The sequence below is a fragment of the Acinonyx jubatus genome, chromosome A2 (genome assembly GCF_027475565.1).
Source record: "Acinonyx jubatus isolate Ajub_Pintada_27869175 chromosome A2, VMU_Ajub_asm_v1.0, whole genome shotgun sequence".
Lineage (NCBI taxonomy): Eukaryota > Metazoa > Chordata > Mammalia > Carnivora > Felidae > Acinonyx > Acinonyx jubatus.
The window spans coordinates 129,138,147-129,426,504 of NC_069383.1; the positions used below are offsets into that span (position 1 = coordinate 129,138,147).

Below are 288,358 nucleotides of genomic sequence, written 5' to 3' on the forward strand. Positions count from 1 at the left end.
TTTACAGTTTTCAAAGAACTTTCAAATTCGTCCTCACAGGCAAATCTCACAACACACTGCAAGGGAGAGAGTTTCGTGTTATCATGCCCAGATTGCAGGTGCAGGAAGTGATTCTCCAAGAAGTTAGGAAACTTTGGCAGAACAAAACAGAACTGTTAAGGGTAGACAGTACGTAGACGTACAGACTTCAGTTGGAAGTTTGGTTCCTGCTTTTCATTAGCTGAATGGACTGGCTCAGGTTGTTTCATCTATGCTTCAGTTTGTTTATCTTTAAAATTGGACCCATGTACAACCGCCGAGCACTGTTCTAAAAGCTACAGATACATTAAATAATTATTCTCCCAACAGCCCAAAAGATAGAACCCCCATTTTCCAGATAAGAAAATTCAGGCAAGTAGAGATTAATTAACTTGCTAAAGATGACACAGCTAGGAAGTGACAGAGGTGGGAATCAGGCTCAGGCAGTTCGTCTTCTGCCCGTCTCCTGCATCCTCTATACCTCTGTTGTTAGCTGAAGAGTAAACGGCATCACGAGACTGTGGTGTTTGGCATAGGGAGAGCTCAACACATGGTAAATCCTTACTGCCTTTAAAAAAGCTTTTCTTAATTATTGGCCATCTTTCCTATGGAACCGAGGCTTTGCAAGAGGCATCGGTTTTGCCCACGATTATAGCCCTAATGTGTGGAATAGGGAGTGACGTAAAATAAGGACTCAAACGTTATTCACGAGCGAATGGAAGAGTGAATGAGTGAATGAATAAAGTTCATATTCAGAAGTCTTTTGGAGAGTTGAGGGAGGTGGGGGCCAGAAAGAACAGAGCAAGAGCTATTCCCTCTGAACATATATCCTTCAAAACCGGTGCATCTCACAACCCTACAGAAATACCACTATATAAAAGTTAAGAGTCTGATAAAAAGGCATCTTTAGAAGGAGAGTGAAATACACAATTGAAACTTCAGAGGTCAGACCACGAGCCAGGGAGAAAGGTGGTAAAGGGCTGTTTTGGGTATGCACGCACTTGCTCACTTACCAATGCTTCCCTCCCACCACGTTCAGCCTTGCATGCACCCTCACCCCACCCCTCTTTCCTTCAGTTTAGAATCTGGCTGCTTCCCTGCGCACACCTGACCAGGTTTGGGGCTGAATGGAACCCAAACCTCCAGACTCCTATCTGTTTTCTATCATCCTTTGTGACCTTAAATGTCCCCAGAAGGATTCCATAAATGGACTAGGATCCAAATGAAACAACTAGATTGAACTGAGGCAGAAAAGTAAGAGTGTCCTTTAAATGCCAATAGGCATTGCCTTTGGCATAACAAAGGAGTTAAAACATAATTAAGATCTGAAGGCTGATTACAGGAATGGGTATGATTATTTTTATTATTTTTCCTCTTTCTATCTTTGTGATAGCATGTGATCAACCTCTGCCATGCTCCGTTGCTTAGTAGCAGACAGTCAGAGTTTTAATTATATACTAAAATAAGCTAAAGAACAGAAAACTGCTTTATGTCTAATACGTATATATCAAGAAAGGCATGTGACAGCATCTAAATTGCTTTAGTGCCTGATAAAGAGTGCCTCCGGTAGGGTTGTCATCAAAAGATCACGAATGGAGTAGGAAAGTATTATTAATAAAGCTGCTACTCTATTTATATGTCCTCCATTGTTTGTGATTCCTTGTTAGAAGCGAGAAATGAATTTTTATCTACCACTAATTTCATCAGGTTTTTTTTTCCAAGTCAGAAGAAAAAAAAAAAAAACTTTTGTCAATTGCACTGCCAACCCTAGTCCTCCAAATAGAATTCTTTTCACTCCTCCAGATCTGCAATTCCCAAAATATTGTATCTCACAATAAAAAATTAAAGAATTAGTTCATTCATTCTTTCCACATTCAACAAAGTTGTGTTCCAGCAGCAAACCCCAGAGGCATTCTCTGCCCTCACAGAGATTAGATGTTAAGGGGAGGGAAAGATCGTTAAGTAAGTAAAACAATGAAGGGATAATCACAGACGCTAACAGGGTTAAAAAGAAGTAGAGTATATTACTGGAAATTAGGTTTAGCTGCAAGTGACAGAAGACTCAAACTCATTTTGCTTAAACCAAGGCTGTGATTCAGCTAGAGTGAGTTTTTTTGACACTGGCATCTATTCTGATGGATCAGTACCTCTTCCCCCTGGTGGGTTCAGGTTAATATGCTGGACAAGTTACTATATATGTTAAACGATGATCACGGTTTCAAAAGTTAATTTCTCCTTTCACATTAGAGGAGTTCCTTCCAAAGGGGTAAGGCAGCTTCATGAATTCATCAGGGACCTAGATTTGTTCACCATCCTAAACACAGGGCTTCTACTGTGTGGTCCAGGAAGGCTGGCCTGAGTCCCAGCCATGGCGACTACATGAAGGACAAAGGCACGAAGAGGACCATACCTCGCCCACTTAAAGATGCTTTTGTCTCCTCATAGTCTCCTCGGAGTCTGCTGTATTCCATGGCTGCAAAAGAACCTGGAATGTATAGCCTTCATTCTAGGTGGTCATTTGCCCACCTGGAAATTATGCAATAATTTATCACTAAGGAAAAAGGGAGAACAGATAGACAGGTACCAGACACGGCCACACGGGGTGACGTGATAGTGAGCGAGACAGAGAGGGCTGTGTTAAATAGGGTAGTCAAAGCCTTCTTAGGAGGTTAACAATTAAGTTGAAGACTGAAGGATACAAGTGAGCCTTACTTCAAACTTTTTTTTAAAAGTGTTTTATTTTATTTATTTGAGAGAGTCAGAGACACTGGGAGTGGGGGAGGGGCAGAAAGCGGGAGAGACAGAATCCCACCCAAGCAGGCTCCACACTCAGCACAGAGGCGGACACAGGGCTCGAACTCATGAAACTGCGAGATCATGACTTGAACCAAAACCAAGAGTCAGATGCTCAACCAACTGACCCACCCAGGTGCCTGAGAATGCCTTATTTCAAAATATATTGACTGAAGTCATCTTCAGAATGACCTTGACCTTACTTTATAAGTAATATTATGCAACTATTACGTTTTCCTGGGCTGGATGATAGTCTCTTTTCTTCCATAATTCTTAGTGCTCCAAACTTCAAAGCATGTTACCTTGTGGGAATTTTTGAATTATTGAAACAGCCAACTATTCTCACACAGTAATTTTGAACCTGGTAGGAAGATAGTTGAGAACACATTCAGTACCAGAATACAGCACTATTCGATATATTTTTTGGGGTGTGTCTATTGTGGGAGGGAAGGTAGCCAAGCCAAATAAAGTAGGCATCTAGTATGTCTTAGCAACCACTGTGAGTGGTGTAAATAATGCTAGATTCAGACAAAACTACCTACAAATTAGAGTATTAAATCACAACTCACATTACAATAACATGATTTGGTTTCGTGTTCACTGGAATAGAACTGATCGTATGGAACTAATGCGATGTTTTGTGTGAATGTCACATTAGTTATGCATTTGTTACATGAGATCGTGGGCGCCAGAATGCAATTCATTGGAATAAACAGAAGAGCCTAGTGGCATTAAAGCCTAAAGCTATAAAGGGGCATTTGCCTTCATTAAGCCTTCTCATACTATAATTAAGGTGACATTACAGCCCACGCATTTTCTTAATAAATATCTCACGCTGACATCAAACAAAAGAAGAAATCAGTAATACTATTTATTTCTGCAGATTTCATGTGAACAAAGATCATTCTAAAGTAAGCGGTTTTTGTCTAAATATATCATGCAATGACAACACGCCCTACCACAGAATAGAAAGATGGTGTGTGTGGATGCATGTGTGCATGTGTGTTTCAAGCCTTTCTATGGACTCTGTTGACCAAACTACCGATGAAGGGAACTGCCGTGGGGACTATCATTATGTGTTTGGAGGAAGAAGTTCAGATCAGATCCCCCACATTTATATGTGGGGACATAAAACCTAGCGATGACATCAAAAAATCATGTCTGTTCTAAAGCTGTTAGAAGGTAAGCTTCATTTTCAAGGGCCTTTCTACCTGTGCTAACTCCACTTAAAACAATGTTTGATATAGAGTAGTTGCTCAGAAAGGTCTAAATGAATGAATGGTAACTCTCATTCACCATTTCTGCTTAATCAACAGCTAAGTCCCTATCAATGTATTTGACAGAAATGCAATATATAATAAAACTCCAACAGAAATGAGAACTGATTATAAAAAAAAAAACCCTCAGTGCCATATAAAATTTTACTGCATACGTCCACCTCTCCCCAGAAACCTCAGTATGAGACAGTGAATATATGTAGTGAGCATGGATTGCAGTACACGTATCTAGGTGGGCAAAAATTTAAGAAAAAAAATAGAACTTGTTTCATTTCTCTAAAACAAGATCTAATTTCTCATTTGAGCCTACCACCTCCTGTTAAGGAGGTAGAAGGCTCATCTTCGTCATGTGCAGGTCATCTGCTTCCTTTTCCCATGGGGTTTTGTCTAAGTTTCATGTGAGTCTGTAGAAAAGAGGCTCTGGGAGCACCCTGTCCTCCATGGCATTTTCTCTGGTCCTTGGCAATGGGCCCATGTGGGTTACTGGTGAGTCTTTTCTTATCCTCCTCTACAAGATCCTTCTATGATTGGTTGTTTCCTTCTTCAATTCCAGGTCTTCCTAGTGGGTGGTGCGCTAAGCGTCTAGGCCCCATCCTACCTCAGTGCTCCGGTCGTCATGTTTTCTTCTAGAGCACTGCTACCTCTCCAGGAACTCAACTGTGAAGAGCTTCATGCCTCCTCTGTTTTCAGATCCATAAAACTACTTGTGATTTTTGCCATCTCCCCAGGCTTCAACCGAAGAAGTAACACCGCACAGGGCCCATCTTTCTGGTACCACTCCTATCTTTGTCCTCATTATTCTCCCTCTGACCTTCTCTTCCCCACTAACCAGGGAGTCTTTGTAACCAAATATTTGTCCTATCCAGTGATAATCTTTTCTATTTTCCTATGAAGAGCCTCCTCTCTTTTCTACTTTCTGAAAATGCATCCCTTTTCTGAGTCCAGAAGCACAGGATAGTTGAGCTTCAGCAAGTTGTGGACAGACCAAGGAGGAAGTGGGAAAGTTGGGCTAGTATTATAAAAAATATTTTTCCACCCAATGAGTCTTCCATAGGCAGATGAGCTGAAGCAAAGAAAGGAGGAAGGAGGTAGGGCTGGGGAGTGGACAGTGACAGGGAATTCTATCCGGGCTGTGGAAGGAGCAAGTGAAGGTTGACAGAAGGATGCTCTAGAGTCCAAATCCTACAGGTTGGGATTAGTCAAGCGTACACAGCAACCAGGGAAGACTAGGGACACTCACAGAACTTGGGTAAAAAGTTCCAAACAGAGCCATATTTATAGGATTTTTTCCCCTTAATTTGAGAGAGAGAGAGAGCAAGTGGGAGAGGAGAGAGAGAGAGAGAGAGAGAGAGAGAGAGAATTTTAAGCAGGTTCCACACTCAGCATGGAGCCCAACGTGGGGCTAGATCCCACCACCCTGGAATCATGACCCGATACAAAGTCAAGAGTTGAATGCTCCACAGACTGAACCACCCAGGCGCCACTATAGGAAGAAAGGCTTTAAAAAAGAGAATAAGACTTCAGCTCCTCAACCCTTCTGCCTTCCAGAGCAGTGTCCATGTCCCCTCCTCTGGAATCAGAGAAAACTTGTGATTGCTGCCATCGGCAGAGCAGAAGCAACATTTGTTGACTTTTGAGGCCAGGTCACACAAAGCCATGCAGTTTTTGTCTGGGTTTTTTGAAATACTTCCTCTTGGGGTGCTCCTTCTCAGAAACGACCCACCATGCTGGGGAAACCGAAGCCACATGGAAATGCCACGTGTGGGCACTTTGGTCAATGGTCCCAGCCGAGCCAAGTCTTTTGAGTCACACGGCCCAGGCGCCAGACTTGTGAGTGAAGAAGCTCCAAATGATTCTAGCCTTGGGCTACTGAGTCACTACCAGTCGCTGGAATCTTCCCAGCTGAGGCCCCAGTCATCACGAAGCAGAGAAAACACAAGCCATCTCAGCTATGTCCTGTCCAAATTCCTGACCTACAGAATCTGTGAGCATAACAAAATGCTTTTTGTTTTGCACCATAATTTTGTGTTTGTTTTTTTTTTTTTAATGAAGCAATAGATAAGTGTTACCGTTGGGAACCAGAAAGAAGCAAAACACCAGAAAAGTAATGAGCTGGAGCTACCTATGGCTAGAACAGAAGGTCCGTCCAAGAAAAAACAAAGAAACTCAGCGTCCGTGGCACAGTAAGAGCTAACAATTACTGAATGTTAGTCTGTAACAGGCACTGACCCTTTGATATGTATTGATTCTGCTAGTCCCACACTGCGATATAAGGAATGTTATTTACTGACATTTTACACGTGAGGAAAAAGAGGTAAACAGATGTTAGAGATCTTGCCCCTCATTACAAGTCTGTCTCCAGCAACCATGTTCTTAAGCACATTATAAAGTCTGCTATGGGACAGAACTTGTGTGCGTTGTATAGAAAAATGTGCAAACCTAGAGAGTGTCCTATTAGCATTTTTTATAAAAGAAAACCAACTAGGGCACTGGATGGCTCAGTCGATTGAGGGTCTTACTTCAGCTCAGGTCATGATCTTACAGTTCATGAGTTTGAACCCCACATCGGGCTCTCTGCTGTCAGCAAAGACCCGCTTCAGATCCTCTGTCCCCCTCTCTGTTTCTCCCTCTCTTGCACTCTGTCTCCAAAAACAACAACAACAAAAAAAAAAACCAACCACCAACTACCAGCCTTTTTCCTCAAGAAGCTCTGTTTAAAAGATAACAAAAACAAAGTTTGACATCTCATACCATTTCAAACACTATGACCAAATGCAGTTGGGGCTTCATATAGCCACTAGGTTATGTTGGCTAATAATGGAGTTTTTGTTTTTGTTTTTGCTTTACGGAGAAAAGACAACTCTTGCTCAAAAGAAAACACTGTCGTATAAGTGCAACCAGAGAGAAAATAACAATAGCCATCAGGTGTGACCGGGTGTGAAAGTATGGGTATTTTCCATTTTCTCTCATTAGCCCTCACCCCAGCCCTCTGAGATGGGCACTTTGACCCTCATCTAGATGAGGAAACTGAGCCTCAGAACACTAAAATTATTTTTCCAAGACATCATCACATTTCCCACAGCCTTAAAAAAAGGAGGAGAAACGTGCCTTTACAGCCTTCTTTTCCTGCAGTAAATCAGAGCACTGACAACAGCATTGGTACTAGTTTCAATGCCTCTTGTATGATTTACAGTTTTGTGCAGTGTGTGTATGTGTGTGTGTGTGTGTGTGTGTGTGTGTGTGTGTAACACAATGTGTTCAGCAGGTTCTCATCTCCAACAGGATAGGATTAACGTTCAGCTGACAACCAAAGAAATATTCAAGGTTATCATCCAGACTTGTATAATAATTCCCGTAAACAGATAAAATGGGCCTGATGGTTTCACCAACTGAGGTAAGATACATTTTGCCAAATTTGTTTTGCTTCTCACTATTATAAAAGAGTAACTTCATCTCAGGAGCTTCGTTTTAGTAACACACCAAATCCTTAGGTAGCTTTTAAATTCTACTCAACGATTCTCATTCAAACTTTTGCAAAGGGAATTTAATTTGGTTTTGCTTAAGCAAGAAAAAAAAACAACTCAATGATTTAAATGACTTGAGTAGGAAGGCCAGCAGGAAAGGGTGAAAGTCCTAAAAATAATGTCATTGAAGCAAAGGATGAAGAAGAAGAGAAGGAAAAAGAGGAGGGAAAGTAAAAAGAGGAGAGAAAACATTTCTTCCTTTTAATTGTAGAGCGCATATAGTATACAGTATTTGCAAATACAACTATACAACAAAATCTCAGAATACATGCTTTAAATAAGTTTGTTTCTTTTTCACACAACAGTCCAGAGATGAAAGGTCCAGGGCTGGTGGGGCAGGTTGGCCATAGTCATCTGGACATCTACTATTTCCTGGCCAGGAATGGAGGGCTGTTCACATCTTATCATCTGGCATTGAACGACCTGGTCCCATGGAGTTGCAAGGGAAGTTGAAAGAAAAGGAACCCAGCAATGCGGCTATGAGCTGAGCTAAAATCTAGAGCATTATATCACTGAAAGGAAAAAGAAAAAATAGGTATTGGGGGACTATTATCAGCTTATGCCACAGGGGTCGAGAAACTATGGTCCAACTCCGGCACCACCCAATTCTTGAATAGCTCAAGAGCTAACATGGCTTTTACAGATGAACACTTACAATCAGTTTGATGCTAGAGAACACTAACAATGAACCCCAATTGAAGCAAAATGTTATTACCTCCCTCCCAAAACTTCATTAGTCTCATGATTACAAGTGTGTTGCAAAACTTGTACTCAATTATTGTTATTATCCCTTGAAACTCATTAATGTAAATAAAACTTGTGGCAATTTATTTTCCCTCTTCTCATTTAAGTACCAACATAATATCCTTGATTTTTTTTTCCTGTAGGTCCACCAAGCCTACGGTATTTACTACCTGGTTCTTCCCAGAAAGATTCACTGACCACTGTCATAGTCTGAGCTGGACTAATTTAGTGAAACTCTTGCCAAGGACAGAAAGAAGAATGGTTTATGAGGGGCAGAGCGAAACAGAACCCCAGGATCCCAAGCACTCTGGCCTGTGTTTCTAACCATAGTAGCACTTATCTAAGCAAGTCACAAAGCCAGTAACTTCTGTTAGCTAAATCCCAGTGGGGGATAGGAGAGGAGGAGAAAAGCTTCTCTTCACAGCCATAATCAAAGCAGGAAAGCCGATGTACAGCACCTAAGAAGAATGCCCAGATCTTCATACATGGCCCAAGACACAATTCTGTTAACTGTAAATAGCTTAACCAGATTACCAGTTCTCCCAAACCAATGGCAGAGCCACAGCAGTAAATTGGAAGGGGTTGGGGAGGAAACAAGACAGGGTAAGCAAATTTAAGCAACTTAAGCACCGCTTTTTTTTTCAGTTTGTTTATTTTGTGGGGGGTGGGGAGAGAAAGAGAAAGAGACAGAGAGAGGAGTGGGGAGGGGTAGAGAGAGGGAGAGAGAGAATTCCAAGCAGGTTCCACACTGTCAGTGCAGAGCCCCATGTGGGGCCTGAACTCACAAACCACAAGATCATGACCTGAGCCAAAATCAAGAGTTGGACACTCAATCACCTGAGCCACCCAGGTGCCCCACTAGCACCTCTTAATACAGGGACCACAACCTCTGTTCCATCTCTGAAGCCCCCAAGGACACGAATGTCTTACAGCTCAATGAAATGATGATCTTCAAGATGACCTTGTGCCATCAAGCTCAGGTAAACTTATATTCTTTATATTCTGTTTCAAAAAGCAGGGTATAGTACACTTGAGAAAGTCTATCATCAACATAGTGAAGAGGACATTTGGGCCAGTTAAAGTTACATTATTTAATTCATATGGAGCTTGGACTCTCCCAAGAACTCTCATGAAGAGGATGTGGTGACCACCCTTGTGACCAGCTATTTTTACAGTTTAGCAAACAGACTCTTTTAACCTAGTACTCTTTTCCAATCTTACTTATGTTTCATGCTACTTTTTAAAAAGACTACATCTTTACTGATAACATGGTGGCAAAAATTGCCAGTACTTTTCTACTGATTGCGAATCTGATGATTTTACATACAAGTGACAGGGAAGCAGCTCATTGGTTTAAGGAAAGGAGGACGAGGTGGAGGAAAAGGTGGAACGGGATGGGGAGGAAGAGAAGAAGAACAAATAGGCTATGAAGAAAATAAACAAGATGGTGTGTTAAGAAAATACAAATGAAGCTTCCTTTCTGAAAGGTGGTCAGTGCCCTCATCTCTGAAGAGGTAAAATTTAACCTGAACCCTAACTGATACAAAGTCAAATGTTGGAAGAGCAAGAAGTAGACACCCACAGACAGAAAGGACACCTGAACAAGGGCCAAAGGAGGAAATGGTGGCCTTCTCAGCTTTCAGCCTGTCTCTTTTCCCTGCAGACGGACAGAGTCCATCTGGCTCGATGGGTGGAAATATGATGAGGCATGACCTAGCAGTCTGTTCCATCTCCTGGCAACAGTGATTGGTCCAGGAATAAGCACACTGGCTAATGTGGGTTAAGGAGACTCTGGGAGGAGAGAGACACCTTTTCCATGCTAGTTGATAAAACTGCAAGGGCAAGTTTGGGGCTATCAGTCATTCTGCCATCTCCCAGAGAGAGCTTGCATGAGAGTACAGCCAATAGAGAGCAGAGCAGGGATGAGTAAGAGACAGCACACCATTCATGACACTGTCATTTGAATACCTGAGGTCACTGTTCTGAGTTTCATCCATGCAGGTTTTTCATCCATGCAGGTGACCAGTAAATCCCTTTTCAGTTTGAGCCAAATGAAAAGTTTGGTGCAAGTGAAAATACCCTGACAGCCGAGTGGGCTTTGGGAATGATGGAAGTAAGAGTTCTTGGGTATTTGGAGGAACTTGTGCTTTGTGAGTGCCCTCAACATCTTATGGAAGCACTGGGGTCCTAGGATGTCCACATGGTAGAGGACTGAGTAGGGACTGGAGATGAGAGCTGGAGAATTATTTCTGAAACTCTAGCCACAAATGGAGAGGAGGGAGATACAACTAAAGGGATTCAACACCTTCTACCCCTCCCTTTCCACCATCCTGCCATTAAAGTAGAGGGGGGAAATGTCCCAAATTGATGCACCCAGGAGAAGCAAGAGACTGGCAAAGGTAGAGCTTGGCCAAAACTTTTGAGAGCTACAAGAATGAATGCTTGTGGTTTTGCCTGCCCAGAGTCTCCTCCCCATTTTAGGAGTAGCATCACCCCCTTGCAGTCTAGGCGAATCAACTCCACTCTCCTTTCCCTCGGTCCCTGGGGTTTAGGTGCCACCAAGGGAATCTAGTGGAGTGGACCATGTGATCCAGACCTAGCCAATTGGCATGTTCCATCTTCCTGGCGGGGTGATCTTACTCTCAACAGGACTGACCAGAACTGATACGGGGACTTGGCCATGGACACTGGGAAAGAGGTACTGGTTTTCGACTTGGGGTCGACTTGGGGTGGGTTTAGACTTGGGGTCTAGATGAGAAGACTCACCTGCAGAGAGGAGTACAGAATCAAGAAAATGAAGGACAGGGCAATCGAATACCTTTGAGCCCTTAAATTCAGGTATATGTGAAGTTACATTTACCATTTCAACTGTGTGGTCCTATGAGCCAACTAATTCCTCTGTCCCACCGAAGCGAAGTTCCTCTGTTCACCATTTCTTTCCAGGCAAAGAGTGGGGCCTGAAAAAAAACATACTTTTAAAAAGGTGTTGAATGAAAGAAGTGTCTGATCTCATTTGTAAGGAACAGAAAGATGTGTTTTCCCTCAGACTTTGTAATCTAGGGTATTTCAATTCTTGAACAATCTTAAAACTATGATTTACCAAACACATGATGATTGGTGTGGCTTGTGTGGGTTGGCCTACAACCCATTCACTGAACTTCTGAGATATAACCTAAATGTTAGGATTTGCCTGCATTGAAAAAGAAATCACTGAGACAACTATGTAATTCTGAATACCATACAGTTCTTCCTAACTCCCTTCCACCAAAAATCAATGAGCAGGACCCAGAGTTATAAACCAATTGAACAGTAGCCAAGATCTCCATCCTACTTTCCAAACATTGGGTATTTGTATTTAAATGGGTGGGAGACACGCAGTTAAAAGGACTACTTTTTACCAGTCATAGAAAAGGTATATCGAACGTGAGCATAAGAGAATTTACATTTCCATTGAAAATGAGAACATAGGTTACTTCTGAAATTCAGGAATGATAATATTTTAATGGCAATAATTTCCCTACCCGGAATTTTATACTTTGAATGGAATTCCAAACCTAAGCTAATTTGCTGATTCAGGAGTAATTTCTTTTAGCGACAATGGTTTCTACTTGTAGAATAAGAAACAAATGTAAGCATACTTACCTTAGGGAATGAAAGAAATTATCTTTTATCAATTCTATATAATTTCCTGAAAAATCTCTGGAACTTCCCAAATTCTGTCCTTTGGAACCACCAGCAAATGTTTTACACAGATACACACACACACACACACACACACACACACACACACACACACTCACAAAATCCTGTGGTCAAATAAGATTGTGAAACATTAAATACTAACTATTCTCAATCCTGAAAACTCTCAGGACGTATTAGCATATTTGAGAATGTGACAAGTCTTTCAGTAGACATACCTGGTCAAATGTGTTGACTGCAGCATTCCCCAGCATTAACTTCCTCAAAATCAAATACAGCATTTTGCTTCTGACCCCAACCTCCAAGCCCTTGTTCCCCAAAGCAACTTTTGGAACAGCTTGTGGAACTAGTTCCATAAAGCAAAGTTTGGGAAACACTAGTTTAGTGGTTTCTATCTACACAGATTTTGCTGTCTGAATAATATGGAAGGCATTTTGAGTGACAATTGCACCCATTTGGATATAACTTCAACTGACTCCATAATTAGAAATTTAAAATGCAAATTTCTCAAAAGCAAACTGCCTTTACCATTTAGAAATGTTGCTGAGACTTACTTGGATTTGCGTATAGTTATATTACTTTCCAGTATATCTGGGATAGGTAATAGGCTCCAAAGACCTATAAATATTGAACACAAATAAGATTAGCCTTGTCTAAATTTTATGTATAAACAAAGGCTTGACAATTTTAATATGGCAAATGTACTTTTTTTTTTTTTTTGGTACATGCCTCTTGGGAAAACTGGGAATGGAATGGAAGCTTCTTCATTTATATTCTGCACAAGATGTATATTAAGGATTCATGTTAGTATGGGTGAAGACACGAAGCCATTGCTATTGAGCCTCAGATGTGGCAGCAAAGAATTAAGAGATCATCACCATCTCTCTCTAAATATAATGAAAATCTAACTTTACAACACTCCTGTTAAACGAGCTTTCCTCATGCTACTTGGCTATGCATTAAATCTTGGCATACACAAAAAATAAAAACAGGGTAGTTCTAAAGGTTCATTTATGTTGGCTGGATTATGAAGATTAACTCCTCAGATGGTATTCCAAAGAAGTCATCAAATGTAAGTATAATTGAAAATAAAAACCTGAAAATCATTTAAATATTGATAGGAAAGTGAACAGATAGGATATAGGCAAGACACCGCTCTTCAGATACATAACATCAGTGTGTATCATAAAGGATTAAAAAGTTTAATCCTCTAGGGAATAGAATAGACATTTCAACTTCAGTAGAGCACATTTTCTGGGAATAATATAGTGTAATTATTCTCATGGCAGAGGTACACGTGCAGATTATACACATTTAATACCAATTAAATTTTAGGTCATTTGTGTTGATGATGTTTTTAAAAGGTGATAAATGGGGTTTATTATTCTCTAAAATATTCTAATCCAGGGTCTTAGATACAGTGAGGTCCTCTTCTCTAATGTACCCTGTGGCTTCTGTCACCTTGCCAGTTCCCACAAATACTAGCTCTGTGCCAACGTGCAGCGTTTTTCAAACAGCGCATGCCGCCGCCGATACCTACGTTGACCTGAGGGAGTCCAGGGAGCGCATCCCATTTTAATAATGAAGGTGATGACGACAACATAAAAGCAGTTACCATTTACTGAGCATTTACTACATGCTGCCAAGCAAAAACTCCACTCTGTTACTTTGAATGGACTTCACAAGACCCCCACGTGGTAGCTATTGTCATTGGCCAACGAACAGAAAGGAAATTGAGGCACTGAGGCGCTGAGTAGCTTGCTCAAAATCACAAGCTGGAAATGGGCAGAGAGACAAGAGTCAAATTCAGGACATTGAGCTGGCCGTCCACGGTCTGTCACTTCACAGATATGCTTCTTTGTTACGAGGGTTCGCTTAATGAAAACATTTAAGAAATGTGTAAGTCTGTGAATACGAAAGAAAGTCATACAGGTTGTAGGCAAATGTCTGATGATCAGGTAACAGTGCTCTAACACACAGTATGCATTCTTTTCTTTTCCTTCAGCAGGGGGAAGCTAGAGAAGAAGGATCCAAGAAGACTGTGAAGTGAATGTGAACCGGCAAAAGACAGGTCAGTGTTAAGGTTCTGCGGTAGACATCCTGAGATACTGAGCTTCAACCTTCAACTTACCTGCTTTCGGTGGTGCCCAGAAAACCTCTTGTTCAGAGAGGAAATCTTCCTACTTTTACACGTTTTTAAGGCATCACACAATCACATTTCTATGGGAAATATAAATAATTCAAATAACTCTGCAAAAGAAAGGGTTTGATTATTGTATATTACAATTTAAGGGAAAAAAATCAAATTTAAGAAAAAGCTGACAATCAGATCAGAAGCATTACAGGAAGTTTCTTGCGCATTTTCTCCAGAGGTTAAACCAGAAAATGTTTTAGAGAGGGCAGAAGTTTAAGGTCTAGCTGGGGAATAAAGACATGTTTTGTCTGACACTTCCCAAGTCAAATCCAACATTTATCAAATGATTCCTAAGTGCTGTATTTAAAAAAAATACAGCCAGGAGCTGGCAACCTGGGTATATTAAGCTTTCATTATTGTAAATTTGTATTTTAAAAACCCAGTATCTTTTTCGTAAATATGCAAGGGCTTCTCCGACAATTTCTCTTTTTGTAAAGCCACCTCTCACTAAAACATGTTAAATAAAACTCCTATATGTAAAATGAATTCTTGGCATCTGGGAGTTTAAAATCTCCCCCAAATTCAGAGGGGGAAAAAAGCTGTATAATTATAGTTCATCTGAGTGCAAGTCATAATCAAAAAATGTTTAAAACCAAAAAGTAATATCTTAGAATGGCATTTAAAACCAAAAAAGTACTTACTGGCATTTTAAAATTTCTCATGCAATTTGTTATTCGTAAAATCAGAAGAAAGCGTGTGCTACCATTCCTGATAAGGCAAGCAATATTCAAGATTGTCAAGTAACTAAAAAAAACTGGCCACCACTATGTGAAAAACCAAATGCTTTAATGAGGCTATCAAGAACAACAGTTCAATTATTTCATCGGATACATTAATATCGATCCATAATATACAGTGCTATGGACCATACAGAAATTATTGCTGCATCCAACAGCAGGTGACTATATTATTAACATTACAGTACCAAGCGTCCGCAAGAGACAGTCATTTGTCATTTTTTCAAGACATAGGGTTTTTTTAATATACTGTTATCAACACCAACTTTTCCCCAGTGCATTTTTAAAAAATATTAATAAGTGCATTCCTTTGTGCTTTATTTTATATCTCTTAACTTCCTATGTATTTTATTTGTTCTTATTGCTTTATTATTTAAAAAACAACCAGAAAGAACTTTGTCATCCTATGTATGACCAGGTTGGTTGTAGGGTTTTTGGCAAAGTCAAAAGGTTTGGTGTTTCCGTTGCCTTACCCAGAGGCAGGTGGGCAAGTTTGGCATTTTGGTCCCTCCACATGGAGGCCCAACCCCGAGGCACCAGTCTGCTCTCGGGGATGGGGGGAGTGGTGTGGATCATTCTCTCGTCACAAACGGCGACCCCAAACCACCGCTTCTTGGCTTAACTAGTCCCTACAACAAATCCACACTCGATTTGGCAAAAAAGAAAGAAATAAAACCACCCCCGAGGCTGCAGCATTCTCCTGGGCTTACTCACCCGCCAATCCCAGAAATTGTCTCTTAAGAAGAGGGGGATGGGGAAGCAGGCAACAGTGAGCTCAGGAGTTGCGAAAGTCAGGACAGTGGTACAAGATGCCATGCTTCCTCTCAACAGAGCTTTCTATGAGGTCACTTGGCCCTGGTCACCTTCCCTGGGCCAGGGGCTACGCAACCTTGCACCATTTTTTAAGAACCCTCAAAATCAGCTAAAGAAAAGAAGCATCATACCATCGCGATCTTTGACTTCTTCACCCGGCTCCCCTCCCCCCATAGAGATATGAAGAGAAAACCAGACAATGCTATGATTGTATCAATGAACACTATGGTACAGTTAGCTGTTCATGCAAATCTGCATCACTATTCTAGGAAAAGAGCTATACAATTAAGGGGACTTAAAGAATGGGAATTAATTTTCCCTACCCCCTTAAGTAATAAAGCTATAAAACTGATAGCATCATCAATGTCTCCAAGGATTCTCGTTGCCCGACGTGCATGGGAACTATGCAGTCGATTATTTTCATGGAAGCCATCCATTCAAACACCTGACAATCACACCTTCGCTTTGAACCATCCAATACCCATCCACCAATTCAGATTTGATATTTAAACTCGTTTTCTTTAAAAAAAAAAAAAAAAAAAACAACCTCCTGAATAAGGTTTCCTGATGAAAGAAGTTGGCACTCTGTCACTAAAATATATTTAATATTAAAAATATCTGAAGGAAAATTGGAAGCTCTTATATTGTCTACATAGGCACCATGCTCCATGATCCTCTTGACTATAGATACCATCTTGAAACTGTCTCCTATATTACAGTTCAGTCAGTGCTAGTCCAAAAAAGACTACTGCTATATTTAAGGCACTTCATTCTGAATGGATATGCTTTATGCCCCTTGCTATTCAATTGTAGGCTGCTACGGAGAAATTCCATTCAACAGCCTGGCTCTTAACACCGTATGTCAGTTGTATAAAACACGTAGGCCAGATAGATTACATGTAACACTATACTATTATTGCATAGGACTACACAAGATAATGCACTGAGACTAACTTACAACGTCGCTGCTTGTTAAAACACTGTTATCAAGTAACAGTAATTTGCCAACACAGTATTTCACTCCTTCAAGAAAATTCAGCAAGTTTGCTGAAATGAACCCCAATTTAAGTGACTACAATGGGCGTATTAACGCTATGGTTATCAGTCTCCAAGAATATTGCTACTTTTATATCACTAAAAATAAATACGCAAGTTTATTCTCTCTAGAAAGCTGGTTTTCACCTATTAATACTATACCTTAAATGTGTGGAAAAAACAGTTCTGAGTGAGACTGTCATATACAAAATATTCGCAAAGCTCTCTTGAAACACAAGACCTTGCATAAAAGTTTTCTTTCATGTGTGTACAAAGAATGCAGAAAACCACGAGTGAGTTGTAAAAATATTGAAACCTTGCCATTTTAAGATGCATACTCTTACAAATTAATACAAACATATGGAAAAGAACGATGATAATAAAGAATCTGTACAAATCAAATGAACAGGAAAACATAATTTAAAAATAAAAATAGGAAAGCTGATTAGAAATGTGCCCAGTTTGGTTTTCTTATCAAAAGTGAAATTGAAGAGGGGGTGGGGGGGAGAAACAAATAGGACAACTTTCAGGGCTCCTCAATATGTTCCTTTGAGAGGACATGCATTTCCTTTTCAAAATAAAATACAGGTTAGGGAAAACAGAATCACACTAGTGAAGGACAGCAAGATGAGACCCCATGTTTCAGATCCTTGGTCTCTAACCCTTCAATTTCACTTGCACCTAAGTATGGCAGAGCAGTTACATTTTCTAACCAGACAATCCTCACAAAATTGGTTGCACTTTTTTTTTCTTTTACAGAATATTGTATTGCCTTAAATAGTTCGCAGCAGAAAGACTAAATGGCGTTAGAACGGTACTGGATCTTTAAGGCAGTACCAATGAATCAATACATTTACAAATTAAAAAAAGGGTTAATGTGGATTTCTTTTCTTCTTCTCTTTCCTCAATCTCTTTCTCTCTGGGTTTCTTTTATTTGGTTGGTTTACATTCTTTCGATTAAACTTGACATTTAATTTCCAAAGATGTCACAGGCATAAAAATCTCAAACCAAGTCTCCCCTGGATAAAAATGGACAGAAATTTCTCTGATGCAAAAATCCTCTTGCTCAGAAAGCTAGAGTCCGGGGTGAATTCAGTTCACAGATACTGCACACTTATCGTACAATACTTTGGAGGCATTTGTAGTTGTAAAATAGAATATACAAGTCCGTTTCACAAAATTCTAAAAATAAAATATATCCTGGGCTATTGATAAAGCATGAAAAAAAATTTTTTCATATTAAAGGAAAATTATCAAGAAAACCCCTTCAGGTAAATTATGAAACCTACGAATCAAGAAAGGAAGCAGTTTTGGACAGCGCAGAGCAGGGAGGGCCTGCTAACAAGCATGCTCGGTTTCTTCCATGCTCATGCTGCTCCTCCGGCTGCTGGCTTTGGAGGCTCCGGGAGACACCGACGAAAGGAGTGGGTCAGTTACGCCAACGGGAGAAAGAGTGTCATCCATCAGGATGTCTTCCAGTTTGGATCCCATTTTCGTGGGGACGCTATAGGCCTGGTTGCTTTCGGTCCCGGCTCCAAGGTTGTTGTTGAAGGTGATGGTGCCATCTGTGAGATCGAGTGTCGTCGTACAAGGGAGGTCTGTGTGGTGCTGAAGGAGGTCTTGGCTGCAGTTCTCAAGAGCGGGTTCTTGCTTGATGATCCGATTCACCAAATCTGGAGAGCAGAGGCCCGTGGATGGGATGAGAGAAAGTCCATGAGCTCGAGCCTGCATTTCAAGTTCCTAAAATAAAAGCAAACAATCAGATGCTTAAAAAGGGGGAGTACAAAGGATTTTAGGCAGTGAAAGCACTGTATAGGATACTATAATGAGGCATACAGGTCATTCTGCATTTGCTCCAACTCAAAGGATGTACAACACCGACAGTGAACATTAGTGTAAAGGGGGACTTTGGGGGGCAGCATTGTGCAGTATATGTCCATCAGTGACAGTGAATGTACCACTCTGACGGGGGATGGTGACAGCTCCAGAGGCTGTACAGGTGGGAGAGCAAGAAGTACATGGGGAATCTCTTTGCCTTCTCAATTTTCCTGTGCACCTAAAACTTCTCTAGGGGCACCTGGGTGGCTCAGTCGGTTGGGTGTCCGACTTCAGCTCAGGTCATGACCGCACAGCTCATGAGTTCAAGCCCCACGTCGGGCTCTGTGCTGACAGCTCAGAGCCTGGAGCCTGCTTCGGATTCTATGTCTTCCTCTCTCTTTCTACCCTCCTCCACTCATGCTCTGTCTCTCTCTGTCTCAAAAATAAATAAACATTAAAAAAAATTTTTTTAAATATAAATAAAACTTCTCTAAAAAGTAAATATTAAAAAAGAATCAGACATTTAGAGGGAAAAAAAAACCCAATACATTATGAAAACAATTATTTTGTTCTTTTAAATTAATAAATGCTGGGGTGCCTGGGTGGCTTAGTCGGTTAAGCATCCGACTTCAGCTCAGGTCATGATCTCATGGTTCGTGGGTTGGAACCCCATGTTGGGCTGTGTGCTGACAGCTCAGAGCTTGGAGCCTGCTTTGGATTCTATGTCTCCCTCTCTCTCTGCCCCTCCCCTGGTCACTCTATGTCTCTCAAAACTGAATAAATGTCAAAAAACATTAAATTAATAAATATTATTTCTTAAGAGTATAGGAACCATGGATCATATAAGGACATGATTTTTAGGTGGTATATGCATTTCATTATCTATTAATGATAGAGAGACTGAGATATCAATATTCATGAAGATAAATTTTTAAAAACATGAAAATAAAAATAAACATGAAAATAAAATTTCAAAATGTGAGATTAAAGGAAAACATTTGGTAAATAATATAGTTCTGGGGTCCCTCCACTGTGCACACACATCCAGGACACTGACACATTTTTAAATACCCAGGGAGGGGCGCCTGTGTGGCTCAGTCAGTTAAGTGTCTGACTTTGGCTAAGGACATGATCTTGTGGTCTGTGAGTTCGAGCCCTGCGTCGGGCTCTGTGCTGACAGCTCAGAGCCTGAAGCCTGCTTCTGATTCTCTGTGTGTGTCTCTCTCTGTCCCTCCCTTACTCTCTATCTCTCTCTTTCTCTATCTCTCTCTCTCTCAAAAATAAATAAACATTAAAAACATTTTTTTTTAATACCCAGGGAAATAGTGCACTACTCTGAGAACTACCAAATTCAAGACAGTTCACAGTTTCAGCATTAGGTGGCGCTACACCCTTTTCCATCACATCATAATCCCTGCAAAGCCAAGTCTTCGACAGTTGCTGCGATAAAACAAAAAAAGAAGAATTGCATGAAAATCAAGGAGTGAGACATGAGGGTGGCACTGTCCAATCGGATTCCAAGACTGAAGAAGCTGTGTGGCGGCCAATAGACACATGTATCCCATTAGTAGGTAATGTGGTTATTTAAAAATAAAATAAAAATGCTAGTGTTTTGCTTTCAGTTTATAGGTTTTATAATTTCCAATGGCTGCTAAGTTGGTAGGACCTAAATATTCAATGAGCTGTTTGGACCTAACAAAGAAATGGTCCATATTTCTTTGGTCTAGGACGCAGTGAAAAATTACCAAGGTACTAAGGGTACCATGAGCTGATAAAGTCTGGGTAGTAGTGACAAAAGTTCTTCACAAGTAACTTAGGTTTGAGAAACATCACTTAATTCATCTTACCAAGGCCAAGGGAAGTTTTCGCTTGTTTTTTGTTTTGTTTTTTTGTTTTTTGTTTTTTGTTTTTTTGCTGATGTTCGTTTGTTTGTTTTTATCCCAAAAGAAAGTTCTTATAGGGAAGGTGAATAATCTCTTTCTACACTTTCTTCACATCCTTCCCATTATGGGGTGAACTGAAAAACTCATAGGTTCAAGTGCTAACCCCAACCCCTCAGAATGTGACTTGGAGATACTGTTTTTGTTTTAATGTTTATTTATTTTTCACAGAGTGAGAGAGAGAGAGAGAGAAGAGCAGGGGAGGGGAAGAGAGAGAGGGAGACAGAGGATCCAAAGTAGGCTCCACACGGTCAGCACAGAGCCCAATGTTGGGCTTGAACCCATGAACTGTGAGATCATGACCTGACCTGAAGTCGGATGCTTAACCGAGTGAGCCACCCAGGTGACCCTGGAGATGCTTTTTTTAAAGAGGTAATTAAATTAAAGGAGGTCCTGTGGGTGGGTTCTAGTCCAACATCCAAAAGGACCAATGTCCTCCTAAGAAGAAGAGACTCGGACACAGAGACATACCCAGGGAAAACACAAGGAAAAGGCAGCCTCTAAGAGAAGTACAGGAAAACCAACTCTGCCCACATTCTGACCTTGGCTTTCTAGCCTCCAGAACCCTGAGAGGCTATGTTTCTTTGTGGTGTTTAAGCCGCCCTGCCTGTGGTATTTGTTATGGCAGCCTGAGCAGACTGACGCACTTCCTAAGTGTCACAGCCTTGCCTCCCCTGGTTCCTTACCTCAAAATGCCTTCCAAGCAAGCTCTTTCCATTCTTAGTGATTTTCCCTGGACCCTCTTAGGATGAACCCAACTGACTCTCGATGAGCATTCTACTTCTACATGCCGAGGCGATCCTTTCTAAGCTTGCCGTGTACCCTAACGTGATACTGACAGAAAATAAATCTGAAGCAAGTCACCTTGCCTCATGAAGGAGGGAAGAGTAGCCTCCAACGTGGCCCGGCCATCCAATCTCTGCCCACGAGCCTCGAAACACATGTTCCTGAAAAGTCACGTTCAGTCTGTAGTCAAGATCATTCAATTTGCAAAATCGTTCTCTGGATGCATGACAAATAAGAGATGGGAGCCTGAGATGTCACCCAAGTATGTGCATGTTCCTGTGCACGATCTCCAGAAACACGAGTCTCTCCAGGCATCATTTTAAAGCCTTGGGCTCTTTAATAAAATTACAGTTCCAATGATACGAAGGCTTCAAGCTCTTTCTTCTGTGAAAATTTCTGCATGCATCACTTAGAGTAAAAATGAAAGGAAGCCCTTAGGCCCAAGCTGAAAACAAGCACTATTGTAAATCAACACCAACACGCTAATAAGAACAGCTCCCCACACATGAAGATCGTCTTTAAAAAAAAAAAAAAAAAAAACAGCTAGATTAAAAGAGGCAAACATCTTACTCTGATCTTTTGTTTAATTAAAAATGTTTATCAGCTGATTAAAGCATTACTTAGATTTCTAAATAATGTGATAAATCTCATCTGGAGACCTCAGGCTCACTGCATGGCGGTGCTTTCCTAATTAATAACGTTTTCCGTGATAGGCAAAAGTTCGAAAGGCTGCCTCACAGGGTCACTGGAAGAAACCCAAGACATCATCACTGTGGAATTTCCAATCCACACATTTCACAATATTCCATTCCACATGAAGAGACATGTTGGGAAGCTTAAAACAAAACCTAGCCTCTCTTTGAAAACAGTTCCTGTGTTTTAACATTTCTAGAAGGAAATAACACATTAGGAGGAGCTGTTTTTATAAATGGGAATGTTAAGTTCAAGAGAAAAAGACGTATGGCTACAAACTGAAGAGATCGAACATGAAGCAAACAAAAACCAAAAAAAAAAAGATCATAAAAAAAGGTATCTTCAAATGACAAGCAATCTCTACTGCACTACGGACATTCTAAAATGCACCCCCTAGAGGAGAATCGTCTTCTGCCACCCCCACCCAGGGCTGAAATGAAAGAAGTGACATCCATGGAAATGTCAACAGTGCTGTGGGGCATTCAAAAGATCAGAGACTATTACTATAAATGAATTACTCTGTTAAAGCGGTTCAGTGTCCAGGATTAACACCACCAGCTGAAACACAACGCTGTCTGAAGGGTCAGGCTGTGCTTTGGTGTTGCACAAACAGTTGCACTGGGCACCTGAAAAAATGGTAAAAGGCGGGTCCATCTACTCAAGAAGAATGTGTTCTGTTAATTGCTTCTTACTGGTGGCCTGCACGCAGAGTCAGCAGGTAAATGAGAATCACTCCTGCAAACTCCTTTGGTCATTGGCAGAGCCCGTTGTTCTTTCTCTTCTTCAAGACAGTTTCAGAGGAAGCTATGTTTACACTCAGCATGAGAGACCAAGGGCCTAAGAGAAGTACCAAGAGCTGATACTACAGAAATACTGTCTCATCTCACACTTCACACTTGTACATACAGTCAATACACAGAATGACAGATGAATTCCACTCTTCATTAAAATTAGTATTTCTCCCTCTAAGAACGAATAGTGTAAGTTACAGACACATATAGTATAACTTCACTATCTGTAACTATTTCTAAAATTTGTATCTTGAGGATAAGATCTTCTGGATGTCCTCAAGTTCCCTACAGACATGGGCTTTGACCATAGACTACATAACTCCACCAAATCCTAAGGCATCTTGGCATTCAACAACTATGCTCAGTTCTCATTATTTGAGGTAACTATTGCAATAGACTGAATGCATCCCTCCCCTCCCGAAAACTCATTTGTTGAAATCTAATCCCTAATGTGATATGTCTGGAGGTAGGGCTTTGGACTATGATTAGGTCATGAGGGTGGAGTCCTCATGAATGGGATTTGTGCCCTTATAAAAGAGACACCGGAGAGTTCCCTCCCTCCACTGCCATGTTAGCACCCAGTGAGACTACAGACTACAGCGGCCTATGAAACAGAAAGTGGGCTGTCATCAGACACCGAATCTACCTGCACCTTGATCTTGGACTCTGAGTCTCCAGAATTTTGAGAAATAACCTTTGTTGTGAAAGTCACCCAGTCTGTAGTATTTTTGTTACAGTAGCCCAAAGAGACTAAGACAGTCACGTTCTATGAAGTCACTCTGAACCCTGATTTAGTAGATACCAAATGATTATTCCCAGAGGAAATATGGGGTTAGGTTTCTGTGAGTGTCCATCCACAACATTTTCATCAACTGATCCATAATGCAACCTTATTTTAGGTTTAAAGAGACCTTATTTAATATATAACATTGATACATTAACATCAAACTCACAGCCAACAGCGCTGCAAGTCACATATGAAGGAAACTTATCTCCGTAAGACACAGCACGGCCTTCTCGTGCTTTGGACACCAGACAGCTTCAGCACTACACTTGGGGGCCGTTTTAAGCAGCAAAATTCACCCATGAAACCCACAAAAATGTGAAAAAAGCATGGGACTAAGGCCCACAAAAAGGATGCTTGTTTATAGTGTGAGCTGAAAGAAGACAGCAGGTCAATGCCTTGTTCAACCTTAACTCAAATCTGCCCCTCTGAGCATATCCATCAATAACCATGAAGGCACCCCAAACGTGGATCTTGGAGTTACAGCAAATTTTTAAAGAGTAGGCAAATTCGCAAATTGGGAATCCACGAATAACGACTACCTACTGTACGAGGATCGTGTACGTCAAGTCCCCCATGGCTTGTTAGACAGCCTCCCCCTCCCAACCTCCAAGTCGGTGGCACTTCGTACATGCCCGTACCTGTATCCTGAGCAACAGGTGCCGGTTGGCATGCTCCAGTTTCTTCTGTCGGGTTTCAAGTTCCTTTGCACGTTGCTGTTCTCGTTGCAACTTTCGAATATAGTCCACAGAGGCTTTCAAAATGGTTCCCTTGTTCCAGCGCATGTCTCTGTAACCAAGACAGAAGAGAGCAGCCTTTCTCAGGACTGGAGGCACACTGAGGATCCATGATGCAGTGCACTCCATCTCTAAAGGCCTGGTAACAACGGCAAGCTGATGACAGCTGTCATTCATCAAGTGCTTGCCATGTGCCAGATGCTGTCCGCCTACTTCTTATACATGATCTTAACCCAAACAAGTGCCTTGAATGGGAGGGACGTTGTGCACGTGTTGAAACAAGACACTCTTCACCTTGCCCTTGGTCACAGAATTACTATAGGGTATAGCCAGGACTTAGATTTAGGTCTGTTGATTACAATAATCAGTATTCTTAAAAACTATATTAAATAGTTAAAGGTTTCTAGGACTACCAATGTTAACTCATTCAGACAGACAGAATAAGCTACAGTTAAAAAAAAAATTCCATGAGATCCTACTACTTGACTGTGTGAAGCATAAAAGATGTATCCTTGGATTTTCTCATGAATATTCATGGGCAAGTTATCTAACCTCTCTCTGTGTCCCAGTTTCTTCATCTATAAAATGGTGACACTACACATGTATGAGCAGCCTCACAGGTATGTTACTAGAATATAAGGAAGCTTGTTACCTGAAGGTGCTATGAAAAGTTTAGAATGCAATTCAAATGATGGAGCAGGCATTGTGGTAAGGGCTCAACATGAGAATTATCATGGCTACCTTTAAATACCTTTTACTATGGGGGTACATTTTAAGGTGTTTTACAGCTCATTTCATCGTAACTACCTCAATGGCTAGGCACTGATATTATTCCCATTTTATGGATTGGGTAAAAAAGGCAAAGAGAGGTAAAGGGCCCAAGGTCACACAGCTAGGTCACACAGTAGAGCCAGAAAGCCTAGAGAATCTGGTTCCAGACTTCCGTGCACTAAACCACAATAGCGTTCTTCTTACGTGGCTGAGGTCTTAGAACAAGCAGACTAGGTAGGAATATTCTGATCCAACCCCCCCCCCAACCCCACCTTTTTTTTTTTTTTTAACAGACGAGGAAAATCAAGTACAAGAATTCAAGCATCTTCCCCAAGATCACATATCTAGTAAGGGACTGTTTTGGAATTCAAACCCGGGCAGCCTGAGCTTGGTGCCTTTCAGGTTTTAATCACTGTAGCTGTAATGCACTCATATATAAGGAAATTAAGAACACCATTAAAATGTAGGTAAAAGTGAGCTGAAAAATTTAGAGCACTCTCAGAAAAATAATTAAGAATGAAATTATAATTACATAAATGGTATTTCTGTAGTACTTTAAATTAATCAGAGCTCTTTCACAGTGTTCATGATGATGATGCCGAGGACAATGAAAAAAAAAAAAACAACTTAATGTATGAAAACTCTCCTACCCCATAATCTATAGCTGCTCAAGGCAGATTGAAGTATCAGCTGGGATGTGTGAATGGAGAGCCATTAAAACAAGCCACCAAGTAATTGATCCTCATATGGATTAGATGAAGAACAAAACAGAAGTTCTCCCACGAGAGGCAGATTTATGGCCCCTAGAGAATTCCCTGAGTTTTATCCCTGGGGTCTGAGCACCAAAGATGGCTACCCAGGGAGATGTGCTGAGATAGAGGGAGCACAGACTTGTTTAATATTCAGGGCTGAGGTCAAAGTAACCAACACTTGAGCAGCCAGAGAGGGATGTAACCGTAATGAAAGACGCTTCAACTAGACCAGTAGGTTGAAAAACCCATGGTGAAACACGTGAGCAGCGACTCAGTTTTTAAGAAGTGACTATTTCAACCAATTATCTCAGGTTTTGCTTCCTTGTGACATCCAATGAATCAGGCTTTTAGGCTTAAAGGAAGGGTTTTCAAACTTTTTTTTTCTTGTGATGAGAGCAACCCTTTTTCCACACAGAACTGTATAAAGATTCCCAATATATAAATCAGCGAAAGCAGATCTGCTATAGGGGAGGAGAGCGTGTGGGGCTAAGACCCTGGTTCACTAGATGGTGTCTCTGTAGCAGCCCCAGAGCCTGTTCCAGAAACCTGGTAGGGAAAAACTCCCATTAGAGATTATAGTCCATTTATCTTAAAACAATGCCTACAATTAAAGATCATTATCAGTTCAGATTATAAACACGTAAGTATTCTAATACAATAGAGAAAGAAGATATGCAAATAGAGGCTTTCACTGCAGCCCCATAATTTCATAATGTTGCTAAAGAGATTCACATGCTACAGTTTAAAAGAATATGCTAAAAAGTGAACGCTGATAAAGAACAGGAAAATGGGAATTCAATTTCAACTATCATGCAAGACTGACTATAGGAAATGAAGGTCGCAGCCCCTTAGTAGGATAAATTTGTGCGGCAGAACTGAGAATTTGAATGTTGTGAGTTTCAAAATGGCTTTTCCTTGAAACCTGGCAAAGCAAAATGTGGATGATGGAAATTGTGCTTGAACATTCATCAAAGCCACCTTACAATGGGCCATGATTTTATTTTATTTTGTCACAAATTCCCTGACAATAACGTGAATAGCAAATTTAATAAGGCTTGCATGAATAATGCTTGATTTCATCTTTACATTTTATTAGGTAGCTAAAAGGTTCTATTCAAAGGCTAATTTCAGACAACGCCACTGGGGGTCATTAAAACGTATACATCCTCCTGCCTCTTACATCAAACGGGTCACTTTCTAGTAGATAAAAATTGTGTACATGTTGTCCTACTTGCTGACACAGTAGGAAAATTATCTTTACAACTGCTCTCCATCTGAAACGGGGAGAGGGGCGGTGTGGGTGGGAAGGTGGGCAGAGACTGGAAGCTGAAATCCAAATCTGCTGACCAGTACTTGAAAAAATTTTAAAAAATTATTTTTTTCTAGATCGGTAAAGCATATAAAGGGCATGCAAGTTAAAAAAAATTTTTTTTTGACCTTACGGCTGTTGAGTGTTAGACGTGGAGTCTCCTATACCAGCCCACAGATACTGTTGAGCTCTCCAGCAAATGGTCAACAGCTCTTGCTTGAACAGCTACTGAAATCTCTATCCTGCAACCATTAAAGAGAATTCTTCCAAAAGCTAGGTGATCATTTGCCAAGGAGTCTCAGATTTCAGAAAGCCACCTCCTCGTATCCAAAGCTGAAGACCTTATGCCCAATAACCCTTTAATACAATTCAGTTCATTTCTCTCAAAATTTTAGTTTGGCCAGACTAACAAGGAAAGGGATAACTATACCAGACGTGGAACCAATGGTTCAGGGGGGTGCTTCCTGACTCTGGTTTTTAGAACTGTGCCCTTTCTGCAACATATGAATAAGCATTAAGGTCCCCAAAAATATACAATGCAGATTAACATGGAATTGTACTCACGGATCATTGGACTTGGGAATCAAAGTACCTAGTTCTTTAATGCGATCATTTATGTTAAATCGTCTTCTTCTTTCAACTTCAAGAAAAGAGGACAGGAAGGGACTGTCAGTAACAGCACCACATACACATGTAGCATATCTCGTTAAAGCCATGTACGCATTAGCCTGGCCAGCCCAAGGCTGTGTTTCCGGATCTGGGTTTCCAGATACTATCATGGTTTTGGGACTGAGGTTCAAGTGCTTCCAAACAAATGAGTTACCTTTGTACAGAACTTCATCATTTACAAAGTGATGAGACTGTAATTTCTCCTTTGATTCTATAACACCCTGACACTGGAGTTAAGTATCCTCAATGATAAATGACAAAACTACTTTGGGGGATATTAGGGACTTGACAAGGGTACCCAGGAGCAAGCGAAAACAGCCTGAACTCAACCCTGACCATTCAGACTAGGGGCAACCAACATTTTCTACAGGGCCAGATAATGAGGACTTTGGGCTTTGAGGGCCAAACTGGCAAAACTGAGGATGTTATGTAGATACTTATGTAATGAAAGAGAAGATAAGTTCCTTTTGTTTATTGACAACGTTCAAAATGTGACAATATTAACTGGATATATATATATATATATATATATATATATATATATATATATATTTTTTTTTTTTTTTTTTTTTTTTTTTTTTTTTGCAATGCCAGTTGACTAACAAGAAGCGCTGGATGCCAGAAGTTGGATTTTATATAATTCTCACATATCACAAAACATTCCTCTTTTGATTTTTTTAACCATTTAGAAACATAAGAAACATTCTTAGGGGCATCTGGGTGGCTCAGTCGGTTAAGCCGCCGACTTCGGCTCAGGTCATGATCTCGCAGTCCGTGAGTTCAAGCCCCGCGTCGGGCTCTGTGCTGACAGCTCAGAGCCTGGAGCCTGTTTCAGATTCTGTGTCTCCCTCTCTCTGACCCTCCCCCATTCATGCTCTGTCTCTCTCTGTCTCAAAAATAAATAAACGTTAAAAAAAAAAAATTTAAAAAAAAGAAAAAAAAAAAAGAAACATTCTTAGCCTACCGGCCGTACAAAACTCCCTGCCCTAGGCCCAGTGTTGCCCAACAGATATATACAATGTGAGTTACTTCCGTAATTTAAAATTTTCTAAGTAGTCACATTGAAGAAGTAAAAAGAAAGAGGAAAAATTAATTTGAATATCTTGTTAAATCCAATATACCCATCCTTTCAACATGTAAGCTATATGAATTGTAACTAAATACTTAACATTCTTTTCTTTGTACTACATTTTTGAAATCCAGAGTTTATTTTATAATTTTTAAAGGTTGTATTCATTTGGAGAGAGAGAGGGCATGAGCAGAGGAAAGGGCAGAGAGAGAGGGGGAGAAAGACAATCCCAAGCAGGCTCTGCACTGCCAGCACAGAGCCCGATGGGAGGCTCGAGCTCACAAACCCTGAGATCATGACCTGAGCCGAAATCAAGAGTCTGACGCTTAACTGACTGAGCCACTCAGGCGCCCCGAAATCCAGTGTGTATTTTATACTTACAGCACATCACAATTTGAACTATAGCGCATTTCAAGTGTTCAATAGGCAGATGCGTTGAGGGGATATGGTGCTGGGTAACACATCCTAGAAGTTAAGCTTGTTTAACTACACCATGCGTCCTAACAGCGTCCCTATTTTATCAATTCAGTTGCATGTGTAGCTAAATTATCATCTTCTTTCGGGAGGGTGAAACAGTAAAGCATATGGGTTAATAAATGTTTCTAATTTACCTACCCGGGCAAACAAATTCCAAATAACTTAAGGTCTAATAAATCAGATTAAAAAGTTAACATTTTACTTTAAACATAATATAACCTAATACACATTTATATTTGACCTACTAGTAGTCCATACGTTTAGGTACATGATATATGCTACTTTCCCAACACACTCTGTATTTTTTCTTAGCAGAGGGATCCCTTCTATGATTAAACCAGGCATTTAAAACACTGCCTTACCATTAAATTTTTATAAAACAGATACACTGATACTCACTGGTTCTAAAGAAGGAATTTTTGGACCTCTGATCTTGTAGCTAACCTCCTCCAAAACTAAAAGCATGACATGCTTTCTTACTTTTCCAAGCATGTAACAACCAGAAAAATTCAAACAGCACTGAAATGCATAACGTGAAGTAAAAGTTTCCTGTGATCCAGATACGACCACTGTTAAGTTTCTTATATATCCTTTGTGATGATTTTTATTCTCTAACCAAGCTGCCTGCCCAGGGCACAGTTCTTGGAACTCGTCTTCATCTATATTCACTTAATCGTGATCTCATCTCGTCTCATGGTTTCCTACGCCACACAAACACTGATGACTCCCACAACTGTATTTCCAACTTAGATAGGTCCCTGAAACTCCAGACTCGCATGTCCAACTACTAGTTGTTTCCACAGGGAGGTCTAATGGGCAGCCCCAAGAATCCAAACACAAGCTCCTGTTCTTCCATGCTCAAACGACTCCACCCACAGCCTTTCCCACCTCATTTACTGTAACTCCATTCCTCTAGTTACTTAGGCCAAAACCTTGGAATCAGTTCTACACCTCTGTTCCTCTCACATCCCACATCGGATCCATCATCAAAGTCTGTTGGTTCTATATTCGAAAGATCTACAGAATCCGCCCACTTTCAACCTCCACTGTTACCTGACAGAAGCGACCATCGTCTCTCGCCTAAGGATTACTGCAATTCTCCTAAGTACCATCTGTCACCCACACCCACTGCTTCCTACCCACTCTGGTCTATTTAGACCACAACAGCCAGAGGGATCCTGTTAAAACCTAAGGCAGAGCATCCAACCCCCTGCTGAAAACCCGCCAATCATTTCCCACCTCACTGAGACAAAAGCCAGGTCCTCAAGGATCTGGTGGGCTCCCATCCTTGTGACCTCATGCTCTGCTCCTCTCCCTCTCTGACCACATCTTCTGTCGTGACTTACCGCTGTCCCACCTCCCGTTAGCCCCACTGGCTTCCTGCAATTCCTCAACCAAACGAGATCCACTTCCCACTTTAGGACTTCATACTGCTGTTCACCCCGAGTGGAACACCCTTCCCCAAATATCTGTAGGATTCTGCCCTCACCAACCTCAGGCAGTGCCTCAGATTTACCTATAAGCCTTCTCTGACCACCCTATTTAAAACTGAACCACCACCTCGCATGCCTATCCTGACATTCTATCCTGTTGCCTGTACTTTGTCGCCTCATAGAACCTTCAACCATCTGCATATTTCATTCGTTTGCTTCTTATGTAATATATAATTTATGATAACATAACATAATATAATAATTTAATATAACAACACTATAATATAAACAAAATGTTTTATATTAAATGTTGTATATTATATGTTATGATATATATAAACAAATGAAATATGCAGATGATAGAAGGTTCTATGAAGAATACACACACACACACACACTTAGTGTATTCTTTTTACATACTGAGATAATAATATGTATATTATCTGCCACTTAACTCTTCTCACTCAGTAATATATTGTGGCTATCCATGTAAATCAGGTAAAAAAGACCAACCCCATTCTTCTTAAGAGCCACTGAGTATCCTTTATAGGGATATACTGTAATTTATTTACAAACACTCCAGTGATGAATATTTAGACTATGTCTAATTTCTCTCTCTGTCAATGGTATATTGAATATTTTGGCCAGTGCTCACATATACATTTTACTCCTATCGTGGTTTTTGTTCTGTACTGAAAACACCACCTTAATGTATTCGTTTGCTCATCTATTGGGTCTGCCCTTGAGTCAAATGGAAGCTCATAAGTGAGAAGCCTATCTGTCTAGTTCACTTCTGTAGAAAAATGCCTCAGACATAATGAGGGCTCAGTAAATAGTTATGAGTAAACAAATGAATGTATTATTTTGCACATTTTGGCAACTACTTTTACAAGGTAAGTTCTTAGAAGAGGAAGAGCTATGTCAATGGACAATCTAACCTTGAGTACTCATTTCTTTTTTTTTTTTTTTTAATGTTTATTTTTGAGAGAGAGGGTGAGAGAGCACGCACACAAGCAGGAGAGGGACAGAGAGAGGGGGGACAGAGGATCTAAAGTGTGCTCTGCACTGAGAGCAGAGCCTGACGCCGGGCTCGAACTCTGGAGCTGTGAGATCTTGACCTGAGCCAAAGTCGGATGCTTAACCAACTGAGCCACCCATGCACCCCTTGAGTATTCATTTCTGATGGTTAGATGAGATTTTAAGATTTTTTTTATAGACCTCAGAGTATGACCTAATCATGTTTATATTTTACTGACAACCCTAAACTTGAGAGTTCAGGTGCCTACATAAAGGTATTGTTTTTGACAAGATCCAACTTCGTTTTCCACAGGTCAGTTAGGTGGAGTTTTGGGTAACACCTGATGATCTTAATTCTAAGTTATATAGAAAGAACAAATGTCTTAGAGTACAATTACTTGGAAGCCAGAGGAGATCTTAGAAATATTACTCCCAATCTTTGGGTTAAAAGGAGCAGAGCTTCTCCCGGCTGAAATGGGAACTAGGAAGGACAGTATCTATTAAAAGAAAGAACCCATCCCCTCTGGGACCCAGCGATTCCTTTTCTCAGTACCTGACCTGGAGAAAGAAACTCCCCTGTACACAGGCAGAGTGGCGCGTGTGCAAATGCTCACTGTGGCATTGCTTAGAACAGGGAAAAACTGGGGGCACCTGGGTGGCTCAGTCAGTTAAGCGTCCGACTTTGGCTCAGGTCATGATTTCACAGTTTGTGAGTTCAAGCTCCATGTTGGGCTCTGTGCTGACAGCTCGGAGCCTGGAGCCTGTTTCTGATTCTGTCTCCCTCTCTCTCTGCCCCTTCTCCTCTCGTGCTCTGTCACTCTCTGTCTCTCAAAAATGAATAAACATTAAAAAAAAAAGTACAGGGAAAAGCTGGAAGTAATTTCAACACTTAGCAGTAGGAGAATCACTCAATTTCACACAGCCATGCTATGGAATACTATACAACAGTTTTTTAAAAGGAGACAGACCTACACTAACAACTGCAAAGGTTCTTCAGGAAAGACTGCTGAATATAAAAAAGCAAACAGCAACAAATATGGATAACATGATACTGCTTGTGTTAAAACAGACACCAAAAAGCCCACTATTTATTCTCGGTGTGCATGTGCACATGTGTGTATTCTTAAACACATGGGCAGAGACTGGCAAGATCAACAACAAACTGGACCAAAAAAAAGAAAAACAAACCAACAATGATGACTTTTACGAATCAGAGGAGAATTCTAGCTTTATTCTATCATTTTAAATTCGGGTCTAATTCTATCATTTTTACCACAACAAAGTGTCTATACATAACTTATTACATTCTTAAAACGCAATTTAGGAAGAAGAGGACAGGAGGCCAAAAGATGAAAAATTCTTTTTAACTGTGCAGCCTCTTTTACTTTTGTTTATGAAACAAAAACCTTAAGTTCTCAAATCTTAAAGATTTGATCAAGAGTAAATTAAACGTGTTTTTACATGTCAGGAGACTTTTTTTTTTAAGTCACAAGTCAGAAATTTGGGAGGGTACCTTACCCACTGACTCCCCTCCAGGTGTTTTATTTTTTTTTTCTTTCAAATCTCACTGGAGAAGGTGATCCCATCATCCCCTTTTGTTAATAAGTTCCAGTGTGAGCAACACTTATAATTGGGTAGTTGGGGATCAAGTCTCCCTCTCACCACACACACACACACACACACACACACACATACACCATTACTATAAATAAGTAAAGTAAATACTTTTCAGAATACTGGAAAAAATTCAACTTGATTGGAGATAAAATATGGGGAAAATAAATGTTACTTTCTCTGAAAAACAATTTTTCTTCCATAAATTATATCTTTATAACAGCTATACGTATCAATTTCCTCCCCTGTAAGATTTCAAACAATTTTGATATAAGGGGGAACATCCACTCCAATCAAATATCATGAACATAAAACCAACTTACTCAAGTTGTGATTGTCCTTTTTTTGCCTCTCTTTGGCCAATGCTCTCGCTTCAGATTCTGTGGGAAAAATACACGCTGTGCACGTGAATGAAGTAATTAGAAACTGGAACGGTTCAAGGCACACAATGATGTCAACTACAAAACACCTCATTTTCTAAATATATAGAAGCTTATCCGACCAGATTCTAACAATCCAAAGAGGGTTTTTCAAATTATCATTCTTAAAAAGCTTGCATTTTTTCCAAAGCAATACTTATGAAATAAATGCAAAGACTTGGCTTCTACAAAATGGTAAAAGACTAGTAACAAAGATGTCTGACACACTACAAACATACAAGAGGAAAAATAAATAACCAGAGAACTAGGGAAATTTGCAGCTGATATTCTATTATCAGGAGTGAAATTTTCTTTTCATGCAACAGAACTTTGAGGTTATTTCTTCGAGGCCTTTGTAACATTGACATAAAAAACTGGGTACAGAAGCTATCACATCGGCTCTCTAACTGACTGGTGGAAATGGACTCATTTTTTCAGAACTGGGAGCCAGGTTCCAACAGAACCTGCTGGAATGAAATTATGATCCTTAGGAGCAACTATTTTCCTAGTCTGGGTTTATGAAAACAAACAGAGGAATAGGGTACTAAAGCATTTGGAAGCAGCTCTATTGGAAAAGATGTATTTGCATAGCAACTCTTGTGAGTTCTCTGTGATGAGGGATTACTTTGCACCTTTCAGGACAGCAAACCAAAACAAGAGAGAAACAGTCCTTTGAATAATCCTGGGATTCTAGAACCTCTGTTATTTCCTTTTCAGAAGAGTTATCTGAAAGATTACACTACCTTAACTCAGAATCTTACCCCAAAATAGAAACCTTTTTAGCATAACTCATAGCCACTAAAGTATGTATGTATGTATGTATGTATGTATGTATGTATTATGCATGTATTATTATGTACAAATAAATAATTCAGAAGCTAAATTATTTCAACTTGGAAGTTCAATCCAAATGATTTTCTATTTGTTTCTCACATGAGCATTACAGACAGCTTTCATTCATACACCCTCCACTTCACTATCTTATTTTTTGTTTTCTCGCTTTATTTCTACCCCCCCCCCCGCCTTTTTTTTCAGTTTGCCAGCCACACACCATGGTTTTCTGCCTTCCAACTTCAACCCACTAACTGTGGACCAGCTTTGGCCAAGGCAATCCGGTGAACTTCTCTAACATCTGGTAGCTTCACCCACATCCTCCCCAAGGGGGTGGACTCTTGGCCTGGGGGGTGGGGGTGGGAGAGGTTCTTTCTCAAGCCTGGATACCCCCTGCAGCCTCAGGATCTTCTTTAACATATCATCCTAAGTAGCTGCTAGCCTGTGTTTGGTTAACAATTCTATATTTTAAACCTCCACTGTTCAAATCACCACGTGGTCTCTGCTTCCTGACCAGAATCTAACACAGGTGGAAAAACCCAACTTAAGAAAGATAATTTTTTGCCTGTAGATCAGAACTGACTCCTAAGCTTTTGGCTACATCATACTCCTGCTCCAACTAGCAGTGTTCAGAACCCTAATTCCTGTCTATTTCTCCTTTTCCTGCCTGGAATGGTCATTTTCTATGATAGAAAGTGATTCTGGAAGTGTATACTTCATTATATCTGCTTACTTTCTTTAAAAAATCAACGTCTACCCCTTACCTATTTCTCTTATTCCCACCTGTTGCCTCTGTTGTTTTCTTTTGTTTTTGAAGAAGCAAACACATAATTCAAAACCCCACTTTGCACTTAAGTTGTAAGAATTCTGATCATGTCACGCTAACCACATTTTATCATTACTTAGTATAGATCTCGGCATTATTTTCTAAGAACTTCATGACACTGTTCCTTCCTGGTAGGGTTCCTACTTTTTTGTTGACTTCCGATGAGTTTTAATATTAATTAGTTTTATCCTTTATTTAAAAAAAAATGTAATGTTTATTTATAGTAGAGAGAGACAGAGTACGAGTAGGTGAGGGGCAGACAGAGAGGGAGACAAAGAATACGAAGCAGGCTTCAGGTTCTGAGTTGTCAGCACATAGCTGATGTGGGGCCTGAAGTCAGGAACCACAAGATCATGACCAGAGCCAAAGTCGGACACTTAACTGACTAAGCCACCCAGGTGCCCCAATTTATTATCTCTTTTAAACCAAATCAATGTTTGTTTTTCCAAATGTCTTTCTCTTGCCACTATCTTCTGAAATATTTTTTTAAAAAGACACCCTTGATCAAATAGGAATTTTTCGCACCAAATATATTTTCCGTATTTTCAGCGTGTTCACGTAATCCTGCAAGATGCAAGGACCAAACATGAAAAAGGGGGAAAAGGTGAGGGCCATAAAATTCAGCATGATAGAATGCCAGTTCTAATGTCGTTTCGTCATGTTTTAATGGCCAAATGCTCTCCCTAAAGCGTTAAACAAAATGGTGAAATAGGTAATTTCACACTTGCCCCAGGAACAAACAATACCCATTGCTCGGTTTTATAATCTATTTTTTTACTCCGTGTAATAAATCTTTTGCATGTGACTTAGCAAAAATAACAGGAGGCATCTGAAGATGTTAAGAAATTCATTCTTACCCTATCCTGACAACTGTGGGCTTGAATGTATGTCCAACAAAATATCGGCCCAGGGTTCTCAAACGCAAATGCTTCTAGGGGCTTAGCACAAACACCAGATGGGTTAGAGACATCTGATCATTAAAAATGTTGCCTAGTGCCCCCAGCCCAAAGGGGACAGCAGCCAAAGACACAATGAGGGGTGTCATGGAGTTCTAACAATGCCATGGAGTGACAGCAGCCCCAATTCCCAGTACCTCAAATACTGGAAATTTCCAAGTATAAATCTTCCATCTTAAAATATTGCTCAATGTTTTCACCACCGCATAGACCTAAAAAAAAGTATGTCTACGAATTGGCAAGAGTCTGGAGGTCACAATTTTGAGAACCGTGTTTGTCAGGAAATCAACAGAAAATCCCCAGTAAGAGGCACTCTTGCCAGGATTTACCTGTGAGCTCCCTTTTTATGTTGGGAAGGTTGGCTGGACAGGAGTTGCTGATGGTGAGGCCTGGGGGTGGCAGTCCTTGGTTGCCATAAAGATCAATCAGATTTCCAGAGACAGGTAACTAGAGAGAGAAAAACAGTGATAGAAACAAACTGTTGAACAGCTCCTCATTCAGCTAGAACCCGTATCGATTCCGGACTTTACTTAAAAGAAACAGTAGGGTGCAAAAAGTCTTTTTTTTAAAACAGGAAAGCAGGACATGTTTACACTTTTTCACTCACTCAGAGACATGGTCACCTTAGCTCATTCCCTTTGAGAGAAGGAAGGACGCGGAATCTCCTACCCATAAGATGGCTATATTACCAGCTTATACGTACATTTTGAGCGTGCAGACAATGGATAATGTGGCAAACTCACTATCTAGCACATCCAGGGGCATACACTAAATGTTCAGTAAAGGTCGGCTATTACCGTAAAACAGGGTTCTGTGTGGCATGACTTTTTCACCAAAGCACGTTTTTCATCAAAGTCATTTTTTCCATCCCTTTCCTTTTTATCTCTCTTCACTATAAAGAGCACTTTTGCAGCGGAAAAGCACTGAGAAGTGTTCTCTATTGGCAAAGAAATGGTTTCCTCATTGCTAAAGAAAAGCTATTTTCCTTGAGAGTGAAATCTTTCGCAAAGCCACAAGAGGGAGCCCACTGACTTTAATAAAAGAACAAAACATACACTTTAAAAAAAAAAAAAAAAAAAGGAAAGTATTTAGCCTTCTCAACCTAGCTTAAGAGTGTTTTTCTCCAGTTCTGAGTTGAATCATTTGAAGTAGTGAACTTATTTCTGCCCCCAGTGCTGCTTTTCCTGTACTGAGTTCACTGGAAGAGTCTGATGTGCCCGTTTTTGGGCACAAGAGGGGCCCCGGACATTTCCTCTTCCCACCGGCTGAAATAAAGTTCTCGACTATCACTCTGGGGACACAGTTAAGTGACCTCACTTCTGCCACTGCAGAAACTCCCCATTCCCAGCTTAATTCAAACACTTCCTGTAAACTATTAACACCGTGTAAGAAATTGATCATTTAACCCTTCCTGTCCTTGACTATACACTCTAAGTTTTACTCCACATCGGAGAAAAGTGAATGTTTACTGACCAAGGGGCTCCAATAAAGATGACATTGAAGATTTCACCTTTCATTTTCTCCAGTGGCTACTAACATACAGATAAAAATATCTCACAAAATAAAGATAGAAATGTGTTTCCCTTCATCGGTAGCCTTCGACCATCTATCCACCATGGCTTCTGAGTATGTGCTCTATGAAATGAACCCCGAACTAAACCCCAAATGAAAGAGATGGGGGAGGCCTGTACTTTCTGGCAGGTAAACAAGGATACCAGCTCTAATATGACTGGGGCCTGAGGGCAGGGAGGACAGACAGATTAGCAGAACACCTCTCTCTCTTTTCCACTCAGTCTTTTGCTTCTTTTTGAAGGCAGGATGTATGTTATATATATAAAATGTACTATATATATCCCATTATACAGATTCATATAAACAATGCGCTGTGATAACTTAAAATGTCCTTGAACCACAATTCAAGCCCCTCTAGCTAAGAACCTGATCAAAAGTGACTGTGATTATTAGCTGTCATTTTACTAAGTGGTTTTATTTGAAGTAGGTCACCTTCTTAGGGTCAGTCTCGCCTTGTGTGTGCTCAGTCGTACTCCTGTCCAACTTGAGACACCAGAAGGAAAGGGGTGCAAATCTCTCAGCACAGCACTGTAAAGAGTTAGAGCATCAAAACTTCTAAACTGCTATGACATCTCATAACCCCTCTGGATTCCTCCTATCTTTCCGGAGTTTCAGATTTTTGAGGAACTACCGAGTATTAATAAACTAAGGATGTGGCTTTAAAAATTCAATGCAACAAGCTAAAAAAATATATTTCCATTCCTCTAGAAATACAAATCATATCTATTATATTTTCAAATGCAAACTGTAAGCAACACGTGCAATTGTGTTATGATGATGATTTGTTAGGGAAAATTAATAGACAAGACATACATAGAGAGCTTTAAAAAAAAAACCTTTAAGTCACCAAAGGACTTACAGTGAATGGATATCTGATTATAAGCTTTTCCAGGACAAGAACGTATTTTCTAAACATATTCTAAAGGAAAATGTGTGTACATATACCAAATAAATGCAGACTCACATGGAAGGGAGGGAGGGAGGGAGACAGAGACAGACAGACATGGAGCAAAAAAAACAAAAATTGGGAATGAGACAGAGACAAAGACTCAGAGTAGGGGTGGAAACAGGAAGAGAGAGACACATGTGCATACGGGGAGAGAGGTGGACAGACAGGTGGAGAGACATGCAGGATGGTGGTGGGGAGAAAGAGAGCAAGACTGGGGACCCCCGGAGAGAAATGGATTGGGGGGGAGCTGAAAACTCCAGAAAAGATTGCTGTGAATGGCAGGGAGTGACAGTGGGGCCCGCCAAGAAGGGAGATGAATTAACATCTCTAGAACAGATGCCTTATCGGGTACTCCACTGAGGTCAGACATCATTACTTCCAGTCCCCAGAACAGCTCATAAGTGTCCACCTACTTCTCTGCAAGACTTCCTGCTCTAGCTGCTTTTCCAACACTTGCCGAACAGGAGCTGGCAGCATGTACCTTGCCGGAATATTTTGCTGGGGACAGTTTTTTGTGTGGGGTCCTACTCTGGACCAGGTACAGAACTAGAAAGGCACTCTGTGGATGTCATCTTAACGGCTTTTATGGCAGAAAAACCATGGGGCTAGCTATGTGCGAACAGAGCTTTGTGGTAGGAGGTTCATATACTATATTAATAACAGTATTGGGGGAGGGGTAGTGTCAACCTGCTGATAAACCAATTAGAAAGTGCAATTTTCAAGTCATCTCCAACTGGATCTAAGCAAATAAAAACCTAGTTGCTCACTAGCCAAGTATGGATGCTCAAATTTACGCATTAGTAGTGCAGCCATTCACAGGCAGGCTTAGGAGCCAGAGAACTAGCTTAAAACCTGCCTGTGTTACTGACCTGCTGTGTGATATTAACCTCTCTGAGGCATGGTGCCACCTCTGAAGAGTGGTGATCACATCACCCATCTCACAGGGTTGTGTAACAATCAGAGGTAACAGGGGGTGAAACACTGTATTTAAGTGATCAGTACACTGCCAGGTTTGGTAACATTATGATTTTCTACAAAGTACTGTATTCCCAACCCGCTCTAAACTTGGATCAATGACACCACATATGCCATGTTAATTACTATGTAGCCTGTCAACCACTGTACCAATTTTGCCAGGCTGCAGTGCAAATCTAAATATAGGAATCAAGGGAACTACAGGGCTGTATTAACGGCTCAGTGTTCAAATCGAGGCTTCTCCATTGGGGACCCCCTCCCCTTCTCCGAGGGGATCTGTCAACTTCTAGAGTCATTTTGGGGTGTGACAACTGGGGGGCAGTGGAGGGTACCACTGGCATCTAATGGGTGGAGACTGGGGATGCTGCTAAAAACATCCTGCAATGAGCAGGACAGCCTCATAACAAAGAATTATCCATCTCGAATGTTAGTGGGGCTGAAGCTGAGAGACTCCGCCCCTAAATGGTGCCTTATGTTGTGTGTGTTAATGGCTGTCATTCGTTGAGACTACTAAGTGGAAGGTTGATTACACATCATTCTGGGGTGCCTGGTTGGTCAGTTAAGCTACAACTTCGGCTCAGGTCATGATCTTCCAGTTTGTGGGTTTGCACCCCACATCAGGCTCTGTGCTGACAGCTGAGAGCCTGGAGCCTGCTTCAGATTCTGGGTGTTCCCCTCTCTCTGCCCCTCCCCCGCTCGTGCTCTGTCTCTCTTTCCCTCAAAAATAAGTGACATTAAAAAAAAATTTTTTAGGGGTGCCTGGGTGACTCAGTCGGTTAAGCATCCGACTTTGGCTCAGGTCATGATCTCACAGTCCGTGAGCTCAAGCCCTGCGTCAGGCTCTGTGCTGACAGCTCAGAGCCTGGAACCTGCTTCGGATTCTGTATCTCCCTCTCTCTCTGCCCCTCCCCTGCTCATGCTCTGTCTCTCTCTGTATCAGAAATAAATAAAACACTAAAAATTTTTTTTTAATTTTTTTTAAATAAATACAAAAATAAACATGGCTTTCTAATTACAAATTGGTCATGCATATTTAAGAAAGGATTCTGTGGTTCCCCTTCTGGGTTAGAAAAACTGCCCCATAAACATAGCCAACATTTATAATTAAGGCAAAATAATATCTTTGAAGCTAAGGAAGAGGAAGAGGCATCTTCTGTTAACATGGATATGTCGTGGGGCGCCTGGGGGGCTCAGTCGGTTACGCATCCGACTTCTGCTCAGGTCATGATCTCATGGCTCGTGAGTTCGAGCCCCGCATCGGGCTCTGTGCTGACAGCTCAGAGCCTGGAACCTGCTTCGGATTCTGTGCCTCCCTCTCTCTCTGCCCCTCCCCCGCTCATGCTCTGTCTTTCTCCCTCTCTCTCAAAAATAAACATTAAAAAAATTAAACAAAAAAACATTTCACTTCCAGCATAGAAGTGTACAATGTCCAGATCAAAGCCACAGTCTGATAGGGACAAATAAAGAGGGGGTGAATGCCTATGGGTCTGTGCTCCAAACTTGGTCTGAATTGTGTTCTTCAATGTTCTGCTCCACCAAAATGAATATTTTTCCAAGTAAATGATCATTGTAAAATATTATTATTTTTTTCTTTCTGGATGTTCCCCTTCTCTGAATCTCAATTGAGCACTGTGAGCACAAGTAAACTGGGACTTTTATTCTTTGTTTGTAATGGTACAAGAGGGCCCTTGTGCTCTTAGAATAGTTATTTCTAGACTCCAATTCCCTTAGGATAGTTTCCTCTCTAAGTGTTCCTTCCACTTTATTTTTTCAAGAAGTTAACTTGAAATAAAGCATATCAAAGAATCAAATAAACGGAAAAGAAACGCCTAACATAAAGAACGTGAAGTTTAAACTCTACTGTCGGGGGAGAAATTAAAATGTGAGTGACGTGTGGTAGCTTTGTTGTTTCTTTTGACAACCCAAGCCCAAGTTTATCAAGAATAAGAACTAGGAACCAACATTTAGTAAGTGCGTATCAGAATCAAGACTCTTCTAAATGCTTTTTGTGGATTAGCTCTTGACATTTTCATATGAATTCTATTGTCTTAGATGCTCTTATTATTATTATTCCCATTTTCCACACAAAGAAAGTGAGTCAGAGAGGTCAAATAACTCACTCAAGAGTATGCACTCAATTCAGCTGTCTGGCTCATGATCTGAGTTCCTAATCTCTATATTATAGGGTCTCCACTAATAGCAAAATGCTGAACCGCTTTGGTCATGGTCTGGTTCTGCTGGGGTTACCTTTAGACTTTTTCAGTGTGCAAATATAGAAAAGTAACGAATGCCTGGATAGTAAACGACATCTGAGGGTGCTACAGGTGACTCCAGCCCTGGCTGGGAATTAATTCAACGCTGCCCAGGGCATCTTTCCCACCCAGGAGCTCCCCTGAGATTGCGCCTCTGCTCCCGAACTACCCTCCTCTATTCAAGGTCTGACGCAGTCCCCTCTTTCCAGGCTGGGAAGCTCTATGAGCAGAGGTAGGAAAGCTCACTCATCTTCATCCACAGCACTTCACTCAGGGCTGGTGACACAATAGGTATTCAGTAAATGCTAATTCAATCATAAAGTTAGCTTAGGAACAATCAGATAATCAAGAAATAAGGTTTCCATTCTAATGTAGAATGACTGAGGAGACATGGGTATTCAGTCTAAAGGAAAGAAGCAGGGGCACCTGGGTGGCGTAGTTGGTTCAGTATCCAACTTCGGCCAGGTCATGATCTCTTGTGAGTTCGAGCCCCACGTTGGGCTCTGTGCTGACAGCTCAGAGCCTGGAGCCTGCTTCAGATTCTGTCTCCCTCTCTCTGCCCCTCCCCTGCTCATGCTGTCTCTCTCTCTCTCTCCCTCTCTAAGAATAAGCATTAAAAATAATAAAGGAGAGAAGCAAATGGGGGTCTTGAAAACTGTCTTCAAAACGTTTGTCATGAGGGGGCACCTGGGTGGCTCAGTTGGTAAAGCTTCCAACTTCGGCTCATGTTTGTGGTTTTGAGCCCCGTGTCGGGCTCTGTGCTGACAGCTCAGAGCCTGAAGCCTGCTTCGGATTTTGTGTCTCCCTCTCTCTCTCCCCCTCCCCTGCTCAAACTCTGTCTCTTTCTCTCTCTCAAAAATAAACAAACATTAAAAAAAAAAAAACAGAATACATTAAAAAAAGAAGAAGAAGAAGGATTGTTCTGAGGACAAGTTCTTCATGAGGCAAACTGGGACCCATGTCTAGAATTCATACAGAAACTCATTGTAACATCTGAATTATAATTATTAAGTATGATGTTATTTTAAAATAGAACTAGACACATTATAGATGCTCAAGGAATATCACCTGAATAAAATACTATCAAAATTACTTGATAGTATAAAAAATTACTTCATAATTTCGATGTTGTTAAGTACAACTTGTTTCCAATGCTGAATGCTACACATACTTTATGAGATGACCATGTGAGGCAGGTACAATTATCAGTCTGATTTTACAGATGGATAAATGCAGGACTTCAGGAAGCTACGTAACACGCAAGATGACAGAGGAAATGGAAGGCTTTGGATAGGAACCCAGATATGAGCACAAATCCCCAACTCTTAACCACTGTGTTTTCCTGTTTGTCTTGTGAGCTAGTGCATATCCTTCTTTAGAGGCTTTCAAGAAGATGCATGACTGATTCTATGTGTGTATGCAGGGGAAACGGAAGATATATAAGGGAAGGCTAATGCACAGAGTACTCGGTTGGCTCAGATGACTTCAAAGGTCCTCATTATTGGAGAAAAAATTTTAAATGATGTATAAAAAAAAATCATATTAAGTTTATAGTCTTCCTGAGTGCGCCCGGATACCACTCGACACCACTGGCAAAATGACCACCTTCATCAAGCAAAGTTCCTTTGGGCTGATTGGGCCATTGCTAATAATTGCAGCGAGGGCATTGAAAACATTGTAAACATACCCATGTTTCCGAGTATATTTATACATTCCACAATGCAAGCTCTCCCAAGTGTTTTGCTCACATTCATCCCAGGATTTCGACTGCTGACAAGGGTAGCCCTCCTCACAAGAGGCACAAAGTTGGAAGCAGAAGGGTTCCGACTGATGCCAACTAAGCGCTCCAAGAGGGTGGGGAGACTGTGGCATGGAAACATCTGTCAAGATGGCAGAACATCCAGATCTTTCAAAAACGGGGGGGGGGGGGGGGTGTGAGTTTAAATGGGGAGGAAGTTGACAAAGACTGAGGATCCTAGAAAGGACTTTGGGGTTTCAAGGGGGGTTGTCACCCTTCAGGACTTCAGGTAAGTGAACTGAAAGAAGTGAAACAAGATGGAAAAGAAAAGAAAATGCTACCTATAAAACTTGAGTGTACTATAGTAAACTATTTTGGTGTAAATAAGCAAGGACTATCATATTCCCTGGCCATGGGGATTTATTTATAGGAACTTATGCTCTAAAAAGATTTTCTATTGTGGTAAAAATTCCTATAACATAAAATTTAGCATCTTACCCATTTTGAAGTGTACAGCCCAGGAACGCTAAGTCTATTCACATCACTGTGAAACAGATCTCGAGGACTTCTTCATCTTACAAATCCCAAACTCTGTACCCATCAAAGAAGAACTCCTCTCACATCCCTCTCTCCTATGGAAATTAGCCTTTCAAATATAGGTTATTCAAGAATATGATAGCCCCGTGGCATTGATCTCAGAGGAAACAAAATAAGATTGGACAAGGCATTCCAAAGCCAATTGAAGAGTCTTGTCTCTGACACACCCAAGCTATGGAAATCTGTGCAAGACCAGAGAACCTTTCCTAATCCTAAAAACGAAGGTAATGATACTACCCCAACTTGACTCACAGAATTACTGCAAGGACTAGAGTCACAGAATTAGTACAAGGACTAAATAAGACCTACAGTAAGGCTTTGGCTAAGTAGTAACATAAGCCACCACTCTAAGGAGTGAAAAAAAAAAAAAAAAACAACAATACAGGCAAGGCTCCAAATTATAGAGAGAAGGAAATTTAATAAACCACTGCTTTATTAACTAAAATTGAATAGATTTAGATGAAGAAAGGCAACTCAAACGTCAGTCTATCATCTGTGAATAGTAAGGTACCACCTTTTACTTTAAAAGGTGCATTCATTTGTCATACCAAGGAGAACGCTACTGTAAATAGTATACTCCATAGTATTGCCCCTGGCAGCGGGCACTATGCTGGTCACTAGATGTCCGGGGGAAGCCTGTTGTCCTAGTGACAGTGGACTTGGACGCCAGGGAACGTGGAGCTTTATCAGGGGGTTACTGATAAACCCACGAGAAATTCTTAATTTCTGATGTCAAAGTCACTGATTTGTGATCCTGAGACAATTCCTTGGTTTAGTATTAAAAAGTTTCTCAATCAGCCACTTGCAGACATAAACTAAAAGCTCAGGAAAAAAGGAGAGAACACTGGCAATAACTCAAGATATTCTTTAAAAAAAAAAGTCATCAATACCGTATTTGCCATCTGCAAAGCAGGATCCATCAAGCCCAGGATTTCTTCATTGTAACTTGATTCTAGGCTAATGATGTCATCAATTACATCATCCATCTGTAGGAATAAAAGGGCAATGGAAGAGACAAATATAAGCAAAAACTGTACAAAGCAACCCAAAGAGAGATCCATGATTCTCTTCTTACCCTCAACACTGAATGCTCTTCACTTAGATTTCTAAGTTACCATCCCTTCCTGCCAAACAGGAACATCACTGAAGGTCACTGACACTAACCAGTGATAAGGATGACATCGGTAACCAGTGCTTAGTGAGGGATTACTAGGTGCCAGGCACCGGGCTCTGGGCTTTGGACAGGTTCAATCATTTCCCCCTCACAGTAGCCCCATCAGGGTAGGGGCTGTGAGTATATCCATTCTCCAGGTGAGATGAAGGAGAAGCACCTTGCCCAATGAAGAAAAGTTCGAGCCACAACTTGAACCCATTCTCTCAAGCACTATGTTCAACTGCCACTCCTAGACAGGAAAGCTGGACTGGGAAACCTCATCTTCAAAGACAGCTACGATTTCTTTTTTTTCTCTAAGGACTATACCCCATAGCCTTTGTAGACCCTCCTTGAAGTAAGAAAACACAGGCGGTCACTCACACCTTTGCTCTCCTACGGACTTGTGTGGGGGGTCACTGTGGCTCTCAGGCTACTGGCGAACGCTGCACCGATCTTTACGGTGACTTATATAAACTAAGCGTCTCCTTGTGCGGCTGCCAATGTGCACGGGGCTCCCCCAGGAGTACACCAGGACGGGGTTATCATTACAGTGGTGGAGCTGACAGTCCCTCTAGATCAATTTTATTCCTCAAGTACCAAAACATCAGTTATGATAATAAACAACAGTGATTACATGTGCCTTGCAGCAGTTGCAAAGACAAGGCTGTGAGAACATTTCGTTGTAAACACCTTATGTATTTGAGCTGGGTATGTGCCTGTGTGTCTGCGAGCATGCACTCAGGCTTGAATCTCAATAATGCTTCGCAAGTACACAGTGAGGTCTCAGAGCTCAGAGGAATGCTCTTCATGTCTTTTTGTCATTTCCAATGAAAGAGGACAGGCCCCAATGTCATAGGGCTTGTTGGAATCCTCATTCTCCCGCTTTCTGTAGTAAGGGCAACGCCCTCAATTTTTAAAGGCCTCAACAGGCCAATCTGGAAAATGGGGTTAATAATACTCCTTGTCTTATTGGATTCTTGTGAGATCTCAGCATAAAGCATAAAAAGTGACTCAGAGTGCCATGGATATAGTAAACACCCCAAAAAATGAGAGTTATTAAGTGACCTCTAACAACGATAATTGCGAGTTGAACAATGTCCAGCACATCGTTTGTTTAGTTTCATTTCTAGACTGACCAGTTAGGTTTGTTTGCTTCTATGGGATGATTTTCTAATTGAGTCGAACAGTCAAATGGGCCAGGGGACTTATGCACAACCTCTCCTTGTAAATTTTTAGGGAAATAAAATTAGTGGGTTTTATTGATAGAATAAATAGAATTTTTATTTTTAAGAAAATAGAATAGAATTTTTTAAATCGTTTCTTTTTGTGATTTAAAAAACACTAAAGCAAGTTAATAATTGGAAATACAGAAAAGTAAAGAATTTTTCATTGCTTATTCTTCTTTCTCTCATATATCTATACACACATTGTAAAATATATAAATATGTTAATAAATGTTTGTGGTGTTATTTATACATCTATTAAACAGGATGTCACAGAAGAATCTCTAATCACTTGCAAAAAGTCCATGAAATATTATTAAACTAATAAATTTCAAATGCAGGTTTCATGAGAGTCCATTTTGTAAAACAATATGTAGACCTTTCTCCCTCTCTCTCTCTCTCTCTCTCTCTCTCTCTCTCACACACACACACACACACACACACACACACACAAACACGCATATCTTGGTTTTACTAATAGCCTATTGAAGTTGATATCCTACAAATTTGTGTAACACATTGATGACGGTACCTAAATGAGTACAGCATTTTACATTTTATGTCTCACAATTTATGGATTTCAAGCACTTTTTAATCACTTAAAGCAACTTAGGGAAAATGTATTTTAAGTTTAATTTCATTTAGTTATTTAATCATGCGCCACAATGAGGAAAATGGCCTTGCTCATAGCTTTCTCCATTTAAAAAAAAAAAAAATCAATGAGGGGAAAAAAACCCTGAAGTCATCAGGAAGGCGTGATGAGCCACAAATATAGATTCTCATTACAAAGTGTCACATCCTTGGGCTGCCGAGTCATTCAGTACCTGCATGCATGACGCTCGTGAATGTGTGTTCATAGTTGGGCATTCGCTTTCCGCCCTGTTTTGCTCTTCAAACTTATAAAATCCCTGTAAAAACACAAGCAAAATCAGCCCATGACTTGGATTTGCAAATGACTTTTCAATGACATGTTCACACGAGGCTGATGGCGCAGCAACAAGATGAACTAATAAGCTTTCAAACAAAGTAAAAGTGACCAAGAAATAAAATAGTGCACAAAGAACTTCCATCAAATCAGCTTGATAGATGACAAATATGGACAGAGAAAAATAAGACAGTTGGTTTGGGCCCAGGGGAAAAAAGACTGAGTCCCTCTAGAAACTAGAATACAGAAACTTCAGAAAAGTCACCTCTGAAATCACATGAACATTTCAGAGTACTGTAAAACTCCATTAAAATGAGGCTTATCATCTCGTAATTTGGAAATAACAGGCATTGAATCACAACTCTCCTCTCAGGTATTTTTATGCTTCAAATTTTGATGCAACAATTAGCTTGAGGTGTGTTTTGAATCTTGTCTCCAATCCAGCCTTTACAAAAGCAGATTTCATGGCAGCGGCAATCTTATTATGAAACGGAATTTATCTAGCAATTAAACCTTTGCTTCTCTGTTAAATTCTCATGTGCTACATTATTCAAATTCATCCACGCACATTCTGTGCTTTTTTTTTTTTCCTCTTCAACTCAGGGAGAAATAAAAATACTATTCCAGGCATTCACAACAAGCGGAACTTCTAAACCGCCTGTCCCACACCTTTTCTATTTTTGTTTTTCCTTCTCCACCTTGCCTTCTCCTCTCTCTGCATTTTCACTGCTTTGTAAATGGAAAGGCATTGAAGAGAAGAGAGCGCTCAGCTAACGGAGCGGAAACAGGGTGGGAGAGAAAGTGTCCTCACCTCCACGTCCCACTCGGGAGCGGCCAGGTGTCCCGTCCTGAGCCATAACCCAATAACCCGGTGATGGTGAGAAAGAAGCCGGAGAGCGGCAGCCACGTAGCAGAAACTGGGACAAAGGCCAGCGTGTGTGGCCCCGCAGACAGACTAGAGAGTCCACAGTCAAGTGTGGGAATAATATCCAACAGACATTCATTTAGTGTAAGAAGACAGGAGAGGGGAGGAGACATGAATTACCTCTTTTTCACAGTTGGAGTTAAGTGTGAGCATAGCCATGGGGCTGTTGGGTGCGCTGCTCCCCGGCACTGGTGGCATGACATGATCGCCAGGCTGGTTTGGACATGGCAAGCTCAGGACTTGGTTGGCATGTTTATTTGCTAAAGTGGTAGAAAGGTACTGCTTTACCTGCTGCCTTTGGGCTTGCTGTATGTGGTACTTGGTGGGGTTTTCGAGGTGGGTCTGCACCTGAACATAGCCACGGAGGGAAGAGAAGACAGCGCCGTTATTCGTGAGTTTCGGTCGGCTCTTTTCTCAGGCACAAACATGAGACTGGCCAGTCCACCAACAGAATAAATTATTAAGCCCCTGTTTATGTACCAGGCACTGTGCTAGTGGATTTTGATATTACTGAAGTTTAAAGTCTAACTCTCAGGATTTGGGGTAATACTTTGCCCTGTTTTATTTCCCTGCTAATTAGCTGCACATCTCTTGGAAACCTTGTGCCCTTCTGCTCATGTCTAAGAATTTAAAATTTGCAACCATCTGTAGGGCAAAACTTTTCCCAACACAACTGGAAGGGCTTACTGAGATCAAAACAATCCAGAAAAAGGAGCATAACAATTTATTTTACTTTCCTTGGCAAAGAGAACAGCTTTCTGTTTAAAAACAACAACAAAAACCTCCTTAAGAACCAGCTGTAAAACGGCTATAGAAAATAAACAGAAACATTCTGATGATTAAATCAACTAGTTGTAGATTAATTCCTCCCACTTTCATTTGGACATGATTATTCAACATTTTAATTAAGATCTTGAACTCAACATTAAGCAGTTTCTTTCAAACACCTCACACTTACATGTATGTGTTTTTAAAGGCATGGCTATTAAGGCACCAGGATATTTTTTCTCCTTTCTTATAAACAATACAGGATTAAAAATGGCTTAAAAAAAAATCAGTGATAGTCAATTTAAAGTTACTTTTTCCTTGATAAATACAATTTGATCTTATGAGCTCCGAACAGGAGCTGATGGAGAGAGCACAGCCAGGCACTAGGGGGAAAAAAAAAACCCTACTAATATTTACTTTGTTCAAAACCACACTGAATTACTTTTTATAGTAACAAGCAGTAAATAGCATTAAACTAGCAGACTTGCACTTATTGGAAAGAGTACAATAAAATGAAAAGGTGAATTACTCAATTTATTGCACTGCATTTCAGACACTGAATATGAATAAGAGTAAAGCTCACCTGATAGTGATTATATTCTAGCATTTCCAGCATAACAACGCTTTAGGTGGCCCCAATCCAACGAGAAACGGTAGACTATTCACTCCCTCTACTTTCTGTAATGCCGATTCGAAGACTGACTGGCATAGAGAAGGCACTATAAACAAGGTATCCCGAGACACCACCGGAAACTTTATCACAGCAGCCCTGCTTATAATAACCTAAGCTAATTAGTTATGCATGTAAAAAAAAAAAAAAAACCCATTCGCACAAGGGGCTTTTTTTCTTTTCTTTTCTTTTCTTTCTTTCTTTTTTTTTTTTTTTTTTGGAAGCTCAACGAGCTTGGTCTTCAATATTTATATCAATTTTTCCCCCTGGCTTGACGTCATGCTTTTTTCATAAATATAAAAGAACCTTTTTAAGTGATGAGCTATCAAAGTCAAACTCACTGTCAGATCAAGGCCGATTCACTATTCATCTTTAGTTCCAGTAGTATTAATAGACAATGGTATTTCTCTTTCAGCAATAGGTTAAGAGCTAGATGCCCCCTTTGGAGAAGACACTGCCTAAAAGCTACTATTACACACGAGACTTTCTAATGGCCACATAACTCTCTAACTGGCAATTGCAGGAAGAGCGTCTCTGGAGGAGTCTCTGTGCTGCACTTTCAAGTTCAATGGCCTCATCCTATATCCTAGTCTCAGTGTGCATCTTATTCTTAGTTGCATGGATATGTCACTCTCCTACTGACTTTAAAATCAGGAAGAAGGGCAACAACCCTAAGCAGAACAGGAAAAACATACACACACATGGGGCTGGATGTATATTTACGTGAAGAGTAAGAAATAAACGTCTCCCCAATTCCACCAAGGTGGGAAGCATGAAAGTGTTTAGCAAAACTCTTATTATAACTCTTAGGGATAGAGAAGAGTAAGAGTTATCACATACATGACCGATGTACTTATATCTTTACTCATTTATTTGCTCCATTATTTACTGTTATTATGTGCTAAACGCCGTGTGAGACACGGAATATACGTTGTGAACAAATTGATCTGACTGCCAGCTTCATGAAGCTTGTAGTCTGGGGTGAGACAAAAGAAGAAAAAGGCAAAGAAATAAATACCTAAAAATTGTGATAAATGGTTAATATTAACTGCTGAAATGGGGAGATATTTAAAGCATAAAAATTTGAAATTCAGTAATGCTGTCCAAATGCCCAGGAAAATGGAAGTTCTTTACGTTGACAATCTCAGAGAGTTTTCAAATGACTGATCTAACATGCACATAGAGGTTCACAGAGACATTTTAAGTTTATGAAAGGGTCCAGACACGATAATGATGAGGACAACAGACATTACTAAAATAAACATAAAATGAGGGCAATGCGTGTAATGTGCTTATTTCACTATTACACTTAGACAAAGAAAGGGCTACACATTTAAAAATAAATGTTAATTCACTGGCAGATCCTTATTCTTTAATGAATTAGAATTTTATGCTTTAGTAAGAAAGGAAGCGACCTGCTCTCTATTCGGCATTGCCACTAAGCTCTTTCCTAATACCCAGGTTGAGGTGATCGGAGTTGAATGTACTCTGTCCCTTCATGGTCAGCGTCATTTTAGTTTCCAAATAAGTTGAGAACAGACTAGCTATACACACTATGCAGGAAGCAGAACATCTCCAGCTGTCTCCAAACACTGGAAACAGGTAACATAAATGAGGAACATGAGCTCTAGGGTTAATAGGGAGTAGTGAGGTCTGTGCCTAACTGGAACACACACGTCTAATCTAAAAGAAATGGCTGACATGAAATGTGGTTGACGGTGGCCACATGGGTATATCAATCCAGTCGAGATCTTCCAATTCTGAGATGTGGCTAGGCAATGTAAACTTCTTTTTGAAGTTAAATCTCCCAGGTTAAAAAAATGACATCCAGTTGTTTGACTTTCACACTGCATAAGACAAGTTAAACACATCTGTGGGCTGGACTCAGTCCAGAAGCCACTAGAATGTGGTCTCTGCCTCACACCACCCTTAAGGATAATCTTCCTATCTACATTCCCTGGGGGTGGCCTAGGCTCTGAGGACAAGTTACTGTCGAAATGCAGGCATTTCCTTGTGCTTCCCTGAGAGACAGCATGCCAAGCAGCACAGTTAAGAATTCGAAACCTGCATTCGAATTGTGGCTTTGCAACTTAACTGTTTAGATGACCCTCTGCAAGTCATGAACATTTCCAGGCTCTCATCTCCCCACGTACTCAATAGGGATGATAACAGAGCCTGCATGATAGAGGTATTTCCGCATTAAATGAACACACATGTCTGACGACCTTAGCAACATAGCTGAAACATTGCAATTCTCAAACATTTTTTGTCTTAAGACTGTTTCAAACCATTCTAATCGGGAGTATTTATGTGAGTCCTAGCTATCGGTGCTTACCATATTAGGAATTAAAGCAAAAAAATCTTAAAATGCAAGATGACACGCTGCCGTACATTCCACTGGTCTTCAGAACAATGACATTTTAACACTCACGAAGCTTTTGTAAAACTCTTCTGTAAAATCGCAAGAGGGGCATGAAAAAAAAAGGAAAATAATCTGGTATTATGAAGACAGTAGTTGTGACCTGGCAAAATCACTACAAGGGTCCTGGAGTCCCCCAGGGCTCTCTGATCAACTTTGAGACCTGCTGATCTAGAACACAGGTTCATGAGTACCTGAACCCTCGAACCTTCTCACAGCAATATTATGAGGCTCTAAAGTCCTGTGACAATTTTAAAAGCCATATAAATAAAACCATCCTAAATCATAGCTCCTCAGACTTCCCTTTAATTAATTTTTCAATAGCCAATCAAGCAAGCATACAAATGAAAACATATATGCAGCAGTAAACATCTGTATGACTGCCTGATAATTTTTGCACGCTGTTGACCTTCAGACTAACCCTCCCCAAGTTAATGAATTTGGAGAGTCAAGTTAGGTATTGCTGAGCACTTGAAGCACAGACCACAGAATAAAGCTAGAATACTTCATACTCTCTCAAAAGATACTCTTTTGTCGATATAAGGGATGTTTCATATAAATAAAGGATGTTAGCTATCACATTAAAGTGCAAAACTCCAAAGGCTTTGAAATTCTTCTTCCTTGTTACTGCTACACTCTTTTTGTGCTTCTTCTGTTCTTCCTTCAGATCCTGAATTCATACCAAGAGGGGTGGAATGGATCACCTTCTAACTGTCACACTTTTGCTGTGCCACTTCCTAGGTGACAATGACAGGTTATTTTCCACCAGTTTCATTTGAAAAAGATCGTGGAGCACATCAGTGTGAGATGGTACCTAGAGAAAACTACCATCTTGACCGACAAAAGAATTCACTGGAGGGAAAGAAAGAATTCCCACTGGTCTTTATTCCCTCTACGATTCGTAAACCAGAATGTAAATAATCAAGTTGAGGGAAGATTCCTGCAATCCTTTTAGTTCATAATCTATTTTTTCTCAACACGTGCAGATTCAACACACACTTTTTCAACACAAAGTGCAGATTTCTTATTTTATGTTTAGGGAGAAAATATGCCCTGCTGCTTAGCGAGTTTAAGGAACAGTAAAGGGATTGTAACTCCATCAACTGCTATCCACTACTGCCTCCAAACCACCATTCTTTTATACTGGTTTTTCAAATGACAATTTATAGAGACGGTCAACTAAGCAGTCACCATCCCTGAAAAACATGGCAGAACTGACAAAGCTAGCTTTCTTAAATGACTTGGGAGAAGACTTGTCCAGGGTCACATTTGAAAGGCACACGGTTCTTTTCAGTCCCACAATTATACGAATTGTGCCGATTATGCCACGAAAGAGGACTCAAGCCCAAAATACACGTTCTCCAACACTCAGTCATCTATTCTGTACAGTCTGTACAAGGGGATTCTTCACAGAAAATAAACATGAGGATACGAATCCTGACCTAAGAGAGAAAAGAATCAAAATGAGATGCAAACAAGAAGCAAAAGCAAAGGCGGCTTCCGTAAAGGAGACAGACAAGGGACTAAGGCTGACGAGCCCAAGCCCCTTTCCCTAGCCCGGGAGTCTGCCCACCAGGCCAGCTGGGTCTGCTCCTTATTCTGGTCTGGCCTGTCAACTAGGAATACATTTTACATTTTTCCATAGTTGGAAAAGAAGCAGAAGAAGAAGATTTCATGATACATGAAAATGATATGAAATCCAAATTTCAGTGTCCATAAATAAAGTTTTCTTGGCACACAGCCATGCCCATTCATTTGCATATTGCCCATGGCTGCTTTCACACCGCAGTGGCAGAGATGAGTAGTCACAACAGAGCCTGCCTGGCCCCCAAACCCTAAAATACCTACTCTCTGGATTTTTACGGAAAATGCCAACCTCTGCTCTGTTAAGAAAGTTTCATCTAACTGGAATTCAGCTTTTCTGATGAAATACAAGTTTTAAGAAGTAAAGAACAAGGGGAGTTTTGAAATATAGTACATGTATATACAATTTTGCGGTGGCTTCTCCAAATATCGTCTAAACTGGATAAGCAGCCGGGTAGGAACACCGGGTGCACTCAATGATTCCCCATTTTAAAGACAGACAGAAACTCTGAAAAGAAGGTTGTAAGACCTGCCAAGGCTGGACATTCAACCAAGGTCTTCCGCATTCTGTCGCCAGTGGCAAACCATACAAACACCCTTGGCTGTTGATGAATTTTAATCTAGGGCTTTAACTGAGCTAACAGGGGAAGATAAAACAATGTAAACCCACACGCACTCACATACTCTGTGTGTACACTCTCAAATATGTACGAATTTATATCCAGTTTCTCTGGCCTCTATACGTTCACACCACTTCCCATCACATCACTTTGCAGGATCTAGGCTTCTGAATTCAGAGAAATGGGTTAGAATTGTCTACAAAAGGTTGGGGCGCCTGGGTGGCTCAGTTGGTTAAGCGTCTAACTTCGGCTCAGGTCGTGATCTCACAGTTTGTGGATTCACAGCCCGCGTCGGGCTCTGTGCTGACAACTCAGAGCCTGGAGCCTGCTTCAGATTCTGTGTCTCCCTCTCTCTCTGCCCTTCCCCGCTCACACTCTGTCTCTCTCTGCTTCAAAAATAAATACACATTAAAAAAAAAAGTTTTTAAAGAAATGTGTACAAAAGGAGAGAACAGCAAATCTATTTTTCTACAATGTTGATGTTTTAATAGAATAAACTAGACCAACTTTACCAAAAATGCCTAACAGGTCTTCCTCCCTTAGCTGATGACCTATATAACAGTATGCTTATTATAAACCACAAGGTAGGCATGCTTTGGGGTTAGGACAAACAATATTTAGTAGCCCCAGGGGAAAAAATAGAGTATTTATAAGTAAACTCCTACTATATACATTGTTTTTTCTTCCCTCCCAGACTAAACCATGCCAAAGGTCTGAGTATAAAAAGAACATCAAGTTTTTATCTCAGCCAAATAGAAATATGAGATTTAAGACTGGTAGCCGACTGTCTGCAGAGTATTTACAATCCCAAAATAAAAACGCAACTTTTAGAATCAAAGTCCTATGAGAGAAGCAGCAAAGCCCAATAAACTTAATCCATTACTCACCTTCATACAAAACTATGCATTTACAGGTCCTGTACTATAAAGATTGTATCAGCCATTATGCATGGATATGTCATACTAAATACCAAATTTTAAAACGCATGTTGAACAGAATTAACATTCATTCACTCAAAAATCTCTACCCTGTAACCAGACACTGTGCATTTTATATTCACTCCAAGCTGAGGCCATTTAAAAATAAAACTAAGAAGTCACTTGGATAACCACATTAAATATTCTTGAAAGCCTCTTCATGCAGTCTTTATAAAAAAAAATCAGGGCGCCTGGGTGGCTCAGTCGGTTGAGCGTCCAACTTCAGCTCAGGGTCACGATCTCACAGCTCGTGAGTTCAAGCCCCACGTTGGGCTCTGGGCTGACAGCTTGGAGCCCGGAGCCTGCTTCCGATTCTGTCTCCTTCTCTCTCTGACCCTAACCCCCTTGCATTCTGTCTCTGTCTCTCTCAAAAATAAACATTAAAAAAAATTTTTTTAAAGATTTAAAAAATAATAAGAAAAAAATAAATAAAAATCATATAATGGCAACTGATTGAATACAGAAACAACTACAGAAGAAACCTTATGTTGATAGTTTTAACCTTTCATTTTGGGTCATTGCTGTCTGAGACTATACCCAGTTGCCTTTGTGCTGTATACAGAAAGAACTAAATATAGGTTTGAGTGCAAACCTTAATGTGTACATAAATCACCCGGGATCTTGTTAAATGCAGTGTGACTCTGTAGGTCTGGGGTGGGACCCAAGATCCTGCATTTATAATAAGCTCCCAGGGGATGCCCACCCTACTGGTCCACGGACTATGCTACGTACACCTGGAGTGCAAGGCTGTGATACGTGCTCACCTGGACTTCTGCTCCCAGGAAAGTTACATGTTCATGATTCATTCAATACATATTGCTTGAGTACCAACCAGATGCCCTACTCTTACACAGGCTGTTCAGGGGAGGTTCTAGAGAGAAGGCGACAGTTAAGCACAGGCCTGAAGTTGGGGAGGAGATGAACCAGGCAGATTGGTGGGAAGAACATCCCAGCAAAGTGCAAAAGTCCTCAGGTATGAACAAGCCGGGCCTGCTCAAGGAACAGCAAGAGGCTCTTAATATACCTACTTCACTTGGCTTCTAATCTACCACACGCATCTGGTTTTCCTCTTACCTCTTTTCTTTTAAATGTTTATTTTTGAAAGAGAGAGAGAGAGCAAGCACGCACAAGTGGGGGAGGAGCAGAGACAGAGGGAGACAGAGGATCCCAAGTTGGCTGTGTGCTGACAGCAGAGAGTCTGACGCAGGGCTCAACTCACAAACCCTGAGCCCAAGTCAGATGTTTAAATGAGCCACCCAGGCACCCCTCCTCTTACCTCTTGTAATATTTCTTTTTAGTCTCCTTGGCCAGCTCTGTCTTCTCCTAAGTATCAGAGTGTCTCAATGCTCAGAGCTTGATTTTCTCTATGGAAAGGCACAGCCCTGGTGATCTACATCAGTCTCCAGGTGTCCCTGAACTCCAGATTCACCTCCACCTGCCTACCCCACAGCCCCATCCGGAAGACTGCAGACATCTCAAACCTCCATGGTCATCATTCCCTCCAAACCAGCTCCTCCACAGTCTTCTCCACCTTAGTAGATGGCAACTCTATACTTCTAGAGTTGAAAACTCTATCCTTTAGGTTGAAACATAGGAAATTACCTTTTTTCCCCCTGTAGATCAAAAAAGTGGCCTTCATACGGTTCAATCTAGTTGTTCATTCAAAAACCTTGGTCATCTTTGACCCTGTTCTTCACACCCTCTATCCAATCTATAAAGAAGTACTGGCTCCCAGGGCACCTGGGTGGCTCAGTCAGTTAAGCATGTGACTCTTGGTGTGGGCTCAGGTCCTGATCCCACAGTTCATGGGTTCAAGCCCCGCATCAGGCTCTGCGCTGGTAGTGCAGAGCCTGCTTGGGATTCTCTCTGTGCCCCTACCCCGCTCTATCATACACTCTCTTTCTCTCAAAAGAAATAAATAAATAAACTTAAAAAAAAAAAAAGAAGCATTGGCTCCTTTCTCAGAATATATCCAGAATTTAATTGATTTTCACCGTGTGTATTGTTACCATCTGATCCATGCTATCATCATTTCTCACTTGGAGTAGTGAGAGTCTCTTCTGGCTTCTGTCTATGCCCTCTTTTAGTCTATGTTGAAGACACTGATTAGAGTGATCCTTGTAAAATATGTCAGATCATGTCACTACCCTGGGGGCGGGGGGAAACAACTCTGGAATGGCTCCCTATTTATCTCTTGAGGGGAAAACAAAATGTTCTTAGAATGGCCTACAAGTCCCTAACCAGTGCCATTCATTGTACTTGTTAGAAATTCAGTCTTGGGTCCTACCCCACACCTAATGAGTGTGACTCTTTCAGTGGGGACCAGAAATCCATGTTTTAACAAGTTAACTAGGCAGATTCTTATGCACGCCAAAGTCTGAAGATCCTGCCCACTCCACCCTGGAATCATGACCTGTCTGCTCTTGTCTCCCACAACCATCCTAAGGGTTTATTTAAATTCTCAGCCCATACCCTGCCAGTGCTCCTGACCCCTGTACCCAGCTCTACTTTGTGCAGAACATGGCCTGGCACACAGTAGGGACTCAACAAGTATCTGGTCAATCGGTGAATGAATAGAGCCCATGGACATTGGGGGGAAGAGGTGCTAAGGGCAATGAGTCAGATTGTGTAGGGCACCGTAGTGTCTGGAGGCTAGGATTCTGACAGCCTCCAGAAATGTCCTGAGGAAATGGAGAAGTGACAACTGCTGGCTCTTCCTAATTCAGAAAGCTCTGGAGGAACTATGTCTCCAGGCCAGCATGTGATTCAGAGTCTGCCTCCCTACTCTGAGAGATAAAGCTAACGCTCCCTTTTCTGTTCAGCATCTTCCCCGAGACTGCCAACTCTTATAGCTCTCATCTATGAGGCCTGGGGTCCTGAGAGTCTAGGACAAATGGCCATGAGCCTGGATACCTGCCTCCATGTCTAAACTATAGACCCCACAATGAGTCACCATGAAAACAGAGGTCCCCAAACAGGTGGCCCATGGGCACAGTCCACAGGTATGGCAAACCATTCTGTGCAGTCGGTTAATTAAAAGTTAAGAATTTTCAACCAAGTTTTGGATTTCTAGTTTCTCTGGATCAATCAGGAGATCTGGCGATGCTAAAGCACATGGGCCAGCACTGGACAGAGTTGAGTGGCAGCTTCCCTCTTGGGATGAGCTACGGGCTCTTCATCTGGCCACCATTCCACCACTCCTTGTACCCACACTGACGTGTGGCCTGTTCCACTCACTCATCTACCTGACTTCTGAGGGCACGTGAACTATGAGCCCTTTAAACACTTCACATTCCCGGGCATTGTTCCAAATCAGATGGAATGGGTGGCATACGTGTGCTTACAGAGCCACATTAAATGAACAATCTTAAGTGATGTGGGAGAGAATAAAAAGTCAATTGGCATAACCTTAATACATAAAATAAAATGATGTAAACTTTTAAAAGGTACATGCACATCCACCCAGCAATTAAACAATCAAGCACTTTTCTACGCAAATCAACAGATATAAGCAAGATTTAAGATTAGGTACAATGGATGTAACGTCCATCAGAGCATTAACCATCATGGGAATGGTCTAATTACTACCTTAAAGCCCAACAGTCTGTGACTGCTTTCGAGTTACAACAGTACTATGGCACAATTGAGCAACAGATCTTATATCCCCCAAAACCTAGAATATTTCATCTGTGGTCCTTTATAGGAAGTTTGCCAACCTTACATCTAGTAAAACAAACAAACAAGTAAAAGAAAACAAAAATCTAATAGCAGCCAATGGATTAAATTAATTACAAGGCGGCCACCTACGTTCAGGGTTCCCCCGACCTTGGCCCTGTTGACCCGAGGGCCAGACACTTCTCTGTTACAGGGCTGTCCTGTGCACTGTAGGACAATCAGCAGCATCCTTGGCCTCTACCCAATAGATGCCAGCAGCGCCTTCCCCGCAACACCCGTGGTGACAAGCAAATATGTCACCAGACTTTCCAGACATCCTCTGGGGGGCAAAACTGCCCCCAGTCGAGAACCACTGCACGCAGATGGATACAATGCAGTCATTAAAATCCCTGTTTTACAAAACTATTTAATTAGAGGGGACGCTCAGAATGGCAAAGCAACTTAGAAACGCTACATACACCGTGATCCTACACCGGCTTCAAAATATTACTTATACATCTGCAGAGGCAAAAAAAAGACCAATTACCGATCATTCAGCAAACTTAACAATAACTGTTCTGAGGTGATGAAATTGGAGGGAACTTTTACTTTATTGGTTCCCCCCCACCCCCCATATTTTCTATATCATCTACATGACACTAATTTTTTAATTAAAAAAAAAAACCTACAGATTCCACAGAAACTAAATTCTGTGGGTCTGGACAAATAAAGATATATTCAGGCAGAATCCCTCTCCTGAAAACTTTGCAAACAATAAATAAACCCACAAAGCTGTTTATAAGGAATGAAATCTGCCTCACTCCAATTTTTCCTTTAAATACTTGATCAGATTAAGAGGACCCCCTTATTTATGACAGTTTTAGTCCAACATCCAAGCCCAGACCGTTTGAGTTTGTATGATATTTGACATATTTTTATGGTTTTGTAAAGGGCTGTGATTACGTGGTTCAATGGTCCCCTAATAATAGCCCATTGTAAGGACCGTCCACTTCTCCCCCTCCCAATGGGAGTTGTGAAAGCAGCATTCCACGTGCTAGAACTTTTCCATCTGCCCCAGTTTAGCACTGCCTCAGAACTGCAGACGCCTTTTTGTTTTAGTATTTCCCCCCCAAAATGCCCCCATTGTTTGCAGTTTATCGGGTATTAGAGATCATTATGGCACAGGCAGCAAAACTCCTTTTCATAAGGGCCGGCGCTCCTAAGAAACTGGCAGTGGTCAAGTTTGTCAGAGATGAAAACATTGCCCTGGGCTTAAGCAAAAGGTCAGTCAGAAATGAGAGCTGAAGGCTGCCGGTTTGAAGGTCAAGTCCACACGGGCTGAAAACTGGCAAAAAGTTGCCGCCTCGTAATAACACAGACTTCAGGGTCCGTATCATGAGACTCGACGGATCTCCCGGTTTTTGAGGAGCTGCATTGTCTCGGGTAATTCCTGAGACTTGTCGCCTAGATTATGGGATGATGAAAACCCGGGTTGGAACGAACAACCCCCCTGCAGGAGCTCTCTCGAGCATGCTGGGCCCTGTGCTGAGTGCTTTGCAGGCCCCTCCTTAACCAACTTCACTTAACCAGCAGGTACACAGGCACTGAGCGTATGGAGGGCAGCAACTACAGCTGGGCTCCTGGACCCACGAAAGAGCCTGTTTAAGTTGGGGGAGCACAGACAAACGGGAAGGAAACAAATCAACAAAGAAAGGATTTCATACAGTGACTCAGTGCAATGCAAACAATAAAACAAAGTTATTTTGGAGTTATTTGGAGCAAATAATAAAACAAAGTTTCCGTGGTGCCGACATTCCAGCTGAAGAAGACTGAGGGATATGAAGAAGCCAGGGATGTGGAGAACCCAGCAAGCTGGGACCCCGAGGTGGGAAGCAGCTTGGCAGATGGGAGAAACAAGAATGCCGGTAACAATAATCAGGGCGGTGCTGTAACCAGGCAGGCCGCTCAGCGTGTGAACTGTGACAGCCAGCCGTGGCCAGGTGTATGAGGCCTTGTAGGCTCTGTAAGGAATGTGAGTTTTCTTCTCTGCTACTTAGAAGAATCCTTTCTTTGGAAGGTTCTAAGCAGAGAAGTGACATGATCTGACGAACGTTCGTAACACATCACTCTGGGGCTGATGTAGAGAGAAGCTAGGAACGGACACAGGGGAAACAGTTCAGAGGCTCCTGTGGCCACGTTTATGAGAAATGATGATGCCTTGGCCTCAAATATTAAGATGCAGTTGCATGGGAGATACGTGTTACTGGATCTTTTCTTTAGTTTCTCCTGGGCTTACATCAAATTTAAGAACAGCACGTCTATTAACGAACTAACAAAAGCAGAAAATATCTTGCACAATGCTCTGAAAAGTCTCACGCCAGCATCAAGAAGTTATTATCAACGATGCATACATCATAAAGCATCCCATATAGACTTGGGGCCCATAAGCTAAGTGTATGGCCAGCTGTCAGAGTACAGTGGAGAGAACTGATCTAGTACTGTTAATATTGAGCTGGGGAAAAAAAAATATTCAGCTGGAATTTCAGATAGACCTGAGTTAAAATCCTAGCCAAGTGGCTTAGATGCTCTGAATCTTAGTTTTCTATTTGCAAAGGTGGGATCATGGATACCCACCGGGTAGTTGCTAAGATTGATTAGTTTAAGTGACAAAATGCCCAAAAAATGCCTAGCACATAAGAAATCCTCAATAAATAAATAAATAAATAAATAAATACTGTTCTCTATTATCGTTAGCCCTGGAATTTTTGCTTTCACGTTCAAGTTGACCAGTGTTAGGTCATTTAGATGATACAGCTCAAAAAAAAAAAAAAAAAAAAAAAAGTAAAGGACACCTTGAAGGAATAGAGAGGGCAGAGGACAGCGGGGCTGGAGAGGATGTTAGGCCTCCTCCAGGCATCCTTTTCTCTTCTCTTTAGCTGACTCAGGTATCACAGATACTATGGATAAAAGTGGGTAAAAAACAATCTTAGTGCCTGGGGGCACTTGCTGGCAGGGGGTGTCTTCTGGAAGGCTTTTGTGAAATTCTCTCTCCCACTTCCAAAGGAGCTAACCCAGGCACTGATTCTTAAATGGGGCTTCAGGGAACCTGGACACTCCTGAAAAGTGCATGCAAACCTTCTGAGGATGCATTTTTCCTAGGTCTCACAAAAGAAAACAGTTGAAGAAGAAATTCTGTCTAGGATTTACAAGTGAGAGGGAGGTATGCACATGAAACAAGTTGAGCCCTGAGTTGTCACTGTTCAAGCTTGGTGATGAGGACTTGGGGGCTCATTATATTATTCTCCCTGCTTTTATATGAGTTTGAAACAATCTATACACACTCACATACAGCATACATATTAATGTATTAGATATTTTCTTTATATTCATTTTTATCTTTCCTATAAGAAGGCAAGTCTGATGGCAACACATTTACTAAGCAAGAAGGTGGTTAATCCATCAACCTACCATAAGCATAAATGTCTGCTTTTTTGCTTGTTATACTGGACTTACGCCTGAACTTGCTTCTCAAAGAACTGATTTTATGTTTTGTGAACCGATTATGGATTCGATATGGTCCACGTCATTCCTCTGTGGTGGTGTCAGCCTGACCAACTCACAGAGACAAATTTTATGCACAAAGTAATTTGGGTCCTATGGAGTGTTCTCACCAATCGAAGCAGGAATGTATATTTTAGCCATGAATGAAACATTTTTTATTTGTGCAGAGGGTATAAAAGTGAATTCATATTGACCTTTTCAGATCAAAAGCAGAACTACCTCTTTCAAACAAAATGGCCAATGATCTACATTTATGTCATATAAAAAAAAAAAAAAAAACACAAACAACTGAAGCTTAAGTTTATAAAGACTTTTTTTTTAAGTGCGCCGTCAGCACAGAGCCTGATGTGGGGCTCTCTCACACGGACTGTGAGATCGTGACCTGAGCCAAAATCTAAGAGTCGGACGCTTAACCAACTGAGCCACCCAGGCACCCCATAAATATATTTAGGAGGAGTTTTGTTTTTATCCACTAAAAACACTTGCAAAAAAAAAATGACTCATCACACTGTTCAAAGCAGACTCTCAGAGGGATTTTAAATATGCTATAAATACATACAAATTTATAAGGGTAAGACATGCTATTGCAAAACCAAAAAATGGGATAGTCCCATTTGGATTTTTGTGTGTGACAAAACCAATGGATAAAAGGAGTAAAGATGAAAAAGACAAAATACTTCTTTGGGGAAGAAAGGTGAAAATTCTAAGAGATGTAAGAAAATGGGAATATACTGGGATTTCTTATAATAAGGATAAAGAATTAAAAAGTGGAAATGAAGTAATTACTAGCACTTACTATGTGCCAGGTAGTTCTAAAAGTTTTCAATGGACGTGGTCATGTCATCTTCACTACAACCCTAAGAGGTAGGAGCTGTCATTACTCCCATTTAAGGGATGAGAAAACTGAGGCTTGCTCCCAGCCACTATATTAAACACTGCCATGTTATAAGTGATCTCTAGAATTTACATTTCAACATAGGATTTCTGGTTTTGATTCTGTACAGAGAGCCTCTATAATAATTCTTTTGTGTATTTGTTTTCTTTCACACTTTTGTTATGAACAAGCCTCTCATTAATATTTGATCTTCACCTGGGTGGACACGGATCATTTAAACCAAAGCTCTACTCAATCCCTAAGTGAACAGAAACAGGCACTCAGGCCAGCAGTGGGTCAAAGAAGACAGGACTTTACAACAGAGAAACTTACAGTGAACATTTGTTATGGGAAAAATGCCTCAGGACATTGGGTAATTTAAGAGTTGATGGCTTTTTCTTACTTTTTCTTTTCTCTTTTTTTTGGTGGGGGACGGGTTGGGGGGGGGGGTTGGTGGGCAAACAGAGTCTTCCAGATTCAAAAGGAATTTTGTTAACCAAAAGCATCTAAGTATCATGGGGTTTTTAAAGGAAAGATTAAACTATTGTATGATATAGTCATTCTTTTATGAGAAAGAAAATAGGCCACTGTGTTATGGAAATGCCAGTTGCCATATACCTAATTATAAACCATTATCAAAATAGAGAAGAAGAGAAATGTGCAGATCACTCTTCTGTAAAAAGACCCAGTGCACTATATAGTTAGGATAAAAACAAAAACAAAAAGCGATGGTTCAATCAGTCCCCAAAACTCTGTATATTACATGCAGCAGACAGAAAGAAAGCCCTCGATAGGAATGAAAATCCCTCATTCCTGTCCTCAAGGAGCTTACAGGTATAGGGTTAGGGTGAGTGTGTGAAGAAAGAAACCCACACATAAAACAGCAGTTTTCACCCAGGGGCGATTTTGCCCTGCACGGAACATTTTCTGGTTGTCACAGCTGGGGGGGGGGGGGGCAATGGGGGAGAGGGGGGGTTCTTGGGGGCAGGAGCTGCTGCTGACACCTAGTGGGTACAGAGGAGGGATGATGTTGCACATGGTACACAGCTCCGCACAAGAGAGAATTACCTGGCTCCCACATCCACAGTGAGAACATGTGGTGTCAACTGCCCACACCAAGCCTTCAGGGAGTACTTTTAGAAAAAGGCAATGAAACCACTCAAGGCACAGGAAGGGCACAGATACCCCACGAACCATTGATGGGCTTCCTCCTGGTATCTGGGCTTCACAGTTAGGCAAGGGGCACTTCACATCCTGTCTTGACACGCAAAGGACACCTTCTTAGTTAACTGGGAGGAGGAGGAAATGTCATCACAGTCAATAGCTTAATTCAAAACCCTTCATATCGACTTGACTTCTGGAAAGTAACGTGGGAAGGAAAAGTTATGCTGGTAAATGGAGAATGATCAATTCAACACAACAAGAAACTGTGCCCTAGCGTTACGCAGAACAAATGTGAATGATTCCAATTATTCAAAAGCACATTGGGAACCTGCTTTGGTGTTTCTGAACATGAACTCTGAGTGCACTGTCGATATCAGGGAGTGAGTGTCACTTACAAGTCCCCTCCATCCAATAAAATACAGAACAAGTACTCGCAAATAAAGCCATTCACTAACGCTTAGTTTTGGAGTGCTTCACATCAATTCTCCTTCCCGTCCCAAAGTGTCAATAGCAAAACAAGCATAGTTCTTCATCTCTTCATTTTCTACCTTTTTTTTTAAGAACGAGAGAGCATGCACACACGTACACGAGCAGGGAAGAGGGGCAGAGGGAGCAAGAGGGATTCTTAAGCAGGCTCCATGCTCAGCACGGAGCCCGACACAGGGCTTGAACCCGCAACTGTGAGATCATGACCTGATCTGAAATCAAGAGTCAGACACTCAACTGACTAAGCCACCCATGTGCCCCTCATTTTCCACATCTGAAGAGAGGAAATATCTTTTTCTTTCTCTTTTTTTCCTATTTTGTGAGGAGCGGGTGGAGTTTTTTAAGTATTTTTATTTGAGTGTAGTTGACACACAATGTTACATCAGTTTCAGGTGTACAACACAGTGATCGTACAAGTCTATATGTTCTACTACCCTCGCTGCAAGTATAGCTACCCTCTGTCATCATACAGCCCCTATGGTAATATCATTGATTATATTCCCGAGGCTGAGCCTTTTATACCTCTGACTCATTCACTGAAATACTTCAATCCTGTATCTCTCTCTACCTCTCACCCATTTTGCCCCTGTCCCCACTCCCTCCCTTCTCGCAACCACCAATTTGTTCTCTATTTAGACATCTGATTCTTTGGTTTGTTTATTCATCTGTTGTGTTTTTTAGTTTCTACATATGGGCAAAACTGTACGATACCTGTCTTCCTCTCTCTGACTTATTTCACTTGGCATAATACCTTCTAGGTCCATCCGTGTTGTCACAATTGGCAAGATCTCATCCTTTTCCATGGCTGCATATTATATTATACATCTTTTTCAATATATTTTAAGAACTTTCAAAAGCCATTAATTTATCATTTTGCATATGATACAGACTTTATTTTCTTACTGCTTTTCAAAGTATAAAGGGAAGCATAGCAATCCTGATAACTGTTAAAGCTGAAGAATGGAGGAGAAGGAGTCACACTGGACGATTCTTCCCAATATCATATATATTAGAAATTTTCCATAATAGTTATAAAAAAAAGAAAAGAGTATAAGTAGTTCTTAGACAACCACACATACACACACACAAATGTGGCCTTGTGTGTTTTCATAAAAATAATCCTGATGACTTCAGTGACAAATTCTCCGTGGTCTTAAAGATTCTAGATCAACTTTTATTTTGCTATCTGCCTTCCCATCATTTATATTAAAAAAAGAAATCTACAAACTATGCAGAAAAACAAAAAAAAAAACCCTAAAACTGTAGAAAAAGCACTAATTAAACAATACTCTTCCCACAAAGTTTCAGTCTCAAGCGATGTCTACAACAGACAAATTGGGCAGACCTAAATGACCTTAAAAGGACTCTTTCTTACAGCAAAATGACAAGTTTCAACTGCCAAACTGAAGCTTCTTTGTATTACATGTTTTATCTAATTAGCACTCTAGGAAATGCATTGCGGTGACCAAATGGGAGCGTTCCCTTCTCTTTCTGTTGGCCTTAAAATATGGAGTGATGATGCAGTTAGTTACACCTTTAATATAAAATAGTATGTGTGTGCGAGAGAGAGTGTGCGTTCTCCAAATAATAGAAATGATTAAAGAAAAGAGTGTAATAAAAGGACTGATGATACAATATTTTTGGCTTCTTTTCCTTTAGACAGAGCATGATTCTTGACTTAACAATAAGCAATATTATTTTCCATGTTCAACATGGTCATTGGAGGGTATGAGAACGAGTTATAATACAATGTTCATTCTCTGTTTAGAGAAAAGTAATTAGGGAAGGAAATTAACTTCTAATGAGCATTTCTTCTATAGCAGGCATAATACTCAGGCCTTTAAATACATTAATCTCATTTGATGTGCACAAGAGAGGTTAAGTGCTCTCACTCGTCTGGTCTCCAGATGAGGGAAACAAAAGCAGAGAGGTTAACTAACCAGTCCTATGTCACCTGCTTGCTCTCATATAGTGAATATCTAAACTTTAGTTTGTTGGGCTCCAAACCAACCAAAATATCCAGGGTGCATCAGAGCTTCACTACTCAGGAGTGATCAATGTCCTGCAACAAGTAATATGGCAAATACGCTTATTTAAAGACCACCAAAACTGTCACCATGAAAAGGAATGCACCAGAGAAAATTCACTGAGGGAATTTTATTAAATTTATTATCATTCTCAAGCCTAGGGACAGAACAAAAATGTTATGACTTTTCTTATTAAAAATGCAATGTATGTGGTTGAAGAAAATCTGAAGAATAAAGATGAGCAAAGGAAAGAAAAAGAAATCACAAATAATCTCATAGTGGGAGACAAATCCTGACAGCATTATGGTATTTATCTTTCTACCAGTCAAAGGAGAATTGTAATGTGGCCTCCAGGCAATGTTAGCAGAACTAGAGTGAAAGTTACCATGTTCAAAAAGTGGGATTTATACATATCTCTAAAACAGAAGACATACTTGCTAACCTACCCACTAAGATCCTGCAAGATTACACTTAATTCAACCTGTGAAAGTCGAGCTCAGATTTGGATTATTGATTTAAATTACATTTTACTCCGGACTCTAATTACATGTTGTAGGATCCCCATTCAAGAACACTTGGAGCTACAATTAGCCCTTTGCTAGGTACCAAGGGAGTAGAAACGGAATCATCAACGTGAGGAATACAAGGAATGTGCTATAAAGAGACACTTAATGCTGAAAAGTCCTGTGCTTCCCCCCAATCTTTCTACTTTTGCTAATCCAATGTCTTTTCTATATCATACCATAAAAACAACCACCCTCCCCCAAGAGAGCATTACAACCTAGACTGGGTTCAAGGGTTAACAATGGTAAGAAAAGAAAAGAAAAGAAAAGAAAGGGAAGGGAAGGGAAAGGGAAAGGGAAAGGGAAAGGGAAAGGGAAAGGGAAAGGGAAAGGGAAAGGAAAAGAAACAAAAAGAAACAAAAAAATGTATCAAATCAAATATCCTATTTCAAAGGCAAGAATAGTGAATAATATCTGAGAATTTTTCAGACATGAGTTCTCAAACTATATACCCTAATCTACTTGAAGAAAGCCCCTTGAGAGCAGAATAGACTTCCTTCTTGTTCTTGTACTCTAGTACTTAGCACAGTGTCTGACATGCATGAGACATGTAATAAACATATCCCAAATGAACAAACAGGGATAAAAGAAACTCACAAGAAAGAGCAAGTCTTCTAAAGATTGAAGATGGCAGATTTGAAAGATTTACCAAGGAGGCTGGCTAATCAACTATGGTATCATTTTATGATAATACCGTTTAATTTGGCATTAAGGAGGGCACTGGTTGGGATAAGCACTGGGTGTTATATGTAAGTGATGGATCACTGGGTTCTACTCCTGAAACCAATACTACATTTTATGTTAACTGACTAGAATTTAAATAAATAAATTTAAAAAATAAAGCAAAATAATCCACTTGTACATACTGTAATTGACTCAGAACATTCACGAAATAAGGAGAGCATCATTCCAACATATGTGATCCTGATGAAACTGAAAGGTTTTACTTTAAAAAATATTGAGAGGCAAGTGTTTATAGTCGCAAGACACAATAAGCCACAGCTTATTACCATGCACATCAAATTACTTAGTCTAGATACAGGATATTTATTATTAGGTCATGTATTTGTAATCCTAATATTAAATTTAAAAGCAGTGCTATTTAGTAAATGTTTGCTTAACAAACATAGCTTGTCTATGTCTGGCTGGCTCACTCAGAAGGACATGAGACTCCTGATCTTGGGGTTGTGAGTTCAAGCCCCACACTAGGTGTAGAGATTACTAAAACAAATACATAAACTTAAAAAAAAAGTTTTAAAAGTTCAAACAGCCTCAAATTTAACTCAATCAATTGTGAACCTATAAAATTTCACATCGAAATACCTTATAAAATTTCTCTCTGGGTTCTTAACCCCCAACATCCAGATGACAGAACTTCAGCTATGAACACCTTTGCCAGTAGTTTTCATAATAAAAAAAAATGTATTGGCAACTTCCAACATTAGAAAAAATGGCAAAGTAGGTACATTCATTTGAATTACTATGTAATTATTAACAATGATATATATGGAGAATATGCAGCAATATAAAAACATGATATTAAAAATAAAATGCAGTAAAAGTATATAAGCTATGATCACAATGGCATAAAAACAAATTGGAAGGACAGGAAAAGATTAAGAAAATTGTATTTTAATCTTTTTTGCTTTTATTTATTTACTTATTTATTTATTATTTTAAGTTTTAATTTTAATTCCAGTTAATTAACATACAGTGTTATATTAGTTTCAAGAAAATTTTATTTTATTTAATTTTATTTATTTTTGAGACAGAGAGAGACAGAGCATGAACAGGGGAGGCGCAGAGAGAGGGGGAGCCACAGGATCCGAAACAGGCTCCAGGCTCTGAGCTGTAAGCACAGAGCCCGACGCAGGGCTCGAACTCACGGAGTGTGAGATCATGACCTGAGCTGAAGTCGGACGCTTAACCGACTGAGCCACCCAGGCGCCCCAAGAAAATTTTATTTTAAAAGAGCTTTATGTCAGAACAATGGAATATGATGACATTTTTATCTCTTCTCATTTCCAAAGTTTGTGATATGACCATTACAATAACAATTTGCCCATTTTATTTTATTTTAGTTTAGCCTGCAGTCCTGGTCTCTAACTAATGAAGTGGGTAGGGTTAGGTCCTTCTTTTCTAACCTCCCTTGTGCCACAGCATGAACTTAGGATCCACCAGTCAAATGTGCCTGCACTGGACTGAGGTGCTGGGAGAGAGGTAGCAGGCACAGCTGGGGATGGTCATGCTGTGAGAAGATGGGGCTCTTCGTGGAAGAGGAGGAATGCAGCAGCCTCCAGCAGTCGCCCCCCAGACCAATTCTGTGGTAGGGTTTGAGGTTCTGGTCCTGTCCACACAGCTCCAAGCCTGGTTCTCCCACCTACCTCTGCAGGCATCCCGATATCCTGTCTATACATTTCTTTTCTTTTACAATTAACCAAAGTTGCTTACTACTGCTATTAAAAACTCTGATATAAGATTTGATTTCTTTTATAAGTATATATATATATCAGTGTGTTATAAATATGTATTTATTATAAAATATTACACACTTAAATATATATGGATATATGCATTTGTATGTACAAATGTATTTCCATAGCTATAAAGGGGGAATTATTCATTAATCTTCATGTATTAGGAACTTTTTATCCAAACAAGAACTATATGGTTGATTTTAGTTATGCCTGATTATGACTAATTTGTGTTTAAAGGAATACAAACTCTAGTTTAGAAAAGGAACCTGTGATATAAAAGAACTGCAAATGAATGGATTCTCTTAGATGTCTTCCCAATCGCAAGGAATGGAAAATAGCTGTTAACATTTCTCTCTGGGCTCTATGTTACAATTAAATGTTAGTATGTGGAAGCAGATGGCATCTTTATTTAACTTTAGAGGAAAGGGTGACTGATTATGTTTAACATCCCCATTTGTATCTACGTATTGCACAGCAACCTACAGTGACCCACAGGATATAGGCGTTGTTTGTTACATAAAGAAGCACACCTGTTTAGGGTGTTTACATTTCATTAGAACCTACTAAACTAGGATTCATAGCTCCTCCTTTGCTTAATACGATACATTACTTATACAAGATGTTTAATAAATATCTGTTCAAATACCGAATTGATGTGAACTATCCTGAAGTGCTCATTATCTTTGAAGGTTAAGTACCCCCAGGAGGAGTCAAGCTCAGGGTCCCTCATCTCGGTCTCCTATGTAACAACCAGCCAACCGTTACAACCCACTCCCGTGCAGAGCAACCAGCCCCTAGCAATCACTTTCTTATCCCACCCTGTGCAATGATAACAATGACACAAAGCTCTGTGGGGCAGGTGTCACTACTGCCACCTCACAGGTGGACGAAGCATCCCTCAAGAGGAAGGAACAAAATGCACAAAGACAGACAATGACTACATGCTGGGAGTGTCAAGTTCACCTGCTAGAGAAGGTTCGATGCATGGCCAAAGTTAAATATCCTCTTCTGAAATGCAAAAGTGTCCTTTAAAAACAAAATTGTTGGGGCGCCTGGGTGGCTCAGTCGGTTAAGCCTCCGACTTTGGCTCAGGTCATGATCTCATGGTTCGTGAGTTCAAGCCCCATATCGGGCTCTGTGCTGACAGCTCAGAGCCTGGAGCCTGCTTCGGATTCTGTGCCTCCTTCTGTCTTTGTGCCTCCCCTGCTTGTACTCTTGTCTCTCTCTCTCTCAAAAATAAAGATTAAAAACAATTTTTAAACAAAATTGTTCAATTCTAGTAGCAAGTATTGATGAGAATGAAGGGTGTGTGTGTGTGTGTGTGTGTGTGTGTGTGTGTGTGTGTGTGTGTATCTGTCTGTCTAATAAAGGGACAGGAGACGAGGGCAACCACAACAAAAACAAATGAATAAGGCCATGAAAAGAACTTCTCCCGAGAGTAAGCGTTTTATTAATTCACATTTCAAAAAGAGAGAATTCCTGTTCTCATTTAAAGTGCCATAATCCACAGTGTCACAGTTAATAAAAAGCGCAATATCAAACCTATACTCCATTTGTGAAAGCCAGTTACAGCTTTATGTCGTCCTGAATGTGGGAAGGTTGAGTAGGCACCACCACCAAAACAATCCAAGGGCCTTCGTTTTATCATGCTATTAACACGTTTGTTAGAACGATATAAAATCACTGGCTTAGTTTACACGCTGATGACACCCGTGGAACTGCCCGGCTGTGCCCTCCTGTCCAATGAGCTGTGCTATTATTTATATCTAAAAAGAATGGACTGTATTATCGTAAACGAAATGCAGTCCATCACCACGCATGGTGATCAAGTCTCTCAAGGGCTGAAATCTGAGTCACCTTCATGCAAACTCAGCGATGCGCTATTGTCACTGCTCCATTACCTCAGCTTTTTCTTTGGAACTGTAGAAAAACCTTACAGTGCAGATGCAGAGCAAATGAGAGCTCTCAAGGAAGAACTGACCTCCTAAAGAAAAATAATGGCATACAGCATGACATGCAACACACGACATGCTTCCTTCACATATTTAGACAGGAATGTCATCCAGACTTTGGCAATATGACCAGGTTGTTAATTACACAATGATAAAACAAGCTCATTTTAAAAATCTTAAAACAGTAAAGACAAAAATCTAGAACAAAAACCCACCCTATCTCATTCTTCTCTTTTATTTCTACTCTCTAGAAGTAATCAATTTTAAAATTACACACATTTTCTATAGTTCCAGGCTAATTCAAATAGAATTACATAAAAATACAGTCACATATATATATAATATATGCATTTAAAACAAACACCTGGTTGTGTGATGCATATGTTTCTGCAGTTTGCCTTTCTAAAATAATATATTAGACAGTTTTCCACATCAACACACCTAGATCTGTCTCTCTTTCTTTTAAAGCAGCTACCTAGTATTCAACGCTATTAATATTTTTTTTTACCATTCCCAGATTTAAGGACATTCAGGTGGTTCCCAATTTTCACTATTATAAGCAAGGCAAAAGTGTATATTCTTGCATACATGAATATTTTACGCCATTAGATGCACTTCGGAAGGGGTGGAATCTTTAAGGTAGAAGTCAGCTAGACAAGGAGAATGCCTACTTTACACTTTGATAGATGCTACCCAATTCCCTGCAAAACGCCTATTTCACTGATACTCCCACCAACAGAGGATCCGCGTGCCCATTTACCCAATCCTTCCCCAGCAGGGACTCCAAAAGGTTTGAGAAGCTTTCTAACAATTTTTGTGTGCACCTTAATGAATGAATGTCACATTTTCCTTAGGAAAAAGTTACGAAGTTTGACTTCGAAGAAATCACAGGGAAAGCTCCTGCCCCAAAGATAATTTCAGTATAAGGGAAAAGTAGCAAAAAAAAAGACAACTTAAAAATATCCAAGACAGCACTCAGGGGAGCTCGCCAAGCACAACAGCATGATACACTTCTGTGATAAATACTTCCGCAGTCTCTTGGTTGAGATGTTCCTCAATGCATTACTTTTTCTCCTTAAAGTGTTTAAAATTTTAAACAATTTTGGGGCGCCAGGGAGCCTCAGTCTAAGGTTCAGCATCTGACTCTTGATTTCGGCTCAGGTCACCATCTCACGGTTTGTGGGTTCGAGCCCCACACTGGGTTCTGTGCTGACAGGGCAGAGGCTGCTTGGGATTCTGTCTCCCTCTCTCTCTGCCCATTACAAAAGTAAATAAATCAATACATTCTAAAGTAAATAAATAAATACATAATTTTTAAATGGCTTAAAAACTTATAAATTTTTGTCGAGACATAATTGACATATTATATTAGTTTCAGGTGTACAGCATGATTCAATAAATATATATATTGTGAAATGATCACTGCAATGGGTCTAGGTAACATCTATTACCACAGACAGTTATAACTTTTTTTTTTACTTTTTAAATTTGTGCTGAATGATACGATAGCAATCCTCCTGGCCCCCCAGAACAAAAATAAATAAATTAATTAAATACTGCCTGTTGGCTTTAGATTAAATATTAGAAACAACAATAGGCCCCTCAGTTTCCCCTGCCCAGTCCCATTGCCTTCCCTCCCTCCCCAGGTGCAAAATCCCTTACCCAGGATTTGTTGTGTATCCATTCAGTTCAGGTCTTTATGCACTTACAAGACAGTACCTATAAAATATCCGTTAATTTATGTGATTTTTCTTTAAAAAAATACATGTTGACCATACATGTATGACTGAACCAATCTGCTTTTATCACTAAGTGCTACACTTCTGAGATCTATCCATGATCATACATATGCACCTAATTCATTTATTTTCTCCACTTTATAATGTTCTGTGTAATCCAATCTCTTAATGATAGACATTTAGGTTAACTGCAATTTGTTACAATCACACACACACACACACACACACACACACACACACACACACACACAAATACTGCAGGGAACATCCCTGTGCATGTCTCCTTTACAGTTTCTTTACAGGAATTGCTACAGAGTAGGTTCCATGCATTAAAAACTTCATTAAAGTTGCCAAATTGTTCCCAAGGTATTTGTACAAACTGTGCCCCCGCTAGCAACATATGAGGGTTGTGATTTCTCTGTTCTGTCCAAACATGATATTATCAGACTTTCTAATTTTGGCCAATCTGATTGTATTTGAAAGACTATATGGTTATTGATTAATTTGCAGTTCTCAGATCATAAATCATGTTGAGCTCTTGTGAATTGTCTCTATATATTCTTTGTCCTTCCTTCTACCCCACTCTTACTGATATTCAGGAGTTCTTTATATATTCTAGGTACTAATCCTGCACTTGTTATTTATGTTATCAACACTGTTTTCCTAATTATTGCTTACCCCAGCCTTATTAGGAAGAGATCTTCCATTGTCATTTGCTCCATTTGTACTGACTGCACTGTCATCAATCTCCCAAAGCGAAATTTAAAGAGTGTGAAAAAACAAACACTGCATTTAAATTATTTCCCCAAAATTATTTTTAATAATCCTATTAAGGAACTAATCTCAAAATATTATAATAAAGGTGTCACTCTATAAAATCTGGCTTAACATTGGAAAATCAGCTTTTTAAAAAAAACGCAAGCTTCTACGTGCAAATAGATTCACTATTTAAACACAATCACTCACTACATTATTCAAATTTAAAAGATTAAAACCTTATATGATAACAAAGAATCACCTCTGTTGCAACTCAATTTGCCTTTCAAGTTAGAACTCACACAATCATAGCATCAATGTCCCAACTTTTATAATACCATCTCCTGACAGTGTTTTTAAAAACACAGTTTAGTACGGGCGCCTGGGTGGCTCAGACAGTTGAGCATCCGACTTGGGCTCAGGTCAGGATCTCACGGTTTGTGGGTTCGAGCTCCACGTTGGGCTCTATGCTGTCAGTTCAGAGCCTGAAGCCTGCTTCAGATTGTGTGTCTCCCTCGCTCTCTGCCCCTCCCCCGCTCACGCTCTGTCTCTCTCCGTCTCTCAAAAAATGAATAAACGTTAAAAAAAAATTAAAAACACAATTTAGCAACTGGTAAATAAACTGCCATATCCTATAACAATAAGCATTAAAGATATATTTTCTAGGGATTTATTTCATGTTAAACATATTTTATTTACTTATTTTAATGTTTATTTATTTTTGAGAGACAGAGAGTGAACAGAGGAGGGGCAGACCAAGCGGAAGACACAGAATCAGAAGCAGGCTCCAGGCTACGAGCTGTCAGCACAGAGCCTGACGTGGGGCTCAAACCCACAACCTGTGAGATCAAGACCTGAGCCAAAGTCAGACGTTTAACCGACTGAGCCACTCAGGCACCCCTTTTAATTTTTTTTTAATATTAAACATTTAAAACACAAATAATCTCAACTTAAAAGCAGAACTGATACTACAAGGGAACTAATTCTGATACAATCTTCAGAAATTGTGTTTGCTCAAGTACAAACAGATACTCTCAGAGTGCTCTTTATTCCTTTCTTCAAAAGAGAAAAATAAATCCTAAGTGGAATTACCAGACAAAAGGATATCAACAAAACACTGAAGCTCTTGGTGCATTTTGCCAAATTTCCACCCCTCAAATTATACCAATTTACATTATTACAGGCAGTGTATGGAGTGTCCATTTCCCCACATCTTCATAAAACATTGAACTGCAGTGTCATAAACCCACCACAGATATACAAATAATTTTGTATACAAAAAAAGCTACTATTTCATTTTTATGTAATGCTATTTTACCTTTATGTAACATAATATATAACATTATTGTTATTGTATAAACTTTTTAAGAATAATCATTGTGTTACATTTATTAAAGCACAACTATTTTTTTTCATCTTTCATCGTTGAATTTTTAAAAAAATTCTACCACCCAGTCATTTTTTTTTTAAATGGGAAGGAAGTGATAAAGGGAAATGAGTCCATCAGGTAACTCATCCCAAATAAAGGAGTGACAAAGGATTAAAAACAAAAGAGTTTTATTTTGTTTTGTTTTTAAAATTTCATCAGGTAAAGCAGAAAAATGGAAATCCTTCTTTACTATTCAACTGCATTGGAGACAGGGAGAAGACATAACTATGCCCAAGGAGAGTAATACTCCTAGAACGTTTTCTTGCTATTTAAAATGCTACAAAATTGAGTCATACCTCCAGAGTTAACGGGGTGGTCTAACCTACTGCTTTGACCACTTCTTAGTTATTTTTCCACCTCATGCATCCATCCTGGACACCAGAGCAAAATCAAAAGGCAAAGGGTGGGACAAGTGGAGTAAGACCTTATGCAAAAGAGTCTTAGAAGAAAAAGACCTGGATATTTTGGGTTATTTCCCTCACTCTTGAAATAAAACCATTAAGATGATACATAGATCATTTCCTTCTTCCTTTTAAAAGTTGTTTTTAATATTTGTTTTTTAATGTTTGTTTTCAAGCTTCTCCTGAGTCAACTTTGAGAAATTCTCTTTGAGCCCAACAGAAACGTTCTCTCTTGTGTTTATGCAAATGCTATTTATTCTAGAACAACAATTATTATATGTTTTGGGGGGGCTGCACTCATACATTTGAAGGGCACAGGGAGACATGAGTGGTCTTGCAGAAAACTCAATGCTAGAAAGTACAGCCAATGATCTCAGCTAAAATAAAGCAAATGGTCTACGAAACTACACAGAGCATTCAAAACTGCCAGGGACAGACAGGTTGGGTCTCCTGTCTGAAATCAAGGGTAATTTCAATACAAGTTTTGTCACCATACAGACCATTAGCCCGGGATCAGAGAAGGACACTGCATCCAGCTCGTAGAATAATTCACCTGTATTATCTCAAAGTTGTTCATCATATGTCCCTTCCCAACAGAAAATAACCTTCATCAAAGGAGGACCTTTGTGTCTGTTTCTTTGTTTGTTTCACTGCTGTATACTCAGTATCTCTACGTGCCTGCTATACAGATACCAGATTTGTGGTGAGTTACTCAATAAATAAATGATGTATTTATTTATTCAAGCAGTTTGACCCACAGGGCCCTATCTCTAAATACCATGAGACTTTTTCATCCAGTAGTTCAAAAGAAAACATTTTGGACATAGAAAGCAAGAATTCCAGAGATCAATGGTCTATTTAAGTTGTATTTCAAGTTTTGAATCCCTTTCATTCTTTCAGTGCAAAGGGTATTACAGCACAGTAGTTCGGAACAAAAGATTATTTGGGGAAGCGAGGAAAGGATCAAATACAGGATCCATCATTTCTAATTGTGTGGCCTCTGATAAGTTTCTTAACCTCTCTCCAAGTCAAAGAGGCACTGACAGAAGCTACCTACACAGACAATCTAAGTACCAAATACAACAATTTGTGTGAAATACTTAGCACAGTGACCAGAATATATTAAGCAGCCAATGAATAAAAGCTGCTGCTTTTATTATGTACATGTGGTCAAAGAAGTAGAAAAGGAAGTGTGTTGATAGCCCTGATTATAAATCACCCCCAAAAGTCTATGGGTCGCCAGGCTCCATTTTAGACTCTCTCCACTGGGGCACCTCATAGAACAAGCAAACAAAAACCCAACCACAAGCCTCCTGGATGGATTCTGCAATCCACTTTAGAATCTACCAGAGTTGGACGAGTCTTGCGACAAGCACTGTGAAGTTACTTTCTAAATGCTAAATAATTATATCATTAAATATTTTGCAAAATAACAGCAAAAACTAAAGAATACACGAATGGACTTGTACATAACTTATCTCTCAGCTATTTGGGGATATTCTGAAATGTCTCAGAAAAATAAAAAACAACAAATTATCTTAAGAGAAAGACATCTAGTAGAATGCCAGATCATGATAATTTATTAACCAGAGTGATAAAGCAAAGTTTCAGTTTTACTTCTCTAAAGGCTGATGTCATACACACACTATTAACCATTATATTCTACTTAAAAAGTAACAACTGAAGAACAAACTGGAGGGCAGACACTACCTGACTTCAAAGCTTACTAGAACATTATAGTAACCAAGACAGTTTGTATCAGTGTCAAGGCAGACCAGTAGAAAAGACAAAATACAGAAATAGACCTATAGAGGGGTGACTAGGTGGCTCAGTCAGTTAAGCATCTGATTCTTGATTCTGGCTAAGGTCATGATCTCATAGTCTGTGAGTTTGAGCCCCAAATCAGGCTCTGCACTGACAGCGTGGACCTGCTTGGGATTCTCTCTCTCACTCTCTCCCTCTCTTTCTCTGCCCTGCTGTCTCTCCCTCTCTCAAAATAAATAAATAAACATTAAAAAAATAGACCGACACATATATATGATCAACTGCTTTTTTGAAAAAAGTACAAAGGCAACACCATACAGAAAAAAATAGTCTTTTCAACAAATGTTGAAACAACTGGATGTATGTGTTACTCACCTTAACCCATATCTTACAACATATACACTGATTAACTCAAACTTAATCATAAAACTTCAAACTGTAAAACTTCTAGAAGAAAATCTCTATGATCCTGCCTTAGGCAGAGAGTTCTTAGAAATAACACCAAAAACATGATTAATAAAGGAATGGATTGATAAGTTGGGCTATGTCAAATTAAAAACTTCTGTTCTTCAATAGACACTATTAACAATGAAAAGATAAACTAGAAACTGTGAGAAAATACTTGCCAAGCAGACATCTAAAATAGGACATATCAGTCTGGAGCAAATAAAGAACCTTCACGATACAATTAAGACAAAGAACCCAAATAAGAAGTGAGCAAATGATCTGTGTAGCCATTTCACCAAAAGAAGATACACAGAGATATATATTCTATACCAGAATATACCAGGTAACAAACAGATACATGAGAAGATGCTCTACATCATCGGTCATTAAGGAGCTATGAATAAAAACCACAATGAGATAGCATTATACACCTACCAGTATACACACCTCTCAGATAATTAAAAAGATTGACCATACCAAGTGTTGGGGAAGACGTAAGGAAATGGAGCTCCCATGAACTGCTGGTTAGAATATAAAGTGGTACGACCATTTTGAAAAAAAAAAAAGTTTGGCAGCTTCTTAAAAAATTAAATACGTGTCTACTGTATGGTCCAGCTGGTCCCATACTGCTGGTCCCCCAAGTGTTGACCCAAGAGAAAAAAAAAGAATGCATTCATACAGACACCTACACACAACTGTTTATAGCAGCTTTATTTATAATATTCCAAGACTGAAAAACATCCCAAATGTCAAGAAAATAGGTAAATTTTTTAGGCCCTCATTTACATCTTGCCTCTTTTCTCCACCACAGTATTCCCAATGCCTAGTACTCTGCCGGCATATAATCAATACTAAATCAGAATTTGTGAGGTGAATAAAAACTCCAGAGAGGACAAAGAAGACAATAATTAAGAAACAATTATGAGTAGCACTGCTTTAAAACAATGACAAGTTATCTCTAGAGTCTTAATTCAAAATTTGTAGTTAGTAATAGGGTTATAATACCAGCCATTAACATTTACTGAACACTTACTTTTTTGCATGTATAGGCAGTATTTTGTGTCTCCAACAACCTTACATCATTATTATTGACTTCTTGCCAATGGGAAAATAGAGGGTCTCAGAAGTTAAGTAATTTGGCTGCCAAGATCACACCCCTAGTATATGAAAGAAGCAGAATTAAAACCTCGGTGATCTGATTCCAGCACTTTTGATCAGACATTCCCAAAACATATCCCACACCAAGGCAGAGTTAAAAGCTACACTTCCAGAAGGAAGTTGAGTTTCTGAATTCCAGTTTCAGTGGATACTGCAAAGGACCACTAAATATCAACTCGTGGCAGCTCAACAACACCCCTCTGCTGACTACAGATTTTTAGAAAATTAAGAAAGAAGCCCCCAGTGATAAGGGTGCTGCTTGGCATAGTTAACAAAATGAGCTGCCTTTAGAGAAGATGACCACAGCCACCCCATCATCCAAGAGTTGGTCAGGGTCAGAAGCAGGTCTCAGGTCACAGAACAGAGCACAATCAATAGGCCAGCAGACAAATCACACCGATGACCTTGAACTCATTGATCCAATGTTCTAAAAAAGACTTTGCTTATCATCAGAAACCACTGGGGAATTTTTCCAAAAAAATTTTTTTTGAAAGATCACTTCCACATCCTAGACCTGAGCCCAGCTACCTTTATTTTTATTTTGTACTCTCCAGTAGCCCAATGATTTGGTAGTTTGGAAATTATTCTCAACCACAAACTATACCCACATCCTAGGTAAAAACAAAAAACAAAAAACAAAAAACAAAATAAAACAAAACAACAACAAAAAAACCCAACTATTCTTATGATACACATTGAATTTTTTTCTCTATGGTTTCATAATAATTTAAATGCATAAAGTGTTGCCAAATTAAAAGGGAAATCTAGTTCCTAAACTCTTTGAATATTCAGAGACCATAGCTTATAAACTCCATAAACAAAAGTGGAAATAATGAAACATTTTAGAAAATATCATTGTTGCATTATTATCATTATTATATCTTTTTGCAAAACAAAAGCAAAACAAAGTAACTTATTTTAAAATACAAAACAAATGCATTTGGATTTTCTTTGTTTTTAGCTTTAAATAAAAAATACATATTAAAGTGTTCCATCCAGAGGCAATTCTAATTAAATGTCATGGACTGCCAATAACCAAGTCAAAAAGCAAAATCTCTAAAGACAAAGAATTGAATGTGTTACCATCTCACTGTTCCAGAGGTTATGAGAGTAATTAAAGACTGCACAGCAATTAAAAGTAGTATTTTTGTCAGAAGATCAAACTAGCGTCATATATTTAAAAAAAAAAAAAAGCCTCAGGCTGGTTTTCAAAGGGGTCTATTCTATACCAGAATAACCTATGAGCTATCTGTTTAACTCTTCATTTGGAGGAAAACATAAATCATCCATACAAGTCCACTGGACAGCTAGGTCGCTCAAATATAAACATCAAGAGATGAAAAGTGAATCGTGAATTCAAGCGTCATTCCACATACTGAGAGTATGTCTCAGTACTCTCTAGGTGCTGAGGCCTCAGCAATAAGGGAAGTAGACAAGACCCATGTTATCATGAAGCTAAAACCAAGCTTTAAGTGTAAATATATTAAGTATGGAATGGTTATGAATGTATATAATAAATAGAAAAAAAGATGAAGCACAAGGACCCATCACTGGAGAAGCAAAAGAAAAAAATAAAGAAAGTAACAGCCACACAACATAAATACATTTATTTCTAGTAGATCTTATGATTCCAATGTCAAAGGTCTCAATTCCATTGAAGGTCCCCTTGCCATCTTTATTTTCACCAAACAGGAGGCAAACAATACAGAAGGAATGTCCCCTTCTCTATTGCCAGTTGGAATGGGACCACCTCTCAATTTCTAGGGCAAAGCAAATCGAACTACTACCGTTTGCTCCCACCTTGACACACTGGACCAGGATTCCATCTGCCCTTATTATCCCTATGTGCTCATAGAGTGGATAGCTACCAGTTTGCACCCGCAAGGTTGACATATTCTGGGTATAGATGGGTCAATTAACTGTCTACACCACGTGAGCAATTAATGACATAGAGATGGGAAGCTGCACTCAGCATACAGCACATCTTGGAGGCTCCAAGTAATGCTGGATAGGTGAGGACATGTTCAAGGCCTATATTCAGAATTTACTATGATACTAATCAGTTTCTTCATCTGGTAACAATCTATGGGGAAATGCGGAGGTATGCACAAGACAGGGCCAGTGGTCCTTCTCTCAAACTGACCGGGGGCCATGAGGAGAAAAAACAATTAAAAGTGATCACTCATGTCCATGGGCTCACACACTCTTCATTCTGAGTGTAGTCTGACAAAATCATCTTCAAGAAATACGAACTATGGTGGGTAGGAGAGGGACGGAGGGTGAGCAGAAGAGTAGCCAGTGGCATAATGGCTCAAAACTTGGGTTCCTAAATTGAAAACAAACGTGCTCAGACCCATAAAACTTATCTGAACCTTGGCAAAACAGCAATGGCAAAAACTGTTATTAAAAAATAATTTTAGGAGCGCCTGGGTGGCACAGTCGGTTAAGCGTCCGACTTCAGCCAGGTCACGATCTCACGGTCTGGGAGTTCGAGCCCCGCATCAGGCTCTGGGCTGATGGCTCAGAGCCTGGAGCCTGTTTCCGATTCTGTGTCTCCCTCTCTCTCTGCCCCTCCCTCGTTCATGCTCTGTCTCTCTCTGTCCCAAAAATAAATAAACATTGAAAAAAAATTAAAAAAATAATAATAATTTTAGGGGCTCCTGGGTGGCTCAGTCGGTTAAACGTCCGACTTCAGCTCGGGTCATGATCTCACGGTTCATAGGTTCGAGCCCTGCATCGGGCTCTGTGCTGACAGCTCAGAGCCTGGAGCCTGCTTCGGATTCTGTGTCTTCCTCTCTCTCTGCCCCTCACCCGCTCACGCTCTGTCTCTGTCTCTCAAAAATAAATAAATGTTAAAAAATTTTTAAATAAAAAGTAAAAAAATAATTTTAAAAAAAGAGCTGTAACACTTGCATTATTAATAACAAATTATTCACATTTAGGCTCTCAGTGAAGCAAAGTACTAATTCTAACACACACAGAGGCAAAGACTTAGTTAATATATATGAAATTTTGAAACATCACAGCAGTTCGTATGACTGTTAATTTAATTAAAAAGCAATTCCTTTTATCTAGCTGGCCTAGGAGCATGCTGCTTGAAATTACAACCCAAACCCAAGTCACAGATAAATAAAAGTTACACTGCAGCAACTTTCATCCAAAGAGCTCAATATACTTCACACATATCTCATTCCATCCTCACACGTTTTTTTTTTCCTTTTTAATTGAAATAACTTTTCTGGGGAGGTTTTAAAAGGTGGGGGGACTTCTGGTGTTTACCATACTTTAAGCCCCCTTTTCCTGTGTATGATTTTTCCAGGCAAATTCTTCTAATTTTAATAGGTAATAAATCAGTACTTTCACAAAGTATTACCTTTTAAATAGACATTGTATATTCATTTTTTTTACTCTATCCATTGATCATATTTTCCTTTAGTGAGTGCTCCCCTACATCCTCTGTTTGCCTTCATTATGCTACTTTTGTCCCTGAACAAATGATCTAGTCAAATATTCAAAATACAATTTCCTCTTAATATATTCATCCAAGCTGCTTCCTCCTTACTAAAGAAAGGGCTGGTGGTAGCGTCTGGGTGGCTCATACGGTTAAAAGTCCGACTCTCGATTTGGGCTCAGGTCATGATCTCACAGTTCATGGGTTCGAGCCCTGAGTCAGGCTCTGTGCTGACAGCTCGGAGCCTGGAGCCTGCTTGGGATTCTGTGTCTCCCTCTCTCTCTCTGCCCCTTCCTGCTCACCCTCTGTCTCTGTCTCTCAAAAATAAGTAAACGTTAAAAAAAAAAAAAGAAAGAAAGAAAGAAAAGAAAGGGCTGGCTGCAGGCTTCTAGCTCCCCTTTCCCCTCTTTTATCAGCTTTTGTCAACTTCAGCTGGAAAAGAAGGTCACTGGTTTGCCAAGTGTCAGCCTCCTGAGTCAATCAGGATGAGCATAGAGAATGAAGATGTGGGACGGGTTTGGTCAAATGGTGCCAGGAAGGATGAGAAGAAATTCAGGTAATTCTACCACACATATTTTTGCAAAACTAATTAAGAAGACACTGTGGGAAAAAGAGGGAGAAAGGGTTTAGAAACAGAACACAGGCACAAACAAGGCAGGGAAGTATCACGATGTTTTAATTCCATGGAGAAAGGCTATCAATCATGCAAAAATTAACCAGTTATAAGAAGGCTGGTTGAGGTGAGCCTTGACTGGGTGCAGAGAAAAGGCCACCCACCCACCTACTGTGATCAGAAGTGTGGCAGAGAGAGTCCTACTGAAGCTATCGTTTCTCCCTGGCCTGGCCATCCGGACCAACAGTACCCAACTTCTCTTAACATACTAAGATTTCTTGGGGCAAATCACGTCAGTGAGTTACTGTTCGCAGCTTTCTTGATTCATTAAATCTAAGAACAGGAGTGCGGAAGTAAGGAGGTGCACGAACAGCTTTTTAAGAGAGAGGTCTCTAAAAACACTTGTCTGCTTTGCAGTCATGTCCCCACAGAAATCCGCCCAAGGTAACTTGAGCCAGTGACCCAGAAAATGATTCTTTTTAGAAGTCACCTGCACTTTTTTTTTTTCCATAAAATTGGTTGATCCAGAAATTCTAATGACCTGGTAAAACAGTGTATACAGTCAAGATGGATATCATTTTCCTCAAGAGTATCTTCTCCAAGTGATTTCAGGAGAAACTTTCATGCTGTTTGCAGGTTGGATGTGAGCTAGTGTTTCCCCTGAACAGCTCTGGAACACCCAGTCTCAGAGAAGGGAGTGACTTTCCCTGGAGAGGAGGATCCTTCTCGGGTTTGTCTGCTCACGTTGCTTCAGAAAGCCATAACAGCTTCACATTCTTGCGATAAATAGAAAGCTACACTTCCTAAAACTTAAAGTCGGTTAAGTCTGGTTATCCTGGTCAATCCCTTTCTATGGCTTCACACCACTCTTGGGATAACGCGAATCCTTAAGATGGTCTGTGTCCAAAGCCTTGGATACTCTGGCCCTTGCCCACCTTTTAGCCTTGTGCTTCCTATACCATTCTCGCCCTCGCTCTCTGCACACAACCACCCTGATTTCACTTCTTCCTGTCTGCTGGAGCCGTCAAGCCCTCTGGCACAAAAGGCCTGGCCACAAGCTTTTCTCTGCCCCCTGAAATGTTCCCTCACCACAAATGTCAGAGTTATCATCTATGCTTCCAGGATCACTAAGAGAATTCTTCCCTGCCCAGACTACTCTTTTTTCCTTTGCTAAATACTCTCACAGAATCTTCTTTCTTCCCTTCATAGCACTTCCTTCACTTTTTGGGTGGTGCTGGGAAGATCATTCGATGAAGTGTCCATTCCCCTTCATACCCTCCCCCCAACGGTAAGCCCCAGGAGAACAAAGACCCTGTCTGGTTTTGCTTAACACTGGATCCCTAACACACAGATGCTCAATAACTACTTGCTGAGTAAGCGAACAAATATATACTTGGTTCCATTTCCTCTCTGCTTATTCATTTGACAGGTTGACATGCTCTACCCTTCCCCCTCCACTGCCCAAAATGTACTCTTCCAAAGGTCACCGTGATCTCCCAATGGAACAACCCAATGCATACTTTTCAATCCTTGATTTCTTGGACGTATACGCCCCATCAACAACTGACCAGTTATACTAGATTCTCCAGGTTTTGTTCCTCTCCAGTTTTTTGGATCTCTTCTTTTCTCCATATGCTGTCCTTCCCTCTAATGTTGAGCTCCAGAGCTCTCAAGACCCACATCTTCTCTTACAACACTCTCTCTGGTAAACCCATACTCTCTCTGGGTTAAAATACTTTCTATACTACTGAGTCTCAAACTTGTAGCTCAAGTTCAGACTCGACTCTAGAAACAGACGGATTCCCTGATCCTGATCACAAGGGCCCTGCCTCTCTCTCCAGTCTCACCCCCCAGCATGGCTAGCCTTCTCTTTGTTGTTTGCCTGTTCTCACCTGCACAGGGCCTTTGCACATGGATCCACTTGATATACTCTTCCCATGTCCCTATGCCAAATTACAGTCAACTCACTCTTTAGACTGCAGGATGGGGGTATCCGAGAAAGTCTTCTCTGACTTTTTATACTGATCTTCCACCACAAACTCGTATAGCACTGTGCCCCCCTCTTTTCTGGTTGACCCTGCAACCATGCACTCACTTCCATGATCATCTGACGAACACTTGTCTCTTCTATTGGCGGTGAGCATCACAAGGACACGTTAAAACCCTCAAACCAAGAATACTGCCCTGCATGTTGGTGCCACTTGATACCCATTTTATATAATAACTCCTGCTCAACAGCTTTATAAAAATTAGTCGACAATAAATGTAAATGGGCAGGCTGTAAATCAGGTAGTTTAACTTTGCTACTTTGCTCATTCATTCAATCATTCACACTCATTATTCATTAATCCACTTAGAGTTTATTTATAAGGCCTTACTGCATATTGGACACAGTGTAAAACGCTCTTGGTCAGAGGTTTCTCTAGTCTCAAAGACGTGAAGCCCAGGTCCAACACTGACTAGCCATGTGCTGAGACCAGAGGTCAGCAAACTTTCTCTATAAAGATCCCAAAATTAATTATTTTCTGCTGTGTGAGCCATGAGTCCTCTGTTGCACTACTCATCCCTCCTCTGTAGTGTGAAAGTAGCCAGAGACCAGATGAAAATGACTGAGCATGGCTGCATTCTAATAAAACCGTACAGAAATAGGCAGAAGGCAGAAAATCCTGCAGACATTGTTTCCCAACCCCTGGTATAGACCAATGTCTTCATCTCTACTATGCTCAGTTCTCTCCTCTGTAAAATATATGGAGTATTATGCTGCCTTCCTCTTCCTTTCTATCTAACAAGGTTCCATTTACTTTAACCCATAAGGGTTTGTGTTTTTTTTAAATATTCATTTATTTTTGAGAAAGACACAGAGACAGAGAGAGTGTGAACAGGGGAGGGGCAGAGAGAGAGACGGAGACGTCGAATCCCAAGAAGGCTCTAGGCTCCAAGCTGTCAGCACAGAACCTGACACGGGGCTTGAACCCACAAACTGTGAGATCATGACCTGAGCCGAAGTCAGATGCTCAACTGAATGAGCCATCCAGGTGCCCCAGGTTTTTGTGGTTTTCTTTTAACTACTGTTTTTTTTCCTCCTCCTCCCCCTCCTCCTCTTCTTCTTCCTCTTCCTCCTCTTCCCCCTCATCTTCCCCCTCCTCCTCCTCCTTTTCTTCTTCTTCTTCTTCTTCTTCTTCTTCTTCTTCTTCTTCTTCTTCTTCTTTCTTAATTACTGCTTTCTAAGACTTCTGGGTTCAATGTTTTCATAATTTGTTCGCCAAATTATTTTGATAGGCTCCCCACCTCCCATCACATTCCTCTGAAACCAACCCCCACCTCCCTCAGCCCCCAAAGGCATCTTTCTGAACATCTCTCTTTTCAAACTTGAAAAATCAATGAACAAACCCACAGAAACAAACACAAACACATGCCGCCAGTGGCTACCCAATGACTACGACATCAGATCCAAGCCGCGCAGGGTCACATACAGGCCCTTTGTTACCCGGCCCCTGCTCACCTGTACCGCTTCACCTCCGTTAGGTGACTTCACACTCAGTCCCTCCTTCTCCTGTCTTCCCTTTGACTGCTTCACACCAGGACCCAGAGCATGTGCTACTGCCTTGCTCCTCTCCTCATGCCATGCTCCCCTTATCCCAGTCCTGCTGGTGTGGCCTGCCTTGTTCTCCAAGGTTCCACTCAACAGTAACCACCTCACCTTCGGGGGCTGAACCGCAGTCCTCCGTGGGCTCATAGTACTTCGCCACCAGGCAGACTGACTGCCCGTGTTGCTGGAGAAGTGAAGGGTTCAGGGTTAGAAGGCTCTACTAGTCCTGGCTAATATTTATTGAGCGCTTTCCTAACTTGTTCTTCAGGACTCCACTCAAAGGCAACCACCTCACGACCGGTGCTACGTACTTTACATACATGAATTCATTAAATGACCACACCTCTGGAGTTGATTCAGGTGTTTCTGCTCGAGCTCCATCTGTACCGTCCTGAAAAAAAATGCCACATTCCGCGAAATCGCACACTATAAACAACAGGGCAGATAGGAAAAGAGAAGGTTAGGGGCCGACCTCTCCAAACCGCTGGACCTTTGTAACCAGAGCGTGAATAACAACAATCAGTAAACCCTAATTCAACACGAGCTGGTTAAATTTCTACTGGCAGTTGCAGCCAGCTTCACAGACAGTTTTACGCTCTGGGATTCCCGCTTCCTCCCCTCACAAGGGGGAGTACAGACGGTGAGGTGGTTCTGATGGAGATCATTTCTTTAAAAACTACAACCTGATCCCAGATAGAGCCTTCTTTGTGACTGACTGCATTGCCGTAAAGAGAAATGTCTTAGTACCTGCTTCTTCTGCACACACCCCTCCAGACGGCGGAGCGTGGTGGAAAAGGCAAGGGGTTGTGGAAGCCCAAATTCCACTAACCCTGCGGGAGGGGCAGATGCTCCGTACATATTTGGCCTATTTTAAAGTCTTCCTCAATGGCGAAGGCTTTCTCTTTAAATATGATAAAGCCTGTCCTTGATGGCTTCAAACGTTTACATGTGTGGAAAACGAGTTCAAGAGGAATTCCATGCTACGCGAGCACTAGGGCCTCATTCACCGGTAACACTGGAGGTGCTCACATTAAAGAAACGCACTGCAACAGGATGGAGAGGGGGGTGGGAACTGATACTGTGCCCATTTTCCGGATAAGGAAACTAAGGTTCAGACTAGAGATTAGATCACCTGCCCAAGATTACTAATTATAGAGCTAGGGATCCTAGACAAGCCGTGTAATTCCAGATTTGTGCGTTTAAGGAAGAAGGAAGGAGGAGTTACGATTTCACTGAAAAAGGAAAGCCTTTGAGAAAATTTGCAAATACGCTCGCTCTCTCTCTCTCTCTCTCTCTCTCTCTCTCTCTCAAAAGAATTAAAGTCAGTATTTACAAGCCAAAGTGAAATGAATAAATCTAGAGAAAGGAATCATACGCTCCTGGTCTCACACTCACTGATAGATCGTAAACAAACATCCTTAGCCTCCACTCATTTTCTGCTTAGCGAAGGGAAGAGAATAATAGCTATAGAACGTTCTGTGACCACAAATCACATGAGAAATGAGTTTTCATGTTAGACACTCAGTAATCCTGAGAATTCAGTACTTAAGATGGATTTTAAACAGTTTGTATACATGAACTCGTGGTAGCTTTGGGCCCACCCTCGCCATCTCATCCTATTATGCCCGTGCTCAGTCTCCACTTACAAGGCTTCAGGAACATCTCAGAGATGCGGTTCACGACAGTCAGTAGGGACACTGTTGCTGTTATTATAGTAAGCATGACACATGTAGGCAAAACAACAGAATGTCTAAATAATAATACAAGAGGTTTTCCAACTCACTTTTTGCCACCCTCGAGGAGAAACTGGTCATTTACACTACAGTGGAACTGTGAGCCATATTGTACATTGAGAGATTCTCTGTCGTGACAACTGTTCTGTGTATCTCATCTTTAAACAGACCCAATGTTTCCTTCAAGGGCTTTCAAAGTCCTTTGTCGTCTTCATCTTACCACGATTTAAATTCCAGGGATGTGTAGGTGGGCCCTTCTCATGGAAGAAAGAAGAGACAGTTCATTGAATGTCAGTTTTAGGAGGCAAATCTGAAACCAGCTAGTCAGATGGGGAGGCTGAGGCCCAGGAAGGCAACTTCCCTAAGGTCATCCGGCCTGTGGATGGATACCATGTATGTATGTTTGATTTCAGCGCTGTGGTATTGATAATAAACTAGCAAACACTGTAATATCAGTTGAAGACAATGGTGTTTGGTCTTATCTTAAGATAATAGATACCAAAGAAATAAGATAAATGGCTTAATGGCAAAAATAAAGGTCAGCTAGTAAGCTAGTGTCATGTATAGAACACTGCAGGTAACACATGTTTCTGAAAGACAAAAAAACAAAAAGGCAAGACTAAAATTTTATATAAATTACAGGAGACGGTGCTGGAACAGCAGGATGTTAGATAAGAAAAAAAAAAAGATATATCATGTAAGGAACAAGTCAGGTAACCCCAGAGCATGTGAATCAAAATACTTGGATATGAGAAAAAATAATTATGCAATATGATTAGCGATGAAAATTTCTGAACATAGACAGTGGTTTCCATCAGCTGACCGGCTCTATAAATTGGGCCCTGGAACTCGTGGATGAGATGCTGTGATTAAATGTATTTTGAATCTCTACTTACCTAAAAACAATAATGCCTCCAAAAGTAAAAAGTTCATAAAATTATATATGGTCACTTATATTTAACCAGAGTTCAAGAAGCAAAATTGTTAACTTCTCAGATTGTAAGTGAAAGGTTAATTTCACAATCAGGGAGCATTTTGATGGCCTGACACCTATTAATGTTTTTCTTTTTTTTAATTTAGCCCCAATTCATACCACTTTCCCCACAATTTTTTATAAATAAAGATTTTATCTTTATGGTCAATCATCAAAACAACTTCTAAAAATTTTAAGTAATGCGTGTAAAGCAATTTGGAGTGGTGGGGGGGGGGGGGGCGGGGAGTTAAAACCTGTGCCAAGCATCCCACTATCTTTCCTCTCTTAAAAAAAAAAAAAAAAGTCACTCTTAAGGGAAACTTCAAAGTCAGATGATTTTTAGAAATAAAAATTCCTGGGGCACCTGGGTGGCTCAGTTAAGTGTCAGACTTCGGTTCAGGTCATGATCTCATGGTTCATGGGTTCGAGCCCTGCATCAGGCTCTCTGCTGACAGCTCAGAGCCAGGAGCCTGCTTTGGATTCTGTGTGTCCCTCTCTCCCTCCCCCTCCCTCACTTGTGCTCTCTCTCTCACTCTCTCAAAAGTAAATAAATATCAAAAAAAATTTTTTTCAAGAATAAAAATTCCTTGCTGCTGAAATATAACTGAATAGTTCAGTTAAAGAATATAGACCTCTGGAGAAATTAATTCCAGATCATATATAGAATCAACGTTCCCCACCTTTTGCCAAAGCACTACCCTTTTAATCATTTCTCAAGCACCCATTATGTGGCTGAGTCACTGTGGACTTGGTGTGTGTCCCTAGTTGAAACGCTGACGACAGTGATCCGCATTAATAATAAGTACTATGCCAGGTACAGAGCTAAGTGCTTTGCAAGCATCATGTCACAATGGCTTCTCACAGCAACGCTAGGAACTAGGGACTTCTATTATCCTTGTCATGCAGACAAGGGAACTGTGGTTCAGAAAAGATCTGGACATTGCCAGTCTAACTCCAGGTCCCATGCCCTTCAGTGTATAGGGTGCGACCACAGAGCAGGCTCAGCACAAAATCAAACACCCACCTTTGGGCAAGAGTTCTTTGAATGACCACTAATAGAAAAATGGTAACTCCACCACAAAGACAAAATTTCAGTGCAGAAATTAGCCAGGGGCATCTTAGGGCTATTTCTGATTTCCACCTCTCAGTAGGAGAAGATAAGAATATAATCTCTATCTTCCAGTAGAAGAAAAGTACACCTGATGGCTCCTACGTGAGCCATGGCTCTTTGAAGGCTGGACTGAGGTCCACATGCTGGCTGTGCAAGTTAAGGACTCCAGCTTCAGAAAGAGCTGGTCTTTCCTGTGGAGCTTCCAAAAATGAACCTTTGTTTTACTCCAACCAGGGGGCAAGCTGGCCACATGCACTGGATATAGTGCCTTCAGGCAGAACACGAATACTGAAAAAGAAAAAAGAAGGAAAAACACTTTCTGTTGATGTCAATGCCCCAGTGTAAAAGGCAAAGCCAAGACTACGGTCACGTCAGTAAAGACCTTTGATGTCACAGACTGACCATCAAGGGCCTGCTGCTTGTGAAATTATAGATGTTAGGGTCCCTCGGACTCTGAAAGGCCATTTTGTGTTACCATTTAACTAAATCCAATGTGGCAAAAGGAATGTAGTTTCGGAAAGCAGAATTTAAATAACACTTGATAGTTTAAAAAAAAAAAGTTTCTTAAAAAGAAGTAGCTCTTAACCTTTCTTTCAGGTCAAATACCTTAAGGCCCTATTTGATTAGGAGTTGTATTTTACATTTTCATTAAGAAAATGTATAAAAAAGGGGATCCTGGGTAGCTCAGTTGGGTGAGCGTCAGACTTCGGCTCAGGTCATGATCTCATGGCTCATGGGTTCGAGCCCGCGTTGGGCTCTGTACTGACAGCCTGGAGCCTGCTTTGGATTCTGTGTCTCCCTCTCTCTGCCCCTCCCCCCTCATATTCTCTCTCTCTCTCCCTCTCTCTCTCTTTCTCTCTCTCTCTCTCAAAAATAAATAAATATTAAAAAAGAAAATGTATAAAAATAAGGGAAAGCAATGAAATCCATGGCTTTTGTATCAGTTTGCATTTTTTTCATGACAGCAGCATCAACATTTATTTGAGAGACAGATGTATGGCATATATGTAAGTGAGGTATAAATTACGTTGATAATATTTGTGGACAATGGATTCACGGACTCCTGAGAGCTCCTTCAAAGGTACGGTGGTTTCTATAGTTTAAAGCAGGAACCAATATGTGATTTTAGAGTTTCTTATTTCTCATCTGCCCAGGATTTTACAGGATTAATCTATTTTCATCAACTTTGCACAAGTATACGCATATAATGGGATGTACCCACGTCAAGGAGACTCTTAAGAGCCGCTGGATATTCTGCAACCTCTAATGATCAGCTTTACCTGAAAGCAACATCTACTTTGCTTGGCTTCCTCCTCCACTTTCTCCTCAAGCAAGTGCTTACCTACCGGCCCACGGCTGGAGATGTGCCACAGCTCTTCACATGTTTACCATAGGTCTAAGGAGCCCTACGGGAAAGAAACTTGCTTGGCTCCATTAGTACTGGCATTTCCCAATTTTCCTTATGTTTCTTACAAATTAACTTCCAGAATTCCTCAGCAGTGATTTTCAAACATGAGCATGCATTAGAATCTTCCAGAGGGCTGGCTAAAATAGAGATCAATGGCCCTCCCCCCAGAGCTTCTGGCTCAACAGGTTTGGGAATGACTCAAGGAATTTGTGTTTCTAAAAGAGCTCCCAGATAATGTAAGTGCTATAGGCCCCCCAACTGCACTTTGAGAGCTGCTGAGTTACAGAATATTCTCCCAGAAACAGCATGTAGGGTTAAGCCCTACACACATTAGCTTCATGTCAAACTGAATAAAAAAGTTTACATTAAGATTAAATATCCTTCTAGAATGTTCTTGCTTTCCCCCCTGTCTATGAGATATTGGTGGTCCAAGTATCAATAAAAATGGGCAAAATTACCTAAACCTGAATTATAAATTCTATCAAGGTTATGCCAATTAACGAGTCAAAAAATTCTTGAGGTATATGATTTTAATATAAACCTGGAAACCTATTAGGAAAATTGAAATCAACTTTATAATGGCCTCTATGTTCATTAACTTACATTAAGATGATAATAAAATAAGTAATAAACATTGAGAAAATATAAAACTCCAAGCTAAGGAAATCATAAAATCTAACAACATAATGATTTTTCTTTCTGGAAATCATAGCATAGTTAATATTTTTGCTTTCTTGACTTTATTGCTGATTGTAATTAAACAAGAATGTTACTTTTAAAGTATTACATAAAGAACAAATTAAATCTCTCAAACACAGTTTAATTCCAATACAATCAACTCATTGCTTGCATTAGGAATAACAAGGTACCTAATAAAATATAAACTATCATTTTAGGTGAATTATTTCTGGCTTAATAGATGGTCAAAACTGGTAGCAAAACAGAAAACTTGAGTGCCCAATGAACAAGAAAAGGAAGAAAAATGGTTTCACTGAATTATCAGCTGTGCTGAAAATGCCTAAAAATATACTGCAAATTATTGGAGGAAAAAATTGCCCTAGCAACATGAGCACAGACATAAATAAATAAATAAATAAATAAATAAATAAATAAATAAGCAAATAAATAAATAAATAAATGCACATATTTAAAAAAACCACCAAAAAAAAGTTTCCAATAACCTACACGTTAATGTAGCTACTAATAAATAAACAGTGCATTAGTTAATCCTGGGATTAACCAATCTCCTTTTCCTTCAATGTCTTTTTTTTTTCTTTTTTTTTTTTTTTTTTTTTTTGCATCAAGAACAACGACAAAATGCTGATATATTCCCAGGGTTTGAGACATCTCGAACACACTGGACAGGCACGAGGTAAGTGTGACATGTAGAGGTCTGAAAATAAATTGGATCGAGAGTATGAATGAGACGTGTGACTAACAAGTCAAGAGCTGTTACCACAGTCAGGCCTGAATGGAAGGCTGTTGACAGAGACAGGTCCCTGCCACCTTAGGCAGGGGTATCCTTCACTGTGCTCTCCTGTGAGAGGCTGCTTTTGACAGGAAATATCAACCATACATGAGCCCAGCTAACCTGGGCTCCAAAGGGTTGTGAAAAGGAAAATAATGACTAATTTTTTTTTTTTATGTTATCTTTGGTGAGGAGGGAGGCAGCAGGGAACCCAGTGTACCAGGCAGGTGTAATGAAGGCATAGAAAGATGTCAACGTGGAGATGACATTAATTAGTATATTTAGGTTATAAGTCCAGTAACTAGGAATCATTCTATCATTCATTATCAACAACAATAAAGCAGAATCGCTGACTGAGCACTTTCAATCTACCCAGCAGTGTGCTAAATGCTTTGGGTCTGGGCTAACACAGAGGTCACAGGCCACGTGTGGCTACCATTAGTGTTGGAAATGCGGGCAACGTGACTGAGGCAATGAATTTTGTATTTTTACTTCATTTAAATCGAAAGTTCAAGACATATACTCAATTTAGTTACTAGAAATCTTTTAAATCTGTGTGAGACAACTGGAGTTATGAGTCACTTTTTCAACTCTAAACCTCAAAAAAGCTAACACAGATCGAGTAGTTCTGGCGAAAATTTAATGTCGAACTGAGATACACTTGCAGATGTAAAATACACACTCGGTTTTGAAGATTTGGTACGAAAAATGAAAAGAATGAAAATATCTTGCTAATAATCTTTACATTGATGACATGTCGAAATGATAATACTGGGGATATACTGGAGGAAATAAAGTATATTATTCATCTCATTTTCCCCTGTTTCTTTTCACTGCTTTTAATGTGACTACCGGAAAACTTAGCTTCCCACATGTGGCTCCCTCTCTACCAGGCAGCATTGCTTTGGGTGAACGATCCCATTTGGTCCTCACAAAAACTCCGGAGCAGGCACTGTGACCTCCATTTCACAGATGAGAACACTGAGGCCCAGAGAAACCGGTGAACTTGCCCAAAGTCACCCAGTATATGTCCCGGAGTCAAGCTAATCCTGGCTTTTCAACGAGGAAGCAGATTGTGCTTGCATCCCAAAGCATAAAGAAGCACACCAGTGCATGAATGGAAATTTAGAATACGAATAATAATATACCTGGCTGTGCGGAAACCAAGACTATGAGGCCGAAGTCATCAGGTTCTGTACTTCTCATAAATTCAATCTTTTAAGACGAACCTGCCTGTCATAAATATCACCAAACACATAAGAGTGCAGGAGGAGCAAAGGCCATTACTACAGCCTGTCTGACCAGACGAAGGATTCAAATTAAATTCCATCAAACCACACTGAGCCGATACACTTTGACAAGCACCTCACATCCAAAACCTCCAAGAGCCTGGAATTTTTTTTCTAATTTGCTCCCCCTTTCTCTTCGGCAAGAGACAAAAGAAAACCCAGTAAAATGCTGAATGAGGTAAAAATAATAATAATAATGATAATAATAATAATAATAATAATAACAACACAACAAAGTTAAGAGGGGCCTGTAAATGGCCCTTCAGAATTTGTAAAGACGCAAAAACAAGAGGGCGCGTTTCCATCACTGCACAATATCGCTTTTGTTGAAAAGCCAAGTCTCAGGCTTGAAACGTGTTGGAAATAAATCAGCAGGCATTATTTTAAATCAACTGGTTTTATGAAATAAGCCAAGAGTTGAAAGAGGCAGGACTAATTACCAACATTCCTTGATGAATTACTTAGCGGCGTGTGCTAAGTCAATGTGCGCCTACGTCTTGATCCCCAATTTTATCCCATACTTATTTCCCAGGAGGTAAAAAGACCATGTGGCTAATTAAGGCACCGATCTCCACAGCCAGAAATACTCAAGGTAAGATTTCTTTCGAAAAAAAGAAAAGGTTCTTTGCCTGGTGCTTATTAATCTAATTTTTACTACCTCACTAGAAAAACAGAGCTAATCTTGTCACCTTTAGGCGGTCAGAACTACCATGCAGTGCTCAGAAAAAAATGTTACATATTTGTAATTTAGCCAATAAGAATTTCTTAAGCCCTTCCTAACCAGCAGGAATGTCTCTGGTTTGTCGCTTCTAATTAAGTCTCAACAAAATTTCTAGCTCCTAAATTTTAATTATACAAAACTCAGGGCCAACAGGGGAGATTACGACAAAGCCATGCCTGGTGGTAAGGGGGCAAAAACCTGAATTTTGCTTTTCATGTTGGGCCTCTTAACTACTTTCGAAAATTGTTCACAACAGGGTGATTCAAACCCTTTTCTTCATTTTTAAGTTTCAGGACCCGTCCACCTTGCTATCTTTCTGGCAGGCAAGGCCATGAGGGTTACATCATGTATGTAAGTCTAGTCAACTCACCTAGCAGAAGAACTGTGCCACTCAGAAAGTTGTGAGTGAAGACGACTCTGTCAAGACTCCTAAATAAAATGCACTGGAGACGCTCACTTTAATTACATTAAGAACGAATGCACACACTCTCCTATGAAAAACGATAAAATAAGGCCTTTGACACCTCCACCTCCAATACTCCAATTGTGGTTCATCCCACTTGTGCGAAGTTATAAACGGACACGCAAAAACATCTTACTTTATAAACAAGGTCGGAAAGACCCGTGTATTGTCAGGAGTTAAGTTTTCCTTAAAGTGCAGGCTGATACTCAAAGAAGTCAACAAGAAGAGACATATTCAGGACAAGAGCTAATATTCTAGCGCTGATTGCAGCCATAACCTTGTGCACAGCCACCGTGCTGATTTACATCTTTTCAAACACAGATCCCACCCACTGATGTCAGTAGGGCAATGGTAAAATTAGATTGTGCTTACACATGTCCACAATCTCTGTTGTTCAAGGACGTATTTATAGAAGGTGGTCTTTCGAATCCAAGTCCTTCCTTTCATTGTTGGGAATAAGTAGGTAACATTTGTGAAGAAGACCTCTGACCTTTCTGTGCAGTAATAATATAAGATTTATTACAGCCGACATTATTCACTTAAAAGCAAAGGGAAAAAGAATCAGAACTGAAGCTTCAGTTTGAAGGGATCAAATACAGCAAAAGCTAGAATACTGCAGGGGGTGGGGAGGGGAAGAAGAACTCTAAATGCAACCATAATTTCAGGAGAAAATTCCTAATTAAAGGATGTAAAGATGTGTGTGAGTCCATCAAAATGAGTACTTCAAAAACAATTTACTGCCATTACTGCATTACTAAAAGATACATGACTATAAAGGATATAAGTCGTGATAGCCTGAGCCAACAGGGTCTTTAGAACACGAGTGATCCTGAGGTACAATTTTTGGATGTTGTCACAGCAACTTTCACTGCAGTGCTTTTTTGTTCAGTAATGACACTGTAACTAAACCATAAATTGCCCTTGTGGTCAGTGTGGCCAGGCAGTCTTTTTAATACAGTAAGAACACATCTAGATCTTTCATCTGGCATATCATGGAGACTGAGGGACCCACTCTAATTATTCAATATGGAGGGGCCCTTAAATCATTCCAAATGGTTAAGATCATGTATCCTTCTGATAAAACTCCTCTTTAGCTTCTCTCTGACTTCCCACTTGCCTCTAACATATTCTGTTATTAGTGATTCTTTAGAAATGTATGTCCTTGGGTTTTGTGGAAAACACAGAGGCAGCAGGGAATGTGGTTCCAAGGCGACACAGGGTAGGATGTGGAGCCTAACTGCCTGACCACAGTGACAAAATCTCTCTCCGCCTCAGTTTCCTCGCCTGGAAGATGGTGCTTATCCTACCTATCCCAGAGGATCGCTAGAGGAATACATCAGATAAAGAAGATCAAGCATTTAGCCTATAATCCAATACAGCCAATGATCCATATCTGTAGAGTCACTGCCATTCCTCCTCCAAGTTGCTTTAGGCCATACCACATTTACACCAGTAATTCCTATTTATTTATGTATTTATTTAATTAATTATCTATGTATTTATTTACATTTATTTTCTTATTAGGTTAGTTCTACAATGTGAGGCTCAAACTCATGAAACCAAGATCAAGAGCTACATGCTCTGCTGACTGAGCCAACCAGGCACCCCTAACACCAGGAATTCTTATTAAAATTTTAAGCTACGGCCAGAAGCTCTCTCATAAACATCTGCAGGCCCTAGGCTACCATGGCACTTGAGAGAGGAACCCTGCCACTTCTTCCTCCAGAAGTTTCTTGGACCATTTACTCTCCCGCGAATGAAATCTGAGCCACGGAGTCCACCTGAGGGGGTTCGAATCCTGACTGTACCACTTGCCCCCTCGACTTTAGATGAACTGCTTATCCTTTGCCTCAGTTCCCATATCTCTGACATGGGGATGCTAATACTAACTGCCCAGTGCTGGACACACCAACCATGTCTACTGATATTCTAGCACCTCTCCTAGGGAGACACAGCCTGGCTGGAATGTCAGAATTGAGAAGTGTTCTCTAAACAAAAAGAGGAGTTGAGCAAAGTGCTAAGTACTCTACAGGAATGTTTCTCAAGGTTTTTTTTCATCATCACTCCCCTTGAGGAGTCTTTTTAGACATTTTCTCCCCAAACTGCCTCTTCTTAATCCCACGCCCATGAAATTTTAACAGGCACATAAACTGTTTATATACTAAGGCCCTTCAGAGGCCGAAACCACTCTGACGTCTACAACTTTGCACCCTCCAAGGACCAATCTCTGCCCCCCCCGGGGGAGGGGGGGAATATCACCCTGGTTGAGGACGCATGCTCTACAGATCCCATCCCATTAAAAAGAAATTACCCTTCAGAGCCAAACAAAAAAAGATCCACTCTAGTTTTCGGTCCTTACTCCCAGGCCCTAGACCTTAATATTCTCTGTAAGATGTTACCCTGACCGCCACCAGAACTGAGTTATGAGAACCGTGTCGATGAACAGTGACATGTCTATCTGCGTGGCTTCTTTTCGCAGCAGAAAGCAAAGGAGGTGAGCAGCCACTCTCTCACATAAACCCCCAAGATGACTTTGGTGGTTGCAAAGTAGCCCAGTGACAAGGTGATAAAGATCCTTGTGCCTAAAGAGACAGTGTCCCTCCCAAACCTGCATGGTTCACGTGTCTACTGAGCACCCCTGGTCTATCTACTACCTAAGGAAATCAAATCACCCAGATTCTAGTGTACTCCTCGGCCACATAAAAATGGCCTCGTGGTCTCACAGGGAGAAATTATTTACATTTAGGGCTAACATTACCAGGTGAACAGGTGATCAGAGCTGATGTTTCAGTGTTTTCAGAAAAGCGGAATTAATTCATAGGCTCAGTTGTGTCAAGATTGAGTATTTTGTTTGAGATAGTTGCTCCCCATGGGCCTGCCCACTTAAGTGGACCAGGCCTAAAAATCTAAGCAAAAGTGACTCTCTTCAGTCAGCATTTCATTCACGAGTCACTGAAAGCAGTGCAGACAGAAAACAATATCTAAAATTAATCAGTGTACATTTACAGAGATTCTTACACTACTTTAGCCTGTGTTAAGTTTGATTTCACCAACGTGAGACAAGTCTATGGAGCACCTTCCTATGCCAGCCCTGAGATTACTAAATCCTTACCCACAGAGGTTTGTAAGGCAGCATGGTGGGGAGGGGGGGTGGGGCAAATGGTCTGTCAATCAGTGCCCGTGGAAGCTAGTACACACACTTGCAACCCCAAAATGATCCAACTGCTTTCAAAACACAGAGTAAGAAGTCCCCACTCTGCTTAAGGGAGAACAGTTTGAAGCAATATTCTCAAAAGTAGAGAGAATCCGGAAGTAGAAACTTTATTTCTTTTGTTCTATATGTAAATGTGAACACAGAGAAAGATAGGGTGTATGTCTACCTGATCAAAACTGCCTAATGTATTTCTTCAGACCTTGCTCCCACCGAAGGCAACTGTAGGGCTGGAAAGCAGCGAGGTTAAGAAGCCTGCACCCTAAACTGCTAATAGCACCTCCTTCCAGGGACCTTGAGGGAGGGAGGAAGGGAGGAGGAGGCAGGAGGGAGTTTCCTGTTGGATTTTTCTTCCCCGCTATTAAACTAGATTCCATGTTAACAGACATTGTCTGTAATTTTTAAAAATCAATAAAATGAGTTTTAAAGAGAAAAAAAAATCACCTAATGTGTGACACTGAACACATCAAAGTGATACAACCAGGAGACTCAAAGACCCTATAGGGAAATGAGGTCTCCGGGAGGATGAAAAGCTCTTTGAATCTGGAATCTGTTTGTCCACCCCCCACCCCCACCCCGCCCAAAGAAGGATGTGGCCTTCCAGACACAGAGTTTGATCCAAAAATGAAAGGACACCAATGTTTATAAATAGTTCTGAAACTAAGGCTCACGGAATGTGTAGGTCACACTGTCTAGTAGCAAAAATATGTGATGGACCACAGATGAACAAGAATAAATATGTGGTGGCCCACAGACTATGGTATTAGAAGAATTCTCAGACATCCTTTCTTCTGGGGTCAGCACCTCTAGTAAGAGACCCCCTAACTAAGGGGAACAAGGCAAGAATGCTGAACCTGTTCCTGCTTCCTGTGGCCACCATGATGCTAATAAGGTTCTGTATTCCCAGCTAATAAATGAGGAACAAAATCTAAATGCACAGTGGATAGGCCCCCGGCGGGGGGGCTCAGTTGGTTAAGCAGGCAACTTAGGCTCAGGTCATGATCTCGAAGTTCACGAATTCAAGCCCTGCGTCAGGCTCTCTGCTGACAGCTGGGGGCCTAGAACCTGCTTCAGATTCTTGTCTCCCTCTCTCTGCCCCTCCCTCGCTCGCTCGCTCTCTGTCTTTCTCTAAAAATAAACATTAAAAAGATAAAAAAAAAAAAAAAAATAAGACGTCTTAAATGCATAGTGGAGTGTGGAAATAGTCCCTTCTGCTGATTTATAACCCACCGGCCCACAGAACTCCACACACCCCTTCTCATGTTTCTGTATTCAAACCTTAAGAAGCAACACCTTGAAAACTCTACACCAGGTAGTTTTCAAAAGTTATGGACAAAGGCCAGCAATTCAGTCATCTACCCTTTCCCTCACTAGTGAAATCTCAGGGAATACTGGGTGTAGAGATAGGTGACAAGGAAGCAGGACTTCCATCCTGACCTGCTAGAGTATCTAAATGGGGTACCACGTTATTATACAACCCAATAAATGCCAAAGTAAATTCAGTTTGCCACGTAGCAGGCTCCAGCAAAATGTTTGTGCATTTCATGAACACAAGTGCCATTTCAAATTTTGTAGCAATCTGCCCAACTTCTTAGATTATCTGAGATCAGAAAAAGGAAAAAATAAAAATGTATAGTCTTGCAAACTACTTAATATATCCCAAAATTACAAAAAGACATTGTTTCTCTTTTAAATTCATACAGCCTTTCTCCCAAGTAGAACAGAACATTTCAATGTACCATCCAGTCCAGACAGAACACTTAACTATTAAATTGTTAAATTCCAAGGTGAAAGAAAGGAAGGGATGGAGGAAGGAAGGGAAAGAGCTGGCAATTCTCTACAAAATTCTGAACAGAGAAATGTCCTCAAACTACAAACATGTTTTCAAGCTATGAGCTGTCAGAGCCCATGCTATGGAAGGGAACGAAGGAAGAAATTCTGATGAACTTGCCAGTCTAAGATCAGAGCAACCAGTCACTCCTATAATCAGTCAGCATTATGATTACACTTGCCTGGTAAATGTGCAGAAGGTAACACACTACTTGGTGTTGTGATGTTTCTTCAGCTATGAGACCTGAAATGTGTCCACAGGGTCTATCCCTGGTTCCTCTGCTTTTGTTTGAAAGAAGCTAGATCAAACGGCAAACCTAAGGTTTGCATGACCTCCCAAGTCTACAAGACCCACCTGTAGAAGAAATGCTTCCATTAACGGTTCTTAGCGACTTTTTTCTTAATTCATAATTTGAAATATGAGATGTGTTCAGTACTATAAATAAAGCATTACGTACTCGAAGTAGGGGTTAACTTACGACAAAGAGGCATCCCTAAATTGCCAATGAGTTAGGTTGTTCTTAAGAAATCCAGATGATACATCTAATACTTTAATATAAAGCCATAAGACTAATCAGTCCATATCACCCAACATGAAAATCAATAAGAAGAATAAAGCCATAAAGTAATGAAATAAAGAAACCAGAAGCTAATCCTGCAAAACTTTGTGGATTTACGGACTGAATGGTGAAAATGTGAGGAATAAGTCGTAATGCAAACTTCCAACCTCTAATCCGGATTCCAAAGACTGGACCTAAGTTTACAGGAAGCTGTCAACAATTTTTAAACATGCTTTATAAAAGCTCCATTCTCTAAGCCTCTGCCAAACAAAGGAATTAACCTGAAAACACGAAGTTAGCTTTTCAAAAGCATTCAACCCACTGATAGTAAAATGTCGGTAACGAGTTTGCATGTGTGATCTTCTATCAAGTTCTTGAAAACCAGTGGGAGATGAGGAAATTTAACCAGCATTCTCTAGCACATGCTAGTACCTCTGACTGTACACATCTACCTAAATGAGAGGTAGGTATGTTCTGCTTTAGCAATTTAAATCTTTAAAAATTAAATGAAGAAGTGACTCAGGCTACTGTATGAAAAAATATTTGTTCGACATCATCTGTATCATAATGCACTCAATTACTATACTAGTACTCATTCCTTGAAAATGTATATTCATAGAAAAATGATCCAAGATTAAGCAAATTAAGTTTTTACTAGTGACCATTTAAATTTACCAAATTATGCTTCCGATTTAAAAACCGTACAAGGGAAAAGAAAAAAAGATCACAGTCTCTTGCTTACCTTTCTATAGTAAATACTTTATAACAGTATTTTCATACATAAAAGTTCTGAAAATCTGTAAACTCTTTTTAAGGACCAAGTTCTTAAAGATCTTAAGCCATCCCTTACATGCTACTCTCCTCCAAAATATTATTTTAATGTCTCAGGATGTCATTTTATAGGAAATTACGTGTTTTTATTTGGTGTTTTATCGAAGGGTACTACCATTTGTCTAAATAGCTATCAAACCAGTCTGCGTTGCTATGCCAACTATACTTTTTTTTTATTTACATGACACACTTCGCTACTGTATATACTGACGAAATCAAGAGTAAACTATATTCAGCATGAAAGATAAATTTACCAATTGCTCCTTTGTAGATTAGTACTCCCGGTTCTAATAACGTCTGTGTGCTTTACTTTTGGACATTTTTCTGTAATAAGTAAATTAAAGGTTGTAGCTCAACTCACTGTTATCAGGACACAGCAACGTGTGAGGAAAAATGGGCATATTATTCAAACCATTCAGTCCAGATTTTCATGTTAAGCAATTCCAAAATAGCATTTTAAGGAATACAAACATTTAGGAATGATGTCCATTTTTAAGATGATGTGGAAATGGTATTTTAATGCATCTGCATGTGGGTGATTTCCACACCATCACATATAACTGCCTTAATAGAAGTAGTGATTGCAATTCATATACTTTAATACAATATGAAACATTACCTTTGAATTGGACATAAATCACCTACTAGCACAAATCCACGTCACCTCTTCTAAAATTTATCCTTCAGATTGAAAAGTAGACTATTACAGTGAATAAAATAGACATATTTCTCCACATTTTATTATCACTTAATTCACAGAACTTTAAAAGGCACAGACAAAACAAATGTGATTCCTGTGAACACCAGACAACGTAGATCTTAAATTTATAAAAACTTAGCGATTACCAATTTTCACCCAAGCGGAACAGAGAGATGTAATATATAATCTATTTCTAAAAGAAAACCTGCCTTTATCGGGAGGTGGGGAGGATACAAAATATCCATTATTTGTGGCAATATCCAGAACTTCAATCACATCAGAGTAATGGTTTATGCTAAACTGTTTGGATCTCTTTTGCCCTTGCAAAATTCCTGTTTTTTCATGAAAGAGCTTCATTATCTCATCACTACGTTTTAAAGGGGTCTTTGCAAATAAAAAACAATGACTTTCAATTTGTTTTTAAAGAATCTTTTCGCACTTCCTGGTAAGAATCATATACTGCTTCCAGTTATAACACATCATCTCTCTATTTACTTTAATTGTAAACTTTAAATAGCGGGAGATGTTTTTCTCCTGAGCACATGAATGAATGCAAAGACCAACAATGAATCACCAGTGTGTAAAGTTCACATTGCTTAATGAACAGTAACACTTGGGATTCTTTACAATGAATCAATTAGGTGAATGGGTTAAAAAAATTTTTCTTTTAAGTGAGGAAGTTCCCTCACTTTGCTTTTAGCTTTCCCTGCATCAGTCATATTTAAGAGTTGGAATGCTCATCTTTCAACAGGGAGGATGTCCCAGTGTGATGTGAAGGAACACATGTGTGAGATGGAATTCTATTCTCAGACTTGTTACAGTTTTCCCCAGTAATTAGGAAGCTATATGTCCCTGATAGAATGATGCTAACAAGCTCCTGCAGGTTCTACTCTAGCAAGAAATCAAAGGGGCCCCAAACAGACCACTTCAGTTAAAGGATTATGCATTTTGGTTTTTAAAGTGAAGAAAGCTCTCCTACAGGTTTATCTCAGAAGGGACTTTCCCAAACGGTCAGATTCTATAGCCAGGATTACTTACTAAATAAAGAAGAAAATTAAAGAATGGCCGTGGAATGTTTGGAGGGAGGAAAAAAAAATACATAAGTTATTAGAAGAGATCCATTTCTGAAACTTTCCTAAAGAAAAATGGAAAGATAGCGTTGCAACAGGCACCTGTCCCCACTGGCTGTTTCTCATAGAACATCAACACTCTTCCCCCACATAGTGAGGGCTACTACTAAATCCCCGGTTACTTTCTGTCCTTCCTTTAAAATGCGAAGCCAGGTAGCATGAGTAGAGTTGGCCTTGACAGACAGCATGCAGAGGGGTCAAGAGGACCAAAAACACAGTCAGAGAAAGAAAACACCTAGGAAATGGAAAATGCTGCTCTCGAAGAGGGCTTGGCCCAACCAACAAGAGCGACACTCACGTACCTTGAGGACTTCCATCGGCACCTGGGTGGCAGAGGGAAGGGTGGTGGTGGGCACGCTGACGTTTATGGCCGGGGTCTGACTCACTGGCACTCTCTGTTGCATGAACTGGGCCGCCTGCAGCTTCTGCTGCTGCTCCCTGCGCTCCTGCTCCTGCATTTGCTCACGCATGAGTTGCTGGCGTAGCAAGATGCGTGATGTCATACTGGAGGAGCTTATCGGAGGCTTGGAGGCCCCAGGATGCTCCTCGGAACTGCTGTGGGAGAACCAAAAAGGGAAAGAAAAAAAAAAGGCACAACATTTAGTTTCTTAACGAGACCTTTCGTTTGCATTTTGGGGGGTATCCTAAATTGCGCCCAACTACGAAAATGATCCTGCGCGAAGATAAAATCAAGTTGCAGAAGGGTACTCCGCATAATTGAAAATCAAGAGGTGACAGGATTGAAGTCATTAGGAGTTGAATTAAAATAAGTCAGCTTGATTGCATCTAGGCATTTTTCTCATGCGGCTTAATTTTTTTTTTGAACATTTTATACCACATACTACTCATCACCACCAAATATAGCGCCGCCATATGAAGTGCCAAGAGGCACTGTGTCTTAATGGCACCCAGATTTCCACATGTAAAAATAAATTGCTTGATTTGCTTTTTCATAACTGAATCTCACCAAATACCTACTCCTACGCGCTATCTAAATTCCTTGAAGATGTCTAAGGTGTTTACTAACGGGGAATAATTTCAAGAATGGGTGAACTCTGTCATGGGGAAATTCTGCGAGGATATGGGAAGTAAAAACCATTGATGAAAGAAGCATTTGCACCAGAACGCTAACACCAGACTCGACTACAGGCTGCGGCGGGGGGGGGGGGGGGGGGGGGGGGGGGGGGGCAGAGGACGAGCCGGTTTGACAACCCTATTCTCCATCTGGTTTTCTTTGTGCCGTCTTTTCTCCTGATTCATCTTGGCAAGCTCTCTCCTACATGTGTCTGCGAGTTCCCCATGCGGCCTACTTCTAATGGTTTTGGTGCTTGCTCTATCCAAAATTACAGAAAAAGCTTAAACACCAGTCCTATGTTAGGAAGAAAAGACTTCCTAATTTTCCTAAATATGGGTTGTGACTGCTTATCTTGCCAGCTCTATAGCATCAACAAGTTATTAAACCTCCCTCTGCCTTAGTTACCGTATCCGGAAAGGAGGGATAATAATAGTTTTTTACACACTTACTCATTTATCAAAGAGGGAGGTGTTTTTAAAACTTCTCTTACATCACTTACATTTTACAAGCCAACCTCTCAGGGATTTTGTGAGGATTAAATAATATAATACATAAAACAATACACATAAATTGTCTAGTATAATGAGTGCCATGTAGTGCTGCCTCAATAAAGCTTTGTCATGGCTATTATTATCAGCTAGAATTTTCGGTTGTTTATTTCCAGCAATACAGCATTCTTAAAAAAAAAAAGTCTCTGCTTAGGGATAACAGTACAAAACCTTAGTACCTGGAAACAGGAAAAAAAGTGACATTTGAGAAAACAGTCACTCCCAAGGAAGTCCCTCTTCAAATGAAGCATGAGTAGTTTTAGCTTCCTTCCTTGAGTATAAATCCCAGTATTTTCTTTACCTTCCAACAAAAGGCAAAATAAAGCCTTCAAGCCATTGGCAGATCTTATGAACTCCTTAAAAGATAGGAACCTTTGGGGCGCCTGGGTGGCGCAGTCGGTTAAGCGTCCGACTTCAGCCAGGTCACGATCTCGCGGTCCGTGAGTTCGAGCCCCGCATCAGGCTCTGGGCTGATGGCTCAGAGCCTGGAGGCTGTTTCTGATTCTGTGTCTCCCTCTCTCTCTGCCCCTCCCCTGTTCATGCTCTGTCTCTCTCTGTCCCAAAAATAAATAAACATTGAAAAAAAAAAATAGGAACCTTCAAACTCTGCACATGCTAACAGATGAAAAGATGTTTGTGCTTCTCCCTTGCACGGTTCCAGAAAGCTATGTAATAAAAACTACACTCACCACAGGAAATTAGTACAGGAAATCATAACAGGTTCATATAATGTAATACTATGCAGCCATTAAAAATGGTGAAGAAATAGATTTGTGACTGGAATAAAAACTACACAATATAACAAACTTACAGAAGGCAGCTACAAAAAAAGTATTCACAGTATGACCCAACTAAAAAAATATTCACTACCAGAGAAAGTGTACTGATCATTTTAGTCTGAGCCACTGCGGATATGTATTATTACAATCCTTTAAGAAAACCATATTGAGAAAAGCATGAGTAAAACAGTATTATCAAAAAGCTGTAATACTGTTCATAGGATATGACTCAAAAATTACATCCATGTACAATTTTCCTAAGAACACAATTCAAAACGTGGAAAACCTGACATCACAAAGCTATTGACAAATTGCAAAATATTTCGAACCACCTAAAATTTTGCCTGAGGATGAGAGTGATTACTTTATCATTAAATTGTAAGGAGAGATACTGGTCAAAAGGCACCAACTTTGAGGAATAAGATCAAGTTCTAGGGATTCAATGTTCATCATGGCGGCTAGAATTAATAATACCATATTGTACACTTGGAATGTGGTGGAGGAGTAGATCTTAAGTATTCTCACGGCAAAAAAGGAAAATAAATAGCAACGATGTGATGGATATGTTAATTAGCTTGACTGTAATCATTTCACAACGTGTACATATACCAAGTCATCATGTTATGCCCCTCAAATGTATGCAATTTTTGTCAATTATGCTTCAGTAAAGTTGGGGGGAAAATAAAGCCATTTAAAATACTTAAGAGTAAAATAGGTTAAAAAACAATTATAATAGGTAAATATATATATATATATCACATACTACTATTTTTTAAGAAACTGTACAACTACAGAGCAAAGTGAAAAATGTATATAACAAAAACAAAAGTAGGAAATAAAAGTGTATTTATGTTTTAGTCTAAAATAAGTAAAGTGTGTTTATGTACACAAATACACATGCTTAGCGGGGACTGTATAAATGTCATCTTAGCTGCCAGATGGAAAGTGGAATTATAGATAAACTTCTTTCGTTCTTTTTTTTTAGTCCCCCCCCCAAATTATAATAAAGCCGTAACAGTCTTTTCAATGGCAGAATACGTGTCACTAATTTAAGAACAAGATGAACATGAACTAATCTGCAAACATGAAGGAATGACTTGAATAATCAAAGTCCCCCTTTGCCTGGAACAAAAGAGATGGGGTACGTCGCAGACTGTATTTTGACAGTAGGAAGGGAAAGTGATGATGGTACCCAGGGCATCGGTTCTCTTGCATGTCTTGAGCATTCCAGAAGACTTAAACCCTTTTTCCTTCACAGTTTCCCACAGACGCACACAGATTGAACAACGTTAATATCCTCCTTATTATTTTAATATGATGCACTCAAGCACACAGAAAAAATACCTAGACGTTACCCAAAATAATATAATTAGCAGGTAAGGCTCTGGAAAAATGCATAAAAAGCGAATGTATTTTCCCGCTTTTGAGTATGTGTTCAAAGCTCAAATGTAGTTTTTTGAACCAAGAAAAGAAGGGGAGAGTAGCTATTAAAAAATAAATAAATAAACGGTCTTACTATTCAAAGCCTGTCAGGTTAAAACATTCCCAGAGAGACTGATCCTTTTGATAAAAACAGGAGCAAACCTTTGTGCTGTAGCAAATGCAGCTGTGGAATAATCGCACTAATTAGCTGCTCAAGACAAGCCATTGGCTGTGATACTGGGGGAAAAATCCTTTCAATTAACAGTAAAGCATTCTTGAGACATCTTAAATTAAAATTACTAGTTATCAACCACGCTAAGACTCCAGACATTAAGCCCACAACAATATCATTTAAGGCATTTATAGAAATATCCTATCAGGGGAAAAAAATGTATATTTATACAGTATACCCATATAAATAAACTGAAACTCCAATAAAGAAAATGTAGCAGAGCTTGGCTAATTGAAATTATTTTAATAAATCTTCTCAAAAAAAATGCAAAAGGAAGACTGTAGTCACTTCACTGCACACACTCCCTGAGGGGTATTTCTACATTGTTAAAGATGACTCCCAGATCCTCAGCCTCTTAGAAGTAATTGAATCTGCAATCATCACCTTATAGACAAACAAAAATGAAGATATCTACCCCTCAAAAGGCTAGCAGGACAAATGAGCATCATGTTTTAAACTCAAAGTCGAAGTTTATGTGAGAACAATACGTGTGGCTACAAAACCTTTTTTTTTTTTCAAAAGCTTATTTTTAAACCTAGGATCTGATGCTTAAGTCATTAGTGATAAACATGGAGAGTCATCCAAATGAATTTAATTTTAAAAGCTAACTGAGCTCATCCAAGGCCCATGAAGCTCAATCTGCACTAGATAATCCTAATTCCGTGAGTCTGATTCCTTTTAATCAGATTATGAAAGGTCATTTATTCAACAACTAGTCACTGAGTGCTTCCTCTGTGCCAGGTGCCGGGAATATCTGGTTCTAATCTCACAGCATCTAAAGCCACGGTCACAAAATTCTTCTGAGATGCTCCAAAATTAAGTCAGCTATCCAGATTATCTGACTCTTAAAGAGTTCCACATGGGAAGGTGTTCTCTCTGTAAGAAATTACCCTTTTACAGCCAAATGAAGGAAAGGCAAACGCCTTTACGAGCATTTCCCCAAAGCACTGAAGCTAGACGCACAACTTCCCCGAGAGCTGTGAATTTCTCAATAGTGATTCAAGCAGGAAGGCCATCAACCGGACACAAGTTCTAGTCATTGCTGAGCAGTCTGATCTTTAATGAGCCATTCAACCTCTCTGATCCTCTCCAAACCCCACCTCCTTAATGCCCGGCAGTGACTGAGTGAGCTAAGTAAGGTAAATTCGGAAACACAGCAGCTGTAAGACGCCAGGCAGCCACACCTGTCACCAGAGTCCCCCGCCCGCCCTCCATGGGTGAATTTGTATTTTAACTTCAAAGCCTCCTCCTTCTCTGAGATGGTACAGGTATGTGGGCATGTGCTCCGAGTATCCTGTCTATTCCTAAATCCAAACAGTGAATTCCACTGCTCCCATCAACCACTTAAATATATCAGAAATTCCATGAAATCCAGTCCCCTGCCATCCACACGACATCTGCCCAACCACCCCTCATCTTTGACAGTGATGCCAATATCCCTTTACTAGACCTTTTGAGTCAGTTTGGTCGCCCTCTCATGGTCACCCAAGGCAGGAAAGTGGTTGTCAGTTGAAACTTAGTCTCTGGGCTGAAGGAGCTAATACACTTTTTTCTTCATTTCTTCTCTTCAGTTCCTCAGGCCGAGGAACTGTTCCACCGAGAGGACTCGGTTCCACCGAGGACTCTCCACCGAGAGTCTAGTTCCATCACTTACTAACTTGTGACCGTGGCCAAGTTACTCAATCTCTTTGAGCTTCAGTTTTCCTTATTTATAAGGACTGCGTAATGCATCTGCCTATCAACATTGTCATGAGGATCAAAATCTGTAACAGATGTAAAAAAAAACAAAAACAAAAACCCACAATGGCACAGAGTCCAGTAAACTGGAACAGAGTTCAAAAATTAGTAGTAAAAGAAATGCTAAACCATAAACATGCTTCTTCTTTTTTGATGCCAAGAAGCAATTTTGTACACGTCCACACGCAAGTTTGGACCACAGCGGATCTGTCGCTTAAGATTTAGGGAATCCCCAGTTAATGCAGAGAATGTGACAAAGTTTTGCAGGAGTGGAGGGAGATTCTTAATCCTGCAATTCTCTCATGAAATATAAAGTAAAAAATCCTAGCATTTTTCTCCAGGGAAAATTAATCTTCATGATAATCATTAAGTCGATAGAGCTCAAAGTCTAGCATCAGCCTGCACTGGAGTATAATATAATTATGTCCAGAAAAGCACAAGGACTGAGGGTCAAATACACAATGGAGACATGGGAAGGCACAACACAGGTGAGAAAGCCATGTCATAGACAGGTTAAGTCACAGGAGTTTCCAAATCCAAGAGTGACTGCCACAAACTTAGCTGAGGACTGTGTCCCAGTCTCCCACCCTGGACATTCTGAGTTCAGGTAAGGTGAAATAAGCTTGTCTGTAAAAATGTTGCAGCTGAATCCAATGCCTAGCCATGCTCAAGGAGTTTAGTAGGGACTGGAACTCACATCTCTGATTCTTCGACAAGAACACTGTCTTCCACATCTGAGGAAACTCACATCCCGTCCACATCTCCATCAAGCCTTCCAAGAGCTCCAAAGAGTCTTTATTACACTGATTTCAACATGTGGAATGGAATGAAATGGGGACTAGAGGCTCTAAAACCAAACAAATGAAAAACATCTCTCCAGTAATGCCAATGGATCTTCATGGTTACAACACAACTACTTTATCATAAGAAAAAGGAACCAGCAGGCTGAATTTACAGAAACTTCCCCTCAAACCAGTTTGTTCTGTCAGCAAAAGGAAATTCTGAAGAATCTTCTACCAGTGCCTCCAAGTGCACAAATCACTGAAATGAGAGTTGGCAAATGGATCTATCTCTTCAAATGACAGTCTGTGTATCCAATATTTCCGGATGATCAGCCCTTCCATTATCTTCACCTTCCCATTCCTTCTTAAGTAATCACTTTGTAAATGTAAGGAGCACCAGTAAGAAAAGGCGTTGTTACTTGTACTGAAAACATCTAAGACTATGTTTATATGGATTATAATCCACATAAATGTGAAAGTACCAGATTTCACAGCTCGGCTTCAAGAATTGAGATCTTCTGAACTTCCGTCATGATCAACTCTGGGTTTTAGTGGTCAAGAAAAAAAATGAAAGCCTGCCAAAATTTTTCTGGTAACGTTACCGGCTCAAACAGTACACACTACAGGTTTCTGGCACAGAGTAAAGAAAAAGGATTGCAAAGTACAGCTTGTCTTTCTCCTCTCCTTTTCTTCCCCAAATATTTGGACGTTTTTCAAGGGACAGGTTCTGCCAGGAGTGAGGAAGATCACGGTGCCCTAAGTGGATGGTACTCCTGTCCTTTGAAGTTCTGTACCTTTCATTGTACCAAAGGAAGAAAACATTCTAAAAAGTAAGAACCACACCAAACATAAAAGTTAAAATCTGAAATCTCTACTTCTCAACAACACCTAGAGTCCAATTCATTGGTAAAAACTGAAGACTCTCTGCATCTATTCCGGATTAATATTCTTTTTTTTTTTTTTTATTTTTTAGTTTATTTATTTATTTTGAGAGAGAAAGAGTGGAGGGGCAGAGAGGGAGGCAGAGAGAGAATCCCAAGCTTCACGTTCAGCACAGAGCCCAACGCGACGCTCAGTCCCATGAACCATGAGATCATGGCGTGAGCCGAAATAAGGGGTCAGACACCTAACCAATTGAGCCACCCAGGAGCCCCGGGATTAATAATTTTAAACTGGTATCAGCAAGAATAATCTCAGCAACTGATTAGATCAAAATTAAAGAGAACCCTAATAAGACCCCCAGTCTGTCAATATTCTTCAAAAGAGGATACAAAATATGATATCTTGGGGCTCAGGAAGAAAAGATGAGTACATTTCTTTATAGGGGTGCCTGGATGGCTCAGTCAGTTAAGTTCGACTTTGGCTCAGGTCATGATCTCACAGTTCAGGGGTTCAAGTCCCGCATCATGCTCTGTGCTGACAGCTCAGAGCCTGCTTCAGAGTCTGTGTCTCCCTCTCTCTCTGCTCCTCCCCTACTCACAATCTCTCTCCAAAAATAATAAACGTTAAAAAAAATTTTTTAAAGAACGTTTCTTTACATAAAAATTTTATCCTTCACTTTTATTTTCTCTTTTTGTACATGTTGTACAATGTAATACATATACCATTACAATATGGCACATGTAAATAATGTAATATAGTTATAATGTAAATAATGTGTTTAACATATAAACATTATTGACATGTTTATAATTTATAAATTAAATAAAAATATGTTGCAAGCCCTTGCCTGAAAAAAAAATTCTTTAAATAGGAAGGATTACCAAAAATGTTTAAGAGACTTCAGTAATATATGACCAGTGTTCTTCCAGGCAATTTCATCATCAGATTTTTTTTTAAGTTGGTTATTTTCACCACTCGCAGAGTTTCTCACTTCAGTACACTCTGTAACTAAGGAGAATGTCAACTCTTACTAAACGATATTTTCAACCAGGGATACGAGGATGCCATTTCCTCATTTTATGACCACAACTGTTCTCCATCTTCCACAGATGCCACTACGGGCTGGCATACTCTTAGCCCTCAATTCCCTACAGGAAAGTGCCTCTGAGAGCCAGGCCATCAAAAGGTTATAAAACCTATAAAGTTAAGATGCTGCACACTGAAGCTCTCTGTCTTTCATATCAAGCTCCCTTCCACTAGGCCACACTCTACAATTCTTGCTTACTCTGTCCAACTGTGGAATCCCATTCACGCCTAGCTGCCATGTTTTAAAATGCTCTGAACAACTCATCCCCTGTAAGGTGCAAATAATTGAGATGGCATGACATGACACTCCACCTGCAGTATTTTAAAAGGAAGAACTTTCTTTATGCATGCCTAGGACATACCTTCCCAACATGGGAAGTCTGCAATACTGTGTGGAAATCCAGACCAAAGGACAAGTGATGGCCTCATGAGCAGCCCAGCATCTTGCCCCACTTCTTTGGTGATGCACCCTGATTTCATCTTGAAGGACCAGCCTCCTCACTTTCAGTTCATGAGGTTATAACGCTGCTGCTGACTCCAGGTATAGAAACACAACCCAGGATTGGCCAATCAGCATATCCATCACATGGGCCTGTGCTCCAAAGTGGTCCAGCAAGAGTCAGTCCTATGCTTTGGACTATAACTACTGGGGTAAAAGAACTCTCTTTATGCAAAGATTTGGAAAGATGGTGGGATGTAAGTCTGGAAGTTCCTGCACCAACTGAAAAGGAAGTCAAACTAGTTGAAACAGTAATGTGGCCTGAAGGAAGAAAGGACAGAGAAGAAGGAAATGCAAAGAAGGAGCCAGCATTGGATGACGCTGAGCAAATGAATCGAATGACCTGTGAAGCCCTGAAAACCCTGAACATCGGATACTCATTTGCAAAGACCAACCTCCATTTTTGATTAAGCCCAGTTTGATGTGCCCTGCAGTACCACAGCTGGTGTTTGTGACATTTAGGAAATATCAGTCATTCTGGAAAAAATAAAGTTTTGGCCTAAAATCTATAACTCAAACAATCCAATATCCATTTTCCTATTTTCTCCTCGTTTTAGCTGGTACAGTGCCACTCACAACATTACCCAGCTTTCCAGGAACTTGGTTAGTTTAGCTTCACGTCTAAGTTCTGCCATCATGTCTCCTAGACTTTGGCTGTAATGGTTGGAGGTCCAGCAGTCACTCTGAACTGCAAAGATGAGGCCCAGACTTAAGAATGGAGCTGAGGGGCGCCTGGGTGACTCAGTCGGTTAAGCGGCCGACTTCCGGCTCAGGTCATGATCTCGCGGTCCATGAGTTCAAGCCCCGCGTCGGGCTCTGTGCTGACTGCTCAGAGCCTGGAGCCTGTTTCAGATTCTGTGTCTCCCTCTCTCTGACCCTCCCCCATTCATGCTCTGTCTCTCTCTGTCTCAAAAATAAATAAACGTTAAAAAAAAAGATTAAAAAAAAAAAAGAATGGAGCTGAAATGTGCATAGTCCTTCATGACCCGGTCTCCATGAGGACAGGATTTTTGTTTTATGTTTTATTCACATATAGATTCCCTAGCACCCAGAAGAATACTTGGCACACAGTAGGATCAAATAAATGCCTGTTTCGTGAATAAATGTGGTGGCTCCATCCTAACAAATACTCCACCTCTTAAAATCAGATAATATTAGAATCTTAGTGTCAGAAGACCTTTTAGTCAAACCATTTGCTTGAATCATCCAGTGACAGAGAATATATTTTTCCCAAGAGCTCTGGACTCCTACTGCATTTCCTTAATTCTAAGCCAAACTTTCCTTCTACATTTTCAGATTTCTCAAGTCAGAACAGATCCTATAATTGATGTATATATTTTGTAGATCTCTTGCCCCAAATAGCTGCCTTATAATTATTATCAATAGTGAACTGGATACAAGGAAATACATTTGAAAGACAAATACTGTGGCACTAGACTAGGTATGTCCCCCCTCAAAAGCTCAAATGAGGAATGGCTGGAGTAATTCAGAAATCTGTGCGTTGCGGAAAACCACTCCGTAAAAAGGCAGAGGAGGAAATATCAATTCATTCAGTATCTTAAATGAAAATCCATAAAACATAACAGAAAAGAGCAGAAGTCCTGGAGCCAGCATACCTAAGGGTGAAAATGTGGCTCTATCATGTCTCAGTTACAGGACATGGGCAGGATTTTTCTCCTGTCCAAACCTCAATTTTCTCATCTGCAAAATGGAAGGAGAAAACAGTACCTTAGGTAGAAAGCAATTATGAGAATCAAATGTGTTAATATGGGTTAGAATGGTGGCCAGCACACCACGTGGGCCATAAGTACAAGTTACACTATTCTATGTTTTAATTCTTGATTTGGTATCCTCAGCATCTTCTTAAAATCTCAAAACTAGTAAAAACTGACAAGTTATTTTCTAGGAAGCCAAAACTCTTAGAATGTTGCCTTCTGCTATGGTGTTCTTTTGCTTTCCTAGAGGAAAATACAAAAGAAACAATTAATTCACAGCATGTGCCCTCCCTAAAAGAACAGGCACAAAGAAGTTAATAGGCAACAGCTCAGTGAACAGTTTTGTCAAAGATGTGTGCTAAGAATTTCATTCTGAGAGTTTAGAAGGGAAGCATGCTCCTATGGTGAGTATTTTCTTTAACCAGAAAAAGAAATTCAAAATCAATTAAGCAAAAGCAGTTGTATGAATTAATTTTGGTGTAAATTCAAGGGTGACATCATCACTGTCCTTAGGCTGCATCAGAATGGCATGTTTTATCCTTTCATGTCATCTGTTAATTTGCATTAAATTAATATTAAAAAAATTAGTAAGTTACAGAGTACATTCTTGTGGGGTATGAATCACAAAGAGCAGACATCATCTCCCTAACTATTATCTGCTTTGCAAGGAAGAAATTTATAACATTTCTAGCATACTGGCATTTTAAATACATAATTAATATACATAAACTTTGTCCATAAAATGCTCATTTTTTTCAAAGAAATAAGTCATTAAACTGTTTTTATGACCTACAGAATGAAAAATACAACTGAAAGCAAACTCAATACAGCAAAAATCACGCAAAAAAAAATAGAAATCATTTTAAAAGCTACTATAAGAAATTCTAAAGATGTACCTACTAAACACAATGAACTGTAACTGCACTTCAATTTTTGGGGATTCGTTTTTTAAGAATCAAATTCTAAAAATAGTTCTGCTACATTTAGTATTTTTCCACTATTCTTGTCGTCTTTAAACACACCTTCACAAGCTGCTGAACATAATGCTTTTCTGACTTAATCACAACCTCTCTCATGACCCAGGAACGTTCAGTAAATAATTATTAAGCTCCAAAGGTGGCTTTTGCATAAGTTGATTTGCTTGAATGCCTATTCACTTAGGGACACAGCTTTTAGTATTGTTTTCAAATCTTATCATCTAACATTGAAAGTAAATGTTAAAGGGGGGGGGGTGCTATTATCTACTTAGTCTTTCTCTTTTTTAGTATTTGTTTGAAACTGCCCATTTCAAATTTGTTCTACACTTACACGCCAGGCAGATGACTCTGATGTTTGGATGTTTTGTTTTCCTCTCAAAGAGAAAAAGAAATCAATATACAGAAATGCAAACGAGATGTTTATAAATGCAACTGCTACTGTTCCACAGTAAGGTTTAAAAAAAAAAAAAAGGAGAAAGCAAAAAATCCAAAGGGTTTGCAATAAGGCAATTTTGACAAATGCTACTGCTAGGGACACTCATTTTCCTGAAGAAAATCCTTTTTTATTCATGACGAAGCTGAGCTGCAACCTACCCCATAATCATAAATCATGCTCTGTTCTCGGATTGTTCAAGCGGTCATTTTTTTTTTTGGCATTATTAATTGAAGACCGACATTCAATTTTAAACAAGACAAAGCTAATGGGCCAGCATTTCAACCCCCCCACCAACAAATTAGTTGTTATCCTGGTCCTGGCCGCATATTAGAGGCTACAGCTGAAGCTGATTAAAGCCACAGTAACAAAGTAACAGTTCCAGTATTTTTAACTCCCAATAAAACCTTCCCGTTCTCTAGCCTCCCCCTTAAAAAAAAAAAAAAATCGCTCCTGTTAAGTAGTCCCGGGATTATTTCCAGAATAAAACTTCACTTACAGATATAAGCTTTCAAAGGAGCAAGGCATGAACATCTGAACTCTAAGCGCCTCCATCTTTTTTCCTTTAAGGTGCTCTTCAAGCCCTTGGCGAAGAGTGAAAGTCAAAGTTAGTTCTGGCACTGGCTGTGTCACTAGGGGTGGCTCCTGATAAGGCCCTGGAAACTCCAATCCAAACACAGCTCGTGCTAGAACGGTGCCTGGTGTCTGTCTTCAACAGCAGACCTGTTTAATCCAGTACCTACTGTACCTGCAGGACAAAAATGCTGCCTCACACTGCTGAAGGGGCGATGCAAGGACCCAGGCAGGCCAACACTTCACCCAGCAGCCAGGCGAGCACCTCAGGATGCTCTCTCTTAGCCTTCCAGATTGCAGGTACCGGCTGAGGTTTGCAGCGGCTGCGCGTTAGTTAGTGGAGAACTTGAAAGGGAGGTAATTTCACATCCCGGGGAATTTTTAACACTTAACGGAGTCTCAGAATTTAGGAGGGCTGTAGGATTGCTTGCGTCCCTTCTCAGTTTGAGAGATCTCGGGCATTTTGGGAACTGGATCTGATAATCGCACATGCTCTCCTACTGGCAGGCTAGAGATCCAGACAGACTTCCTCACCCTCAGACCCCAAGCGGATGAGGGTTGTCCCTACCAAGTCCTGGTAGGAGCCAAACACAAGCTGCTTCTAATTGTGGACACCATCTTTTAGGACATACACATCTTCAGGCCATATATCTGTGTATTCTTAGACTGTCACCCAATTAATTCTGGAAGCATCGGTGTACAAGAAGAAATAAAAATAACAACACGCGTTCTCAAAAGACGTTCTTAAAATTCCAACATGACAACATCAATATTACCAAATATTAATGGAAATCCTACAGACTCAGCACACCAGAGGGCTGGAGAGTTATGAAAATATGTATGTTTCTCTCCACACACCATTCAAAGGTCAGAACGAAGACATGTGACACCAGTTAGCTGTGTGCCCTGGGCAAGTTACTTCACCTCTCTGTGCCTAAGAGTTTATCTCCAAAGTAAATGATGGGAAAACAATGCATTCTCTACAAGCCATAATCAAGCGTGAATTCCATGATGTAATGAAATTATCTTTGTTTTCACCTCCCTTTAATAATAGGAAAGCTCTAGTCGGGAGTCTCAGGCAGGCTACTGCTAGTTCTTTTTATTCTTTGCTCATTTGTTCATTCATTCACTCTTTTATTTAATAAATATTTAGGGGACACCTACTACGTCCCAGGCACTGTGTAAACTCTTGGAGTTTATGGGCTAGTGGGACACACATATTAAATAATCACACTGCCAGATAATGCTACATGTAATAACTTCTACAGGGAGCTGGAAAGGCTTAAAATGTAAGGGTCAGAAAAGACTTCTCTTGGGCAGGGACCTCTGTGCTGAGATCTCAGTAGGGGTAGCCTCTCGGGGGGAAGGAGAGCGTGGAAGAAGAGTCTTCTGAGCAGTGGTAATAATATATACGTGCAAGAATCCTGAGGTGGGAATTACAAGAATGATCCACTATAGTTGGGAGGACAGAGAGGGAGGGAAAAGCATGGTGTCCATGAAACCAAAGCAATGACCTGGGCCAGACCACATGGGATCTGATAGGACAGGGAGAAGGAGTTGATTTTGATCCAAGATGAACAGGAAACCATGGAGAGACTATATGCAGAGGAGCAAAGGGCTCAGATTTGAGTTTTAGAAAGTTTCCTCTAGCTGCTATGTTGAGACTCAGCTAAAAGAGAGCCAAGATTGGCTACTGAAATGGTCCTAGTAGGACATGATGATAGTTCATGGGGGATGAGAGAGCACCGAGGGTAGAAAGGGTGAAGAGAAGTTCAGAATAGTGAACAGAGTACTGACAAAACTAAAGACCAATAAAAAGACTTGGGGTAGGGTAGGGTAGGGAATCCAGGTCCCTAATGTAATATAATTGCATTCACTAACTATAGTTATTGAGTACTTCCTACACACCAGGTGTTGTGCTGGGTGCTGGGGTAAACAGAGGAGTAAGATTCTACACTATCCAAACCCCCCCCCCAACACACACACACACACACACACACACACTAACCTACCCAACCTCTCTTCTCCTACCTCTGTCACAAAATGTCATAAAAATAAAGTACAAAGGTTCTGGTGTCAACTTATCCAGGCTGAAATTCCACCACTTATTAAGTCTGTGAACTTGTCCAAATTTACCAAACTTGCCATGCCCCAGATTCTTCCCCTGAGAAAGGCAAATGATAAGTGCCTATCCCACAGGATGCTGTTAGAACTGAAGAATATAATACAGTGATGTGTTAGTCTCTGACATATAGTAAGCTCTCAATTAAAAAACAGCTGTTATGGTTATGATGACGGTTAGGGCTGTTATCCTTGATTCACATTGACTGACCTAGAGAACCAAAGTAAAACGAACACAGCGAAAAAAAAAAAAAAACCATAGAGAAAGTAGAAGATGAAGGAAAATAGAAAGGGTAGGAAATCACTGTATCTGGAACTTTAAGGGATAGCTAGATTATCTTTAAAAAGACTGAGCTGGACTCCCTCTTACTTCGGGCACTATTTGAAAGTGCATTAAGTTACAAGGTACCGGGTAAGTTTTAGAACTGAAACCCTGATTTATTACATGCTTACACACAGGGAAAATTTGTACCCTCCATGAGATCTCAAATGTTGACCATGAAACCAATGGTATCAATTCCAGCCATTCCATCAGGGACACAAAGTGGTGCCAAATGCTCCCCTGGCACGTTCAGCCAATGACATCGCCTGACCTTTCATCCCAGATAATCCACCACCCCCAAGAAGGCTGTCCATTGACTGTTTACATAAGTATTTAAATAAAATTACTTTTAAGGGGCATGTGTTCAACTATTCATAGTACTTTAGAAAGATCTATATTACACCAGTGTTCTTGGCCACAGCATTGAAATACCCACCAGCAAATGGAGTAAAGTTTGACTTAAATGTGTACATATGCTGCCATGTACAAAATTTATGAAATATTACATACATTTCCCCAATACTAAAATACCTATCTGCTTCACACACACACACACACACACACACACACACACCCCTGAATAAAAAAAGGGTCAGAGGTCTCGAATAAACGTTTTTCCAAAGAAGCCATGCAGATGGCCAACAGACATGAGAAGAGGCTCAACATCACTCCTCATCAGGAAAATGCAAATCAGAACCACAAAGAGATACCACCTCACACATGTCAGAACGGCTAGTATAAAGAAGACAAGAAATGACAAGTATTGGCAAGGATGTGAAAAAAACAGGAACCCTCAGGCACTGTTGGTGGGAATGTAAATTGGTACAGCCACTATGGAAAAGAGTATAAAGGTTCCTCAAAATATTAACAAGAGAACTGCTATATGATCCAGTAATTCCTCTTCTGGGTATCTACCAGAAGAAAACAAAACACCAATTCAAGATAGATGTCCCCCTACGTTTATTGCAGCATTATTTACAATAGCCAAGATATGAAACCCTAAGTGTCTAATGACAGATGAATGGATAAAGAAGAGGTGTATATACACACACAATGGAGTATTACTCAGCCATAAAAAAAAATGAAATCTTGCCACTTGTGACAATATGGATGGACCTGAAGGGTATTATGCTAAGTGAAATAAGCAGGAGAAAGACAAATGCCATATAATTTCACTTACATATGGAATCTGGAAGACAAACGAACAAACAAACACAAAGAAACAGACTCATAAATACAAGAAAAAAAACTGGTGGTTGCCAGAGGGGAGACGGGCGGGAGGATAGGCAAAAGAGTTGAAGAGATTAAACCTCCAGTTATAAAATAAATAAGGCATGGGTACAGAAAGTGCAGCAGAGGGAATACGGTCTAACACTGTAATAACTTTGTCCAGTGACAGTAAGTACGCTTATCATGGTGAGTGTTCTGCAATGTATTTGTCATTTCACTATGTTGTACACCTGAAACTAATATAATACTGTATGTCACCTACACTTCAATTACAAATTTAAAAATAAAATAAAATACCAGTCCTCAAGGTGTCACCCCATTGTTCAACAAAGAGGAGCAGGAACCTTGTCTTTTTGGTTCACCATTGTATCCCTAGAACCTAGTGGAATATACTCGTCTGTGGTTGATGTTCAATAAATATCTTTAAAATGGGGGTCCGTGGCTGGCTCAGTCGGTTGAGCATCCCTCTTGATTTCAGCTTAGGTCGTGATCCCAGGGCAATGGGATCAAACCCTGCGTTGGGCTCCGTGCTGAGATTCAGTTCTGTGGCACCTACTTGAGATTCTCCCTCTCTCCCTCTACCCTTCTCTCCCCCTCGCACTCTCTCTAAAACTAAATTTTTTTTTAAAAAGTTACTTTAAAAAAAATCTTTAAAATGCATTAATCTATAACATGAAAATAACTCTCTTGTGCACATCTGTATTATCCAGATGAGTATCCCAACTGCATATACATATGTTTATGCATATATATACATATATATATTATATACACATACACATACACACACACACACACACACACACACACACACACACACACACACATAAACCCTAAATTTAAACACAAAGAAATGCAAGTGGAGAAAAGGGAAAAAGAATATTTAAAAAACACAAAACACCAAATGCAGAGTAAAAATATTACCTGTATTCCAGTGCATTTCAAATCTTAATTACTACTCCCTGCCCCAAATTTCAGCAAAAAAAAACTAGAGTCATCAGAATTCTTACTGACCTTTACAAAGATGACCTTAACTAAAATGGGACTTAAAAGTATCAACCATCCAAGTGACAGTCAAATTTTCCTTTAGATGCTAAATTTGGGCCTTGGAATCTTTTTGGAAGGAAAAATCCAATCACCACTTTGAATGGGTGAGAGAAGAGATAAGAGGTTTTACTTGTTACCCTGTCCAAAACTCAGCGGAGGAAAAGTAGAACCCTTATCGCTGTCAGAATTCTTACTTTACTTGGATATCAAATGTTTTATTGCTCCCACAGCACACCACTTTCTTCTGTCTTTTCTTTTGATAGTCATTGCTGTTTTTAGGAAACTCACACTTCTAATACTCACTGGCCTCAGACAGTTAAGAGCTGAGGGATCATTGTGTGCCCAGCATTATACTGATGCATGAACTACCCCCCACAGCCAATTTAGGAAGCATGTACCTTCTCTTCAAATGTTTCAGTATGATCCCAGCCAATAGTTCCTGAGCCTGTACTCCTATCACAAGCGCCTGGGGACTCTTCTCCCCCGCTATTCCCTCAACATCAACACAGGAGCATTTAATGTCAGGGATCTTTCCCGAAACAAATGACTGGATGAGACTCTAGCAGGTGAGTTTGGAATTCTGTGTGTTTAAAAAAAAACTCTCATAAAAGTCCAATGTGAAGTCAGGCCCAGGAACCACTAATATATAATATATTATAACATATATACGTATAATATATTCTACGTAAACTATCGAAGAGTGGCAAGAAAATACCCCAGAAGGTGAGCACCCTTTGTTTGTTGAATAGAGAAGTTTCTACTTGTAGAGCTTACTCCTTTAAAACATCCACTTGGAATTATGGACATACTTTGAACGAACGTTCAGTGAAAGCCTTATTATGAGGTAATTAAAGAGTACCGTGAGTGTGATGATGAAACTCAAAAATCTCTCAAGAGTAAAGAACACACGCCCCCTTCTCCCCACACATCATTATGCCCCATTCTGGGAAAAATCCGAGGCACTGAAAGGCCCCTGCAGTGCAAACATTGACTGGCCCAGCATGTGCGAGGTGTCTTCTCAGGGCCGTGTGCAAGACAGCAGTGAGGAAGCCAGGGACTCTGTTCTTCAGGGGTTCACACCACAGAAACCCAAACTCCCATACCCGTGCTGTCGTAATACTGGGTTGAGGGGACGCATGCCAGGTGTTCTCCTCGGCCTCCTCCAGAGACTTCCCCCCCACCCCCAGCTGGCTCCTCCTCACCTTCCAGAGGAGGGCTTTACAGGCGTGACATTTTTCCCTCAGAGAAGTCCCCCCCGCCACCCCCACCACCCCCCTCTCCAGATATGATCATTTTATTTGTCTAATTGTCTTCTGTCCTTGAAGGCAGGGTCCTTTGTATTTATTTTATTCTCAGTGCCTGGCACAGATTAAGTGTTCGATAAATATTTGCTAGCTGGATGGCTGGATGGGTGGAAAGAAGAATGGACAGACGAACAACAGCATTAAAAAAGATCAGTAACAAAGGCCCCTCCACAGAACAATCTCACAGCATTTAATTAATTAGAAAGGGTGCGTCAACAGGCATGAATGGGAAGCACAATTATATACTATGTTTGGAAACTTTAAGTTGCTGAACACAATTGACCTTCACGAGTAAGTACTGAGATACAAAGTGACAAGAAAGGGGTCCAGCAGTTCTAATTTGAAGCCCTCACAGCCTGAGTGAAGGCAATTTTTAATGACCACCTATCTGCAGAAATAACTGTTCAGTGCCATTCAATCACGATGATCTCTTTCATCCTGTTTCTATTTTCTTCTACTACCAAGAACAGATCTCACTGTAAAAATGATGGTCCAGCATCTTCTGAAAGACGGCTCATTGTACCTGGCACACAAAGAAGCCTTTTAAGGTTGCAACAAGGAAAAGCAGACGGGACCAAGATGACCCCAGGTAAACTTGATTTAGGCTCACTCGGACATTATTAAAGAACCGTTTAAATGCTTATGCAAACATCTGGAATGAAAAATTAATTTTTTAAAGACCATTTAGAAAAACCTGTCCTGAGAATAAAAATATAATTGGCAAAGAGGCATCTCAAATGTTGTGTGAAGTCAGTTTTTAAGCAATTAACAAAGGGAGGGATACATGAAGTAAGTTTGGCCTTTCATTGAATATAATAATCAATATAACAGATTAATTTTATATTGAGCTTTCTGAGATTCTCTTAGGGTTCACTTCAAAAGAAACACTGGTTCTTGCACTAACTGAGATTCAGAGGCTGTTTCTTTGTTATTTGGGGTATTTTGCAATAAGCAGATCACAATCTACAATACAGGCCAAGTTCATGAGACAACAAGGAGCTGGAGAGACAAACACTGATGAGATTATGCCACTTTGATTGGCATTTCTTCAAACGAGAAATTTAGTAAAACTGCAATTTACTTTCCTTTATCTGGGGAAATAAACAGGAAAAGATAAGGCTGTCGTCATTGTGGGGGCCCAAAGTTATTTACGATGTGACTTCATGATAAATAACATTTTCCACTTCAGGAGTTTAAAACCATGGTATTTTTCTCTCACTGTAGTGTTTAACGCCTAACTCATTTAAAAAGAAAAATGTGGACTTCTCTTTTATTGTAGTCACTTTTTGGAAATAATTAAAGACTGGAGAGCAAATGAGCCCATAGATGTCTTTGCCATCCTCTTAAGGGTGTTGAGGACTGAAGCAGGAATGCGTTACCACGACCACATCATCTTCATCATCTAAGACTTCAGATCATCCTCATCATCTAAGACTTCAGATTCTTTCTTCTTCGCAGCAAGAGTCAAGACATTAAAATATTTTAAAGCAACAGAATCTATTAGAAATGGCCTCCACAGACCACTGTAGCTGCTGAAGTGAAGGAATCTATCCTTCCCAACCTACCATCTCTGAAAGAGGTATCAGGGCACGAACAACTCGAAGAACGACCTAAATCCCTTACGGTCCAAAGAGGAGCTGGAAAAGGGCACGAAGGTAAGAAAGGGATGGATATTTCGTCAGCTAAACTTTCTCATCTACACATGTAATTTTAGTACTTGGATTCCAAAACCTGAGTTGAAGGTAGAGATAGACTGTTTCTTGTACACAATCACGCTATGGTGGAAGGTGGTATGGAAGTCAAGAGTGAGGTACAAAAACTCCCGATCTGTACAAGATGTGGTAAGGACCCAGAAAAGTGGTTTCAATCAGTAGGCAGCAAACCTCTGAGAGGCCACTATTTTATGAATGAACGAGTAGCTGAGATGTCTCCCCTAGAGGTACAAACAGAACCACTTTTCAATCAGAGACAAAATAGTGTAGTTTGCATGTAAAGTGCACACACACACACACACACACACACACACACACTGTGTTCATCTCATTATTTTACCTTGGGCAAGTCATTCAATTTCTGAGTCTCAAAATCTGCATCCGTAAAATGGGGCATGAATATTACCTATTTGATGGATTAATGTGATAATTAAATGAAGTAATAAGGCAAATACTTAGCACAGTGCCTCAAAAAAAAAAAAAAAAAAAAAAAAAACGCACTCGGGTCACCTGGGTGGCTCAGTCAGTTTTGAGTGTCTGACTCTGGATTTTGGCTCAGGTCATGATTTCATTGTTTGTGAGATCAAGTCCCATGTCAGGCTCTGTACTGACAGCACGAAGCCTGCTTGGGATTCTCTCTCTCCCTCTCTCTCTGCCCCTCCCCCAAGTGCTCACTCGCTCTCTCTCTTTCTCTTTCACTCTCTCTCTATATATATATAGGTACTTGATTTCAAAATACTATAGGGAATAAAAAGTTAGCCTTGAGAGCCTCAACACTATGGCAAATAAAAGTTACCATTTGGAGGCAATAGTGAAGATACTTTTGAAAACTGGTATTTGAAGAGATTACACAGATCCTCAATATATATCAGGTCAGGAAAGGTCCAGAGGGATATTTGTGAATTATACATTCATAATAAAAAACCAAAAACTAAAAGTTGATAATCTGTAACTTGTGATAGTGGACAACTAACTATGACTTTTCAATGGCTGTCTTAGCTACAGGCAAAAAATTCTAGCCCAGGGAACCCTCTGCTCTGATGCAGTATGTCATTTATGTTTTTAACTTGTATTTTTACTATATAAATATACCCAGAGGTCAAGCAGGAAATCATATATTTAAATAAGCAAGACTATACCAAACAACCTCTTTGTGTTCAATAGATCACCTTACATTAAATTTGTGTTACTAGTCAAATTTCCCAAACTTCTAAAGCATCTCAGTACTGACTCTTATTCTAATGACATCCTGTTTCAGTTATGCTGAGCAAACAGGATTTAAAATGAGAAAAATAATATTTGCACATAAATCCTTCCTGTCTGTTGATTAAATCCAATCAATCATAATAAACTCGATACATATTAGCGTTCTGTACCTAATTTACACCCTAGGGAGTCTTGCCTATAATCAAAGTGTATATTTATGTGGATAATAGAATGCTAAAATAACCAATATTTTAAATTAATGGCCTGTGTAATTTCAAGTAACACTGCCATAAACTAACAAAAAGGAAAAATTAAATCTTTGCTTTAAAATATTCAGCCATGTGTCCTTTAAAAAAGAGATAGTGCCAACAAAGCTACCTAACTTTAATATTTACTAAGTATTAATTACCTGCCAGGTATTACAGGCATAATGGCAAAGCAGATGCGGATAACAATAACCATTCTTATTCAGGCTTATCTGGCTTCTAATATCAAATAACTTTTTTTTTTCATTTTTAAGAAATGCAAACTAAGTCATGAATAAAAAAAATAAGAAAAATCAAAATATTCTCATTCAAACTCACTCCTTCTAACAGTTAGGAACAAGCCCCAAGTAAAAAACAAGCACCTGGGACACTTTCTGTGGGCTGTTACTGTTAAACTAGGTCTCTCACAGAGCAGAACTAGGATGTGGCCAAGGATGCAGCCCCATATGCATGCCAGACTTAAAGCAGAGGACACAGGCTCCAAAAATCTCCAATGAGCTGCCTGACTTACCTGCCAATATGGACCAATCAGGATGAGGCCATTCCAACCAATCAGGAGGAGGCACCACTTTTTTCCCTTTACCTCCTCAACCTATTGGACCAGAGCGGCAACCTGAGAGGTGCATTCTCTGTATAAGGGGGCCTCTCCTCTCTGTTCAGGGAGGCCAACCTGACTACTCTTTTGGGTGCTGTAATTCCCTTCAGCTCCAGCTGTAGCTCCAATAAAGCCTTGACTTTTGGATCTGTTCTGATTTCTATCTATGGGAGGCCCAGGAACTGGATTCTGGTAAAAATTCACCAAATATTTTTTTGAGCACCTTCTTTGTCCCAGGCACTGTTGGATATCCTTGACATAAAACACTGATATCAGGGACTGTAGAGCCTGAAGAGAGAAATGTTTTGGAGTGCCTCTGAATGCTCAAATCACTTATTAATTTAAACACAGTTTGAAAATTGTGTGGCTTTGCCATCTTTAAGCACTATCCACAATGATAATCCCATTAACAAGGATGCTTGCTTTCTAATGCTGGATGGAAGATCAATATATTTTCATTTACAAGTGTGCCAGACAGGAAATTTGAATTATTTGAAAAAAATGACATCGTGTTTCTATCTCATTTTTAAAAAGGGCAGGGAGGAGAGAGGATAGAATTTATCATATTGTCACAATGATAACTATACCTTGTATTTGCATATCACACCTTATGTGTATTTCATCGCTTTTAATTTAAATAAAGACACTAAAGGACAGGGAGAGAGGTGAGCAGCCTGCCCAAAGTAAGGGTGTTAATAAGGTATAGATGTGGGGTTTGAAACTCCAGGGCCCACATGCCTTCCTTTATGCTTCTCTGTTCCAAGTTTATGTGAGCTACCCAACAATCACAAAAGCAGACTAATTCTATAATTAGAAGCCTGCACTGCACTGGCCTTTTTAGTTGTCTCTGCCCCACCCCCCACACCAGATTCCGAATTCCATGAAGGCATAAAGCAGGTCTGTTAAGTTCACCTCCTCATTCTTAACCCGGCACCATTCCAGATCCAGAGATTGTGCCCCAAAACTAGTTGTCAATGAGCTAAATGATTAATTAATTGACCATGGTGATCTTTTGGACCACTTCTGACCATGATTTACCTTAAAAAAAAAAAAAAAGAAAAAAAAAGAATGAAGCCTGCTTCCCTGCATATTTATGCCAAGCATGAATTAAATGAATGGTATTCGCTAGAAGGAAGCATAAACACACAATTTTTGTCCTCAAGTAACTTAATCTAGTTGGAAAAGAGAGTGAGAAAATGTGAGATATCAGCACAATTTATACTTGTTAATGGAAGAAGAAGGAAGGAAGTGCTCAGAAAAGAATTAGTCAAAAAAAATTATTCCCCTTTTTAGGGGAAACAAGTCCTTTGGGAAACGAGGAGGAAAATTATGAAGTTCCTTTGGCAAAGATGGTAAACTTGAGCAGTTTGCCCAAGTGTGGGACACAAGATGATCTCAAATGGAGACACACAGACTCCACAATAAAGAACCACAGAATTACACAGTGAGAAAAGCCCTTTCAAATTTCTTTCATCCCAGGAAAAGTCTCTGTTTGATGCAAATATGTCTTCAAGCTCTCAACACTTGCCCTTTGTAAACCAAAAATGCTCAGACCTCAGGCTCAGACACTTTTAGACAATACACCTTTAAGAATCTAACAATTTTCTTTCAATTTTATTGCATTTATTTTATATGTACTTCCACTTGTGGTTGCCATTATATCATTTCCTTTGAAATACATTTTTAATTTTTTTAAGCCCCAGTAGTAAATGGGGGCAAAAGTCATGAAGCTAGCATGAGAATGGCTAAAATTTGGGGAACGCTGACTGAAAGAAATGAAGAATGTGCGAGAATCTTTCAGAGGTAACAAGATCAAACACAACCTGGAAATAGGGACCTACTCTCTGCAGTGAAAAGCTCAGACAGCTACAAAGAATTTTAGTGGGATAAAGAAAATCATGTAGGGTTCCGAAAGCACTGGAAGTGGGCCTAGCCCCAACTGCTCACCGAACAGTCGAAAATGAGCATGACTCTCAGATATGGTTCCATACAGGAAGAGTGGGGACCTGGCCAAGTAGGACTGAGAATATCACAATGGAAGTGACACATCACGTGCCTGTAAACAAGACCTCCAGAAAGAAAAATAAAGGGGGGGGGGGGACGTGGTGGGTATGGGGGGGGGGTAGTGGGCGGGGCAAGGCTGGGTTGGAACACAATGTCAGGCATGCTTGATGCTTCAATATATAATGACTTCTCTCTCACTGTGAAGGTCACTTCTGCCTGTGTTACCTCCTAGGGCACAAATACAGCTTACAGTTCACTTTCGTTTTAATTTGGTTTTTTTCTAATTTCATAATGAGGTGCCAAGAGATTTCCAGTACAGATTTTCCCCCTAGCTGTATAATACTTTCACACACTAGATGGAGCCAACTTTATAATGCTTTGGGATTCATGGACAGGTTTGTGTTGTACTTAAAAAAAAAAAAAAATTTCAGGCACAGATTTATGGGAATGCTGTGTACCACCAAAATATATTTTCACTTAAATTTCTCTGATTTTAATTTTAAAGATCAAAGGCCCCATCATTTTACCAATCTGCATATTTTCCATAATGCCTAAGCCCGAATCAGTATCAAACTATCGATAATGCTATAAAATGTGTGTTTAAAATAGGGGCATCTTTCAGTTTATTGACACTTTTAACTTTGACTTATTAATATATATTTATTATATTTTTTTTCACGACAATCTCCAAATTACATGCTTTTTTGTTGGGAAGAAATGCAATAAGCATCTTATCAGGCCCATAAAGACTCCCTCAAGGAGCAGAGGGATTCGGGCAAAGAGAGATGCAGGTAGATATAAAGTAGACTTCTGGTTCATGGGAATATGGAAAATAGTCACCAGCACTTGGCAGAGGAAATGGCTGACCTCCAGGACCAGGGAAGGTCCGGCACCAAAAGACAAGAACGTACCACTGTCCACAGTCACTAGCCTGGGGCTGGGAGGGGGCAAGATGGAAGTAAGGGAAGTTACATGATGGCTCTTTCCTGTCAGTCCTGGGAACTCAATGCCATTTCACTGAATCCTAACACTGGAGAGCAGTGGTTCTCAACTGGGGATGATTTTGTCCCCAGGGGGCACTTGACAAGGTCTGGAGATACTTTCAGCTGTTACAAATAGGCAAGTGCGTGCTACTGGCATTAAGTAAGCAGGGCACAGGGATGCTGCTAAACATCAGATAAGAGACAGTAAAACTATAATGAAAATCAAGAGAGAGATACCTGGGTGGCTCTGCTGGTTAAGGGTCTAACTTCAGCTCAGGTCATGATCCCACAGTTCACAAGATCTAGCCCCGTATCGGGCTCTCTGCTGTCAGCACAGAGCCCATTCGTATCCTCTGTCCACCACCACCCCCCCACCATCTTTCTGCCCCTCCCCTACTTGAGCATACTGGCTCGCTCTCTCGCTCTCTCTCTCTCTCTCTCTCAGAAATAAACAAACAAAAGAAAGAAAGAAAGAAAATCAAGAGACGGATTGGCCTAAAATTCAAGGTACCAGTTAGCTTGGTGGGGGGTAAAGGGAAGGCTGTAATTCAAAGATGAGACTTCTAGAATGCTCTGTGCCTTTAGATATAATGGATACATGTTTATTCATTTTATTGCTCTTTACTAAACCAATAGGTTTTAGACATATTGATGATTAGATGGAGTCAACATTTTGAAATAAAACATTACAAATTATGAAGTGTATGGGAAGTGAAGAAATAGAGACAGCAAATAGAGGTCCCTCACTAAGAAGGCTAATAGTGAATTTTGTCATAACTGGCTAACATACCACCAGGTCAGAGGTATCTTTTAGTCTTTACCCCCTTAACCCTCCACTGTCCAGCCACTTGCCACTTCTAACCCATCAGCCACCAAACTGCATCTCCTCTGCCCTCATGGTTATTCTGCCATGATTCAGTTCTGGCCTGAACTGGTAAGTTATTCTCTCCACCCCCCTCCAAGTACCCTACACCAACCTACTAGATAACGCTTCCTAAAGCGTGGCTTGCTATTTTTATGCAACTATTTTAATAAAGTTAAAGTGTCATCAACACCGAATAAATGAAATTCAATTTTCTAATGCAGGCAGGCAATCAAGGCCAACTTTACCTTTCTAGTCTCAACTACTGTAAGTATTCCAAGCAATATAAAATTTCCAAGCAAATAAAACATACTCATTCTCTAACCCTAGCTACATACTCTTGCTTGGGTTGTTCCTCTTGCCTAGACTACCCTTCATGCACCCATCATCCCTTTCTATGGAAAATCATATACATTCCTCAATAAAATGAAATAGAGATGCATTGCCAAATGTCGGTCCGGAAGGAAGCAAATGGAACATTCAGAAGAAGTGATGTATACATGCACACACATACACACACACACACACACGCACACTAGAATATTACATAGCCATAAAAAGGATGAGATCATACCAAGTGCAGCAACATGGAAGCACCTAGAGGGTATTTTGCTAAGTGAAATAAATCAAGTGAGAAAAAAAATTACATATTTCACGCATATGTGGAATCTAAAAATGACAAATGAATAAACAAAAAGCAGAATCAAAAGTATAAGTATAGCAAAATGATGGTCTCTGGTGGGGCTGGGCATGGGGAGAGTATGCCAATGAGTGAAGAGGAGTGAGAGATACAGGATTTCAGGTATGGAATAGCTAAGTCACAGGAATAAAAGACAGCATACGGAATATAGTAACTGATACTCTGCTCGCGCTGTATGGTGACAGATGGTAGCTACACTTGTGGCAAGCACAGCATAACATAGACAAGCTGAAGCACTATGTCGTACAGCTGAAACTAACACAACATTGTGCGTCAAATGCAATCAAAACTTTTAAAGAGACAACTGAACATATGCCTACCTTATAACCTGATAATTCCACCTCTTACTGCATACCAACCAGAAACGTCTATGTGTGTTCACCAAAACCATATAGCAATAATGTGCACGGCAGCACCTCTCATAAGAACGCAGAACTGTAGGCAACCCAGATGACCATCCACAGAAGAGATAAACAGTGACGTAATTAGATAGGGGAATACTGCATGGGAATGAAGGGCTGCCACATACAAGAGAGAGAAATCTCACACACACAACGTTGAGGAAAAGAACACAGACGTGAGAGTACATACTGCATGATTCCATTTGTATAAAGTTAAATAACACATAGACATTACTAATCAATGGTGTCAGAAGTCGGGATAGCGATTATGTTCCAGGGAAAGGTTGCCTACCAGAAGGCACAAGAGGGCTACGATGGTCTCGTAACAGTGGGTGGAAAGTGATCAGGTGGTACACATAAGACGTGTAGACTTTTCAGTAGAAATGTTAGACTTCAACTAAAGGTTTATGGACAAACATTTTCAAAATCTGCCCATTCAGTATTACTCCATCCATGATCCCAACTAGATGTATCTTCCTCCTCCATCTACATTTAATTCCCAAAAGGTCATTACGACCCTAAAATTACCTTTTAGGTAATTTTTGTGCGTGTCTATCAAAGTCCAATTGTTATGGCACTGAGCACCTGGGCAAGTATTCCTTTTATGATTTCCCATAAAGTACTGCATGATAGTAGCTCATCAGTGAATATTTATGAGATTAAATGACACATATTACCCCTTTCAAAGCAAGTCTACGTTCCTGAGGGTTGGGTAAATGCCGGTGTTCCCTTTTCGAAATTATTCTATTTTTATACACTAACATTCCCCATTTGGGCGTCCAGTTCTGCCAGTTCTGAAATATACAGACTGCTGTAACCACCACCACAACCAAGATACAGAGCCGTTCTACCGCCTCAACCACAGCCCCGGGCTGCCCCTCTGGGAGTCAAAACATTGCCCACTCCCACCTCCTAGAAACCCGCTTCCGTTGTTCGTACAGTTTTGTCCTACATGTAACTAGAATCAAATACCTGGCCTTTGAGTCTAGTTCCTGCCCCATAGCAAGAACACTTGAGATCTCTGGTGTTGTCAGAGGCGTCAGCAGCTCCTTCCTGTTCACTGCTACTTAGACTCCATCCTATGGAGGAACCGTGGCTGGCTTATCCTCCCTCCAGGGAGACGACAATCGGGCTGGGTCCAGTTTGTGGTGATCGTGAAGAAAGCTGTGGTCCACTTTAAAGATATTTTTTTTTAATGGATACTTAGGAGTCACTCACTCAAGGTCATGCAGTTACCAGTGACAAAAAGAAACATTATATGCTTTTTTTTTTTTTTTAATGACTGGGAAAAGTAGGAGTCGACAATATTTTCCCCTGATGTCAATGAACCCACCTCAGAATACATTTTCTGTGAGATTTTTGAGCTCCCTTTTCTATATTTAGTGCACGTTAACGGGCCAGAGTTTGTAAGGATCCAACTAAAGCACTTTTCTAAAGGCGGCTTTTTGCCAATGTGACCCTATGGCTGTGCTATTAGAAATAATGTGTATGTCTTGATCTATGTACAGCTATTCATCAGTGCTATGTAAATAAGTGATGATGCCCTGCTGGCCTCTGTCTTTCATCTGACCTACTGGACTCACTTGCGATGCATAGAGGGGAGGCTAGTGACAGGCCTGGCACTCAAGGGCTCCAGGAACATGCGAGCAAATGGGCTACTGCAACGATTATGCACAGGGGTGGCTACAGTTGCACTTTTTTTCTGTTGATTTAAACACAAAAAGCATATGTCCAAATCCTCCGGGGCAGAGTGTCCACATCACAAAATTTCCATTAGCTGGCATTTCGAGGTGTCTGTCTGTGGAGCCTGAGCCACTGCATGACCAAGGTTGAGGCCAAAGGGAAAGGAAATGTCCAAGAACGACTTTCTGGTTGGTACCTGAACTGCACCTGACACCGTAGCCAGAGGAAGCATGTTAGTTCTGAGCCTTTAAAACTCAAGACTGACATGATTCACTCTTTTTGTGGTATCTCCATGACGGTCACTAGAAGAATCGTGAAAACCTCATCCTTTCCCCTTTGCGAAAGCTCTTAAGTAATAATAATAATAATAATAATAATAATAATAGCAACGAATTATGGAAAGTGTGCTATGCACTCTTGTACTAAGTACATTGGTACCTGTACATTTCCAGGAAGCGCCTTGTTTTAATCCTCAATAAAAACCCTCTAACTTAAATTCTACTATGCTGGCCCTTTTACCAACAAGGAGAACGAGGCTCAGAGAGATTTTATGACTTGCTGAAGGGTTTGCAGACAAGGAATTTTGGTCAAGGCAGTCTGAATCTGATCGCATGTTCTGAACCCAGATGCTACACCACCCCATAGCCCAATCAGAAAATACATTCATTTATCCTGATACTCAAAACATATACTATTACACCCATCCAAGGAGATAAAAACAAATAAAATATGCTCCTCCCCTCTAGGTGGTCCTTACTTGGGGGGAGGGTGGAGAATCCTATAAACAATAATATCTTAACCTTTTTGATCAAATCCTTTCCTGAGAGTCATATGATAACTACTGGCTCTCCAGAAAAAGTCCACACTGGCAGACCCACAAAACTCGCTAAATGCTTGGGCCATATCCTAGGAATCCCCAGAACACTTAAATAAGCTAACTATTAGCTGCAAGAGGTTTTGGGTGGTTAAGAAAGGAAGTGTTGGGTGAACTCAAAGGAGAAAGCCAAGGCACTGGAGTCCTGAAGACTGAGAGGAATCTACCAGACCAAGAAGGAAGGAAGGGGAACTTCTATGGAGAGGTACTTGCTTCAGAAAGCTGGCACCAGGAGAAAGATCTAACGACGAAAGAGGGGGGAAGCAGGGAAGTGAGGAGCAGGATGCATAAACAGTCCGGGCAAGTTTCCTCTTTCTAGAAAGAATGTGGTAAGGATAAGCTATGAGCCTGGGTTCTGAGGTCAGAAAAAACTAGGGTCAGAAGAAACTGGGTTCAAATCCAAGGTCATTCCTGTCTCATCAGTTGTGCACCCAGGGGAAAATTACTGCAACCCTCCAAGCTTCAGATTCCTTTTCTGTAAAACAGGGAGAAGAGCCCCAACATCACGGGCTGTTGTGAGATAGCCCGTGGAAAAAAGCATGGCAGGCACTTGGCACAAAACCTGAGAGGGTATGGGCACTCAGCACAGTGCAGCCACTATAGTTACAACCTCATCACCACCACCACCATCAGCACCATGGCCTGACGCTAACACAGCCCCGCAGAAGGAAAACTCTTTGATATGTGTTTGGGTCAGCCCGCTACATTCTTAGCTGCATGAGGGGCTGCAGGAGGATCTTTGCCCAAATAAAATCAGTGCCAAAAGCCAGCCCTCAAAATACTCTCCTTGTACACTTACACCTTATTATTCTTATTAATCACATAAAGACATGAGAGGTATGTTCCAGAAAAGGGAGTTAAAAACCAGATATTATGAGAAATTATGGAATCTCCGTGGTGGGCTTGTTTTGCATTTTTAACATCATCAGTGCCTGCTCTTTTCTTAAATGAGAATAGAGGTCATTATCAAGAGCTAAAGAGATGTTCCGTGCCGCTGTCGTTACTATCATGTCCATAACGAGAGTCAGAGAACATACATTCTTGCAAAGCCCTTCTGTACCCAATTCTTCTGTGTCACTATCCCTGCCATGGCATTACTATCCAAAAAGAAGAAAATGGTGCAAATATTCTACCCAGTTCTTCTTAGTCGGTATGTGTCCAGTAATACTTTATTTTAAATTCTTCATGTGGTCTAGGAACTAACATAAAAGTAATACGCTGGAACCCGTCCACAAATGCTCGAGGAAATGTAGAGAATATTTTGTTGTGATTCCTCAGCCATGGTAATAGACAGAACATTCATGAAACCCTTGCTCTTAAAAATGTTCCATGGCCAGTCAATATTTGCCGGAGTGATAGTGCCATATAGTCAGCACTGGAAAAATAAAGTCATGAGAAACACAACCATTCTCATCTTCCCCAAAAGGCTGGCCAGGATATCTGCTTCCCTCGGCTGTCTACGCTGACACCATCCACAAAAATCAAAATGTTCCCCTCACTTTAAAGCACACAAATGAAAGAAAAATGTAGAGATTCCAGGGATCTTTCCTGAGCCCAAGAGACTCTTACAAATTGACCGAGCTTCCTTTCAGCTTTAAGTTTGTTCTGCAAAAGCACAGTAGTAAATGAATTCATCCTATCAAAAACAGAAATAAGCAATAGAAAACCCAATTGTCCTAGAGCAAGCAGAAGAATGTTGTATTCACGAGTTGGGGGCAGAAGGGAAGAATTGAGGCCAACAAAAAGATAGTATTTCTAGCACATCATTAAACGTGAATGTGATGGAAAGAGCTGATAGGCTGTGAAGCTTGTGGAATGTGATTATGACAGTTAGAAAATTCTTACCAGAACCAAAAGAAGATTCATGTTAGGAAAGGGCTCCCAAATGCCTTTTAGAAAATCTGATAAATTCTCAAGAAACAGAATTTGGAGCATAGACAAGAAAACAAGAGAAGTAGGATTGACAAAGTAGATCTTTCTTTCTCTCCATCTAAAACCTATCATATGTGAAAGAAAATTCTATCACAGTAAGCATCATTAGTTACTAATGCCACAAGCACAGTCCATCTAGCCTAAGTGCATTTTTCCATACTCCTGTTTCTTTTTTTTTAATTTTTTAATGTTTATTTTATTTTTGACAGAAAAAGAGAGAGCGCAAGTTGGGGAGGGGCAGAGAGAGAGGGAGACACAGAATCTGAAGTAGGCTCCAGACTCCAAGCTGTCAGCACAGAGCCCGTCGTGGGGCTGGAACTCACAAACCATGAGATCATGACCTGAGCCAAAGTAGGACACATAAGTGACTGAACCACACAGACATCCCTGCATATTTGTATTTCTATAGTTGTTAGTGATACTTTCCTGTAAGCAACACCCTCTGGGGGTTAGGGACACAACCCCGGACTCAAACTACCTGACTTTGCCCTTTACTGGCTCTATGCCTTCATTTCCCCATCTGCAAATGCGCTTAGTAAGTAAATGAGTTAAAGCAAACAAGACATTAACACATGACACCCTTGTAGTCTTTTTGATCTTCTCTAGTTCCAGTGTATCTTTCTTGGGAAGGAAATAGAGAGAGTGCACAGTACCTTTCCATTGTGACTCCCACACTGCTTATAAAAGAGTTGAAAATGTATGCTGGTTTTGATTTATTCACTCTTTAACAGATATTTATATTAAGCTTCTACTATGAGCCCACAGCTACTATGCTATAAGTTGGGAGATACCAAAGAGCAACAGATACAACAACAAGGACATAGTCCCTGCCCTCAGTCTACCTTCCTGTGCAGGGGTACCAATGTTAAGTTGAATCTGGGGAACTGGCCCTCTACTGCGTAGGCTTATGCCTTCAAAAGGAAACCTTCAAGGACTCCCAGGTTCCTTTCCTGGGTCCTAAGAGTTCCCACTGGTACTTTGTAGACATGTCTTGCTAAGCATAGAGAATACAGACTCACCATTAAAGAAAAATTCCTTGTACACGTGTCTCCCGGCTGGTCATGTCATTATTCTAGGGGACTGTGATATATACCTAGCTAAGACCCTGCTTTTGAAATGCTTTATATGCTTTTAAAACCATTAATGTATCCATCTGTTAATTGAACATCTATTTACTGAACATGTGCCAAGAGCTGAAGACCAGATGTGACCTTGGGTAGCGACTGGAGAGAGAAACATGGTCTTTCTCCAGTGGAGAATCTTAGCATCTTAGAGGTGAATTCACAGACGTGGTCCGGACATAGACGTGGTCCAGACGGCAAAAGCAACTGACCCTAACTCACACCGCCAGGGGAGGCAACACTGAAACAGAGGCTGTATCTAATGTCAAATCCAAGCATGTTCCCTTCTCAAGAATTCTGCTCTTGTTACTACTACCTGCTCAGCCTACAGTGCTCTTCTCCACACAGCTGCATGGCTCGCTTGTCACTTAGTTAATTCACATCTCTGTTCAAGAGGAACCTCCGAGGCGAGGTCCAATCTATCAGCTTCATATGAAAGCGGCTTTATTCTCCTTCAGCTTTATTCCCAGCTTTATTCCCAGCTTTATTCTCCTTCACAGCACTTACCTCTGCTTACCAGAAAGTAAACTCCAGTAGGGCCCATATTTTTTGCCTGCTTTATTCACTGCTCTATCCCTAGCATAGGAACAGTACTGAGCACAGAGTCAGTGCTCCGTAAATACTGTTGCATGAATGAGTCCAGTGTCCTTTTTTCTACATCTCTATCTTTATGATACGCCTGCTGTGGCAGCTTACAACCCCGAGACTGGGGAGAAGAGAATCCAGTAAGAATCCAACTCATTAAACGTGAACGTTATGAAAAGAGCTGACAGACTGTGAAGCACATGGAACGCAACTATGGCAGGTAGAAAATATGCTGAAGTATGAGATACCCTTAGCCAGCAAAATGAATTGGGGTGGTACACCAACAGGGCATTAATAATAACAGGTTACACATGGAGGAAATGCAGAGATCCAGAGTGATGGCATTCAGCCTTAGTGTCATGGAGAGAACAGAGATGGGAGGATGTGGTGAACGAGACACAAACCCATCCCGGGGCGAATGCTGGCTCATTCTTAGCGGGTCTTCAGATTTGTCAAAGTAAAATGGACACCTGAATTGTATGAAAAATAATGCTTCTACATTAATTCAGAGCTGTTATCAACACCACTTGGGCTACCCTCACATCTAACAGCAAGATTCAGACACCTATGGTCTTCTCTGGCCATTTCCCCAGGTGCCACAGCAGGGCCAACTGTAGGGCACTGAATGATGACTTCTCATGGTCTTTGCAGTTGGCAAGTAACCTCCAAGGAGGTTCATGGTACCCTAATCCTCCCTCTTTATAACTGAATGAACAGCTATTCTGACATCCTTGGCTTTTCAGTTCTTAACGCAAGATCATGGAAAGTCAACCAATCTTTGCTACAAAACAATGTCTCTCAGAGTTTCTGTGAAGTATTACAAACAGACAGCAAATACTTATAGAGATCCTAACGGTAGAATCATGTAGACACTAAAATAAGTCAGAGAAAGAACTGAAATAATTTTAATTTTTTTAAAGTGTTTATTTGTTTTTGAGAGAGACAGAGCGCAAGCAGGAGAGGGCCAAAGAGAAAGGGAGACACGGGCTCTGAAGCGGGCTCCAGGCTCTGAGCTGTCTGCACAGAGCCCGATGTGGGGCTCGAACTCGTGAACCGCAAGATCATGCCCTAAGCCGAAGTCGGATGCTCAACCGACTGAGCCACCCAGGTGTCCCAGCACTGAAATCATTTTAAACTCCTGTTGGACAAAAAGTTAAAAACAGGAGAGTAACTTCTTCCTTCTCTGATTATTTCACTTTTCATTTGTTTCTTCCCTAAAGGACTTAAAGGAACTCATGTAAGAGCACACAGCATGAAGATGAAACAACAGAAAGTTAATGTGTGTGGATGAAGGTAGTAAGATGAAGGAAAGAGAATTCAAGAAAAAAATAAAATGAACCTAATAAGGGGCGCCTGGGTGGCTCAGTCGGTTAAGCGTCCAACTTCAGCTCAGGTTATGATCTCGCAGTTTGTAGGTTCAAGACCCGCATCAGGCTCTGGGCTGATAGCTCAGAGCCTAGAGCTTATTTCAGATTCTGTGTCTCTCTCTCTGCCCCTCCCCCACTCACATGCTGCCTCTTTCTCAGAAATAAATAAACATTAAAAAAAATAAAATGAACTTAATAAAATTAGTATATAAAATCCAAATAGGGTCTGCATGTTTTTTACAGGTGGGTCACAAACTGCTTTCTAAGATGGGGACAGAGAGTCCAATGTCTATAGGGGCCAAGCAGTTAGAGTAAAGGTAGAAAAGCAACTGAAGAGTACCTGTTTTATTTTAAGGAAAATGCCATAATATTACTGACTCCCATGGTTGCCATGGAGACATGTGAGCCGCATGTTACCAGATCTGATTTTTCAAGAAATGCCAGAAATTCAAACATGCTTGTGTGTAATCTTCCCATTTTCCAATGTTGGCAAACTAGTTTTTCTTTTGGTTAAAAAAACATGTGTGAGTTAAAGAAAACATGCGTGTGACCATAAAGAGGAAGAAGACATGATCAGTTACATGACTAACTATATCCATAAACTAACCCAAAGCTGCAAAGAAGTACAGTCATCTGTGGTATTGAAACCAGAGAGACACTTCTCCCAAGAGTCCAGAGGCCTCTAGAACATCCACAAGATAAGCACCCCATACATTCAAGATTTATAGGCCTCTATCTTATAATGACCTTCAAAAGAGGCTAAGGGCATCATACTAAGTATAATTTAGTAGAACTAAGGCAGGGTAGACAGGTAGCAAATTCTGAGATACAGAGATTTCTGCTGGTCTGGTTTATTTCAAGTATTGATTTTACAGATTTCCCTTAACTAATTTTTAACCAATTACCCTTTTTGATCAATATAAAATTCTCATGCTTTTCTTTAATGTTATTTCACAAACCAAAGCTAAAGCCACCTTGGAAAATAATTTTTCAAACAACATTCTCTCCTTCCCCCACCGTTTTAGAGTATCCAAAGGGATGGATGAACCTCCATCCTTCAAACTATAATCCCTAAATCTTGGTTTTTCACACCAGCATTAAAAAAATTTTTTTTCATGTTTATTCCTTTTTGAGAAACAGAGAGACACAAAGTGTGAGGGTGGAGACAGACAGAAAGGGAGACACAGAATCCAAAACAGGCTCCACGTTTTGGGCTGTTACCACAGAGCCCAACTTGAGGCTCGAACTCACAGACCACGAGATCAAGACCTGAGCTGAAGTCAGACACTTAACCAACTCAGCCACCCAGGCACACTTCACAGCAGGATTTGATTAAGTACTGAGTAGCACCATGTTCAAGATAGATTCCCTGACTAGGTCCCGGATGGAGGTATTCTATGGGGCCGATAAGTTCAAGGCCATTCACTTTAATGGACGGTCCATCTGGCAGTGGGGCTGAACTCTGTGAATGCTGAAGAATCTGGGACACTTCCAGTCACTGGCCAAGGAAGGATACACACACAGGACCAAACGTCTCAAAAGAGCATTGTTCTGTATCTGTTCCAGGTGACGAACAACAGGACAATCATGTTCTACACCGCACAGCAATGCTTAATGGAATCCCTGGGGGGGTTGCTGATAGTGAGGGTGGATTCCAACCTGGGCTCTTGACATACGTAGGACTAGTGCAGCTTTATTTCATCTATCTCATGTCCATTCAGTTCTGCTATAACGCTTGTTTCTAAAATGCAAGTTTGTTCACAACTGATACATGGATTGCCACGTGAGAGACCAATTTGCACCTAAGTCAAATGAATTTTGGTTTGCTATGCATTATGTTGTTTGCAAGGGCAGTGGGTAAACACAGAAAATGCACCCCGCTGAATCGAGCCATGTAGGAACACACAAAATGCACACACCTCAAACATCTGCCACCTATCACAGTTCACCATGCACATTATGTACACCAATCCACTTCTAGAGCTATAACTTTCCATCAATTTCAGATAAGCTTCCTTCCACCCTCTCACTGTAATTTACAAGCTACTGTCCTAACACTCACTTCCACAAGCAAACACCAGGTCTTTTCAAGGCAAACTACCATGTTTATTGCTGTATTTATATATTGCTTAACCATTTAACAAGCATAACACTGTCTACTCTTTTAACTAGGTTCCTATCTTTTCTTCTCTTAATACGTCAGTGATAAAGTTTTTGAGTATAGTACCTCTAACCCAATTTTTTCTAATAGACTCCATGGTGTCTACTGCATGATTTTGCCTAGCCTGGTGATTTTTTTTAGAAATGCATATGTTGTGTTATAGCAGAAGTGACTCTCCTAGGACTCGACATAAAATAATTGGAAAGATGAATTTTGCTACAATGTAAGTTCTATTCAAAGCTACCATGCTCTGTACTCCAGACATCATTCACATCCTATTTGATGTGTATCCTTTTTATTATAAATTAATTAACCTGGTATTTAACAAATAATTATGTGAAGCCTAATATGTTTTATGAAAGCACTAAGTCCCAAAGAACATAGCTGCTCAGGTTAGAAAATTAAAAGAAAGCCAAAAAAGGCATAAAAATAAATACCATCCACAATCTTAAAATCCACACATTTTTATGTTTCATTTTCAGTCTTTTGTCTTTGCATATGTAATACGACCATCCCTGCTATGCGTGTTACTTCATCTGACCTACTTATCTTAACTTGGCTTAAAAGTTGACCCGCCATTTCTAAGTCAAATATGCTTATTTTCCAGGGGGGGAGGGGGCAGGGGGGAAGTGTTGACAAACTGACTCAATCATTTAACATTAATGAGCACACACTATCTGCTTAGCACTATGCTCTGTGACATACAAATTAGAATACTCAATAGACTGTACTTAACCACCAAGAAAATTTCTTTAACTTTCCAAATTTGGCATAATTACAACATTTCTTGCCCTTAAGATTAATCACTATTTTCATTCTAGTTCTAAGATTCGTTAAAAATATAAATTATATAAATAGCACATGTGGAAAAGAAAATGGACTTGTACTATTACTTTCCTGCAAATTACAGCTTCAAGGACCACATTCTGCCCTTTTATCTGTCACCTTTTCAAATATTGTACCACCAAAATTACCTATAGGAAACAAAGCTGCATTTGAATATTTCTAAGTAGTAAACACACACATTAAAGTATCAAGAAGACTGCCTACTAATTTTCCCTCTTTATTTTTTCCAGCAGAGTTATTTTAAGATTTGATTTTTTTATGAATACAGATTTAGGATTTTAGTAAATTACATACAAGATACAGATTAAGATATACAGATATACACATGTATATGAGTGTGGGATCAAATATATGTATATATTACACGGAAGATATAGACAGATATAAATATATGAATGTATTACATGGAAGATGGAGATACATTAAGTGCAAGATATAGTCACATACAGATATATACATAGATGCATATGTATCAATCAAAGATTGGGCTCAAATATAAATATTCTTTTTTTATTTTTTTAATGTTTTATTTTTGAGAGAGAGAGAGACAGAGAGTGAGTGGGGGAGGGGCAGAGAGAGACAAACACACACAGAATCCGAAGCAGGCTCCAGGCTCCACCCTGTCAGCAAAAATCCAGATACGGGGCTTGAACCCATGAACCGAGAGATCATGAACTGAGCTGAAGTCAGATGCTTAACCAACTGGGCCACCCAGGTGCAATGAGCCACCCAGGTGACTCTCAAATATATATATTCTTAAATTTTCCTTCCTACTAAATGTGAAATATGTTTGCCATTCTATCTGTTTAAGCTGAATTCCCTAACTAGCAACAACAACTAGGAATAAAAAGCTATTTGGTATTTCATCCACTCTTGCCATTTGATGAGATGCTAAAAAAAAAAAAGCAAGAAATAAGGGCAACAGGACAAAATCAAAAGAGGCTTGACAACCCATAATACATATAATAATCTTTTTGGAAATCATTGATAATTGATTTTACTCTACCCTTTACAGGGAAAGAAAAAAGAAAAAAAAAAAAAAAAGAAAAAAAAAAAAAAAAGGTGCTTGGCTTAGTCATTGTGCAAGTTCCAAACCAGAAGAGAGGAAAAAATACTGGAAAAGGTCACAAGGTATCTTCAGGTACCAATCTCCACATTTCACTCTTCTCTCCCTCTCATTGAAAAAGACAATTGTTTCATTATTTTAAGAACTTCCAGAGGCTGGGGGGCAGTGGTGGTTAAGCCTTCAGTCCAAATCCCTCTCTGTGTGTGCAACATGATGGATTAAGTGTCCAGCTCCCCATGGGCTCTAACTTTCCTCAAACCTCACAACTTCACCTTGTTTTACAAACTCCTGGGAAGGCTGGGTTTGAGAAGGGGTGAAAGCGAACCCCCTAACTTTCCCACCACCACAAATCTCGCAGCACAGCACTCACATCCTTGCCCGGAGGGCTGAAAGCAAGGCCTGGGGGCAGTGTCTGAATCCACCATCAGTAAAGGAGACATCTCTTTGCAGCCTCAGATTTTATCTCAATTCTACTCCATGATATACTCTTGCTTTTATCAGCAGAAAAAAGTTCCTAAATAACCGACTAGTTGGATTACTGCAACCTTTGCTCCCCTTCTCCAAATATATACAAGAACTACCAATGCTCAAGAAAGAGGTGCCCCCCCATCAACCACCTCCAAATGCCAAGGGAGCCCTTGGCAGAGAGGCTTCAGACTGTCTGGGCTCCAGATATTTCTAGGTGACACACACAGCACTAAGGACATGGGTGCTTCAAATTTTAAAGCCTATTTTATAGGCTCCTCATGTGAATGTTTTCACTTTTTTAAAAAAAATCAACGGATATTCCCTTACCCAGTCTTTCCTGAGGTGGGACTCATCGACTGATTTAGAGCAATATCAATGTTCTCTTTCAGGAGTACTAAACAGTAATGAACAGAAATCTTGAGGTAAGGTCCCTTCTGAGCCCACAGAGATGTAAGCGCCATTCAGAGAAGGTATCAGCCACCGACATGGCCTGGCCTTCACATCACAGTGACCTCCATCAGCCTGAGAGCTGGTGGGGAAGGGGGGGGAAGGGCAGTATCCCCAACCCATGGCTGGCGGAGGATGCAACTGGGCTCTTCCACACCCTCCAGCCCAGGATCCTCCGCATGCTCTTCTGTTTAGAGAGAGCTAGTCAGACCCCATTATTCATCAGAGTGTCCTAAGAAGATACAAGAAGATAAAGTCCTCGACTGTGCTAGATACCGGAAGGAAAAGAGCAGCCACAAAATGAAAACTGCCTTTTTTAGCTACGGTTAAACATTTTTTAAAAAATCACATGCTTTTGCTCCCCATACTATAGCTAATGAAAGGGGCATTTAACATCCAGTGGGAAAAGCAGGGGTTTTATAATTTCATCAGCAATTACTACAAAGCTCATTTGTAAGAGCTTGGCGAATCCTCATTTATTCCGACCTCGAGAACCAACATTCTTTGGGGTTAGAATCCAGGGACTTATTCTAATCTTGAATGTTCTCCCCAGTCCCTTTAAGAGGAAAAAAAAAAAAATGAGCTTCACATCGACTGACGCATGACATTGTTCCAATCCAAAAAAAAAAAAAAGTGTGCAGGTTGAAATCATTATAACATGTCATAAAGCATCAGTAATGGCCACTCAGCAATAGCTAAACCATTTTTAAGGTCATAAACAAGCACATAAAGTGTGCTACACTAATTTATTGGAAACATCCTCTTTAAAAGAAAGGGTCACAAAGGGCTCAGGCTCAATCACATTGCTCTCCTCACGCCAGCCGCAGAACTTACATATGACCTTTGCAATTCCCCTTGCAAATTCTTTCAGCACTTGGGCATTCCACTTTCAAGCTTAGGGGGAGGTGAGGCAAAGCTATAAAAATCAGCAGCAGGAACACTGGAAAATGCTGGAATAAGATGAATGCCTTTCTCACAGAAGAAATGCAGGCACTATTAATTTACAGAATCCAGTGCAAAAAAAGGCAACTAGTCAGACCTCCTTCACCACTTATAGTTTAAACCCAGAAAAGCAAAATCAGACTTACCCTGGGAAGCCATCCTATAGGCTGACTCAGAAAAGTAGCCTGTTGACAAGCCAAAAACAGCTACAAACCAATGCTCCAAAAACTCGCTGGGTTTAATCCTCTCATCCACCTACTAACCCCTGCTACTACGTATGCATCTGGCTTTTGTTAAAGAACTTCTGCAAACGTACAGTGGATGAGTAATCATTCAGACTTCGTAAAACATGCCAAACCCATCACTAATAACACTAGTTTCATTTACTCATCACATTTTTGAGTCCTTTATTTTATTTTTCTAAGCAAAATTAGTGTTTTTTTGCTGATGCAAATTTCCTGCCACTATAGCATGCACTTACTGTCCAAAAGGCAGCAGACTGCCTGGTGTGTACCTAATTTTCTGGGGGTCCTTGTCAGCAGTGGGTAATGTTGAAGTAATAAGTAAAGGCACAGACTGCTTGACAAAATATCTTTTAAAATTAATAGTACCAAAAAAATAATAATATCACCACTGTTTTCCCAAATAAATAAAACCTCCAGCCAATTCTTTCTTTTTTCATTGAAAAAGGCAATTGTTTTGCTATAAAAATTATTAGAAATACTGAAGAATAGGAAGGATAAATTGATCCCTCACTGTCTTCCCATCTAATCCCTGTTCTTAGAGGTAATCACTGGCCCAAAGCTTTTTATATGTCATTCCACAAATTTCTACTTACATACTATGCCTGTGTATTCACACACACACTTCAAAGAAACTCTTGGGGACTGGTAAGTCTTGGACACCAGAGTTTTCCAGATTTTATAAAGAGAACAGTACACACACAGTATAATATCCCCAGTGGGATAGGGCAATAGCTCATAATCAAGTGCATTAATATTTCTGCTGGAAACATATGAATATTAAACTGAGACAATAAAGATGATAAATAGCCTCATGTCATTTCAGGTCAGCTAATTCTGCCAAATGAAGTAAAATTTAAAAAAGAAAAAAAATGCTTCAATATTCAGAGATTTCTGGATTTCAGAATTGCGGACAAGGAAGTTCACGGGATTTCTCCCAGTTACCAAATTTTGAAGACTTTCCTTTTTATTCCAAATGTTTGTGATAGGAAATTTAGAAAAATATACATAAATTTAAAGTCACCTGTAAAATCCCACCACAAGAAGAACTGAGTTTTATTTACTAATGTATCAACTGCCTCCAGGGAGCACAGACTTGGTCCTTCATTGGGCAGATTAAAAAATTCAGCCAAATGTAATTCCTGTTTTCATACCAGGTAGAAAGTAATGCCTGTTTTAAAAACTTAGAAGGCACTATGCTAACAAAGGTTGAAGCAGGTATTAGTTAGGTGGACGTGTATTATCTTTTAGGCTACTCAGCACCTTTTAAGACACTTCCTGGGTTTGGGGGAATTCCTCTTCTTATGAGTTCAGAGGGAGACAGAGACAACTTCCATGGTGAAAGCCAAGGGCTCACTTTCCCAGACTCCCTTGCAGCTAGGGTAAGACATGTGCCTTCCGTTCCACCAATCAGACATACCTGGGCCACACTGTGCAGACCTGTGCTCTGACAAGGAAAGAAACAGCTACATCTGGAAGGCATAGGGGTATAGGATTTGGCTGTATGGTTTAATGGTCTGCCTCAGTCAGGTCAATGTTGCAAGCTACAATGTGTGCACCCAGAGGCAGCTACATCAGTGTCCTTGTTCTATATAGTGTGCTGGGGCGTAGTTCCTCACTACTCAGCCTCAGGCTGCTTCACTGGCCTCCCAAGGGTCCCAGGCTCCCGAATATTCTGTGTAATAAACTCTTTCTACTTAAACTGAACCAAGCTTAGCTGTCTGTTGATACAGTGAAGAAATGTGCTACAAGGAGGAAATCTCTTAACAAGGCAAGGCAACACGATGTAGTGGAAAGAAAACAGAGCTAACTAAAAGCCAAAGATAGCAGCTTTCAAAACTGGACTCATATCCCCATCCTATACCAACTATCTCTCAGAGCATGGGCAAGCTTACTATTTTCTTTGAACGTCAATTTCCCTATCTGTAAAATAATAATACCCACCTTGCAAAACTGTTCAGGAGAAAGAAATGAACTTTTTCATTTATTCACTCATTCATTCATTCAAACACTTCACTGACCTTCGACTATGTGCTATATACACTATGCTCAAATATCAGGTACTAGAGTGCTCAGATGTAGCAAATAAAACTACCAGACATCAAATTGAACTTGAGTTTCAAATAAACCACAAATAGTATCTAGTATAAGCAAGTCCCACATCTGGGATATACTTATACTTTAAAATGTTCTATACTGGGGACATACTTACATTAAAATATTATGTTCTGCTCTGAAATTCAAATTTTTCTGGTGCCCTCTATTTCACCTCTCCTATCGTCCACCTCAGTAAAGAGTTGCGCACCCAAGAGACAGAGTCCTTGTAGTCATGGACCCTCAGTCTGCTACCAGGGAGTGGGGGGGAGGAAACCAGACAAGTAACAAACAAGCCAACAACTACACAGTATAAATAGAGAAAAGAGTTACAGAGGTAATAATTTGAGCAGTAAGATGGACATAAAAAGGGAAGCATATTTAATTAGCAGGGTTGTTAAGGAAAGCCTTGTCTAGGAAGGTAACTCTGAAGGAAGGATCGTGCTGAAGACAATTAAACACTTGCTATTGTAGTAGAACACCCTGCACAAGGCCTAGGACACGGCAGGTGCTCAATAAATGTTTATTTTGATCCCTGGGAGAACCAGGATTCTACCTCTCTCACTTACCCGACACTGGCCCTGTACCTTCGGGGCTCAGGAAGATGACAAGAAGGGGTAAAAACTGACCACCAAAGTCCGCCCCCTTCAGAAGGTACGGAAGCCACCATTTCTCTACAACGTCATGAGAGACCCCAAGCCACAGCTTCCCAGTCCAGTCCAGTCCTCCTGAATGCCTGGCTCACAGAGACCACAACAGATAAGAAAATGATAGTTGTGTTTTCCAATCACTGTATTTTCACAGCATTTGCTAGGCAGCAATAGTAACCAAGTGTTGGCAAGAACGGGGAGCTTCCAGACCTCACAGACACTGCTGGTAAACTGTCGTGGGAGACTGTCCAGCAGTGCTTAAGAAATCTGAAAATAGATGTTCCCCATGTACCACCCAGGCTTCCATGGCCACTGGCACTGTTGCAGTTCTGACTGTTACCAATTCCTATGATATATCCTTCTCTCCCTTCTCTACTGGATTTACAACACCCCCCTCTACCAACTATGCACACAGTCCCCAGGTGAATCTTTCTAAAACCTGCCTTTCACCATGCCATTCTGCTGCTCAAAAAAAAAAAAAAAAAAAAGGTTTAATATATATACTTAATAAACCTTTGCTGATTGATCGATTGTAAGATTCAAATCTGGGGAGTTTTACTAACCTGTCACTGAGGGGAAAAAAGAAAAAAGAAAAAAACAAACAACTCATGCATTCAGAGGCTTACAGGGCAGCTCCTTGAAATGCCCTCCAAAAAAATAAAACCTTTGCCAGAAATCATGACGGTTGTTGCATACATGGGTGGAAATATGTCTCAGGGGAACATGCAAGTTTCCTACTGCTATCTGCTCAAAGAGAATGTGGCACAAAAGGCTGAGTGCTGTATCATGGTGACAACCACCGTGACACTGCACAGCAGAGGGAGTTTCAGCCCTGAAAGGTCTTCCAAGGCTTGGCAAGGGAGCAAGCACGGAAGAAGAAGAGGCAGAGGAAGAGGTGGAGGTCGAGGTCGAAGAAGGGACAGGAAGAGAAAGGAAGACAACGCTTACTCTCCTCTACGGTCTTCTGCTAACGCCCCAATCTTTGATGACTCTCTGGAACGGTATCATCAGTGGTGGTAATAAAGGGTTGGGAAAAAGCATAACAACTCCGACAAGTGCCATTTACTCTGTGCCTGCACATGCCACGCATGATGCTGAGCCATGACATGCTTGTATCTTTATCAGCATTACTGCAACCAATATTTATGTCAGGTCCTGTCTAATCTACTTAACAAGCCTCATCTCATTTCACTCTCACAGCAACCTTGCAAGGTCATATATGTTATCACCCCCATTTTACAGATCAGGAAGCCAGGGGATAGAAAGGCCAGCTAACTTGCCTAAGGTACTGTCTATAAATGCTTAGAGAGTCTAGGGTCCAGTAAGATGACATAGACAGCAAAACTGAGCAAGACAAAGATGGAATATTGGAAACTTGGAGAGAAAAGTAAAGAGATGCACTGAAAGCCAATTTACGGCAACATAAGAACTAAGATCCACGAAACCATAACCTATGGGAGGGAGTACACACAGAGCAACATGAGGAATCTCAGCTGAACAGGCCAAATTTAAGCTCCATGTGGTACACTCTGAAGGGGAGAGTCAGATCCCATATTCATTCATTTATTCATCAAATATTTAATGAACACCTACTATGTTTATTTCAGTCCTTGGGGGAGTCAGGACATCCACCTCTCTTGCTTACCCTACCCTACACTGGCCCTGTCCCTTTAGGGCGCAGAAAGATGACTGAGGGGTATAAACACACCACCAAAGCCTTCCTCCTTCAGAAGGTATGGAAGCCACCATCTTTCTACTATGTGCCAGACACTGTTCAAGGTGCTAAGGATATAGCAGTGAGCAAAGAGGCAAAAATCCCTGTAGAGTGCCCACGGACAACAAATTCAAGAAATAATTAAGCCACAAAATATGTTAAAGGAATACAAGTAAGGCAGAGCAAGAAGCATCAAAAGGACCAAGTCAGGGCCAGGAAAGAGATACAACTCTACATCCACCAGTCAGGGGAAGCCCAGAGGATGACATCTGCGCAAAGGCTTAAAGGAGGTGAGGAGATGAATTCTGTGCGTGGTTGGAGATGATACATTCCAGATGGGACTGTGCCTGGCACACGGGAGCAGCAGTGAGGAGACCAGTTGAGCCATTGCAGAAAAGCTCAAGGGAGGAAACAAGAGGAGATGAAACCAGATTAAATAATAGGGGCCGAACTATAAATTGCATGGGAGGCCCCTGTTCGCCAATGATTCGTTAGCTTTGGGGGTCATAAATCACTTACAGAAGCTGATGAAAGTTGGGTGACTTACTCCAGAAAAGTACACATCTACAAAATGCTGTCCTAATTTCAGAGGGTCAGTGCCTCCCCAGTGCTACACTCTAGACTATCGGGATTGGAACACAGTCCTGCAGAAGACCATAGTCCTTCCTGCTGAACCAAAGAAATGTACCCAATTGAACTCTACATTTAATGGCATCCCAAAAGGAGACAGCGATTCAGGACAGTGAACACCAAGTTCCTCCAGTCTCTGAGGCTTTATTTGTTCCACTGTCCTCACCAATATGGGGAAGCCACGCTCAAACATCAGTGGCCCTAGGGGAAGCCACCTATATCTGTCACCTGGGGACTCTTACTTTGTCAACAATAGCATTCAGACACAAAACCACATCAACAGTGATCGTAATATCCAAGGAGAGGAAAGTATGCATCAGACAGGCATAAGTGGAATTGGATGACACTTGGGATCAATCAACCACCTCATAGTTCATGTGTGTATGCATATTTGTGCCTGTATATACATGCATATTTATATGTTTTAATTCTTTTCATATAAGCTATGAGAGCAGGATTGTATACCTGTTTTGTTACTGCTGAACTCCCAATCTTAGAACAGTACCCGCCACACTGTTCTAAGAGATGCTCAGTAAATAATGGTTGAATGAATAAATAAATCCAAAGAATACTTCTTTGCAAATCACTCCAGGAAACAAGAAGAGCAAAATGACACCATTAAATGGAAAGAACAGTTATGCTGGAAAGGTTAGGGAATATGACTATACTAGGGATTAGTAAAGTGACAACATAAGCCACACTATTCCACATCATATGGAATGTCACATGAAATATTAAAAATTATACCACCTTTCTGCCACAGTAACGCAGGTTTCTCACCAATGCTTCCCAAATCAATCGTGTTACCAGTTTCGTTCTCTTCCCAAATCCATCATAGACCAATACTTTTGTAAAAAGTAAAATAAAAATGAATTCTTAGCCAAATGGAAAGAAAAAAACAAAACACACACAAATATGCAAGCCCAAGTTTGTATCAGATTCAACAGACCTAAAATTACTCTGTTCAGTTGCTATAAACATCTCTAAACACTCTAAATTTCTGTTCTTATCTCACTGCAGACCAGCAACACAGCTCATGAACTAGTCCAACTCATGCGTCACACTTAGAATAGCATGAGTCTTAGATCACACATGCACGTGCACACACACACACACACACACACACACACACACACACACACACTGGAAAGTCCAGTATTCAATGCAGATGCAAATATTTTTGCTCCATCTGATAATAAAAAAATTAAATTCTTCTACCTATTAAAATTCTGTCAAATACTTATTTTGACTTTAAAGTCTATCCATGATGCTCACAATATCAGACTCCAAAAATATGTTAATATATTTATTGATTATGACTTCCTCCCAATCATCCCAAGATTTAAAAAGAGATATCAGGATCACAATGTTCATTTTATAATAGGTCCTACATTTAGGAAAATAATTATTGTAGGATTGGTTTTAGGAACCTAAGTACCATGGTGACTTTCATCCATTTCCAAAATGTAATCTTTATATATTTATCTTCTTTATTTATATATCTGTACCTTTATAGAAACACATTTATTGTATAAACTAGTATGATGAGGTTTTAAAAATGCTAATAAAATGATGTTCACTTGAACCACAGTGTTTTCTAGGTTAGCTAACATTCTGTACTTGAAAATTATCCTATACAACCTAAATAAAATTTGATTAAATATAATTTATAAATTAAATATATGACTTCCTAAGAAGAAAACAGTTGCCCTTTTTTCCCCCATTAAAATAGCTCCAGGTTAATGAGGATGCTAGCTAATCTTCTTAAATTATCTTTCATCTAAAAAACAAAACAATCTTTTTTTTTTTTTAACGTTTATTTATTTTTGAGACAGAGAGAGACAGAGCACGAACGGGGGAGGGTCAGAGAGAGAGGGAGACACAGACTCCGAAACAGGCTCCAGGCTCCGAGCCATCAGCACAGAGCCTGACGTGGGGCTTGAACTCACGAACCGTGAGATCATGACCTGAGCCGAAGTTGGACGCTGAACCGACTGAGCCACCCAGGCGCCCCCATAATCTTTGAAACTATATAAACACAATCCTGAAAGCTCTAGTCATTCACAAAGCTTTCTTAAGTTGGAATGAGTTCATGATTTTCCTCAAAGGCCAACTAAACATCCATTCTGGAGAAAAGCATTCTGGAGAAAAGCAAGCAGTCCATATGGGCTGACTGACTAGTTAGCTAGTACTCATGCAAGTAATCCTAGTTTTAGGTCAACTATAAATAAAAACGAGACTATTTTTTAACGTTTTTATTTATTTTTGAGAGAGAGACAGAGCGCAAGCTGGAAAGGGGCAGAGAGAATGAGACACAGAATCCAAAGCGGGCTCCAGGCTCTGAGCTGTTGGCACAGAGCCTGACATGGGGCTTGCACTTGTGAACCACGAGATCATGGGAGGTTGGATGTTCAACCGACTAAGCCACCCAGGCACCCCAAAATGAGGGTATTCTTGATTATATTTATAACATGAATTTCCTAGAAGGAGAACTCAAGACCATGGCCTTCAAGCTTCATAGAGCTTCTATCACATCATCTGGCAGAAATAGTAAATATGTACTGAATCCAAGGATAAAACTGAGATTCCTCATTTTTTATAGGCTGCTGAGGTCACTGATGCTCAGGCCAACTTTTGTAAGAAAGCTGAAAGTCACTGGGGAACCTGGGCCACTGACTTGCAGCCTACGTCTTCTGTACATCTTGGGCATTGCCTGTTTGCTGGCATGGAAGTACATCAACTGATGTGCAGGCCCCCCCACCCCCGCAAAAACAAAGAATAAAGCTGTTTAATAAAGCTGACAATGGAAAAAAAAAAATTGGGAGCTATATATCCCAGAAACCCTATCTACTAAAGCGATGAAATGTTGAAAACCTGACTCCGCTGCCCCTTCTTGCCACGTCCCTTCCTACTGACTGCTCCTTCCAGGAGGAAGGTATTTCCCTCCCACTGGTACCAGGCTTGGCCACTGACGTGTTATGGCCAACGAGACGCGCGTACAACTGCCATGTGCCACTTCCCAGGGGGAGGTTCTTCTACGAGCCAGCGTGTGATTCCACCATTTCCCTTTTCCTTCCGTTCGAGACAAATACGTTCCAAGTAGGTGCCGCTCTTTACGTCTTAGTTTGAGAACGAAAGGGACACCGAGCACAGCCACTGCCAGGCTGAGATTATTTTCTAAATCCCTAACATTTTGCAGTCGTTTGTCAATGCGGCAAAACTTGGCCGACACAAGGACTGACTGACACAAGGACCTTCTCCTGGTGTGTATCCAGGTCTGTAGTGTCTGTTGAAGGCTTCATGGTAAAGCTGAGTTTTCTCAAGTTCTTACTACAGGAACCAAGTGACAGTGGCAGGGCTGGAGAAGGACCACGCCATCAACCGCAGGCGGCCTATAGGTTAATTCGAAAGAGAGGCTGAGGAGGAGCCATACTGGCATTAAGAGGCTGGCGTGAGGTGAGGAGGAGGTGAGCCAAGACCGTGGCAACAAGGAAGGACACCGGCAAAATTATACGACATAGGGCTATTTGCTCAATTGTCTACCTCTATCCACAGTCCATGAATTCCAATAAGGGAGGACCCTGCTTAATGGAATGTTTTCAAAAGTGTAACACGCAGTGATGGCACATGAAATGTTTTTGATGGTGAAGAACCACTCTCGAAATACTGCCACAAACTCAAGGATCTTGCATCTTTGGACGAGGGAAAGTAAAAGAAAGTGAGCTGATTAAATGCGAAATCAGAAAAAAACGTTAAGTAAACAGCAGAATAATGGTGAACCTATATGGCAAAAACTGAGAAGATTTAGGGATGAGTGAAGTCTGGTAAAAAGTCTGTTCTTCAATCTCTGCCCCTATACCTGGATTATAACAGGCAGATAAAGAGTGGAATAGAGGAAGGGAGAGGGAAGAGAAAGAAGATTCAAACAAAGCCTGTGCACGCTCTGAAGAAAAAACAAGAGAGAGAGAAAAGAAAAAAGAAACACTATGTAAAAGCAATAGAATACAAAAAAGAAATTGCATGGGTGCTTTGCTATAATTTACAAAAGTTTAATTTAAAAAAATAATAGTGGGGCGCCTGGGTGGCACAGTCGGTTGAGCGTCCAACTTTGGCTCAGGTCATGATCTCGCAGTTTCTGAGTTCGAGCCCCGTGTCGGGCTCTGTGCTGACAGCTCGAACCCTGGAGCCTGCTACAGATTCTGTGTCTCCTTCTCTCTCTGCCCATCCCCACCTTGTGCTCTGTCTCTCAAAAATAAATAAATAAATAAATAAATAAATAAATAAATAAATAAATAAATAAGTAAGTAAGTAAGTAAGTAAGTAAGTAATAGCAACTTCCATTCTGTGAGTACTCATTTTATGTCAAGCGCTATGCAGATCATCCAGCATTTTATCCATTTCTTTCCAAAATCATGCAAGACTGGAGTTCATATGCCCATTACAAATGAGGAGACACACTCAAGAAGGTAAAAAAACTTGGCCAAGATCACACACGATTAATAGTTTGTCCAATTCCAAGCTTGTGCCCTTAAGCTCATACCTGGCAGTCTTTTCATACCCAAACAATTAAAAAATAGTAACAACAATGACAAATGTTCATAGCTGCAGTATTTGTAAATGCCCCAAACTAGAAAATGCCCATCGACAGTAGAATAAATAAATCCCAAAAGATTCATACAATTAAATACTATAGCACTGAAAACAATTGAACTACAACCAACCACAGCAACACGGATGAATTTCACAAACATAACCATGATTAATAAAGGCCAGGCACAGGTGAGTAGTTACTGTCTGACTATAGGATATTCCATTTCCAAAAAGTACAAAGCAGGCAAAATTAACCAATGCTGTTAAGAGCCAAGATGGTAGCTACCCTTGGGAGAGTTAGCGACCAAATGGCACAAGAAGGGAGTATCAGGGGTACAAGGTAACGTTCTATGAATTAGACTGCATGCTGTAAACAGAAGGCCAACTTATACAAAATTCATCATGCTATACACTTATAGTAAGCGCACTTTTCTCTACATATGTTACACTTCAATAAAGTGTTTTTTTTATTTTTTAGGTAATGTTTTGTTTTGTTTTGAGAGAGAGAGAGAGAGAGAGAGAGAAAGCATGAGTGGGGGAGGGGTAGAAAGAGAGGGAGACACAGAATCTGAAGCAGGCTCCAGGCTCTGAGCTGTCAGCACAGAGCCAGCCCCGAGGCTGGAACCCATGAAACGTGAGAACATGACCCCAAGCTGAAGTCGAACACTCAACCAAATGAGCCACCCAGGAGCCCCAATAAAATATTTTTTTTAATTAAAAAAAAATGATTCACATACTCAAGGCACTTTCTGGTTTGTCCTTTTCATGTATTTAGATTCAAATATTCTTTAGTAGAGTGCGTACTATATTTTCTCAAGCTTTATAAATCTTAAATAGGAAGAAAAAATACATTAGAAATTTAAAAGGTGGGAGTCAGGGAAAAACAACTGACTAGGGATCAAAAACTCTGTCTTAGGGTACTCTTTCATTCCCTACTAGGTGCATACTCCAGAGCAAGGCATTCAGCCTCACCTGTGGTCAGTTTCCCCATTACAAGACTGAAGGGATCAGACCAGAAGATCTTCATGGCACCTCATTCTGGTCTTTTCTTTTTCTCTGAGTCCTACACTTGCCATTATCACATTGCTGCAGCATTCACACAGAAAAGGGGAACAAAAGAGCAACCGCTTGCAAGCTTATCACATGATTCTAGGGTAGAAGGAAACAAGCTTGACATGTACCTCTATCTCATCAACACTGGATTATCGATGTAGATACTAAGCGCTGCAGACAATCCCCAGAAACAGAATTACCACTCACCAAATGGGTCCTATCAGCACCCTTGTTCATATATTCTTTTTTTTTTATCTTAAAGTAACGACTTTTTTTTTTTAACATTTATTTATTTTGAGAAAGAGGGAGAGAAACAAAGAGAGAGGCTGAGAGGGAGAGAGAGAAGGTCAAACAGGCTGCACACTGGAGCCCAATGCAGGGCTTCAACTCATGAACTGTAAGATCATGAACTGAGTCAAAACCAACAGTTGGGCACTTAACCAATTAAGCCACCCAGGTGCCCCTTTATGTATTTATTTTTTAAGTTTATTTATTTTGAGAGAGAGAGCTTCTTCACACAGTCTAAAGCTCCCACGAAAAACAGAATGGCCAATTTATCAGACAAAATCTTTCGTGGGTGTTTTATTCTAGAACCAAGAGAACTACTAACCTCCTCCTGTACTACAGATAATTACAAATTTCCAGAATTTTGTAAGATGTGTTCATTTGATCAAAAGAATGCAGAGAAATACACAGTAGCCTATGCACTCTTATTTCATGCTCCTTTGTATAAATCCAATAGGCTCTCTTACCAACTTGTTTCTTGCATTGCAAGCACAGAACCTAAACTATGAGATGAGACCCTGTATTAGACAGAGTCCAAACAGGAGAGAGAAACGGCACAGTAATTTCAACAGAGAAAGTTTCATAGAGGGAATTATGAGTTATAACGAGAAATTAATAGGAACAGAACCTTTAAGAATATAAGATACAAGGAGCAGCCACACCTCTAGGGCTGAGCCTCAGTGCCGAAGGGACAGCCTTCCTCCCCAGGGCTGAGATCCAGGTTCCACTGTGCTCCCGGCAGAGAGGGAAATTCACTGTGGTGTTGCATGTGTGGAACTCACTGGAATCCATCCTCCAGCTTGCCAGGGAAAGCCGTTCCCCACAGAGGTGGCTCGCCAGAGGCACACTGCTCCAAAACTGCCCAAGTAGGGAGGTCAGAGGAAGCTGCAGGCTACTAGAGGCAGCCCTGGTCACCAGGCACTACAGGAGCCTGGCACTGGAGAAGCACCCTGCCACAGGGGCTGGGCGAGAGTAGAGGCACATGCAGTGCAGGAAACAATCACTAGAGATGTCTCTCATGCCACAGGAGCCAGGGGCTGGAAAAGCCAGCAAGGAAAACTCCTTCCTCCTACAATGTCTCTCCAGGACGCTCTCCGAACAGTGCTCCACATCATGCCAGCTGGCAAAGGAAGAACATTCACAGTCCATATCCATTGTACAGAACAGACAATGGAGGATGACTCTGAACCTGAGAGACAATAAACTGACAACCAGCACAGACCCTACAGCAAGCAGTTACAGTAAGTTCTAATACCCCGATACCCCACAGGCCTGCCACAGATGTTCACTTAATCCTGTGAGAACTACCCCAGCTACAGATGACACCACTGATAGACGGGGAGGAAAATTCTCGTGTCAATAGGCAAACAAACAAGTCTGACAGCACAGAGAATAGCACTACTTCTGGGTCAGGTGTGGGGTTTTGGTTTCCTGGGATACATCTCAATTGTCCCCTCCCCTGATTTGTACTAAGTCACTGTATAGACAGCCCTCAGCCTGGCACCGACGTTGATAATACCAGTATTCTAACAAAAGAGGACAGACTTTGAACAACAAATCGCTCACTGGGCCATAAATAATGTTGCTCATATTTTGACCTTCGCTTAGCCATTTACATGAATGTGGTCACTGTTTGTAACAAGATAATTTCAGGCCTGTGTATGTGTCAGCCATGGCCTTTCGTCCAAGCTCTGGTCATTCTGCAACCAAAAATGCAGGCTGGAGGGCATATTTTAAACCAGAGAAGAAATCACTCAACTACACATATGTTCAGGATCGTGGGGTTAACGATCAGGTAGAGTCACAAAGGATTCCAATAACAGGAAAGACCCAAGATGATGAGAATAAACATTTGCCAAAACTCACTTTGGCAAAGCTCAAAGATGCAGGGCCGGGGCGGGGGGAGCTTAGGATTTCTAAAGTTCAAAACCCAACTGTATGCTGCATACAAGCAGCGAACCTGAAGTAGAAGGACACAAAAGAGCTGACTGAAAAACAGAAGGATGGAAATAAAGAGAACTTGTGAGCACCCATCTAAAGGGTTCAAGAAGCCCAGGCTGAATAATTTCAGTTCGGGCCAAAGAGCGACTTTGGCAAAGAACTGAAACAGAAAATGAGGAAATCACAGGGAAAAGCAAATAAGTGTTTCTTCTGTTTGTGTGTGGGCGTGTGGGGGGTGAATTCAAAATCCGGGAAATAACTTAGTCACCACTTCACAGCACAGTCCACGGAAGGAATAACAGAGGACGAGACACACAGAACTGCCTTTGGGATTTTTTCTTTATCTCACACTTGGCTGCTTTGTCTCCCCCGAATTCGTTTTCTTATTTCCATTGGATCTGGTCAGGTTTGGCCTTTTTTTTTTTTTTTTCCTTGACAGGAAGGTAAAGCTCTTTTCTTTAACTTTATTTCCCCAGTTATTTAGAACAATGCTAGGAACAGAACAAATACTCATGAAATTTTTGTTGGGTGAATTTTTTAAAAATCCAAGAAAGGAACTTTTTATTCAATTATATGCCTAATATCAAGTGTCACAACAGCAAGCACATTCTAAACCAAGGGTCAGCAACTACTTAGGTAAAGGGCCGGGTAATATTAGCTTTTGGCTTGGTGGGCCACATATGGGCTCTAGTGCATGTTTCTTGTCTTGTTTTGTTTCAATGGTTGAAAGCAACTATTAATTATAAAACCATTTTTAGTTCTATGGCTATATATGGAACAGGTGGCAAGCGGGATGCCAATGATGGCTTACTAATTCCTACCGTACAGTATCATATACAAACTCAGAATGCACACACACATACACACACAATCAAGAAAAGCTGGCTTGTACTTTTGTCTTCATGGATAGATTTTTTTTTCCTATTCTAAGTGGGGAATTCAGGACCTAGAATTAGCTTCGATGATGACCTCCTTATATTTTGTTTTAACTTTTTCCATCTATATCTAACTGGATGCTATTGAAGGAAAAAACTAAATGAAGGGTCCTGAAACAGGAAAATGCACAGTGAGCAGGTTACAGCACTGCTCCGGCGAAGGTGCCCCGAATCCAGGCTTCCACACAGTCTATGCCATCTCGCATTGTTTCCCCGTACATCTTCCCAATTAGATTTTAAGTTTCAGTAGCCTCATTAGTTTTTCAGGCTTTATGACTCAAGCTTAGGGGTGGGGGAGAGGGCAGCGACTCACAAAACAAAGACTTCAATGTCTCCAGCAGCTGAGAAAATTCCAGCATTGTCAGGGTAGATACTATTTATAACCCGTGTAATGTGTACGCTCCTGAATGCATTTTCTACGGAGAATATCCGACTTACGCCTCTGAATTTCTGGCTTTAGCGATGGTGAAGAAGTCAAGCAACTAAGAGTCTGACGAATGAAGGGGGGGGGGGGGGGAAGAACTCCTTGCAATTGTTATTTTCTGACATCCGGCATCATGTGATAGAATTAAAAGGTTCCTGTTTTTGACTCACCTTTGACAAGACTCACTGCTATGAGTTTTGAGCCTAAGTTACTGGAAAAATATGGGGTCGGAAAATATCCTACAACTAGGCTGATAGAAAAAAAAGTTGTGGAAAACTCCATTTGACTTTTTTCCAGAAAAACACATACACACACACACACACACACACACACAAGAATCAATGCCAAGCAATGTTATTGAAGGTATATATACGTGGCCTATAATTATACACATATTCTGTGGTTATGTTTACTCTTTTCTTTTTTACACAAGAGTGGGGTTCTCTAGGAAGGTACCTTGACATGATGCTGCCCACAGTGCAGGGGGCTGGGCAGCCCAGCACCGCAGCAAAACTCTGCAAGGACTGATTACAATGGACTCTGCAAGCTTTGCTCATTACCTCCATTCCACTCATGGATCCCAACCAAATTAATTTTCTCCTGTGCCAATTCTATCACATCCCCTGGGTTTACAAAGAAGTTTTACCAGGCCATCAGAACCCAAAAGGGACTGAACATTTTTGTTCTGGAAGAAACTTGAAATAGAGCTTAAAAATAAAACAATGAGAATGAATTTTTAGCTTTGCAACGCTCTTTGTTTCTTGAAATTTCTTTTAAAACTAAAAAAAAAAAATCCTACTCTTGCTTTTATTGCTACATTTAACCTGCAAGTTACTTAGAAACTCCAAGGGTTTTATTCCAAATTTGACCTGACGTATTTCAGAATACACAATCACATCGAAGTGTAAGTTGGACAAAGTTTATCAGGACACCCCTGGTAAAGATACTCCCTCAAACAACAATGTCCAATAGGAATATAAAGTGAGCCACATATATAAGTTTAAATTTTCTCATAACTGTTTCTAAGAAAAACAAAACAGGTGAAGTTAATCCTATCTAATTTAACCTAAGGCGCCCAACATACTGTCTCAACATTAACCACTAGTAAAAACCAGTATTTTACATTCTTTTTTTTTATATATTAAACTTATGACATCTGATGTACATGTTACACTCACAGTGCATCGCAATTTGGACCAGTCACATTTAAGTGCTCAATAGCCACGTGTGGCTGGTGCTACCATATTGGACGGCAAAGCTCTAAAGGCTTCTTTTAAGCTTCTTTGAGTTTGCTCTTTCAACTCAGTTGCAATGACATGGCTATCATCAGAAGATATTCTGAGAAGTGTTTCAACTTCTTGGACAAGTTCACACTTGGGCTTCACTCTCTGGCATGTCCACACTTGGGGCCATCTGTTATAATGGAACAATGCCCACCCGAAAGAAGTTACCAGCTTCCAAAACCAGACATGCAACGACAGCAAGAAGATTCTCCTAGCTTAAGCAGTTTCAAATTCTGAACTTCTGAACTTCATTTTTCCCAGGTGCTGCATCTGGACGTTTTAGCAGGGCTTAAATTAGTACCATTTTTGAGATACTGTCTTTGAAAGAGAAGGAAAAAAAAAAAAAACCCCAAGGCTGAACCTTTTTTAGGATAGGCCTTTGAGGAAGAAGGTTACAGGAAACACAAGCTAACACTGGAGGAGACAGTGCACCCTTTATATGGCATTTTTAAAAAAACAAATCGTGACTTAAAAAGTCTCTTCAGTATGAACCTTTATTCCTATCCTACCTGCAACTAAACAACTATACCTGCTTTTCTTAAGCCACTACAATATTCTAATATATAAATGTTTATTTTTTTCTTCTTGAAGGTGAATCTTCTTATTGAATTTTCAACCTATTAATCAGATAGAATTAAGGAAAAGTGGAGCTGAGAAATGCTGCTTTTTATTTGAAATATTCATTCCCCTTTGATTTTTTTTGCATACCGTGTGCTACTTGTAAGAAATGTTTTGATTAATTTATTTGAAGAAAATTACCTATTAATGGATTCTAACAGTGCTTCCTTTATGAGTAAATACTTTACTTCTCTGACTTTAAAATACCTCTGACCCCAAATCCTTCTATGTTTTATGAAAGTATTCATAAAAATATTCATAAATGTTTCATTTAAATCTAGCACTTTCTATTAAAAATGATGAAATAGCTAATGAGAATATGTTCAGTCAAAAGCCCAAACTGTACTTCATTCATGTATTCACTTGATACATATTTATTTACTGCCTAAGTTATACTAGACACTAGACAGGTGCTATAGAGGTACTTGGGAAACGGAGACAAATATAGTCTCTCCTTGGTGAAGCACCAAATCTAAACTGAAAATATGGCCAAGCAAATAATATCAGTAAGGCTATGACGTTAACATGGGGGAACTGTACCATGTAAGTGGATGAATGGATGGATAGACAGACAGACAGACAGGGATAGTGAAGCTAAGACTTAATGGATGTACAGCCCAGAAAATTGAGGGAAGTGGGAGGGAAAAATCAATTGCATATGCCAGAACACAAGCGAGGGAATGAACAAGAAACCCACAGGAAACGAAAGAAGAAAAAGAAAGTAAGTCAAAGATGGGTGACTGACAAAAAGAAAGAAGAGAGGGTGGGGGGAGGCAACAAGGGAGAAAGGGGGTGGGCTTCACAGGTGCCCGGCTTCTACTGTCGTTCTGCCTCACTCTCCTCTTACTACCATGTAGTGTCCCTGCTACAGGCAGGGGGTGGCCCTTCACCCCGGCCCCCTCCCCCTTTCTGTCCTCTCCTGCTGACTGCTCGTGCTCCAGGCCCCAAACTCATCCCCATCTCCCTGGGTTGGGTCTGACTTCTTTCCCCAGGGCCAAGCCTCAGAGGGTAGGAGGGAAGGACTTTCTCTGAGAAGGGACCCCCTGCTCAGTGTGTCAGGTCCTGTCCTGTGAGGGCTGCTGGAGTGGGGCCCTTCTGTCCCCTGCAGCCTGTGCCCTCCCATCTGCACCATGCAACTGTGGGGCCTGTGGTCTGATGAGTGTGCATGCCCCCGCCCCCCGTGGTCAGCAGGCACTCCCGGCACCCACACGAAGGTGGGGTTGGTCCCCAGCTTCTCTGCTTCTGAGCTGCCATTTCGTCCAGTGCCCTGAGTAGATGGAATGGAACACTGAAAAGAAAACGTCTTTCAAAAAGAAAAAATGGGGGGTGGGGGGGTAGAGTGGGTGGCTCAGTTGATTAAGCGTCCAAGTTGGGCTCAGGTCATGATCTCACCTTTCGTGAGTTCTAGCCCCACCTCGGGCTCTGTGCTGACAGCTCAGAGCCTGGAGCCTGCTTTGGATTCTGTTGTCTCCCTCTCTCTCTGCCCCTCCCCCACTCATGCGCGTACACGCACGAGCTCTCTCTCTCTCCTCTCTCAAAAATGAATAAACATTAAAAAAAGGGGGGGTGTGAGGACTTTGTCCCCTCAATGAGGAGCCATCCCATAATTTTAAGATTTGAAAGGCTCAGAGGAGGTCAAGATGAGGCATAGAACACAATCGGGCCCAGGAAAAAGTTCCTGCAGTCTGGATTCCTAAAACTCAAACTTAGGGTAGATCGTGCACCAAGTTTCACAGCTACTGCAGATACATACACAGGAAGAAAGGTGTTCTTGACCTCTGGTTTAACTTTGTACTATGAAGTTGTCCCAGGGTAAAACAGAAAGCAGAATCTTTTCATCACATGCAAACGTCCCAAAAAGCCTTGATAAAACATGAACCAAGGTACTAACGCAAAAAGTTTTAGTTCCAACTTGAAGACTAACGTTATTATATTTCTTTTACTATATTTCTTCTTAATGTTACATACTTCTATTTATATGTATATGTACCTCACATACAACGAATCAACAAACACTCACATAAGTACCATCCAGGTCTGAAGATGCTATTCTGAATATCTGATTCTATTGTTTTTTTCAGAAATAAAACATCGTGGATTCAATTTAAGACTTTCTTGCATTCTTGCTTGCTCTTTCTCCCATCCATTTCTCTCCTCACAAAGAAATTGCTTTCCTGAAGCTGATGTTTCTTTCCAAACCACGTTTTTCACGCACACATACACACACACTTTCATTAAGGCTACATGGTAATGTTCTATATAAATTTTAAGTGCAACCTATCCTACCCATCATACTGCCACTTGTTTCTCTCAATATCTTTTTAAACATATTCATCAGGGGACACCTGAGTGGCTCAGTTGGTTAAGCAAGCCTCTCACTTTGGCTTAGGTCATGATTCCACAATTAGTGAGTTAGAGCCCCGCATCTGGCTCTGTGCTGACAGCACAGAGCCTAGAACCCATTTCGAATTCTGTGTCTCCCTCTCTCTCTCTGTCCCACCCCTGCTTGCACTCTGTCTCTATCTCTCAAAAATTAATAAACATTAAAAATAAATTTTAAAAATACATCAGGACTATGTGAGAGCCTAAGATAGGTGTTTTTTTTTTTTTTTTATTATTAGTTTTCTTTATTTTTGAGAGGCAGAGAGAGACAGAGTGTGTGGCGGGGAGGGACAGAAAGAGAGAGGGAAACACAGAATCCGAAGCAGGCTCCAGGCTCTGAGCTGTCAGCACAGAGCCCTATGCGGGGCCCGAACTCACGAACCGTGAGATCATGACCTGAGCTGAAGTTGGACGCTCAACCGACTGAGCCACCAGGCGCCCCAGGTGTTTTTTTTAACTATGGAACATTTCAGGTGTACCCCCCCAAAAAGGAAACAAATATAATAAGCACACTCACGACAGAGCTTAAGAAATAAAATATTAAAGACATAATCAAGTTGATTTTTAAAGGCATTCTTTATTAAGGCTTTTGGGGACGTTTGTATGTGATAAAAACATTCTGCTTTCTGTTTTACCCTGGGACAACTTCATAGTACAAAGTTAAACTGTTCAGGAGTTCTGTACCCTTAAAGGCTATATGAGTAGTTTCAAAACAAAGATCAACTCTGCTGGCAATCATGCCTAGAAGTCATCAGTGAATTTTTGTGTACTTCTCTGACAGTTCTGTAGGCAGAGAAAAGGAAAAACTGTCTATGGTCTCCTTTATCCTATCCCACTTTGGTGACAATTAACAACCATAGATTTGCAGCACCTTGACTTTCAAACATTAAGAATAGCATTTTGGTGGCAGGGTGGCGGGGGCTAGGTGGGTCTGTCGGTTAAGCATCCGACTTCGGCTCAGGTCATCTTGCAGTCTGTGGGTTCAAGTCCCACATCAGGCTCTGTGCTGACAGCTCAGAGCCTCAAACCTGCTTCACATTCTGTGTTTCCCTCTCTTTCTGCCCCTCCCCCACTCCATTCTGTGTCTCTCTCTCTCTCTCTGTCTCTCTCAAAAATAATAAATAAAAAACACTTAAAAATAAAACAAAAGAATAGCATTTTTTCCATGTAATATCCTCACTTAAGGTACAAATACAGACAAATACTATCAAAGTAAATATCAGTAGCATCATCATCAGTGTCACCATCATCATCATCAAAAATGAGCTCTAATATGTGACAGGAGCTATCCTAAGTGATTTACTTGGACTTTCACAAATAATGCTCATAAAACTCCATGAGGGGTTTTTACAGATGAAATAAGTAAGTCAGAGAGATGTTAACAAAATGCCAAAGATCAAGAGATGATAATGCTGGAATCTCATGGAACCACATATGTCTGATTCTCAAGCCCTGCTCTTAGACATTACATGAAAACTATGCTGGGGGCGGGGGGGGGGGAAATTCCACCTCCAGCGATACAGAGTAACTGATACCAGATGATCTCTCCTACTGTAATTAACTAGAAAAAAATTAATTAGACAAAATATATGAAACCACAGTTTTCAGTCATTAAAACAACAGGCATGTCATGACCGTGGTCTCTGAAGGCACAGAAACAAATGAAATAAGCATTATGACCAACCAAGCTTTCTGCCTAGAAGTACCTTCCAGAGTGTGAAGCAGAGAGGGGGTCACCTGAGCACAGCACGGCAATCTCAGTGAGTTGCGAGGAAAAGGGCTGGAAAACAGGGAGAACGAGGAGGTTGGGATACAGAGGCCAGAGCGAGAGAAAAGAAGGGACGACGCCAAAAAAAAAAAAAAAAGAGAGAGAGAGAGAGAGAGACAGAGATCTAAAAATCTTCACAGGAGCCTCCTTGATTCCTATATCAAGATGTATATGCAGAGGGTGAGGCTCTACAAGGCTGAAGAAAGAACAGGTGTCAGAGAAAGAATGGCCACCAACAAAAAGCACCTATTGGGAAGCTATTACATCGAACAACTTTCAGAGCCCACAAAGGTCTGGGAGACATTCACAGTCCAACTCCTCACAGTGCGGAGACTTCATTAAACACCTGCAGCATTCAACAGAGGCTCCAGAAAGTCCGTGACTTGGGAGTAAGGATAAACTAGCCATACAATAAAGCTACTCTGGTTTTAATCTCACAAAGATTAAAAACAACCTTTAAAAAAAAAAAAAATCAGGGGCACCTGGATGGCTCAGTCAGGTGGGCGTCCGACTTCAGCGAGGTCATGATCCCACAGTTTGTGAGTTCGAGCCCTACGTCAGGCTCTGTGCTGACAGTGTGGAGCCTGGAGCCTGTTTCGGAGTCTGTGTCTCTCTCACTTTCTGCCCTCCCCTGCTCATGCTCTGTCTCTATCTCTCTCAAGATTAAATAAACGTTATTTTTTTTTTTTTAAATCAAGTTGACTTGCAGTAAATTAACTGCCTGCCAGAACAAAACTCAACACACAACAAAATCCAGAGACACAACAGCATGACATTCACAACTACTGGCAATAAAATACTGCTAGACATGTGGGCAGTTGGGACTTAACTCAGCAGGCCTGGGTTGCTCAAACCCTGCACATTCCAAAGAAAAGTCTATCTTCAGGACTGGCCTTCATTGGCTCTGAGGAGATAACCTCTGAGCTCTTGGAATATTCTGCTTGATCAGAGTGTTTTGTATGCCTGAGGCCATGGGCCATGCTGTACTAGTGTACCAGAAAAGTTTATCCTAGAAAAATTTTCCTAACAATGTGATTCAGGGTGAACATCTGTTTTTGCAGAATGTTACCTATTAATCCTGCAGTATTTTTGCATTTTGTTCACAACACCCGTCATAAACAATGACAATAACAACAACCAAAAAACCCAAAGAACAAAGGCACCCTCTGAAAACTAGTGGTTGTCCCCTGAACTTAATTCTACAAACTTCAATCAGCTTGTCAGTAAGTTTTTTAAAAAGAACAGTACTGCATACTCCATTCATACTTGACTGGAAATAATAAACTTCACACCTTTTAAAGAAATCTTAAATATCAGCTAGGTAACTCCATAAAAGCTGCCGACAAAGAGACTTGTGTTTCAATGTCAGATCCATGAGCAGCATTTGATGAACTTCCTTTTCCACTAAAGTAATAGATAACAATTTGAAATGCAGGGAAAATGGCCTCGATCTTTCCAGCGGTAAAATCTGTCGAAATTCCTATACTTTTGCTTCTTACATCAATTGAATGTGTTAAGTGGCTCTGAGCAAGGGAATGATAAGGATGCCCAAGTGTACTGGGAAATGTAACAGCACTTCCAAAAAAGAAAATGATTCCACTTGTTGTAAATAAATGCATAAATGACTGGAAAGATTTTGTACATGTTCTACCTGCTGACTGAGCCAATCTTCCTTTTTATTTTACCTTAACTGTCTTAGTTACCCAACAATGTCAATGAAAAGTTATCTTCCAGAATAATAGAGAAGGATGAGAAAATCTTGTCTGAGTCAGGCTTCGTGGTGTCCAAATGCTAAGCATGTTCACCGAGGGCCAATATCCCTCAGTCCTGAACTCTTGACACCCTTACTACTCCAATTATAAGCCTTTCCCATTGTCTGCCCAACCCACTGAGTGGGAGACAACAAAATGATTTTACGATGTGCCAAGTGAGGACAAGAAGGAAATCAACCAACTATATCATTTGCATTCATGACCCAATTCCTACTCTTCACTGAACCCAAAGAAAGAAAAATAATAACTTTAGCATGAACTCACAACACAAAAGAACCCTGTTATCCATATCTGCAGCAGAACCTCGTGGAAAAAAATGAACTATACCTAAAAATATATATTTCAAAGAATCCAAGAAACAATTAGGCAACAAATAATTAGAAGCTCTGAGAAGGAAATAATAACCGCTGGGAGGAAAATCATGCTATGGAAATTAAAAACGGACAGAAGTAGAGAAGTGTTCCGCTTAGGGTTAAATTCACACTTAAAAACTTGCTCCTTTAAGTCTATTTTATAACTCAGCTTCTGTTCTCTACTATCTCCGTCTCTGAGAGCAAACATCTCAAAACGCATTCTCCAAATACCTGTTGACAAGGCAGTCCCCTCGCTGAGGTGCCCCTTTACCTTTTCAAAGCATTTTGAAATGCTAACGGTATCTAATTGTTCACTACACCATCCCTAGGAGACTGTACCGTTCCCATTTCAGACAAACCTGGGAGTGTCAAGCACCTTGGATAAGGTCACTGAGCTATTCTGGGACAGAGCTAAGACTATAACTTACTATCCTCATTCTTTCCACACCATTGCACGATTTTGCTTATTCTCCTTACCCCGTTTCTATTTTTATTATTGCCCCATTTGTTTCTCAAAAGTGTCTACCACCCTCATATCCTGCTCAAAGTACACAGGGTTGCAAAGGACAGAAACCCATTGAAGGGAGTACAAGGAAGGAAAAATATGAAGGAAATAGCAGATGACATGACAGCTGCCCAAGGACAAGAATTACATATGGCTGGGGCCCTGGGGATGAAGTCAAAGGCAAAGCTCTCCTTGGTATCACTCTCAGGGATCATCTAGAGGCCCTCTTGTGAAATCTATGCCTCTCCTCATACATCTACTCTATGGAGTCTCCCTTTGTGCACTTGGCGTCAGTTCACCTATGGTCCAAAGTGAACATCAAGGTCCCCCATCCTTTCCTCATGCTTCTATGCTTCACAGACTAAAACAACATTGCAGCTTTACTCAAACCCTCTCCAGAGTGAATTAGCTGTCTGTTGGCCCCACGAGGGCTGGCAGGCTCTGGTTAGGTGCCTACCATTGGTTTGGTTAGCTACGGGGAAGGGAGAGAACAAGGCAGGAGGCCAGGAAACCATTCCGGTAACAGGTAAACTATACAGTGGGGCATTAAACCATTAAACCAATACATTATAGCACAGCAAAATCCTAGCACTGCAAGGCGCCCTCACTGCATTTAACCAAATCCCTCATTTTGAACAGGAGAATACTAAGGTCTGAATGCTAAAATGACTTACCTAAAGTAACAGGTGCACTGTGGCAGTCAAAGTCGACAGTCCACATATCCTGGTTTTCTGAGGCCACGGATTTTATTCTGGAACCCATCACTGAAATTTTTCAATCCATAGCTAGTGGTATAGTTCCTCTCTCATATCAAGCTATCATCTTGATATATAAATAGCAAATCCATGATTACCCACAATGTGTAAATACTCATACAATTTCCTACCTGTAAAACAGTAACTCTCTACCACAGTCACCCATTAGAATCACCTTAGGAACGGTTTAAAAAATACCACTACTTGTGCCCCACCCTAGACTAATTATGTCAGAATCGCTGAGGACAGCCTTCTGACACTGGTATTTTAGTTTAAACGCCCCCCATTTCATTCTAATGGGCAGTCAGAGTTAAAAATCGCTATTTCAAACCCTTAAAATTAATGTGCAAATCCACAGAAATTCTTCGGTGACCCTACTTTAATTCAAATTCAAAATAAAGTTCTCAAATAATTTAACACGTTTTGAACCGAAACTTTCAGAAAAATCTTCTATACTGACAGTTAGAGCTACCATTTATTGATCACCTATAATGTGTTTTACAAACATAAAGCAGAATATAAGCTCCATGAGGGCAAGACTTTGGTTTGTTTTTCTGTCATATTCCCAATGTCTATCTACCACGGTGCCTTGAACATGGTAGATGCTTAAGAAATATTTGTTGAATGAACAAATGAATGGTCTTACTTATCTCTCACAGTGGCCCCTGTCACTAATGCAGATTTTTGCAGCTGAGAAAGACTCTCATAAACTTGAAGTAACATATACACTCCACTTACTATACACATAATGTTGAAACGACATGTCTTTTCAGGGACTTAACCAAAACTGATCTCTTGATCAAAGATCAAAAGTGTCTTGTTAAAAAAGTTATTCTGAATACTAGCTCAATTTTTTTAATTTCAAAAGCTGAGAATATTGCCATCAAAAAAATCTTTGGACTGTTCAAGTTCATAGTGAACGATAATCCAGGAACAGAGTTTAAACTCAAGTCATACATCTAACTCAGTGTATAAGGTTTTAAGAAATGAATGGAAAAATTAACTACATTTAATCTACAATATGACTCCATGCTTACTAAAGTAATGACTTGGCAAGCAGGAGTCAAAGCCACCTGAATTACCCCTGAACACTGGCCTTGGTCCTTCTCAGTGTTAAATGCTGCAGCAAGGTATCAAAATCTGTTCTAAGCTTTTGAAAAATAATATCCAATTCTTCTGGCCAGCCAATGCCAGGCTCAGGATGAAGGACTAAAGATAGATGAGCCTGCTTAAAATATTCGGCTTAGAAAAAATAAAATGAACCTGAAAAAAGGGAAGAGACGAAAAATTAAAAGAAAATTAGAATTTTTAACAACATCCTCCCTCACCTCCAGTCACGCAAAAATTACTTCTGATGGAAATTGTATCTCTGTGTCCCAACAGGGGTAGACATTTCGTAACTTTCCAAGCTAAAAGAGCTCAGCAAAAGAAGTGAAGAGGAACCTCTTCCTCTTACTTAACTGAAACAGTCTTTTGGGCAGAACATTTAAGATACCATATTAAGAATCTGAGAATGCCATAAAACTGACATTTAATATCCAAGGAGTAAACAGAATTTTTCTTATGTTCACATAAATCTTGATGTTCTTAGCACAGCCTCTGAACTGAGTGCAGGAAGGCCCCAGAGACAGACCTGGTTTAACTGTCATTAAAAAAGTATGCACGCCATACCAGCGATAAAGGCAGAATGAATGAAAGAGGAATGCAGAGTCTAGGAGAAAGGCAGCCTACGATATTTCATCATTCGGCAAATATTTAAATACTAAGGTTAGTCTGATGCTATGCCATTTGCAAAAGCAAAAGTCTTGTACCCACGGCATTATGTCCTACAAAGAAAGATATACTTAGTTCACTGGTGTTAATACACACTCACGTGACCCTGTGGGTTTTTATTTTTAATTCATAAGCTCTATTACATCACACTTCAAGATGAGCAACGGCCTTATAAAAGAACCATGTGATAAACCAGTTGGCCCAAAGTCTAAGATGCACCCTGATCGCAGATGATGCATCTGGGAATCCTTCCCTTAACCCCTTCAATGCACCAGGGGATTATTTAGAAAATTACTGTCCTGGCCTCCTAAAGGATACCTTAGTCACACTGCCCTACAGGCTAGTTGAGAAGAGATCAGGGTGAGAAATCAATGACACAGCAATGCTGGTTGGGATCATACTATAAGTTCAGTTCTTGCATAAGAATGTAAAAAACGATACACTCCCCCCACGCCCCACTCAACTCATTCTTTGTGCTCTTCTTCTGCCACACACTACATGGCAGGCACCCTGGTGATACTGAAGAGTTAAAATATCTCTGAGTTTCCAGGGGTGGGTGCAGAGTCCCACTTTTAAATACAAAGGGGCTTTGAAGACATTCTTTTCATGTAGTGTCCCTGGCAGGCATTCACCAGACCCTGTGCTTTAACCTTATGCTAATACTTGCTTTAGCAATCACCTCTGTTATCCAAACGTAGCCCTCAGTATTTCAGGAGCAGATTTTTGTCTGTCGCATGGAAAAGTGTTTATGGCACACTGTAATACAAACTTAAAAAGTCGGATGAACGATTACAGAAAAAGAAAGATATGTCTGCATTTCAAACTTCTATCTCCAATCACTCAGGGACTATCTGAGAAGCCAGTGAAGCCAGCTCTACCTATCCTGTGGTTTCTGCTCAGTGCTTCCATTTTTAATTTACAAATCAGGCTGACCAGACACATACAAAACAATTTTAAACACACTTCATTCCCCCATAACACTCTGTTACCAAGTCCTTTCGAGTCGTATTTGTTCCTAAATACCTCTGAAATCCATCCACTTGTTCCAATTCCACTGTTAGTTACCACCCTGGTTGAAGTCACCGCAGCTTGGACAACGACCCTCCCCAGATTTACCCCTGCCCCTAGTCCTGCTTCCCTCCAGCCATCCCCACTCAGTCTCTTCTTCATTCTGCAGCCCAAATGATCCTCTCAAAAACCAAATCGGACCGTGTGACCTGCCCACCTACCTATATAACCCCCCACCCACTTTTTAAATTCAATAATGGCTTCCCATTTCAGTTAGGGTAAAAATCTCAATCCTGCCAGGGCAGTCAAGGTCCTGCATGGTATAGGCTCAACCAGGCTTACCAGCCTCATCCCACCCCGTGCTCTGCTTGAGGTCTGTGCTTGAGTCACTCCAGTCTTCTCGTAGCGTCCTACACACCCATACTCCCTTCCGACCCCAAAGACTTTTGCGTATTGTTTTTCCTTCTTAAAGACTCTACCCCTACCTTCTTCCACATCCCAACACATAATTTACCTCCCTAAAGAGGTCTTCCTTAACCCCAAGACCAGGTCAAATTCCCTTAGTATATGGTATTTTTTAATGTTTTTTTACAGCCGTAAATTGGTATTTATTATCTGATTGTTGAATCAATCTCCATCTCTTTCACCAACTGCAGCTCCATGGGCCCACAGATCTTTGCCTCCTAAAGGTATTCAATTGCACTAAAACTTATATTGTTATCCTGGTTTTAGGTCACCACTGAATCCCCAGTAACTACTACTACAGGAACTCTCGAGTCAGTAGATAGTGACTGAATTATTAACGAGGATCAGGTCTAATTTTATATACATATATATTCATAGTTTTTTTAAAAACATCTACCAAGTAGCTTTCCAACATAGGAAACTGCTAAACAGAGAGAACCATCCAATACATACCCAACTCTTAAGTCTCTGGCATTCAGAATCGCTAAGTTGAGTTACTAAATATGCAATACTTTAGATCCGCTCGAGAGAAGCACCTTTGTGTCCATATTACGCCAAAATAGGTCACTGGAAGATTAGCTGCTTCGATGAGGTCAGTACCTCAAAGACCGTGTAAAGAACACTCTGACGCAAACAAAGGTATCAAAGTGGTTTATCTACCACAGAAGTTCAATAAAAAGTGTTCCTCCTTAATTACTGCACCTAGTAAAACAAAACAAAGGTGTTGCCTGTATATACGTTACTGAGACTCACCAAATTCAACCATATGTGTGAAAGAAATTAGATTACCTTTCCATTTATTAATTGGCTTTAATCAATATAAAAGGCCTTTGTTGAACAACTGCCTTAGAGCAGGGCAATGTAAAAACTAGGCACAGTTCACATATTTGCTTTGGGCACTAGCCAGTCTCTGATCACTAATTCCATGAAAGCAATAATGGTTCGGGTGAACCATCTCCTAATTCGGTTCTGAATTTCCCATTAACCAGAATGAAGAAGTTAGAGACCCATAAACTGCCCAAGGCAATAAAATAACATCCAAGCGTTCCTCAGGTCTGAGGTATACTGTGGCATCCCTAACACAGCTCCATAAGAGTTATCATGTACCGCAGGAATTTTAGATAAAAGGGAAGTCAGGCAATAAGAGCACCAACCAACATGCTGGGGGAAAATCATGTATAAGAGAATCTGGCCCAGCCAGGATTACTTTCTTGGGGGGGGGGGGGTTCCGGCAAGAAAAGGCAGACCACTTTGTTTTCCTCCATGTTGAAAATTCTGAACAATCTATGTAGCCAAGATAAGAATCTTCAACAGAGAACTAGACAGGGATGAGTGTGTAAAACCCTCTTCAAAAGGAAGCTGTGCATCAGAATTTCCTTGCATTACTCATTTTACTGGCTTGTGTTTTTTTCCTGTCTTAATTACACATGGAACCAATCTAACAATAATTGTGGTTTTGATTACAAGTCTATAGGCTCACAGAGTTTTAAGTAAAAGAGCTCCATCTTTAACCTATCAGAGTTTTGTTCCTTATACAAAGCTTCAGAGACAAGAGCCTAAGTTCTCAACATATGGGCTCAAGGATCCCATATAAAGGTCCATAAAGCTTACTGTTACATGTACAAATTTATAATAGGCTAACTATATTTTTCTAGGGAAAGAATTCTTGGCTTCAAATTATAAACTGGCTCTTGAGTTAAGCTTCTTTATTATTACATGAATTCCCCATTAAAAAAAAAATCTCTCAGAATAGTAACATGAATCCCTCAGCTTCAAAAAAAAGTATTGGGGCACCTGGGTGGCTCAGTCGGTTAAGCGGCCGACTTCGGCTCAGGTCATGATCTCGCAGTCCGTGAGTTCGAGCCCCTCGTTGGGCTCTGTGCTGACCGCTCAGAGCCTGGAGCCTGTTTCAGATTCTGTGTCTCCCTCTCTCTGACCCTCCCCCGTTCATGCTCTGTCTCTCTCTGTCTCAAAAATAAATAAATGTTAAAAAAAAATTTTTTCTAATTTTAAAAAAGTACTGCAAACAGATAGCCAGCACCCAAAACTTGGTTCGCAAGATAGATTTTCACATAACTCTTACACACTAAATGGACTAAATTATAATAACTCCATATGTCTTTCCTCTGAAAACGCATTTCTTCACTCACCAAATATTATCTATTATAAATCGTGAATATTTTAGGTACTGAGTATAGTAAACAAAATTAACATTCTTCCTGCCCTTATAGCATGGAAGAGATGGCAATAAACAAACAAATAAGTAAATCATTAAAATACAGAATCACTAATATTCAGAATCACTATGAAAGAAACCAATAAGCAACCGTGATTAAGTATAACGTCAAGTGGTCAAGGAAGGCCTCACTCTCTTTCCCTTAACCCGAAGAAAAAAAAAATCTTTAAATAATTGGAGCTAGAGAGACCACAAAGACCTTCTTGTTTTTAGCTGAGAGCACCTTTAAAATATCAAGTAACCAAAAAAATTTTATTAAATTACAAATAAATAAGCAAATAAAATATCGAGTAACCATTAAAATTTTAAAAAGTGAGCCATTGTTAAAATATCCATTACTTTAAAATTCTACCATCTAGCTACATAAGAACAAATGGGCAAGAAATGGAGAGGAGGTTAAGAAACATGTGGCAACAGATGAATTATTTTTCTAGTTTGAACTGACTAGCTAAGAAGGCAAAATTGGAAATTATAAGGTCATAAAAAGCTGCAAGACAAAATGACCTCATCTTCTAGACTCAGTTTCTTGTTAGTTTAAATAGAACCTGCAGGAAAAGTCAGAGAACGATTCCTGTAACACCCGGCTCCACCATATATCCAGAAGATGACAAGCTTTATTTGAAAACAAGATGTAGAGTCATGAACGCTACATGTGTCCTAGAGATGTGTGAGCTCCGTGCACACCCTCATGTGGCTCCATTGTTCCAATGAGCAGAACCAAGTTGTTTCAGAGCTTTTCAAAATCAAGGGACAAAATCCCACATGGCGAAGTCTCGGGACTGCATCAGGCTGGCCTTCCACACGAGAGCCAACACTGTACGTCTTTCCTGCACTCACAGCTCCCTGGCTGAAGACAGTCTCTGCCTCTTCAGGGCCCCTCTGAGGGCCTTCAGAGGCTCTTGAAAAGCAAAACAAAAAGCGGCTGAAGGTACACACATTAGGGCCAAATAAAAACTCGTGTCCTCGTTGGTCACAAAAGCAAGTGACATTTTCAAACTATCAACTCTAGTTGCACTTATGTACACGAGCTGTCCCAACTTCTAGCAACAAAAATAAACACAAGAATAATAACAAGTGCCAGTGTATATATTTTTTAAGAGATCTGACCATAAAAATTAGTAAGCGGTGGGCATGGAAGAATCATAGGGAAAAAAAGAAACAGGCAGTAAAGAACAGGAAAAGGGGAGGAAAAGCAGAATAGAAAGGAGCCCTTGACCCCAGACGTTGTGCAGAGGGTTCAAAGGAAATTAACTGTCGACAGGAGGAAAGGGGAGACAAACCAAACAGGCAAAAATTGATCAAGCAACAAAATATTATACCGTTCATCGTGACAAATGGTCATACATTTGTAGAACTTCAGAAAGATTGTACAGTTGGCTGCTCCACAGTGAAAAAATTCAATTGCTCAGACAGTGCATGTTCATTTAAACTGTTTAAATGGTGCAGACTATGCAGGAATGACCAGAGAAACCGAGCTCTGTGGCACTGACTCAGTTCCTCCTTGCATATACCACAGGGTATGTCTGCCTCTCAGATTCTTTCTTCTCTTTAGTCAAGAACAGAAACACACATGCAGACACACACACGAAATATACGGATATTAGCCTAGCTCATCCATGATGGACATGCTTCTAAAAAAGGGACTTCCCAACACCAAGGAAACTATTCAACTCTTCCTCACTACGAGAAAATTTGTGGTTAATAAAAAAAATTTATTTTTTAAAACACAGTTCTTGTGTCACTGGAGTTCATATTAATAACAACAACGGTAGCAATTCTTGCTTCTTCACAGGAAAGAAGTCCACACTGCTGAGAATCAAGGCCTTTGATTTACCTTTTTGAGGTATGGGTGCACATACTTGCCTTCCATTAGTAAGGAAATTTCTATTCTAATAGACACACTGTAAAAAATAAAATTGCTTTATTCCAATCCCATTCTCTGTTTTTTGTAAGTCAAGCATTTACTTTTGTGAGGGAAATTAGGTATTTTATGATTTTGCCCACAAAACCCAGCAAAGTAGTTCATACTAAAATACTTATTAAAAGTAAACCACAGGGCTCAGTAAATATCCAAGGAAGAATCTTCCTTCCCCGAGTCTTAACCTCAATTCCAGAAGTCATCTGAAATCCAGACCAAACATCTCTTATTTCTGAAAAGATTTTTACTGGTAATGAGAATGATAAAACTGCAAATTCTTTTTGAGGACTATCTGAGGGTATCTGGAAAGATAAATGGAGGACAGATTTCCTTGAGTATACAGGGTCAGGACCTAACACAGTTCCTAGCAAGAAGATGCCAGGGCATCAATGTATTTGAGGTGTCAATGAAGAAACAAAGAGTGATGGGAGGGTTCCAACCAGACGACTTCATAAACTGGATTTTTGCACGCTGAATAATTTTTTTCCTCTTATGTTACAATTCAGAAATATTCTCTCCCATTTTGGGGTGGGTGGATGTCTGGCTAGCAGAAGAGAAGTGGCACGAGAACAGAGACCATCAACTAGCACGGAGCTGATGCTAAGTGTTCAGAGAATTAATGATCAACACGTGAATCCACCCATGAACATCCAACCAATACAGGAATGAATGGTGAGGGAATAAATGAATGGCATTTCCTTCCAGTATCACCTTGGTTTCTCTGGACTTGGCTTGTCATCCTCCCCCGGAAGACATATCTGAGTCTCAAGCCATGAGATTATCTTAAAGGGACTTGCCGAAAACTTAATTTACTTGACTCCTTAGACTCTCATGAAGAAATGGAATGGTTTCAGGGGGAAAGTATAAACAGATGATTCAGAAAAGTTGGTTCAAATCCTATTCCTCTACCTAGAAGGCCCATGATTCTTGGCTAGGGTGTCTCAACCTTGGCATTACTGACATTTTAGGCCGGATTATTCTTTGTTAGTGGAGGCTGTACTGCGGGTGCAGAATGTTCAGCAGCATCCCTGGCCTCAACTCACTAGGTGATGTTATCACAGTGTACCCTCGGCCCTGTTGGCTCAGAACCCCACGCGGGGCTAGAACCAAAAGTGTTGCTGCAGACATTACCAGATGCTTCCTGGGGCTCAAAATCATCCCCAGACGAGAGCCACTTCTGTAGGCAAATTTCTTGATTATTTAATCTCCATTTTCTCACATGAAAAATGAGTGTAAAACAGTCCTCAAGTAACGCTGGAAATAATTCAATTATAAAATGACAGTAATTACAAACAATTCTGATGACAACAAGGCTAACATTAATTGGGTGATCATTATGTGTCAGGCTGCAAACAGAGGAGTTACCTACAGTGATCCCTCCAGGCCTCACAATGACCATATAGGCTGTGAACACTCAAGAGCTGTCACAGCCAAGATTCAGTTAGAAGCCATGTGACTCCAAGCCCCGTAGCTCTTACCCTCCATACTCCTCCAGCATCGCTTGTCAGTCATAGGCCCTCAACAAATATTTGTCTCCTTCCAACATTTTTCTTAAGTTTCTCTTCCCCCAAACAAAAAGCTACATACAGAATTTTAGGAGGGGTTAAAACAGCTGAACTTCAATGGAAGCTGAGGAAAAAAAAAAAATTTTTTTTTTTTTAACACTAAACTACATCTAATGAATGTGAGGAAAAGGAATCTGTAATTGTTTCCGCTTCCTAATGCTGGGCCCCTGGCCATGATGTTTTATCCATGTAAAACAACAGAATAAAAAATGTGTAGAAAATCCTTTTCCACAGGTTTAAAGGATCTTATAAGATTCACCTTCAAATGAATAATCATCATGGTAACAGCATATGAAGAATAAGCATTTAAAGTTAAAAAAAAAAAAAGTTAAACAAGGGGGGGAGCAAACCATAGACAGACATAAATTTTTATTACGCAAACTTCTTTTTTGACTTTTTTTTCCCTATAATGATAGGTTTCTATAATTTATACATGAGAATATTTGCTTGAGGCTTATTTTGGTGAAATAAATCCTAATTTGTAGGCCATAACTGCCATTTTCCGGTTCAGTGACTTTCTCCGGGCATGTCCTTCCCAATCATAAAGCACTGTTTCAAGCACTGTTCAAGATTCCCTCAGTCCTAGAAAAGGCCCATTTCTTAACCCAGGTCTAAAAAAATAGCAAGAACAAAATTGTTTGTTTTAAAGTTTATTTATTTATTTTAAAAGACAGTGAGAGTGTGAGAGAGCGAGCGAGGGCATGCGGGGGGGGGGGGGGGGGGCGGTGGTGCAGAAGAGAGGAACAAAGAGAATCCCAAGCAGGCAGGTTCTGCGCTGTCAGCTCAGAACCCAACACAGGGCTAGAACCCAAGAACCGTGAGATGATGACCTGAGCCAAAACCAAGAATCGGATGCTTAACCCACTGAACCACCTAGGCACCCCTAAGTGAAAAGGAGTCAGGGAGAGGGACCAATCATGGCCCACCAGAAACCTTCATTGAAAGAGTCAGACACAACGACCACTCCACACACATCATTACAACATTAATCAAAAAAGTGAAAGGAACAAGCGTTGCAAGAATATTGGGAAAACTGGAACTGGAACCAGTACACAGCTGGTGGAGATGTAAAATGGCACTACTGTCGTCAAAATCAATCTCCAAGTTCCTCAAAAGGTGAACACAGAGTTTCCACAGGACCCAGCAACTCCACTCCAAGGTACACGCTCAAGAAGACCGAAAACATGTTCACACAAAAGCCTGTCCCAGAATATTCACAGCAGCGTTATTCATAATAGCCAAAGAGCAGAAGCAACTCAAAGGTCCGTCAACTAAGGCCTGGATAAGCAAATTTAGCATATCCCTACAATGGAACATTCCTTGGCCATATCAAGGAATGAAGCAATGACCCATGCTACAGCAAGACGGAAACTGGAAAATACTACACTCAAAGAAGCCAGACATAAAAGGCCACGTGTTGCATGATGCCATTTATAAGAAATATCCAGTAAGCCAGGCGCCTAGGTGGCTCAGTCGGTTAAGCATCCGACTTCGGCTCAGGTCATGATCTCGCAGTCCGTTCTGTGAGTTGGAGCCCCGTGTCGGGCTCTGTGCTGACAGCTCGGAGCCTGGAGCCTGCTTTGGATTCTGTGTCCCCACCTCTCTCTGTCCCTCCCCCACCCGTGCTCTGTCTCACTCTGTCTCTCAAAAATAAATAAATGTTTAAAACAAAAAAGAAAAAGAAACATGCAGTAAGCGAATTCATCAAGACAGAAAGTAGATCAGGGGTTGCCAGGGGATAGGGGGAGAAGGAAGTTGGGACTAACTGCTAATTATTTCAGGCCTTCTTTTCTGAGGGATGGCGACACTCTAGAATTAGATAATGGTGATGGCTGCACAGGAAACCACTGACATGAATACTTTAAAATGTTGAATTTTGTGTTATGGGAATTATATCTTCATGTAACATAACGGCCAAAGGAAAGGTCAGAGATGATAAAAGAAAAGCACTAAACTTAACAGATGTAGAGTTGTTTCCTCACACTCTGCAATCACTCAGCACCTGACAGTGGTCTCTTCCCTGAAAAGTCTCCCTGTCCACTTAAGTGACAGAGACACTGGAGATGAGAAGTAAATGGTAAGACTCTGAACAACGAGAAATGGTAAGGAGAGTGTGGTAAGGGTATTTAAGTCCATTTCGTTGTAGGGAACATAAATAAATTTATGATTAGTGTTCTGTATTTTTGAAAGAATAAGTAATAAGACAGTGAAAGAAACTAATACACGCCGGGGGGGGGGGGGTCCTAGGAAAACAGAACACGATTAAAGGTTCCACTGCTATTGTTTCTTTGCTCATTTTTGGTAGATAAGCCTGTCTGTGTAAATGAGTAGACAGGGCATCCTAGGGCATGAAAGTAAGTATTGTAAAACAGACTTAAAAAAAATAATAAAGGTGACAAATGTGTAAACCAGAAAAATAAGAGCTACAGCAGAGGAAATAAATGCACGATTTTCTATCAAGTCACTTCTCAGTTATTTCCCCTTTCCAATACTCCGCCACTCTTTCCTGCTAAGCTAGTTCCTTCCTCCCCACATTCCTTCATTTCCAGGTTTTCCCTCCTGCATAAACACATCGCTCTTCCTCCACAGTGGGCCAGACCTTTAGCTAATCTGCTTCTTGGGATGCATTCTCCCAGGGATGAACCTCACACCCCACAACCTCCTTGCTTCCCTCAAACGCTGCCCACATATTTTCTATCACCGGGTCAGTCATTCATCCACTTATTCACCCCCTGCCCCAGCAAACGAGTGTGGTAAGGAACTATAGGAAGATACAATGGTAATCCAAAACTGACATTATCTCTGCTCCATCAGAACCTACAGTCTAGGGTGGGACAGAGAGTTCATTAAATGAGCACACAAAAAGTGTAAAATGACACTTGATTTAAACAACTAAGTACAAGGCAAAGGTTAAGGACAAGGACCTGCCAGGATACTTAATAAAGGAGCGGGCAAGGGATGTGAAGAGCTGGAGGGGGAAAGAGGTCAGGCCTATTCCAAGGAGAAAAAGCAGGACGTGCAAAGGCCCCCATGCAGAGAATTAGCAAAAAGCATTTGAAGAAATAAATGAAGTCCACAACTGTAGGGAAGCAATGTTGGGAGAAGGACTGGGGAGAGTCGGGGTGGGGTGGCGGGGGAGGTGGTAGACAAAGGCCTAATTATGCAGGCTCTTTTTACCAACAGAGGGACAAGGGTTAGAAAACTAATGCAACAATACAGGGAGAGAGGATAGTAGCTGGGCTATGGAAATGACAACAAACCTTTTACCATCTGCATATACAGTTAAGCAATAATAAAAATGATGACAGCAATCATAATAACAGGCCACAGGTGTCATTTGCTGAATGTTTATTTCATGCCCAGATCCATGCTGTGTATTTTAAATATATTATCATTTTTCCTCACAACTCTCAACGGTAAATATTGTGATTCCCAGTTTGCAATCAAGGAAACTGAGACCCAGAAGAAGGTAAGTGACTTAAATCACCTGGCCCGGACCCCAGGCTATTGGTATGTGATAGGCAAGGAACTGAATGAAGTCTATCTGCCCAGCTTCCACTGACACAACATAGTTTCCTTATCATAAAAGGAATAAAAATATCAACCACTGTAGGGCCAGGAACTATGCTGTGAGGCTTAAACTCAGTTAGGTTTTCAATCCTCCCAACAATGGTGCCCCATGGACAGCAGCATCCCCACTGTACAGACAGGGAAACTGAGGCAGGGCCAAGTCACTTGAGGGTAACATAAACGTTGTCACAGAGCCATAGAACAGGGAATTACACGCTTTCACGACAATAAAGTTCTGGAGGATTTTTCCTTCTCCATTAGGATGGCGATTAATTAAAAACTAAAACTCCAAGGCAGCACTTGACTGGGTTAAAGCCGTCTGTAAAACCTAAAATGAGGCTGCTTCTGAAATCAACATTCCTGTTTTCATTGTAATCTCTGGCCCACAGCCCTGGGAGTCCCAGATTTGTATCACTACATGTGTCACCTCACCACTGACAGCGCCTACAGACAAAGATAATCGCGGTTATAGATGAAAAACATGGGAGTCTTTCCACCAAACCGGGCAGAAGAAGAAATGACTCTGACAATCAAGTCATCTCTAGGGAATCACCTGATTTTCACCAAATGTGTAGTGAAAGTATCAACATTTCAAAATCAACACCGAAAACAAACATCGCTTACCACCAAAGAAGAATTTAGACTATGAGAAGTCAGAAAAACAGAAAAGAGTGAAAGAGACTCCCTGAATTCCTAATTACTCCATCATAATCTGCCCTCTCCCAAAACTCTAACGCTGCAGTAGGATATTTATTTATTTCTTTACTCACTTACTTATCTCACACCGAGTCCAACAAAACAGAAAATCCCTTCTGTTTGGTCAAAGAGAATCTTTTCTTTTTCCTATCATCTGTTCACTCCCAAAAATATTTAATGAATGATCTCTAGTATTATAATAGATACTGTAATAAATGTTCATTTATATGACTTGCAGATATTGCCAGCCAGCCAACCAACACCTCTGTGAATACATACAAAGTGAGAACGATGGTTAAAAAAAAAAAAAAAAGCTACTTAGATTGGTATTTCATGTTTCCCTGAATCACCTTAACCTTCAGCTACTGTGACAGGTGTAATCCAGTTTTCTATTCACATGTGGCATTACACTGGTTTGGTGAAAGCCAAATAATTAGAGGTATACCTTTTGGACTAAAGTACAGTGCAAATTACAACACGGTGCTATAAAAATATAATTTGTAAACTTAGAGCAGAAAGCTCTCCCTTTGCTAATGCATTTAGCTTATATTAGAGTCAGAAAACCCACAGTAAAAATCCCCTATTAAATGGGTATGGTTTCGGCAACCTTTATCATTTAAATGAGATCTTGGTGCATCTGCTTAAACAATGTAACCCCTAGGCATCATTTGTTTGTGGCATTTGCCCAAGTATTTTGAAATGTTTACTTTATTGCCAAGGCAACAGATGAGGAATAAGTAACAAGTCAGTCCCGCCCAGTTTTGTTTCACAACTATCCTAAAAAGATGCTGCTTGTCAGCCTCTCAAACCACATCGAATCCAAAAGGCATTAAAGGTTTTACTACCTGGAAAACTATTTCAAAAGATTCCTCATAAGCACTGAAAGAAAAGTTCCCGCCAGACTAGATCCTCTTTTTCCACCAAGAAGGATGATTGCCATATTTCTCAAAGGAATAACAAGGAAACACAAATCCTCAAAAATTGACAAGAGAAAATTAAAATTTTATTTCCTAACAAAAGATTTTACAATGAAAAACTGATTTCTAAACGATGAAAGAAAATTATCTTTTTAAACCAAAGGTGATCTTTTTCTCATACGAACAGTGATTACATAACTTTCTGTATTTTTTTTTTTTTTAGTGGAAGTGTTTTTTACCAGACGTTCTTAAAAAGAAAGCAAAGAACAAACACTGGTTGATTACATTTACATGAAGTTCAAAAACAGGTAAAACTAAGAGTGATAAGTCAGACAAGTGGGGGTTCTTTTGGAGGGTGGTTACTGGCAGAGAAGGGTACCTGAGAACCTTCTACAGTGCTGGAAACTAATTTTTTTTATGTGAATTTATTAATTTTGAGAGAATGAGACAGTATGCAGGGGAGGGGCAGAGAGAAAGGGAGACAGAATCCCAAGCAGGCTTCACTGTCAGCACAGAGCCTGATGTGGGGCTCAAACTCAAGAACTGTGAGATCATGACCCGGGCCGAAACCAAGAATTGGATGCTTAATGGCCTGAGCCACCCAGGCACCCCGAAAACTGTTGAATTCTTGATCTCGGTAGCAGCTACATGGGTATTGGGGGTGTGGGGGGTAATAAATAAATAAGTCACAAACACAAAGCAGCTTAGATAACATTCCATTTCTTAAAGGCATGTAAATTGTAATGTTTGCCTATTACCTTAACAATAAAGCTATCAGGGCTAAAAAGGGAACCAAACAGGACAACTGAGTCCCAACCATCTAAGCTCTCAGTTAAAGCCAAAGAAGGGATATGCAGATGACTTATTCCCCAGCCCACAGACACATGAGTAATCTTTATAGTCACCTATCTTAATAAGGCATTAAGTCAAACCCACACAAGGCCGTCCAACTTTCTGTAATAAACAAACAAACAAACAAACAACGCTTTGATCAGGGGTCACATTTCTGATTAAGGGCTTGATGCCCAGTTTTGTTCAGATATGATAACACATACCCTATTAATTAAGCATACCATGCAAAAATTGTCATTTGCAAAATGTACAGCTACTTAAATCATTACACAATGCATCTCTTTCCAGAAAAAAGTCATCCCAGAAAGTAGAGAGCCCCACAATGATACTCCCAAGTGGGGCTATTTCGCCCACGGCCAGAAGCTGGGGAGATCCAAGCTGTGGAGATCCCGTAGAAAAGAGATAAGGAGTGGTAGCAGGTGACTGGCTCCTGAGTGCCACTGCTTCCTACACACTGGAAATGTCTGGAGGGCCATGGGCAGGTCTACACGGACCACATGAAGGGCCTGAACGCCAGTCAGATAAAACCATGTACAACTCAATTCGCAATCCCAACTCCTTCCTACGGTTCTCTAATTTGAACAGGCATTGCCCAAACACAGACAAATAATAAACTGTTTGATGAATACAGCATTGCTTATAAGCGAGGACCCTGTTGTATACATTATACATTATACATTACAGCAATGGTTCTCAACCAGGGGGATTTTGCCAGGAACACTGGCAGTGTCTAGAAAAACTTTGGGTCATTACAACTTTGATGTGGGGACTGGCATATTACCAGAATCTAGTGGGTAAACACCCACTGCTAAATATCCTACAGCCCCCAGGACAGCCCCCACAACACGAACCATCTGGCCCCAAATGATAATAGTGCCTAGGCTGAAAAGCCCTATAGAAACCAGTATGCAAAGACTACAAGAGGCAAATTAGCAAATTTAAAGACTTAAGCTCATAAAGCCAGATCAAAACATAAATAAATAAAAGCAAAGTGAAAAAATAAGCCCACTAACTTTCCTCTTCAATTAATGGCTTTTTCAAAAACATGAAAAATAAGCAGCACTATTTGCTTTGGGGGGGAGGGGGAAAGGGAATCTGTAAACAATCTGAATCAATGAATAGGGAGGGGATTACGTGAATAAATTATGATAACATCATACCATGACATCTTCTGTAGCCATTAAAAATAATGGTTTTTAGCTAAATGTACTGATTTGGCGAGACACCCATGAAACAGTGTGAGGAAAATAAATAAAGTTACAGAACACTGTAGACAGCATGACTCTCCTTTTGTAAAAAGTTGAATAAATTTGTATATTTAGATGTATACAATATAAAATATATACATATTATATAAATTATATTTATAAATTTATAAATATAAAATAATAAATATAATATGCATATATAACTAAATAAAATATAAAATATATAAACATAAGATATATAGATATAGATATATAGATATAGATATATATATCTTGCATGAGCAAGAGAAGGATTGTTAATACAAACCAAACTGTTAATAATGATGTCTTTAGAAGGGCAGGATTAAAGATGGGGAGAAGGAAAATTAACAAGTTTTTCTTCAGATGTTATTATTCTTTTGGAATTACAAAAGCCATATCAAGGCCACTGGGCTCAGGGAAGCAGAGATGGAGCACGTAAAGGAAAGAGAAGAGCGGGGAAAGGGAAAGTGAGCATCACTAGGGCAGCCGATAGGGAAACCTGAATCTGCTGTTCCTGTTTTTACCAGTGAGTGTTGCTGTTGACCGATGTAATGGCTACAAGCAGTGAAATAAAAATGGGGAAAGCAACTCCAAACATCTGTCCCTTTGTTCACTATCAGGCCCCTGCAACCAGCAATGCAGTTTCGTTCCACTGGCTTGTTTGGTCTGGTTTCTCGGAGCCACTGCCCATCTTCAAAAATTCTGTACCGCCTAGTGATGGAATCAACCATGGTCATATCTCTTCTCAAAAAGAGACACCGACGCTGCTAGATGGCAGCCTCACTTCTGGCAAGCATAGATAAGGATTCAGCACATCAGTCTCCTTTGAGGTGCAACTCAGGGCACAGGCACTTAATTACCCAAGTCTCATTACCAGAGAGTTCTTTGAATACCTCTATTCTACCAGTACTCAAAACTAAGGGCTCCTTTACTGCTGGTCACTATTATTCAAAGCATCAAAGATATCGGTCAAGTTCTACTGCACAAATGAAACAGACCCAGCATGAGCCACAGAGGCATTTCTAATAACGCCTCACTCACACATACCTACGTGCACGTATGAATGCCAAGCAATGTGTAACCTTGAAAAATGTACAACTGACACTTTTCCAGTGTTCTGTTCCCACTTGCAATGGACATCACTAGCCCCATCTTGAAAGCCAATATAGTAAGATTTAAAAATACAAGATGGGGAGCCCTGGGTGGCTCAGGTTAACATCCGACTCCTGATTTTGGCTCAGGTAGTGATCTTACAGTTTGTGGGTTTAAACCCTGCATCAGGACAGTGCAGAGCCTACTTGGGATTCTCTCTCTCTTCTCCTTCTGCCCCTCCCTCCACCTATCTATTAAATAAATAAACATTAAAAAAATAAAAATAAAAGATACACGATGAAAAGTTGGACCAGTGTGAACTTCTTATATTTTGCACAAGTAACCATTCTTAAGTTCCCATGACAAGTAGGCCCTGGGTCTCTGTATTTCTTTCTACTCACGGATAGCACATAAAGAATCAGAAAACGTGATTTGTTTTTGCTTGCAGAAACGATTTATTACTATACTATTAATCCGGTACTAGTAAAATGAACCAAGGAACAAGTATTTATCTTCTCCAAGTTATGACATTCAAAGAACCACCACACTGCTAAGAAGAAAAACAACTTGGAAAACTCTTGAGCGGTCGCTGAGCTTTCTTTCAACCCCAGAGTTGAATCACAGTTGCGGCAGGATTTCACAATCCCCCCAGGGTCTGTGAAGACACTGGCGCCAATCACAGCATTTCCCCTGATTAGCAAACTGGCTTCAGACCCATCAAAAACTTTCACATTTGAAATTTAACACATCTATATTTAGAACATGAGTTGTAGGGCAACATTTGCTGCAAGCAAAACAGCAAAGGAAACACACGCGCGCGCGCACACACACACACACACACACACACACACACACACACTGCGGCTGTATTTGTTCCTATGGAAAGACAGATCCTAACTCCCCCGACCTAAATACAGAATATGCTACTTTAGAGCTGAGGCCCCCTAAGTATAGTTAGTGTAGCACTAGGAGAGCATCCACAGTGTATTATTATGACAGGCACCTAGCATTAAGGAGTTTAGTGTGTTAGGGGCGCCTAGGTGGCTCAGTCAGTTGAGCGACCGACTTCAGCTCAGGTCATGATCTCACGGTTTGTGAGTTCGAGCCCCGCGTTGGGCTCTGTGCTGACAGCTCGGGCCCTGGAGCCTGCTTCGGATTCTGTGTCTCCCTCTCTCTCTGACCCTCCCCTGCTCATGCTCTGTCTCAGAAATAAATAAACATTAAAAAAAAAAAGGAGTTTAGTATGTTAAACCTACAAATACCATGGCCAGGAAGTTAGTATACATCTGAGGACTTGAGTCTGCTATAAGAAATTACAGAACAAGTGAAAGGTAGTCTGAATTTCCAGCCTAGTCTTAAAAGAGGTTGGACTACTCCTCAGCTCCAGCCACTTGGTGATTAGACAGACATGTGGTTCCAGACTTTCCAGATTTTCCAGTCTTCCAAGAGAAGTTATTTTTATGTGAAATTTCTTAATTTTTTAAAATGTTGACCACTAATTCATATTTTGTCAAGGACAGATTTACTGCTCCATCCGAATGTGTCTGCGGGCCACACTCAGCCTGTAGGCCTGGGGTTTGCAACTTTGAGTAAAATGTTCACATAACTCAATTAAGCAGTTAAATTAGCAGCAGGAGACAAATGCAATTTTTTTTTTAAATTCTCGTTAAAACAAAACAAAACACACACACACACACACACACACACAAAATTTACCACCTTTTAAGTGTACAGCCCAGTCTCCAAAACATTATCATCTTGCAAAACAGAAACAACACCCATTTCAAAAATCCCCTTTTCCCCTTCCCCAAACCCCTAGCAACAACCCTTCTACTTTCTGTTTCGATAAATTTTACGACTCTAGGTACGTCGCATTAAGTGAAATGATACCGTATTTGTCTTTTTGTGACTGGCTTATTTCACATACTCTAATGTCCTCCAGGTTCATCTTTGTTGGAGCATTTAACAGATTCCCTTCCTTTTTAAGGCTCAATAATAGTCCAGAGACATTTGGGACGCTTTCACCTCTTGGCTATTGTAAATACCGCTGTTAAGAACAAACATATAAAAATATCTCTTTGATACCCTGCTTTCAATTCGTTTGGATATATGCCCAGCAGGAATTGCTGGGTCACATGGTAGTTCTTTTTTTAATTTTTTGAGGAACCACCACAAGTTTTCCACGGCGTGGGCACTATCTTACAATCCCTCTAACAGCACACACGCTTCCAGCTTCTCCACCTCTGTGTCAACACTTGACGCTTTCTGTTATTTTAATAAAAGCCATCCTAATAAGTGTGAGGTTTTTCCTCATTTGCGGTCTTCACTTGCATTTCCCTTATGATTTGTGATGTTGAGCATCTGCTCATATGCCTGTTTGTCATTTGTCTGCTTCAGAGAAAGGTCCTTTGCCCATTTTTAAATTGGGTTATTTGACTTTCTGTTGTTACGTTACAGGACTTCTTTAGATATTCTCATATTGACCCCTTAACAGGTATATGATCTCCAAGTATTTTCTACCCTTCCATAGGTCACACCTCTTCGTTCTGCTGATTACGTCCCTTGAGGCACAAAAGTTTTCTGAAGTTTGATGTAGTCTCACATTTAGATCATTCCCTTTTGTTGCCTGTGTTTCGGTTTTCCCATTGAAGAAATCATCACTAAGTCCAAAGTCATGAAACTTTTCCCTGATGTGTTCCCTTAGGAATTTTACGTTTGGGCTCTTATGTTTAGATCACGAATCCATTTTGAGTTATTTTTTTTTACAGTGTAATATAAGGGTACAATTTCATTTTTTTGCAGGTGAATATCCCATTCTCCCAACACCACTGGTTAAAGAGACTGTCCTTTCCCCATTCTGTGGTCTTGGCACCCCTATTAAAGAGCATTTGGCCATACACAGGTGCATTTATTTCTGAGCTCTACTCTATTCCATTGGCCTCTTTGTGTGTCTTTATGTCAATACCACACTGTTTTGATTACTGTGGCTTTGCAATATGCTTTCAAATCAGGAAATGTAAGCCCTCCAACCTTGTTCTTCTTTTTCAATATTCTTTTGGCTACTGGGGCAGATGCAAATTTTTCATGAAAGATTCCTGGCTCCAGTTTTTCCAAGGCTCACACCAGTAAAAGCTCTCTTCCAATCCTCTATCACTACTAACATATAGACGTGTCTAACTTCAGAAGGACTGAAAGACATAACTTCCTAGGAATTCCAAACTTAACAAAAGATGCAGCATACTGGAAGTACCCTGCCTTTGCTGGTGGAAGAAACAGTGGTTAAGAGCACAAGCCCCAGAGTCAAAGAGATCTGTGTTTTGGCTCCACCATTTCCTGTCCCGGTGGCCTTGGCCATATTATTTAATCTCAGTTTCCCCATGTGTAAAATGGAAGTAAGGACAGCACCTCTTTCCCAGGGCTGCTGCGATAAAACAAATAGAACGGGTCAAATAAGGTACTTAGTATAGTACTTTCCTGGCACACAGTGAGCACTCCATCCACTTCTGGCTACGAGCAGCCTTCCTGGAATTTAGGACTCTCGGTATTTAATGTTCTATTTTTATCAGTGGCATAATTTTTATAGAATAAAACATAAAGTCAGGCACCTACAAGACCCAGGTGGAAACATATCTTTTACTTATTAAAAGCAAAAAGTTCAATGTCAGAAGCAAGGAGATCAATAGAAAGAAACAAACAAACAAAGTTAGGGTAATCTATACTACCTTAAAGAACCCTCAGATTCATTTGTCCAAAAGGTATTTGGCACAGAGAACCATTGGGCAGATACAGACTCAAATGTAATGCTTTACAAATCAATACTAAACAAGACCTTTCAACAATCTCAGTTTAGTCTGGTGTAGCCTGTACTACTAAGAATGTGAAACTAAAAGTTAAATCTCAAGGCGCCTAGGTGGCTCAGTCGGTTAAGCATCTGACTTCGGCTCAGGTCATGATCTTATAGTTTGTGAGTTCCAGCCTCGCATCGGGCTCTGTACTGACAAGCTCAGACCCTGGAGCCTGCTTCGGATTCTGTGTCTCCCCCTCTCTTTCTGCTCCTCTCCAGCTCATGCTCTCTGTCTCTCAAAAACAAACGTTTAAAAAAAAAAATGTTTTAAATAAATAAATAAATAAAAGTTAAATCTCAATCTAGGTGCCTCTCAAAGGCACCATTCATTAACAGGGCAGTTTCACAAGTAACTGTTAAAATGAGTGTCTAAGAGAAAACTATCAGGTAAATTGTGTCCTGTGTCCCAAATGTTTATATCTACACCCATTCCTTACTTTGGAAATACCCTGATTTTCCTACAGGATCCATAGCTCCTTCAGCAAAGTTCACTTCACTGTGACTGACGAATGGGAACACGACTTAATTATGGCCAATAAGAAAGGTTTGATCTTCTTCCTTACTATTCTGAAAGAGCGTCCAGAAGTATGTCTCTCTTTCTGTCTCTCATTTGTGTTTTCTTTCTCTCTCTCTCTCTCTCTTTCTCTCTCTCTCTCTCCTTCTCTGGATATGGAGAATAAGCAGGCCCAGGAGTACATGGTAGTCTCCTGACATGAAGTAGAACCAACAATTCACTAAAGGTGACATCACACCATAAAGGCAGCATGGACTGGATCAGAAACCAGACCCATGATAGTAATGCTAGGCCTCTTGGTCAAACCAACCCTGAAGTTCAACTCTGAAAGGACCTGGACTCTTCACCTAAATGAACCAATAAATTATTTTTTTTAAACATTTATTCATTTTTGAGAGACAGAGAGTGACAGAGAGTGAGTGGGGGAGGGACAGAGAGAGAAAGAGGGAGACACAGAATTCGAAGCAGTCTCCAGGTTCCAAGCTGTGAGCACAGAGCCAGACACAGGGCTTGAACCCATGGGCCGCGAGATCATGACCTGAGCCAAAGTAGGACGCCCAACCAACTGAGCCACCCAGGAGCCCCTAATAAATCTTTTTTATTTGAGTTGCATTTAATGCCATTTACAAACTACATGAATTTTTACCTATACAAACTGTGATCAAACTCTAATGCTAAAACACACTTTGAAAAATATATGCCCAGTCATGTATTTGGGTCTCTGGCCTCAAATATTTGGACTTCAAAAGGATAAGACCATACAAACCCATAAGACTGGCTCTCACAGTCTTATGGGAAACTGAGTATTAATGTTACTCAATTGACTGTCCCCCATCATCTCAATGCCACCCTTAAGAACTTGAAGATTTAACTCATGAGAGCTGTAAACATTTTCCAGGTGTATTTCCTTTCCCCTCCTCTGAGTAATCTAAGGCTAATTACTCTGTCATACTAGAATATACATTCATTTTTCCATGTTAACCAAAATGAAAGAACTGTGGAGATCTGAGATGACATTATGAAGACCTTGGACATCAACAACTTCTTTCTTCCAAGGAGCCCAAAGAGCTTTATGCTCATTTACTGTCAACATTCCTATAAAAGAGATAGAAAAAGGTATTCATGCGCCTGGGGGCAGAAAGATAAAGCTCTGATGAAGGTCACCAAGCACCAGGTAGTTACAGAACGAAGCCAGGCTCTCAGAGAGTCCCTACTCTATCTTGAAAATAAATCACGCCCCAAACATGTGTTTGGGGGGTCAGAATACAGTGATTCTCTTTTTTGGGATTTCCTAAAGTACACACGGGCAGATACTCTCCTTTCAATTCTCTTCCCTCTCCAAAAACCAGGCAGGAGAATTGTGTCATCAAGTAAATCTGAGAAACACCAGGCACAGATACACCAGTTTGCTGATTACCACACATTTCAGAACCTTTAATATGCTGATACACATTAAGATACTGGAGAAGGTGAAGTGAGTAAATGCAAATACATGTAAGAACACAGAAAAGACCTGACGCATACATATGTGCTCAGCAGGTGTCACCAAAAGAGGCAATAGTAGACAGAAGTCCAGTATCTAGAACCGAACAGCCCTCATTAGGATCCCAGCTCTACCATACAAAAACAGAATGACCTTTCTTCATCCGTGACATGGGGATTAAAATACAGTTGACCCTGGACAACTTGGGTTTGGACTAGTCTGGTTCACTTCCACGTGGATTTTTTTACAGTACAGTATTGTAAATGTACTTTCTCTTCTTTATGATTTTCTGAATAATGCTTTCTTTCCTCCAGCTTACTTTATTGTCAGAATTCAGCACGTAATGCAGATAACACACAAAATATGTGTTAGTCCATTGTTTACATTATTGGTAAGGCTTCCATTAAATGGGAGGCTATTAGTAGTTAGGTTCTGGGGGAGTCAAAAGTTACACGTGGATTTTCATGTGTGCAAGGGGTGGGCGCCCCTTACCCCTGTGACATTCAAGGGTCAACGGCAACACCTACTTTACAGGACTGGTGCATATAAAGTGTTTAAAGGGCACACAGAGAGCAGTAAGTGTTAGCTGCTGTGGGTACAAAATGTTGTTGTTCTTGTTCCCCAAATGGATGTTAGAGTGTATAGTTCCTCAAATTTACTTAATCACAGAATCTTTTGCTTTTGTTTTGTTTTTCATAAAACTTCCTTTGTCATTAATAATTATCTAGCTGATCTTTTTTTTTTAAGTAGTTGCTTTTCAATGTGTTTTGTTTTTTGTTTTTTGAGAGAGGGAGAGAAAGAGACAGAGAGAGAGGGAAAGAAAGACAGACAGACAGAGAGCAACCAGGGCAGGGGCAGAGAGACAGAGAATCCCAAGCCGGCTCTGCACTGTCAGTGCCTAGCCCGATGGGGGACTTGAACTCACGAACCATGAGATCATGACCTGAGCTGAAATCAAGAGTTGGATGCTTAACTGACTAAGCCACCCAGGCGCCCCTTTGGCTAACTTTTCAAGTCTAGTTTTCTTTTTAATTTTTTCAATGTTTACTTACTCTTTGAGAGAGAAAGAGAGAGAGAGAGAGAGAGAGAGAGAGAGAGAGAGAGAGATAAAGAGCGCACACAAGCAGGGGAGGGGCAGAGAGAAGGAGACACAGAATCTCAAGCAGGCTCCAGGCCCTGAGCAGTCAGCACAGAGCTGATGCAGCACACAAACTCATGAACACAAGATCATGACCTGAGCCAAAGTCGGACACTTAACCGACTGAGCCACCACCCAAGCGCCCCTCAAGTCTAGTTCTTAAATTCTATTTACTATCCCCCCTTCTTCTCTCTGAAAGGAGAAATCACCCCAGATGTGTCCACCTGCGTATCTCCTCTCTTACCGAACGCTCCCCAACCTTTCACCCCATAAGATTCCTTTTTTCCTTGACTATTCGGTAAATGGACATGGTTCCAGGAAGAAGGTCATGCTCAATTTCCCAAGGCTAAATTTTCTCAAGTCATATTGCCTCTCACTTAAAACCTGAACTCACTGAAAAACAAGAAGAGAGTATCTCCAGGTCCTTGGATTACTAAATCAAAATTACCAAGTCAACACTGATGATGATGTGATTTAAGAGGAGGTAGAGGGAAGCCAATAACGACGTGCAGTTCAGTAAAAGAGAGTATAGTGCTGTTGTGAAAGGCATGAGTTTGGGCATCCAAAAGATCAGGGTTCAAGTCCCACTTCTACTCCTTGCTAGGCATGTGACTTTGAGATGCTTATCTGTAACGTGGAGTTGAGAGGCGGAACTCACTACTAATGGGATTGTTGCTGATGTAAATGAGATAATGCATGTGAGGCACTTAGCAGAGTGCCTGGCACATTGGAAGCATCAATAAATGCTAGACTGGCTACTGCTATTAAAATGCCACCACTGCTGTTGTTATTTCAGGACACAACTGCCCCAGCACGCCATGACTCACTGCTCCACTCAGCTTGCCCTGCCTCAGCCATCATGAGGAATGTTTGAGCCCCTCGCAGGATAACCCGAATTATAATCAGCACCATGACCGTCAGCCCAGCTCTGCAGCCAAGAGTTCTCTGCCAGTACAAAGCTTTCATGGAAGAGACACAGCAGGAACATAATAGATTTGTACCATTAAAAAAAAAAAAAATCCAACCGCAGCACTTTGACAAAGATCACAGGCTCTCACTTGTATTAACCAGTCTGAACAAACAAGAGCCAAAGAGCTGCCAGAGCCCACAATCCAGGCCAATCTTTCCAGATTGGGATACAGAACCCTTGAGATTTATCTGGGGGTCTCCGATGGAAAAACGTACTTCGGATCTGCCACTTGAGAAAAAAGTCACCACAACAGTTTGTTAACTTTACAACACTTAAGTTACGATTGTCCTACATTATGAAGTCTTTAGGAAAGACCTGCCTCTGAAATCATCATCTAGATTAATACACCTTTAGTATCCATTCAAATCACCTGAAAAATTCCTAACTTCTAGTAATCCAACTAGTTATATACTATGGATTAAAGGAGAGACTGATTTGCTAATTCAGCTTCTCAACAAAGGAACTTCTCTAATATGAGGGAAGGAGGGGAGGAAATTCACTTGTCTGGAATACTTTTACTTAAAAACTTCATACTTTAAAAAATCCACTAAAACAACTATTTCCAATACTTAACAATCTTAAAATCCTTAACACTAAACAGTAGGAATCATTATGATCTATTCCAAGATCCAAAAAAATCCTTCAAAATGACTTCTCAAAGAATTCTGATGCCCTTCTCTCACCCCCAAAAAGTAACTTTATAATCTTTAGAAATGTCTATAATAAACTCTGGGATTTATAAAAAGGAGGAATCATAAATTACTGAAAAGCATTGATTCTAACACCCACTAGGAAAGAAAGCCATGGTTCATCCTGAGAAAAGAACAAACAGCATGTTGTTCCTTCCTGGAGATCTGCTATAGAGAATAGTGGGTATTTAAAAAAAAAAAAAAGAAAAAGAAAAAAACCTCTTCCCCAATGGATCCTTTTATACAGATCACAAAGGAAAAGATGGAATTTTGATATTGCTAAGATTAACAAAAGCCTTTCATGAACAGTAAAAAAACATAAACAGCATAACTCTTAAAATAGTTTTCTTTAATGTATTTAAAGGAAGGGGAAGAGGAGAAGAGATAGGCAAGAGGAAAGTAAACCAAAAAAAGATAAAATTAACTTGAACCTATATTCTCATGCTGATACATTTAAGACCTTTGGTTCTCAAACGTGGTGTGGCAAGGAATCAGAGAGGGGCTAAGCAAAATACAGTGCTCCCAAAACCCTCAAATCAGTAGGACTAGAGTCCCAGGAATTCGTATTTTTGATTCATTCTCAGATGATTTTGACACATGTGACCTTCAAACTATGTTTAGTGAAACACTGCTTTTAGAAACAGAAAAATATATATATATTCTAGGTAATTTAAAACATTTTTCATCAAAATGATGCAGGTAAGTATAATCAAGGGTCCCATAGCTCCTGGTAAATATTTTAGTTAGAATAAGAAAGTCCTCAGTCAATATCTGTAGTGCCGAAAGCAACATATCCCGACCTGGCATTTTAACAAAGGTGATATACATATACACAGATACATGTATGACATGCATGCATCTGTGTGTCTATGTATGCAACTGCGTGTATATGTATATACTGGGCTAAGTCTACTGTAGTCAAGTAAAGCACCTGGTCTTTCTTTTCTACTTGCTCAACATAGACTGGTAGTCAAAAATAATCTGAACTTTAGGAAAGATGACTCTATCATATTGTTTGCAAGTTTAATACTGTACAGATGGGAAAGTGAGACAAGCATCCAAGCAAACCAAATTTCCGGTATCTGAACTTCCCCATAATTCGTCAGAGATTACCCAGGTCTCTGCTTCCAAACCAGCATTGTTCTCGCACCTGGAAAAGAGCCTGTCTTTTCATATGCATAAGTTTAATTGACAGTCACTCTGATAGAGAAAGAGAATTCTGGTGCTGGCGCGAGGGAAGGCGGGGTGGGGGGGGGGGAACAGAGCATAAAGATATTTATCAAGGGAATGGTCTTCTCCTCTCACCACAGAGCACATTATACCAAAAGCAGTATAAATTAGATGAGACTAATTTTCCTTATCACTAGTAGGAAATTCTCTGGTGATGCGTAAGGCTCTATTCTCATCTCTGTCAAGGAAACGAGTTAATTTTAATGTTCTCTTAAGGATCTGTAAAACACACAGCTCGAATATAATCCCACTCACCATTTGCCATTTGTAATTTCAATTAACTCAGATTGCACATTCCTAGATTGACTTAAGTAGATACCAATAAAACCAACAGAAGGCCCGGTGGTTACTTTGAAAAGAGTTAAGAATCCTGAGAGACATAAACGTGGATGGAGAATATTTAATCAAGGAATGATCTAGAAAGAAAGAAAACAGACCCCTAAGACCCCTGTCAGACCCCTGACAGACCAGGATTTGAATGGTGAAGTGTCATATGTAAGCATTCCTCTAAAAGTATAGTGCACACCCCACGCAATGGTGCTTGGGTTTGGAAATCAGACAGAAGTGGGATCAAATCACAGCTTGTCACGTAATTACCTACGTGACTAGGGGCAAGTCACACAACCACCCTTAATCTCAGTGTCCTTGTCTATTAAATACAAGAATAACAGTAACTATCTAATAGAGTTGTTGTGAAGATAAAATTAGATAATGCAGGCAGAGTTCTTAGCACATAATAAGCATTCAATAAATGTTAGCTTATTATTACTCTATTATGAGGGTCAGGTGTGTGGGTGTGAGGGTAATTTGACCTTGGCATCCACTGATTGACAGGGAAGATAAAAAAACAAAAAACAAAAAACAAAACAAAACAAAAAAAACCTCAAGAGATTATGATGCTACAAATCAGGAGCCCAAACAAGTAAATCAAAGTGGCTCATGTATTATAAAAATTCAGCTGCACAAACACCTCTTTAAATGGTCATATTAGGGGGCACCGGGGCGGCTCAGTAGGTTAAGCATCCAACTTGGGCTCAGGTCATGACCTCGCAGTTCGTGGGTTCAAGCCCCACACAGGACTCTGTGCTGACGGATGCAGAGCCTGCTTGGGATTCTCTTTCCCTCTCCCTCTTTCTCTGCCCCTTCCCACACACTATCTCTCTCTCCCTCAAAAATAATTAATTAATTAATTAAAACTATTTAAAAACTGGTTATAGGAGACTGAGATTCTTACAGGGCATGGCCACTTTGGTTGTGCATGGCCCAATGCGAGGGGCTGCCATTCCCAGACCATTGTCAGAACACGCTCCTGCTACGGGTTGAGTTATGTGCCCTCAAGATTCATATGATCAAGTCCCAACCACCAATACCTCAGAATGTGACCTTATTTGGAAACCAGGTTATTGCAGATCTAATTTGTTAAGATGAAGTCGTACTGGAATAGCGTGAGCCCTAAATGAGTATGACTGATGTCCTTATAAAATGGGAATATCTGGACACAGACACCCACTCAAAGAGAAGCCATGTGAGGACTTGGAGTTACGTTACCACATGCTAAGCACCATCCAAACACAGGAAACAGGCCTAGAACGCATCTCTCCCTACCACTCACAGAGGGAGCATGTCCCTGCTGACCCCTTGATCCTGGACTCGCACCTCCAGAACCAGGAGACGATAAATGCAATGCGGCAGCCCTGTCTACAATCTACCAGCTATCTTCCAGAGATGTTGACCCCCATATCCCTAACACAATGAACTGTGCTAGTGTCTGTCCCAAACGAACATACGTGCCCACTGGTGAGACAGGCGATCTATTCGGCATCCTTCAGAAACAGAGCTCGGTGCACAGAGAGAAAGTACATGCAGGTGACAACCTGTCAAACACTAAACAACATGTGCTGTCCCTACTGCACTGGCACCACTGGAATTCTGGAAGACTGAACCGCAGGAAGCTCTAATACCTGCCTAATACCTGCCAAGACCAGTTGCTATGGCCAGAAGGTATACTGTCTTGCTTGGAAGAGAGGATTGTTTAAACACAAAGCTTCTACCTTTTCTGATTTGTCTAAGCAGTGTTTCAGAAACGTTTGGGGGTGTCAAAATCAACTGAGAATTTCATCAGAGCCAAAAACCCTCTATTTGAAAAATATACTTTACCCCAACATTTGCCCACAGGTTCAAGAGTCTAAGCAGGGCCAGCCAGAGGGGCAGTCACTTATGTAATTGCACAGGGCTTGGGTTTGGTTAAATACCCTGCTGCTACTGTGTTGAAATTATTAATTTTTAAATACGGGGTCCCACATTTCCATTTTGTACTGGGCCCCACAAATTATGTAGCTGGTTCTAGGTTTTAGGAATATAAAAGCACCAGGATAGTGGACCTTTGAGCTGTACCTATTCGGAGCGAGGAAAGATTTACAATTCTTCAACAGAGTTTATTTGAGAGCCCCTTTTCTGAAGGGCTACATTAGGGATGATTAGGGATGAAACATTAACAAGCTGGTCACATATGTGAAAAACACACCCTCATCAAAACCAGAATAGATCTGTCTAGTCACTTAATCGTATCATTTTTTAAAGGCTGGAATCCAAATTACTACAAATGATTTATGCATTCAAAGAAAGTCATTATATCAAAAACCAAATGTCTCTGTAATCACAATCACCATAAAAAAAAAAAAACCTAAAAATTACGTTTGCTCCAAAAACTTCAGGGTGACATGAGCTAGCAAACAGAAGAATTTACCCTGTCTTCCCAACTTATCCTAATACACAACGTCACCACCATCTGGCCATCTTGACTTTAGCTGCAGGAAGTTTCCAATGATGGCTGTCAGTCAATTGAACCAGGCTGCCCAGTGTTCATATCCTTTTGTAGTTCCCTCCCACAGTGAATGCAGGCTGGCCCCTGACTTGTGTAACCAAGAGAATGTGGCAAGGGTGATGCTTTGGCAATTCTGGACCTAGCCATAAGGAGACTGGTAGCTTCCACTTACTTTCTCTTGGAACGTTCACTGTGGAGAGAAGCGTGAGGCACCAGGCAAGGAATTCAGTGACCCTACTAGAGAGATTGCATACAGAGGCCACAAGAGACCCTGAAATTATATGAGGAAAAGAAAGTTTCATTTGTCTCAGGGCCCAAGGCAGATCTCCAGATTTCTCCAGCCCTGGTCACCACCTAACTACGACTATAGGAAAGATCCCAAGCAAGACCAGCAGAAAAACTGCCCAGTTGAGCCCAGTTAACCTTCAAAACTGTAAAAGATAATAAAATCATTATTGTTTTGAGCCGCTTAGTTTGGGTCATTTGTTACACAAGAGTAGGTAATTGAAATAAGCTCTAAACATTCCACTGAGAAAACAGAGGGTAGGAACAGGGCATCCACGAGGTAAATTCAGCCCACAAATGAGTGCTAGTTAGCACTGGTTTGTTTGTGTTTTTGTTTTGTTTTTTTTTTTTTAATATTAGGTAACACTTAAAATTGGAAGACATCAGATAAAAATCTAGATTTCTGGTTTCTGAGAAATCAGAATAGCAGCACACTGGACCTCCAGACCATCATGGTAATAACCAGCAGCAGCAGGAGAGAATAGTTGTTGCCCCTCTACTAAGGGTTCATGGTCTTGTTGGGTCTGAGTTTCTGCCTGGCTTAGTCTCTGTTAGATCATCTCTTCACCCCTACTGTCCTTAGCAGAGTGACTGGCACACTAGTTGGTCCACACCTGATTGAGCGATTGCACTAAGTATCAACTGGTCTTATTGTCGATCCCACGTGATTGCCAAATCCTATTGTTCCTACCTCAGTTATCCCCTCCTTTCCAATCCTATCACCACTGCCTTCATGCCTTCTCTGAGATCACTGCAAGAACCTCCTAAGGTTCTCTCCTAAGGGTCTCCTAGCCCCCATGCTGTACCTCCAATCCATTCCAATCCATCCCCATAGGACCACTCACTTCAAACACAGATCAGGTATATCATGGACTCCCCCCAAAAGCCTTCAGTAGGTTTCCTGGTTGTGATACTGTACTAGATGTTACCAGTGGGGAAAAATGGGCAGGCACACGGGCTCTCTCAAGATAATTTCTTAAAATCATGTGTTTTGGGAATCTACAATTATCTCAAAATAAAAAGTTTAATTTTTAAATCTATGAATATGTTCAATGTACATATATTCTTGGACCCATATATTTTACTTCTTTCAAAATTAAATGTGTATGACATTTTTAAACGTCTTTGGTTGCTCCCCATCACCTACAGATCAAAGTCCAAACTCGTTCAAACAGACTTTCAAGGCTTTCCTCATTTTGTCCTTTATTGAAAACAATAAATCTCTGGAATCCTCAAATGCATTCTGCATGCTGTGTGCATTTGTCCAGCCTAGGGCCATCCTCCATTATCTTGTAAACCCTCTGCATTCTCCAACATGGAGTTTAAATTCCCTCTGCCACAAAGTCTTTTTAAAGTCTCCCAGAAGAAATTAATCTCTCCCTATCCTAGCCCCCTGTGTTTTGCTTGCACCCACAGTGTGCCCAGCCATCCTTGTGTCTGAGCCATTTCTGCATACATATATGGTAGGGACTGTAACACTATCTCCTGCTGTCATTGCAATCCATAGAATAAACCAATTCGGAGAGGTAAAATGATATTCCCAAGATCACACAGCAAAGCAGCACACTTGAGAAGCCTCTTTCCAAAACTCTCTGCTTTTCTGCTGTACCTCAAAAACTGGAAAATAATTTCTCCTCTGTTAGCTAAAACAGTCACTAACAGAATTCTGCATGTATTGGGTGGGAAGACTTGCTTGAATTAAAAGAGTAGAAGACAAATATTTGCATCTTATGACCCCTGAATAATGTTACCTTCAAAAAAAGTGAACAGACATTTCCCCTCTCTGCTTATAAACGTGGCATAATTGTATCCTTCACAGACACAAAAGTCATAGTGAAGCATATGACATTTACCATCATGCAATCCCTGCTTTCACTTGCACATCAGTAAGTGAATGTCAGACGGAATTGTTCTCATTTGCTTTAAACCCAAAGAGGTCCCCTGAGAGATTAGGGATAAGGAAACTTTGGAATAAATTTGAGAAAAACGTCTTTTTGGAGGCTGAGAATTTTATAATCAAACAAGACACAAGGTATGTTTAATATATTTTAAAGACAATTCTGAGTTCTATGTGCTTGAAGGTAACTAACAACTACATAGAACTTGGTAGTTTACATGCTAATGAGAAATTACAGCTTGGGGCCAAGTGCAGAGTTGAGAGAAAAGTACCTGTGGATGGTCCTCCACTCCTTACCAGAAACCTGGGTGAGGCAAACTCGGCAGCTATTTGCAGATCTAAGTTCCACTTCCTTTGTTTCCTACTAATAGAACCAGAACTTGCTCAGGGAGCTAATGTGCCATGTAACACAGTTCCAGCCTTTGAGATGCAAGGAGGCATCTGCAGGGCGGGTGGAGCGGTTCTGGGAAAGCCTGTGTTTTTCCCTCGGTAGAGCTGCTATTCCTCCTCACGTTCCCCTTTTCTTAAAGCAGATGTGGCTCCTGCAGGGGTAGCAGCCATTTTGCAAACACAGAGTGAAATACACTAGGAAAACGCCAAGACAAATCACTGTGGATGGTTCTGACACCAGGGAGCCACTAAAAGAACGGCAGTGGTCACAGACATCTGGCTTCTTAAATGGGAGATAAATGAATCCCTAGTTGGTTCAACAAATGTTAATTGGCTATTGAGTTTCAGGCATGAACATGTAAACCTGATTGAAAGCCATTCTTCCTTCCTCACTCTCTTCCTATTTAAGTCACCCAGGCCTCTGCTTCTTCATCCCCCAGCATCTACTATTCCTACCCCCTTCTCTCCAATTCTCCAACCACCAGGCAAGTCCCGGCTAGCACCATCCCCTGACTGAACTGCTTGCTCTTCATTGGTCTTCTTTGTCACCACCCTTTGTAATCCATTCTCTGTGGCACTGCCACAATGATCTCTCAAAAACATAAACAGAATCCCATAGTTCTTACTTAAAATTTTTCCATGCCTCCCTATTAACCTGTGAATAAAGCCCATCCTCCTAATTATGGATTAAAAAGTCATTCTATGGCCCCCATGACACTGAACTTGAATTAATTTCTTCTCCAGGTTTCAGCCTTCAAACCATTCCCATACTCTTGGCATTGTTTGCACATGTCCCAAGGACACTCTACCATGCACTTTTGGCTGAACCACTTTACCCATCCTTCCTGAACATATCATCTAGGAATTTTATCAACACTTCCACATTTTGACTTAAAAGTATCTAACTACCTAGGCTTAGTACAACCATTTGCACTTCTTTGTACATCCAACTGCCCAGTGCAAGCTTCTACCTTCCATTAAAACACAGGGGACTTTGGGGCCAAATGCTAGTCAAAGGCCTGCTTTTCTCAAAAGCCACTTATAGCTCCGTATTACAATCACTGTTTTTCCTTCCCTACCTTATATAAAAAAAAAAAAAAAAAAAGGAAGTTGAACTTAAAGATATATTGCAAAACAGCACAAAAGTTCAAATACAGATACTGTAGAAAGAGTGACCTAAATGACTACAGTGGAAAATGTTACCAACACTGGAATCAGAGTTTATCCATTTCTGGTGATGCGTGGTTATTATGATGATGCATGGTTATCAGTCATGAGTGAGCTTCAACATCAGAAAATGTCAAAACTTTATGAACACAATCCCAGTGAAGATAGGAAATACATACAAACTTGATTTGAACATGGTTTATGTACTAGCTTTTTATTTCTTTATTTTGGCAATTTTAGTTCCTAGTATTTCCTATGAGTCATTTTCCATGAATATAAAACTGCCCACCTAACACTGACCCTGACTAACTTCGATCTTCTGTGACCTATAAAAGCATAAATGCATAACTGTAAGAATTCTACTATTTTCAATTTCCTGAAATAACTCCATTTATATAAATACACCAACAGTAACAACAACCTCAACGTTATTTCCTACATATGAAACATGTTGATCTCCATGGAATACAATACATCTTAGAATACAAGTTCTACATAAGCCAGAGATATGCTAGCAATAGAATTAAAAATAATAGAAACAGGGGAGCCTGGGTGGCTTAAGCGGCCAACTTTGGGTCAGGTCATGATCTTGCGTTTCGTGGGTTCGAGCCCCAGCATCGGGCTCTGTGCTGACAGCTCAGAGCCTGGAGCCTGCTTCAGATTCTGTGTCTCCCTCTCTCTCTGCCCCTCTCCCACTCATGCTCTGTCTCTCTCACTCTCAAAAATAATAAACTATTAAAAAAAATTTTAAATAATAGTGGAAACATACAATAGTAGAAACATACAATAGTAGAAATATAATAGTAGTAACAATTATAAGAAAAGTTTTCGCTGTAGTTATTTATTGAGTATTTTCCATGTTCCAATCCCTATGCTAAGCACTTTACCTATGCATTATTTCATTGATTTCTTGGCACTACAACTAGCATCATCCTCAAATGACAAAAAGAGGAAACCAAGTTGTCAAAGACATTGACAACTCCGTGCTGGTACATCTGGTACATAATGGGACCTGACTTATGACCCTACATCATCTACCCGTAGGACAAGCCTTCTTAATCACAACCGCAAACATGTACATAGCACTTAGCATGTACCAGGGGTTGACAAATAGCTTTCATAACAACCCTATGTAGCAGGTATTATTACTATACTCATTTTACATATGAGGAAATTCAAACATGCAAAGGTCAAGTTACTAGGTCAAGATGACCCAGCCAATAAGCTGCAGATCCAAGATTCAAACACAGGCCAGGATCTCCAGAGTCTGTGCCCTTAACTACCACCCTATTCACTGCACTATCCTCCAAGGAATAATTGAATCCAGGGCATTTATAATGTGCTGAGCATTGTGACACTTTCCATATATTATCTCATGAAATTCTCTGACAACTCTGAGGTAGGTGATATTTTTATTTCCACTCTACACATGGAGGTTCTGGGGCTCAGAGAAGTTAATTTGGTTTTCCAGGGTCACATAACCAACAAGTGGCACAATGGGAAATATAAAGTAAGCAATGTTTGGGTTTCACTCCCCACCTCCCCAAGTTTTTTCCTGAGGCATGTATGTCTGGGAAACAGTATGCATCAGATTTTCCACCTCTTTAAAACTGTTCAGTTCATGTAATTTAGGGTGTGACTATTCATAGATACCTTTGAGCTAATCTTATGGGAGCCAGTGTAACCACAATGCACACTGCAGAACAATGCATGCTTTCTCTATAAATTAAACATGCCAACCAGGCTTGGGAAAAGCCCATCTTTGTGATATGAACACTTAAGACAGTTTAGTTTTAGAAATAAAGAAAGCCCACTGCTGCTGTTGTGTTTCTTTTCCACACACAGTAGGAAAGTTTGCTCTTCCTTCTAGAGAAAGTACTACTCAGTTTTCTACTCCTACCGTCTTAAAAGTTCCATTATGTGAGCCAACATAATTCCCTCCAGAAAAGCATTATGAATCCTATTAAGAAAAAGCAAAAGTTTCTCTATTCATTTTCAACAAATAGGATGGAGGAGGATGTAAACAGAACTAAAGCTCATTTCTGGAAACAGAATTAAGGGATAAAAATGCAACTACAGCAAAATAAACTGATAAATCACAGCCCAACATGTCAAGCCTACACCAGTTACAGAGTGTTGATTTGTGAGTGTCGCTGAGTTTTGGTTTTTGCAGAGACAACTTTAATAAAATTCTGCAAGGCCACAGAGTTATGCTGGAGACAAAAATCACATCTTCAGCATCTTCAATAAAATGCAAAGTCAATAACAGTTGTTACCCTTCGCCAGGATAGACATAGACACTTAATATGACTAGACAAGACAAAATGCAAAATTTGCCTTTTAATCATTTTATTCCTTCACTTATGGACTCACTTGACAAATATTTATACAGTGCCTATCTGCGCAAGCCCTGGGCTAACCTCTGGGAATACAATAGTGAGTCGAATCACTGTGCTCCCTGGCCTCATGAAGTTGGGAGGTAGATACTGAACACACAGATAAAAACAGGATAATTACGGAAGTAATTACGTATGTAAGTAAGTGGTATGAAGGAAAAGATCAGGAAACCATAAAGGAACAGCACCGCTAATGCAGGTGAGGGGGCAAGGAAGTGGGTCAAGAGGCAACCTTTAAGTTGAGACTGAAAGATGGGGAAGAGAGGAGAGCGATAGAAAAGTATTCCAGATGGCAGGAGGAAAGTGTGAAAAGGCCCGAGGTAGAAAAAAAAATAAAGGAAGCAGTGTGACATCAGAGTCAAGAGTTCTTGGCTCTGTTTCCAGCTTAGGTGCCAAAGGGCTGGCCTCGTCCATCTGAGAGTCTGGGTGCTCACAACCATGGTAGCTTGTCCTCAGCATCAAGGCCTCCACTGCCCCAGCAGATGCCAGGAGACAGCTGAAGGGCCAGTGTGGGCGAGCAGCAGCCCTCTTATCTCCTGGGGAGTTCTTCCCAAAATCATCAACCTGGAAACTTGCAACATTTCATAGCTGCCCAAGATGAAGCCAGTTAATAGAACATGAGGCATAGATTGTCAGTGGGAGACATGACCGGGGATCCGTCTGAGTCCTGGCAGAATGCACACTGAAGATCTGAAGGCAAGGCAAGGCTAGGGTAGTATTTTTCCACGGGGGAGATAAGTGAACTGACTAGCCGTTGCCTACCAGAAGCACCAGTCTATAAAGGCATTAAACTCTCACAGGAAGTGGAAGAAATATTCTGTTAGAAGGCAGAGACTTGAGATGCCCAAATTCTTGAGGAACAAAAGATGGTCCCTAAACTGCCTTAGAGACAGCTAATTGCACAACCTTGATGTGCTCAACGGCGAGATGCAAGTTTGGGGCAGAGCTAAACTGCTCAAAGCTGCAGAACAGAAGCTACTGGGTCCCTAGCACCTCCCATGCTACATGGCACTAGGTCTAACTGGATGATGTAATACCAATGTGAAGGTGCATCTGAATATTAGTCTATGTGGGACTCCCACAGGCCTTCAGCTGGCCATGTTTCCTGCCCGATTTTTGCCATTAAGACTGCTTTGTGGAGCACTCCCTTAACCAGGATGGTCTCCTCTTGCTCAACTTCCTGAGGGGCAGAAGCTGTGTTTTGTTTATCACTCTATCTCAATTGAAAGCTCACTGTAACACTCAATAAATTAGCTCTATCTTCTGTAACAATAATAATAATAATAATAATAATAGTATTGGGCCTATATGATAAAACTTTTAATCTGGGTTTACCCCTACCACTTAACTGGCAAGCAATCTTTAACATCAATATATATAATTACTTCATGGTTTACAAGGTTTTCAATGTGAAATGTTTATGGAAAATTTCAAGATATAAAGTAAAGGGCAGTAAGATATGTCACACATTTGAGGTCCAGCTGTGCATACTCAAAGAGAAATGTAATAAGCCACAAACACAAAATGCTCACACACACGGAGATGAAGGCGGGGATCAATAAATGCAGAGACAGTATCACAATCTGCAAGGTCAATAAAAACTATCTAGTCCACCAGCTCTGCTCTTTAAGGAGGAAAAACAATGGAAGCTCAGAATGCTGAGTAAATCTGTCCCTGTGTGATGACAAAACCACGACTTAAAAGGATCTCCAAATTCTCAGACAACTGTGTTCCTCACCATACTGAGGGGCCACCTGAACTAATCAGGTCATGTTACTCCTGCAGCTGGAAATCTACAATGGCTCCCCATTCTCGGCGAGTAAAAGGGCAGTCTTTACAAACCCCTGTAGTGCCTGCCTCCATTTGGATCCCTTTCCTACCACTCTTCCCTTTGCTCAGCCTGTCCCAGCAAATGTGGCCCTCATGCTGGTCCGGAATTGGGCACACCCTATCCAGGGCCTACGTACTTATGCTTCCCTCTGTCTGCTAGGCTTCTCCTCCAAATGCTGGCATGACCCACTCTCTAACCCCCTCAAGACCTTTCTTCAAATGTCATTTTCTCAGGAGGGCTTTCCTTGACCACTCAGTTTTAAACTGCCCATCACCCTAAGCCCATCCAAGTTTTATCTCCTGTATAGGACTTATCACCCTTTACCATATTATACATTATACTCTTTATGTATGTATTTATTTCTATAGCCCTCCCTTCCCCCACATATAAGCTCCATGAGTAAGAGGATTTTCAAAAGTTGGGTTCATTGCTCTACTCCTCAAATTGAGATGGGTGCCTGGCACATGGCATAACCTCAGTAAATATTAGCTGAATAACTGGTTATGTGGATTTATGGATGGAGTTCAAAAGTGGCCCAAATCCAGAGAATTCAAGAGCTGTGAAATGTCTGATAGTGCCTGGCAGCCCCTGGGAAGCAGCCTGTGGCCTGGGCGTCATCTACCATCACTATGCGCCCACTCTAGAACTGGCATTCACTGATACCTTGTGTGAAAGTTGGTAAACTAAGAAACGCAGCGATATAAAGACTTGTCAAAGCAGTCCCTTTGAGGCTGCATGACTCTGGGTGGAAGAGTGAACTAGCCAACCAATTTTTTTTTTTTAATCAGAAACGAGATGCTCTTACATGTAGAGATATGGAAATCTCTTCTGAATTGCTTCCCCATGGCCTTCAGCTTAAGAGGAGAAAGGGGTGATTTGCTTATATTGGACATCCCAAAGAGACCAGATTTCAAAAACTTTCTGGCATGAGCCAACATTTGCTATTAAGCCTGAATGGCTGGCACAGCTAAACCTCCATGCATCATTCTAAATATAAAACACCAAGCTTCAATTATAACTTAATGACAGATATATCAAGGAAGATATTAAGAGAGGCCAAAAATAAGGTGGTAGGAACCAAGGGTAGATACTAAAACTACAAAATATTTGGCCCAGCCATCAAGGAAAAAAAACAAATAAATAACAACATTCAGACAGACTCAAACTGACATAAGCAGTTCATGCTTTTCCATGGTTAAGAACCCCGTAAAGGTTTACATCCAGGCTTTATCTCACTCCACCAGTACCTAAAATAGCATAATATCCACAAAGCACTACCTGTCAGAACTTGAAAGACACTGGCTAATCCTAATTTACAAAAATAAAATACCAGGGATCACTAAATGCCTTGCTAATTTCCAGCCTAATTCAGAGCCTTACAGCCCAACACACATAGTGACTGAAGACTGGAGTCTTCCATTCCAACGCCTGAGCAGTCTGTCTCAGGCACTGAGCACACTGCCAACCCACTGCTCTTCAGGAGCCTTATGCCTTATTATCCCTTGACAACATGGACACCCTATCATAGTTTAATTCATTCACTGGAGAAGCTGGGTGATCTGAACAAATTCCGAATGCTGGGACCATTTTCAAATGGGATTCGTTTCACATGTAATCATTTCAAACAAACAAACAAACAAAACCAAAAGTACTAGGAAAGAACTGTTAGAAAATAATTTAATATTTACTACAATGGTAATTCTTACTTTCTAGGATTCCAAATGTCCATAGGTAAATCTATTGGCAACAGCTCTTCCCTTTAATCTACTATGGCTGAAGCAGGTATGTGTGTTGCCCACCATTTACAGAAACCTCCCATTTGGTAATGGCACACTGCTGGAGAATCACTGGGGACCATTCGAAACCATTAAGGCTATTAACTCTGACTTGGGCCAAGTCTAATAAACAAGTGTCATCCCAACAGGAAATGAGTTCAGCTGGCCTTCAGAGTCATTTAAGCAAATGCCCAAAGTCAGACTGCCTCGTAAGACATCCTTGCTTTGTTTTTGCCCAATTTAAATGAAAGATCCCTGGAAATGGGCATTTCAGGGGAAAAAAATGTTCATTCCACTTAAAAATACTTAAAGAGAGTGACTTTCAGTTGGTTTTAAGTGACCAACTGAAACAATGTCTAAACTTGCTCAAGTCTCTCTGGCCACTACATACATAGCAACAACAGGTCCATGATAAATATTTAAGAAACCAACATGGAACAAATCCAGCTCCACCTACAGAAAGTCAAGTTTCTGATCTGGAAATTCTAGACCAGAAACAGTGACACAGGAGAGAAGAGGTCACAGCCAGTTGTCGTGCTGGATATATTTTTGCTGAGTCTAAATAATATACATTTCAAAATGTGTCTTTGTTAATGCTAAGCCTACAGCTCAAACAATTTATTTCCCGAAAGAAATCATTCCCATCTTTGAAAAGTTCTCTCAAATATGACCCTCTAGGAAAGTCATTCCTAATATATTATGTTCCTATTCTACTTATTCTTCAGAATTAATCACTTCCTACCCTCAACCATCTGCGACTTGGCTTTACTTGCCTTGGATCCTGACCTTATGTATTCTGTCTTTTATCATAATTGTTTCTGGCCTTGCTGCTCCATTTAACAGTACGGTTTTTGAAGGTTTGAAGGCTGAAGCTAACCTTAAATTCCTCTCTACCCCTATGCAGTTGCTTTCTGCCCACTATACGCTCTGTCAATACTGGTTGAAATGAAACGATCTCAGTCTCGGATTTAATTCTCTCAAAGTCTCCAAACAGTCTAATAGCTTAAGGACCAAACCTACCAAAAAATTAACTTTGACTGTAAGTAAAATAAAATTATTCTAAGTTATTAACCTAACCACTTGGTATGTTTATTTTCTTACCTAGAAAACCAGGCCAGCCATAGGAAATGACCCTCCCTACATCGGCGACTCAAAGAGTAATGAGGTAATTTCCTTCAAAGATGATTACGTTTTCAGGATTCTCTGGAATGCATACCTACCCATTAATGTGTCATTATTAGTAATTCCCTCTGGGTAGAACCAACACTAGAACATTTCAGAATTTTCAAGCAACTTCGTACTATATACACTCAGGTGTCAACATAATCTCAGTTTGATAGTCCCATTGCTTACATGAATCAGGAGACAGATTTACTAGAGATACTAGGGAATATGACATCAAATCTGTGTCACTATTTCCATGCTCATGTTCCAAAGGGGTCATTCACTGTGCTTGTATAAGCATCCATATACGTCTATCTGCATAAAAAAATAGATGAGAACATGAAGGGGTAAGTTTTGCCCCCAAACTAGGGTTGCCAGATCTAGCAAATAAAAACATAGGATGCCCTGTAGCATTTGAAGTTAGATAAACAAAGACCAGTTTTCAGAACGAGTATCCCATGAAATATCTGGGGCATATTTATACTAAAAATGTTTGTTTATGTGAAATTCAAATTTACCTGCACATCCAGAATTTAATCTGCCAACCCTACTCCAAACCTTAACATTGTATTGTGTCTTCAATTTTAAAACAGAAAAAAGGAAAGCACATGTGCAGCTTGTGAAGCCTTAATTTTCAAAAAGAATATAAGTCATCAAAAAGCCTTACAGAATATTTTAGGAAGCTCAATGTAAGAAAAATAACTGAGGGCTAACCATGTACCAAGTACTATATACCATTCCCTTTGCGTGCATTATCTCATTTAATTCTAACCACATCCTTGTGAGGTGGGAATTATCATCATCATCATCATCATCATCATCATCATCATCATCACATTACTACTACTACTTCACCTGTAAAGAAAGCAAAATACTTGGAGCACCAGGGTGGCTCAGTCAATTGAGCATCGACCCTTGATTTCAGCGGAGGTCATGATCCCAGGGTCATGGGGTCAAATTCCACACTGGAATTTGAGATTCTCATTCTCTCTCTCTCTCTCTCTCTCTCTATCCCCCCCCATCTCTCAGTGCTCTTGTCTCCCCTTCCTCTCTAAAATAAAAATTTTTTTTAACTAAAGCAAAAGACAAAGAGAATTGCCCAATGTCATGGAACAGGAGAGCAGAGATTCAAACAGGGGCAGGTTTAACAATAGGGCTTACAAGCTTAACCATGACCTCAATATACAGGTGAAGAAAAAGAGAGTCTTAGTGATTTACCCAATTCAGACAGCTGCTCATCAGTGCAGCTAGAATTCAAGCCTAGGACAGTCTGACTCCAGAGTTTTAGCACCTACAGTTTACCACCTGTACAAGCCAGGAAAAAAGCAAAAGGAGCATTTCCCACATAAACCAGCTGCAGTTACCATTGTAATGCTCTGTCTTCAAAGAACACTGTTTGAACCTCAAACGGCTTCCTAGGAATTTTTATCAGATCCACTCAGCTAAACTTTGACTCCTCAGAATCAAGAGGTTATCCAGGGTTGCATGGGGAATGTAGAGATTTCTATTTGGGGGAAGAACTTCTTGTTGCTGCCATTTCTGTACCAAAGCATCTCTTTAAAATAAGTCACTTATCTAATGTCAAACAGTCTTGCTTGCTGCCCTAAAGCAAATTCTTGCTCCTGCACATGAATCCCAAACATTGGAAGCAACCTGGAACACAGACATGAAACCCAATTCAAAGCAGCCATTAAAACCAGCAAGGACCACAACAGCCAAGATGCTTCTTCTTGGATCTGGAACTCAACAGCCAGGATTATTCCACATAAAACAGGAGAGTTAGAAAATGTCAGAAGATATCCGGAACCTGGCACTTTACCTGGAGCAGACTTACCTTTAGGAAGTCTCGTATGTCTTATTCTAGGTGCTTGTTTACCTCTGGAGTAGAGACAGATGTCTTTAACCAGGGGTGTGTGTGTGTGTGTGTGTGTGTGTGTGTGTGTGTGTGTGTGTGTGTAAGCATGTGCCATACAAGGCATATAAAATATAATGCTTATCTAACTTTATCCTCAAAACCCACTATAGGGATGAGAGAGCATGTCAGAGTACGAAGGAAAAGAGGGGTGGGTCTGTTCACAGGATGGACACTTAGAATTCTTCTCATGTAACTTATAAAGAATATACAGTAATCTGTCATTGTCTATTTACTTGACCACATCTCCCGTTAGAATATAGGCTCCCTGAGGGGAGGGACCATTATGTTTTCCAGGTATGTGGTACTGAATAAGAATCCAACTATGTTTTATCAATAAATGAATGAGCGCTCACTTTTGTCACTAATAAGCAGTGTGCACACAGTATTACTTTTGCCTTCATGCCCTTAAAATCTGTGCCCACAGTTTGCATCCTCTCACAATCACAATCGCTCTAAGGGCTGAACAGTGTGTATGTGCATCATCATTTTCACAGAGACTGTTAGGCTGGAACTATCCTAACTGGCCTCCATGACACCAGATCTGGCCATCCTCCAAACCTTTCTTCATTTGGCAGCCAGAGTGCTACTCCTCTGCTTCCATCCAACCATGCTCTCTGACGCTCTAATCATGCTCAAAAGCTTACACTGCCCCAAAGGCACCATACTGGACTATACGTCTGCATCTCCCATCTACCTGGAAAGCCCTCTTCTCATCTGGTTGGCAGTCAAATTTTGATAATGAAGTCAAACTTCATTTCTCCTGTAAGACTTTACTCTTCCCTCCTCCCCTCTCAGGAAGTGATCCCTGTATCCCCAAAGATACAATTACGAACCCAGGATAATACTCATGTTGCTGTAAGTTGTAAAACAGAGCCCATGCCTTATGGGCTGGCCATCTTACCACTAGCATAAAGTCTAGCATGTAGTAGGTGTTCAACAATCATTTCCTAGATGGCTAAGTGAGGTTTAGAGAGTAAAAGTGAAAACCTTTGTTAATTTGATCAATTCTAGATATCTTACTCCACTGGAGACATAGGGTCTCTACCCATTCATTAAGTCTATCTTTATCTGCTAAATCTCCCAAAAAAAATTACTGAAAGGAGAGACAATGTTGTATGCTATTGTTATTGCATTGTTTGAGCGAACACATGCTAACCAAGAAACTTCATAGAATATTCCCTATCTGTAAGTGGGCTTGAGGTATCAAAAAGAAAATGGCCCCAAATCAAGGGACCTCAGAGACAAGGTACTTCCAAGATAACAAGTACGTTTCCCCTCTAGTATCCATGATGAGTTGTGAAAGCCTCGCGCACTGAATTCAGAAGGGCCTAAGGCTCCTCCCAGGTTCATCGGACAGAGCAAGGCGATCATCTACCATGGTGTAGCTGGGGGAAGGGGCCGCAGAGGAACACACAGCCACCCTGATCTAGTCCTTATCCGTCACTATACATAAGAGGAGACAGAGTTCCCATAAGTGGTTAGCGCAGGGTCACAGGATTAGTTAGTGGCACAACTGACCCTGAATCCAGGCCTCCCACAACATTCATTCATTAAGCATGTATTCACTAACTATTAGGTACTGCATGGTGCCATTTGTTGGGATAAAATGAACAAAAACATTCACGGTCATCAACCTAGTAAACTGTACCATGTATTTGGCGCCTCATCCATAGATCCTCTTACTACCTCATGATATGTTTCCAATTCCCACCTCCCCTCGACTATTAAACACCCATTTTCTTAGATGTAGTCATCTAAATAGATATAAAAACTCTTTTTAAACAAATAATTCATTCCCAACAATTAAATCAATTCATAACTATTCTATCCTTCCTGACCTTTATTCTCTTTATCCAAGCTTTCTGAAACTCATATTTAACCAAAAGCTCTGTGGTGATATTTGAAATATTTTGCAGATAGCTATAGCATTCTCATCTCAATTCAAAGAATTTAACATCACAATGTTGGAAGCAAGTGTTGGCTAAGAACATACAGATCTTACAGTGCACATTTCCCAGAGGCTGAACAGTCATAACTTATACTCAGGAACTCAAACCTGTGCTTAATAGTTCTTATAGTAAGGAAATTCTATATTTATTCCTAATCCAAACCTCACCACTAAAAGTTCAACTAGATTCACTCAATCCTCAAAGGCGACAGAAAAGTACACGTCATCATTTTCCATCCTCCATCAAATAGTATGGAACGTGTGATTTGTGTCCTATAATTCTTCTATTTAATCTCATTTTCTTTTTTAAAAAATAGAAAAAATTAATTAGTAGGAAAAATTCACCAGAAAGAGACTCCTCTGAAACCTTAAATAATTTAATCAAAAATTTTTTTTTCAAAGAAAGTGACCCAAAATGGAAATATTTAAGTACCTAGAATTTTCACTACAGAGTTTCCATTTTGACTCTGAAGTAAACATAATTTTTCAAATTCACGTTGTTTTGCAAAATCCCAAGTTACCAACTAGCACTTATTTCCATGAAGTAAAAAGACACATTCTGGTCTTATTCTAAACAGGACACCAGAAAACAAAACTAATACTGTGAACAAACAAATCTTAGCTAAAACTCATTGAAATAATCCAAATGGTTTCCATTCCAGGGAAAATAGTAAGTCAGCAGTTTGCATACGGCTGCCTTTTCCAAATACACAAAATAAGCAAAAACACCACCAGAGGAAAGTGCAAATGCTGAACCCTTTCTATTTCTGTTTCCACGGGACTGCAATTCGATCAATACCACAGCCATGCAGTGCTCAGCCACCATTTATACACACTTCCAGGTGGCCTCTGATATTCTGCCCTGAAGTCCAGAGAATTCCCAGGACAAGGTTTAGGGAGCCATCACTCACACCACAAACCGGGAACCAGAAAGCCTGGGTTCCGGGCTCCAACTCCTAGAACAAGGGCTAGAAGGTCAGAAAAATAAATGTTTGAGAGTGTGGAGCAAACAGAACTCTCGCAAAGAACATAGAAGATTCGAAACAAGAAAACAATGGGGAAAGAAGTCGGCGTTCCTTGAGAAACAAAAGGCTGTGGAAAAACATAACAAATGAATCACAACTCTCCACCTAATACCAGTAACTGTCTGGAGCTGGCAAAAGACTGTTGAGTAAAAATATTCTATATAAGGAAACTTACTTAAGGGAAGTATTCAAAACCCTTCACCCGGGATAGAAGACAACCGAGCATGCAAGGTCATGAGTGGGGAGAGTCTGTCGGGGTTATTAAAGGGCATATGCAAGTAGCATCCGTAACTCGAGATGATTTTTGAAAAACAAGATTTAACAGAAAAAAAGGAAAATGAAAATTGCTGTTCTGACTTGAGGACAGAGAACTTACTTCCAAATCCCCATCCTCCGACAGGACTTGAAAGGACAATAATTAGTCAAGAAGGGAGCAAAATGAGGAAGTGGTATTCTTTTACAATTTCTGTTAATCCCCACCAGCTGTAATTTAAGAAATTCGGTGACATCAGCATTTATATATAATCCAACAAGAACGACAGAACTACAACTGCAGAATCATATGAGAGGGGAAAAGAAACTTGGGGGCGACTGGAAAACACATTTGAAAATGTGGAAAATTAATTCACTTTGCAGTGAATCACTTCAACAGCTTCAAACACCAACACTGCCAAAAATAACAAAAAAAAAAAAAAAAAAAAGTGGAAAAGGAAGCTTAGGCACTCCAAACCTAATCCAATGATCCAGTGGAACGTCTGAAAAAAAGGTTCACTCAAACAAGCGAACTGAACATTTCTAAAAACAAACAGCAAGCGATCTAGCCATTGATGAACGATAAGAAGCCAAGACTCGATATTCTATCAAGCGCGCCACTGTCTTTTTTAAAAATCTGCTCTAAAACAACCTGTGAACTGAGTTACCTTCGTTAGCACTTGCATTACCTTCTTGAAGGCAGGCAGGGGGTCAATTCCACGCTCTCCTTTTCCCAGGTAGAGAAAATAGCTCTTGGGGAAACCACCATAGTATTTTCAAGGTGTCCCATCTGAGTTCACAGGCAGACCAGGAGTAGGTCTGAATTCCCAACATAAATGCCAAGCATTAGCTTTTACTGAGGTCAGAGTCAAAGGGAGAAGAAAACCACCCCGAACTTGACCTACGAAACAACCTACAGAAGAGAGGTGAAAACACTCACCAGGGCCTCCGCGGCCCTTTGGCTGAACATTGAGTCCGCTGAACCGTCTCAGAAAGGAGATTACTACAAAGAAGATGTGATTGCAACTGCTCTGCCACACGCTTACATGCACCTTCTCTCAACACTAGTAAGGCTAAATTAGAGATAGAGTGATAATTAATAGGATCCTTGGCAGCAGGAGCCAGCTTCTTTAGTAAACCAGTAATTGCTGCCTACTTAAAATGACAGGGGATTGAGCCAGGAAGGAGGGAGGTGCTAAATGATGGGAATCATAAAAGGTAAAACAGACTTTACATCAACAGGTTCCTTGGCTCCCCTTCAACACTACCTTCTTAACTATAGATTCAGTTAATAAGCATAGCAATTACATTCAAAATCCTACACGGGAGGACCAGAGATCAATAGTCCTTCCAAAAATATCGCCACAAATGCAAGGAAACCTCGTGAAAATAGATCTCCCCTCCACGCACTCCACACACTCCCCAACCACAAAAATGGCCTCACTGCCTAACATGATCACAAAAATAATTATCCATTGGTAAAAGATATCATACTAGGAAAAAATTGTTTCCTGCGTTTTTGGGGGTTTTTTTGTTGTTTTTTTTTTTAATTTGGACATCGTTTGATAACATCCAGTCTTGTTGAGAAGTTTTTATTACCAGCCATAGACGGAGTTTAGGCCTTCTACTCCGATATTAATTTCCTTGTTTATAGCCTCTCTAGGAAAGAAAAGGTATTTAGCTCAGAAGTTATCTACTGGAATGACTGAAGACTGCCGGCAAGGTAAAGGAGAGTTAGTGCACAGTGTCACTGGTTTAAACCTCCCCAAGGAACAAGAGAGCACATCAACCTGTTAAATGGATTGTCACTCATCTAGGCAATATTCCATCAGAGAAGACTGGTACCTACTACACACATCCCAGCAAGAAGCAAACCAGGGCACCTCTAACATCTTTAGATGCCCAGAGACCTGGAGAGATGAGGACTCAATCTTCTGCCTCAGGGAGATGTCTACAGAGATAAACCAGGACAGCAGGTACATAGTTTCACAATGACTAATGCTGACCAAAACTCTCCATAAAATCAACTCCACGGGTAAAGAAACACCTTGTTTGCTCAGGAAGGCCCTGGCTCTCAGATGGTGCTGCAAAGGATGCCCTGATGGCTTTCTAAAAAAAAGAAGACATCATAACAAAGCTAAGGGCTTTCCAGCAAGAGGCCTCCCAGGAGTACCTATGATAACTATCTCATGGTCATCTCCAACATTTCTTGGGGTAGTTAGTTAAAGATGCATGTGAGGAAGTAAATCGAGAGCAAAAGCATTGGAAAATCTGATGGCCTGCCTTTTTCTCAGTATGTAAGAGAATCAAGTGCTTTTTTCCTCTTGTTGATCTTTCTCCTCTCCCACTAATATGGAGTAAGAATGTTTTTATGTTCATTCTGTGAATCTCTAGCCCATCACTGATGGAACCCACTAAATATATAGCTCACCAGTAAAGTCACCAACTAGTATTTTTATAACTCCTTCCTCTCTATTAGATCATTATATCTTTTTATTGAAAATATTTAACTCAATACTTTGCAATGACTAATGCTCTTAACACCCACATGTCAAGGCAGAAGTTATGTTCATTACACAACATTATGATGTTTCAAGACCTTTGGCATTCAAAGATAAACAGTCCAGAATGGAATAAACTAGCTACAACTTTATGAAGACACACAGGAAAAGCAATTAACCAGTCAAGTTGAGGAGGGAGGGAGAGATAAGGAGAGAAAGATAAGTGAAAAACATCAAGATGTTAGGAGCTCTATGTTCAGTGGCAGGCCTTAAGGATGGGTATGTAGACAAGACTTCTTGATGTCATCAGCAAGGAAAATCTGAAGATCTGGAATGAGGAATGAGGAACACCTACAACTTACATACCATATCCTTGTGAATAATTAAGCGTCCACCATCCCACCTTTTGCTACCTTTCTTGGAGTCCTCACAGCCTCACACCTTTCTTTCTTTAGAAACAGCTTTGAAAACAAAGGACTATCTTTAATAGATAGACCTATTTATCTTGGATACAGATGTCCAACCACACCCAGAGTCTGTCTTTGCTTCATCAGAAACCTAGTCCTCTTGCTATTCCAAAATCAACACGACTTGTCACCCCAGATCACTTCCTACCCTGCCTCCCTCTCTGCACCCCAATATATGCAGTAACTACTGCAGTATGGCAGTTAGAGAGGGTGAGCTTTGAAGTCAGACAGTCCTCAGTTTAAGTTTTGCTTCCACCCTTATTTGAATGGCTTCAGGCAAGTGACTGAAATGAAGACGGCCAAGCTTAGTTTGTTCATCTATAAAATGGGATCCTACCTACCTCATATTAGAATTAAATTATAGGAGGCATTTCAAATGTTTCGCACAGTGCCTGGTAGATAGGAGGTGTCTTAATATGTTTTTAATTCAACTAGATCTGAATTATTCATTCCTTCTCTTTCAGCATCTTGACTTTTCTAACACAGGAAAAATCTGGGGAAAAAAATGTACACAGGTACCTTCCTGATCCCAGGACTTAGTTAGACACACACATGCACACATGTGCACACGCATACAAACTAAGCAAGCTATTATTTTTATACTACACATAAGTACAGTAGGAAGATGCACAAGGTGGGTGACATATGAAAGGTAAAACTTTAATCCCAGCGAGTTTGTTTCCTCAAAGCATAAGAGATTAAAGAACCACTACAAGACACACACTGAAGTAAGGGCTTCAAAAATGGTAGGTGCTGGTGTTACTATCATTGGTGTTTGGGTTTCTTTACTGTTGTTAAATTTGGTGATCTGTCTCCTAGGCAACCTGAAACTACTGGACCCACTGAAAACAATTCTTTTCTTCTCTTCTTTCTTAAAAGAATTTCAAGCACTCCCAACAAGTGCTCAGGTAATGTTTTAACAATAACCATGCTGATCCTTATAATATGCTAATTTGCAATACGAGAAGTCAAAATCATCACCATCGTCTTCTAGGCCATGAGTAAGATGAGCCCAGTTTCTTCAGAAACTGCCTACACCAGAATTTCTATGTCATCAACAGTGGCCCCTGTAATATCTCTGGGTTCTTTTTCCAGGTCCTCACTCTCACACTCCACTTCCTAAAGAATGGTAGAAATATATCAAAATGAAAAGTAACATATCTGAACAATCCCACTCAACTTTAAAAATTTGGAAGTAATGGGCCATTTTTATTGGCAAAAAAAAACATAAAAATTGAAGATGTGGTGCTTAGAAAAGCTTCATTAATGAGGTTTCATGTAGAACCTGCAACGAGGTTGGAGGAAAACAGTGTTTGAAAATGTTTTCCCAAATGGGCATGTTTTAAGTTCTTCAGAGAAAGAACTGCTAGAGAAAGATTCAAGAAAACAATTTTTAATACCGTCAACCCTCATTGTGCATGGATTCGCTATTTGTAAATTCACCTACTTGCTTAAAGACCAGCACTGAAGTGTTATCTAGTGTTACTCTACATAAGAAGGCTGTGATGTGGCTTGCCCAGAAAATACATGTGTTGGATAAGGTTCAATAAAGTGTGAATTACAGCGGTATTAGCCTTGAGTTCAATATTAGTGAATCAATAATATATGTTAAATAAAGTGTCTTTAAACAGAAACACACATAAAACAACATTATGGATCAATCAGGTGACAAAAATGTAACCAGAGGCTCCTAGGAACCCAACTGTGCCCTTCCTCTAGGAGCAATGGCTCAGTGCTCCCTAAATGAATGGCTTTGTAAAACCTAACTGTCACAGATAACAAGAACAGACTGTATATTTATTTCATCTCTGAGCACCCATAGTAGCAACAACACTCATGGCCACTACTAGCCTAATCAGGTGTTTACATACACCGGGTGTGTTACACATTACCTTCTATAATCTTCACAGCTCTGCTAAGAAGGAATACGACCACTCCCATATTTTAAGGGAGAAAAATAAGCCTCAGAAAAACTTAAGGGCCCACAGCTAATAAGAAAAAAAGTCAAAATAACTTCTTGCACATTTTCCTTAAAGAGCTTAACCGACTTTCCAAGAGCTACTGACCCCTTCTTGCACACCAGAAACACCTCATCATTTTGGTCACTTTTATTCAGCAATTATTTATTGAGCTCTTGCTATCCTGGATTCTGGAGATGTTCAGTGAATAAATTCCCCATTGTCACTGGGCCTCTTTCAAGTGAGAATTGACAGACAATAAAGTACCTACTTGCAAGCAGAAGATGCTTGATTTCTTAAAATACTCATTATCTGGGGCGCCTGGGTGGCTCAGTCGGTTAAGCGTCCGGCTTCAGCTCAGGTCATAATCTCACGGTTCGTGGGTTAGAGCCCTGTGTCAGGCCCTGTGCTGACAGCTCAGAGCCTGGATCCTTCTTCTGATTCTGTGTGTGTCTCTCTCCCTCTGCCCCTCCCCTGCTCGCGCTCTGTCTCTCTCTCTCAAAAATAAATAAAAACATTTTTAAAAAATAAAATAAAATACTCATTATCTTTTAAATAAGAGCTTCAAGTGAAGTGACAGCTGAAGGCTCTCTTCAGCGAATATCCGTTTAAAATACATTTCTTTCAGAGGGTAACTGATGTGACCACCAAGTGGGCTCTTTTCCCGCTCCCAGAAAGAGTACACCCCTAGCCCTTGATGGCTTGATCTGGGTTGCATACCATCCCTCAGTGGCCACTCATTTGCCAAAGACGACAAAGGTATATGCTCAACATTATCCCCTGACTCCACAGTGGGCTCAACAAATACTTACTGAATATCATTTTACCTCAGAGGGCAGGGAACATTGGCCCAAAGATCCTGCCAATCATTCCCAAACCATGACTCTGAGAAAGTAAGAGTAAAGTGTCAGATCTCTTAACATCCACCTATTTAGATGCCCAAGAATTAAATCGACTCTGAAAACTTCCAAAACTGCCTTGTCCATGTCCAATGGTTGGCTCTTCCCCTAGTTATGGGTGTGCTAACTCTCAAGTCTACCCTACACACCTGATTCATCCTGCCCTCTCACAAAAACGCAGAGCTCAGAAGCCCTCAGACTGTGCACATCTGACAATCCTCAGACTTCATTCTCCCCTGTGTTTGTTACTTCTCACAGCACACTGGCTCTACCCAAAAGCATCTCCCTCTACGGACTTTTGCTTCCGTGTGTGCATGTGGCTCTGTGTGTGTGTGTGTGTGTGTGTGTGTGTGTGTGTGCATTTCAATCACAGGGAAAGAGGAAAACTGTCATTTTTGCTGTTTCTTTATAAGACTCAGGACGGGAATTGTTTAGCCAAGAGTGAAGTTTTGATTAGTCATGGTAATACCAGAGAAAAGATGCAAACACTCTGAAAAACACTGCCTTGAGAATCCAGTATGTACCGGTATGAATGTGTGCATGGATTCTTCCAAAACATGTCTCCCATTAATTGGTAATCAAATTAGTTCCATTCCTCTGCACACAACAGCTGATAGCTGGGGGAAGTGGTCTGGCAGATTCCTGGGAGAAACATGAGTGCTAGTACAGGTCTGAAGACTTGCTGCATATATCCCCAATATCTGTAAATTGACTATATGGCTGGGGGTTTTAAGCTATGGAGAATCCAATCATTTATTTACTTAACAGTGACAACACAATGGTAGAGTCAAAGCCCCTGCACAGATTAACCACTTCTTTGATTCGTATGTAAACCCCTAAATTCTAATGGCAATGACCAGCAATAATAGCACACGGGAGCTTGGCAAGCCGAGACAGACATAATGGTGGCACGGCAGGAATGGTAGGGCAATCGGGCACCGACAGAGAGCCGGCATCTACTGCCCCTTTCCTATAGAGAGTCCTCGTTACCTCACTGAAACTTCACAGAGATCTGATGAGGCAGGTGACCTCATTATCCATGTAACACATCAAAGCCGTAACAATGAAGGCAACCACTTATGTTTGCAGTATCAGGTGAATGTTTTTCCTGAGACAGATGGTCACTATTGGGGCTAACCCCCCTTTCTGCTTTCTAGTGACCAGTTTGGCCCTAGGTTTGAGAGGGAAACTTTCTGAGGCTCAAGAAAAGCAAGCTATCTTGTGGTGATCGTTCCACAACGTATACACACAGCAAAAAATCAAGCTGCACACCTTAAATATATATAATTCTTATTTGTCAACTATACCTTAATAAAGGGGAAGAAAACTAAAAAGACAGTTAAGCTATCATACTGATGTGGGTACAACACTTAAGTTTTATCACAGGATCCGTTTAACCAGTAGATGGAAACCCACTTGGTTCAATGAAGTGGCTCATACAAATGAGAGGGACTTTAGCAATCAAGTTTTCCAAAAGTTCAGAATGAAGGATAAAAAGCAAGCATAAATTAAACAGTGTCTCTAAAAATAAATAAATAAATAAATAAATAAATAAATAAATAAATAAATAAATCTTAGGGTCTAGTCTCAAAAATAGCTATACATGGCAACAAGGAGGGAAAAATCTTAAAACAATAAAAGATAACAAAGATTTTGAGGTTCAAGAACACAGGGCATTGTGACTTATATTGGATAAAGACAACTATATACAGAGGCTGCCAAGTTAAATGTGAAAAGATGAAGCAGGCACTCACTAGAGGCAAAGATGAAACATGACAGTTAGGAATGACAGATACCCGTGTCTCAAGCGCAATACAGACCAGCTGCTATACTGTTCAATGTTGTGACACCTCAATTAGTGCATCTTATTATTTATTCTTCCACCTAGCGACAGTCTGTAATTATGATGAAAGGAAACATGTTGATAAAGGCAAAGATCGTTCTGGCCACAAAAGTAATGCCTTACCTATAAACAGCAGGCACCATCTTTGAAAAACGCCCTGCTAGGCTCCCCACGCTTCACCACTACTTGATCTGCATCAACTCTCAAAGATCCTGATGCTGATTGTCCAGTTTACGAATCATTTAGGGCTCCCCCTTCGCTTCTTTGGACCCTCTTCTTTTCCTGCCTACTAAAATGTCATTTCAAGTCAAAACCTTTATTGACGCATGGATGCAAAGGGAACCAAAATGTGGGAACCAGGTATTAAGCAGCAAGAGCCAGGCTTTGGGCCCAGTACTGTACCCACCTATTTCTTTTTAATTCACACAATTACCCTATAGCCTAGATCATATTATCATCCATGAGCCCCATTTAGCCCTCTATTGAAACAGAAGCTACAAGCAAAACTTGCCCAACTATAAAAAAGCTAATAGATCATCATATTGGAATTTAAGTTAAAAATCTGTCTTATTCTGGAAGTTAAACCCAGAACTTCAGACTTTTTAGATGGGTTTGGGCTTTTAACCAGTTCACAAAAAGACGTGAGGGTCTTTTCTCTGGAGAAGATCAGCATGTAGGAAAGAAAGAAAGAAAGAAAAGAGAAGAGAAGAGAAGAGAAGAGAAGAGAAGAGAAGAGAAGAGAAGAGAAGAGAAGAGAAAAAGGAAGGAAGGAAGGAAGGAAGGAAGGAAGGAAGGAAGGAAGGAAGGAAGGAAGGAAGGGAGGAAGGAAGGAAGGAAGGAAGCAAAAGAAAAATGCTTGGGTCTAAATACATAAGGGTAGGTTGAGTTTCCTGCTAAAGTAAGGAGTCTGGAAATTTTCTATAGGCTCTATTTGTCTGACAACCTTGGCCTTGCCCTTCCCTGTTACAGTCTATACCTCTCCATCAGAGAAGTGAACAGCCAGGTGAGATTCAGGACAAGGGGAACAACTCTACGAAGTCACAACACCCCCACTGTGACAAGACAGAGGCTGGCGGGTCCCAGCCATTCTGTCCCTCTGTTTTGGAAGCTTCTACGCTCTGCAAACTGTCTGGAATTCATTAAGATGGGAAAACAGGCTGAAAGCCGTATTTCAAATTTTATTCAGCAGAAGTTTTGTGAAAAACAATTTGGTCATGTGGGCATGCTCAAAATCATCATCACCCTGTTTCTCAACCATATCTTTTCAGTCAAGTGACTGCAGCACGATTCAAGCTTCACGCTCTGAGTCTAGATTACAACCCTCTTTTGAGATGTGGGCCAGGGCTCCTGATGGCAGTAAAGCTGGGTTAACTTCAAGCCACCCAAAGATCACATTTAGAAAACCAAGAATCCTACCTGTTTTCACTAATGTAGACCTGAAAGCTGACTTCCTAGAAGGCAAAGTTTTTGGTTTTTGGTTTTTAATCAGTGAGGAATTACTGTCAAGGATCACCTCTAGCCTGATCATAACAAGCAGCACCCCATTTTTTTACTCAATGTATTCTAACCCAGGAAGTATTTCATTCCAAAACAGAAAGAGGGGAATAACTCAATATGGAGACAAAGGATTTATGGTGAAAGCACTGGGGTAGTGTTTCTCAAACATGAGGAAGTATCACCAACTGTGGGGGACTTGCTCAGACAAGTGGGACCCACCACTGGTTTCTGATTCAACAGGTCTGCAGTGGAATCTGAGAATTTGCATTCCTAACAAGCCTGAGGGTCACATTTTGAAAACTGCTGCACTCAGGTGGTAGTGGTGGTGGATGTCTTGCTTTGTGGGGAGGTGGGGTGGTGATTTTGCTCAATAAATGTGGAATAGGAAGCAGTGCAGAAAGGTGGGATTCAGACAGTGCATAAGCTGGAACAGTCTCCATGGAGGTGGCAGAAGATCCAAACTAAATATATTTACTTAGAAAAGGAATTTATTGGTTAAATATCCAATTAATTGGAGAAGACTCGAAGGAGAGGCCTAACTTGGTCCAGAGGTGAAAACACTCCTACCAGGATCATGGCAATGATAGCTAGCCATCCACCAAAATCGTATGCTCCTTTCTAGCACAGAGGTGTCGCTGTCCAGCTGGGGTCTGTTTTTCCCAGCTCCCACCCCTGTAACCAGAAAAAGACGTGAGTCTGGTCCTTGCCAATAGAATTTGAGCAAAAGCGATGCTTGTCATTTGTGGACCTTAGTTATGCCTTCTCTTCTTTTCCTTTCTACCACCAGACATAAAAGACTCCAGGGCCCTAGGCTGGAAGGAGACTGAGTGGTTGATTTGCCATGTGGAGGAAAGCTGCCTGTCCAGCTGCCCATTTGAGTGGGAGAGGGGGCAGAAGGAAAGACAGAATCTTTTTTTTTCAATGTTTTATTTATTTTTGAGAGAGAGAGCAGGTGCATAAGCAGGGAAAGGGGGGAGAGAGAGAGAGAGAGAGGGAGACACAGAATCCAAAGCAGACTCCAGGCTCCAGCATCGGCACAGAACCTGATGCGGGGCCTGAACCCATGAACTGTGAGATCATGACCTGAGCCAAAGTCTGACATTTAACGGACTGAGCCACCCAGGTGCCCCGAGACAGAGAGACTCTTAAGCGAGCTCTACACCCAGTGCAGAGCCCAATGTGGGGCTTGATCCCATGACCCTCGGATCATGACCTGAGCCAAAATCAAGAGCCAGATGCTCCACCAACTGATCCACCCAGGTGTCACAAAGTTAACCTAATTTAAAAACTTGTTTTTTCTCTGTCTACAAGGTATGGTTTCATTCTAAACCTCGACATCTTCCCAAATTCAAGATCAATGAAAATAAAGGGAGAATCTCTTTCTGTTAGCACCCTAGCAAAACCCTGGGATTCATTTTCACTAGTCAACATGTACCTCCCCGAAACCAGTCTCCCTGAAAAAGAAACGTGGCCGGGCCTGTGGCAAATCCTCCACTCTCGGAGCCAGAAAACTGAAGTATGGGCTGAGCATGTGGGAAGGGATTGTTGCAAGAATTTGGAAAGGAGACTAAGGGCAGGCAGAAGAAGTGTCCCCTAGGGGAAACACGTAAAGAAAGGGAAGTTGGCTGCCAGTGAGAAGTGATTAGAAAGATGTCATGTATATGAACCCAAGTGTGAGAAAGAGGGGTCCACTGGACCAGCAGAAATGACTGACTCCAGTCAGTACCACTGACTCCAAAAACAAACCCCAATTAATTGTCCTTGCCATTCAGCCTCCTGCTGTTAAATCGTGCCTGTCGGTGATTATGATGCTATGACCAAGCAAGAGCCATCAAACCTTCTTGTTCGTTTCTGAATCAACAAAGATTTAAAGCTTCCATACATAATCAGTGTCATTAAAGCTGCGTTCCATTATCCCATCATTTAGCACGTACACACACAGCATTTACTTAGATAAAACATTATTAGTATTTATCTACCCAAAGATGAGTGGACAAATGACTTTGCTAAATGATGCAAGGTATGGTTCCAAAAAGTCTGCACACACCAATCGTCCAATACACAAGCCAGTGCCAATCTCTCAAGTGACTCTCCAGGCATGCTTCCTTGCAGCAAATGGACAAACTATTATTTGGAATGTCACCAGGAATCGCACTAGTTGCTTATATTTTTAGAGGCTGTTTTACTAAGCTACCGCAAGCTCTTCCTTCAAAAATAAATAAAGGGAATTTTCAAGAACGCCTGGCTGGTGTCATCCTCTTCTCTTGAAAGTAAATGACCCTACCTGGCCAATACTATTTTCATGTTTATTCATAGCTATTCTCTGCCAAAAACATTATAAATTAGTTGCAAAGGGTTCTACTGGCCAAGGTGCCAATGTTCTAAATTTAGATGGTGCTGTTATGCAGGCTCAGTAATACAATAAAGCAAAGCTAACCCTGAAATAGTACCTTTTCATCTTTTATTGAAAAACTTCAAATGCTGAAAAATAAAGCAAAACTGTACCCAGTTCTTTTGATGGAGAAGGGATTGTTACAATATCTGTGTGTCTGTTCACAGACTCAATTTTAGAGTACTACCTCCAGCTGCTTGGGACAGATGCATGCAAGACAAACAGCATAGCCATATCTCATTGAGGTCCTCTGGTAGGCTCTGTGAGGACTGTGCTAGGTTCCAAGTTAATCAGGAAAATCATCTTTCCTTTTCTTTCCACCAACGTTCAAATCTCCAGTTAGAAAAATAAAAGATATGTTCTGAAAAACATACTTCTTGAAACCAGTTAGTACCTAGGAACATTTTATAATAAGGGTACTGAACTCAACATAGCAGTCCTATCTGTCAGCCCATAATTTCATATATAATGTCAGCCATCAGGATAAATGAATCCTCCCTGCTTCAAACCTTCTTCTCACTGACGCAAGTTAAGCCTCCTAGAGAGAAAACGTGTTCTACAAAAACAAGTTACGCATGCCCAACAGCGGCGACCACCACTTTTCCCATTCTGCCCTTGATCACATAGGAAAACAGACAAATGCATGTGAATGATTCAGCAAGTTATCCCACTTTGGGGAAGGGGTGGGGGTGGAGAGAGTGAAGGCTACACATGCCTTCCTGAAGTTGCTCAACAACCCACAATTTTCTTATAGAAGAACAGGATTCTACCAGTTACTCCACAGACTTGTAAGTCATTGCATTTGGATTTAAAATATTTGTTCTCACATGACCCAGGAGTTTTCCTTTTAAAAGTCACCACTCCATGGGTACTTGAATCAAAGAACGCAGCTACTGGAATTCAAAAGCTTTGAAGATTTTCGTTTTAAGTTGCTGAATTAAAAACACACGCTATTGCCTGTAGATGTCAACACTGACCAAAGCTGCGAGGTGCTGTGTGGGAGGAGAGGCTTCTTTCACCTCAGTGTGGACAGGAAGCATGATCTAGGGGTCGAAACATAGGACTGCGAGTCAGGAGTTCCAGAAGAGTTGGTTGTGGTACGCGTGTGTATTTTCTTAAATGAATCTTAAGCTCTGCGTTTTTCTCCAAGAGCTCTTGGACTTGTCCTATATACCAAATATTACTTCAAAACCCAGCCAGAAACTATTCCTACGTGAAAGCATGGTCAAACGTGAATAATCTCAATGTGACAACAATGAGAAGAGCAAGGGGACGACGCAAGTAAGACGATCCTGGAGGGAAAAAAAAAGGATAATAAAAAGAACAAGACCCATCTCCACTTTCAGTCCGAGGGTAGGTTTATAAAGACAACCATAAATCTCTGACTCACTCAACATTAGGAAAACACTTAAAACCAAGTTATAAACAGTTGCAGGGAAGATTAACGTCTGTATTTTTCTCCACTATTCAATTTATGACCTTAAACCCGTCCAATGCATCTCCCTGAGCACCTATAAGGTAAAGCCTAATGTTAGATGCTTTACAAGCGATACTTTTTATCTTCACAGCAGCCTTATAAGGTAGTTATTGCCCCATTTTACAAAAGAAGGAACTGAGATTCAAAGAAGTTGGGCAACTGGCCCAAAGTCATACAGCTAGGGAGGGGAAGCACCAAGATTGGCACACTTATTTCAGGCATTCAAGCCTTGCCTCAAAATCACCTCCTCCATGAGGTGATTCCTGATATCAGACCCATTCTAAAAAGCCCCTGTGTTTCCTAATCACCCTATATCAATTACTCCCTCTTCAGCAACAAAAAGTATATTGTGCATTTATTTGGCACATCATTAACTGTGTTCGCATCTCCAACATGGATGCACCATGGTAGTGGGAACCTTGCCTATCTGATTCTACCTTTGATCCCCTCTGGCCAGCACAGAGCCTGACATACCAGAGGCGCTTAATAAATAACTGCTGTGAGAAGAGAGAGAAAGGAGGGAGGGAAGGGAAAAAGGAAAAAAAAACACAAATAAATCCAGGTCCTTCTGACCCAAAGCTCTACTGCCCCTGCTAAAAGTGACCGAGGGATGTTTTCGATGCACCTTGGGGAGGATACCAGGGCCCTCATGATTCTGAGGTACCATTTACTTACTTCCCTAAGGGTTTTTCTCTCACCTTTACTCCACTCCTCCCCCTGGGTCAACTTCCAACTCAGGTGGAAAACAGCCAATGGGTTACCATCTGCAACACACTCTGGGCAGTGCCCAGGGCTTGAGAACCCTGGGAATTTAGGCACTTGAAGACAAAAACCTCACGGTTCTGAATCTCAAGACAGATGTCTCGTGTGGACACCACAAAGGCATACTCTATTCTCTGTGGCATGCATAGAGGGCCACAGGAGGCAATGATGTAGCAAAGAATTAAGGGAGCCGCATTTAAGAAGCAACCTAGAGAAATGAGGAGCCCCGGCCTCTCCCCAAATCCTGAGGAAAAGAGAACGCAGGCAGGGGGGAAGGAACTGGAAAAGAGACCCAGACCTGCTTACACGGCTCCCTGCCCTCAGCCTCCATCTGCCTCCATCAAGATTCAGACTGCATGACTCCCTCTTGCCCTACCTCGAGTACACAATGTTCACTTGCCTCACAAAAACCTCCGTATAAACTGCAAACTTGACTTTACAATATCAAAAGCCTATAGTAACAGCATTTAATATCTTTGACCCACCTTCTTGATTATTTTCTCCAAATTATGTGTATTTGGAGGGCAGTCAAACATATTTTTACAATTTACTTTGATGAGATGGACATAACAGCAAAGTACATTTTATACTTAAAACACGCAAACACACATACACATACACACACACACACACACACAACAAGTGAAATTCTTGCTTATTGTCCTTGAAAAATGACAAAAAAAAATAGCCGAGTGGGTTTTTTTTTCCTATTATTTATCCTAATACTGCCAGTTCTGAAACAAAGCAGTTGGAGGGAGAAATTTAGTAACTTTGATTTGTCCCAAGATACATTTTTTTACACTGAGGTCCTATTCCTGACAGTAAGCACATGTGACCTGTTCTAAAAAAAGGATATTTTCCACTTCTTGCACAACTGGAGCAGATATAAACATCAGCCTGTGCAAACTGCACCGCAGAACTCAAAGGGAATTAAACACACACACACACACACACACACACACACACACACACACACACGCTTAAATAAATTCTATAAATAGGACTCAGGAAAGGGAAATCTCCAATAACACACAGAACCAACACTTAGAATCCACTTTAATCAAATTTTCCATCTAATCATACCACAAAACTAATTTGCATAAGAAGAGTTGAACATCTGTCAGCATGAGGCACCTCGATCTTGCCTCTTTTGCTTCGGAGATTGCCTCTTGTTATTGTTATGAGGAAGGAAAAAATTACCGTGGTAAAGTAGAAAAGAAGGAGTTTTATTACTGATGTGTGCTAGGCACTCTGTAAAGCACTTTTACAGATTCTATTTCCAGTTCAAAACTTCTACCAATAGGGGTGCCTCAGTCAGTTAAGCATCAGACTTTGGCTCAGGTCCTGATCTCATGGTTCGTGAGTTCAAGACCGCTTCGGGCTCTGCACTGACAGCTCAGGGCCTGGAGACTGCTTCGGATTCTGTGTCTCCCTCTCTCTCTGCCCCTCCTCTGCTCACACCTCTCAAGAATAAATAAACATTAAATTTTTTAAAACAAAATTAAAACTTCTACCAATAGTATGTTGGCCCCATTTTACAGGTAAGGAAATTGAGGCTCCTCGAAGCTAAGTGTCTCAAGCACACACATCACAGTTAAGTGACAGAGCCGTGGGCACAGCACTTCAGGACGGCCCCCTCTGAACCTGTTCACGCGCATCCGGTCTCTGCCACCACCAGGAGCTCCCAGACCGTGAGGAAGGTCTGAGAGTCTGCTTAAACATTTAAAAGGCAACCAAAACCCCCAGAAGTCTATTTTAGGATACGTCCTCCAGGGTGTCTAACATCTTATTTAATGTTATAGAGAAATATGCTTGAGTATTGCTTGAACTTCCAGGCCAAACTCATAGAGCCCTGCTCGTTCACAAAACTGGCCTCCTATTTCCTGTCCTCTAGGAAATGGCCACTGTTGATGCTCACCTTCCCATGAGGTCACACTCTGTCTTGCATGGTTAGCTGGATCCATGTGTTCTTTCCTTCACCCACTGAGACTTTTTATTTAAGTTAAGTTTGTTTATTTATTTGGAGAGAGAGAACAAGCCAGGGAAGGGCAGAGAGAGAGGGAGACAGAGGATCCAACGCAGGCCTGGTGCTGACAGCAGTGAGCCGGATGCAGGGCTCAAACTCATGAACTGTGAGATCATCACCTGAGCCGAAGCCAGACACGTAACGGATGGAGCCCCCCAGGTGCTCCACCCACTGAGAGTTCTGGAAAAGATGCAGAATGATGTTCCTCTCCATTTCTGCTTTTGTGCACAGTGCCTTTTACATGGAGGTACAGGCTAGTGGACGACAGCCTGGGGCTAGAACCAGATGGCCTCAGGTTAAACCTGGGCCCATCTACTTGTTATGCCTCGGTTTCTTCCTCTGGAAAATAAGAATAACAAAAGCACAGACACCCAGGGTGGATGTGAAAACTAACTGAATTAACACAAGTAAAATATTCAGACTCAGTCCTGGCAGGTAGTAAGCACCACATTAAGAATTACCAGTTTTAAAAATATAATTAAGATCATTAATGTTGTTATTTATCATTATCATCTCTCGCAGGTGTGCAAATATTAAGTCCACACACATAAAAACATGTAGAATAGGCACTGACACGTGATGCATATTCAATAGATGTTAGCTACGTTTACTGGTATTAATTTACACAAGCAATTTGCACAGGGCTCAACAGACACATGTTGAATATGAAGTTTTCTGTAGGTACTGATGTCACAAGCGCTTTTTTTTTTTTAACCAGCATAAATTTTTATGGGTTGGATCAAAAATATAAAATGTAAAAAAAAAAAAAAAAAAAAATCGAAACATTAGGTGGCAGTAGTATTCATTAGGAGATAGGTTGTTGTTCACGAACAACCCTGGCCTTAAGGTAGAAAGCCAAGGACAACCACATGCAAATGCTTCATGGAATGTCAGGACTCACTGTTAAGTAATAAAGAAATAACACCAAGAACACCACTTGCTAACATTTTACTGAACCCTTACTATGGGCCGGGCACCAGGCTAATACTCTTCCACAGTCAACGTGACAGTGAATGTTCCTAAGACCCTTAGGACGCAGGCCGCCATTTGTCAGATGAGGAAACTAAAGTTAGTTAGACCCAGCCTGCCTAAGGTCTCAGCTAGCTGGGGACAGTGATGCCAGAATAATGCTGGCAATTCCCTGCAGACTGGACTGGCAGAAAAATCAAGAAAACTCTCAGAAACCAGTAAAAGATTGACAGCTGTGTTTTGCCAAAAATGGATTATCATTTCATAAAAGAAAGGGTAGTTTTTCTACGAAGACAGGAGAGAAACTCTCAGAATAAATCCAAGAAATGGCAGTGGCCTTATCCCGAAACACGTGTATGTGCACATGTGACACAACAGTTGTTGTCTTTCTCATTCACCACAAACCTGTGAAAACTTCACACATGTCTCCAGGAATCAGCTTTCGGAAACCACCACTGTATCCTGTCCTGCCATAATAAACCCAAGACTTGCCCTCATTCCCATTTCTAATTTGCAGGAAGTTAAACAGTTATCTGAAACATAACTAAAATTCTGACAGAAGAAACTGGAACTAGATTAGGCCAAGTTTGAAGTCCGTCCAGGAAAAGGGCATTAGCAAGTACAAAGCCACAGAATTGTGCACCCAGTCAATCGAATAAGAGGACCATAAACCTGACAGAGGCTAACATGTTTTAAAATGCTGTTTTCAGGGGCGCCTGGGTGGCTCAGGCAGTTAAGCGTCCGACTTCAGCTCAGGTCACAATCTCGTGGTCCGTGAGTTCGAGCCCCGTGTCGGGCTCTGGGCTGATGGCTCAGAGCCTGGAGCCTGCTTCCGATTCTGTGTCTCCCTCTCTCTCTGCCCCTCCCCCGTTCATGCTCTGTCTCTCTCTGTCTCAAAAATAAATAAACTTAAAAAAAAATTTTTTTTTAATAAAATAAAATGCTGTCTTCAGGTCCCAAAGACCTAGAGAGAGTGCCTACACTGATAGGAGCTCATTTAACAGCTCCACATTTGTTTCCCTGATGTGACTGCATCAGCGTGTGAATTCTGGGTTCACCCTTGAAATTCGGCACATTTCCCCTGCCGCCCACCATTCAGAGCTCATTCCCAGGAGAACACACAGAGGCTTCAAAAATCTTGCTGGGGGAACCACACTGCAAACAATTCTTCATTAGAACCTTTCCTCATCGTGTGTCTTCCTCCACTGCAGATTTGCCAGCGACTATGACCAAAAGGAGGGTCACGCGATCTAATTCCAGCAGCCTCACACTCCTAAAGGCCAGGAGGTCTCGGTTAGGAATGAAAACGTGTCTTTCCTCATGAAACACCTGCACATCCGAGCTCAGCCCAAATGAAGAATATATAATCTCCACTTTGGAGAGACCCTGATGGATACCTACATTAAAAGGCCGCCAGGTTGAAGGCAAAATCAGAACCAAGCACCCCGTCCTGGGTGGACTCCTAAGGGAGAAAGCAACACCTGTTCAAACAACAAATCATTCCCATGCCAGGCAATGTTCAAGGCTAATTGTTCTAAGCAGGCGTGACTGTACCCTTCAGGGACATTTGGCAGTGTCTAGAGACGTTTCTGGATGTCACAATTGGGAGTAGGGCGCTAGTGGCCTCTAGTAGACGGAGGCCAGGGGTGCTGGTCAACATCCTGCAATGGCCGGGACGGTGCCCACAACAAAGGGTAATCCAGCATGAAATGTCAATTGCACTGAGGTTGAGAAACTCTGCTCTAGACTCTAGGGACACAACAGTAAACAAGGAACAGACAGAAATCTCTGCTCCCTTGAAGCTGGCAGTCTAGCGTGGAGGAACCTATTATAAACATAGTAGAAATGAGAGTTGGTTATAATAGAAGTATAATGGAAAAAATAGTACAGGGCAAGGAAGATGAGAGTCTGGAGGGATAGTGATTGTACCTAGTGAGGTCAAGGTAGGCCTGCTAGGAATATTAAAAGACCTGAAGTTGGTGAGGTGGTGAGCCCTGTGGCTCTCTGGGCAAAGGATGGTCCAGGCAGAGGCGCCAGCCAAATACAACATACAAAGGCCTTACGGTGGAGGAGCCCGGAGTGTTCCGGGACAGCAAGGAAGCTGACAGGGAACTTGACCATACAGGCTGCCTTTTGCCGTTTAAAGGATCTCGAGTGTTACTGAAACTAGGAGCCACTGGAGAGTTTTAAGCAGAGAACGACATGATGTGGCACGTTTTAAGCCACAGTTTCTCAGCCTCAGCGGTGACAGTTTAGGGCCAGATAATTCTCTGTTGCTACCTTGTCCATTACAGAAAGTTTAGCAGCATCTCAGGGCTCTATGTACTAAAGACCAGTACCAACACCCTTCCATTCTGACAACCAAAAATCTCTCCAGACATTGTCAAATGACCCCTGGGGAGGGCAGCGATATCTATCCTGCCTGAGAACCAATTTTAACAGGAACATTGTGGCTGTCACATAGAAAATCCACCGGAAGGGGTAACAGTAGAAAGCAAGAGGCTACCACAATAACCCTGGCACGGGCTGGTGAGGACTTGGACCAAAGTGGTAGCAGGGGACCTGCCGAGAGGTGGGCAGATTCTGAACATATTTTCAACTCCAAGAGACGATCTAGGGAATATAACTGAGAGACGAAATGGCTACAGCCGTCTTGACCTTTCAAATTCTACTTTTTCCAACCAAGACTTCCAAGAAGGGAGATACCCTGGCAAAGACTTCAGACAAAAAGCCATGAGGAGGCCCCCAACAACATGTAGCCCTTTTAAAGTCACACAACAGATGCCGATGACAATAAGTTAGACAACTGTGGAAAACAGTATAGGGAAATTTTGCCAACCCCATATATTTATTCACAGATTTTATTTAACTGGTTTATTTCAAAGAGCATGTGTCTGCTCCACAGACAAGTTTTACAACAACTTTTTTAATTTAGCATTCCTCTCCATACCGGTTCTGTCCCGCACCTGTTTCTAGCTTCAACGTGTGAAGCCATTGCTTCCCACGTAGCCACATTTTTCCTTACACATGCTAGCTAGCTACCGAGGACGCTCACCCTTGCAAGTAATTTTTTGCCGACTCTGAAAAAGAACAGGCCCAAATCCTTCAACATGAGTTTCATGGCACTCATTTGGGTTTTTCCAGATGGTATTTTCCTCACTCTCTCAAACTCATTTAATGTTATGTATCAGCTCCCATCAAAAATGTTCCAAACAGTCCGGTTAATTCATTTCTTTCAGGACTACAGACACACACTCACTCACTCACTCCCTCATTCTGGCCATGTAAGCATTTGCTTATAGAAGCAAAAGCAGAGACTGCTCAGTAAAACACTGGTCCCTTCAGCCGAATGCACATAAAGCCCCAATGAGCATAACCAACAATACCCTTCACACAATATTACTCAAAACCCCCACCCCCAACACACACAATCTCCTCTCACACACAAAACAGCCATTATGAAGAGAACCCATCAACTAAAGGCTGCTTGTAGGCATCTAACGCCATTTCCTTCCAATCACTGTGAAGCGACTGCAAAGAGGCTGCTTCAGCAACCCCGGGAAGTGGATACGCAGTTCCCAGGTTTTCTTCCCCAACTTGGACTCGGAGTCCTGACGCAGCCCCGAAGGAAACAAACCTGGCTCTGCCTGCGGCTAGAGCAAACAGGAGCCCCGTGCACCCCAGAAGCAAAGACTGGACTATGTACTACTTCACCCCCCGGCCAGTTGTCCTTCTCTTCATTCACCCTGATTACTGAACCTTCCTCCCCCTCTGCCAGCCAGGTCCGTTCACCCTGACTTTACCCACGTGAGGGGCAGGCAGGAAGGTTTGAGGTGGGTGTGCAGAAGCACTGCTTAACCCTCCAGCTATAGCTTCACCTTATTTCAGAACTGAGAGGGGTGGACATAAACCCTTCTCTACTACCACAACCTCCAATGACCATGTCCCTCTTCGTAAACACGGGAAATGTCTGGAGCGGCCCCCGGACAGAGAAAGAAAGATACCCAACCCGTTCCGACAGAACGGAGTGGGAACGGAGGTAGCATAAGAAATGGGCACTAGAGGTGGTGGGGCGCCAGACCAGCGGGTGTCTTCACTTCTCTCCAAAAAGTTTTTGAACTCCCCTGCAAATTAAACACGTGTCGCTGCCAAGCAGGGGCCCTGCCAAGCAGGTCTGTCCCAATACCCTCCAGTTACGAGGCTTTTTTTTTTCCCTCCAGGGAAGGCCTGGATTTGAATGGGACTCTATTGCCCAGGGAGTTGTTTAATCTGAACGAGGTGACACGCCCACCCTCTGCCCCCGACCCGCCCGCGCCGCCGTGCCCAGGTGGGCAAGGTGAGAGGCGGGGCTCCGGGAAACATCACCTGGAGGCGGCCAGGGGCGGACTTTCCCAGAGGAGCCCGACTCCGAGGAGGCGACACAAACGAATTAATTGCTTCCATCAACGTCGCGTTTCAATCCACCCCAAGCACTCCCTCTCCGAGTACTCAGCCCGCCGGGATCTTCAGAAAAGAGGTTCACTAGAAACTCTTTTTTTCTCCTTCCCACCGGGACAGCGTCCGGTTCCCGCGCTCCTCCTCCCCCACCTGCTCGCCCGGTCGCTCCCCTGCCCCCACCCGGTCTCAGCGGCCAGTGTGCCGTGCCCAGGGACCCCTCACCTGGGCCGGCGGTCGTAGGCTGCCTGCGACGCCCCCGCAGCGCACTTGAACGGAGCCCCTGGAGGCTCACCGCCTGGGCGGACGCGGCCCCCCAAATGCGGGGGCAGTTCGCCCTCTGCCCCCGGGCAAGGACACGGGGTCCTTGTCCCAGAGCCCGGACGACCGGCTTTCCTCGCCCCACGGTGTGGGGCACGGGGCCCCCAGCCGCACTCCGCGCCTCCCTCCAGCTGTCACCACTCACCTGCTCTTCAGAGGTTGACTTTTGAGTTCGTAATAGGTTTTGGGCTCTTCGTGAAACTCCTCCCCGACTTCGAAATCCGGCACGATCCCCGATTCCGACTGCATGGCTCCCGCTTCCCGTCCTTCCACTGCTCAAAAGTGAGAACAGAGCCTGGGGCGGAGGGAAGGTGGCGGGGCCTGGGTCCCCCGAGCGGTGTGCCCCCGCGCAGTGCCCAGCTCAGCCCGCTTGCCCGCGCGCGGCCACCCGCCCCGGCGCGGCGAGTTTACACTCGCACCCGGGAGGGAGGGGCGGGCGGCCGCGCGCAGCCTGGGATCTGTAGTTCGGTCCGGACGGGCGTTCCCGGCTTTCCAGGGGAGCCGCTCCCGTGAAAACTACAACTCCCAGAAGGCCAGGCGGGGGCAGAGGCAACGTGGTGGACACCGCTATTGCAACTCCTGTTTGGATTCATTGTCAATGTCAGCAGCTCCTCTCCCTCCTCTCTCCTCTCTTGCTTCAAGGATACGGACGTGGCTATTTAATATTAATAAGAATGGCCTCAGCCTTGCTCTCCTACCGTCAGCCCTACTCCCTGTGCCGATATTTGCGAGGGTACGCCAAATCCTTTAAAAAAAAATTTTTTTTTTTTAATCGTGAAGGGTTTTGGCACTAGAAAGTTTTGCCTTCAAGCCTGCCTTAAAATAAAAGGACCTAACTATCTATCAGCCTGTATGCTTTTCAGCGCCGCGGTGACATATTACCTTGTCCTCGGATTGGAATAGAGTGGAGGAATTTGCCTTCACTTTATAATTAAAACATTATCGTAAAAATTATTCTTGTGCGTTCCTTTTCTGTAACTCAGTCTGAGCTTTTACAATACCTTCCATCCAGCTGAGTGGCTCTGCTCCCTTTATCCAATTAGCCACTTTTAATCTAAAGCAGCACTTGAAAGGTCCGGTTAATTTAAAAGGCACCAAGTTAACAAAACAGTCGTCACTGTCTGCTTTTAATTTCTCACTTGTCTGGGAGTTCAAACAAGATTGTCCTAACAATTCAGGAGTGAACTTGGGGGTGCGTAAACTGTATGAGTGTCATCCTCCCGCCTGAGCTTCCCATCACTCATTTAGGTAACAGAATAAAAAGCTCAGTTATGGCTCATGTTTACTTCCAGACGTTCCCTCTGATTACTTCCAGTAGAATGTGTTCTTTCTTCTAAAAAATGTCTTAAGGCATCAGGGAGGCAGTAGAGAGTTAGAGGGTGGTATTTAAAGTTATGAGACTCAGAGGTGAAATCCTGAAATCCTGTCTAAAGCACTGTGTAATCTTGGGCATGTCATTGATTCCTAGAAGCCTCAATTTCTTCATCTGTAAGAGAGGAGATGAGCAAACCTGTTTTAGAAGATGTTGCAAGGTCAAATGCAAGGGAAGGTGATTTGTAGTCTTTAAAAATGATGCTTCCTGGTCATTCTTTTATTTTTCTTTAAGGTAAATATCTTAAAAATAAATAATATCTTAAACATATTCCGTTCAGACTAACATTTCATCTGTGAGTTTTCCTTCCAGAAGTATTAAACTAAATGATCATACTAGGATAAAATTCTAAGAAGTTTGGATTAATGATTGGGGATCTCCCAGAATTCCATTGACCCCTTAAAGGCTATCAAGAAGTTCATGTTAGAACTGCACTGTGTAACGTCTTTAGAACTGAAATGGAACAGCCCATTATGGCACTCATATCAAATAGTGACCTACCAGACCAAAGGGACCAAACGTGAAGGGGAAAAAACTATCAAGAAAACTAAGAGCCCTGAACTTACCACCAGACAAGTGCACCTTCCAGAAGGATCTGTAGGCTACATACAGAGCTCTGAGCGGAGGTTGCCCTGAGGCACATACAGCTGCTATTTTTCCCCTGCACCTTTTCTTCTGGTCTCATCCTACTCTGAGTTGGGGAAAACTCCTCTTCCCTCACATGTGACACATTTGTCATTTAGAGCGCCATCTACCACCCAGTGAGAGTGGGTATGTGATTTAATCCTGACCAATGAATGACCCCTTTTCCTTAGCCACAGTGATTCCTTTAGGGATGGACACAGGACAGTAACATGATTAAAAGTTCTCCTTTGAACCTTTCTACAGGGCAACAGGGAAAGACTGTCTGCTTTGCGGAAGCTTGGTGTTCAAAGATAGACAACCTGGGGCGCCTGGGTGGCGCAGTCGGTTAAGCGTCCGACTTCAGCCAGGTCACGATCTCGCGGTCCGTGAGTTCGAGCCCCGCGTCAGGCTCTGGGCTGATGGCTCAGAGCCTGGAGCCTGTTTCCGATTCTGTGTCTCCCTCTCTCTCTGCCCCTCCCCTGTTCATGCTCTGTCTCTCTCTGTCCCAAAAATAAATAAACGTTGAAAAAAAAATTAAAAAAAAAAAAACCAAAGATAAACAACCTAAAGCTAATTACTTATGGCCACATTGGAAAGCTGACCAAAAATGACACAGTGAGATAAGATCAACAATCAGAGAAGCAGATATCCTTAGAATTTCCAGAGATATGAATCCAAAACTCTTTTCTTTTTGCTGAAACTATTATGCTTTAGGTTTTTGTCAGTTGCAACCAAAAGACCTTTGAGTAATCACCCTAAACGCTTTTCACTCCTTTAAATAGATGGCCCATCTCGAGGGATGACCATACCATTAATCCACATGATAAAAAGTTGGCCCCCTGGTAGATGGCCCTGTAATCCCTCTTTATGAATGAATTAAACCCTAGGAGTAGATACCTTTTCTTTAAAAAGGTGATGAAAGTCAATATCTTCATACATTTCAACCAGAGATTGGGTCTCTTCAGAGCACAAGAGCAAAAGAAGTACAGAAGATTATTATTGTCACACTTACCTACATTTATGTAATATTTTACTCTTGCTCATGCTTGTCACACGCACCTCTCATTTAAGCTTATAAAAATCCAACAGCAAGATAAATGTGAAAGGGTCCTCACTCGAAGACACATTGTACATGCGCTGGTCATAAACAGAGCATAGTGTTAAGTAACCAGACTACAAGAATGTATTTGGCTTCCTCTCTGCCCTCAAGAGACTCATAGTCCAGGAGTTGAGTCAAGGCTTGTAACCCAGTGAGAAACCACACAGAAGGCAGCAAGTACTAAGCAGTTGATAGTTGATATATGATTTGGACTTTCATATCCATTTATCTCAACAACTATTTATGGAGCACCTACTCTGTGTCAGCCACATTATGTGCTAGATATGGAGAAAAATAGCAGTTCTGAGCCATACATGATCTCTGCACTCAGGACCTAGTCCTTGCCTTTTTAAGAATAGAAGTGAAAATGCTTTGATAGATAAATAAATAGATAGGTAAGTGCTACATGTGTCTGAGAAAGGAGCCACCACCGAGGGCAGAGGGGGAGATAAAGTGAAGAATTCTTGGAGGAGATGTGACTAAGCTAGATATTAAAAATAAATAAAGTGAAGAAAAATAAAGAAGAGAAAAATATAGGACATAAAACATGAAAACTGAATCTAATCAAGCCCCTAGATCTAACCACCAATTTAGGGGGGGGAAGGAGACAGAGGAACATGTGAGGTTGCACTCAGACAAACCAAGAAATTGAGAAATTCTACAAGACATTGGGAAATACTTCAAAAAATAAATAGCATGAAATAAAGAGGAAGGAGGAACTGCTATAGATTTTTAAAGAAGTAAGAGACATACATAAGATCTATGTGAATTATATTTAATTTTGAAAACAAATTGGGAAAACAGACATATCATATCACCCACATACATTGTGTACATATTATGTGGAGTCTGATTGAACAAACCAATTGTCAAAATTCATTTTGGAGAACACTAGAAGTGTAGGAACATGGACTGGAATTGGATGATATTAAAAAATTATTGTTGGGGTGCCTGGGTGGCTCAGTCGGTTGGGTGTCCGACTTCAGCTCAGGTCATGATCTCACAGGTCGTGAGTTTGAGCCCCGCGTCAGGCTCTATGCTGACAGCTCAGAGCCTGAAGCCTCCTTCGGATTCTGTGTCTCCCTCTTTCTCTGCCCCTCGCTGGCTGGTGCTCTGTCTCTCTGTCTTTCCTTTCTCTCTCTCTCTCGCTCTCTCTCTCTCTCCTTCTCTCAAAAAACAAATAAACATAAAAAAGATTTTCTTAATTATTGTTAACTTTATTAGGTGTGATAGTGACATTGTGCTTATCTTATTTTCGAAGTTCCTATCTGATAGTCAGACATACATATAAGGTATTTATGGGTGAGATGATATGATGTCTGGGAATTGCCATAAAATACTCCATACAATACTATCCCCCCATAAAGTGGGAAAAGGAGAGCGGAAATGTGAATAAGAAGGTAAAACTGGGTAATGTGCTTTGGAAGTTTACTATACCACTCTCTGTACCTTTGCGTACATTTTAACATCTCCATGTTAAAAAATAAACAGAAAAACGGGGCGCCTGGGTGGCTTGGTCGGTTAAGCGTCCGACTTCGGCTCAGGTCATGATCTCACGGTCCGTGGGTTCGAGCCCCGCGTTGGGCTCTGTGCTGACAGCTCAGAGCCTGGAGCCTGTTTCAGATTCTGTGTCTCCCTCTCTCTCTTCCCCTCCCCTGTTCATGCTCTGTCTCTCTCTGTCTCAAAAATAAATAAACGTTAAAAAATTTAAAAAAAAATAAAAATAAAAATAAACAGAAAAAAAGGGAACTGTCAGAATGATTTTTTAAATGGTATACCATTGCTGATAAAGTTAGATTTAAAAAACATGTTGTTGAAAAGGAGAAACGGGACATGAGGAAGATGTGGAAGCAAAGCTGCTCAAGGTATGTTTGGAGGAAACATCCAAGAGCAACAGGAGATGGTTGATTTCAGCAGAAAGCAATTCACTGAAAGTAGGCTGAGTAGCCCCAGACCTTCTGGAAGGGCTGCAAGACCTGGCACAGAAGTTGTGCAACCAGGAACAACTCCAAAATCTATGCCATAGAACTGGGCTAGTGAAGCCACCACCACCGATAACACTGTGTCATGAAACATCACAGCTTGTGCCTTTGACACTGAACATGGCACACTGTAGAGATGCTGCCTCTGGGAACTGGATATAGCCACAACTGCCCATCACCAGAAAGGATTAGGCTGAGTCCCAGCTGCTTCACCTAGGTGTTGTCCTGTCCAAGGTCAAGGCTTGATGCAATTGGCAGACCTAGGTTTTGTGCCCAAATTCTGACCTCTGACTGCAAGGATGCTAGCTACCCAAAGCCATTCCCAACCTTGTTTCTCTCTCACTACTTTAGAGACTTAAGGTAAAAACAACAACAACAATAACAACAACAACAAACAAAGAAAACCCACCATTTTGCAGTCTCCCTAGGAGCAAAAAATTCAGTTATGTAGACAGAAACACATAAAGCTACCCCCCTTTTCAACTTGTGTTTCTCTTATTTGAAGCATATTTTAATAAGCACAGGATTGAACACTAATGAGGCTGTCAATTTACATAATTTTTGTTTATTTTTTAGAGAGACAGAGAGAGAGAGAGAGAGAGCACGGGAGAGAGGCAGAGAGACCGAGAGAGAGAATCTTAAGCAGACTCCAGGCTCAGTGTGGAGCTGATGCTCCAACCCACGAGGTTGGGATGATGACCTGAGCCAAAATCAAGAGTCAGACGCTCAATCAACTGAACCACTCAGGCTCAGTTACTTCAAAAGAAGAACCCAGTTCAATTACTTCAAAAAGAAGGCAAAAAAGGCCCAGAACAATATAAACGACAGAAAAATGCTAAGGAAAAGGATAATAGAGGAGAAGGGAATGAGGCATTCAACAGGAAAGTCTTCACCACTACCCTTCCAGTATATGTCCTTCCTACATCTGCCAAGGCAGTAGACTATGTGCCCAGACATGGGCGTGCTCCGAGAAAAATAATGTAAGCTATACAAAGCTCAGATGTGAAACACATCAAGAGGGAAGATAATTAATTTTCAAGGCATAAAACTGCTTCATGGCTTTGCAGGGTTAATGTTTGGATAGTGGATTTCTTTGAGAATCTGAAAGCTGTACTCTTTCTTACCAGAAAAGAGAGCATGCTCAAATACCATTGCAACTTCAGAGGTGCCACAGACCACCTTGTGGTCATTTATTGCTCCTCAGGAGTCTCTGGATCCTGGTCTTCTAAATATATTGTTTTTATGAGTACTGTCTACCATGGTTTTCCAGAGCCACTGGACAGGGGCCCAGGGAGAAGGAAGGGTGATATGCTGTGTAGTCCAGGAGACGAAAGTGGTGTGCTCTTCTCAAAGGGTTGTCTATGATCCATGTCCATCAGAATCGCTTGAGGTGCCATTACAATGCAGATATCCAAGCCCAGCAGCAGAACGACTAAATCAGGATATTGAAGGGGTAGAGATTGAGAACCTACATTTTTACCAAGTTTCTCTGCACTGTAAGCGTGGAGCCCAGGGTGGGGGACAGGGATAGGTGGAGTGTGCTCCAGGCGGGGCTCAAACTCATAACCATTAGATCACGATCTGAGCTGAAATCAAGAGCCAGTCACATAACCAACTGAGCAACCCACATGCCCCAGGAAAAGTTGGAATTTCTAGTCAAGAAGCAGAACATAGGTGGGGTAGACATAGAAGGTGGTGGGTGGGTATTAAAGGAGTAACATAATTCTTTTATACATACATATATATATATATATATATATATATGTAATTTATTGTCTAATTGGTTTCCGTACAACACCCAGTGCTCATCCCAAGAGGTGCCCTCCTCAATGCCCATCACCCACTTTCCCCTCTCCCCCACCCCCCATCAACCCTCAGTTTGTTCTCCGTATTTAAGAGTCTCTTATGGTTAGGCATAGCATAATTCTTTGCTAAACTGACCTAACAGGATTCTTCCTGAGGCAGGCAAGGGGAGGGATGGGAGATAAGGAAGGTGATCAGATATGGAGGATGGGGATGATGGCCAAACCATCTTGTCAGGATTGTTGCTAAAATTGGTCAGTGTAAATGCAAGCCCAAAAGTCAAGGCCTATTTGAGAAGAAGATTCAGATGAGGGTGGCTAAAATTTGATCGAGGAGAGACTCAAACCAAAAAAGTGCCTTTTGTAGCTAATAGACCCTAAAGACAAGCCAATGGCACCAAGTAGCTCTCACCTCACAAATACAACAGCAATGATGGAAGAGTGATTTGACCCTGGTATGAACTTGGTGACTCCAAACCCAATACAGAACAATCAATAAAGGTCATGCTGTACATTCTCGTTCCAAGGTATCTGAAGTCACAGGAATTAGAGTAAGCAGTACAATACAAAATGTTCCAAAAGATGGAATACATACTCCAGAAAGGGCATTCCTGCTTTTTTTGTCTTCCTCTAAACAGCTACCAAAGTAGCCAAATGTTACTGGCTTCTATGTAAAATATTTTAAAGTTATCTTCTAATTTTTTTTAATGTTTATTTATTTTTGAGACAGAGAGAGAGAGAGCATGAGCAGGGAAGGGTCAGAGAGAGAGGGAGACACAGAATCTGAAACAGGTTCTAGGGTCTGAGCTGTCAGCACAGAGCCCAACGCGGGGCTCGAACTCACGGACCACGAGATCATGACCTGAGCTGAAGTCGGACGGTTAACCAACTGACCCACCCATGTGCCCCTAAAGTTATCTTCTTATTGGATAAATAAAAAGATTTATTATTTAAAACTTACAAAATGCAGATAAATAAAAGAAAAACATTTTTGAATACCCATAATACCACTCTCCAGCGATACCCATACCTAAGTATATGTCACTCAATATTCAATATATTCATTATATACATATATATGTATGTACAGTCTCAGTAAATATTCGAAAGGTAATACTGAATATACCACTTCTTGGTCACACCTTTCCTTTTCATGTATCATGAATAGCTTTCCTTGTCTACAACCTCATTTTAATGTTTCTAAAATACATTTGCCATTTTCTAAATTTATTACATTTATTTTTCTAATGTCTGCAGTGTTGAACCTTTTGACTATTTTCAATTGTTTACTATTAGAGATAAAGAGCATTTCACTTCTTTCTCAGTAGCTAAATCTTTACTCCCATTCACACCAATTGCCTGGAGATTGAATTGCTACACCAAAAAGCACAGGTTTTTGAACTTTTGCCAAGAGAGATCTTTCTAGAACACAAACCTCATCTTGTCTTTTACCTATTTTAAGCCATTTTAGGATCCCCACTGCTACAGATATGTAGACCAGGCTCTTTAATATTAGATACCCAGCTCTCCAGGCCCTGGATTCTCCCACGCCCTTTCTCTCCTCTCAAATCACTCTCTAACTTCCATATTAAGTAGCTTCACCAACCCCAAACTGTTTGGAGCTCCTGGAATAGGTCAGACTGTTTCTCTGTCCAGAGTGCCTTTCTCTTCCTCTTTTGCCCCAAACACATCTTTAACCTTAAGATACAGTTCAGATGTTACTTTCATCAGGAAGTCTTGCTATACCCTACCAACCCTCACCAGGCCCCCATATTGATTTAGAAGCCCCATCCCTAAGTTCCCCAAATACACTATCTGCAATATACCACATTATATTTATTTGTTTAACTTTTTATACAAATCCCCCCCTCCAACCCTACTACCCCACTATCATCACCAACAGGTACACAGACCCAACACACCCCTGCCCTTGCCCAAACTGTGAGCCCCCTGAGGGCTGGGACCATGCCCACAATAGATACTCAATAACTGTTGCATAAACAAATGGATTAGCCATCAAGCAAAAGAAAATATGTTTTCTAGCAAATTTACACTGTTCCTTTTTATAATGATAGCAAAGATAATACAAATTAAAATGGAATTTTTAACTTGAGTTTTCCACAGTGTCCATTTGTACATCAGGAAATATTGATTGAACGAAATAACTTTCCATCACTGGGACTCTCTCCCAGTCTAAATTGATTTATCACAGTAGAATTTAGCCTGTGTCCCAGAGGCATTGCTGATAAGGAGGCTGAGATTTCTTCATTAGAACAACAAGCAGACACGTTCAGACTTGCTAACGGGTGATTTGGAGAAATATCATGCCAGAAAATAACTGAATGAATCCTATTTAGCACTTGTTAAAGAAACTAAAAAGAGAAACTGAAATAAACCACGATGTATGCACATTTCCCGTCATGAAGTTTACAAGGTAAACCTCAAGGGTTTTGATGTTCCCATCCACATTAACCCAAAAAGTTGTCAAAAAGTTTGACAAAACAAGGACTCGTTTGTTAGGTTACAGAAGGAAATACATTCATTCCCCCCCCCCCCCCAAATCCAGTAGGGGTAAGAGTTCAGCAGTACTGCTGTGGAATTGATTTGCAAAAGTAAGATGCTAAAATATCAAGCCCCAGGGGGCAAAAGTCAAGTACTTGGAAAAACAGAAAACTTCCAGCTTGCCTCAAGGCAAGTGAAGAAGGGAATATCCCCAGCGACTTACCTTTTAGAGATGAATTAGAGTGGACATCAGGGGACAGTTACAAAACAGTAAAAGAATTAATACTTGTAAGACACACGGACCATTAGCCAGGGCTTGCCACATAATGTGCTCCATACAAGAGTTTTGCAAAATAAATAAATAAATAAATAGAATAAATTAATCTTTAATTCTTTATTCACTTAGGAAACATCTGTTTCTTTTCATTTTTTTCTCTCATTTAAAAAAATTTTTTTTTGAAAGATAGAGTGCAAGCAGGAGAGGGACAGAGAGAAGGGGAGACCGAATTCTAAGCAGACTCCACACTGTCAACTCAAAGCCCAACACGGGGCTTGAACCCACAAACCTTGAGATCATGACTTAAGCCAAAATCAAGAGTCAGACACATAATCGACTGAGCCACCCAGGAACCCCACTCTCTCATTTTTTTTAATTGAAGTATAGTTTATAGTACTTACTCCGTGCCAGTCGCATACTGGGACCGACTACTTGACTGATCCAGCTAAAGGTTTCCAAAGTTTGTTCAATCTAGGCAAAAAATAGAATTAAAATGTATACCAATAGTCTGAACTTCTTTTCTGCATCAGAAAGGCACAGTGGCTGGATTCAAACCCTACATCTACCACTTATTGCCTGGTCGGTAGGATGCCTAAATCACCCTAATTCTCAGTTTCCTAATTTACAAAAAAAGGGGATAATCAAAAATAAGCTAGTTATTGTGGGGATTAAGCAAGGAAATCTGTATAAAGCATTTGCTTTTTATTTTCTGGAACACATAAGAACTGTTGGCTAATTTTAAGTGTTAATTGTTGCTATTGTTTTTTCCTTTTTTTGGCCAGACTTTCAATTAGCCTTCAGGAATCCTATGTTTGAGACCTAAAAGACAAAAGAACACTTTCTGTTTCTCATGTCAATTCTCTTTTGGTTTAACTTTCCTAAAGAGTATTTTCTTGCAATCATGAAACTTATTACTCTTTGGAAAAGTACATAAAACATAAATGTATTCTTTCACAATTGATCCTTACCCTCTCACAAATATTTCCCTTCAAAAGATAACCACTTTTATGGTGATCATTGCCCTTTTTCTTCTATAATTTTAACACATAAGCATGCCCCCCTAAGCAATATAGGGTTTTTCTGCCTATTTTTGAACTTCAGATAAATGAAATTATGGTCACCAGCTTCCAAGATGGCCCCCAATGATCCAGGTCTCTTAATGGTCTCTTCCTATATTGAATCAGGGCTGGTCTAGTGTGACTAACTTCTAAGACTGACACAAAAGTTAACTGTGATTTCCTCCCAGTTTTCTCAGATTGTTCACTCTGAGGTGAGCATGAGGAGATTCAAGTAGTCCTTTGAAGAGGCCCTTGTGGACAGGAACTGAGGCCTCCCACCAGTGGCTACCGCCAACTTGCCAGCCTTGTGATTGAACCACCTTAGAAGTGGATCCTCAGCCCAAGTCCAGCCTTCTGATGCCTGCACCCCAAAAAAAGCATTCGACTGCAATCTCAACCTCAAGAGCAACCCAGAGGCAGAATTGCTCCAAGCCACTCCCAAATATCTGACACACAGAAAGCATATGCAATAATAAGTGATTTCTGTTGTACTAAACCCAGAAGATTTGGAGTAATTTGTTACACAACGGGAGATAATCAGAGATGACGCTGTACAAATTCTTTTGTATCTTGATTCTTTGACTCAACATTTTTCAAAGATTCATCCATGACACTGTGTGGGGTTTGCTTGTTTTCATTATCATATAGAATTCTTCTTTCCACTGTCACAAAAGTCATCTGACAATCCTGAATGACAAACTTACTATCCCTCATCGTCCCCCAAGCAGCCCCTGGACTTCTCTGCTTCTCAAATAAAAATGAGAAAAGAGGATGAGGTAGATACAGACCCTCTCACCCGGGATGTATTTTCCTCTGACTGGCAATTAAACAAAAGCAAACATTTTGGCCGCTGCAGACTCAGGAGGTCATGTTTCCTTAACATTGAAGCTGTGTGGCCAAGCAGGAGTCCTGAGCACCTCCAATTAACAGGAAGCAGGACAGTTCGTTTGTTTGACCTCTGCCACTGTTTCAGTAGGACCCACAGATTAACTAAGAAATGTGGGCGGCAAGGCAGGCACCTAATGAAAAATTAAGAGTAAGATTCCATTTCTAGAAATCTATGGGGCAAAACTACTCTCACAAAGGTTACACAGATGTATATACAAGAGTTTTCACTGCAATGTTTTTCATGACCTTGAAAAACTAGATCCATGGCACAGAGGCTATAGATAAATTAGGGTGTATCCTTACAGTTAAATTATATGTAAGTGTTAAAAATACTACAGAAGTGTGTTAAAAAAATAATGAGACTGAACTCTGTGAACAGACATAGAAAGATGCACAAAACAGATCTTACATGAGGAAAAAGAAGCATGCTGCAAATGATGTATGTCAATTCTATTTTCATTTAAGAAACAAATTGTGTGTGTGTGTGTGTGTGTGTGTGTGTGTGTGTGTGTGTGTGTAGGTGTATATATAATGTTGTACCTGGATTAAATCATTAACAGCTCTTACAGGAACTAAGGAATTATAAAGAAATTTGGCTTTCAAAATCACGCATGCTTGTAATATTTTATTTCGTTACAATGTATACATATTTCTTTTGAAAGCAGGGAGAGAAGCAGTAAATTTTTAATGTGCCGTTTGCGTCAATAATAAGAATGTCAATGATTGTGATGAGAAAGAGTGATAAATTACAGATTTAACCCTTCTGATTCTCTTGAGTACCTAATCTAGGATCTTCTCTTACCCATTTTTCCCAATGATTTCTACATCAAAGAGCTATGAGAACCACACAGCATAAAAAGTGAGCCATAAGTGATGAAAGCATGTATTTCCTTTATCACACTTTGCTGTCTTTAAAATTTCATAAATAATTGTGTGCATTTGAGAAGAATTGGAAAATACTACAGCAAACAAAAAGAAAAAAATTACCTGTCATTGACCCACTAGAGAGAAATGCTTTTAAGTATTTTCCTGACAACTGTCCAAACTTATTTCTAGTGTTATACACACACACACACACACACACACACGCATGCATATGTACATGCACACATGCACACAAACTACTCTCTTCCTTTCAAAGTAATGGGTAATATTCTATGCATTGTTTTCAGTGCATAATTGTTTACATAATATATTTTGAACAACTTCTCATATTAAAAACATGCTCATATTGGGGCACCTGGGTGGCTCAGTTGGTTAAGTGTCCAACCTCGGCTCAGGTCATGATCTCATGGTTTGTGAGTTCAAGCCCCACATCAGGCTCTGTGCTGATAGCTCAGAGCCTGGAGCCTGCTTCCAATTCTGTGTCACCCTCTCTCTGCCCCTCCCTCACTTGTGCTCTGTCTCTCTGTCTCTCTCTCTCTCTCTGTGTGTCTCTCAAAAATGAATAAACATTAAAAAAATTTAAAAAACTCATACTCCTATGATAATGATTAAACCTATGATTAAAACTATGATAATGATTAAACCATTACATCAATAGCATATAAAATGGTTATAAAACACCTCTGGATTTATATGTAAACTTTTACTGGGTTTGCAAATATCCAAAACATCTAGGTTGCATGCAAAATAGATCTGCATCTTTCTAGAGAGAGAGCTCGTATCTCTACTCAGATTGTCTGAGGATTCCACAGCTTAAGAAGAAGAAAAAAAGAGTTGAGTCACTGGCTGATATGCCTGTGGAAGAGATGGCATAACTTATCTAACCAATCCCTTCCTGATTATTTTGTTTGTTTCCCATTTTCACTATTATAAACAGTGCCACAAATAAATTTAGGAATTTTCAGTTTTGCTGTTCAGGAAAACAAGGAAGGCACCAAGTACTGTGATATCATTGAGTCTCCTTATGTAAATGAATAGATGAATGTGCTATACCATTCAAGGATCTATCCAGAAGGCATTTTCTTAGAGCCATCAAAGAAGTTAGAAACCTCAGACACTGAAATCCCACCAGCACAATTAAACAAAGCCTAGCACTGGGTGCCAAACCTAAGACATCTGCAGAACACAGCAGAAAATTGGGAAAATTCATAATACAAGGTAAGAGGGGGCACCTGGGTGGCTCAGTCAGTTGAGTGTGGGTCTCTTGATTTCTGCTCAGATCATGATCTCATGATTGTCGGATCCAGCTGCGGGTCACACTCAGTGTGGAGCCTGCTTGAGATTCTCTCTCTCTCTCTCTCTCTCTCTCTCTCTCTCTCTCTCTCTCTCCCTTATGCCCCTGCCCTATTCATGAGCATGCACACACTCTCTCTCTCTCTCTCTCTCTCTCTCTCTCTCCCAAAAAATAATTAAATAAATAAATAATAATTTAAAAAAGAAAATAAGAGAGAAAAATAGGGACAGGATGAGGAAAAAGGAAGAAATTCATGCAGTGAACATCCGTTTTTGATTGTGTCTGCCTGCCTGTCTTCTTTCCTTCTCCTCCTAAGAGCACCTCCCTTTGCTTTTGGGGAACTGCCCAACCTCCATCCCAGGTGGTATCGGTACAAATGTCATTCAACAGTACCCCACTCCTTCTGGTCAGAGGAACATACTGCTGGCCCAAGCTAGAACAATAAGCTTTTCTCTCTTTCAGAAAGCTGAATCCTCTACAGAGAAACCCTGGGAGGGAAGGCTGTTGGAGCTGAGTCATCCAAGAACAGCAACCTTCGAAACCAACCCATGAGTTCCTGCTGCTGAGATTCCCCCAATGACCCCTTGTTTCTGCCCTTTCCCGGACATGATTGTTCAACTCTTCCTTCTGGTCTCTGAGCTACATAATATTCTTCCAATTAATTTCTTTCTTCTTGCTTTAGTTAGTGAAAGTCAGGATCTGTTGTTTACAGCAACAACACCACAAATCCTCATACAGTTAGAATTAGACCCATAGGTCCAGTGAGAACATCTGGCTCACACCTTGATTTCTGTTGTTGAAAAAAAGTCAAAAACACGCAGAAACAATAACATCAAGATGTTGACTAATGTCTCATAACTATTAGTGATAGAGGCAGGACCAGGTACAGATCTCTCCTTAGCAGAATATAGGACAGAGACGCTGTCTTGTTCAGGGGTGAGTACCCCATCCCTAAAACAGTGGAGGCATAACCCAGGTGATCAACAAATGATTGTTGTTAATGTTTTCTAGTAGTATTGGTGGCTATTGTTTTCTGACTTAAAAACAAGAAGTGTCCAAGAAAACACTGCTAAATAAAAAAAACAAGTTGCGAAAAAATGATCTTGAATGGTGTTGCCCACTCTACCTCTTGAGAATTGTTATCTCTAGCAGGAGAAAATAGATGGGCAAATTATGTCCCAGTGTTATCTGAATTTTTTGTAGTTTAAATATAATCTTTCTGTGATTAGAAAATGATCATTTAAATTAAGGAAAGAGGAGAAGGGAAAAGAAAAAAAGAGAGAAAAGTCAAAATGATATAAAGAAAGAAGGGAGTAAAAAGAAGGAATAGAAAAGGGGATCAGGAGGCAGAAGGGTTGTAACATTCCCCGATGGCATTCTAGCAAAGATTCCTTATTATGGTGTTCATTAGGGCTGTGCACCAACATTCTGTTTTCCTCCTTCCAGACACATGGTGAGATTCAACCTATCACACCCTTGAAGTTACAAGTGGCCATATGTCTTGCTTTTGCCAACAAAAGGTGAATGGAAGCAATGCATGTCACATCCAGATAGAAGTGTCTGAAAATCAGGGTGTGGGAGCAATCACAGTACTAGGTATTTACCCAAAGAATGCAAAAATACTAATTCAAAGAAATACATGTCTGAAAATCAGGGTGTGGGAGCAATCACAGTACTAGGTATTTACCCAAAGAATGCAAAAATACTAATTCAAAGAAATACATGCACCTGGATGTTTATAGCAGCATTGTCTGCTCAGCCATAAAAAAAGAATAAAATTTTGCCATTTGCACCAACATGGATGGAGCTAGAGAGTATTATACTAGATGAAATAAGTCACTCAGAAAAAGACAAATGCCATAGGATTTCACTCATGGGGAATTTAAGAAATGAAACAAATGAGCAAAGGGAAAAAAAGAGAGAGGAAAAGAGAGAGGCAAACCAAGATACAGACTCTTAACTATAGAAGACAAACTGATTGTTACCAGAGGGGAGGTTGGTAGGGGATGGGTTAAACAGGTGATGGAGATTAAGGAGTGCATTTGTTGTGATGCACTTCCAGGTGTTGTATGAAAGTGTTGAATCACTGTATTACACACTTGAAACTAATATTACACTGTATGTTAACTAACTGGAATTTTAATAAAAACTAAAATAAAAAATCGGTGTGTGATTTGTTACATTCTCTTCCCTTGTCTACAGCAAGAACTAATGGTAAAGACTCCTTATGCCCTGGGTTCCCGAGGGAGGATAATAGGAACACAAACCCTGACAACCCATGATGGACATGAAGCATAAGTGAGAAATAAACACTTATTTAAGCTACTGAGCTTTAGGGATATTTATTTTCATAACCTCAGCATATTAAGTCTATCATGGGGCAGGCCTGGAAAATAGAGGATTGTCTTCTAAGATCTCTGTTATGGACTGAATGTTTATGTCCTCCCTCTGAAAATTTCTACCTTGGTGCCATAACTCCATGTTGCATACCTGAAGATGGGGCCTTTGGAGGGTAATTAGGTTTAAATGAGGTTATAAGGTTGGGGATCTCATGATGGGCTTAGTTCCCTTATGAGAAGAGACACCATCTCTCCCTACCATGTAACAATACAGTGAGATTGCGCTGACAGGGAGGAGCCTACTTGGGATTCTGTCTCCCTCTCTCTCTGCTCCCCCCCCACTCCTCCTCCTCCTCTCTCTCTTTCTCTCTCTCTCTCTCTCTCTTTCTCTCTCTCTCTCTGTCTCTCTGTCTCTCTCTCTCCATCTCTTCTCTCTCTCTTTCTCTCTCCTTCAAAAATAAATAAATCAACATTAAAAAAAAAGACACAATGAGAAGGCAGCCTAGGAAGAAGCTAGGAAGAGAGTCCTCATCAGAATGCGATCATGATGGCTCCATCATCTTGGACTTCCCAGCCCCCAGAACCATGGAAAATAAATTTCTGTTGTTTCAGTCACCCAGTCCATGGTATTTTTTTATGGCAGCCTGAGCAGACTAACACAACTTCCTACAGGAAATCAGTGCTGTGTCAGTTTTATCCCAAGAACCCAGAATTATTTCTCTAGCATTGCTCGTGCTACTCTCTCTTTTATCCCATGTACCACCCCCACCCCATTTGTTGAGCCTGTGCAACTCTTTTTTTTTTTTTAACATTTATTCATTTTTGAGAGACAGAGACAGAGCATGGGTGGTGGAGGGACAGAGAGATAAGGAGACACAGAATCCAAAGCAGGCTCTAGGCCCTGAGCTGTCAGCACAGAGCCTGAGGCAGGGCTTGAACCCACAGACTGCAAGATCACGACCTGAGCTGAAGTCAGACACGTAACTGCCTGAGCCACTTAGGCACCCCTAGCCTATACAATTCTACTAGAAGTTACTTGATTATTTTATGAAGCTACAGCTGTAGTTTTAACTCTCTTTGGCATGCAACTGGACTTTATTCTCTCTGAGAAGTCTTCTTAGACTATCCCATCCACCCACATATAAGTCGAACCCAGGGTTTGTCAGTTTGTACATTGTCTTTGGTTTTGTTTGTTTAATGCAGGGGAGGGGGTACTTGTTAAAATATTTTTTTACTTTTGAATAATTATAAATTTACAGAAAAATTACAAGGGTAATACAAAGGGTTTCCATATTTCATTCACCCTGCTTCCCCTTACGGTGACATAGCCACGGTACGTTGCCCAAACTATTATTTTGGTATTAATTAATTAAACCATAAATTTTATTTAGATTTCACCAGTTTTCCTACTTACGGTCTTTTTCTGTTTTAGGATCTAATCCAAGACACCTCGTCGCATTTATTCACCAGGTTTCCTTAATCTCCTAAATTCTGTGACAATTTCACAGTTTTTTTTTTTAAGTAAGCTTTAAACTTTTAAAGAGTACTGGTCAGGTATTTTGTATAATGTCCCTCAATTTGGATTTGTCTGCTGTTTTCTCAGAACTAGTCTGAGATTACAGATTTGAGGGAAGAGTACCACAAGGTGAGATAATCTTCTCATTACATCATATCAGTAGTATATAAGATCAACATGACTTATCACTGGTGATGTCAACCTTGATTACTTTGTTAAGCTGGTATCTGCCATGTTTCTCCACTGGATGATTACTATTTTTCCGTTTCCATATTTTTGTCTTTGAAAGAGTCACTAAGTCAAGTACACACTCAAGAAGAGGAAAATTAAGCTCCACCACCATCTTGGTTGCTCTCTCTCTCTCTTTTTCTCTCAGGTGTAGAGAAAGGCAGCTGCTATGTAATTTAAGCAATGTAATAGAGAAAGTCACATGGCAAGGAACAGAATCCTCCTGGCAGAAGCCACATCAGTGACTTCAGAAGTTCATTCTCTAGCCAACCGACATGTTGACAGAATACTCTTGAGAGACTCTGAGCCACAAATACTCAGCTAAGCTGGTCCCAGATTTCTGATCCCCAGAAACTATGTAAACTAATAAATTTTGGTGGCTTTAAAATGCTATTTGGGGGGTAATTTGAAGTACAGCAATAGGTAATGAATTCAAGGCAATACTTTAACCTCTGTCTTTTCTCTCTTTGCATGTGATTCCTCTTGAACTTCATGCCCTTGGGTAGCCATGGTACATTGTCCCATACATCTTCCCATATAACATCTCCTTTGTTCAAGACGCCAGCCCAGTCTGCATGGCATTCTCTCTGTTATAAGTTCTAGAGATAGAGAAACTGCCCATGAATAGGTCATGCAATTGATCACTCAGGTCCAATTAATGTAGATAAAGTCAAGGTGTATAAACATGGCTGCCTGGAGACCAATCCCGCGTCTGGAGAGGAGCAATTCTCAGGAGAGGTGAGTTACTTAATATGAACCTGGCAGATACCCCACCAGTATTCAGCTTTACATGCTTGCCACACTTAAAGGAGTGAACAATGAGACATGAGTTTCCCACTGGATCCCATATTCACGAACTGATGAATTGGGAAGTGTGCCAAGTTGGAGGACCTCCTTAGGATCTTCCATCTACATCCATGCAGCTGGATTGACTCCAGAAAGGGTATTTTTACAAATAGAGGGTAACCTCAGAGAAAAATGTATGAAATGCCACAAGTTATGTTACAAACAATGAAGTTCACGGCTATGTAATCCCAATCTCCATGGACATCCGGGGGTATTTTCAGCCCAAGATCCAGTAAGTCTTTGATGTGTTTCTTGGTAAGGTGATAGTTCTTGCAAGGATTGGTTTAAAAATAAATACCCTATGGGTGAACTCCTTGAGGTGAAGCATGAACAAAAGAATAAGTGCCAGGGTGAGTTAATAGTAAGCATGGAAGGAGTTCCCTTAGGGTTTCCAGATGTTGAAGAAGCCTAGCTCACTTGACTAGTTGGTGTTCAGCAATAGCAGGATATTAATGGCCAATTTGTTGGAATCTACCGCTCTTCCATGAGGCAATGGAAATGACAAAATCTGTGTCACACAGTAACACTTTACAAGTGGATACAATTTCTGACACTGCATAGATGAACTAAAATTAGCTTTCACAAAGTAAGAACTGCCTAGGAATTTCAATTGCTTTGATAATTTAATCAAGATGCAATTAAAACACATGCACATGCACATATACACATATAGATATATCAGAATGACTGGGAAGGTAATAAAGCAACACATAAAATCATAACATATTATCTCAAATTCAGAATTCATCACCAACATAGGTCATGTGCAAACACTTATTTCAATGCTATTTAAAATGTCCTTGAGATTAAGGATGCAGAATGCATCCTTTTCAAGTGTAACATTATCTAGTTCAGTTCACAGCTAGCCTCCTGCTAATCATTCCCTCCAGATCTGGGAGAGGGCTGATCACATTGATAATCAAGATTTGCTAAAACAAAACCAAAAAAAAAAATCTTCTGAGTCATCAGGTTGTAGCTGAAAAACATTAGACATGAGCTACAGAGTTCTAGGAGTTTAAAAATATCCTTCTTACTTTTAAGCCTATTCTCTTGAATTTGACTATGGAATTTCAGTACTTCTGTTCTCATAGCTCTTACCTTTAAAGAAAATCACACCCCAAACAGAGGCAAAAATAAATGTTCACCAAAAGAATAATGTCTTTACTACCTACAAACAGGAAACACCTGGAGAGGCCATAGATGACACTAAGCAGCTTATATGTTTGGGCCCTTGCTGGTCAGTGTCTTTTTAGTCTGGGCTCCATTCCTTAGGGAACAGCATTCCTCAGGTTCTGTTACCCTCTGCCTTCCAGATGGTTTGGCCAATGGGAGGCACCGGTACTGGACTGAAGGGCAAGAGGAGGATGGAGCTGGAATACTTCTCCACTCTCTTCCTCATGGAGTGCTTCTGACATAGCTGTATTTCCTTTGTAGCTCACTTTCTGCTGGAAAGCTCCCTTTCTTCCTGCTCCTAGTTGCCACCTGCCAGCCTATTATGATTCCAGCTTCCAGTATACGACCCAAATCCTGGGCTTTAGTAACCTATCCTTTCTCTCTCCAGTCCCAGACCTAACTTCCTGCTATTGCTCACCTTATGTGTCCTATTTCACTTTTCAGCTCTTCCAGTGACTGTATAACCAATTCCTTGTATTAAGTCTTCTCTGTTTGGGAAACATAAAGCAATTGCAGTTTTCTTGCCTGGGCCCTAAATAGGATAGGGACACAAAACCAACACACACGCATTCAAAAAGTCAAAAGTAACAAAATTATGGAGCACCTGGGTGGCTTGGTTGTTTAAGTGTTGGACTCTTGGTTTCAGCGCAGGTCATGATCTCATGGTTTGTGGGTCCAAGCCCCACATCAGGCTGGCAGCACGGAGCCTTCCTGGTATTCTCTTTCTACCTCTCTCTCTCTCTTCCCCTCCCCGACTTATGCTGTCTCTGTCTCTCTCAAAATAAATAAATAAACTTTAAAAAAAGAATGAAAAAGTAACAAAACTATATGATTAAATGTGTATATTGGGTAGCACAATAAGTGTTCAAAAGAGGCAAAAATTACAGAAACCTAGAAATTGAGCTTTCCTGTGCTTCATCCTCATTCCCAGTATGACCTTTCTTCTATATCTTGAAACTTTCAGCTTCAGTTTCTGTAAGTAATAACCTTTTCCTCTGAGTATTATCCAGTCACATTTCTGAGGATTTATTAAATTATGTCACTCCTGGCCTAGGGTGTTGGTTTGTCTATTCATTGGTTTTCCTTACTTATGGTCCAGTCAACCCTGGCCCCAAAAGGACTGAACACAACAATAACAGTACTTGACATTAACTGAGCATTAACTCTATAGTAGAGAACTTTTCATCAGTTTTCTCATTTGCTTTAGAAGACAACATCATACATTAGGCCTTATTAAGGAATTTAAGGCTTAGAAATTAAATAGTCTGTCTTCAAACATGGTTGCCTACTGCTGTATCTTCCATGAGGATTGCTTCTTCAGGGTCCCTGTTGGGCCAGGTTCTAGTAGATACTGAGGACAGAGGAGGATTTTGTTTTTTGGTCTTGTTTTTAATTGCACTTGTCCTATGTAAGGACCTCTAGGGTTTTGAGTGAGTCAGCAAAAAGTAAAATTGAACTCATGGTCCACAATCCCCCGACATGCATACACACACACACACATACACACACTTACACAGGTGTATGCCTCGACGTGACTATCCTGTTGGAAGGCAGAAAATGCAAACTTGCACCTCTATCCAGGAATCTGTCCTGGAGAATGAAGGATGGAAGGAAAAATTTTAAAAATACTTCCCAATGAGCACAGGAGCCTCTTAACAACCCCCGCTGTGCAGAGACAGAGGAGCCAGTGAAGCAGATGAAGGAGGAGGAAGCTGTGTGGCCAGGCTACTGCTGACATTACCCCTTCCAGCTCCTTGGAGCAGAGACTTTCTGTAGAAGGATGGGCCACAGTTTGGAAAACAGGAGATGCCACTTACAAACTGGATGTATATTTAAAAAACCCCAAAAAACAAACAAACACACAAAAAACAGGAAAATGTATCTTTTGTTCCCCTGTAAATAGGAAGTCTCATCAAAGATTCAGGGCAATTTGAGCACCCTTTGTTTGGAGTTTGAATGCAATAATATGCCATTTCCTATTGTGAGGAGGAATTCTGAGAAAAGGTAGAAAGAGCATTTGAATCTGGTTTAGTTACAAAATTGAAATCCATCTCCTAACTTCCAAAATTCATGTTGTCATTAACAGAACTCTACCGGGAAATCCAGGTTTATCTCTAGCTCTGCAACCTTAGCACATTATTTGATCCCAGCTTATAAAATGGGTATAGTAATGCCCATAGGCAGGAAAAATAGTGCTGGTATACGGAGAAAATTATTAGTCAGTTTGTGCTGGCCTGTGCCATCATGACTGTGCCAAATGTTCAAAAAATGTACATATTTAGGCAGTGGTTAAACTGCATCCTTTGACCACATGTTTGATGACTGTCCGCTACCTGCTGCCCTACCCATCCTGGCTCATTCTTTAGAATCCCTTGGCCTTGCCTAGACCCCCTACATACACCAGCTGAGGAATTGAAACTTGACCCTGCAGGAGATCCCTAAGACTCTGCTCTACTGTCAAGGCCAGTGTGGGTTCTGTTCTTGAATATCAGCTTTACAGGTTGGTTGTGGAGATGGAATGGCATCATGCCTCAGGACATGCTTCATAAGTTGTTCAACACTCTGTACATGTTGGTTACTGCCCTAGACAAAAGCTGCTTCTTGTGTAACCTCACACATAAGAGTATTTGCTGAGTCAGAAGAATAATTAGGAACTTCAACTTCAAGCCCAGTGACATCTGTGGATTAAGGTATTTTCCATTCTGCAAGGTCAGATAAGACAAGTCCCTGCATTTAAAGAAACCTAGTCCAATCCAGAGACTAGTTTGGAGAGAGAACATAGGGATAAATCTGTAAGAGTTCCCAATGAGCAAAGGGAAAAATCTGAGAAGTATAATAAATAATGGCACTATTGGATTATAACTCAAAGAATAAGTATTTCTGTGTCCATACTGACATAAACAATGGATGAGGAGAAGAAACACATCATCCCTGAGGAAGAATTCCAAATATTGATGCTTCCCCTGTCAATTAGCACCTCTCCACTAGATTTTACACTTTGGAGATCATTTTACCGTAGGGTCTGGTAACGGACAGTGGTTACTTGGGAGCAGGTGAGCATTCAGTCCCTCCCTCTCCCATTCCATCACACATTTCCTAGGTGGTATTTTGGGCTCCTCTTTAGAAGAATGCTCCATTGTTTATAATCTTGGGGGTGGTGGAGAAGGATGACTATTCCCAGAAGCTACCTCTTAACTACTGTTTCCTATAACAGAAACAGAGGAGGTCAACTCTTGCCCTCACCCAACATATACATGACCACGAGGCCTATTTCACACTTTGAATATCACATGCATGATGCAAAGATAGAGGAAACCTTTGGATGCTGGAAATTTAGTGGTATCTTGATCATAACTAAGCTACAGCTTCTGCTGCCAAGCCTCCACGATTTCCTTGTTTTCTCTTTTTGAAGCCTATTTTCCTAGCCTGTTGTCAATTCCACAATTTCCTGATAGCCTTCCAATTGATTCCCTTTTTGCTTTAGATAGCTAGTGCCCATGTCTGTTGCTTGCAACCAAGAAACTGACAGATGAAGATGTTTTATTCATGTTTATCCACCCAGCTAGCACAGTTGTTTGCAAAGCTTTAACGTGTCTTAGAATCACTGGAAGTGCTTGTTAAAAATGCCCACTCCCAGAGAACTCATTCAATAGGTCTGAGTTGGTGCCCAGGAATCTGCATTTGAATAAACATTGAAAAGCACAATACAGTTACTTGCTGGTTTCTGTTGCTATGATTTGAGCCCTATATATGGGATTCACAGACCTGTGCTCTTTGTCTAGAGCAGGGCCTAGTAGGATAGTAGGATCTCAGGAAAATACTTTCAGACACAACATGCATCCGCATTCCAACCAGTGTTCCCAGGTGAAGGCAAAAACACTTCCAATGCAAAGGCTGACGACCCCCTTCGCCCCATCTAAATGGTAAACAGTATAATCTCAGAATTCAAACCCCATTAGGCTACATCTTTAAGATATTATACACAAACTAATTTTCATGGTCAACTATGTTTGGAAAATGCTCTGTATCAGCATAGTCCAATAGAAATATAATACAAATGGGGCACCTGAGTGGCTCAGTGGATTAAGCGTTTGACTCTTGATTTCGGCTTAAGTCATGATCTCATGGTTTGTGAATTTGAGCCCCGTGTTTGACTCTGCTCTGACAGTGGGGAGCCTGCCTAGGATTCTATCTCTCTCCTCTCTCTGTGCTTCCCCCATACTTTCTCTCAAAAATAAATAAACTTTTTTAAAAAAAAAAGAAATATAATACAAGCTACATATGTAATTTTAAGGTTTCTGGTAGCCTCATTAAAAAAGGTAGAAAGAATGGTGCCTGGGTGGTTCAGTCGGTTGAGCATCTGACTCTGGATTTCCCCTCCGGTCATGATCCCAGGGTTGTGGGATCAAGCTTTATGTTGGGCTCTTTGCTGAGCATGAAGCCTGCTTAAGATTCTCTCATTCTCTCTCTCTCTCTCTCTCTCTCTCTCTCTCTCTCTCTCTCCCCCTCTGCTCCTCTCCCCTGCTCATGTTCACTCTCTTTAGAAATAAAATAATAAAATTTAAAAAGTAAAAAAGGAAAAAGAAACCAGTGAAATTAATTTTAAGAATATATTTATTTAATCCAATACACCTAAAATATTATCATTTCAAGATGTAATCAATAGAAAACATTTATTAATGAGTTTTTTTTTACCCTTTGTTCTATACCATATTGTGTATTTTATACTTGCAGCATATCTCAACTCAGATCAACCACATAGCAAGGGCTCAATAGCCATGTGACATGTTGCTTCTAATCAGACAGAGTAGTCCATATACAACATATTTCTATTGGGGTCCATAGAACATATTCATTCATTAAGGGCACTGAGTAATTCTTACCCTAAGAACACTTGCTTAACTTTCTTTAGAATTTCTTAAACCCATTTGGCCATGGAAAACACACACACACACACACACACACACACACACACTGATATTGAACTACCTATTCAAATACCACAGAATTAGTCCTCCTGAAAATATTTGTTTAAAAAACACTTTTTTGGGGGTGTCTGGATGACTCAATCAGTTAAGCATCCAACTCTTGATTTCAGCTTAGGTCATGATTTCATGGTTGTGGGATCGAGCTCCTCATTGGGCTCTATACTGACAATGTGGAGCTTGCTTGGGCTTCTCTTTCTCCCTCTCTGTCTGCTCCTCCCTCTGCTCTCTCTCTTTCAAAAATAAATAAATAAACTTTTTTAAAAAAAGTTTAAAATAACATTTTTTGGGCCCATTTAAAAGAAAATCAGTACTTAGATAGCAACATACGCAGTAGAAGCTAGATAACATGGTGAGGTGGTACAAATGAGGGAATGTATGTATGAGGGTGTATGAGTGTCGTCTGAGAGTATTTGTGGGTGTGAGGGTGTGCATGAGGGTGTGCAGGTTGTGCCTGACAGTATGCATGCATGCCAGAAACTGTCAACATAATTTTTGAAAAGCAAATTGAACTATGTTTTTTTTCCCTCATAATAGTCCCTATTTCCCGATTTTCGTCTGCTTTTGTCACTGTGGTAAAATTAATACAGTTAAGGCTAATGCGGAACATTCCAAGAGTTACACATTTGCCAAAAATAATAATTAAGAAGCATATTTTGAATTTCTTTATAGTTAATGGTTAGAATAATACAGTGTCTGGGACCTGGGTTTCCGGTAAATGTTCCTTTTTATTTTCAGAATTAAACAAGGCCCTACCATTTCTCAGACAAATCCTGAATCTCTTTCCCAAATGTAGCATGTTATTAACTCAACTGTTTGGTTTTTCTTTTACTACAATAAAGTTACGAATACACTCCAAACAAAACATGATGAAACTACTCTCAGGGAAGGGAAAATCTTTGAGTTTCCAATGCGGTGCATGCTCTTAGCTCATTGCTTACAATGGACATGTGGCCAAGCAGGTCCCTGAGATGTTCACTAATGCTAATGGAAGGTACACGGCCAAGGCATGTAATCGGTGTACAGCTTTTGATGTGTTAAGATTATTCAGGGAGGCCAGTTCGCATCTGAGTGACCACCACTTTCCGTATTTGTTATTGGGAGACCTGTTTTTTCTTTTTCAAATAGTGGCTTCCCATCATTTTTAGTTGGTCTTCATACCACCTTTTTGAAAGCAGACCATTTCTCTACAGAGAGATAAGATGATAGATCCTCTCACTCTAATCACCAGGCTGGCAGAAGGAACGAAAAAGTCCTCAAAACTTTTCCTTATTCTTTTTCAATTCAGAAGATGGGTGTGATTTAAAAAATAAAACAAAACATGTTGTCATTAAATAACCAATGGCAGGGTTCATTTAGACGTGGCTTTAGAAATTCAACGACAAAGATGACTCTTCTGCCAAGTACTTCGATCACTATAGTCTAGATTTGGTGGAGACTGCTACTGGCAACATGAGGTTGGGCTAAATAAAACATATGATGGGACGATACAGTACAGATTAGGCTAAGTGTTCTTGTTCTGATAGGGCCTCATGACTCATGGTGCAACTCAAATAACTTCTCTAACCCAGCTTCCCTCTCTGTTCGATGGGTAATAAATTCATGCTTCACAGAATACTGAAACTGAAATAGTATACATAAACCAAACCTAGAATCATCTTGGTGTTTTTTAATACTCAGATGTTCAGATTTGGAAGCAGGGAAAGACACAACTCACCACATCCTGAGTGAGAGGAGAGAGAATCTTAAGCAGTTGATAAGTACCTCAAACCAAGATGGCTGTTTATGGTATCGACTGACTTGTTTTGACAGTTGTGTCAATGACACTAGCCTTTAATGGACTCAATGACAACAGACACGTCTAAATGACCAATGTTTCGCCTAACTAGAAAAAAAATGATGGTTTTCAATAGCCTAAGTGGTTAGGCTTGTATAGTTCTATAGACATGAAGGCACAAACGAATTCAAAGAGAAGATTTTTATGTCATGAGTTTGGGGAAAACAGTAACTAGAATCTAAAAATATGTTATCTAACATTGGAAACAAATCTCTGGGTTTTTTTGATGGCACAGCAGATGAAGAAACTAACTTTTAAGGGCTACCTTGTACAAATGTCTCTCTTTGAAATAAAGGAGGTTCCTGTGTATGTGTGTGTGTGTGTGTGCACACGTGTGTGTGTGTGTGTGTGTGTGTGTGTGTGTGTGTGTTTGTAGCACTCACTGGTTGAATTTGCTCATGCTGCAACTCCACTGTAAGCACCCAGAGGTCAAGAACTGTGTTTACAGTACCCACTACATAGGAATAGGTACTTATTGGGCACTTACTAATGGTTTTTGTTGTTAGTGCCATGACTAATTGTAGGTTCTAATGTGATTACTGATTAAAATTGCTTTGTCTCAGCCATTGAAGAGAGCAGAAATGTGTTGTGTCAGTGCTCTGGAGTACTTGACAAATATATAGGAGGATTCTGATCCTGATCAAAATCCTCCTAGCTCTTGATTCTGATTTCTTCTACTCAATCTCATTGTCCAGATTCAGGCTAACAAAATTATTCTACTTTTCCTATCTACATCGAGCCAGTGGCCATTATGAACCTGTTGGGAGGAAGATACCAGCAACCCAGTCTGACTGCTACTACCTAAAGCCTGGTCTTGCTCACACTCCAATTCCTCAGCCTTCTCTTGTGACTCTATGGTCACACCTGTGTTTCAGGTATCTGGTTCCATAGGCCAGTCTGAAACCTGGCCAGTGATCTTGATTTCCCAAGGTGAAATGTGGCAACCATGGGAATGTTAACCATAGACCTCCAACTGCAGGGAGAATTATTGACTAAGCCCCAGTTGCTATGCTCTGATGTGCATCACTGTGCTTGTTCTGAGGCCATGCTTCTCATGGACAATGACTGAACATGGAAGGGATACAAAGGCATTCCTGCAAGGCAAAGGACAATTGTAATGGAAGATTTTGACTTGAGGACTTCCCAGTGATTGGGCCAAACTTTCCTTAGTAGTGCATTTCAAACTTCCTTCTTTCCTTTATTGGGGATAGATTTGTAACATGGTCTGATGGTTCCCATTTTCTCTCACAGTCATTTCTCTCCATAAACATTAGTACATTCAATCCTGTGTTAGCATCTATTTCTAAAAGGGACCAAACTAACATATGGAAGGTAGACTTTTATACTGGGCGTGGCAGGGGCACCTGGGTGGCTCAATCGGTTGAGCATCTGACTTTGTCTCAGGTCATGATCTCACAGCTCTGTGAGTTAGACCCCTGCATCAGGCTCTGTGCTGATGTCTCGGAGCCTGGAGCCTGCTTCAGATTCTGTGTCTCCCTCTTTCTCTGCCCCTAAACCACTTGCATTCTGTCTCTGTCTCTCTCAAAAGTAAATAAACATTAAAAAAATTTTATACTGGGCATGGCAAATTGTATATAGAGGTGCCAATCCTATGAGGAGTTCCTGAACTGGAATGGCCTTTGGGAGTCATTTCACTGTCCCAACGACACAGCCCTTGGTCTTGTATTGAGAAGGATTCTGAAGCCACAAGCTGTGGAAAATGTGCTATCATTCCTCCTTTCTGTGCCCATGGTAGACATTGCTAATTGATCATGCCTATGTATGAGACACAGCAGTGCTGAATTAGCAATATTTGCCATGGGTCCCAGTGCTTATGTCTAACAGGTGTCAGGCATTTGTCATTATGTTTACAAACCTATCAGCAGAACCTAAAGGTAAAACTAGTATATCAAGATGGTTTGATTTTAGGAAGTTCACTCTTTTATAAGGATCCCTTTGCCAAGTTTTTCTAATAACTCCCAGGAAATGTTTGCATGTTCCATAGCCTTTGTTGGTTGATGCATGCCATCTCCTTCATCTTTGTATTCCCCACTTGTCACTATCATTACATTGCAGAACAGCTTCTATCATTTCTTTTTCATTAAATAGATGTATGCACATGGCTTTAGAAGTCCAACATAGGCAGTATTTAAGGGTTTATATTTTTAAAAGTCATTCCTTGCCCTTTCCTTCAGTTTTCTCACCCAGAAGCAACCCCTCAACTTGTTGTACCTACATCCCCTAGTATTTACTTCCATATTTCTAAAATTTTGCATATATTACTATCTCATGGTTCATCAATGTAAGAAGGTACCCACTGAATTCATGACATTCTACTAAGTACTTAGTTCATCACCATGTCCTACCATTTTCTTTTTCCTCAACACTCCAACATAGTCATATGTTTTACTAAGTCAATAGCCAATGTTTCTATTAATATGATTATTTAAATAGCATTCAACTCACTAGAATTATGACTCTTTTGGGGTTCAAACATATATTTCTGCTGGACTTAATAGTTATTATAATTATTATTATTATTATTAGTTTTCTTCGTTCCTAGAGCATTCCCTTCTGGAGACCTCTGTTCTACTGATTCTATCTGGGCCAATTTTTCTTTTAGCTTGCTGCAAGTCTGCATTCCTAAGACTGTATCTTTGTCAGTCTTGGGGGTAATATCCCATATTTTCCTACCTCTTGTGTTCTTTTCTTTCTTGGTTTACTTTTTCATTTTGAAAAACTGTCTATACTTAGTCTCTTGTTCTTCCTTCTTGTGTCATTTCACTCCAATGTTTTCTAAAGAGAGATTGAGTAAGATATAGATTTCTTGAGTACTTGCCCATATGAAAATGTCTTTATGCTCTTCCTTCACTTAGTTATAAATAAATAGGATAAAATCTATAGTCTAAGAGTAAAGGTAAATTCAGGATGAAAATACTCTCCCCTCATTATTTAAAAGGCATTTTTGTAGATTTCAATGCTGCTAATGAGAAATCTGACACCATTCCGTTCCCAGCTGCTTCACAGTCGATTGTTACCACCCCAACCCCCAAAGTTTTGGGAATCTTCTTTTTATCCTTCGACCTCTGAAATCTTACCACAATATGCCTCGGTATGAATTTAGCCTGGATTCAGATGCAAAGAATATTGTGCAGGAAGTTTATTGGAAACTGATCTTGAAAAAAACACTTATGAGTGGTCAGGAAAGCAGGATTAGGCAGAAGGAGATTTTGAACTGTGTTGCAGTTGGAACTGACACTTTAGCTAATCCTCCAGAGGGGTCTGGGGTTGGAATAGCACTTCATACTTGTCCCACCTGAGGCAGGTAAGCTGGGCCTTTATGTGCTTTTCTCCTGTTGACCAGTCATGGATGCGAGCCATTCCCAAGAAGGGACTGACCTTGAGTGAGTGGAGCCACTGCTAATTGCCTAAGGGAGAATCATCTGAGAACCATCAGCCACCAATATACTCAGGACCTCCGGAATGAGTGTCTCAGTCCTGTAGGGAAATGTGGGTGGCATGCAACAGTATCTGCTGTAACATGGGTCTTATTTGAATAATTGTGCTGAGCTCTTGCTAGATTTAGTCTAAAGAACTGTGTCCTTCAGTTTTGGGAAATCTTCTTATGTGTGTTCTTTGTTAATTTTCTCTCTTCCTTTTTCTTGTTACCTTCTTTTTTCTCCCCTATGGGTTATAGTTTGTTTCTACAGGATTGACCATCTAATCTTATCTCTCTTCTATCGACCATCTCCTGATCTTTTCAATTTATATCTGGATAGATTTCTTCAACTTTATTTTCCAATACACTCACTATGGTCATCTATTGACCTGGTGAGTCTGATCGCTATGAATGGGGCACCAACAGCATCTACTATATGGACTAATAACATGTTTAACTCTCTGGTGTCATTTTGTGGAATTTGGGTAGAAAGAATATAAAAACACAGGTGGTCTATTTGACATTTTGAACAAGAAAACAGCAACAATAGACTCTCTTTATTCAGTCTTCACCCCAAATGATCAAAGAGAATCTAGTCAACTCAAAGTGAGAACTGAGACCAGGCTGTAATGTTCAGTGAGACTTTATCAAAGATTTCAGAGTAATGGAAATGCATTGCCACACAGAGAAGTTTTAAGGCACCAATTAGGTGTTTAATTAATCCTCACCTTGCCCCACATTTTGGGAAATAGCTCACATCTCTTCTTAAGGGTCCTTGAGTACATCTCTTCTGCCTGTGTCTACAAAAATCAAAGAGATGGAAAAGGTGATCTTTTACCCCTAAAGGCTTTCCAACCCATTCTTATTTTTAACTTGAGATTTGTCTCTTCCCAGGATGACTGGTGGTAGGAATTTCCATTATCTCCATAGCTCTAAGGCCTTCAATGGGATCATGTTTTTCCAAGGTTTATCTCAGAAAGCCTTCCAGAGAAGTCCTGTCAGACATCAGCAGTTTAGTACAGGGATTCCTCTGGTTCATTTTGACAATCAAGTCTATACATCTCTCTTGTTGTTTTATGTTCTTCACTTTCTTTCTCCATCAGGCAATTTTTTAAATAATAAAACACATTCATACACACACGCACACGTGTGCATGCACACCCACACCCCTCCAAAACTAAGCAATAGTATATAGACATCACAGGAATCATAGCCTGCAGAGGTAAGGATTTACATTGGATACAATAGTCTTATACATTCTCCTGCAGAGCAGTTAAACTCTTCAAACCATAGTTTCTTCAGAAAAGGGTCTTCCATGCCATTGATATAATCACTGCTTTCCCCTAACCAAGGGACATTTAGTGCCAAAGTAACTTCAAGCATCCATCTCCTGCTTACAGAAAATAGTTCCTTCTGGGAGATGTGTAATTACAGGATATGTTTTTTGTCTACTACCGTTTAAAATTTACAGTTGATGACGGTGAAGTCAATCAGTAATGGGTTCAAATCCCAGCTGTGTTACTTCCAGTGTGTTCTTGGAACAGCTCTTTAGTTTCCTATGATCCGCCTTCCTCATCTGTAAAATGGAAGTAGTTGTAAGAACCTACTTCAGAGAGTTATTGCCAAAGTTAGGTGAGGAAATCCATGTAAAAAATCTACACACAGCGCTTAATGAAAAAATAAATGTTCAATAAGTATTAACTACCATTATTATGAACTAGGAATGTGCTTGACTTTTCTGCTTCACAGTCACAATATGTGGAGTCATTGTTATGGATTAAGATGGGACACACACAATGTAAACTGGAAAATCCAGACTTATGTATGTTATATGAAGACTACCAATTAAAAAACCACAGATGTCAAAGTTCAGCGCAGATTTTTAGCCCCAGCTAGTAAGATGACTCCCTTATTTGGCTTGAATCCCCTCTTTCAATGAGTTCAAGAGAGAGGCCCCAAATTCTGCAGCTTTTTTTCTCCTCTCCTCCTGACATGAGGGAGATACTTCAGGAATCCTTGGCCAATTTAAAGCTTGACCACTTTAAAGCTGACAATTGCCTGCCACTCTGCACTCTTCAAAAGATGAGTGATAATGAAGAGTCTCCTAATTACCAGGGTTTCAGGCTTGTCAGATTATAAATCTCCTTGTGAGATGTAGGTAATTCGTACTGTCAAGGAGAGAAATTTAGAAAGACCTAGATAATAAGCAGATATTGAATTCAGTTAGGATGACTATTTTTTATTGTTTCTGTTCATAGCCCTCTTACATAATACATCTTTCATCTCTCTGTTCGTGTGTTGGAAGAAAGGGGGTGTTGTGTCCTTCCTCCTTCCACTTGAATGGTGCACTAGCAAGAAGAGAATTCTGTGGAATATTAGTCCTACTCTTCACTGGAGGGTTTTAAAAATGGAAACCTGAAATTATATAGATAACATCTCACTAGATTCGTTTTTAAGGCTCAATATCTTATCTTGTGAAATGAACCTGGACTTTTAAAATGGAGGACAAATTTTAAATCCAACCCTGCTACTTACAATACATGGGAATGTGAGTGGCTTATTCACTACTCAGACACTCAGTTTCCTCACCGTACAAAAGGAAAAGATCATCTACTTCACAGAGGTTTAAATAAGGTCAATTAGGTAAAACCACAGACATAATGGCTGCCCATAGTAGTAATTTTTTTCTTGATATTAAAAAAAGTTGAACTCTTCTTATCAGATAGACTTTTAAAAAAATTTTACAGGCGCTTTTTTCCCCCTATGCCTTGTGGCCACTCCTAATCTAGACAAATAAACCTGGAAAAAATGCTAAAGAAAATTCTTAATTCAGTTTTCCATTAAAGATCTATCAAATCCATTCCTCAGATATATTTGCAATTCGTGAGCAAACATTTACATCCAAGTGTGTCTGTGAGACACGTACATACATACACATCACATTAGATATTAGTAACCTAACCATCCATCAATACAAACAATACTATGAAGGGATATTGTGAAGGAATATACTGTGCAGCAAATAAAACTTATTTGATAGTTCTGTATATTCAGAAGTCATATCTATGATCTCAAATATTGTTAAGTGAAAAAAATAGTGTTAATGTTAAGAGATTCAAAATGTTAAGCTTTAAAATGAGATCCAACATAAGTTGTTAGCAACTTAAAATAGACTGTTATAGATAATAGGTTGTTATATGTAAACCTTATGGTAACCACAGAGCAAAACCATGTAGTAAATACATAAAAGATGAAGATAAAGGAATATACGCATACCACTGAAGAAAGTCATCAAACCACAAAGGAGGAGATCAAGATAAGAAGAAAGGAACAGAGAAACTATAAAAACAGTCAAAAAAAAAAAAACCAAACAAAATGACAACTATTAATCTTTTTAGTATCTTGATAGTTTTGCCTTTTTCAGAATGTCATGGAGTTGGAATCACACAGTTTGTATCCTTTTCAGATTGAATTCTTTCACTTAGTAATATGCATTTAAGATTCCTCCAAACCTTTTTCCGGCTTGAAATCTCATTTCTTTTTAGCACTGGATAATATTCAATTGTCTGGCTCTAGGGCAGTTTATCCATCAACCTGCTGAAGGACATCTTTGTTTCTTCTAAATTTTGGCAATTATTAATAAAGTTACTATAAATACCTGTGTGCAGTTTTCTGTGTGTGTGTGTGTTTGGGCATATGTTTTCAACTTCTTTGGGCAAATACCAAGGAGTGCTATTGCTAGATAGTATCATAAGAGAATGTTTAGTTTTCTAAGAAACCTCCACACTGTCTTCCAAAGTTCAACTTCATATAATTTCATGTGTCATGAAATTCATCTTTTTGTTTCTTTTCTACCATTTAAAATGTAAAAAAAAAAAAAATTCCTAACTTGTGTGACATATAAAAACAAGTGGTGGGCTGGATTTGGCCATCCTGTAGCAACTTGTCTACTACTTCCCTATCATCTGGTTTAAATGACCTTGTTTTCTCTTCTACAACATAGGACAAAGTGATTTATCTCTCTTAGCTTCAGATTTCTCATCTTTAAAATGGAGTGCTTAGTGGACCCAATACAACAGAGCTGTTTGAGGATTATTTTGAAAGACATATGTCTAGTACTCTTCCTTCTCCATGCACTAATGTATTTATATTTTGTTAAAGTTTTGCTAGCCAAAAATTTTTCAGTTCCAAGTAATAAAAATACCAGCTCATATTGGCTTCAATAATAAAGTATATTTGTTAGCTAATACAGTCAGAAAGCTCAGGCATAGCTGCATCCAGAGATTTAGGCAATGTCATTGGGAAGAGATCTCTCTCCAGTCCTCCGTGCTGCTTTCTACCTTCTTGACTGTATTCTCAGACAACTTCTCTTTCAGTGATGATGACTGTCAGCTCCAGGTTTACATAATCCCAAGTTTATGCTCAATAGAAAAGGGGCATATCTTTTTCAGGTGCTCAAGGAAAACATAAGAATTAGTTCTGATTGGACTGGATTGGATTGGCTTAGGATAAATATCCATCTCTGAACCAATCACTGTGATTGCACGGATATAGTATTCTACTCACTAGGTCTTTGTTACACATCTACTCCTGGAATAGAGGGTAGAGGAGAGGAGAGATATGCTCCATCTAAACACATGAACTAAGAGTGGCAGAAAGATGTCCCCAGAGCAAAACCATGTTGCTCTTATCTTATAAGAATGGATAGTGGAAACCAAAACTCAAAAATGTAAAGTCCAGAATTCTTACCCATAAAATATTCTTTCATTAAGATTCTGACCTTATTTTCATTAATATTCAAAATATATTAAAAAACTTACACAACTCAACACCAAGAAAGCAAACAATCCAATTAAAAAATAGACAGAAGACCTGAAAAGACAGTTTTTTCCAAAGAAGACATATACATGACCAAGAGACACAGGAAAAGATGTTAAAAATCCCTAATCAGTAGGGAAATGCAAATAAAAAACCACCTCACGTCAGTTAGAATGGCTAAAATAAAAAAGACAAAAAATAATAAGTGTTGACAAAAATGTGGAGAAAAAGGAGCACATTGTTGGTGGGAATGTAAATTGGCACAGCCACTGTGGAAAACAGTGTGGAGGTTCCTCAAAAAATTAAAAATAGGAATACCATATGATCTAATATTCCCACTATCAGGTATTTACACAAAGAAAACAAAAACTCTGATTTGAAAACATATAAGCACCCCCTATGTTTATTGCAGCATTATTTATAATAGCTAAGACATGGAAGCAACCTAATGTTCATCAATAGAGGAATGAATAAGTAAGATGTGATATATATATATATATATATATATATATATATATATATATGTTTGTGTGTGTGTGTGTGTGTGTGTGTGTATGCACATTTATATGCATTGGAATACTACACTGCTGTAACAAATTATGCCATTTGAGACAACTTGGATGGATCTAGATGGTATTATGCTAAGTGAAATAAGACAGATTGAGAAAAACAAATACCATATGGTTTCACTCATAAGTGGAAACTAAAAAAAAAAAAAAGGCAAAAATCCCACACAAAAAACAAATGAATAAACGAGCAAAAAGCAGAATCAGACCCATTAACAAACAGGGTTGTCAGAGGGAAGAGCTGGGAGGAATGAGCCAAATGGGGTCCTGGGGGCAGATTCAGGCTTCCAGTTATTGAATGAGAAAGTCACTGAAATAAAAGGCACGGCATGGGGAACATAGTCAGTGATACTGTGATAATGTTGTGTGGTGACAGATGGTACCTACACTTGTGGTGAGCAGAACATAATGAATAAACTTGTGGAATCACTATGTTGTACACCTGAAGCTGATGTAACATTGTGTGTCAACTATACTCAAAAAAACAAAACAACAACAGAAAACAGTCTGCCCTTATTTCTATCCAACTCCAGCCCAATGGAATGAGAGATATTTGCATAACTAATGGTTCTGTTTTTGTAGCTATTTGTTTCATTGTGTGTTTGACCATGTTTCAAAGACTGTGTCTTTCCAGTCTTTATGTTGAGAGAAATGACTTCAGAGAATTCGATTCTTGAGATTGAATCTCCCCAAAAGGCCAAATGCGAATAACGCTCCCCTTTCTGGTACCATTTCTTTATTCTCCACAAATTCCTTCCTTCCAATGATTCTACAGGATACTGAAAGCCCAACCACATGATGTTTAACCTTACTTATTAACCACCAGGCCCTTGGTCGATGTTATAAAGAACCAAGAGACCCAGTTAGGATACAGTTAGATCACGCAAGATAGCCCAATGTTTTTCTTCAAAGGTTTCCTTACTGACAGTTCTGAATCAACTTCTGACATTTAATAAACACACAAATGCATGCTCCATAAACGACCACCACTAACGGTCACAATGTTCATGTGCGTCTTTCTTAAAAATCTCTTCCCTTTTACAGCCGGTAAAATGCACCCAATCTGGTTTTTTTTTTCCTGGTGTTTCAATTGGTCTGGTTCTCCTTCTTATCTCTTGCTGCTGCTTTCTAGCTCTCCCTGAATCTTTTTTTTTTTTCTTCAACTGTGCCTTTGCCCCTCCCCAGTCCCCTCGATCTTCCCTTTCTGCGCTTACCCTCAGCTGACTTCATTTGTGCTCACACTTCAACTTTCAATGATCATTCATCCTTAACAATAAAAGCTATAGTTTGTTGAGTGCCCACTGTATATTGGCTCTTCTCAATGCCTTTGAAAGGCAGCTGACATTAGTCACAGTTCACATTAAGGACTGGTGACTTACTAAACGTCACACAGATAGCAATTGGGAGGGTTGGAGTTCAAGCCTGACCTCCATGATTCCCTCACTACATTTTATTCGTTTGTTTTATGATTCGGCACAGATCTCTTGACTATCTATCTGCTTTGAACCAGGCATAATATACTAGAAACTACAAAAGACCCAGTCCCTATCTTCAAAGAGCTCCCAGTCTACTGAGGGTGACAAGCAATCAATATAATTACAATGTAAGTACTACGACAGAAGCATGCATATATTCCAAAATTACATCTAAGGCTCAGATCCCTAGCGGGAGCTCTATACTGATATCACCAAGGACCTACTGAACATTTTCATTGGAATATTATTTTCATTATCTACTAGTGTCTAACAAATCAACCAAAACAGGTGGCTTAAAACAATGATTTATTATTTCTCATCAATTTTTGAAATGACTGAGCTCTGCTGAATGGTTGTTCTGCTGAAGTCACTGCCATGCGTACGATCAGCTAGGAGTTTAGCCAGGGCTAGAATATGTGAAATGCACTCACACAGCCCTTCATCTCTCTGCCTATGACCTCTCATCATTCAGTGGTCTAGCCTGAGCTTCCTATGTCATGGTGGCTGGTTCCAAGAAGACAAGCCTCAATGCACAAACTCTCATGAAGCCTCTGCCTGCATCATGTTAAAGGCTCATTGGCCGAATAAGCCACATGGCCAAGCACAGAATCAATATAGGAGGGAAGGATGCAACTGCATGACTTCCAGAGCCATGGATCACCAGGGGTCATCAATAAGATGTCCACCTAGAGGTACAGTTTTTGCCTCCATATCTTAAACGGAAATCGCCATCTTCCTTCAAAAAGATCTCATGCTAGTGTTTCTATTTCTGGTATCACCATTCTCAAACTTTAGGAGTTATTGTCCACTGATAAATCTATCCTAACTACATCTAATTTGTTCCCGATTCTTTTTAATTCCTTCTGTAAATTATCTCACATTCTTCCTTTTGCACACACATCACTGCCTGTTCATATACATCAGTATCATCACTACAGTCGGCTACTTTAGAGGATGCCAGCTGTGTGCTGATGCTCACAACGATGCTGTAAGGAGTACAGGTGTGAGGACCTGGTGATTGTCATTTGAGGATTTGGGACTGAATGCCTAGGGCAGCTGGAGTCTTTGGGCTGGTCACTCTGGGCCAGCAGCTGCATTATTTGCCCCAGTGAGCCCTACATACATCATTTTCATTTGTGCCATAATATTAGAAAATTAGACCACGCTGTGCCACCTGAATCTCCTGACTTCTATCCATCCTTCTTACTATCACCGGGTTAATATTTCATACTATCACAGGGTTCACAGCTTCCCATTTATGGAACCACTTCATAGTTTACTCTTCCCTCAAAAACATAGCTTGAGTATTACACACAGTCAAAACCGGCATCCCAAAATTTCTGCCATCTGACCTGAACCTGCTTTTCAGCTTTTTGCCCACAGCTTCACACACACACACACACACACACAACAAACCATACTCTGTCAAACTGATCTGCTTAGCATCTCCTAAGAATACCTGATTATTTTCTTTTCTGTATCCCTGCAGGGATATCCAAATTCCAACAGTCTTCTGAATCCATTTCAAGGTCCTCATTCATGGTGAAGACTACCACATTATTCTGGCCTATAAGTATGTCTCTATTTTGCCTCTGACCTCTAAGAAGATATTGTTTATAATCCTATGTTGTCCATCATAATAGTTACTAGCCTCATGTAGCTGTATAAATTTAAATAAAACTGAAATTCGGTTTGGTTTCTCAGTCACACTAGCCCCATTTCTAGCGGTCAGGGGCCCACAGTGACCAGGGGCTGCCAGTTTGGAGAGCACGAATATAGAGCATTTCCATCACTGCAGAAAATTCTATCGGAAAGCTATGTCTATGCTGCCTCGTTGGCAGTTAATCACTGTTTCTGACTTTGGGTTGGCTTTTCAGTAACCAATTCCTAACTCTCTTACTTCTTTGTTGCTTCCTGTTATGGAACCTGAGAACCTGAGATATTTCTATTTCTAGACTCTCTTGCAGGCAGGCTTGTCCTTGTGGCCCAGATCCAGCCAATGCAATAAAAGGGTATGCTTGTTGGAAGTTTTTGGGCAAAAATATGAAAGAAGAGGGGCACCTGGGTGGTTTGGTCAGTTAAACATCTGACTCGTGGTTTCTGCTCAGGTCATGATCTCTTGGTTTCGTGAGTTCAGGCCCCATGTCAGGCTCTGTGCTGGCAGAGCAGAGCCTGCTTGGGATTCTCTTTCTCTCTCTCTCTCTTCCTCTCTCTCTGCCCCTTCCCCACTCATGCTGTCTCTGGCTCTCTCAAAATAAATAAATAAACAAACATTTTTTTTAATATGAAAGAAGAGAGAAGGGTGCATGGAGATCTTTCTTACTAGATACCCCTTTGCCTTCAGATATAGCCATGTGAGGATGTCTTACCTAAATGTGCAGCAGCCATCTTGTGCCCAAGAGGGAAATACCAGAACCATCCCAGATATAGCTACACAGACCCTTGAAATGGTTAAACCGCTCGATCACCTCTAAGGCCCTGTTAATCCTCAGACATCTTAGTATGCAGTTAGTTACATTATTTTACTATTTAAGCCTCTCGGTTTTAATATTAGTTATGAATGCTAATTCTTATTCACTAACTACACCATTAGGAAAATTGTCTGTATTTATGCCCTGCCTCTTCAACTATGTTGCAAATACAAGGAGGCAAGATCATCTTTATAACATCCTTTTGGCTGATCCACAGCACATAGCAGGTACTCTAAGTCACATGAACAGATTGATTTCTTACTGCTTTGGGAAATCAACAATGAGGGGCTCCCGGGCTGGACCATGGTTTGTGACTTTCTCTTCTGAAACTAATCTTAGCCTGTGTGAAAAACTGTGTCATTTTAACAACAGCAACACTTCAATCTATATTTGTACCTGAAAGTTACACTAGAAAGGTGAGAGAGGGAGAAATACAGTTCTTCATTTTTACCTCCACAATACACCTATGACAGATCAATTTTAAAAATTAATGTGCTAGTGTGATGTCAGTGGCAATTTGAAAGGAAGCCCATGAGTCTCATTGAAAGCTCTGCCAGGTAATTCAGTCACACTGAGCTTCAAGAATTATTTCCAGGGTGTGGTGTGTGTGGTGTAATGTCTGTGTGTGTGTGTGTGTGTGCGTGTGTGCACACGTGTGTGTTTTCCTGAGTGGCTTATTATCAAAGATGTGTGAAGTGAAATAGGACATTAGTAACTTTGTGTTTCTTTATGCCTTTGGTTTTCCAACTTGTGCCAAAATTCTACCTTTCAAACTGATAGGAATTCTCATTTCATTCATTCTTTTAACATCCATCGTTGGGTACCCAGGAGACACCAAAGATCCAAAAGTGAAGAAGACACAAACTCTGCTTCATTAACATTATCATTGTGCTAGCATTTATTTATTCAGTTTTAATTTAAAAGTTTCTTTATTTATTTTGAGAGAGAGAGCATAAGCAGGGGAGGGGCAGAGATAGAGGGAGAGGGCGAAAATCCCCAGCAAGCTCTGGGCTGAGCCCAATGCAGGGCTCAAACTCACAGCTGTAAGATCATGACCTGAAACGAAATCAAGAGACGGACACTGACCCAACTGAGTCATCCAGGTGCCCCTATAATGCTACCATTTAGAAATTGTCCTTTAACCCATCCTCCAACTCTGGCATGGAGTTGTTGTCTATGCCCCGTGTATAGGGCCACTTTTAAGGCTGGAGGCGACTTGGCCACAAGTGCACACTGAAGCCTATCAGGACAATTTCAGAATTCAAATTTTGATTTTCTAAACCCTGGTTTTCCCTCTGAGCCATGCTGGGAGGGAAAGGGTGTTAGGGCACTGGTGGTGGTATCAGAGTCAGGGTTCCCTATCTGCCATGTGCTAGGCATGACCCTATTTCTCTAAGCCTCTGTTCCTTACCCTATAAAATGGATGTCATAATAGAACCTATTCCACAGGGTTAGTAGGTACTCAGTAATATAGTAAGTGCCCAATAAGCAGTAAATTATATAGTAAACCATTTTAAAGCAATAGATAACATGAATCTAGATATGTGCAGAAATGAGCAAAAATGTCTGCAGGAGGTCCTGTGTATTCACTCCAGATTAAGTGGATCCCACGTTGGCTGGGATCAGGTCTGGGGAGCACATTTCTTCTACAAGAAAGGGCCATACTGTAGCTCAGCATCTCATGGGCTACTAGAACTCACTTTCCCCTATGAGAAAGATTGTGATCCCATAGGCTCCAAGGTCTCCAGGTACTGGGCAGCTGTTATTGACAGATAACTCCTGAAGAGCTGATTCTCAGATCCAGACTGCCTGGTACTATGAGTTCCCACTGGAGGAAATAAGGCAGAAAGCCCTGATCTGGTGCGGACTTTTGTGAAGTAATGAGACCAAGTAGGGCTCAAGCCTTCTCTTCTCTGGCTGATCTTGACCTATGGCAATTTCCCCTTTCTCCGACAAAAGCTTTTCCTTAAACCACAGAGTTCGTCTTGAACTCTGATTCATAACAGGTTGAGGCTCACCGGGACCCACTTTGCCAAATAAGTAGGTGAAAGATAGATGCCCACTGACCAGATGGGAATCGGTCCATAAGACCTAGTGTATCTGCCCGAGAACCAAACAGGCTGTGATGGAAAGAACATCCAGAGAAGCCTAGTATAACCCCAAAGAAACATTATGAGTTCCGTGTAACTACTCATTTTGACACTGTAATTTTGTGTTTGTGATTATTATGCTCCTGGGTGGCTCAGTAGATTAAGCATCCAACTTTGGCTCAGGTCATGATCTCATGGCTCATGAGTTTGAGCCCCACGTCAGGCTGTGCACTGACAGCTCAGAGCCTGGAGCCTGCTTCAGATTCTGTGTCTTCCTCTCTCTTTGCCCCTCCCCCCACTAATATCTATCTCTTTCTCAAAAATAAATAAACACTAAAAAATTTTTAAACAGAAGTAACTAAATCTTTCTTGGCCAACAACCAGTGGTGATAAAAGAAACTTTAACCCCCTCCTCCTCATGTTTATTAGCAACATTATTGAAGTAACCTGTCCAGGTGTTCTCCACTCACCCTTCTTCTCTCCTCCCCAAGAAACAGGCACGCTTTCTGAAGCAGTTGTGGGGAACAGTTAAGTGTGAGGGCCCTAAAGCCAGACTGGGTTTAAAGTTCAAGTTCACCACTTGCTAGTAAAATCCATAAACTCCCTGTGCTTTAGTTTCCTCAGCTGCAAGAATGGAGATAGAGGCAACTGTACCTGTCTTATTCAGTCATTACAAGACTTAAATGAATTAATTCATGTAAGCATTTGGAACGTTGGCCAGCATACAGAAAGCAATAAATGTTGGAAGAAGGAAGGGAGCAGCATGCTGCTTGTCCCTTGTTTTCCTTCTGGTTCTGGACCTGCCTAGACTTCAGATGACATGGATATTTTAGGAACTGTTGCTACTTCCCGATAGGATGTAAGGGTTGAGCCCAGTACTCGTTTGAAGAATCATGTTCAGATGCTCATCTTTCTTCTTGTGTCTGAGGCAGAGGGTGAAACAGGGATTCCATGAATGTGAATTCTTGCTCCAGTGTGATGCACCAAAGTCTAGATTTGTGCAAGGTACTTATGAGGTCCAGAAGTGGCTGCAGGCCAGGCTGTTTTCTTCAATTGACTTTACCCACAAAACACCTGTGCTTTGGTCTTCTGTCTCGTGTGAGGGTGTCTTTCATTCAGTTATGAATTGTGGGGGAGTGGGGTGGAGAAGGATAGTGCTAGTCCTTGGTTTCCTTCAAACCCCACAAAGAGATACGCAATATAATACTAATTTTGTAGACTGGGGTAAGGATACACTGCTACTCTGGGAATTGTGTAGACTTTGATGTCATTTATATTAGTAGCACATTCTCATAAGGGTTTTAAAACAGGGACTTAGGCAATATCCAAGTTTATTTTTTAAGCTGGAGCAAATTATTCTCTACATATAATTAAGCATTTTTGAGAGTCCAGTAGGAAATGATAATTCACTAATAAATGGTAATCTTAGTAATTCAAGATAATTAAAAAAAATCTTCCTCTGACTGATCCTCAGGGAGAGACAGCTTTTTCAAACCGCTGGGGGTATTCTGTAAATCTCAGGTAATGTCATTCCTGTAATTCATTATTTATTTACACATAGGAAGGCGCTGACTCAACAGGCAGCAGTTGAGCCATTACTTAATTAACGTCTCATTATTAATCTCATTACTTCCAGTATCTCTCTTCTGGTGACAGGTTCCCCAGATTTTCTGGGATGGCGCCAGTTTTAAAGATCCTATTGTGTTCTCCCTCCAATCATCAATCTCTCAAGGAAGTGCCACATCATCTTTCAGGTTGGATCTGGCACACAGAAGTAGCAGAGTCACCTGTTCCTTGTGTGTGTGAATTTCGATTTGGAAAGCGTCCCTCACCAAGCCCTGGAGATAGTTGAAGCAGTGAACTTGAGGGCACAACCATGAGAGGTGTCACCCTGTGTGAAGAGCCTGGGTTCTGGAAGCCGAGGGCCTGGGGTGAGATTCTCCCTTGCCATTTAGCTATGGGACCATAGGAAAGTTGCCTCAATCAAGTTTTCTGTTTGGAAAACAAAGGTCTGTCGGCCCCTGCTGTTGTCTTCCTTCCACTTTATTTTTTAAAAGTTTATTTATTTACTTATTTTGAGAGACATAGCATATGAGTGGGGGAGGGCAGAGAGGAAGAGAGCGAGAATCCCAAGCAGGCTCCACACAGCCAGCACAGAGCCTGATGCAGTGCTCGAACCTACAGACCGTGAGATCATGACCTGAGCTGAAGAGTCAGATGCTTAACCGACTGAGCCACCTAGGCACCCCTACCCTACTACTTTAAAGCAAAATACCCAGGTTCTTCCATAGACCAGCAGTAAAAAACAAACACAAACACAAAAACAAAATGCAGCGTTTACATGTTAGACTGAGTCATAAGTTCTTTGTTAAGAAGGGGCTGATATTTATCTGCTATGTACTTCCCTTCTTGTCAGGCTAGCACGTATTCTGTCTGCTCATTCTCTGTACTGAATCTTAAGTATTTTGGCAATGTCCCTCTCCTCTCCTTTTCCATCCCTAATTAAGAGGATTAACTTCTGGGATCAGAAAGACATGGGTCTGAGTCCTGACTCTATGACCATCAGCTCTTTGATCATGGGCAAGTTATTTAATATTGCTTTACCTTTGTGCTCTGTCAAGTAGGGACACCAGTAGGCACTATGGAGTATTCAACAAGCATCAAGCTCAGTGTTTAACATCATGCATAACGCCTAATAAACATTTGTTATTATCAGTATAGTGAAAGAAAGGACCTCAAAGTCTTCAGCTAGAAAATGGACATTAAAAACCTGTCCAATAAGGAGGATTAGAGGAAAACCTCACACTTGCAGAGAAAACTCCCACTTATAAAAAGAAAACTATACCAAATAAAAAGTAGAAGAAATGTAACCAAAACTGACAATTTGCCTCATCAGTGGTTAATGTTCACTTAATCTACCATAAAAGGCAGTCAATAAATATTGCCAAAATTGATTAATCAAGAAAACACAGCCAAAAATAGACCATGTGGAAATGTGGATGCAAATATGGCAAGACACAGTGAAAAAGTAAAAAATGTTGCACGTGGCTAGGGAGCTGTACAAGAGCCAAACAATGCTATTTTTTTCACTACAAGCCTTTTATCATTGTATTATTTAGGAATATATTAGGTTGCAAGGAGCAACAACAATAAAATGTATACAAACAGGAATAACTTAAATGTGAGAAAGTTTATCCCTTGCTCAGATTAAAGTCCACAGGGTGAAGCCAAGCCCTGGTATGGCAGCTCCATTCCACAAAAACCCAGCAGAGAATTCCTCCCTGGCTCACCACCTCAAGGAAATGGCTGTCTTCATAGCCCCAAACCACCCTCCTCTCAGTGATGTGGGGAAGAGACTAAAGAGAAGGCCAATCAGAATGGGACTGGAGAGTGTCTTTAGGAGAGCTCCATGAAGCAGCCACAACACTCCTTCTTGCATTCTATTGGCCAGAACTTATCCCATGCCCACTTTTAGCTGCAAGGAAAGCTTGGAAGCATGGTGTTTATTTGGGATGGCCATATGGCCAGCTAACAGATTTCCTACTTTGGAAGACTGGGTGTTTGGATATAGGATCAACTAGCACTATTTGACCTTTGGGTGACTTTAAAGTTCAGACAGTTTAGTCAAAGTAAAATCTAAATGCAAACCAAATAGAATACCACGTATTATGTGGTGGTTATGAGCTTAATCTCTAGGTTCGGAGGCTGGGGGCTGAATTTTACATTATTTACCCAGTAACTTCATTTCCTTATGTGATATGGCTGTTAAAGCAGTTGATACTAAAACATGCTTATGATAGCAGTTGGCATATGGTAAGGACGCATTCAGTGTGTGTTTGTTGTGGGGGTGGTTGTTATAAACATTTTACAGCTATTAAAATAAATAAGTACCTAAACTTCAACTATCTGACAAAGACAAATAAACAAAAGGGACAAATTAACGAGTACAATTACATCCCTAGGAGACACTTAAGGAATCATTCAGGAAATAGAGAAAATTAACACATTTTAATAAATAACATTAAGGACATCCATAAAATACTATGTATAGCAAAGAAGAAATTAGTACATAAAAAGGGGGCAATGAGACAGTATTAGATACAGTTAACACAACTAACATACAGCCTCAGATTCTCTGAACCTCACCAAGGTCACAGACACATAGTGGTGTCCTGGACCCCACCCACCTAACAGCACAGGAACTGAGACCAATCAGTTACTCTCCCTGTTTCTGGCCCTTGCCACCACTTCTGGAAATGGTGTACATTCTGGTTTGTCCCACAGGAGGTGGATGGTGTTACTCACATTGGGGCTGAATTAACTCCTATGGGGCAAACTTTTGACCAGTGAATGATAAGAGCCAGGAGGAAGCTGAGACCACAGGACATGGAATAAATGCAAGTGCACCAATTTTCTGATTTTTTTTTTTTAGTATAAAAAAGCTAACAGACATGTTTGAAAATAGAAACGTATTATTCAAAGTTCCAAAACTAATCAGTAGAAAAAAAGCTGAAAAAGTACTAAACAAAAATCAGTACTAACAAGGAGCAAGAAGCAATTAATAACATTAATTGGCTGCATTAAGAATTAACGGCATAAATATATTATTTAAAGTTATGATGTTAACTGCTGGGAGAAAAACCCTCATATACATTATTGGCAAATCTTTCTAAGTAGTAGGAGTAGGAAAGACATAATTTTCAAGCTATACCATTATACCCTATTGAATAAAAATTTTCACTGTTTAAATATTATGTTGGTATAGTTTCACATAGAATTACTTTTTTAATTGTGGAAGAATGCATACAGACTCTCGCATTGGTTGACATAGGAGAAGAGGTTTTATCTTGTTTTTGTTTCACATTATATAGCTTGGGGTTGTTGTAATAGTTATGTTGATCATGTGTGACATTTACAAATAAACTCTTTGGGGAGGGAAGCTGATATATCAATACATACAATGCCTGGCATGGAGCACACGGTCAGTGACTTCTTGCCCTCATTGAACCAGTCAATCACAGTAGTTATGAATTAAAGGATGTATATATAAAGCACTGAGTACACTGCTTGGCATTTCTCAATGAACACTGATTATTACTATCATTTTGATATTGATGATCTTCAAGTCTCTAGCCTTGAATTCAGTACTCGTATCCCACATAAAACAAGTGGATCTCACACACTGATCTAGAAAGTTTCCTTCTTGCAATCAACTCAGGGTTTAAAGATTTTCCACAGACTTTATGGCAAATCCTGGTTTCTACCTTCACTTGAGTGAGATTCCGAGCATCAGCATCGTCATCTGAGAAATGAGGACAATAACAAGATCTAGCTCAGAGATTATAAATGCAACACATCAAGTGCATGGCACAGAGCAAAGTCCCAATACGTGAAAGCTCTATTACTGTTGCCCTTGTTACAAACAGCAGTGAACCCAAAGGCAACTAACACCTTGGATAAGGGACGGGAGAAATGCCTCAACAGGCACTCGGGCTTAAGACAGATTCCTTGAGACCCTCTGCAATTGGGAAGCACAAGGCATTCATTGGCCTGGTCATCACTAGGATCTGCTGCCTCCCTGTGGAATTTCACAGACACAGTCATGAGACAGACAAATCTTCCAGGCCAGAATTTCATTGTGAAGCCAATCTCAGAAAGATATCCAGGGCTTCCTAAATGATTTGCTCATGAATCATTACTATTCAAGTCTTTATGCAATTGTCACCTTCTCAGTGAGTCCTGTGCAGTCTAGTCCATTTAACAGAGCAACTCAGAGCTCACCCGCTCTGAGTCTCACACTGCTCTGGTGTTTCCCTTTTTTGTTGCGTTTATCACCTTCTAATATACTGTATAACTTATTTATTCTCGTTCTCACTCTCACCATTGATTTTCTATCTTTTCCCTTTACTTCACAAGGACAGAGGTTTTTTGTTTGATTTTGGTTGGTTTTGTTTGGTCTCATTTTCTTCCAAGTGCCTAAGACAGTGTCTGATGCATAGAAGGAACACAGTATTTTTGAATGAATGAATGAATGAATGAATGCCTTCTCCTGTAACATGACATGAAATGCTTGGGAAGCTTAAAGGTATTGTGATTTTTGTTGCTCTTGGTGTTTCTGAACTGCATATATGCATCGACGGCCACAGTCCAGGCTGCCAAATGTTGCTATCCTAATTCAGTTCCGATTCTGTAACAGGAATCACTTAGGCAACATGGTCTTTGATTCCTGTACGTAGGATGCAAGCAAATATGCCCAGTACTGGATCAGCAATAGAAATTCAGTGGCACCTACGCGACTTTAGTCTGCACTGCCCTCAATAGACTGTGCTTAGCGTGTGTCTGTGTATGCGTGCATCCACGCATGCGTGTAACCCACACAGGATCTTGAACATGCAAAACATGTGAAAGGAAGAACTAATTTCCTTTCTGATGATTAGAGGGTGAAAAGAGGGAAAATGGAATTTGATGAATCTTGAAGACTTTGATCTTACGAGGCGCCTGGGTGTCTCAGTCAGTTAGGCGTCTGACTTTTGATTTAGGCTCAGGTCATGATCCCAGTGTTGTGGGATCAAGCCCTGAATCAGGCTCTGTGCTGAGTGTGGAGCCTGATTGACTCTCTCTCTCTCTCTCTCTCTCTCTCTCTCCCCTTCTGTCTCTCTCTCCTGCTTGTGCTCTCTCTCTCTCTCAAATAAATAAATAAAAATTTAAAGACTTTTATCTTATACTTTCAGCCAATGTGAAAAACATTTTAAACCCAAGTTTTCAAAAGCACAGTCCAAAATGGGATGGGCAAGTCTGAGTGAGCTCTGAGTCCCTTTCTAGACTAATATAAGCCAGGTGTACAATGCAAGGCTTCAAAATCAGGGCTGTGTTCAAATACCTGCCCTTGAAACCTCACTTTAACCCCACTGAGCCTCAACATCTTCATCCATCAAATGGGTATCACCATTTGAGAATTAAGCGAGATAGTGAATTTATAGTTCAACTCCTTGGTGTCCCCCAAACCCCCAAATTCAGCTCTTTGAGTCACTTTATAAAAACTTTTAGCTCAAGTCCTTCTTCCCATCTACACCATGAATACAGGAATACCTTGGGTAGTTTTCTGGTGGGCGATCACTTTTCCCTTAGTAGCTTCTTACTCCGATTTCCTCTTTCCTCTGAGTTGTGACTTATCTTTTCCTGATACTTTCTCTGCCCCATGTCAAAGGAAATGTGTAATATTTCATTACTCTCCCACCAAGAGTCTGGTAATACAGGAAATTATGTGGGGCTCATTCCTAATAAAAATTGGGGGCAGCAGAGAAGGCTTATCTCCCAGAACAATACAACAGTCAAGTAAACTTGCCTGTTGTTAAAGTTTTATTAAGCATTCCCTTGCGGACATCTGTCACTGGATGTGTTACGGCAGGACACCTCCCCCTTGCCATACTCCCAGGCCTCACCCACTGTTCCTTTCTCATAGTGCCTATACTCTCTTCCTACATTTTTTGTTTTTAGCTCATCAGCCCCCACCCAAAATTAACATTGCAACTACTTCTGCATTTCTAAAAACCCAGGAAGGGACTGTGTCCTAGGAGTAGCCATTGCACAGAGGACTGTCACCTTTCAGCATGGCAAAGCCACAGAATCTATGACATACACCCTTTCTTGAACATGATTTTCAATAATCTCAGGTCTGGCTTATTCTTCCCCTTACTCTCTGTATGAGGGAGGGGGAGGTAGCAATATTTGTCCCCACGCTGATGTGACTTATGCAAGTACCATTAGAAAAAAGGTTTTTTGCTGTTCTTATATCAGACCTGTTATCCCAATTTTTTTCCCTGTGCACATTGCCTGGTACATAGTACATGCTCAGTAAACAGGAGCACTTATTATGGTGCTTTTCTCCAGGTGAGATTTTTGCAGTTCTGAGAGCGGGAGGCAGAAGACAAAGCCATGCAGTGTCCTCACCTGAGACATTAAAAAGAGACAGTGTCTTAACTGGGTTTCCTCAAACCAGGACCTTAGATGAGAACTTGGGTGCAGGTAGTTTCTTGGAGAAGCCCAGAAGCTGAGGGAGGGGACAGGAAGAGTGAGATAGAAAAGGGAGAAAAGCTAATAAGGGGTGTGGGGTCCATACCCACAGTTTACTACTGAAATCAAAGGGATCCATTATCCTAGGGAACCTCAGAGGAACTGGGACAGGGGTGCTGGGGCCATTTTCCCACTGACTTCTGACCCTCATTGGTTGGGGTTGACTTGTAGGGCATACTAAACCCCCTCCCACCCTGAAGTTCCAGATTTGTCTTGTTGCAAGAGGAGTCATTTCCATGGTGTTGGAGAAAGTCCCAAGGTAGAGAGCAGAGACTTTCCAGCACTTGAATTGTGAGCTGTTGCACACTGGAGACCTTTTATCCCAAGCTGCAGGTGAACACACAGATGGGCTGCACCGAGGGGGAGTAGGCTGAGAAAAGCATTTTGCTGGAGGGAAACAGAAGCACTGAACCTCAGTCCTGACATGACTACTAAATATTGTTTGACTTCAAGTAAGAACTTAAGTATTCTGTGCCTTTAACCGTCTCTTCTCTATTACGAGAAAGGGGAAGGAGACTCTTTCATTGTGAGCCCATACTGTGGGCTAGACAAATCCCCTGGGGATTCCCAAGGATGATCTCTATCTTCCTAAGGACCAAGAGAAGTCATGTTTTTTAAAATGTTTATTTATTTATTCTGAGAGGGAGATAGAGAGTGAGCAGGGGAGGGGCAGAGAGAGAGAGAGGGAGACAGAATCCCAAATAGGCTCCACACCATCAGTGCAGAGCCT

The 288,358-nt window shown here is 40.7% G+C and overlaps 1 protein-coding gene and 1 long non-coding RNA gene across 16 annotated transcripts; both read right to left on the reverse strand.

Moving 5' to 3' along the window:
* Positions 1–7,584: 7,584 nt before the first annotated feature.
* LOC128314882 (uncharacterized) lies at positions 7,585–17,448 on the reverse strand. The gene is made up of 4 exons (XR_008297048.1): positions 14,187–17,448; positions 12,610–12,673; positions 11,217–11,313; positions 7,585–8,124 (listed from the first exon to the last, which is right to left on the reverse strand). It is a non-coding gene; the product is annotated as an uncharacterized LOC128314882 (long non-coding RNA).
* Positions 17,449–17,450: 2 nt separating this feature from the next.
* On the reverse strand, positions 17,451–238,448 carry MITF (melanocyte inducing transcription factor). 15 transcript variants are annotated; one of them, XM_027042457.2, is made up of 10 exons: positions 238,135–238,448; positions 105,709–105,958; positions 48,956–49,183; positions 47,810–47,893; positions 45,500–45,595; positions 36,856–36,973; positions 33,818–33,892; positions 27,780–27,855; positions 24,288–24,435; positions 17,451–18,574 (listed from the first exon to the last, which is right to left on the reverse strand). In XM_027042457.2, exons 1-10 carry the CDS (start codon positions 238,236–238,238, stop codon positions 18,173–18,175), a joined length of 1,581 nt encoding a protein of 526 aa, XP_026898258.1. In that variant the 5' UTR covers positions 238,239–238,448; the 3' UTR covers positions 17,451–18,172. The 15 variants fall into 15 exon arrangements, with proteins under 15 accessions (XP_026898258.1, XP_053075049.1, XP_026898260.1 ...); XM_053219074.1 differs by having other exon boundaries at positions 49,124–49,183; positions 105,709–105,961; positions 238,135–238,447; XM_027042459.2 differs by having other exon boundaries at positions 33,818–33,874; positions 238,135–238,446.
* Positions 238,449–288,358: the final 49,910 nt, after the last annotated feature.

Coding starts and splice junctions, on each gene's coding strand:
- MITF (XM_027042456.2), bottom strand. CDS start 238,238: ATGCAGTCGGAATCGGGGATCGTGCCGGATTTCGAAGTCGGGGAGGAG. Junction 36,974..45,499: donor CTTTGCAGATGGCAAATACG/GTATTGATGACT, acceptor TTCTCTCTCTAG/TTACCTGTCTCTGGAAATCT. Junction 18,575..24,287: donor ACCTGTTGCTCAGGATACAG/GTACGGGCATGT, acceptor CTTTTATTTTAG/GAACTTGAAATGCAGGCTCG.